Raw genomic sequence first — 288358 nt, 5'->3', positions numbered from 1 at the left:
ACAAGAGCTACACGTTCAGTTTGATAATGTCACTCTTCATACGTACCTCCATATATGTATATTATTTATTTTATTTAAAAGTTTAAGTGCTTCTTTATTTTATGTAAAAGTTAAAGGACTGATTAATCATTTTATTTTATTTATTTTTTTACTTTATCTACATATGTACATATATACGTAGTACCAATATATGAAGTTTTGTGATCATGCGAAATTTTGACTTCGGGGCTTTTTATGATTTGAACTCGGTATTTTGATTTTTTCTATCTTTTCTAGTGATTTGGTTGCGGTTTTATGGATTATTATTGATATACTGGTTTTTTTTCTTTCGGTTCAAAACCACTGGTTGCTATTGAGAGCACATACACACACACACACACCTTTTCTTATATTTGTATGCGTGTATAAAGCATATCACTGCTTCTGATATAGATCTCTAGGGGAGCTCAAAAAAATCGTGGAAAAAAAGAAAAACAAATTTTTGACGTGAAATTTATGCCTCGCGGTTGTACGAAAAGAGGGTGGTTTTCTTTTAACGAAACGTGATTCGGGAAAAATTATGATCGTGTTTACCTACCCCTTACCTACCTATCCACCTACCGACAAGGTGACTACTAGGGAATTTCACCCTACTTTATTATAACGACGGGGTGCAAAGGGTGGCTCGGTATTACGTACCGTAAGTAGATGGGTAGGTACGTGTATGCGAAATTCTGATGCACGCCACTGCGAAAAAAATCTAATTAACAATTTTTACGTGTAGTTTCAACTTTTCGGGCGACGCGTTAAACCGAAATCGTAAGGCGAACTAATTACTTGGCGAAAATTGACCTTTACGCGAAATTTAACGTCTCATTTCTGCGTAGTGCCGCAGCATTGCGAAACTCCTACGGTTTTCCCTTTGCTTGCAAAGTTCCATAAATCAAACGTAACAAGTATATATAAAATCATGTTGTATATATTCCATTATACGGCCGCAAATGTGACAATACAATAATGATTTATGTGCACTGCCTTTTAAGTGAATATTTTGAAGTTACGTTAACCTTTTTGTAATACAGCAAGTACGGCTACTGTGTAGTTCGTATTGTAATATTTACACAGTAATTTCAAACAATGCCTAGTTGCAAAATCAAAATGTTTTGTACAAGGCTTCGTATATGTATGTACATATGTTTTATTTTTTACGTCAATAGCCAAAGTATGCGCAGTGGGCATACTTAACGCTACATACATATGTACATATCTTCATTTTGAGACTGCGAAAATGGCGCACCTACGATTGTCTTTTAGAAATCGTAAGTACACTCAAGGTGTACTGAAATTGGCTCGGAGGGAATTGCATTGTCCGAGAGAAAGTTCTGAAAATCATTTAATTAAAGTCATTGCAGTTCTATGCACATACATACATACATATAAATTTGTATTTATGTTATTTGTTTTTATTGTTTTGCGTAATATTTGAATTAATAAGGAAATGAAAACCGAGCTTTTTATCTATTAAATTCTGGTCAACTTTGTTTTCTATTTTTTATGACGGTATACAATTGGTTTATTAGTAATCCGTAACTTTAAACTAATTAAGTATGTACATTTATATGATTCAATACTATAATGTATTGATATAGCTTTTTTATGTGATCCATTGAAGTATTTTTTAGACATCTTAAGTTTAATACTATATACCTTTGTATGTATGTATGATATGCCAACAGTATACATTTGTGTAGTCATTAAAATTTATGAATTTTCGCATTGCTCGCGTGTAATTTCATTGTACTTCGTAGGTTTTAAAAAGCACATTGCGTCAATACTCGTGTACAAATTGAAAATCCTCGCAATATATTTCGTTAATTAAACATAACCGTCCCGTAGACCAAAAGTCGTAAATTCAAAGCGAATATTATTAATCCGTTGAGTGTAGTCCAGTAGGCAGTAAGTCTTTTTTGCCCTGCGCGCGATATTTTCCGGAGGGAAATTTTTACCGAAGAAAAGTAGGCAAGTACATAGGACGGCACAAAAAAAATTGAAAATTCATGAGTCAGTTGTTTTTATTTCGTGAATATTGAGCTAAATTAAAAATACATGATACGGCAGTTTAGCTCCGGTCGCGTGCAATACACCCCCTCTTCGCTGTGTTTCCAAGACTAATTATGGCCTTACCGATTGGTCCATTAAATATAACCCGACGGGGAGGAAAAAACTCATTAAAGTCTTTAACTTCACCCTCGCCCCCCCCCCCCCCCCCTACATCAACCTCGTCAACCTTCCATTTTGTCTCCGTATTTTGCTTGAAACTTTTGACGGATTGATACATTTTGCTTTGCCTCTTCGTAGGTATAAAGCAGACAAGGCTACGAAGGATTAAAAGTTTGGCGAACGCGCTAAAATATGTCTATCAAATTTAATGTAATTTTTTCCCCGTTTAATCCGAATATTTATAAGTAGGTACATAAGTTTCCCAGTCTTCGTAAGGTTTTAATTCAGAAAAATTTCTAGCAATCTGTTAATGGAAACATCTGAAGAAAATATTATCATATTTTATCGAGATATTTTATTTACATTTTTTCGTTGATAAGTGTAAGAATCTCCGTCACCTTGTTGACAAAGAGCCATCACGTTGTTGTACGGGTCTCCGCCATTTGCGTGACTGCTGAAATTTGTATGTATGTATGTATGACCGATTGATTCATTTATTCTCCTATTCTATTTTTCCAATATTTTTATACTTTAGTTTAGTTATGTAATGTGCTATTTAATCATATCATAGCTTTCATTCTTTTCCTTTTCATTTGTTTATTTTGTATTTACCTTTTTCATTTGTTTTATATTGTAAATTTCAATTTCTTATTATATTCTATTTTATAACCTTTTCCAAATATTTTAATACTATAGTTTAATTATGCAATGTTCTACATATTTTGTCATGCCTTTATTCTTTACTTTTTAATTTGTTTTCCTTATATTTATCTTTTTCATTTTTGTAAAAATCTATTATTGGACTCGGATGTTACATATATTATTTATTTACTATTTGTTTTTTATACATATCTATGTAAATCCTGTCTGTTGATTTTTCAATTAATAAAATAAAATAAAACAAGAGGAATTTGTATGAACAACGAATAATCGATTTAATTAAGATTCATATGATGACCAGCGGTCTCCGTGACGAGACAGAATGTTAAATTACAGAAAACGCCAATATCGGAAGGCAAAGATCGAAAAACGAAATGTATTAATGTATTAACGTATTAATGTGCGCGCGCAGAATACGGGAGGAAAAGCATGTTCCTCTTGTTCCTGTTGTATCCTGCTCGCGCAAATTAAGTGAGTATGTACCGTTTACCATGCACCTTTCTTTTTTGATCTTTCGACTTAAGATCTTTCGATTTTCGATCTTTGCCTTCCGATATTTGTGTTTTCTGTAATTTAACATTCTGTCTCGTCACGTAGACCCCTTTGACTTTGATGTCATAAGATTTTTTGGCTAGATTCAGTTATGTAGACTCCGACTTATGATAAAGTCCATATTTATGTATTTTAATGATTCTGTAATTTATTAAAAGCCTCTTATTTTGCATATAAAAAAATATACTGTGTGTAATTATGAATTAGTTGAACTTAAATGATTTCCAAAATATTGAAATACGTAGTTGAATTCAGATAATTTTCAGATATTTTTTTCAGCAAATCTGACGGTTTGCTCCTATTACACGACTTACATACAATATATTTCCGATCAATATTGCTTACGTTGAAACTCGTTTTAAGCAGCAATCAATGCCAATCAGTCATTAAGCTACCGATACATTTATGTAAAACAATAAAATTACTCATAGTTATAGCAACCGTTTGATTGCATACAATAACATCGATCAAACGTTCAATTACACGCATAGCAGCCAATGTACGTAGGTAGTTTCGTATAGTGCGCGTGTGGGATTAACAGTTTCACTACTACTAAAAATTTGGTCACAAAATACAGCCGCTGATATCGATCGCTGATTTATCGGCGTGGGACGAAAGTTTAATTTCTTAATCACACACACGCACGCACACGAAATTAGAATATGTGGCTGTATGTTGTTGTTGTTATCGTTGTAGCCGTTGTCGTGTCGGAATATCTGATGTGTGATTAATGCCATTCGTTCGAGGGCCGAGACGAATTGCGATTAATTAACGGTACCCAGCGTGATTGGGAAACTTAACGTCAATTAGCGTCCGGATGAGAGCGTGTTAACGGCAACAAAGCGCGTTTGACAAACAACGACAGGCTTAATTTTCGATAGGTGCTCTCGTGTGTAGTAGGTAGGCATGGTTGTTGCTTTTTTTTCTGTTTGTGCTTTTTCCGTACAAATATTTAAATTCGTATTACGAGTTAACGAGGCTTTTATTTCACAATCTCGTTTATTTGCAAACACATCCCTTTCCTCACCCCCCGCTCCCCCCCTCCCACCTTCACCTGTCTCTTTACGGGGTAATGAAATAAATATACGGTAAAGCGCGTTAAAAGCTCGTAGTCGCGTTATATTATTACGCCTCGTAAACTCTTTTATATGTGAGTGTGTTTGCTTTAGAATTACTTTACGTCGTTCATTGTGTTTAAGTGAAGTGTGTTAGTAAAATATTTGCAAATACATAGTTATAAAATCGCTAAGCTTTAGCGTTTTTGCACGACTCTCTAGTCTTAATTTTAAAAGTTGATAATTGAAATTTAAAGAAAATTCTGAAAGCTAAACTGATTTTTCGTTGATTTTAGTATAATTTATTTTAAATTTGTCTTAAACATTTTAAGTTTTCTTTCATCCTCTATTCTCTTCATTTAGTATTGGGTCGCTGAGTTTATAGCTTTATTCTGGATTAGATTTTAGTGATTTGGATTATGTGTATGATCACGATTTCAATTACATTTTTAGTCCCTGTGAAATTAATCAACTATGTTTGTTTTATTTTTAATATGTATAATATTGTAAAGCTATCAACATTTTTAATGTAAAAGCTATAGTATATAATATTGTAACTACATATATAAGCCGTTATATTTGAAAGTGGCAGAAGTCCAATTTTGAGTTGCAAAAACAATATTTTTGTTTAATTCATAAAGTTTTATCAATTATTTTTATTCGACACGCCCAAAATCTCGGAAAAGCATAATAAATGTATTACAGGCCACCAGTAGTTTTAAATATTGTTAAACGCATTATATTTAATGTTCTGCGAGATATTTTTCGGAATGAAATAAAGTGTACTTATGCCCCTTTCAATTATAACGGGCTTTATGTATGTTTTCAATGGGAGATAATTAACTAAATATAATCACAGTACGTTTGAATATGATATTGCATGAGGTGGGTATCATATGTATATATGTATGTACAATGTGTGTATAAATGTACATATGAAAGGTATCTATAAATTGTTTATAATCCTATTTGTGTTTGCAAAATCAACATCTAATCGGAAAACGTCCTTAGTGTGTAGTAACGCCTGAGCCGTTAGACACGCGATGTTCCACAGGTGTGCAACACTCGATATTCGCCAGACATCAACTAACTTTTTCCTTTTCCCGAGACTTCGTAGGGGGTGTCGCGAAAGTCGCGAAGTTTTATATCGTTAGCGTAATTAAATAAACGGAAGAGACACCGAGCTTTTAGTTGGGTTGGAAGCTAAAGCCTTTTAGCCCGAGACGCTTTCGTAACGTAATCCATACGCTACATCTTATTTGCAAAGGCATACATTACGTTTTGGAACAGTTTCGTAATCGTATTTCACTCTAATTCACTAATAAGTCTAAAATAAAGTAATGCTCACAGTAAGTAAACATATGAACATATGTAGTCGTGTATTTGTGCACATAATTTGGGCAATGTCAAAATTGCCACGATGTTGAAACGCTTTTTCATACGAGTGGGATATTGTAATTGGAGGCCTGCATTCGTTTTACATCCTGATCGCTCTCGTTCTTTGCGGGTCATAAGAGTTCCGAATATTATTACTTTATGTAAATTAGTGTTGCATCTCGCCGTGAACTCCATCACCTCATGCATCTTATGCATTTAGCTGTCTCTCGTTTGATTATATAAACAAGGCGTGTTTGACCGACCGTCAGACCTGCGTGTTTGGCAGGAACATATCAGCCTCAGGCTGGGTCAGCATCACAAACCAGTGGTGTATCCTTCGTTGGGTTACGATTCAACTACACAATCGAGTGAAATTACGGGGTAGAAAGCTTTTGTAAAATGTTATATTCGTATATACTAATCCGAATTGCCATATATCTACTTATGTACCTACATATATCGGAATATAAAAGTGCACGTTATCTAAAATTGTGTTTATTATTGAACGTAATTAAGAGTCATAGAACCGCATGTTTAGTTTCCGTTGAAATCGAGTGTGTATATTAATTGTGTAATTTAATTTCGAAAATTATTTTTTATATAAGGATACGCCACTGAGTGTATCAACAAGAATATATTGTAAATAACACTTCATAAATGAAACAACCGGTTGTACATACACCATACGATATAATCGTTTTCGCCATAGTGCGCTATGGTGCCCACCCCTATCGTTCTATCGGCCGGGATCTATCATAACGCCCACTAGGGTAGTACGTATAATATCATCCAGTATCCAGCATCGAGTGTCGGTGTACCTTATGATAATTTTGATCGAGAAATAGTGTATGTATGTACATATGTACAATGTTTTGTCACTAGAGTGCTAGTCACCGCTGCTGGAGGCTAATGCACACGTAGTTGGAACCCGATACCCGGAGATAAAAGCTTTTTATGGATCACCTTGCTACCCTGGGGGTACAGAACGCCTCGTGTCGGATTGTCTTACCTAAGAAGTGACGTAAGTCTATCCAGCCGGTTCGGGTGATTCGCCCTATCTCCTAGGTTTAGTGGATCCGAACGATATTTGCGGCGCTTATCGCTCTCGCATAAAGATTGCGACCTGGATGAGTATGTACTTGCTTGGTCGGGGAAAATAGTCGGTATTCGATAGTGTGTGCGATTTGTAGCCTCGGCGGTTTTATTGGAATTGAACCTATTGAAAATTTTATTTGCAGCTTTTCCGATCGGAAAAATCGCCGATTAAACAAACTAACGTTCGACGACGGAGTTGTAAATTGTTGGAATTTCGCTGTTCTGGTTCTATTGCCGGGGCGATTTATGTTAATGTGAAGGTCTGTTATAAGGGCGTAAAAAGTTATCGACTGTGGTAAGGAGTTGAGAAAAGGGTTAGTTGTATGGCCCAGAGTTGTGAAGTGGCGAGATTTTGCTGAAAAATAAAAGAGCCGCAAAATAAAAAAATAAGAAAAACTGTATACATATTTAACTCGTCAATTAATTGCATTATGCAACTATTATAAGACTGAAAAAAATCAGCACTCATTGAATTATCGATAAACTATCACTTAAATTATATAATATTTCAATTTTATTTAAATCAATTATGAACACTCATCTTAACAGATTTCTCCAAAGCGATGAATGTCATATACAGATTAAAAATTATTAATTATATTTACAGATATATATATATATATATATATATATATATATATATATATATATATATATATATATATATATGTATGTATACACTCATATACCTATTTATGTACATTAAACACAACATTTATGTTATAGGCTGCCAATTTGTTGAACCGTTTCAATGAAAATCAGATAAATTGGCAAACTCTTATAGGAAACGATCGACGTGGAGTCACATATCGAAGATCTGGCCAGCAGCGACCGGTGGGATTATACCCGTGACCACGCTGTTCGAAAGCATTTTATGATAACCACTAGTCTATTCTGCTGGTTATATGTTATATATTATAATTAATGGTCCTCTCGTGTATCAGTCAGTTACCTGGTTTTGTTTTGTATTCTTGCTAGAAAATCTCTTTTTTAGCGTTCTCTCATTTACTTTTTGATGTTATTTATTTTATTATTAGTATACTGTATGTGCGTGATTAGTTATTGCATTATTTGCAAACGGGGGTGTTTATAACTGTTGAAGCCTCCCACAAACGAGCGATTAAAACGACGGGTAAAAATCGCGGCGTTGAACTAGTTCTTTGTGTCGATCAATCAATGAGTGTTAGTTGTTCTTTGAGTTTATAACCCACTACTTACTGATTTGGGTAGTACATACATATGTAGATTCAAAATTGAAGCTCCTATATCATTGTTACAACAGTGACATAGTTTACTGCTACAACGCCCCTGTGGATTAGATATTACAAATTTGTTGAATTTGTTGACGGCTTTTTTCGTCAGAAAATTTATACACAGAAACAGCAGAACCTATAAATTATAAGACGCTAGCATAAATTATCCGATTCGAGTATATTTTTCGTATTTCTCTTTCATTGGAATAATGATTAGGAACAGCGAAAACAACGAATCAATTTTCCGAACGCACTGTGGGTGGAAAATATAACATGTCAGTTGTCCGTATTGAAACCGATACCAGAACGAGTATTCATTGTTTCATATATTAACTATGACGATTGGATCATTGGCTTAAGTTCGTGTCTGAAAATATCTATCGAAATTACTAGAACGTAGTATGGGAAAGTGATCAGAGACTTTCGGTCTGGGTACATTAGTATAAGTTTGCCGATACGTTATTTGTACAATTTTTATGGAGACGTCGGAAGAAACTTTTGCGGTTTCTCTCGTATCAGTGTATAAGTTGCGATGCGTGCTTTTAGCGGTGATGTAACGGAATGAATAGTAGAAACTTGCGCTTGCTATTTTGTACGATAACCGAAATTGCTGATCAATTTTTATCGAGGACATTTGCTAATTTGGCATAGGGACTTATTAGATCGGTTTGTCGTACAAATTTCTGTATCGGAAAGCGTTTATTTGTTGCGTCAACGAATGGTAAAACTTATGCTGTTTGGTTTGTTTTGTTACTTGCCACAGCTCTTACAGCAAATCTCAAACGTTTCTCACGTATAATATGTCATTTATTTTTGCATTTATTTGGCGAATTGATATTCCAGTGACGTCCGTTGTTAACGTCGTTCGGAAAGGGACGGTATTGTTCTTTGGACTCTTAGAATTTTAACCGTGCTACTTTTTCATACATCGATTCGAACCCGCTCTCGAAGTTGCGATTCGGTATTTTTATACGTCGACATGTGCACCATTCCCAAATGGTTTCGCAGCGAAATCCAAAGATTATTATGTTAATTAAGAAGATTCTCTTTGTAGAGTTGGATGCCTTTCGCTTTCAACGGCGCGCACATTCGAAATTCTGTCCGAGTACACACACACACACACACACATTCATTCTCCCATATCTAAAATACGTCCGTATAATTCACGTGTGGTTTGTCGTATTTTATTTTATTTTTCCATTTCCGTCTGATCGTGAAGTGGTTGCGTTACATTAAAAACCGTTTTCATGTTAAAATTTCAATATCTCTAATTTATTCCGTTCCATCTCACAGAGTATGTACATATGTACATGCGTTGCGTACATGTGTATTCTTAAATGGATTTAATAAAAGTGTTTAAATCTGTAAGCGATTTTATAGTCGATTCAGAATGAAGGATGCTGTTTGAAACTGCGTAAGTCTAGCGAATCGTTCACCTTTCGAGTTCACTGCGACCAATAGGGGATACATACATAGATGGGGAAAAAAAGTGTTCGCGTGCTAAACCCGACCTTACTATATCTGGATGCATAGACATACCATTTGAGTTACTCGCCTTTTTACGCCGCGTCGTAAATGGGTGTGCTTCGTCGCAAGAACGATACCAATTTAATTTTCGAAACGGTCGTTATCTTCCACCTGTGAATTCATCTCTGCCGCGTGGAACAAAAACGGTGATGTATTTATCCGGCGATAAATACTAGTCCCAATCTTTATGAAATCAAATGCGAAAACAATTGATACCTTTCATGGCATATAATGCTCTCAACCGTTTCATCTGATTGAGATTAAGAACAGATTTTTCCTAGGATATAAAAAAATTAAATAGATTCAACAGCTTTGTAGAACTGCGCACGCTCTTGATTTCTTATTAGAGTTCGCGCAAATATTAATTTATTTAATCGTCAAAATGAAGAAAAGTGGGCTTGTGACACTTTCAAATATAACGGCTCATATGTATGTACATTCATACACTTTTTCTACATATAACATATGTAAATCGAATCGTCACATTACATATGAGATCTAATTACCGGATGATTGTTAAGCAATGATAGTGCACAGTTCCATTCAAATTGGCTCATTGCAGATTAGAGAAGAGGGCGTTAAGTGAGCCCGTCCACAGATATGGAGAAGTCCGCGGGTAAAATACGAGTCCACCTCCACAATGGGGGGCTAGGCAGGCGCATTTGGTAGCTGCATTTGCTGCAACTGCGGTAGCTCTCGCAGCAAGTGACGGTTATCGAAGCCAAGACGTCGCCCACACGCGCCTTCCTCTCCTCTTCAAGGCGGTGAGCAACACAAAGGGCCCTCTCTAGGGCCTTTCGCGAAGAATGTCCCATTGTGAGGCTCGTCTCGTACCTCTCTATTCCATATTAGAATAGTTACATTATTTACCGAAGTGCGCTTTCGTATGCGTCTCGCATAAGCGAGCGAGTTTTTCATTTTTGCACCGTTCGCGCTATCCAATCATTTTCGAGTGACGTTCCGTATAGAATGCGTCGTTATTTGTATTGGCCACTAAAGTAAATACGTATGTCCGAGTGTCCGTCCCATTTTCAATGCGGACAATATGAGTAATATGTACATAAAATGCAGACTGTTGGGTTGATAAATCGAGCAAGTTGAAATTTGATTTTGTTCATATCTAGTATGTATGTATGTATGTTTAATTTGATTTTTTGTAGGATTGTCTTTCTGTACCTCTAGTCTTAATCTATCGTTATATTTTGTGTGTAGTTCTCACCTGTATGTAGATTTTTATATACATAAGTCTTTATTAAAATAAATATTAATGGTTCTAGTTATGTATATAATAAAGGTAGGAAAGTTGTATGACTGGTTTTTTTTTTAAATTTAATATTCCTTTATTCAAAATAAATCAGCAGTAAATATATATTTTTAATTTATTGTCCTCGTCGATTTTTTTGCGTACCCATTAATAAGTGATTCACAAATTTGTTAATTTAAAATTCATGCGAAATGTTTGAGGATTCCTATAGATTTGCGTTTTTATTTTGCATTTTTTTTCCAGAGCTCATCTGACAATTTATTCAGAGAACGAGAATAATTTATAGTAGGAACATAAATAAACATGTGTAATTCTGACATCAGAAATAATGCATTACATATTTTATGACACTTAATAAATAAAAGCAGTCTGTGCTGGTTTTCTTTTTCTACAGAATTTGCACATGGCGCACAAAAATCAAATATTTAATGTGCCTGTTAATTGAATTTCAAGAGTGCAATCGTGACTTGATGCACTCGCATACAATCGTAAAAACTTTTTTTGCATAATATTTGCGTAGTTTTCTATACATACATATATAATACACACGTGTTTATTTTGATTTGTGTACGCGAGCTTTAATTAGCGTCGGGTTGCATTTCCATTAACCCATTCGCTGCGAACAAACGGTGCGACGGCCGAGCGCGCAGTCAAAAGGTAAACACAGGTGTTTAGCATCCGCTTTTCCTCTTCGCGAACAATGAGCCATTTTCTAAAGCTTCTCCGGAGCGCGAAAGCCTCCGAAATCCGACGGAGTAAAACGTGTCGTTTGTTCGGATAGAGCCGGCGGGATTACGATTATTTTTCGCGGATTACGTCGAGAAACTTTTGCAATATAATTTCGCAAACCCACCCCACCCCACCTCGTCGAGACGTCTTCATAAAAAATTATTATACCTTCTTTTACTCTCAACGGGTGGTGGGTATTATTTTCTCCTAGGATACTCTTCGTCTCTTCCGATAATGTCGGTCCCGTGATCCATTCAAGACTCCGCGTCCCCGGAGAGGGGTGATTGGGGGGTGGGGGAAGCGGAAGTCCGCGCAGGAAATGCGAATGAAACCGTCAAGTTCTTTTGAAAAAAGCCACTTTTTTTATTCGTCGGCCACGAATCTGTCCAATCTGTGTGACAGGTTCTGCTCCCGTTCTTTTGTCGTCGTCCTTTTATTCGCCGGGGGTTCCTTTTTCGTCCTTTGCTACGGTTTTAATCCGAGCATGCCCTACACCGAAGGGTCCCACCAGACGAAAGTACATACATACATACATATTCTTACCTACTGGCCTCGGGACATTTTCTTTGTGTCGAGTGCTCTTTATTATGTATAATGACGCCGTATAAAAATTACAAAGCGTAGTCTCGGGTGCTTTTGTTCGGCGACGACACCGAGCTCTTTGCGAATCTGGCAATTTTGCGATGACACATATTACTTATTATGTGCGTCGTGCTCAATTTGTTTCCTCTCTGTGTTTTCCCCACGGTAGAATCAACGTTTAATAAATTTGAATAATGTTATTCAATAATATAATATGTACATACGTATGTATTTATTGGTCTTGAAGATTTTTGAATCACAATATTCACCCTATCAAATCTTTTTAACTTTTCGATTGCACAAAAATATAATGAGTGATCTATCATTAGCTGGGCAACGAATCTGAAGTTTGACTGGCCTTGGTGTAGCTTTAATCTACTATAAGTACTATACATACATATGTAGTGTATAATATAAATATATGTACACTACTATTTTGGTTGCAATTTATTATTTGTATTGGAATAGAAGAAATGAGAGAATGAGAGGTGATCTATTGAATTGAAGTTTTTAAAATAATAAATAACCATTACAATTGTCCTATGATAAACCTCCTTACGCTTAACAATAACTCCAGACTCCAAAAAGATATTTCAAATAGAGTCAAAATTTGGAATAGATTTCCTTAAAATAAATGGGTTTTTGTAGTTCTTTCCTTTTGTTTTTTTTTCAATATTATTTGATATTAGTGTTCTGCTCGTTGTTTTCAACGGATGGTTTCGGAAAGGATTTGATACACGAATTAAAATAAAGTTATATGTTATATATGTATAAATATAGTGCAAGGTAAGACACGCGTGCGCACGTAATATTAATCGTAATAAAAAGTGCGCGCATTACACGTTCATCAATCGAGCCCGTTCGAAATGATGAATTTAGTGTGTGTGTATCTATCATCCGTCGCTTAGCCCGACGTCACATGACGCGCCCCCCCCACTTCCCCGCTACCACGCTTCTTACGGCGAGTGTTATCTCAGACAGATAGACAACACACTCACTCACACACATACACACACACACACACACACACACACACACACACACACAGACGGAATAGCGATATTATATTTATTATTTGATATTAATATTTTTGTGTAACTTTATGAGATAACAAATCCCTTGGGTCTATCGGCTTTGCCACCTTTCCCAAGTATTCTTAAAAATAAAATAAGAAATGATAAACAAAGACTAATGCAATCGATGAATTATGAAACGCTTACAGCGAGATGGAATATACAAAGGAATACATGGCTGAGAAGTATGTACATACATATGTACGACAATGATAGCATGGAAAAGTAGCTAGAATAATGGATGAAAGGTGGACAATATAAGCACTGGAATGGTACCCAAGAGATTGCAAAGGGGTGCTAGGAAGGCCGCAAGTGAGACAGGTGGACGAAATAAGAAAAAAAAATGTGGAATTAGTTGAATGAGTGCTGCTCAGAACAATAATGAATGAGGAAACCGATGATTGAATGAAACAGGCATGTTTTGTCTTGACTATCAAAAAAAAAAAAATTTATAGTATGAATTTATTTTACTATATTTTTTAATAGCCTACAAAATTATGAGTATCACAATATATCTCGTATATTAAAAAGATTATAATACATACATGTATACAAAAAACATATTTGTCTACAATATACAAACTCCGGTTTAAGCAGACGAAAAGTTGAGAAAATGAGTCTCGATATATTGAGAGTTGGTAGAACGAAGCGTACCGAGTTCATACATACTTTATTTAATCTTTATATACATATGTTCTTGTATGAATATACCTTTAGTCATACATATTCCATTTTTTAAATGTGTTTATTATAATCAAGTTTTCCATACACGTACGTATAAGATGAATGAATGGATTTAAATTATATTTCCTAATTAATCCCGGTGTAATATCCATAGAATATAAGATTAATTATAATATACATATGTATGTATGTATGTATGTACATATGTTCCGTCTAACTGTGTAACTATCGTATTTGTTTCTCACAATTTTCTTAAGAAAAAATTATCGTAAATTGTCTTCGATCTCACTCTCCGGGCGGTCGCCTCATTTGCACACGAGTCAAATGAACCGAACGAAACTTCATAATTTGAATACATGTGTACACATTTTTTTAACACTTCCATTGTGTAAAAACACCAATGTATCAATTGACGTCTCATTAGCGGCATAAAGTCGTAAAAAAAGTACACACACACAAACTCTATTGCTCCAGACAGAAGAAACCCAGGTACGATATATGCATACACATACATATTTATCTTGCAATCAATAGTCACTTCATACGTACGAAGTGTAAACACGAGCGCGTCCACTTTGCATTTCTTCGTCTATTTTAGTCCCGAGGTATTTATTTATTGGTGGTAGATTCAGGGGTGTTTGTGTTTGCTTAATTTAGTACTTTTTAGTCTTCGGGTAGGTTATGCTCGCTCACAATCTATGTATCCCTGGCCAGGTTGCCCACGCGTCTTTTCCCCGGCACACGCGTAACAATGTGTATTGAGCGCAGACAATGGCCGCTTAAGGTGCAACTTGTACGCGCGCATGTTTCGTAACAGGAAGTCGAGGTCTATTTGCATTATTGAAACGCTGCGTGGAGATAAGGCCTTTGTCGTCGATGCACCCGGGCTGCAACTGAATTGTGGGGTATTTATTTATAGCACCGCGAAATGAGGGTAGGCCAGGTCCCAACCTGACCGACAAAAGGACGAAGGTGTGTGAGTGTACATTTTACGACCGAGTCTTCAAAACTTTATGCTGCGAACTCCACCTCCCCACCCCTTCCCATCTCTTTTTTATAAAAATAAGTCGCCTTGCCCCCTCTTTGTATTCTTCCTTTTCTAGACTGTTGTCCTTTCTTGTTGGACTAACCTCGTCTAACCTTACATATCTTTGCCTATAAAAAGGCACACTTTAGAACTCGTTTGTGAAAATTTCAACTTTTTTCCTATTGCCAAAAGTAAAGTTGTTTTTGGTTTAAAAAAACAAACTTTTGCGTTTTTGTTTTTGAATTGGTAAATGTTGAGTAAGGGTTGACCATTCACATAGAGATTTTCCTGCCGATTTATCCATAGATAAAGGCTCCAGCAGTGTCTTCGTTGAAGCGGTTTATCAGGGACCAGGTTTTTTCTACCAATGTCTAAAACTTTTTATTCTCAATAAACATAATACTATAGGTCAGGTGATTCTAATAATTATTAAATAATAGACCACCTTTACGATTTTTGTCAGCATGATCCAAAAATCGCATTTAACGGTAGATTTTTTATTCAATGAAATACGTATATATGTATGTACTTACTATGTATGTATGTCGTACAAACATTCCCTTAAATTAATAATTTGAGTGCTGATTGCGATCTCTTTTCCTGTCGTAGTCGCGATGTCCCCTAGTGCTTGAAAACCGTTGTCTCACCTAACCGACAAAAGGACGACATACTTACATATACATGTATAAGTACACCTTACGACTTCAAAAAACGCATATACAAAATCTCTCGACAAAAGGTAGACAGAGTTGAGTTGTGCTCGTTCATTTTATAATGTTACCCAGTGTAAGTTACCTCTCGCTGCATTGTGCAGTCGCATCTCAAACCAGATTCGCTTATATGGCGAAACTCGGCTTTGTCGCCAGTGCGACCTTCGCTCGGCAATTAATTGTATCGTTGATACGTATTTAAAGTGTGTTTTGATCAATATCTTATAACCCCATATGTATATTATAATTGCGAAATCTTTGGATCGGTTCATTTTTTTTTTGTTGATAATGTTTTATGCCATTGCTGACTTAATGAACTTGTTTTTAAAGTCCTTCTGAAGCTATATACATTTAGGTAGGTTTATTTTTTAATGTATCTATTGATAGGCGGATTAAGATTTCTTTCAAATATATTCTTAACGTTAATCTTTTAAGCAATAGTTTTCTATTTTTATCTATGTACGTAGTTTTTTTAAGTTTCCCTTTTATTTAAAATTGGAGCTTCAAGTCAGTTTTTCGCAATGGAATTAACTTACATTTTTACTATGCAGTGCAGTTTAAAAGACAACTTATTGAAATAAATTATTTTTGGTTATAATTTCTATACATAAAATAGTATACGTATTTTTGGCTTTTTATACATGATTATTAATTTATTAATTTTATATTTTGTTTTTTGCAGGTGAGTCCAAATTTCTACGGCATTTTAGTGATACCAATGAAGAGTACTGAGTATGTATGTATCAAAATTTCCTATGATTTAATGTTTACCTTGCTTTCTATATCGGCATAAATAATGAGTGTTATACGGGAGTAATTGCGCAAAATTTAGTTTTGATTATATTAATAGTAAGGAATAAATCAACAGGATCAATCACATTTCTAGACTAATTACATATGTGTATATGTAAGTATATTTAATCTGCGAGATCGTTTGAAATTTTACATCTACAAGTTCATTGAATCGATTCAGCGTGGGGGGGGCCGTAACTTTTGCGTTTGACGTGGTCTTAAGGCTGTTATAGAGATTGTATTCGACCTGGCATCCCCTCGCATCAGTTTGATTCATAACCGAGGGGGCGCCAGTTATGAATTGAGATACATTTATGGTCCGTTGAATGCTGCAAAACTTGGCAATCTCTCATCGAAAGTAACATTGCGAAGGTTAAGAACTCGCGTTGAAAATAAATTGATCCACATGTACGAGCGCATTAGGTGTAAAGTTAAAATAAATTGCCATTGTTTCAACCCTATACTTTTTTGGTGGGGGGGTTAGAGCGCGTTTATAAATCATAGAGTTTCTGAACTATCGAACGTATTACAAGTTTGCATAAGTGCTTTTCACCACATAGTTTTTGATGGTTTCATTACACGCGACCGAAACATTACCGAAAGGAACGCTCGATGTGTTTTGACGCGCGTTCGCCGCAAAACGTGCGTCGTCGACACGTGCCCGTTACATTTATTCACCGACAGTCGATTCCATTAATGTTTCGATTGGCGTGTTTTATCCGATTGCTAATGTCCTTTTTCGAGGATAAAGTACAAGAAAGGAAACGGTCGGAATCGTTAACAAGGAGCGGCGAGCTCTTCGTCCCACGCGCCGCTCATTGTGTGCGAACTTTTTGCTTTTATTTTCTTTTTTTTTATTTTCTTTTTAAGCGGCGGGCTTCCGCAGCCGTTAACTGGATTCAGTTTTAAATGGTCAACTTTGTGCGTTGCATTCGTATTTCGTTTAATTAATTTTATGCATATAAACTTACAGTCGAAAATTGATGCTTATTGTGGAAGGCACCTCGATTTTTGCTGTATTCTTAGCTTCGTTCTAAATAAATTGTGCTGCCTGGTTAATTCTTAATCCGCTTGGAAATTGAAAGGCAGCTGAATTGAGAAGCATTGATGATTGAAGTGACCGACACTGAAGTTTGAATACATCAAATTTTAGATTGAAGTTGGTGTTGAAGATGACGGAACGGTATATTACAAAAAACGTACATTTCGCACAATTCCGTACTAGACGTCTAGTTGGAAGACTAAAAATGTTGTGAAACTGGCAGATAGAGTGTAAAAGATGGAAGTAAACTGTGTAACTACAAATTCTACCTCGACTAGAGTTTAATGGTTTACGATAGACATACTTGGGACAAAGAGGAATGGATATTCACTTTAAGCTTCACCAAGCTTATATTATTTCATAACGAGTGCAATTTACATAGCTTAAACATCAGAATTTGTGGTGTTTGGGTTCCTTTCTATTAAAATGCAAATTGGTTTGCTAAATTCATCTCTCAAACTGATGGATGCAATATGTATGTATGTATGAATGTAAATTTTATTTAGATAAATTTAGCAATGTATTATTACGTTTGAGATGAATTTAATAATCTATAATGACAGGATATGAAATTATCTATAATTAATAATAAAAAAATTTGAACAATGGGCAATCAAAATGTATAGGATTTCACTGCGGCCCCGGTTCTGTGCAAAAAGTGTTATGTATCCAGCCCCAGACTTCAGAACATTCAAAATGTTTTGGTTTTAAGTGATACAACTTTCGGGTTTATACGTAATTAACTTTTGAGGCTATTTTGCCGAGTGAATGTAGTGGTAGCGGGTACTTTTGCGGAGTTGGATTCGATCAATCAAATGTGTTATTGGAAATGGTGGGTGGCACGCGCGCGATATATTTCACACGGCGATAACTGGCGAAACGCTCCCGGGGTAAATGGCCTATAATATATTTGGGAAAGAAAGGGTGGTTTCGATTGGGAAAGGGTGCCGATTTCGAAACGCGCGCAGGAAACTGCCGAAGGATGTATGCAGGATTGAATGCAAGATTGATGTTCGCAATCGCCGGGAAAACGGTAATGGAGTACGCGCCCGTATTATGGGACTGTCCGTGACCGATCGGCGGATAGAGAAGGGCGGTGGAGTTATAAACACCCCATAAACACCAGTCCACAAAACGGTTAAACGTCCCAGAAATTCACTAACACTCGCCTAATCCAGATTTATATACTTCATCGGCCGTCGTATCGATGGAAATAAACGTCACCGCGACTATATTTACCCGCGTGCTGCTTCTTCTCATCCCGGCAATAAAAAAACGTCGGGTAATGATTCTCAGATTGTTGTGTGAGAAAAAATAGATATCAGAAGAGGAGTCTCTCTCTCTTTCTCCTCTTCTACTCGGACCATTGTGGTGTGGTTGTGGATAGAATCACGCAGTGGTGGGTGTCTGTGTATTGTTCGTAGTGATAAAACACGCCGGCGACAACATTAATCTGTCTGGTGGCGGGTGATCTGGCTTGTTGGGGGCTGTTGACGTGAGATAGAAATAGTAAAAATGTACAAGATGTCCCAAAAGTGGGAAATGCTAACTTCAAGAACACTTCCAGATGCCTTTTATGTGCATACGTACGTGTGATCATTGACATTCTTGCTGAATGTAAAGTTTATTACTTATTTTCACGTATACACTATGTTTATATTTAAAAAATACCTTACCAATACAAAAAGAAATTATTTTTAATTAAGAAGCATTATATCTATCTTTATTAGAATGTAGAACCATAAAAATGCTATTTTGGCTGAAGAAAATAGTTTAACGTATGGGTGCGAAATATGGGCATAGAAAGTTGAAATGATGTATAAAGTCGAATTCATTCGAAGAAGTGTTGAACTCTGTATGCAAGGTACAATGAGAAGGAACAAGAAACGGAATACATAGACGAAAAATATGACAAGGGTAGTTGACATAGTGAAGCGAGTGAAGTGATTAAAATGTTAATAGATCATATACATACCATGCCATGCATAAATATGTAGCAGGAAATATGAAACAAATAAGTGCTCGAATGGTGCATTTATGTATGCACATATGTACATATGTACATACATACATAGATATATTCTAGATTAATCACCGAATAGTGATGGCCGATGATAAAAATGTTTGTCGATTCCAGATAGAGGCGACGCAAGAGAAATAAAAAATGGCTTTTATACATAGATGACAAATTTGAAAGCGATCGATGCCGATACTGTCCGCAGTCTATTCTAGGATTATCCTAGCAAAGCTTGCAAAATTCGAATTCCGTATCTTGCAATTTAGAGCAGTTGATTAGATGTGTGTTTCGAATCATTGATACGCTTAATGCCGCATCCGGAGTAGCCGTTCAAAAGTTGCTCCGTCGATAATTCGAACACGGCTAATATTCTACGTCGCCAGTTTCAGCAAAATTTCGTACAACTTCGACGTAACTTGTGCCGCGAGTTAACCGATGCAAGTTAAAGTTAACGCCAGCGGCCGTCCGCCACGTTAACTTTCGCCACTAGCTTCTGCACCAGCGTCGTCGCAATAGTTTTACCTTAATTTAATTATCGCATACGTGCCCGGGTTCTTCTTGCCGCTAGTTTTTCTTTTTTTGCCCAGGACTATTTTAAGAATGTTGGGTTTTTTTTTTAGAAGAATCTTTGTTGTGAGGGATAAGTGAATTGCTCGGGCGAATGATACGCTCCATATCTTCTCCCTTCGCATAAGGGATAACGCAACATATAGGCATAGCTTAAAATAACATTTTCACGTCAACGAAAGCATATATTATTAACGGTACAAGAGCATAAGTGCATGTGGGGTTTGATTAGTAAAGCTGTTGATATTTTAGACACGTAGCTAACATTAGACTCGCGGACTTTTCTTACTTCGATTTTTAAGTAGTTTCAGTACTATTTTCCAATCAATTATTGAGATTGTTCTACGTGAAAATTTCATTGAATCTTTCAAATGTGTCGGTACTCGTTCAATACTAGCTATGGAAAAAAATGCATTGTTATTTAACTTCGAGCTATGTACCTAATGCAAGGTGATCATTTCTTCCAAATTCAAGACTAGGGAATTTTTTCCAAAATAATTTTTCTAAATACGTACTTCAATTATTAAAAACGAAGATTGAAGAATCATGGACGCACATTTATAAAAAAAATGAATTCATTTTCTTGAATGCTCTTATAAAATTCTACACAAGACTGTTAAAATTATACTAAGTGATAAGCAAACATTTTAGGTTTAAACATCACTGGACTATATGTTGTTCATCAAATTAAAAAATCCTTCGGGTGGTGCATTTGTTCCTGATAAATGGAAACAACATTTGACTAATTTGCCAATATTTTTGTAGGCGACATCATTTTCGCCAAAGAATTTGTATATGTATATATCCATCTATTAGATAAAAAAATCTATTACATAAAAAAAGTGTACTGGTTTTATCTCACTTCCCAGGACGGATACCCAAAAAAACCAGTACTGTCCTGGTATAATCAGTACGAATGGTCACCTTAACCTAATATGTATGTATACGAATCTGGGTCTAGAGACCATTTCGAATTCGATTATTTTCGAACATCATTATCATTTCTTGTACTCCGTTGCCATGTCACTTTTCTTAGATTGTTTACTTTTTATAGCATAGCATTTTGTGAGAGTTGTTAGATTTCGAAATTGGTTCTAATTATTCAGTCCTGTAAGGAAATACAAATGTTTAAAAAAAATCTATTGCTCCACTTTATTAATATGGGTATTTCATATTTTAATATTCATACATATGTATCTACATATATTGAAAGATTGATATTTATTCTGTTCAATGCGTTCAGTAATCTTCTTACGCAGATTTGCACTTGGTGTATTACAGAATCGAATCAAATTTCCATGATTTGTCCATACGAACGCCATTTCGGTTTAACCAACTAATTCCCTTATCCTTTTGCATGCGATTGAACTTTGAAAGTCACAATGTCGCCCCGCCTCGTCGTCCTTTTGTTCCGAGCGGTTCGATTCGAAACGTTCAATCGTGTTAGGACACACACACAAATATCCATAGCTAAGTATAACTATATATGTATGTATATATAGAGACGGGTAGGGCTCGGATTTTAATTGAGTCCTGTTAAGCCCAGAAAGTGTGACGTTTCGATTATGTCGTTTGCATAATGGAACCGTTGAAAAGCGACATACCCAACAATGAGCGGTTTACATTATAACAACTCGACCAATCATGTCGACAATAATGCGCCACTGCCGTTCTCGCATTATAAAACGGCCATTGTGCACAGAACGTGCCCTTTATCTACCTATAGCTATCGACTGGTCGGCAAGCTGGGCATTTGAAGCTGAAGTATGATTTGGTGCTTTTTGCCAAATTTTTTGGCGTCGTCTTTTTCCGGTGATTTCGAATGAAAAACTATACTCCCTCTCTTTTTCTCTCTTTAGAATCGTGGAAAAAGACGCGGCATAATGTGAGCTTTGCGCATGTCACTTCTTTCACATTTATAATATTAAAAATTTAATACATTTTTTTTTAAATAATAAAATTTTTAATTTATTCTTTCGTTTATGTCGGCCGATCATTATGGCGACTCCCGTTGATCCGAATTGCGATATTTTACCGAGTTTACAAGTATGCGCACACAGGACACTAGTACATATTATATAATAGATTGCCTTCGTGTGAATTGAACTTTCAATATTTGACATTCAGTAATAAGTTGTGTCGTGCAAGATTATTGTTACGTTTTGTCAATTTTATCTGGAGTATTGACATGCTTGGGTGGGTCGACAAATACTGCTGCATGGAGTGTTTTAAGAGTGCTCAAGGATCGGTCCTTTTTAGCAAAAAAGTAAAAGTCAACTTGATAAAAGTTCCAGTAGTCGGTTGTATGTAGTGCGCGCGTTGAAAGATTTATCTGTTTCGTGGGACTTTAATGGCTAGGTGATAACACGTGGAGGAGGAGATAATTTTAGGATGAATGGATGCGAGATGAGATATTGTGGTGGTAAATGGTGCGCAGTTGAAATATATTCATGCTAACTAATATTAAATGCGCGTATTATTAATAGCCCCGCAGCCTAATGGTTATTGGTTTCACTTTGATTAATATGCCAATAACGCCGGTGCCTTAGTCTTCTTCTTTCGCGTGTTGTGAAAAGAGTTTCCGGAAGTTTTTCTATTACGGTTTTGTTTGTTTGTTTTTTCACCGCGATTAAGACGTCTAAATTGTTCTTAATCTCCGCCATCAACGTGTCCACGCACCGAATTGTATTTATTTTTTATCAAAGTGTTAAGGAATTTGTTGAATTTCAAAACCACTAAGTGTTTTATGGGCGTGAAAGAATTCTAATCTCTCTATAACACAAATATAAGAAGATTTTGACGCCATAACGTATATAATTTAAATTAAGCACAATCGTCAAAATATGCTAATTTTGTTGGAATGTTATGATAATAAAGGGAATGAGAATGAGCTTGGGTTATGTCATAATTCCAATTAATCGGAGTTTTAGTTTTTTTTTCGGTTTATTATCCCTTTATGAAAGTACTAAATTCTCAAAATTACTTATAATATATTACTACTCTATTATGATAAAAAAATCCGGATTTTTTAATTAGTTGACGGTTTACCAGGAGGCGTTATAAATAAAATAATATAAAAAAGTCTTGACCGGAAGTGAAACGAAACGCTTTAGTCTAGTTATTTTCAAGTGGTTGTTTTAGAAAATTTGACTCTGACGTTTCGATGCGCGTTCAATATTTACTTGTGTGTCGTTCTAATGTGTCGCTTAGGGAAAAGGGGAGAGAGATGTCTTAAAGGGACAGTTGCATATGCGCAAATATAAAATACTTATGCTGAATTTGACCTTTATTTTATAACATAAAAGTTAGCTTCCACGCACATTTTTTTAGACCGAATTCTTTATACGTATTAAATTTGATATCATTTTCGCTACAAAGAGCTTTGTGTTAAAATATTTTTAAAATTACCTACGTAGAAAGTACTCTATATTCGTATAAAATCATTGACGATGAGTCAGCCGTCGGTGAACGTGTTAAAATAACATTCAGCGCGAAATAATCACCGCGCCCGGTGAGTTGAACCGAAAAGATACCACTAATGACATTTCATGTCACTGATGGATACGACTCGTGTTTCCATCCCCCGAAATATATTCCGAAGTAAATTTTTGGCACTGATGGCAATGGCCATTAATTGTCTTCACCGTGCGCAAAAAATATACGTATGTATATTTTAACTAAAAAAAAATACATGCTCGTATTTTAGGGATGCAAAAAAAGCGCACGCAATCGGCTTCACTGTCGAAAGGGAGAAAGTTGTTTCTTTTTTTTCATGGTTTCACCAAGTTCAATTTCCTTGGTGAATCTTCGAAAAAATGTATGTATGTATTTTTTTGGTCGCCCGTCGTCTCCTCGCTTCGTCCATATATTTTCGGTCTTTCGTCGGTTTCTTTAACCCATTAGCCGCACGCGCCGCTCGCTCTCGTATTTCCTACGACAAAAAAAAAATAGTGACGGAGAAAAAAAGTCTTCATGAAATTGAAGACGATTTCGAATACCGATTTTTATCGAAAAACGACTAGAAAGCTCTGTTGGACGTCGAAGCTTTTATTGACACTTTCGACGTCCATTGTTCGGTTTATTACACCGATTTGGTATACCTTCGATTCTATCTCGGAATACGGTATAATTTAAAGAATATTTCACGATGAATTGAGCGGGCTGTTTTTGTCCGAAGGAAATTTTTTTATGGGAGATGGCGAGTGTTTAGATTGGTTTGGGTTTTTCTCGAAATTTGCTCCCCGTTCCAATTTCCGGGAATTCGCAAAGCCAAAAACGAAGCAAGAGAATGAACTAGAGTCTCTGCGATCCACACATAACTACATCTGAGCGCGGAATGCTTTTAGCAGACCAAAACATTAACCAGACACTGAAGAATGAAAAATACGACAAAAAAGACAAACCAAACACACGTATTTACACACACATACACGTCTGACGAAAATTGCATTGACCATCTGTTGAACTTTGTCGCTAGTTATTTCTTGAAATTTTAAATGCTTATTTATTTTTTTAATGATATATGGATTTTTCTGATTTAGTCTTATTATGGATATTTAGTATATCGATTTATTTATTGATAAATTTTAACTAAACCCACAAGAGATAATAGGCAATTAATTGAATTCCGATAAATTGCCCTAGTGTCCTTAAACATACTTACATATATTTGATAACCAAATAGACGTTAGTTTAAGTAATACAGGCTGATGGAAAAATAAAATTCTGTTGTATTATGATTAGAGGTAGGATAGTCACAGTGCTATCCATTGTTCCATTGTTGTAAATCCTTTGTAAAAAAGGTTCGGCAAACCTTTAACAATGCATTTACAACCTTTGAACAATACGCGGCACCTTCTGGGTCCGGTGACTAATTATGATGGCCTATAAGGGAATTCTTGTTTGTTAGGGATCCTGACCTCCGACATCATGGACAATCTGCTTAATGAGTTTATCAAAAAAAAAAATTATAAATAAAGTTGTAAATATATAATTCCACGTTTAAGGTCCATCCTTATAATTAATGTTTGTAAGGGCTTGTCGTCCGTGCCAATTTTGAATTATGTTTTTATCTAATCAAATGCAATTGATTTAGATGTCAAATTATGTTTGTATGTACATACATGTATTACATTTAAATTTAAATATGTTACATGTATTTTTGTTTGTGTATATATTTTATTTTTGTCATCTCTAATTTCTATAGTTATTTTTTTGTTTTTTTTTTCTGTTATATGTATTATTAACCATTGTGGCGCATTAAAAAATCCTGTAATGCCATAATGGTCAGAACTTTAAATAAGTAAACGTATGTATGTTTATATTTACCACTTACCAAAATTAATATTTACAAATTCAGGTCATTCACAATTTGTTTTTGTATTCTGGCGGCGTATGTCACCCGGCGATAAATAATAAACAAGCGCCCTCCCCAATTTATGGTCACCCTAAAAGTGAATGGGAACAGAGTTCGGAGCGTGTGTGCGTTTTTTCTAATTATATTTTTTGCGAACGTGAGCTGAACGCTTAATTTTCAATTTGATTCTGTATCTTTCTCGTTTGCGAAATAACACCATTTTCCCGGCGTCTGTGTGCATAATGGAAAATGAAAATCATAGACAGTTTCAACACACCCTATTAGTAAAATCGATTTCACACGTTATTAGTATGGGCGAAAGTTCAAAGATTCATTGAGAAAATATTTTGTCTGCGTGTCTAACGTGTTTCATGTCAGCGGATTGTGAAAGTATATATATTTTTTTGTTTTTGAACGGTTCCGCCTTTTTAGGCGCTCAGTTTGCTTACAATTCAATTTGAATCCCTTTGATCTGTGTCAAATTGCCTTTATAAATAGACTGGGAGCCGGCTACGAGGGCAGGGTCCGAGCTGCAGCATAAATATTTATGCGTAAGATAAATCACGGTCACCCTAATGGCGGAGATGCTTCACTCGTAAAGACGACGACGTAAAAGGAATATGTAATATAAAAGGAGACTCCCAGTACATAAATAATTTTAATTGTTTTTGGGACGCCTCGCCGATAAATTTTTTGTATTGAATTTCTAAACATTTGTTTTACAACCCCTCTAGGTGTAAAATAATGTCCCTATAAAAATGTGTTTTATTGTTGTCTGTAAAATACATCTTCACTCTAAGATCGTCTGTTTCGCTCATATCCTTTATTTCTGTATCAACATCAAACGTAAACATGTATTTGTATATGTATGTACGTGTGGTGTTCCATAAAAAATTATGAGCGTCGGCAGTGATCCCAATGTTCCAAATCCTGATAAGCCAAAAAAACCCATTAATTTATTACAAAAGCCGTATTATTATTGTGGATATCCGATTGTATTTTTTTTAAATAATATTTTTTTCTATTACCGTGAACTACTTAGATTGGGATTCTAATCGTTTGAATATTGGTCAATTTAAAATTATTCATATTTCACTGATCCATACATATGTATGTAATTGCAAGGACACTGTAAGAATTCCTCTCATAATTAAACAGTTACGCTCAAAATCAAAATTGATACTTGAAAAAGAAGATGTGACTAGTTTTAATATTCAATTTAATTTGAAAATTTGTTATTGGTATATTCTTAAATTGGTTATTTTACTTTCGCATCCAGGTTCTTCAAGAAGAAGGTTCATATTTTATTATGCTATGATAGTTCTGCTTTTTTTAAAATCTAAATAGTACTCTCATGTATGAAGCAAGCAGTGCTCACTCGGCAACCCCACATTGTGTGCATCGAAGCAATAATAGAGCAACCAGATCTTTTTATAACTCGCACAAAACAGATAACAACTGTTCCCCAACAGGCGAACGACCCATCAAATAAATTTGAATACGCGATCAACGCATTCAAAAAATAAATATTTGGTTCGCACCAACAGAACAATGGTCCCCCGCCCATTTCGTAATGAATAGAGAGAGGCTGTTGAAAACATCCACTACATACTATTTTTTTTCTATCTGCAATTGTTCGCGTGGGTACTTAAATGTATGCAATTAATTCGTAATCAATCAACTTTGAAGTAGAGTACCGTTTCGTCTGCCTGAAGTGTCCTTATCTTCAAATGTGTGTGTATGTGTGTGTATGATAAAAAAAAAACAAACTTTAGCAGATTGTCTTTGACAAAGTTTTGGCCTAGGGGAAAACCAATTTAAATTTCCATCTGGCAATACGTACTGGCTCAGCTCTCGGTAAAGTAAAATAAAACTTACACGCGGATAAATTGAATTTTGTGGGGATAAAAATTGTTTTTTTTTCGTGTGCTCGTTCGTGTCTGAAATTGTTTCGCTTTTGCGTGTATAATGTCCAAACATTATCATTTTTTTTCATTTATTCATATGTACATATGTACATATATTTGAACGTATGTACGTATGTATATATATATTTAAGGATGCATCTTTTTACTTTATCTTTTTATATTGTGTGTGTGCGCGTGTTTTTTGTGTCAAGCCGGAAATGGGCGCATTTTCTTTATAGATAAGTCTTCGTATCGTTGAATCACGTATGTACGTCGTATATATTTACTTCAAAAGAGTAATATTGTGTTTTAATAAAATATATTAAAATTAGTTTGCTTAAATCATCTGTTTATGTGAAGTAATCTCCTATATCTTCTAGAGGGTCACTGAAAATCAATTCAATCTTTTCCTAGTTTCTGTGCCATAATTCAACTCTTTAGGTCTAGTCACATTTTCTTACTTACTTCCGGTATTTTACTTACTTCTAATACCATTATGCCAGTCTGGCATATCTTACTGTTGTTCTTCTGCTGTTCATTTATCTACATTTTTACGTATGTATGTACATACATAGCTGCATTTCCCACACGTTCAAACTACAGCCATATCTACCACATCCATCGCAGATATCATATTTGCATCTATTTATATTTCGAGATCTTCTCGTTATTCCATACTCATATATATCTATGCATGTACATACATACAAATATTTACATAAAAATGCATGTACATACAAATATTTTCATTTTTATTTACATATGTATGTACATATGTATATACATAACGTAAAGAGTTCTTTCTTTCACGAGTACTCCATAGTTGTCCTTATTTAAAGATGATGAAAGCTTTAAAAAAACCTATTCACTGAATATATTATGTTGAAATCTTGTAACCAGCCACGCTTGCAATTAGAGGTATCAACAAGTGTTTAATGTTGGGTCTACCGTTTAATTTAGCACAACGATGACTGGGTTATGGGTGTAACAAAGTCAATTAGTTAAGTCGACACATTGTTGTGTTCTAAAAAAAATAAATAAATAAAAGAAAAGCCGAAAAGTCAGTCGTAATCAGAGCACCGTGCTTAAAATTACCCTCTTCCTTGGCAGAATTAACACCCTCAGGCGCGTGTTTACTCATCCGATCGGGCGAGCTCTCGCTACCTTTCGTGCGAACAAACTGCCTCTGTCGTTTACCCTCTCCCTAATCAACGTTGTGTTTCTTTTGCCTCGACATTTCACCCCTTTCTAAGAAGGACAGGTATCGCTTCGGGCTTGTGCGTCATTCCGGACAGATTGCTTAGTATTCTTCTCGGGTTTCTCTTTCGGTGCGATTCGACTCGTGCGTTGAGTCGCCTCGACGCGCTAAGAACAAATGTTATCTCGGCAAACAGCGAATATTATTACTGTCCACAGAGGGTGCTCGCCAATTTCCTCGACAAACCTTAGGTCTATTTTTGTGCAGAATTAAATAATGCTCTTGAAGTTTTCACCGTTCGTGCATGGTATATTGTACTTTGAAATGTTCTCCTCCCCCCCCCCGTTCTTCGGATGTCAAGAGCCGAGTTTGTGCCGGTGCATTTGACAGGTCCTAGTTGCCTCTGCATCGGCGTCTGCTATCGACACACAATCCTCCCGCTCTCCTCGATAAATATGTCCAGGTTTCACTCCGATGCATAAACGCGATTAAGACGTTGGAGCGACTGTACAGTTGGACTTTGAAGTCGACACATCGACCCACACCGACATTCAGTGTGATCACAATGGCTTACGACGCACACTTCTTTTCATCTGCGTATCTCCTCCAGCTGCATCTCTTTGATGTGAAAATAAAAGAGCAACATCAAACGGTGACATATTGAAAATATCTCTGATTGAGAACGCTTCTCTCGGCTACACTTGGATCAATACATTTTTCAAACTGACTGTATGTTTGTATGTGGGTGGATCTGCTTCGTTATTCTACGTTGTATATGGTAAAATTTTCGCTTTTGCACAATTTGTTTATACATTTTATGAGTCGTAAGTGCAACGTTTTACAGTAAAACTGAAATATGTAATACGCTACCCGTATACCTTTGATATATAAAAACTTACCGAGACTGAAATAGATTACTCTGCTGTGCTTACATATTTACTTAAGTCCTAGTCAGTAGTTTCTAAGGCAATGTTTGTTGTTTTTGATACGGAAATGATTTTTTACGGCAATGTTTGTGTTTACGGCGATGTTGGCTGTTTGCAGCAATCGGTATTGCTGTTTTTCACACTTTCATTTGTATCATCATTGTCTTGTTAACATTCATACGTTTTGTGCATTATTTTGACGCTGTACTATATTTATATTCACCAGGTAAACTAATTATAATTGCTACAAATCGTCATGCAGTGATATGTGTGCTATTGCCATGTGATAGATAGTCTTGACACTTTTTTCGTGTTGCATCTACCGTTTACGAATCGACGCAGTTGTGTGTCAAAAGTCAATATCCTGAATTTTTTTTGCAAAACGCAAGTGTGTACGTAAAATGACTCCTTGGGGATACGAACGTGCTCTTCGTTTTACTTTGGTGTCATTCAGCGGTCGTGAGGATGCTGAAGAGGATTAGTATGCGAGCCAGTGGCGTCCCGCGGCACCGTCTGTTTGACAATCGATACTGTCTGAACGGGCCGGTCGTTTTGCGCAATTACGCGCGCCAATTTTCGCACAATGGGTCCTGGCGAGGGGCGCAGCGGACCTGCCGAAACGTCGCAGGCCCGTAGGGGAGTTGCCATGACGACTGACGTTACCTCTGTAATGCAATTTACGCAGCGTCGCGCTCTACGATGCATCGTGCAACTGCATCGCATGAAAAAGTGCGCGCGATTACTGCGTTTACTGGTTTTTTTTTTTTTGAGAATTTTTCATTTGTTTGCGGAGGCCACACGCAAATTGATCGCTAAATTCTTTTGCTTTGTTAAGCTTATCTATCGACCGCAGAAATTTTAGGATGTGGTTTCTTTTGTAATGCGTGCTATCTGTGCTTGGCGCCAGGGTGTGACACACCGGTTCAATAACTTATTTCTTGTTTTTTTATAAGATATGATATATGCCATTAAAAATACTATTTAAATGTAGGTATTTTTTTTTTATAATTTACATGTTTGTAATGATTTATGTCTTTTTTACAAATTTTTCAATTATTTCATATAAAATTCGCATTAAGGTTTGAGAAAGAGCGACTTGTAGGTTTTTTGTTTGTTGGTTTGTTGTTTGGATAATTGTGAGGTTGCATTATATCTAATTATTCATCTCTCTCAATGAAAGTTTAGAAAGAGCTGTGTATTGTTGCTTGGCTACCTAGCAACTAACAAGTCGAAGTTTTGGTCATTCTTTATTCGTGCTAAATTTTACAATATTAATAGTTTAGTTTGCGATAAAATAATCGGACATATTCACTTGTGGTGTGTTTAAATTTGTCTCCGAAAATTGTGAAGAAAATTCACTAGGAAAATTGTTTGTATTGCCATTTGTTTTTTCGTATAAAAAATAATTTGAAAGATTGTCATTTTTTTTACAAGGCTCTTCTATGTTTTAATTCGCTCAATGGTCTGACAACATATGAATGTAAGTTGTCAGACCATGTTATATCCTACATTCTTCCGATCGTTTTGAAACTAGCATTTTTTAAATAAATTATTGGTATCATTAAAAATAGTAGGGAAAGGTTTATTCAAAAATATAATAAAATCTTAAGTTTTTTGCAACTGTTAATTCTCATCAATAATATCAATATTTTTGCAAGAAGGCCTGCAGATTGCAGTTTGGCTGTCATGAATTGGGCACTGGGCAACCTGTAATGGTCGGGGCTAATATATATTGGATAAACAAATAAAGAAACGTCAATGTTGTGAAAAAATATTGAAATACAGTATGTTTCTGTTTTTAATAATTAAATAAATATATCGTAATGTGACTCAGCAAATTTTAATATTGTGATAGTTTTCAAAACTTCTATATTTGTGTATATTTTTGTCATGACAACCGAAGATTTTCTTTAATAACCAATTTAATTTTAGGATGAATTATGTTATAACACAAAATTGAAGTTTTACTGCTTTTATTTCTTTCTCTGAGTGATTTTGTCTTTGATTGACATATGTACATTGTATAGAAGATATTGTAAAACAGGAAATATTCAGATTTTCCTTCACCCGACATTTTGGACGGTGGAATGATTGTTTAAATTGTATATTTAATAATTGGATTTTTTGCATCTGACTATTTGTCATACTAAAAAATTTTTTCCTTTTGTTCCAGGTGAGCCAAGTATAATAATTCTTGTGCATCGTATCAACCCCTGTCGTCGCTTCCTCTTTTAGACGTCACCCATAGGGAGTTATGGTAATTTATTACACTTTCTGAAAGTTTGCCCAGAATAGCTCTTGTTATGTGTGTTTTATTTTATTTTCAAGTAATATAACATTTTTATATTCGGATTGGTAATATATTCAATTTCATATATTCCGACAATCCAATAACGCTTCGAACATTTTTCAATCGCAAACATATGCTTTTTTATGCGAGTGAACTTGATTTATAACAAAAATAAAATTGACGCCACTGGGCTATCAAACACAGTCGAATTGGAACCCCTCAGTGCAGTGAGAGTGCACGCGCGCACCCACACCCTAATTGGATGAGTTTTTCGCTTCGTTAATTTTTCTTTTTTTTCTATTTCGCCTCGACAGTGGAAAAATTCAATAACGGGAAGGAAAAGCGGAAAATGCACTCACTCGATTCGTGCGTACATATTTCACAGGAGCGTCTCGCTTACGAGGGGTGCGTGTCTGAGGAAACGCTTGGCGAGGATATATTTCAAGACCATCTGTTTTTCCAGTTTTTCCGGTCTGAAAACGTTGGAAAAAAGGCGATCGTCAAATTAGCGAGTTTTCGAATTGGTCAACGGTTTAACTAGCGCGTACGTGTGTGTTCGTGACCGGGCCCAGTAATTTGCGGCGCCATTACGTCCCCAATATGGAGGGAAAAAGCACGAAATTACACTGGGTGTACACAAATATGGACGCTCGGTCGACACGTGTGTCGTTCTGTGAAAATTCTGTTGCAATTTCGCTACAATTGGTCGTTATTTTAATAATGGCGAATGAAACCCTAGAAGGAATTTAATATGTCGTTAACATTTGACTTTGTATGTATGTATATATATATATATGTGTATGTATGAATGCATGTACATATGTGTGTACTATGAAATTTCTCAACGCGAAGTTTTTATAGTTGACTGACGAATTATTGTATTGAACTATCAAACTTTATTCAAACAACATTTGTTGTATTCATTTATATAAAGATAAAATTGTAGTTATGTATATTGTTTTTTTTTTTTAATGATAATAATTGGGAAAGGCGGCATAGCTGATGGACCCAATTTTCCCGTGATGCCATTTTTGGGTTGACCCTGAGCATCATCTATGACAGAGCATCGCAACCCGAGTACCGCGACCCCTTTATGTACCGTAGGCACCACTTTGATCTAACCCGTGCGAGCGAGATCACGTGTGATGGAGAAAACTGATGCTAATTAACGTTTTGTCACCTATGTATGTAGGGACTAGCTAGCGACTGCCGATAAAGTACATATAACTGTATGTACGTAGCTGACAAACTCTATGAGTCGTAACCACGAATATCAAAAGGTTGCGTGGCTCTGATCTATGTTATTAAACTTGTACATATATAATTTTATAGATTATATATTTTGAAATCATATTCAAACAGTGGTGACATAGTGGGTATGATAGTTTTTGCCAATTTGATGAAGAACCTTTCAACAATGAAATCATATAAATTTGGAAATTATGATAGTAAACGATCGACTTGGAATCACAATATTTCTGTAGTCTGATCAGCAGCACTACATAAATACTCGGAATAAATTATTTTCAGTCGAGGTCAACTCACGAGATCGAACCTGGCAACCTTTCTGCGGTTACCACTAACCACCATGAGGGCGAAAACATACAGCGATGAACGGCACACCGTGTGCATGGCTCCTAGCCGTGGGTGTTCTCCTACATTTCTTCAAATATGGAATACACCGTTGGGTATCCCATTATTCAAATATTTTTTGGAATCATACATATTTTTTAATAAAATTAATTGAAAACTTTCTAGCTTCCTTTTATCAACAAAACAATAAATTGTATATTTTGTTTAATCGAGAACATTACTAAAAGTATTTTTGGAAATATATTATAGTTAGATCAGCATATTATAGTTAGAATTAAGATCAAGAATGATTTTAATACTTCCATTTAGTTATTCAGTTTAAAGATTACAATATTCTACAGATATCCAAATAGCTTACATCAGAGTAGAATTTGTCGTCAAACGACAAGTAGGTCCAGAATGTCTGAAATCTTTTTTCATTTTCTTCTTTGTTTTTATTATGCCAACAACTACGACGACTCGTCCCAGATTGTTTTCTTCTGTCTGAATGGTACATGTATACATAACATATTTGAAGAATTTGCCTTAGGGATATTGCAGTGCTACTCTCGAATGCGAATTTATTCAAATATATTATGTACATACATATATGTATATTACTAATAATAGTTGTCAATGGTTAATTTAGCTAGTCGTCAAGACAGTATCCTTAGCACCCAACTCTAAGATGTTAAAGGTAATTTACTTACTTTGAAGTTATACATCACTTTAACGTACATAATGTCTAAATTAGAGTACAAAGTAGCGTCAAGTTACATGGGTTACATACGCGCGGAATGCAGCATTTATTTGCGAAGAAGTTTGTTTTATCGACGCACACCTGTCATCCAACAGCCTCAAACGCGCCGTTAACAATCTGGAATTATTTATTTTATTATACTATATACCTATATCAGTTTTTGAACGTCCCACGCGCGTGCACTTCGAAGTTTCGCCAATATCTTCGGTCTGGCGAACTCACGCGAACCTCACTCTCGAGCCCACGTCTTCTCCTTATCTAATCTTCGAGAGGTTCTCCGATACCGCGGTCTGCGATACCCAATTAAGCGTTTCCCCAAAGCAAGCTACCCCTCCGTGTGGGTGGGTGGAATGGAAGGGGGGTTGCTGGGAGATTTCGTTGTTAATATGCTAGCTCGCGGAAGCTCTATTTTACGAGTGCCACTCATCCGGGGGTCGTCGGTCGTAATCGAACCGTTTTATTTGGCCCGGGCAGAGCAGAGCTATGTGCTAAAACGTTGGATGGTCGTCGTCGACGACGACAACGAAATTGGTTTCGTTCGCTTCTCTGGAATTGGGATAATAAATTAAATGAGAATGGATGGGCTTTTGTGACCCGGCTCGCTGGGGGTATTTGTTATCTTTTACTGCTGTCGTTTTTACGGTTAAATTTTAATGCGAAAGCGGTTGGATATCATAAGCGATAACGGATATTGGTTTTGACTCTCGATTGTGCGTTTTCCGGTGCGCCATCGGTTAATTAATATGCCATTAATTTTTTTTGTCGATGCCCACTGTGTAATTAGTGAATGTATTTTTTATGATAAAATGTTTTTCATATTGAATTTTTACATTGAGATCTGATCTGATCTGATGACTGAGTAAGTACATACATATGTATCTATCTATTGGTATATTATTCAAATACATACATATGTACATATACCAATTCAATTCGGACTTCCTCTAGTAACATACTTAAATTCAAGTACAATTACTTCGCCATAAGCATTTTTGAGTTTGACACGTAATGAAGAATTTATCTGGTGGTTTTCAATGGTTTATGGGAGGACATAAAGATGGAAGATGGATATATGTACATATGTATGTATGTAATTAATAATACATCAAATTATTATTAATAAATTATGGAAGTTATTTTCGGTTATTATGTACATAATTAATGAATATTAATATTTTTTTCTAAAGTCAAAATACTTACTACAAAATAGCATATCTTTTATTACATATAAAATACTACAAAATAACATCTCATTAAAATCACTCAATTTATGATATAAAATTTGGCGTCTATTTTATGAGGTCTAAAAAACATATTTTCCCATTTGGTATTTTTGGTATTTTTGAGTGTTTTTTTAAATGAAGTTTCTCTTACCAATATGATTTTTGAAAAAAAAATTCTTTGAAAGTCTGATAAACAAAATCCTCAGTTTTATATATTATTGAATATTATAATGTGTATGAAATAACTGATTCAATATTACAAACAAATAGATATGTAAGTAAAGGAATGTATTCGACAGATTCTATTCTATTTTATCGGAGGGTATAGGTAACGGAAGTTCATTCATGTTTTATCTATGATCTTTATTCGTACAGTTGAAAATTAATATCTGCGCTTTGTAGTATAATTCCGGAGTGAGCGTAGTGTTAACCTTTGGGCTTTCGAGTTCTCAATAAGGAGAGGGGGGAGATAGGTAAGCAGGCAGGGGTCGTTCGAATCTCCGCAATTATTTATTTGGGCTCAAATTGTGCTTAACTCGAACCGTATGATTTTGGCCACCCTCGTGCGAAAACATCGGTAGAGAGAAAGGTGGGAGATCTGGTGGGAGGGTGAATAATTTATATAGGCTTTGTATGTGCGTTTAACCCTCCTCCAATTTCCACCCCGAAACTTCAAAATCACTATCTAAACTCGCCCTATTTCTCTAATAATATTACCGGCGATAAATAATAGTTTTGTCACGCGATCAATATTCCGCACAGATTCGCGACCGGTAGCGGACAGGTCTGCTCGTATCTACTTATTAAGATGTCGTTCGCTCGATGTTGACGATGATGATGATGGTTCGTTTTGCATACTCGTACTGCATATATACATATATGGGTGGGTATGAAAAAACGGTACCTGTTATTTGAAAACTTTCATCTCGTGCTTGTAAATACAATAATAGTCATATCTACATGATTATTTGATTTTATTTTTAATTTTTTTTAGGAAATTAATAATTTTCAAAAATTGAAGCATATCGTTTATATTTTGCACACCCATAAGCTCTGAATATATGTATACGACAGGTGTTTACAACCTTTTTAACGCTATCCAATACCCCGCAAATGACCTCGATGCATGACTGTTATGATGATGATTCTCTTTTAACGAGGTATTGTTACGATTTCGGTCTTATTGATGTTTTGGCAAAATATATTACATATAAGGAGGTATGTCATGTACAGATAGATGTGTGTGATAATTACGCTACACTTTTCGTTAACCAATTTGGTGGCCGTGCCCGGAATGCGCTCGAGGGTTCGAGAGCGCGTTTAGCTGTAAATTTTCGTTATAAACGCATCGAGCGGACACTTTTATTGCGATCCGAATTTATTTTTATGTCCGAGGCCGCACCAATTGCATCGGCGTGCAACAAGATGCACCGCGACCGTATCGGATTACTGGGACGCGCCGGATGCGCCAGGATCGAGTCCCGCGATTATAGACGAGTGTGCGCTGCAATTCGATTCCGATATTGTTGTTGCAGGGAAATGGATTCGCTCAAAGTATTGGAAAATTTCCCAGTGGACGACTCTTTCAGAAACGATGAATTTGATTTAACTTTTGATAAAGGATAAAGTTTTTCGTTAAATCGATCCATTTTGAATAGTGAAATAATTTATGAATGTACTAATGTGCAATTGGTATTGATGCTGTAGTGAAATTACACATATTCGAAACAGTCGAACAGTGTTATTTTATAGTATAGTTGGCGCTTTCTATTATAAGTAAGTAAGTAAGTTCGTCTCAGTTAGTGTTCGTTTAACGAAACTTGAATTGGGTATTGCGGTATTATTTAACTTGAGGGAAACTTCCTTACGTATTTTTTTCTACAATATATTGAGTTGACTGATCATATCAAGAAATGTTGCACCTTTACCTCTTTGCCGTTCAGCTAGAATGGGCTGTTCCCCGCTCGATAATTATCCACAAACCTAGCCTGTTTCGTACTCAATGTGTATGTAAATTTCGCATAAGTAAACTTCACTTCCGTAATGTGAAATAAACTAGTCTGTATATCATCATCCATACATATAATTTAATTTATACGAAAGTTAAGAAAAGTAGTTTTAAAGAATTTTGTATTTATATATCATCATTCACAGTCATTCGTCGTCCACTGTTCGATGAAGGCTTCCATTCGTCTCTGTTTTGAGCAACTCTCATCCATCTCATCCTACACATTTTTCTTATTTCATCCACCCATCTCCCCTGTGGCCTTCCTTGCATCCTTTTACATTCTTTCCGGATATCATTCTAGCACTTATTTCGTTCATCTACCGTCTGTTCATCTAGCTACATGACCCACCCATTTCCATGTCAATTTCTTTAATCTCACCATTTCATCCACCACGTTTTCTATTTCTCCTCGTTATGTCAAGCATACGGCGTTCCATATTTATTTGAGTTCACTGGACGTACATATGTACGTCATCACTGGAAATATATATTGATCGAAGATTTTTTTTCAAGCATAGTGGCATTTTAGATTTGAATACAGCATTAATTCGCCCAAATGCTCTCCATCCTAATTTCTTTACTCTCACCATTACATCAACCACCTCATTTATTTAATCTCACCATTACATCATACTTCTATCCCACGTATTCCGTTTTTTTTTTATCTCTATAGTTTATATTACGATTAGTATTTTAATTTAATTCTTAAGAAATTGAATGGATAATTTTGTGAAAACTTCATATTCCTGTTTGGTCCTCTTATCAAATTCAAATGTACGTTTGAATTAACACTGATGTTAAAGAAATTCGATTTAATTGTGTAATATTTAGTACTTACACTATTGAAATACAGGAAGCACGTGCTTTATATAAGAAATGAATTCACACAAAAAAACTCATGAAAATAGAGGGGGAATTCCCCGTGTAAATTTTAATAGGCATTTAGAATATGGTAGTTTAGTATAGAATAGAATTCTTTTCATATGGAACATACTGTTTTTGAGGACTCTCACATGTTATCCATTCCGGAAGTTATATGGTTATCCTTCTCACTCCATAGGTACTTATATGTATAAGCCCTTATTCGGAATAACACATACTTTAACCCGACAAGCGGGCTCTTAGACTTCTCGTCCGAAATAATTGCATCCGCTGGACAAAGCCCAATCAATCTCCTCTCGCAGCTAGATCGCTCCAACTCTTAACACTTTAATTGCCGACGTAATTGAAGTATAATGTTTATCAAATACAATTAGCCGATGGACGATAGCAACACAGCTCGTAAATCATTACTTCTTGCACATACGGTGGTAAATGGCGTCATCTGTGCGACTTTTACCGACTGGAGCGCTAATTTAATTACGAAAGCTGCACACAACACAAGCATACGCGCATGCATTTATGATATATCTATATACGACATCATTTCGTAATGGCCGTTTAATGCCTGCAGGGGGGTATAGGGGGTGTCCCCTCTGCGAACTAACGCCATTAATTAATAACACGCAGAGTGTGGCGTGAAAAAAGGCCCGTAGTACTACCGTCCCGAACATCTGGCGCTCTTCCATCACCGACCTCCGGCTTTTTTGACGTTTTTTCCTTCGCACCCTGTGCCGTCATCGTCTGGTGTGGGGTTGGAGATATTGTTAGGTGATATTGCGTTGCGAGGGTTGGAGGACCTTGGCGTTTAGCGGGGTGTTGGTGATATTGTCGACGAAAGGTCAACTTATTGTGTGGGTGGAATTTTCGCCGAATCCTTCTGAAGGGTTGTCTTTGATGTATTCTGGTGGAATTTTCATTTTGCTGTACATAATAATAGGGTTTCGTTTGTTTGTTTATGTTGAGGTTATCTTCATTTCGAAGATTGAATTTCAGTGGTAATTATCTAAAACGGCAACGTGAAAACTTTTAAAAGTTTGATGAAGCTTGAAAAGTTCCCATCTCAACAATTTTTTTTATGTAATATAATATACCTATACATATGTATTAGAGGTAGAATACTTTGTGATGTTTCATAGTTTAACTGCCAAAACGGTGGAAAGTTTTGAAGAATTTTAATATTAAATTTTTCATTTTACAAGAGCTGTAATTTTGATTTTTACTTTATCTACATACATATGTACGTAGTAACAATATAAATATAAAAATTTAATGATAACATTGAATATATTTGTAATTGGTTCAAATTAATTAAGTGGTGGTTTTTGTAGTAATACTGTAGTGCTGTAATACTGTACTTGTAATACTGTAGTGGTTTTTTTTCGATATATTTTAATTTATTAAAGTTATGCAGTTGGATAAATTAACTAGGATTTGCTTCTTACAATTAGCTTAACAATTCAATTTGAAATATGCAATTTTTCCGGCACAGCAGTGGTAGGCTTGTTTTTTTCCGGAAGCGGAAGTTCGTGAATGTGGGCCCTGGCGCAGGGCCGGACCTCCATTAGGCTTTCGGCGCTAAGTGCGGCGCATAAATCGCAGGATTTAGCCAGGGCCGGCGCAGGTAGGGGCGATTTACGCCCTGCCCAGGACCAAAGGGAGTTACGGCTTATTGCGCCGTCATAAAACCTTATTAGGCGGGTGCGATTATTCACCGCGGACGCCTAAATACGGCCCTGCGCGTAAAACTGCGTCCCTTCGAGGACTGCCGCATCTGCAATAACCCCCCACCCCCCCCAAAATATCGTTCTTCAAAATGCAATATATAGAAAGTAGAATGTGTGTGATCGTGATCACTCGCGATTTCGGATTTTCCGCTTTTCCGGAATTTTCCTTTCTATATGCAAGAATGCGAGTCTCGCTCGGGCACAATCGTTTCATCTTATTATTCATGTCTCGCGCGTCTGCTAGGAAGGAAAGCTTCTCAGTTGCGCCCGCATGTCTTACAGACAGGCTATACGTTTAGTTGAAAGGAGATAAGCTTTTTCGTCGGCCACAATAGTGGCTTTTGTGTACCGAATAAATTTATGGCCCAAACATAAATTCGAATCGGTCCAAATTGCAACGGATTCGTCAGTGCATCTCAAATACGCTCGTCGACGATGGAGTTCTGGCGAGAGCCTTTCAGTTGTCCGTACGATTTATAGTAACTGCATACTACGAAGGGCTTTAGGGCATTGTATTAAGTACCTACATACATACTACTCTAATCCTCATACCCTTCAATCAATTACAAATCAGACATTTAGCTACATTTTTGCTCAAAAGCGCTTTCTTTCTACTTAAGAGTTGTAAGTTAAGAGAAGGCTTTGTGACTTCGTAGATCCAATCTTGTCTTCACTCAATCACTGAGCATATAAATATGTATGTATGTAAGTACATACATGTATAGACTGTCCATTCATTTTTTTTTTGTTCAACTTAGACACACATGAAATTTCATAAGAATTGTAACAGTTTGATATTATCAATTTGTATAAGTTTGCCTCTATGTATGTGAAGAAATAAATATTCATGACGTATATTGTTTTGCACGTTACGCCTGATTCGTTGAGGTTTTTTTTATACATATAATATCAGGTTGTTTATTCAATATTTATATTGTATCCATTTAATTATGATTTTTATTGAAGGCGCACGCACAAAAATATTGATTGAGCTGTCCAATCAACACGAGCGGATGAATTGATGGGTTTCATAATTATAATATAATCATTTTTTTTTCGCACACGTCAATCATATTTTGATTGAGTTTTAATTACTCCATCTTTAATTGCGAGAAACTTTAAAGAGCGACGTAAAAAATTCCACGAAAATAATTAGTCCACGTTCGTTTAGTTCGCTCGTACGTTTTCTTGGATTTATGTCGTGGTATTTTTTTTGTTTTTGTTTTTTATTTGTAACATTTATAAGGCACTCAGATTCCTGGCCGGATAATGACGACGCTTCGTCTTCATTACGCAGTTTCCAAAAACCCTACTCCAATATTCATTCTAATGAATTTTTCAACCGAAGTGGAGCAATAAAAACGGAAACGGCGAAATACGGAAACAGATGGCTCCTCGAACACCGGCGTGAAAATCTGTTTTCTTCTAATTTTAAATTATTGCAGTTTAACGTCTGAGAAAACGCACTCGATAAACATCCCATTTTATTACAGACTCCCTTTCGTATATATACAATTTAACAAATTTGCATAGCGGAATTTAAATATATGTACATATATTTACACGATTTAATATGTAACAGAATAAATTAAAATTTCACACCGAATGCTATAGATACTGATCATTAGTTCGTATAATATGAGTATAATAACGAGTGGTTTCCATGTTTATTATAATTTCTCATGTATCCCACAAATTTTCAAACGTTCAAGAAAGAATTTTTAAAATAGCAGATTTTACAATATGCTTTTTAAGTATTATAATAAAAGGATTGTTTTGCTGTTCTTTTTATTTTAATTTACATCTTTGTTCTGCCAAGTGAAATTCGTATTCTAAAGAACATTCCAGCTTTCGGAATTAAGCTTTATATTAAAATGAGCTTATCATTTTTATTGTTTGTATATATGTATATTCTGTATTTATATACAAAATTATGAAAATTTATATGAATACATATGGACATACATACGCACAATCCACTTAATAGTTGTATTATCAATGTTGTTAGTACTAAATATTTTATTAGTAGTGAAACTTTAAGGTATTCAATATTATACGCGCCAGTATTCTCGGTAAAAGTGTCAAATAAGTGGTCGTTATAATATTAATGCTTTTCAATAAGAAGCTAATGTGCTTACTTCAGTGACATGTACGACACACTGACAGAAAACACTACTCTTGTATTTGGCACTTAAGTGTGCGCATTAGAATGCGTGTCAGCGTCCATGTAAAAGCGACCCAACGTTTCAGAAATTCAATGTGTGTGAAAAAGGAATAGCATGTCTCAAGTTGTAATACCTGTACGGTGTAGTTTCTTTGTTTCAGTTTTGTTGATAGTGAACCTTCCCGTATAGATAACAAGGGAATCGTTGAAATATCTAAGCGCCATATTATAATAACACACACAGACAAAAGCTCAATGTTGAAACTTCCAAACAAAGCAACTTCCGGAAATATTATATATGCATACATACGTACGTACTTTCAGCTGAAAAGTTAACAGGCTGTCTTGCAGCGTATCTCGTGCGCCTCGTTAAGATCCCCATGTGCAGTTACGTCATTGTTTTACGATATTTTGATGGATATTGCTCCCAAGTTCGACACTGTTGAGGTCTATCGGCACGTAGGGGGCGTTAACCCCTAGAATGGGAATGGTCTGTTTAATCACCGGGCTCTCATTGCCACTGTTAGCTAGAGACGTTCACTACATAAGTGCTGTTGGGAGATGAGGGGTAGGAGGTTGGGATACGGGGGGGTTTTTGCCAGATTTATGGCTCGCACTTTCCCACTAGACTTTGTTGGAGTGTGTGTATGTGTGTTGGAAGTTTCGAGTTTTCCCCTGGTCTGCTGTCGGTGGGTGGGAAATAGGGGGTGGTAGGTGCGTGTGGTGAAAACACGATATATTGCCGAAGTTCTGAAGAAGTGTATTGATTTCGGGCTAAGAACGTGCGTCGAATAAGTACTTTTCCATTCAACACTTTACCCACACACTCGTGTAAACCTTATCTGGAAGAAAAAGTCAACATCTCGTATCGGGATGTGATGAATTTTGTTGGGGTTTTGCCTGCGAACTTTCTCTCGGCGCTTTTATTGTTTCGATAACGTCGATTGATTAGGCGCATTTATTATATACCGCGTACGCTTTCGGAGAGGACTATGGAATTTTGGAAATGCAGCCTTTTTATGTTGAAATTTATGTACATATGTTAACTGATGTATATTGTGATCCAAATTGAAGTATATTGTATGTATGTAACGTTCTCGAGTGTCACATTGTGTATGGTAATCGCTTCACGTCATTGGCACATTCTTTATTGACGATAAAATATGTATACATACATATATGTTAGTAAATAATATGTAAATGCTTCTTTTGACCCTTTTGTGTAATATAAATAGGTTAATGTCTCAAAGGAATAAAAATTCAATCTAAATTGTAGAAGGTCGAGTGGATATTTCAATTTACCATACAGTTATGATTAAATGAAACTTGTTCAGGATATTATGTGGTTACGCGTTGAGTTTATATGTACATATGTATATTTATTATACAAAACATGTATGCATGTAAAATGAATAGTGTGTATAATATGTAGTGTAAAACAAAAGCACGTCAATTTCGGTAGAGTATAATGTAATATTTACATACATAGAACGGTATATATTATTAACATATGCAGACGTGTATTAATGTATTCGTCAAGAGAGACGCGCCGATACATCGAAACGATACCAACTTTAACGTATTAATCACGGCCGATTATAAATATTTTTGACGCGTTATAAATCTACGATCATCATGTTCGCAGCAGGGGACAGATTGGTTCGTTCACAAATGCCGATTTATTCCATTTATTATCTCATGTATGTAAATAAATGTGTAATTTTAAAACGAGCAGCTCGCCGATCACGGGTTTCCGTTGCGTAATTACGACGCGTCGATGTTTCCGGGAAAAACTTCGTTCGTGAGAGCTTATATGGGTAGTTGGGTATCTATTGCAAAGAATTTCCCGCAATGGCCTCGTACAAGAACGTGAAAATTTCTCAGACGATGATATATATTTAATAAATGCAAAGCTTATGATAAGCGAGGCTTTATGCGAGACGTCCCCTCATATAATGAAGCCTTTAATAACATTGGCGGTGAGGTCGTCAAGTTTCACATAATGAGAATTCTGCTGGTATATTATATGTGTGTGTATGTATATATCATCGTGTATACGTGGATTAACCAAAGCTGAACGTGCTCAGACAAATTTATCTGTCTGTAACTTGGTAATATACCTATACTGAAGCAGTGCAACAGTGTTTTGTGTTACGATGTAACATATTATATGATTTTCACCGAACGGATTGCATAGAATTACTAACGGAGTTTGTAATTTTATTATTATTGAGGTTTTTGCTCGTGCGTGGATCAGGTTTTGACTTCAGAAACCGGATCTTCGATAAATATTCGTGCTTCGATTTGAATATTTTTCTAGATATAGTTCGTTCGTATCATTTTCGCATCTGCTTAAACTATACACACGGTGATAATTTTGCAATTTCGTCCTACGCATAAATACACACGTTTGATAATATCCACCTACGATCCGAGGGAAACTTGAGAAATTGCGCTTAATAAGACAGGATCGAATCAGCCAGCGATAGTTCGTTAATAACCCACCGATCGTCGTCTGTCCGTGAGACATTTGCATGAAGATTTCTTGATTTAACATCGTCGTACATTGTAATTATTGTGCGGCTCGACGACCGACGGTCGCCGACTGCGGTTCAATTTAAGTGTCGCGAGGATTATTTATTAATTCATCAAAGGACTCGGTGGTTGCCTCTTCGGAGAAAGGACTCGAAGAAGACCCAGTAATTCCATTGTGCGAAATAAGTTTTAAGCTTTTGAGAATTTCATTAGTAATGAACTTCATGTGAAGTATGTAATATTGATGCCATTGATAAAGGATATAAAGTACGTTCGTTACGACAAATTTCAGACCCACGCTTGTTTCGTGAACTTTTCATGGTTTATTGTTCGAGTCAACTTTGGACGGGTTTTGCGTCCTTTGGAACCTAACTCCTGGACGACTCGCCTGTCTTCCATTTGTTCCGGCTGTATTGATGGGAAAATGTAATTTCTTTCGACGATAAACAAGATTGTATGACAAACAAAATACTTTGAAAGGATCAAAATGTGTTGTAAATGTCCGTTGCGTAGGTGTATGAATGTATGTATGTATGTATGTACATATGTCCTTCATAGAAAATATATGATTATGGGTAATTGAAAGTGTATATGTTGTCTGTGTGAATTGATGGGGTATTGAAGTTGTGAACTGAGGTTCACGGTTCAGGTTCCATACAATTTATTCAGTTTTTATCAATTCAATCTTGACGTGTGCGTATGTAAATTCGACTGACGTATTTCAGGTAATTTCCCTATTCGAAGCGCAGTACTGTAACAGCTACACACATATAAGGATTATTTGTTGTATACTTTTAAACACGAATTAGTGCATGAAACATTTTTTATTGTTTCAACTTTATCATTGAAAATCACTTAATTGATCGAATCATAAATTTATTATAAATTAATTTCGTTTTTATTTAAACCTAAACCCAAGCGATGAACTGCTCGAATATCATCATCATCATCATCATAATTTGCAGTCATTCACCATCCACTGGATGAAAGTCTCTCCAACACGCATCCACTCGTCTCTGTTTTGCGCAACTCTCATTCATCTCAGCCCATACATTTTTCTGACTTCATCCTCCATTTTCCCTGCGGCTTGCATCCTCTTACATTCTCTCGGGCACCATTCTAACACTTCGTTGTTCATCTTTTGTCCATTCTTCTAGTCACGTGACCCGCTCATTACCATTTCAATCTCTCCACTATATTCTACATATAACTTACCTTGTCATACTTCTCGACCATTAATAGCTTAAATTATTAATTCCTAACGCATATACGCCTTTATGTGTGCATGGGTTGTTATTTATTTTGTACTTATGGGTAAACTAGTTGTTTTACCCGGCTTCGCTCAGTATTTGTAATATAGGGACATAAAGCAGTTGGGGCTTTATGTCCCTAATCACTATGTGCGTGGTAGACATCATCATTTGCTGGCTGTACCTCCTGCCCGCACAGTCCTTTTTCGAATGGCTCCTATTCCAAGAGCTATCCGACTTCTTAATGAAATCGTTGCTGCCGAGACTGAATGTGATATTTTCCACCTTAGTGAGCGTAAATTGTCGGAAATTACTCTAACCCATTTATCTGGTAGTCTGCGCTCATCATTGTTTTCATGATTGATTGTGATTTATGAGTGAAATTTTGATTAACTCTCTTCCATTTGGGCCTTACAGGGATGTTTTGTATTTGTAGTTGTTTCTTACATATTTATTGAAACTGGCTGTAGGTGCAAGGCATTCCTTATGCTATATTTTATTTGATATTTTTACTTTATCTGTTATTATTAAATGCTATTTTTTATGTATGTATGGATGTATTTATGTTTATGTTTAATTGTTATTTTGTTTTTTTTCTTTTTTGTGTTATATTTTTTGACCATTGTGGCGCTTTAGGAATTCCTGTTATGTCACAATGGTCTGTTTAAAATAAATAAATAAATAAATAAACAGCGTAAACATGGCGAATCTAATAGTAAATATTTAATTGTTTTTTTATTAGATTTATTTGAATCGAAAAAAATATAATATTCAACCAATATAATACCTAGAATTATTCCTCACAAAGTATGTAGATAATTTTATATTGTATCAGTAAATGTTATTTTATTTTGATCGATCTGACCTAAGAACCGATCAGACCACTTGACTCGGCATCAATCCACTTGTGAAGTTTAGCACCGGTAAATCTAATTACGATCTGATTATAAACAAATGTCGACACTTATTGCGCCGCCGCATACATAAGTATCGGAAAAATCACAGCAGTCCGTAGGAATAGTTTTAGACTTATGCTAATTGTATGAGTCAGATGCCTTTCGCGTATGTATGCGCTTCCTTATACGTATGAGAGTTGGATCGTACCAGAACAGGAGTCGGATCACAGGAACTCTGGAACCGCCTCGAGCATTCGGCTCAGTGAGGTGCATATGCTGTACGCGCCCTGTTATTAAGACCATTAATAATAAATAATGCTCAAATGGCGCCGATAAAGACATGGACATACTCTGTATCGTATTGAGTATATTGTGTCGATGCATATTTGATGCTCTCGTTGTTCCACAACTTTGAGCTGGGATTGTTTTACTTTGTGTGCGTGCTTGTATTGGTTTCGAACAATTGAAAGTCGATCAATTATAGATTTACTCCCGTTGGTTTGTTTTAGTTAATTTTGAATATTGGAAAATGGTTCATACTATACATATTTTAAGGGCTCCTAATTAGTATACATGTATATACATATATTACATTATATGTACATACGTATATTGAGTATAATACTTTATATATTTTGTAATTCGATTTTATTCCTTATTCGAACGAATACTTGGATTATATTTAAATTTGAACAAACTTTGAGTTAAATTTTCTGCTATATCGTCTAATTTCAGTTTTTAAAGTATAACTTTGTGTTTTAACTCCAGGTTTCAATAGGCGATACAAATATTTTTCGAACAAAAGTCATCCATTGATGATCTACCATTATAATCTAAGGTTAGGTTAGGTTAATGTCATACATATGTGTATGTATGTTTATACAATACGACATGTGTAGTATCTATGATATTTGGGGTGAAGTTAAATATTTAATCCCAGCTTTCCCCGCTTTAAATGATACATAATGAAGTCGCTTTTCTGTAACATCATATTTATTCTCTAGCTTCGGATTCCGCACGGAAAAATCTCTTTCTACTTACACGTAGATATGTACATGCTCATACTACTCGAATAGTCCTTTTGCTTGTCACTTACCTTTCATCTTTGACACATTTCTCACCAAACTTTTCTCATTACGCCAAAAGCGCTCCGCGGTTTCTTCTACGTGCTCTATTTAATCTTTTGTAATTTCAAATGAATATTCGAGCGAATTTTGACTGAACCTCACCATTCCGAACAGTAAGTGCTCTCGAAACGCCAATATATCGCGCGGATTGGAAACAATTCAAATACAACGTTTACGACGCCCGTCGATAGAGACCATTTTCGGCCGACCACTACAAATGAATTTTCCCACTCAACAAATTTGATTCCAGTGTGCGGTGACCTTAAGGTCGACATTCGCTCGACTCCGAAGAAGCTCCTCAAAACAAGATAAACAGTAGCCTCTTGACTGTTAAACGTACCATTAATTTCCACCGACCCGACCTTAACTGAATAATAAGTGGACGTCTGAGTTGTGCCGAGACTAAAAAGGTCACACGCTTTCGTCTCGACCCCTATTTTTTCTCCTCTTAATAGATTTCTCTTAGATAAAACCGACCTTTTTTGTTTCTAATTGAGTTGTGTAGTTGGATTATATTATGGAACATCTTTCGCTTACTTTGTACGCATTACGTAGGTGGCCTCCTAAAAGCTCTCGCTGCGAATCTGGTATTTGCAAACTTTAATACCTTTCGCGTCTAATTTATAATGTGTATGTTGAGAAGCTCCGCAATGTTGTACTTACCGTGTAATCAAATATTAAGGTCAGCTTAATCAAAGCTAGGAATCGCTTGCGTGTATATTTGCACTAGAAATGAGCACTCTTGAAATTGAGTCTGTAGCAATGGCACGCGAATGTAAACCTCGCAACCTCCTGCATTAGAGGTTATATTCGATTTTCGCATCTGACTGGATATTATCTTAGGTAGCTGTTGAATATTCATTCGCCAGTATAATTGCCGGGTCCCGGGGCGCTCGTTGCTTCCACCCGATATATAATTTTATAGTTCGTTCTCGCGAACAACGGCCGAGAAATAGCTTTTCTTGCTAGGAAGTCTTGTACGTAGTAGCGTGTGTAGGTAGGTATGTTATACAGGTAATTTCACTTAACGAAACGAATATCGCCCGTTGTCGATGCCCCGGTATTGATATGGACCAATTTCCGCAAACAGCGTGTGGCTAATGTTGCCTCCATTGTGATCAAAAGCTGATATCTATTGTGTGGGGTTTTGGAGGAAAACTACTCGTTCACCCTCCGAATTTCACGCTGTGGAAACTTGCGTGTATCATGTCGGATTTGTTGCTGTAATGTGGCTGAAGCCATTAATTATAGCTGAAAGTGGTGGGACTTTGGAGCGTGAGCTAAAAAGTTCCGATTAGTTCGGAAGATTTATTTATTCTTCTACAATAGTTTCGAATGTTGGTATGTGTAGCTGCTGGCGATATTCGAATGTTATTAAAAATCAAGATCAACTGTCGCTTCACTTAATTTATAAAATTTATCTGATTTTCTTATTGAGATTGGGGCTGGGGAGTTGCTAAAAAAATTTCATATCTGACCCCAACTTGGCCCTGATACATTCAATGTACCAAAAAATACTGTCCGTAATTGCTGGATACCTGCAGGATACGGGTCGTGCTGGATAGGTATGAACAGACCCTTAATCGTAAAAAGTTGAGTGCGCGCATTACACGTTCACCGATCCAACCCGTTCAAAATGATGACTGAATGTGTGTGTGTGTGTCTTCGTGGATGTGCGTATGTGTGTACACTCCCATTGCTCGGCCTCGCACATGTCAGGCACTCCACAACCCCCCACTTCCCCGCTACCCCGCTATCCCCACGTCTCCTCAACCACTTGACTCTGATTGGCTGTGTCTCGACGCGTCCGTCACAAACATACTCACATACACGCGTCCGTTTTTATATACATAGATATGTATATTATTTTTGCCACCCAAAAAGGCATTACATTTTTTTAGTTACTATAGAAAATGGTAATGTACGAAAAGATTTTGAACTCATAGAAATAGTCATGTAATTTATTTCTAATTAGATAGTATTGAGTGGAGCTTAAAATCCGGCTCATAACTTCACCATGGTCATAATTGAAATATGTTTTCATAATTATTCATTCAACTATATATCCAACCAATATAAATGCAATTAACTAGTGTATTTATCGAAGTAAATAGTACAGTTCGTCTCTAGCCCATATTGGCTCTAAGCGAATCAGCTTTCAATGTGTTCCTCGGTTGAATGGATCGTTCATGGTAAAATAATAATTGTACTATTTTCCAATTCTATTCCACGCATATTCAGCTAATGCTATTAACGACTTTGTACTACAATCTTTATGGCTTTTGTTCGCATAATTGCCCGGTCGGTGGTCGAGCGCGCAGATCGGATCCTCAGGAGCTGGTCTCCGGCAGACCACACCACGGCTGCTGAGGCGAAGTTCTCCTTATCAGATCCTGGAGCCGCGGGAGCCGCAGGCTTCGCTTCGAATCCCGACCAACATATATCGACCGTAACATCTACCGGGAGACGGCAATCAACCATCTTTTACCTACCCACACTCTCCCATACGGAAGCTTATGGTCTCGGGTCAGATGGACATTGTCCTTCTGTCCTACTCACATTTGATAAAATCGCATTCACGTCGAGAGAACCACACGCTCGACTTATCATAGCTGGTTTCGGTCAACGGCATACTTGGGCTAAATTCCAAATCTTTTCCGGAATGCTGTGATCTGTGTCGCTAATAATATGCATTGTTCTGCCGATTGTTTTGACCCGGGGTAAGAATTCTGAATCTCAGTGTCGGCTCGTGTTAAATTGCATGAGTGGAAACGTGGCAATAAATTATAATAAATTAACTTATCATTGCTTCATATGGTTCACGGATGGCCCGCGGTTACACTCTCGTGAAACTGTGGCTCTCTGGTCTGTAAAAGGCGCGTGATGTATGGACGGACGAACTGCTTGCATCGAGATACACCCGAGGAAAAAAAAGACATAAACATATCTCATAAATGTGTTTCTGCTTATTTCATCATAATTAACTGTATTATACATACAAACATATGTACATACGGAACAATACCGCAGTTCCAAAGAATCTCGCGTACGATATGGAACAAAGCGCTTGAGGTCAGTGTCTCGGAACCGTAGATAAGTCGAAAATATCATTAATCGTCATATATTCAGTGGCAACAAGTAGAAAGTTTCTTTGTGCAATATTAGTTTTTTTTTTTTAAGAAATCGTAATTTCGACGATTTTAGATATAGTATCACATCACAAAGGTCAGAATAAATAAATCGTTATTCCTTATATCGACGAGTGTATTAGTGATATACGGTAACTGTTAGTCCTACTGCGGTGGTTGTGTGTCATGGATCAGCATATGTGTAATTTCATCACGGTGGTTGCTAATTTTAGATGTTTTCCTCCGGGAGCAAGTCTCGTATTGGTTTATCTAATTGGATTATCATTTTGGTAACGGTAATCTTAAACGGTTATATTTTGTATAAACAGTCTTTGAGCCACCCAGTGTGAAATATTTTTTCACGTATCGGTTGTAGATATGCAGAGTTGGGTCGTGACCCGTCCAAGTAATGACTCATTGGTGTACCTAGATCATTTTTCTTTGTGGAAAATGTTATTAATTCATGGCTGGGTTATCTCTTTGACCCCTCGCACAATTATTCAAGAGTCTTTCCGTCCGTTTGTGATTCGGCTTGTGTACGAAACTCATATCTCATTTGTCGTGATTCTATTATTATTATTATATCGAACTGGCGTTTGTTGTTATTGTTGTTTCCTGCCGTGAAACTTAATAATTTTTCATTCGATTGTTCAATGCAGATAACCTAAACGCTGTTAAGACTTCCTCGCTGTTTGTATAATTGAATCGATTTTGAAATCGAGTTGGAAAATGCTTTGTTGGATGTGTGTGTGTGGTAATTTTGTAGGGCGTTTGCACATTGTTCGTTTCGTGTCTTATTTATGAGTTTTTGCTGTCAGCCTAGTAATTTATTAGAGTCATACATCAATAGTTTCCCATTTTGGTCACAAAGCAAATTTGTATCATTTCTTATAATCGAATGTGTAACATTTGAGTGTGCGAGAAAGAATGACCGATGCTTGCATACATATAGATGTGAATGAGAGAGACGAATGATATTTCAGTGGCTTTCAAACTTTTTGCATCGTGCAACATACTACTTAATTACTTGAGTTTTTATTCAGTTAGCGGCAATACATATGTATGTTTAATCTTTGTAAAAAGTTATATTTTGAAATTTTATCATCATCATCATCATTCGCAGCCATTCTCCACTCATTTCTGAATGAAGGCCTCTTCAACAAGCGTCACTCTTCAACAAATTGCAACATTCGTCTCTGTTTGAACAAGTCTCATCCATCTCATTCCACACATTTTTCTGATTTTATCCACCCATCTCCCTTCCTTGCACCCTTTTAAATTCTATTGGGTACCATTCGAGCCCTTCTTTCGCCCATCTATCGTCCGTTCTTCTAAATATATGCCATTTCAATTTCTTTACTCACCATTTACTCATCAACCACATTTGTTATACTTCTGTATATACCCACTGTATACCCACGTATTCCGTTTTACATCTCCCCTCGTTATGCCAAGCATACAGCGTTCCATATATCTTCAAGTTCACTGGACCTTATGCAGCATTCTGGCGTTCAATACCCATGTAAAACACAATGATCGAAGATCTTTCTCTTCAGACACAGTGGCGTTTTAAATTTGAATACGGCATTTATTCGCCCAAATGCATTCCATCCTAAATTCATGAATCTTTTTATTTCCCTTCCTTTATTACCGGATATCTCTGATTTAACTCAGATATATGTAAATAAATTTTAACAAACTTCTACTGACCTATTGTCTAATGTAATACTATAGGGCATGCAATGTTTACTATACATTAATTTAATATTATCTACGTCAATGTTTATTCTCACTTTTCCACTTTTACTGTCAGATATAATTAATTGGGCATTGGTAAATCAGTGATATTTGAAAGAGCTGATTATATAATACTTATGCAAATGATACGCAAACCCTACATTGAAAGTCACCGTATTATATACATATACATACATACGTACATACATATGTACGTATGTACATACGTACATATAATATTAACACTCATCCATCCACGCTCTACGTTTAGGCTCAATATGAACGAAATTGCTTATTTGACATATGCATCATTACAAACGTACGTGACTATCCGATGTTTCGGATCAACATGCACGATACAATCCCAATGTTTTGTTTCGGCATCGTAGCCGTAATATGTGCCCATCGTAGACCGCCCCGATCGATGGACAATTCATGTAAGGTCGCCTCTATCCTCCTCGAATGAAGTCCTAAACCCCATAAATATGTAAAGGGCCAAACGTGAAACGTTCCAGTTTCGTGTTGGTCCGATCTTCGGCGTGTGTCTTTTGTCCCGGAGATCCAATAAAACGGATTCGGAGCCGTAACCCGTGACACGACCGCTTTTATTGCCTTGCTCGACATGCCCACACGTCTAGTCGCCTCGCGAGATTTGTGGCTTAATGGTTAAAATGACGTATAGATCATATACCCTCTTGCCCTCGGTCTGTGGGCTTTATTCGACCTCGCTGTTGGAAATTTTCGCATCAAAGACGCGAGAAAATTGCACCGTTTTGTGCAAATGCTAATTCTCTGTGTCGTTGGATGTATGTAGGTGCTTAGAATGAATGCTCTTCGATAGCTGAAAATCAATCGCTTATATCATTCCTAGGATCAATTGATGCTAGTTTGACTACGATGTGGAATGTTCTGCAGATGATTTTTTTTAAGGGAATATTTCATCCTGTTACTCTTATCTGAAATTCATATAAGTAAACATATCTTGTACTATTTATTACCACTGCTTCCAATATATTCAAATTGAAAATCGCGTTTACTAAAGTTTCAACTTCATCAAAATCCACATGACCATTTGGGTATTTTAAGCTTCTTCTACTTCTCTAAGCCTTATCCCATTTATTTGAGATTGGCTCTCCTACTGTGGCTCTATGTTATCTCAGGTAGCTTGGCATCTTTGACATTTTTCATGACAAACCCTGTTCACGTGAGTTTCGGCCTATCTCGTATTTTTGCGTGTTTTGTATTTTAAGATTTATGTGTGTCATCATTATTAATTAAGACAAGTTTCAGAAGTCAGTTAAATATGGGCTAATGAGATGAAAATCCAAGGAAGAAGCTTCATATATATTTTTTTATATACCTACAGACTATACAGACTTACAGACTTTCATGTTTACATATTTTCAGAAAAGATCATTCAGTATGATAGAGTGAATTGCTTCATCCTAATATTATTAAGATGCGTCAAAACATGGCATTGAGTTAATGAGTCTGGGTCAGTCTATTCATCAGTAGCAATTTATTGGCGTACAGTTAGTTCTATTTATATTGAATGGAAACTACATACGATATACACATACATATAAAATATAGCTTTGTTTCGATATGTGTTATGGAATTCATCGCAAAACACATCGCAGCTCGAGACTATTGTAGGCTAAATCAAAATATGGTTGGCGAATAAGCGAATCGAAATTTAATAATAGCTTATAACGAGTCAATACAATGCTTCATTTTATGTATAACGAGGTGTATAGTCCGCTACAACAATAGAGACGAGGCGTGAAATGTACGCATTTATATGCACTTCTCTGTATTTAGAGAAGAATCGATCCAAGAAATAGCCGATGCCGTTTTTGAACATAAGCGTACAAATCACGGTGCATGCGATGTTCGATTTCGGAACACAATTCAATCGCAGCGATGCGGCCTTTTCATCTGGACGATGGCTCGTAAATCAGACTACACTTTACGACCGAAACGCATGTGTAAAATGGCGTAACGATACACACTTTCGTAGTGGCTCGATTCGAATGCTGGATATTTGCCACCCACTGTCCGTGTATACTGAAAGATTAAACGTAGACAAGTTGAAGCCGTGCTTGACATACCACCGGTATCTATCGAACGTACATACATACATACATACGAGTATATGTAAGTATGATACGCTAAGTAAACTGTGGTTTTGTTGTGGGACTTTTTGTCGCAGGGCTTTACGTCGACGGACTATTTTCAGATTTCTGAAAATTATGTGCTATTTGAATTTCAATTAAAATTTTAGTTAAATGAAATCGTTGAACAATCTTAAAAAGTTCATACAAATTACTTGATTTTAACATTCGCAGTGTTGTCAATTTTTGTTTAGTCGGGACTGTTTTTTGTTTGGTCTGTTAACTTTTCAACGTGTTGTCATGTCCAGGTTATTTCGTGACGAAAAATATGTAAATACTTTAAAATTTTTTCAAGTCTTATTGTTAATTTTTTGAGAATATTTCGTGGCTTTTGTTGGAATTTCGGCCTTATGGAGATATACATAGGTTTGGGTAATTTAGGTTTGTTTCGTGTCCGGAAACTTTCCAAATTATATCCTATTGGGATTTTCACTTGATTGTGCAGTTATGTATTTCAAATCTTCACGATTTAATTTTTTTTAAGATTATGCTATCTTGAAATCGTGATTTTTCGTAATTGTAGCCGTTTAGAGTTGTAATCAATAACAGATTTTCGAGAATATGTCATGTTAACCGGCAGCATAGACCAATGGTTGGCGTGTAATGCTTTCAATTGTGTAGTCATGGGTTCAATCCCTGGCTGTGCTACTGGCCAGATCTTGGATTTGGGACTCCAAGGTAGATCGGAGTTTGCCATTTGAAACGGTTCCAATAATTTGGCAACCCTGTCTTCTTTCTCGCAAAATTCGAGTTAACATCGTCTCGAATTCGCTAGTTTATAAAAATGCTCAAAATATGTCCATAGATGTCTCTATCACTGTTTATCGATGTTTTTAATTGGCCTTGAATAATACTTACATATGTACAATATTCGACCATATGTACATACATATGTGTCGTGTAAAATAAAATAAATGGGTGTATACCTGTATAAATAAATAAATAAATGTTAGGATCTCGGCCATTCAGGAATGTGCAGCTATTTTGACTCGTCATGATTTTAAATTTTAAAGACTATGCATGCCATCTTGAGATTATGATCTTACGTAAATGTAGCCATTTGGAGTTGTGTTATTAAATATAAATATAATAAAATCATTGATAAACATTTGTAATATTAATAAAACACAGCGAGTGAAAAATTCGTCAATAGAAAGTCTGAATATCCACACCCATCTTCATACGATGAGAAAACATGAATTGAAAATAATAAATTTTTGGTCCAGTCAGTGATGTGTTAAACACTGAGTGTCAGATGCGTTTCATTGGCTGAAATTGCTATTAGCGTCGTCAACTCATAACCAATCATTATCAAATTAACCACAACCAATTTGTGCGATGACTCTTATGCTGTATATGTACATACCTATGCATAGGCACGTTCGTGTATCCCAGTGGTTCACAAACTGCTCGTGTTTTAATTAATCAATCAGCACACGGCTGAGTGAGACATTTTCACCCCGGTTCCGAATAATGGATTTCTTAATTATCCAAAACATTCTTGTGTCAGCGTTAATTTATTCCCGAAGATGTATGGCGTTAGATATATTGAAACGTTTAAATATTTACATACACACATACGCGTTGTTAATCTATCGCAGGGCCCCCGAAGGGACACACAGAAATCTTTTACACCTACAAAACTAACTAGCTGGGCTTCCCAAATGTCGACACGTTGTACACGGTTTTGATTCGTATAGCATACATATTACTATTTATGGTTATTTAAAACTACTAAACAATGATCAAGAATGAGTATACATACTTAGAAACTCTGTATGTACATACTAACATGTATAGCCGTTGACTGTTGTTCGTGCAATTAAATATCGCTATGTTTACAAATAAAAAATTATTATATAATATGTTAATAACACGGTTCTCCATTATAAGTTTGACGTTTTGGTAAAATGTGGTATTTTACTGTATTGAAAAAGATTGTAAGAAAATAAAATAAAAATAAACGTTACTTTTAGTATGGGGATTTCACTCTATGTAATCATGACCCAAATAAGCAATTTATATAATTGAAAAATCGACTTTGTTTTTCAACATTTTTAACGTTCGAATTCTACAATAAAGTAAATATTATCGGGCTTGAGAAACGGTGTGTATACAGAATGAAATAAAAATAAAAGCTTTTTAATCTCCTACCGTGATCAATGTACGGGGGAGAAATAAAACGAAGATATGTAGTAGCCATAAAAATAATTAAACAATCAATTAAAAAAAGTACTAATTTATTTCATTTATTTGTATTCGACATTATTTACAAACTGTACGGCATCTTAAGATTTACCTTTGAGAAATGGCTCCATTGAATTCTTAACCCTAATAACGTATACGCTCCTTATACATGGGTATACTATACATACGTATGTACATCTACACTCAAAACACAATTTCAATCAATTGTTCTTTTTTATCATTGCTTTGAAATCTATATTCGACACCGGCCGATAAATTCAAACGTTGTACGGCCGTTGTATGCTCGCACGTCACATAAATTAAAGGTCGACGTTTGAGGTCTCAATTAAGCCCCCATCTTCGCAGCGGGTTCCTTTTAATGTTTTATACCCGAGATCTAAATAAAAGATACACTCTGCTATCGCATTTCACAGTCCACGTGCTGAACATACACATAAATCCCGGAAAATGTATTGATATTTTTAGACCTTTGTTACGTAGAATGGTCCCGCGTTGCGAATGGGTTAAAGGGCGCGAGTTTAATTAAACTGGACGTAGTCAATAATAATAATCGGTCAATGTTGTTGCGTGTGTCGTTTTGTATTAATTAAAATAATTGATTTATAAGGGCGTTTTTGTTATTTCATATTCGTTTCTTATTAGCGACTGGTAAAAGGTTAACACTCGTTTTCGTATTTATGAGTTAATCTAAGGCCCCGCCTACTCGTGGCGCAACTAACTCGCCAAATACAACTAATAAAACAATTTTGAGTCAAGTGAATTGGGTCTGTACATTTTCCAAAGCTTTTCTGAAAATTTCAAATAGGTTTCTGTGTCACACGCGTAATTCAAAGTGTATTTTTTCTGATATATAAATACATACATATGTCAAATACCAAAAGATCAAAGCCACAACAGCCTGAAATTTCACCCACAATTTTAATTAGCCAATTTTTCTAATATTATATGAGGCGTTATATTTGAAAGTGACCGAAGTCCAATTTTGAGTTCCAAAAACACAATTCACAAATTGTTTTCACTTTTAATTCGATATTATATAATTAATCACGGAAAAACATAATAAACGTACTACAGGCCACCCGTATTTTTAAAAGGTTTTTATTAGATATTGTTAAACGCCAAACAGTATATTTAATGTTTTGAGAATTATTTATCGAAATTAAGAAAAGAGGACTACCACTTTCAAATATAACGGCTCATATAATGCCAAATAAACATATGTACATATGTACGTATATGCATGGATTTATACGTATGTACATCTTCTCTGACCTCTTATCCTATTCGGGTCATGCTATCAGTGTCTCCACGTCTCTCCCCCCAAGTACATAGAATCGTTTCCAGAATTTCAACTCGCAAGATCCTGAGCTTTTCTTTGTGTTCCTAACAAGTTCATTTGGACCAGTCTACTACATGTTCCGCTTTTAGTATTGCCAACAAAATTTTCTCAAAAAGTCTTTATTTAATCGTAGAACATTCATTCAGATTAATTTAATACAATTTTAACTGTTTTAATATTTATTTTATTTATACTTTGGGAAAAGGGATAGCCGATGGACCCAATTTTATATTTTCCCAAAATGACGTTTACGGGTTACCCCTGAGCGATATGGATGGTATTAAACTCGTACATATATAAATAATTTTATTAATAATTAATAGATTATAAAACTTTAAAAATCATATTCAAATAACGGTTACGTATGATGGTTTTTGCCAATTTGATGAGGAACCGTTTCAATAATGAAATCAGATGAATTGGAGCTACAAATATTCATGTCTGGACCAGCAGCACTACAGAAATACTTCCTTTTCAATCGATTTGAAACCAGGGATTAAACCCAGGAACCTCTCGGTGGTTAGCATTATAGCAAACACTGAGCTATGTATGCTGCCACTGGCTACGTACAAAATTACGGCTAAATTTCGTATTTTTTGGTATTAATAAATTTTAAAATTTTATTTGTGTATGATGTACAAACATATGAAACCTACATAAATATCGAGCATCAGAGATATTTGATAATTAATCAAACAAAACTAGATTGATTACTAAACTAAACTCCATATTAAAGTTTCGTTTAGTTAGAGTACACAATTGTAGCGAAATTATCTCAAAGTATAATATTACAGCTATGTAAAGCTTACGTGAACACTTTTCGAAAGGCTATATTTGTTATTGTTGTTATTATATAACTTCGGCAATTATTCTATAGTTAGATATGTTGAAGCAAATATTTGCGTTTACATGTTTGTACGTATACATACATACATATGTACATACAAAGCTTATATTATTTTTTTAGTACAAACACAACAATCTACATATTGTAGATAGATATACGATATGCACATATACTAAAAATATTGAACGTGTTCACCAGTGGTACTTTGAACTTTGCTCGAGATATTACAAGGGTTAAGTGCGCTTTCTTGCACAAACCTCATCTCACAATCTAACTCCGATATGAATCCCAAGTACAGGGAACTAGAAAATTTACCGCATGCACTAAATCTGCTAAGGAACTGTTTACGTTTTTAACACTTTCCTTATTGTGATTTTATTATTGTTTAATATGAAAGCAACGGTGAGTGATGATACGGCGTGTCGTGTATTAGAGAAATATCGAATTGATTTTAATTAAAACGAAGCGAGTCGAATCCCTACAACAAAAAAGAAGTTAAATAATGAAGGGCCAAAAGAAGACATACAATTAAATGGTTTTCGGAGACGCCCACCTGTTGCATTCCACGTCACACTCGTGGCCCACCTATATAGCATATATTATAAATGTACGTTTATAATATAACGACAAAACTTACAAATCGACATGGTAGAAGTTCTGTACCACCGTCGGGATTTCGACCCTTTGTGAGCTAATTAATTTCAAGAAATATAATTATATGAGTTGATTTGATGTACATATCATTTGTTGAGACAAATTGAAATTTCGATAAGCAAAACTTGAATGTATGCTAGTTTAATTAAAATCTCAGTTGGAATGAATCTTAAAAGGGTTAGATTGGGAAGTTTTAGAGTTTTTGTGTGCATAATTACTCTTAAATATATTTTTTAGCAATTTTACCAGCGTGCTTAAAATAAGAATATGTATATGTATGTATATTAGTTCTTAATCCTTAATTTTTATTTACTCGAAAAGACAACTGAAAACAAATAAAGAAATAATGTTAATGTGTCTTCCTGGCCAATTACAAAAATTGCAGCATTTGTTATTACATAAATGCCTGAATACTGAGAAAGTCGAAATTAACGAAACATTTATGGATTTAAACTTGTATATAAATCATATTCAAATAGTGGTGACATAGTGGGTAGGATGGTTTTTAGCCAATTTGATGGAGGAACCATTTCAACAATGAAATCAGATAAATTGGAAAACTCTGATATGAAACGATCGATTTGGAGTATAATATCCAAGTCTGACCAGCAGCATTGAAGATAATACTCAGAATGAATTCTTTTCAATCGAGGTCAGCTCACGGGATCGAACCCGGCGACCTCTCTGTGCTTAGCATAAACGCAACCACCGAGCCATGCCACACATAAGTTTGATTAATTGATTCCCTAAAATTATAATGTATAAGTATAATAAAATTTTTGAATCTTGCCGTAGAATTCCATTTCGTCAGTTGAGATTGAAGAGTGTAAGCTTTTTGAATTTGAATCAAGCTCATTTTAAAATGTACATTCGTGAACTCCGTAGTGTAACATCCGAAGTATCCGACTAATTTTAATTAATGCAGTGTTATATTCATCGCCCACTGGCAATCGAAAATAACACGTTATTGTGCGCTAGTAATCCATTAATCAGTAATCCGTTATTGACATCCATTATTCGCGAGATTCGATATGTAAAATTCTCACGAACGAGTTTCGTTCTCGGAATTAGATGGGTACGGCCGACAAAATTTTAATAGCCGGTTACATTGTGCCACCTATCTATCTCATCGTCCGGTCAGGTCTGGAATCCAGACAGACGGACGTTGACGATGATGATTTGCCACAATTTGGCGGGCGGCGATTTGGAATGGCGTGATGATGTCTTGACGCATTGTCGTTCCGGACAAAAGACGGTTTTTAAATATACGAACCCGTACTGTGGAGTTTAAATATGAACGGGGTGACCCCGCGAAGAGGTCTTTTGTGTGGTCGTGATGGCTGCATTTGGACGAGATCAGAACGGCAGATACGACATCTCTTACGAAATGGACCAGATTGTGATCGAGACGCGGATTATGAATATTCCAGTAAAAAAAATATACTTTGGATACGGACAGTTGATGAGGAACTGCTCTATACTAACTATACTGTGCTCAAAGCATACGTATGCACTTACATACATACATAAATACATTCGTAGCTTTGTATGATAGTGCCAGTTATTCTCTTTGTGCTGTTTGTTTTCTATTTAATAATACATTTGTAATTCAATTGAAGGAATTGAATATACATATATGAACATAAGTATGTATATATTATACTAGCACTGGGTTGTTCCATGGATAAAAGTACCGACCCCTTCCAAAACCTGTCCTAGCTAGCATACCTTGATAATAGTATATTGAATTTGATATTTAATTTTATGCTAAAAACTGTGGATTTGCCTATTGGACAAATAAAAATAAATTTTTATTTAATTTATTTAAAAATATATATAATTTTTACCATGGTGCCATTACGGGTTTTGTCCCAAGGCGAAACCTATGGCCAAATTTCTACGTGTGTTTTATATAAATTTATAACATTGTCTGTCAGAGATACGCTCGCCGTACTATAACAGTCGTTTAGATTCGACATACATATGTATGTACTTAACAGCTAAACTACTGCCAAACGTACATATATACGAATACAATTACAAAAGAAAAAAACTTCTATATATGTATACTAAATGCTACCAATGTTTCCTCTTGGCAGACAATTTACAGCCATTTATTGAAAATTTATTTAATTAATTACTTTTTCTATTGGTGTTTTATTTTGTTAACATGAAGTTTTTTCCCTTTTTTCCATATGAAACAATTAAATATAAATATTTAAATTATATATACATATATAGGAATGATTTTTAAACGAGCCGTATGTGTGGTTGGCCAAACTGCTAGGGATAAAGTGTGTGTGGTATGCATGGGAGAGACCGGATGCGTGTTGCTATGGTCACTTGTTGGAGAACAAGCCGGACGACATGGTTATAATAAATAGATCTGACTGAATCTGCGCTTTTCACTTGGAATCCTTCACATCCGGATTCTATATATATTTAAAAGGTATTTGAAAAAAAATTCGATCGCGGGGGATCGAGCACATGACCGACGACACATTTCTTTTAATTTTAATTTTATTTATTAACTTAATATGCCAACACCCATGCTGATATTTCATCGGGTACAACACTAGTTATATTATAAATTATATTCAAATAATAATGACAAATAAGAATAGATTGCCAATTTGTTTGGAACCGTTTCAACAATGAAATCTGATAAATTGACAAACTCTTATAGGAAACGATCATCTTGGAGTCACATATATCCAAGGTCTAGCTAGCAACACGTGTCCAGGGATTGTACCCATGACGCCCTCAGTTGATAGCATTATTCGTTAACCACTGAGTTACACAAATTCAAACAATCATTTTAAAATTAAACTTCTTTTCAGACAGTTTATTTGATTTGAAAAAAGTTTGCAACACTGAAACATTGCACGAAACTGAAATGGCTCGTACCGTATTAAGAATTACCTCAAAATCCTAATTTGTATCATACCTGGTATGTTGGTTGTAGGTTTTGCATAAAAAAGTTTTACTTCTGTAGTGTGTAGTATAAAACACACAACAGCTATTTTTTTTTTATATTATAGAAGATCTTTGATTTAGACTGAAATTTTATATTTTGAAAATTTTTGAAGTACATTTAAACGAAAGTGGATTTTTTTTAATTTTCTTTGTCGATACACCTTTGAATACCTCTGAGCTTCTTCGTGATAGTGTGATCATATTTTTCCAATTTGACTGCAATTTTTGGTTGTCGTTAAATAATAATAGCACGAAAAAATGCAATTATATGTATATTTCAATAACAGCCTAAAGCTGACACAGCTGTATGCGAATACTCAAATTATTCTCATCTCGAAACGACTATAATTATTTCACTTTACTGCATTTCACGCAATTCAACTGCTTTTACATGAAACGATTTTTTTTTCATTCTGCTGAATGGCATTTACGCTTTTTCGCAGATTCGACAAGTTCCACTTGTAAATTATCTCTTGCATATTCCGGTCGGGGTCGTAAAAGACATGGCGAATAGTAAAACGGCCCTATATTCGAGTAATATATGAGCCGTTACAACTTTTTCGTACGTTCGCGTTTAGCGTCCATAAAGACGTCCCGCAGTTTCGAAGTTATGCGGATTTTTTGCCGGCGCTTCTTCTAACCCTTTCTCAGTCGCGGTCTTTTTTCGACGCTCGTCATAAAAAGCGCGGCAGCGTGTTTCGAGATAAATTTGGAAATTATATTGAGAAGAAGTGCGCCGGGTGCGCGTTTGAATAAATAAACGGCGATAAAATGCGACGAAGGTCCCACCCCCGAAGTTGTGAAGACACCGGTTTAAATGCCACTAAAAAATAATAACACGTTATTAAGGAAAAGAGGCTCGAGTGACGCCTCGCATTAAATTGGGTCGAGTCGGGCTCGTTGGGCAAATATAGCTCTTATGAACGGGTGGAATTGAGGCGGTTGTCTCCTTTGAGTCGTGTTGAATTGGGAGTTTCCTTACGATGCGATATGAAATTCTTGATCCTTTTCGCTCGAAGAGAAAATTACAGTTTTCGGAATGGATAGTCTGGCCAGTGGTCGTTAAATGGTTAATCCAATTAAAACGTGATACCTATGTAGGCGTTCAACTGATTAGAAAATATTTAAATTTTTGTGACAAATTCATCAGTTTGTACAGTTCCTAATAAATTTTCGCTTTTAACTATTAATAATCTTGGACATTAAAGGCCAAGTTGCTACACAATGTCCAATGCACTCAAAGAAGTATGGAACGTTTATATCCCGTTATGCCAAGTATGCTTGGCATAACGAGGAAAGACAGGAAACGGAATACGTGGGTGAGAAGTATGACAAGGGTTGTGGATATAGTGGATAGAGTGAAGAGATTGAAATGGCAATGGGCGGCCCACGTGGCTAGAAGAATGGACGAAAGGTGGACAACAGAAATGCTAGAATGGTATCCGAGAGAATGCAAAAGGGTAAGAGGAAGAACGCAGGGAAGATGGGTAGACGAAATTAGGAAAATGTGTGGAGTAAGATGGATGAGAGTTGCGCAAAACAGAGACGAATGGAAGCGTGTTGGAGAGGCCTTCATCCAGCAGTGGACGTTGAATTGCTGTAGATGATGATGATGTGAATATTAAATGACCATCTAAATATTTTAACTGTTGTGACTATAGGTATTTGTAACGTTTTGTGACCACATACATACGTTGGCTAGATATTGTTATCTTGCGGTCCTTTACAATCACTCATTGTGATCTTTGCGTGTGACTGTTTGAAATTATATATGTTATGATTCCGGTTGTATACATATGTACATACATATATTCGATTTTATATTATATAGCACAGCATAATTACCATTCAACATAGTTATAATTTGAAAGCTAGCCAGCAGTTAACGTACATATGTATGTATGTACCTACACATGTTTGTATAAATATATACATATATGTATGTAGGTATAAATAATACAGACAATTATAAAGCATGTCATTACTGATGACATTTCAAATGTGAATGAATAAAGATAAAATTAAAGGTACAAAAAAAGTTTACAAATTAAAATAAACACATTTAAAATTACGTTATATACGTAGGTTTCCATAGATTGCATTACTTATTAATATTATTCACTATGGTATAAATTTAATTTAAAGTAAATAAATAAATAAATTACACTACAGACCAAATTAAAATCGAATTACAAACTGCTTTCTTTACATATGACGTTGCGTCGGGTATAAACAGTGCAATGATAAAATGCTTCTGCATTATTATGACGTTTAATATTTTCCGTTTTATCCCTATATGAATTGTATCAATAGTTGATGTAATGTGAAATTTAGTTGTTAAGTATGAAATACATTTTTAATCATTGGAGTAATTTGAAATAAATTTCTAGATTGCCCTGCAAGTATCTAATTATATGGGTTAGCTTTCCCTAATGATTTATTCCCAGTGTGTGGCCTCTGGCGCACCACTCGTGCATCATCATGAAAATCTGCTTCTAAGTAATATAATCACACGACAGAAATACCCCTAATTTTTCAATAATCCTCAACACGCCCTTCATTTCGTTTAGATTAATGGGCCAAGCACCCCACAACCCGCAGACACACCCTTTAATGGTCGGACACTAATCGAAATATTAACGTCAGTTCGTATTAAAAGAATTCACCTATCAAATATAATTCCACACATAAATTCAACATATTTTCAACGCCATATATTTTATATTCTTCATAAATAGAACGTTTTACGATTGGTCGTAATGCCCTCACTAAAGTTGATCTGAAGCTTATGCAGGCAGCCCGTACTCAAAATCTAATACTTATTTCCTGTTCCGAGTGTGTCTACTGCTTTATTTTTACTGGCCTCTTCTTATTGTACTTAATCATTATTTGAAAAGTAACGAATGGTCACATAAAGGCAATGAATTGATTGGAAGCTCTCAGATTAATGACGTTGTCTTTTCGACAACTTTTATTTATAAATAATCTTAATTCGACGATTTTTATGCCTTTAATTTTATTTCGCTTTTTCTTTGGGAAATTCTTCTGGCGCAGACGAGGTTTATTATGAAAGTTTTGCGAGTAGCGGCAGACTGATTTAGTTTCTCTTCAGCTGCTTCTGATTTAAATTTAAAAAGGCTGAAGCTGAAGTTTTTCAATTCGAATTTTTTCCCCCTTTGATACTGGAGCGCTTCTTTCAAGGAGCTGTCGAAACGGATAGAAGAATAATTATGCTAAGTTTATAAATGTATCTGCATTATTCAGTCCGAAAGCAATGCTAATAACCAAATCATAACATAACAAATAATACTAATAACCAAATCCGAAACCAATACTAAAGACAAATCTCATGTGTCATATATACATATGTATGTATGTTGTTTAAAATACATACATATATGTACATTTAATATGGTATTATTATTTTTTAATCACGTTAATCTAATCTTGTTCTTATTAATTAGATCATATTAGTTTCATTTTATTATAAAAGTAAATACGATTAATGTACATATTTTTATGATAGCATTTCGAGTATATTACGAAACTCGTGGCTCTACAATATTTTAAGGCTCTATTCGATTGCACATGCGAGTCTAGATATAACTCGATTTTTTCAAGATTTTATTGCCTCAGTGATGTTCAATCTTCAAAGGGGCGCGCCTCACTACTGTATTGCGTCAATCGTTTAACGCACGAGAAATAAAAAAGCGACAAAGTTTATAGTAATCGTTAAAAAAAAAATGCGCAGCCTTTGTTTGAAAGCGTGCTTTATATGTACCTATATACATATATGTATGTAAAAGCCCACGTGTGCATATTATAGTAAAATTTTATAGCGAAAGCACAAAAGTGGTGGCACTCTGTGCGACAGATAAAATTGCATTCAGAATTTATCCATTCAATATTAAGCGTGCGTGGGTTAATTTCAGTGTAGAATTTGTCGCCTTTGAAGAACTGAAGCGTTAACTTCCAAATCAAATCGGAGATGCAGGCTGTCCGAATTAATGAAGATCGATTATAATTACCGTCACGCTGTAACTGGATCCTTTCTGGGGAAAATTTTCCACACTAGAAGACCCAGGGTCAAATCAATGTCAGATCCCAAATCCAGATTACGCACCTAGCGGTATTAATCACGAGCTATGCAAGTGTGTCCAACAAAAGAACAATAGCCCTTTGAGAGAGTGTTCTCTCTTTTTTTACTTCACATCTTTTGTTATTCGGTAATTTTTTCTTCTTAAGCTCGATATGAACCTGAGAAGAAAAAAAGTGAGGAATATGTGTCACAACACCAACGACAACGCAGAGTTTCACAAATTGTTGGGTCTGTGTCGCAACAACAATAGATCACGGCGAAAACAAACAATGGGGGACGAGAAGAGGACAAAAGGACCCCCGGAACATATTAATATTCAGTGCCACACCATAAACACAATACTACCCGAAAGATATATGAATAATGAAAGATGTTGTTGTGTTGTTGTCGGTGTTAAAAAAATGCAGTAGCCGCCCAGCTTTGAAGATGTGGTGCGTTACGAATGCGCCTCGTTTCTAACCCTTTCGTGCATTTGCTTACAAAGGAGACCCTCCCCCTCCACTTTCGGTGTTTTTCGTTAAATACGGCTTTAATTAAAAAGCGTAATCGTGAATCTTAAAGCCCCTTCCCCCTGTTTGCCATCCTCTTAACCCCCCTTTCCTGGGCCCGTTGTTCCGGAATGTGAAGGTAATTTTTTCGAAAGTTTACCCTTATCTCGTTTTCAGCCCAAACGGAACTACCAGGCAGTTAGCAGCTTTATTTATGCACATTTACTGAAAAGTTTTAACGTGCGTAGTTTTTGCCTAGTTGTATTTATTGCTGTTCGAGAAACTCCGTTTTTTTTTTAGAATGCTTTGTTTATGTGTGTATACCATCAGTCGTTTAATAGTACCTATGTATGGATATACGTATTGAATTTTACTATTTTCAGGAGTGTTTTTGTCATTGCTGTACGTTGGTCGAAAATCATATAATTAATATTGTAATATTTAATTTAATAACTTTCATTGCAATTTCAATTTATTTAGATATTTTAAATTTTGAAACGAATTTGTTAAATATGAATAACGTGCAGATCTGGGTATTTTCAAAGATATATACATATTTTAAATAATCCGCTGAGATTTCACTAACCGGTACTAGTATATCATTAAGAAATGATGCATTATTAGCATTTCATTACAAATGTCTGTAGAGATAAATGTGACTGTCTGTGAACGTCTATAATATTTAAATAAATGAGCCTTTTAGACAAATTGAATGCTAAATTACTAAACCTGAATTGCACTTATCGTAAATGCACTTGTTGGGACTCCTTTCTAAAGAATACTTTTTACTTGTGCTAACACTAACACATAACGTATCTAAAATCATTTTGAATTTATTTTTGATTCATGAAAAGTGTACAATTAAAATTAAAATATGTATGATTTATCATTGTGTCTTATTAATTTATTCAATGTTATCTAAATTGTAATTGAATTGATCCGTATAATTATATTAGTACTATTTCGATTGAGTGAAGATTTGAGTACGATATGCAAATGAATACAAATTGCGAACGGTCGCATTCAAATATGTATGTGTGCATTGCAGAAAAAATACAACTTTAATTAAATCGTTATTCAAATTAAAATTTCAATCTATCGACTATGTCTGTGGTGAAAGTTCATTGTGCATGTACGATATATGTACGTAATTCGTTCGGCAAAAACAAAAAGTTAATTAATATTGACTCCATAAATACACAATTTCGATCGCAATCGCAACTGGTAAATCGGCTTACAATTATTATTATATTTATATCGTTGCGAACTATTTTTTTTTCGTTCTCTCTTTTTTACTATTGACAGTTTTCGTTTCGCACGTTATCTAAAGTGAAAGTTGACGTTATCTAAAAAGCATATTGACACTTGCGAGACGGCAAAGGTGAACTTGTCCGCAAATCTGATGTACCGTAACGACCCATCGCTACGGTGGAAAATTGCTGGAAAAATGTCGTTGACTATTTGACGACTTTTCTCACAATACATTTTCTCCTTTTAACGGTGTATATGTAGTTATAATATGTGCTTTAAACTGTCGACTTTCACACCGTTCATAAAATATATGATGGATTTTCAAATAAATGTATACTACATTTGTACAATAGTTTTCACTCTTCATATTCATTTTACAGTAAATTTTGAATATGATCAACACAAGTAATTTTATAAAATCGGCATCCAATGTGATCAATGCTGTCATGTATCAAAATCCTGCTGGTTTAAATTTCATCTTGTGAAGATTTCGACTAGTCCAAATCCTGAATACTATACATATTGGCGAATACTTCAAATCATCATCAATTACAGCAATTCACCATCCACTGCTGGATGAAGGCCACTATAACATGCCTCCAATCTTCTCTATTCTGCGCAAATTATCCGTCCCACTGTACACCTTTTTCTAATTTCATCAAATTATCTTCTTGATTTTTCTCTGGTACCATTATAGCACTTCTTTTGTCCACCTGTCATCCATTCTAGCTATGTAACCCGCCTATTGTCATTGTAATCTCTTCATTGTTCAGTTTAAATTAATGATAAATAGTTCAGTTTAAAATATCGTTACTTCTTGATTTTGATGTTTTCGAACTTATTTATGTACATGAACGCGAAGTAGTTATTACCAGTTTTATTTACAAATCTTATCTTAGCCAGCAGTATGGCTCAGTGATTACGTTTATGTTTAGCACCAAGAGATTATTGGGTTCGATCCCGGGCTAATCTTTAATACTGCTGGTTATACTTGGATAATTGTGATTCCAAGTCGATTGTTTCTTATCAGAGTTTGAAAATTTTATCTGATCGTTGATGAAACGGTTCCTCATAATTGGCAAAAAAAAAATCATCCTACCTGCTGTCACAAATCTTCTGTATTTATTAATGTATGTACAAGTCTAAATTCAAAGATGTCTCAATGGATTAATTAATTAATTGTTTATTTCGTGGTCTTCATCTTCTCGAAATACAGTGATTAATGTAATAAAAAGTGTACACTGTTTGTAATTAATTGTCTAAAAAAGCGCATTGGGGTCTTCATGTCGAGCCTTCCTGGTATATATAAAATAAATAAAAAATGTAATATATGCAAAATAAAATAAAATATTTGTAAAACTGAAACGGTGTATGTAATTCGTTTCTGATTGGCTGTCGTCACATTCGTTTTTGATTGGCTGCATTGGTCAAATACGTTTGTGATTGGTCGGTCGTTAAATTATTTATTTTTCGAATCAAATATGTATATACATATGTAAATTTAAGATTTTTTTCATGGTTTTCATTTCATTTCCATTTACCGAGCGAAGCCGGGTAGCACCACTAGTATCGCATAAATCTTCCATTCAAAATTTAATTGCTTTTCCTATTGTCACTAACAAAATTAATCTATTATAGAAAATCAGTGCATTATCATTGCCCTGTGTTGTTAATATATTATAATACTATGTAAAACTGTAATGATAATAACTTTACCTTTAGTTGGGATATACACTTAGACTTTTAGTCTAATTATGACATTGAATGTGGTTCCAATTCGAACTTTGACTCTGGTTATGAGTTGATTCCGATTTTATTTACATCTCTACGCTTCGATTTTAGACTTTGTGCGACCTTGACTCCGACCCCCATTCGGCAATACTCTTTTCACAAAATTGACTTTGACTCCGGCCATGATTCTATGTGACTATACTTCAACTCAAATATGTACTCAAAATTCACTACGCACATACTTTCAATTCTACAACCCTTACATTAACAGCATGAAGGCGGAGAGTCAACAAATAGACACGAGTTGAATTACACTTGTCAACTTATAAGACTATACAAAGGTTTAATAAAGAACATAAATATGTACGAGCGATCGAATAGATTTCGCATACCTACATACCTACATACAATACAAGTCTCGAATAGTTACCTTGCTTGTCTTCCGATCGAATTAACGACGGTCCCGCATTAAAGGGGTTAAAGCGATCGATCACGCGTTTGTGTGTGGTTGGCGCTCGGCCGCCAGATTAACGGCGACGTTTCGCCGCTATAACGACCGACCGGTCGGCGCCTGCGGACGCCATTTTGACGGACGGACGGACGGACAGGTGGGCGAACTGGACCGAGAAAGCCTCCGTCTGTGACTCACCTTCGCGTTTTATGCAAATGCGAGAGTCGCCGCTCTCGCAGATTTATTCATGCAATTATTAAAGTTTTAGATGCGAGGCACGCGAGCTTTGCCGGAACACTCGCGAAATTTCATCGCTCTCCAACCCCCGTAGTTTTATTACTATCTAATTAAAATTGTTTTTATCGTCTATTTACATATGTGCATTTCTAACAAGCACTACTATTTTTAGTTATTGTATGTTATACCTTTTATTTAGAATCTCATGCTACGTATTTTAAAATTTTATACCCAGCTTCGCTCAGTATTTGTAATATAAACAGCTAAAACACGGCGAATCTAATGGTAAATATTCATTTGTTTTTTTTATTAAATTTATTTGAATCGAAAAAAAAAATCGAATCGTCGTCATATTCCCAACCAACAATACTTACATACATACAAAGTCTCTTTCAAAATTATATATTAGATACACAGTATGAACGTATTCAACGTTACACATATTTATTTTTGTTTTTATTGGACATTGAAACAATGCTTCACCTGTATGGAATAACGCCTCGAATACTAATCTTTCCAAGCTCCAAGCAATACAAAATAAATCCCTAAAAATAATTTATAATACATCCATATATACTAACTTGAAAAAACTGCATGCCGTATATAATATTCCGTTTGTTACAAACATTACTAACAAACTAACCAGTAGATTCTATGACAGAATCACTAATAACCATACTAACGCACTTGTGAGTGTCGGTGATTACAACAAAATGTTTATACCCTTCAGGTATAAACACAGATTATATAAACACAATCTGCTTTAAGTCATCGAATTTAGAGAGTCTTTAATTAATATTATGTATTAGATGTATTATGAACATTTATAAGGATTTTAAGTAGGTTTTTGAGCTCTTTTTCCTATTATGCTGTAGATTAACATTAGAATAATATAATACTATGATTACTAACCAAATTAAATTAAATTGTAAAATAGAAAATGATCAGTAGCTATTAAAATAAATATAAGATGTATTGTGAACATAATTTCGTAATAATAAAAAGCATTTAAAAATAAAAAAAATTGGACACTGAACGCCTGAATGCTGCATAGGGTCGAGTGCACTCAAATACGTATGAAACGCTGTATGCTTGACAAAACGAGGAGAGTTAGAAAATGAAATGCATGGGTTAGAAGTACAGTAAAGAAATTGAAACGGTAATGGGCGGGTCACGCAGTTAGAGGAATTTTATAAAATATGTGGAATGAGATTTATTTATATTTGACTAGTGTTTTTACCCGGCTTCGCTCGGTATTTGTAATATAAACCGCTTAAACCGCTCTCTAGAGAGCAAAAAAGGTTAACAATAGAAATTGACAATAGTGAACCCATTTAGCGCACTGAGGCGCCGAGTTCTGGTCATGAGTAGTCTTCGGTGGTGGAGTTTTCATTTCCCAAGAAAAAGAGCTAACTATTGTCGATTACTATTGTCTCACAACGCTAAAGAGCAAAAAAAGGTTGACTATGGAAATTGACAATACTGAACCCATTTTTTTGGGCAAAAGCATCCTGACTGCCTTTCCTTAGTCATGAGAAATATTTGCAGAACGGAAATAATAATGAGATGAATTTAATGTTGTTATATGACTTAGCGAAATGCTTTGAATACATATTCACTATGTAGATATTTGAGCATTTGAAATATTTTATATTTTGCATTTGAGTTTCAATGTTTGCAAAAAAAATAATAAAAATAGACAACTAGTCAAGCTGACAGTAAAGTAAAAATACCACGCGTTTTTGAGCCTTTATTTGTGTGAATTTCATCCTGCCACAGATTATTTTCGTTTTCAAAGTATGCGCATGCATAGAGAGTGAAATATTTGTATAGCTTGTTGCACCGCATTGTTGTCATACGGAATGTATAAAATGTATGTCTCATTGTTTACTACCGAAATGTACAGCTTACTCACATAATATTAAGACTCACACGCATATAAAAGCCGAGCATTTTTTGCCGGAATCAGCTATTGAATATTATCATATTATATATTCCCTCGTTGGAAATCGTTCGATTCTATCGCTCTCGTTCGAACGGATTTCCATTGTGTTGCATCTGTGTAAAATGCATTTTCCATTGGACACATTTGTTGAACAAGTGACTTCACGAACCGCCGACATTTCACGCCATCCACTTGTTATTCAGCCGGCGTTGTTTCGGCTTCAGATAAACTTTAACTCGCGAGAGGGGTTGAATTTTCCTCCCAACCCCACACCCACTCACACCCCGTACAAAAGGGAAACTTCGACCGCGTTCGTAAGTAAATTTATCTACTTTCCTCGGAACGCCATAAACGCTCACATTCGATTTCCATCCCGCAGACCCTTATAATACGCCATAAATTATGTACGTTTTCAAATACAGACGTGTTTAATGCATAATTTCATCGATATTTTAACGGGCGTGTTTATAGATATTTTCGCATCAGTGTCTTGTCTAGTGCGTTTCGGTAAATAAATGTATGCTCCGTGGGTTAGGTATCCTTGTAAATCTTCGATGGCACTTTATATCGCCGTCGTAATATCCAGAAAGGAGATCATAAACTTAACTGTTAATAATACTCAGAGATCTGCCAGGTGGACGCGCACTGGCGAAAAAGCACTTTTATTTTAGAAGATAACTCACCTGTGCGCTCGGTTTCGCAGATAAAATACGCTACTTTGTATGTGTTATACGTATATTTGGTTTTATGTTGAATTAAACTTTTAATCGCATTCTATTGGAATATATTTCAATATAAATTGAAGAATCGCTTGTTTATAAATTTTGAATTAGTCATCATGAATATGATAATGTATTGTTATAGTTCTTGTAATATTTATCATTAATAAGTATAACGATTGTTAGCGAAAGAGTTGATCAAATAATAATTGTAAGATATCGTTTCCCTAAGAATGATTTAAGCTCTTTATATCAAAGTTTAAGGGGTGTAATTTTTCTAACGAAAAAATACTGTTATATGATTAATAGTCTCCGAACGGTTATCAAACGATTTTAAAAGTTTTCAAAAAGGAAACTGTTCGGTGAGAGAACTGTTTGCGCGTTTTACCCAAGGGCGAAAAACGTGTCGTGAAAAATTTTGCCGGGGAAAACTCGCCCGGGGGAAAATCGTATCCTGCGTTCCGGAAAAGCGGTGTAAGCTCATAAATTACGGCTGTGTATTAAAACGTGCACCGGCCGGCTTCCTCCACGACCGTTTCTGTACTTTTTCCTACCTTTTTTCTTTCTATTTTTTCCCTATGTGTGTGTGTGTGTGTGTGTTTTGTACGCTGAAAGATCTTCCTTTGTATATTAATTTTTTTAGAACTTTTTCTAAGCGACTGCTTATGTGTTATAATCATCTCGTTTTGCCCAGGCTTGTGCCTCTAATTAATTACCCACATTTCATATAAACTCATTACATTGTATATATTTTGATAGAATCAATTTTAATACATAAAGCTGTGGTGGTAAGAACATACCCAAAAAGTTTGGCACAGGACGTGCTCGTGGTATCCAGCTGTGACGTACCTTTACGTCATTATTAATTTGTATGATCTTATTATTTCGACAAGCTTCTCCTACATCTCTTCAAATATGCGAATCACCTTTTTCGATCACTTTTTAGTTTATGTCAATACAAGGATAAAATATCACCGAAAACACTCCAGTGGGTGAATTTGGCCAAGGATTGCGACGGTATTGATTAACGTGCTAGCGTTTATTTGTATGTGCAAAACTATATAAAAAAAAAACACGGTCACATACCACTCTCTGTCATAAATTTTAATCAAAAGCTCTCCAGAAGAGATCAATTTGCTTTAATCAATCTGCAATAATATACAAGAAATACGAATTAGATAGAAATACGGATTTTGTATATACATATGTATTCATTCATTTATTCAAAGCGTAATATATTTTCAATATATTATTTACATAAACAATTTTCAAACAAATTATGCATTTATGGTTTTCTGAAAGTATAATTTGTGTTACATATGTACATTGTATATGTAAGTTTCTGACTACACATATGCACATATGTACCTATAATATATTTCAATTTAAAAATATTTTATATCAAAATCTATTATTTTTGTTTATAATTTAGTTCATTTCTTAAAAAACATAAATAATAAATTAGTTGTTTTACCCGGCTTCGCTCAGTATTTGTAATATAAACAGCTTAAATATGGCGAATCAATAGTAAATATTCATTTGTTTTTTTATTAAATTTATTTGAATTGAAAAAAATATATATCGAATAGAAACCATATCGAATCTTTGTCATAGAAATTTTGATTTGCTTTCGACGATACCAACGACCCTTACATACTCAGATACATCTAAGACGAAATTACATATTAGATATTCGCAAATCATTTATTAAAGGACTCGCGTCCTAATTCTTTCATTTTCGTTCATTTTTTCCCCTTTTTGTATTGGAGATATTACATTTCTGGGTATATATTTTATTAAATGCGACCTAATGGAACTCATAACCAGAACACGTTCGAGGCAAAATACTCAATTTTCGTAATAGAAGCCCGAAAGAGGATTCTGGCCAGGCAAAAAAAAAATCAGGGGAAGTGTCGGAAGGCGGACGGCACAGGCGGAAAGATGAAGATGGAAAGGGAGAAGAGGAAAGGAGGGGGGGAGGAGGGGTAGGCATGGTTGAAAACGAAGTCGTATCTCATTCGGTCTGAAGATGTAAGACGGTGGAGTTGGCCCGGGTTCTTTATGCATCGTCATCTCAATAGGAGAATTTATATTATTTATTTTGCCGCGGCCATATTTCACGCGGTCTCATCCCCCCACGGATACGCGGCCACACGTGACCAGACTCCATGGAACTTATTTTCACTTGAAAAATTCCCCCTTCCCGTCGCCTCCCCGAGCAGCCGTGCTTTCCAGATCTGGTCTGATCCCGGGGGCTTTCTGCGAGGCTTTCGTGCGGAGCTTTCTCGCCTGCGGAGCGCACGCACCTCTCCTATCTAGGAAACGCTGCAGCTTTATTCAACCCTTTCGCGGATTTTCGATCGATATTTTAGACCTATTTTTAGAAACTCAACTTGAATTAATGATTTATAGATGTTGGAAAGAGTTAGGTTCTACTCAAATTTTTCTACAGATGCTTCATACAAAATTTACAACATACATATGTACATATGTATGTAGATATTTATATACTATACAAATATACAAAAATGTATGTAACTATTTGTCCATTCTTTCCTTTATTCTTCCAGAATTCAGTAGATATAAAAACTATGTGTATTACATCAATTTTTAAATATGTATATAAATATAATATGTATACGTATATGTACATACATATGTACATAGATAGCAAATTTGTTTTATACGGTGGGTATGCTATGAGTAAAAAATAAAATAAAAATTCCCATGAAAATTAAAAAACCGCGAGAATGGTGATAATTGGAATAAATAATTGATTTATAAGCTTTTTATTAGATTCACTCTGTTAGTTCAGTGATACTCCTGGCTTTTCACAGTTTTCACTTTTCAGGTCGTTTTGATATCTTACCAACATAGAGGGTTAGCTAACGTTGAAGTACATTATAAGTACATACATAAGTACATGTCTCCGACATGGATCTAGAGAAATTTAACTATCGGAAGTCAGATTGAGGCGATGACAGCTTGCTATCCAAACACGTCTTTCTACCACCCGTTCAAAACTCACACGCTAAACAGTTGAGCAGTTATAAATAGTCACCGGAGCCTGAGGGGGCCGTGTATTGTTCAAAGGTTGTAAATGCATTGTTAAAGCTTTGCCGAACAATGGATAGCACTGTGACTATCCTACCTCTAGTTATAACAGTTATTTTTTTCACTCTTATTTACTCTCGTCTCATATTTTATTTATTTATTACGATTTTTCACTATAGATAAATTATAAAAATATAAACATAATGTTACAAGCTTTTATGTACACTTTCTCATGTATGTACATACATACATTCGTTTTCAATCCACTAATTACACTGTTCACCACGAAAAATGGTTCAGAGACGAGATATGACTTTTCTTAGAGATCTATGCCCAGTAAACACGAATCTGGTAATAAAAAATGTTGATTGGCTCGAGATTTGGAGATATACATACAAATGTGTTTTTTAAATCACACGATTTTTCTATATTTTGGTGTTGTTCGGTCGATGTCTAAAAATCTGTCAATTTCCTGTTCAAAATGAATATTGGAATCTATAGTCAGGTATTTTATCTTTCATTTGTAGTACTTTTCAGCTTTCAAATCTCTCTAAGTAGTCGTCCAGTTCAAATCAAAAGTCAAAAGTACGTATTTTCACTTGGGATTTTTCCCCACTGTTAATACTATTTTATATTGAGTATTTTCTGTTGAAACATGTTTATTGGGATAGTGATCTAGCCACATTATTTTTTGTTTTCGTTTAAAAGGGTTAATTGGAAGTGTGCTGAATTTTAAATCGGTAAAATTGCGAGTTAACATCTCGTACAATTATTTACTCGTATTAACACGAATCTGAATTGAACTAATAGGGATAATAAATTAAATTGTCTTTATATGAGAATTAAATAAAATTCCACTTAGAAAAATCATATTTCGACTATTCTTCAAAAATTCTATTGATAACTGGCTTACCTCGATAAAATAAACGAATTTTTGTTATTAATCCACAAGAATTATCGAAATATGATTTTTCTAAGTGGAATTTTATTTAATTCTAATATAAAGACAATTTAATATATTATGTATGTGGATATAATTGATTTCATTGCACTTTGATTATTTCTTTTTATATTTAGTCCGACGATGCGGACACAGATGGGCGCACTTAGTACAAAATGCATTTAATGGATGCCATTTATTAATAATGTACGAGTCGTAAAACAGCTCTTCTCTCTTGTCTCGGATAAATATACATACATATATGTATGTATGTAATACAAACCATCACTAAACTGAAGCATTACGTAACTCATATAAAACACTTACGTGTTTAATATTAAATCCTACCCCATTTTAAGTATATTTATACAACATTATCGAAGTTGAACGATGTCAAATACTCTTTTGAGAAGTCCATTAAAATAATTAACTTTTCCGGACTAAGCTTTTAAGTGCTGCATTATTGAATTTCTGCCGTTGTTCTACGTCGAAGTTTTCCGACTAGTTTTTTTATAGCGTGAAAAGCTCTCCAAAGAAGAATGAATAATTGAATAAGTTACAGCAATATGATATCTCGGAAGCAATGAAAATTATATGATAAAGGTATATGAAATGTACCTTATTAGATTTAGAATTTGACTAATAAGTCTGAATGTAATACGTACATACATATTATACGTAAGAGTCCAATTTCGCCTCAGATCGCACAGACTTTTTCGCGTTTTTTTTCTTCGTTATCTCCGTTTTATAGACCATTGTTTTACACGATACCATTGCCGTTTCCGTTACCGACCGACCGGAAGACCGGTTTTTTTCGCGCTGTCGCGTTTTCGCGATTTTTTAAAAGCTTTCGCATTAGTATTCCGACTGGAGGGTGTGCACAATTTACGACCATAACAAACGTGGATTACGTCTAATTCAATTTACCGCATAATTTATTACATAGGCGGTTCCGTAAATTAGGTCGAACTTAAAACTGAGATAGCTCGATTTAATTACACGTTTTTTCTCTCCATTTCCAATCCCCGAACAGGTTCCTCGAGGCAAATTAAATTATGGCTAATTTCTTTGTACTAATTCGTTGTTTTTTGTTTTTCTTTTCAGGACAATACAGATCTCCGAGGATAACTGAACACCCGTCGGATATCGTCGTGGCTAAAAACGAACCGGTGACCCTTAATTGTAAGGCAGAGGGCAAACCGAAACCCACAATAGAATGGTTCAAAGATGGTGAATTGGTGATTACATCAGACACTGATACGAAGAGTCATCGGGTGTTGCTCGAAGGATCGTTGTTTTTCTTGAGGTGTGTAATTTTTTTCTCTTGCTTAATTTCTAGTGTGTTTACCGACATTAGTATTTGTTCTTGCGGTCTATGCTTAGATAAAAGTATTCGCTTTCGAAGCTTTTTTTTTTGCGTCATGTGTGTATGTACATATGTATACGTACTCTGTTTTTCCTTTTATCAAATTATCGATGGCGCCCAATGGCAGTCTGGATCTTTTTTTCTCGTATTTTTTTTTATTTCGACTTTTCCCGCTTTTCCTTTAGCGCTTGGCTTTTCCCTTTGGAAAAGTTTTTCGCTCGACTAGCAGTTAGATGGCGCAGAAAATTTATTTTATTTCAATACACTGAGGTTTCCAGCAATACATAGAGGCAACTCTTTCATGAATCGAAATGAATGTTGCTTGAACGAGGGTAAGCTTTTTAGTTTTTTTTAGTATCATCTATTCCAGAGTCGAATATCACAGATATCGATACTAAATATTAATATATTTTTTTCTAGATGCTTTCTGATTTTAGTTAAGATACCTCCAGATTTTATTTATATTAAATGTTTTTTTATGGAATTGCTTTTTGGGCCAATCTTTTTAAGTAGCCAATTCCACTTCAACTTATTCATAATCATTTTAAACCATCTTTTATATATTTGTTGTACGTCGATTCTTCTAGTCTATTTTTTGTTAATAAATATATCGGGGGAATTAGATTTTGTAAACTAAAGATAACTGCTAAACCTTTCTATCCATTAAATTGAAAATTGGAATACAACTGCTTTACAGTTGTCTTCGACCTTACACATACATTATCTAAATTTATTTAGCGAAGGTTTGTATCATTTTTTTCCATATTAAACAATTAAATATATATATTAAATTAATTATATTTTTAGGGAATTTGAAAAAAAATACGATGATGATTATGACGGCGATCGAACACATGATCAAATATTTGCGTTCACCCCACGAGTGAAACCATTTTCACGAATGTGTTCGATCGATTCCGAATCTGGGTTCCTGTTTCAGTTCCTGATCTTGATTTCTTTTTTCAGTTCCCGTTGTGGATTCCTGTTAAATTTCCGGTTTCGGATTCCTTTTTAAGTTCCGAAAATTTAATATTTCAAATTAAAAATTTAGTTCCGGAAGTTTAAATTCCTTTTTATTTCAGTATAACTCGGTGGTTGCGTTAATGCCAACCTCGATTGAAAAAAAATTATTTCAAGTATTTCTGCAGTACTGCTGGTCAGACTTGGGTATTTATGACTCCAAGTCGATCGTTGCCCATCATAGTTTGCTATTTTATCTGATTTTATTGTTTAAAAGGTTTATAATCAGTTTGCCAAAATCATCCCACCTACTAATTGTTGCCACTATTTTAATATGATTTCAAATGTATCTAATATATAATTTCGAAAGAGACTTTATATGTATGTAAGTATCATTGGTTGGTAACTTCGTAAACAAGTCAAAATTTCTATGACGATGAGTCGATTTTTTTTCGATTCAAATAAATTTCATAAAAAAACAAATGAATATTTACTATTAGATTTGTCATGTTTACGCTGTTTATATTACAAATAAAGAGTAAAGTCGGGTAAAACAACTAATCCATATTTTTTTATATTTACAAGTTTAATATCATAAGTGTTGCTTAGGGGTTATCCGCAAAGGCATCATGGCAACGTGAGTGTGAGAATTATTTTATTAATTTCGCTTCAGATCTTAGAGATGTAATATAAATGTACATATCTAAACCTTTATATAGGCTGTAGCCAAAAGCTGGAGATGGAGCTTAGCTCCAACACCTTGTTAAATAGTCTGTTTATCTTCCAAAAACAATGATAACAGCAATAATTCATTTGCACGGCGAATATTCCCACTGTCGTGGGTTATTCTTGTAACACATCGTGAAAAACGATTCTTTTTGTTGGCGGTAAGTTTTCCTCGGAAAACTCCCCCTACCCTCGAAGACATACACAGGGGGAGGGAGAGGATACGATATATAATTCATATATGTCACGTGTCTCAGGGGAATGTGCTTTGTGACAACAGATAAATTTACGACGTTATTAAGAATCCTATAACCCCCAGTATCGTAGGTATATTACAAGCCCTGGGTACAATATATTATTATGTACAATATATAGCACGTATTAATTGCGGGTTTTGACGCGTTGAAAGTTTTTACCCTGAGTGACACACATACCCCGTCTTCCAATCCAATAACACGAGGAAAATGCTCTTGGCATGTTTCGAAAGTTTCGTTCAACTTTTGCGTGAAAGTTTGATGGGGTTTCAGGCACCCGTCGAAGACGTTCGAAAAAAAAAGAATTGGAACGAGAAGGAGAAATCGCAAATAATGGCCGAAATAAATCATAGGAGCACAATGGGAGATACCAAGTATACGACTGGTCAAATTAACGGGCACTTGTCGCATTCGCGGAATTTTTTCGGGGTGAACTTTTCCGCTTCACCTTTGAGTGTGTGAAAATGTAGGTTATTGTTTCGTTCGATTTATTATATATGTATGTACTGGGATAGTGGTATCGATCGATGGTGTAATAATTTTATGTAGGTAGCGTCAGGCTGTGTATGTAGGTTGTGTACATTGTTGGTTTTTCCCTATTAACCTATTTGGCTCTGGACCAGCCGCTTTTCCGGCTGCAACCTTGGCATGCCTCCACTTTTCCAGATTATTAACGCCTACGTTTAATCAAAAGACTCTATCTAGCTGCTAGATTTTCGACCGTTACCGCTCATATAAAATATATAAAGGTTTTATTTCAGTCGTAGCAATCTTTACGGTCAGTTTTATGTACCATTTTCATGAATATAATATACAACACATATGTAACTGAATATCAAATACTTTGAATATTACATATGTTTCACATAAAACCCATATTTACATTTCGTTCTCAAGAGAATGAAGATTGTTTTATAGATCACAGTATTTTATCAATTTAAATTTTACATAGTGGACTTTGAATATTTCTAAAAGATAAAAGAAAAATTTTATTTTTGTTTCAAATAAAACAAATCTGGTTTCATACGCGTTACAATTTAGGATAACGATTTGATTTGATTTAGTAGCAGACCACAGTGAAAACCGATAAGAAACCAGTGAAAACCGAGTGAAGATTTTGATCAACTTTCATAAGATTTTTATGCAAAATAGTTCTTGAACAGATCGGCATTGACTTTATAAAGTAAAGTTGAAAACTTTTTAAAAATATTTTCAATTTAAAGTGATTGAAACTGTGCTCTCTATGAGCAATAATATAGAACTTTATATTTGGCAAAATCTTTTAGGATATTTCTTCAAAATTTGAAATGATTTGAAGTAGAACGAAGTTCTTGATTATTATTCATAAAAGCTTGTTTTCAACTTCTTCTTTATTATTGAAAATATAAATTTAACATGCCATTTAATCCATTTTTGTATACAGTTTAATAAGCTTACCATTGATACTCACTCCCATATTCGAAAGAATTTTGAAACGTTCGAGTTTAATCGGCTTTGAATAATATTATACTTTATATGATTATGATTCGTTTCAATTATAGTATATATGTAGTGCTAATTTTCACAGTAATACCCAAAATGGAAAACAGTTTAAATTCGCACTAATATAAAGTGCAAGTTAATTATCGGAACCACCGCTTGTCGAATCAGGTTTGGGTGTACATTTCGGCGGCTGGAGCCGTGGTGCTATTCAGTAAATCAGGTGGAATCGGTGGACGTTGGTTTTAATGCGGGTCCATTTAATGGCACCCCGGCCATCGGTTCACCACCGCTGCTCAGTAAGCCGCAGCTAATGACACGCCCTGCTCGAATTCAGGGGAAACTAAACGCTGGCACGCGTGCTTGATCATATTGATAGAACGTATTCAAACAGATAAATGGATTGATAATTGAATCGAAATCAATCTAAACTCTAACTAGAATCGTATTATCCGTATTTCCATTACCACATTTGTACAATTGGATGTCAATATGTGTACTCCTTATGTATTAGAATTGAAATTCAAAAAACTTTGTTTTCGAATTCTGTTTTTCAATCCTGATAAATAAATGAAATAGTAAAGAATTGTTTGTTTATAGATTTTCAAACCATTCGAATAATTCATATCAACCTTAAAGCAATCACTTGGGAATGTGCATTATTACTCACAAAATAATACAATCGGTTAAAAAAGGCAATATAAAGTTATTATTATATATTATTAGCTGAACCCGGCATGCGTTGCAATGTCACAATAACGCATGCAATTCCCGTTCCCGTTTCCGTTCTCGTTCCCGTTCCCATTTGTTGGAAAAACGCAGGCAGCGAACACATTTGAAATTATTGGGTTGCAATGACACTCATTGCCGTTTTTCCCGTTTCCATTCCCGTTTTTGGGCGATTTTTTTTCACAGTAATCTTCCCGGACATGCATACAACTAATCCTGATAATTCCATCGTAGTCGGTTTAGTGGTTTAGCAGTCTATTCGAGACACACAGCAGACAGACATTTATTTTCATATACATACAGTCACGAAAATGGAAAGTGGAACAAGGAGATTATGCGTAAAATTTCAGCTTTAAATGTTTAAAACCAACACCCAAAGTCGTTAAAATAGTAGATGATATCGTAGTGCACTATTTAAAGAAGATAAGTGTTAAAATTATATAACAGAAAGGGGGCGAGACAAGTTTTATGGCTGATTGGTTTTAACGACGGTCTGTCGATGTCGCGCAAGAATGATATTTGGGATTAAAATAACAGTTTACATGTACATTTTTCATTTTATTTCGATCATATAAACTATTTACAAATTAATAAAAAAGAAATAAATATTTGGTTGCGGCTCCTTTTGCTTTTATCACAGCTTTTATTCTACTAGGCATGGAATCTATCAAAACTCTCAGAATTTTATCGTTTATCTTTACAGCAGCGATTTAAAACTGCTGTAGAGATAAGAAGAGACCTCTCCAGTGAATTTTCGATCAAAATATGTGCCCAAATTATAAAAAATCGACTTCGAGAAGCAGGACTTTACGCTCGGAGACCTGCGAAAAAACCACTTTTAACGATAAAAATGATGCTGACTCGATTAGAATGGGCAAAAAGGCATAAAAATTGGATGTCATTGGATTGGTGACAAGTCATGTTTTCGGATGAATCCAAATTTAACCTGTTCAGCTCTGATGGATATCAATATGTTCGACGCAAAGTTGGAGAAAGATACAAACAAAATTGCACCCAGCATCCTATCAGCAATAGTGAAGCATCCTCCAAGTCAAATGGTCTGGGGATGCTTTTCTTATTCTGGAATTGGTCACATGAAGTTTGTCCAAGGATTTGTCAACGGAATAATGTATAAAAAAATTTTGGAAGAAAGTTTCATTCCATCGATGGAAAACCACCTTTCACATTTTGATGATGTTATTTTTCAAGATGACTCTGCGCTTTGTCATAGAGCTAAAATGGTAATTATCATTATTTTTTAATGCTGTTGAATGTCATTAATAAGATTTCAAGCAAAAAACTGAAGTATTTTCATGAATTTTCTGCAGGTACGGGATTATTTGCAGAAATTGGGAGTTTCCACACTAACATGGTCAGGAAATAGTCCCGATTTGAACCCGATAGAAGGCCTCTGGATGGCCATTAAGTGCCGAATTAATAAATATAACATCAAATCTGTACACTCATTAAAGAAAATAATAGAAAAAGTGTGGTACGATGAATTCTCGATTGAAATTCTGAGAGTTTTGATAGATTCCATGCCTAGTAGAATAAAAGCTGTGATAAAAGCAAAAGGAGCAGCAACCAAATATTAATTTCTTTTTTATTAATTTGTTAATAGTTTATATGACTGAAATAAAATGAAAAATGTACATTTAAACTGTTATTTTAATCCCAAATATCATTCTTGCGCGACACCGACACACTGTCGTTAAAACCAATCAGCCATAAAACTTTTCTCGCCCCCTTTCTGCAATATATTTTTAACACTCCTCTTTTTTAAATAGTGCACTATGATATTATCTACTATTTTAACGACTTTGTGTGTTGGTTTTAAACATTTAAAACTGAAATTTTACGCATAATCTCCTTGTTCCACTTTCCATTTTCGTGACTGTATATACATATATAGATATCAAGTTATTATAGAAAATTTATTCGTAGCTATGTATACTCAATACTTTTTTTAACTATTGATTTATCGAATTTTTATATTCACATTACATATCATAGATATATGTATAATATGTAATGTGAATGGAAGAGACACAATTTTTTTGTCAATACATTTTGATTAAACGATTTTCGTTCTACAAAAGATTCTTAGAGACGAATTCGATCGATTAGTTACTTGATTTATTACTCTAAATACCTTAATACTCTAAATATCTAAATCATTAGTAATAGACGTACTGTCTATTACTAATAATTTCGTAGCAAGCAATTTATCGAGCGATAAATTGCTCCTTGAACGGCCCCCTTTAAGGAAAAAAATGCACTGTATCTTAAACTGAGAAGTGTCGTTTTAGATATAAATATTTCTGGACCTAGTTTAAAAAGTGCAGTTGCCAAAACTTGACAAATTGAATCAAAGTATTATCATATTTTTAATTATTGAAATTCCCATTCAATATCTATGTCAACATAAAAATGTGACACATTATCAAGTAACAGTATAACATAGGCACTTCTTAAATTAAGGGCCAGATTGATAACCTGTTAGTAAATTGGGAAAAAGTCTAAGCTCCTTCGAAGTTTATTTATGAGTTTTTCAGAAACCTTTAAGCATTGCTGTGTTAAATTATTTAAGATTCAAGTCAAAAGTATGCATATTTATATGTATATACATTTGTTCATCAATTGATATTTCCATATTAACATTTATCTTTTTATCGATATTTCAGAGTTGTACATGGGAAAAAGGAGCAAGATGGTGGCGTGTATTGGTGCGTAGCTCAAAACGTAGCCGGAAAAGCAGTCAGCAGAAACGCCACATTAACAGTAGCAGGTAAGGTTTTATTTGCGTATTCTAAAATAGGAAAATGTTCACAATCCCTACGTTTGCCTAAATTCGCAAAATAGTACATACAGCGCGACTCGTTAGTAGGTGGATCACGTACGGCGGACGTATAGGCTTTCAGAATTAAACCTGAAAATGGAAATTGCTCGGGAGTCTATTCTGCACAACAATAGCTGCTGCACATTAACCTTATTTTTTTATAGCTGCGAAAAGACGCTCTATTTAACATCTCACGTGGCATTTAACCCATTAATGTCCGCATTCGAACTACTGGCTTCTCTCCAAACGGGCAATGTAAATCACAATCATGCAAGTTTTACACGCTCATTTGGCACACTTTTAACATTGAGAAATCGAAGTCCTGTGAGGTTTTTTTATTAGCATCAAAGAGGGTCGTTGTTCTCGGGTGCATGTGGGCTCGTAGCATCTCGTTGCATTCCCGACAGGAAACCATCGGTAAATATTTACAGTGAGATCTGTCGCATTTTTACGCTTTTGTGAGTGCCTCCCCCGCGTCTGTTTGGTTACACGATGTAAACTCGGAGGACATGTGGATCCTCACAATTCGTTATAAGCGAGTAGCTTTCTCAGAAGCGGTGTTGTATTCGATGTGGGTATGCGTTTGTGGTTAAATGCACATGTGCGCTTCGCCTCTGAATAATTACATCGTTTTGTTTGTATATAAACAAATCTTGGATAAACGGGCGTAATGAACGATCCGAAATAGTATTTATTTGATTTCTTTGGCGTTGTTGGTGTATGTATCTATGGAATCATTGCGTCGTTTGATTGACAGATTCCTTTCAACAGTTTTCAGGAAGGCGGTAGATTTAATCGATTCAGTGCTAGGGAATAGTTAGTTAATAAACGTGTATTTACGAGTCGAAAATCCATTAGAGCAATTTAATGATTTAATATAACTTGTGAAATCCACCCATAGATACATATATCATATTGATACGTCTAACATCTGACATTATACATATCCTTAAAAGCTGAGCCCTAAAATGAGATAACAAATACTGAACCATTAAAAAATGTAAGTATCATCATGAATACGAACATAGCTACCCGCACAAAACGAATTAATTAACCGTACCGCGTCGATCGTAAAAGAAATCAATTTAGACAACGCGCATATAATATACGAAAGGAGGGTGTGATAAGTTTGTCTATCCAACCACCCCTACCACAATATACTAGTTTTTAGGACAGGGGGTTAGTTTTAAAAACAACCATGACACATCTCAATACCTTAGAGACCCTCTCTCTAGGCCGCAATGAATTGATTTGTACGTAATGAATATTGAACGAACCCTCCCGGCGAAACAAAATAGCGGCTTTTGCAACCCTCCCGAGACTCCCACAGCAACCCCTCCAGGGACGTATTAGCCGCAAATGGATGTGCATTACTCTGTTAAGCCACACTGCACTTTTTTTTCAACTTTATTCCTTTTGGTTACGCCTATTAAAGTGACATTTCCTAGATGCGTAGGGGTCGATTCGACGCGTCATACGTTGCGACTTTTGATCTTTTATGTCCATTATTGAGACTTAAAAGTAAGATTATTTACATAATATTTTCGTAGGGTGGATGTTTCAATGTTTCTATTTGGAATTTGAGTTTCAAAAATATTCGTTTGAGTATTTTTTCTGTTGTATTTTTACTTTGGTTTATTCAGCGTGACCTTAATTTGTGAGGTTTGTAAATGTAAGCTCTTACGTACATATGTAATAAAAACACGGTCAGTTTTATTTCATTCGGATTTTCATATTTACTTAAAATGTAAAAGTGCACGAAAATATGCATGGCCACGTTTAAAATTGCATAGTGCCGTTGCATAGAAAGCTTTTATATATTTGTATACTTGGTCATTATAGTGCATTTTTAAAATTTCATGTGGTATAAAAAATGAACATCGTACTACATTTTTTTATAAAAAAATGTTTTCTCTGCTGTAGTGTTTTTGTTATTTTATATGTATAAGTACCTATACAGTAGTGGCTTAAAGGGTATTAAAAATATACGTCAGCAACACTATTTTATATGTGCCTGTATCATTTGTACCGAATATTTTAATTATATATTGTACCTATGTATGTATGTATGTGTATATACATGCACTAAATTGAATTTTTAATTGAGACTTTTCGGTGTTTTTTTAAGCTAAATGTATAACACATTCAGCTATGTATATTTACGCCTTGTCTATATTATCAGTGTGTAATATGAATACGATTATAACACCTGGATAAATTTGAACTGTGGCACATAATAATATAGGGGAATTAATTTATAAAGGCAATCCTATACTATCAAACGAGCTGTATACATATATATTAAGTCAATATATGTACATATGTATATTCATTGTTAGAAGTATGGATATGTACATACATATACTACATACATATGCTATTTTTTTCTCGAAAACTATGCAAACGATTTTTCCGAGAATTTCCATATTTCTAGTCCAAAAAAATATCAACCTTGGGAAAATTCATCGAGGGAATTGCACTTTTCTAAAATTCATTGAGGGAGTTTAATTTTCTGGTTAAAAAGCACCAGCAGTATAGCTCGGTTTTTAATGCTCAATGTTTAGTGTCATTGCTCACTGAGAGGCTCACTGATTCAAGCCCTGGTTTGACCTTAATTGAAAATACTTTATTTATAAGTATTAGTACATACTGCTGGTTAGATTTGAATATGTGTGACTCCAAGTCGATCGTTTCCTATCAAATTTTGCCAATTTATCTGATTCATTGCTGAAACGGTTTCTCAGCAAATTGTTAAAACTAATTTATCCACTTCATATGTCACCATTATTTGAATATAGTTTCAAATTTATAGTCTGTAAATGTATATATGTATGCCCAAGTTTAAAACCATAAATGTCGCTTAGGGGCAAAACATACAAATAGTATGGCAAAACATAAATAAAAAAAAAACTAAGCCAATGCCCACATTAAAACAAGAGCCATATTCGTGGTAGTGGTCGTAAGGCAACGAAATTTGTCAATAAGACTAATACATTGTGTTTGCTTGACCCTTAGTCGTGTACAGAGAAAAGCTTTATTTTCCCAATAAATTAAATATTAAGTGTTGAAAAGTAATACTTGATTCAAAAACGTATTCACTTTTCAAATTGATTCACATATAATAATCCCGCTAAAATATCATCAAAATATGTACATAGATAAAGTAAATATAAACATTTCATACGTACATATATAAATATAATATGTACATTTAGTATTTTTATTTATGAAAAATTGACATAGAAGTCCACTGTTAAAAGACTCACTAAAGCTGAACGTTCCGGGTACGGATTTCCATTTCGACGCGTGAAAATGGCAAATAGATGAAAATTTGATCAGTTTCCTCGGCGTCTACGTCGTCGGAAAAGTGACGAGGAGAGTGCGCGAGATTTCCCAACGGAGAGGAAAAACCCGGTGCGCGGAAATGACGCCGGGCGTCGCGCTTTTCCGACACTACCCACCCCCGCAGCACTCACCCAACCCCATCGCCATCGTCGTTTTATTTATTAACGTGTGACCCCCATAGAAAATGCAGGGAAATTTAGCGGTTCCGACGAGAACGGCCCGGATTTATGGCAGCACTACTCACCATTATGACGCGGGCAAATGCGAAAGTATAGCAATTTAGTCGGCTATTTCGTCATTGTTGATGCCCGTTACGATGGCGCTGGCTCGTCGTTAAGTTTTTCGTTATTAGATCCGAATTTTGATGCATGGTAAAATAATATAATATTATATATTATATATGTATACATGCGCACATATGCTATATTATATGAGACATTGGATATGAGTCTAATTGAGTAGACGCGTTTGGTAGCAGGGTGTTAATGTGTGGAAATTGATTCGTTACCCCGGGGATATATCCGCTGACACTTTCAGGATGTGCATGTCATAATCCCAATGGACTTTGACGTCTATCGTTGATATATTATATGTAGCTTGATGTGTGGCACTATCCCATTGCATACTAGTCTGTTTTTAGAATTTTAACCCGTTATTGCTCGCTTCGTACTGTCTTTCTACATATTGTATTTAGCGTCTTTCTTTATTTTACAGTATTTATTTATCATTTTCGAGTATATAATAGGGTGTAATATGAAAATTTCGAAAGGAAGAAGAAACTTTAAGTTTTCAAATAATGAAATTATTTGTATAATAATTTTACCAGATAATTTTACTTGTATAATTTCCACTATAATTAATTACTTTTCACTATAATTTCCTTTATATATCGAAAACAATACATATGTACAAATCAAATATGTATACTTTTTCTTAACTGCTCAAATTTTTAATTGAAGCTAGTTTTCCTTGGAATATATTTGCGCTGGTGCTATGAGTATATGTAATATTAGTTAATATTTCACTTTTGTTACATTTTTCTTCGTATTTTTATGAAATCGGCAGATTTCCTGATTCTTTTAAGAGGACTATTAATGATAATGATCTATTGATCTCGAATTGTCAACCCAGAATATCCTGCATTTTTATAAAAAAATACTCCAAAATAAACAGAATCAATATTACATACTTATGCTTGTATGTATGTGCATTTTACAGTGAATCTGTATTCCCCATTGAAATTTTACTTTCATTATCAGAAATATATTTTCGCTATCTCAGTCGGTTAAAGCACATCACACAAATCAGGACATTGGAAACATGCTTTCATCTTGGATGCTAGACCATAACAGCACCAATAGAAAGAAAGGACTGAGGATTGACCAATTTATGAAAAATAGAGCATCCAATTCAGGAATCAAACGGTTCCCATATGAAGCTGCATTTGGAAAATCTGTTGAAAGTCGGTCTAACATCATCAAATTTGCCTTCTGATGTACATATGTAATTAAACATTTATACACCGAAGATGATATCGAAATCTTTGTAATAGAAGTATCAGAAGTAAATTTTAAGTATTCGGAATATAAAACGCTAATGAAAGTTTACTATCATTGCTAGATAAAAATTTCGAAGAGAAATTTTCTCATGATCACAATACTTGATCATAGATGATATAAATTTAATCAAATAGGCTCTTAAATTGAAAGATTATATTTTAAACACTTCATTATCCAGTAGCATAACTCGGTCGTTAAGCTTCTGCTTAAGACCAAGAGGCGCCAGGTTCGATCCTATGAGCTGACCTCGATTGAAAAGAATTTCTGTAGTGTACATCTGTAGTGCTGCCGGTCAGACTTGGATATTTGGGACTACAGGTCGATCGTTTCCTATCGGAGTTTTCCAATTTTCTCTGATTTCATTGTTGAAACGGTTCTCGTTTAAAAATTGGCTAAAAATCCTTCCTACCTACAATGTCACCACTATTTGAGTATGATAAATGTACAATAAAATTTATGTACAATTCATAGATGTGTCGTTAATTTGTGAGTTTTTCAGTGTCTCGTAATTCAACGACTTGTAATAAAAATGCTGCATTGTTTGTAATTGGCCAGGAAGGCGCATTGGGGTTTACCTGTAAGACCTTCCTGGTATATATGTAAAAAATAAATAAAATAATGAGTAGGCATCGATTCTCTTATTTTCATTTCTCATGCATTTTGACAACCAGTAGTCCAAACAGTCACGATTGCATGTGACGCTTTTCACCTTGACCATTTTCTTTCATGATATCGTAATTTGGCAATTCTTAATCATGTATTTCAAGTTCGTTAACCATAATTATAGTCGTACGAAGCTCGTTTATTTTTTAAATAAATTCCTCGATCCTCCGTTAACCCATTAACGGACGGCTATCAAATACATATGTGGTGGTGTCCGGTCGAGTCGATTCGTTAATTACGGTTTGATTCGGAGGCAATAATGCGGGTCGACGTTGTGATTCCGGCTACCGGGGTGAAGCGGCGTTATTAACGTCGCGTCAGCCGTTAATTACGTCGTCCGACGTTAATAAATTATGCGGACGACACACGACACGACTCGCGACGCGCGAACGCGATTCAATTAAAACTTGAAACGTGTCCGGCCCGCACATATCAATTTCGCCCCGTGACTTCCTGCCCATATTCAAATAAATGTTCTTTCAGACGTTATTGGTTTTTGGATTATATTACTCGTTATACATTTCTTCTATCCCATTATCCAACCCTAGCTGAAGATTGTAACATCTTAATTAGGTTCTTATTGTTCTACTACTACAACTTGCTTTTTATCATTTCAATGGTCTAATCATTTCAATGGATCTTTTCAACCTTCGGCAAGCATTCTGAATACGTGCCCCAGACAGTTGAAATGGAATCTTTCAATATACCTACAACAGGGTTAATAAATCAAAATCTAGATATAATCCTTATATGTATCTCATACATGTGTACTCAATTCTACATAATCTCACATTGCAACTTCCACCACTCTCCCGAGATATCTTGTGGATGCATATTTTGTTTTTGACCTTTTGCTAAGTAAATAATTTCCCGATGAAATAAACTAGCTAGCAATTGAACATACATACATATGTATTTACAGTCGCAATTTCGTACAGTATCAATTTGATATTATACATACACAGTTGTCTTAATATCTACATACATATGTCATAAAATATTTTGTAGTAAGTTATTTAGCTAAATTAGCTAAATTAGCTACATAGCTAAAATTCGCTCCGCTGTAAGTAATAAGCTGTATACTATAACAACCAATAAGGTCCCGCGACCCATCGACTAATAACCTCTCTGTGTTGAGAGTACACGCTTAGGTATAAATATTAGGCGGATTTGGACCGTGCTTCATTTAGAGCTGGCAGGCTGACGGATCAAGAACAATAAACCATCTCTACCACACTGCTGTGTTTTTCACTCCGATCTCTGAATTCCCTCTGCAAGTCCATGCAACACCATTATAAATATCTCATGGTACTATTGTATACATTATGGGGCTTGTTTCTGAGGCTAAGGTATCCCCATACAATTTTTTTCCATTCTTTAGTAAGTAACATATATAATAATAACAGATTTAATATTTACTAAATATGATAGCAAATATTAAATCCGTTCTTAAACAAATACACAAACAAACTGGATATTTATTAATACAATGGAAATAAGAGAAAACTTACATGTGCACATATTTATGGATACATATTATAACTATATAACAAATTATTAGATACAGAAAGTAGAAAATGGGATTAGCGATTGGCCACATCAAGTACATAATATGTCTGTAAATAGCAAATAAAAACAGGAGGAAACATTTGTTGATGTGTCCATTTTCTTTATCATTTCTATATGGTATTTTTGTGGTTTTAGTGTAATATAATGCGACAAACTGCATCCCTGTCGACCCAAATTAATGGTAACATCTTACTCACGAAAAACACACGAATGTGGAGGTGGGGCGATAGGGGATGAAAACGCACCGCAACGGTCGTTTCCCCCAAAATTGCCATTGCAGACATTGTTTATTTATTTATTTATCGCTAATCCCATTTGCACGTACATATCTGACGCACATGCAACCCCTCCGGGTCATATCGAGAAACGGACGGGGGACGTTGCATGTGGCGTGCACTTTTGATGCACTCTCCAGCAGCCGCATCGAATTAGGAAAAATAATCTAGTTTCGTCCCCGGCAACGGGGAGGGGTCGTTTTACGTCTTCGTTATATTCACGCCAAACAGGATATTACGGTGTTTAGCGAGTTCGAAAGTGTTTGCTCGCAATTTCGCAGTTAAAATGTGCACAAGACGCTATATCCACGTCTAGCCGTTTCCAACAAAAGACCCAAACGTCAATATTTGCACGAGTTTTGCATAACTCGCAATTCCGACTGTGTTGGCGTTCGGTTGATTTGTTTGCCTTGGCCTCGACTGCTCGCCGGTCGTTACTGAGAATCCATTAGCGAACAATGGCCGATCGGTAAATCTATTCCGAATAAATTTGACAATTATTGATGGATAGCGCAAGAACGAGAGCTTTTCCGTCAACACGACCATTTTCCTTACAAAGCGCCGGGCAATAATAATGTAATCCGTCGTTTTCCCGTCGATAACATGGCAATTAGTTATGTTTGATTTGTGACGCATGATCCTGCAATTTAGTATATATAATTTTTAAAAATAAATATTTCATTACTCTTTGACATCTATAAATACATATATGTTATTTCGGTATTCATTGCTGTAAGAAAACACAAACATATAACACTTAGATCATAGAGGATTAATCGAACATGCAGAAAAGTAAACTATCCAAGTCGATTTAAGTGCACGCTTAAATTCAAAATATGGAACTAATGTCTCACCGGTTTCTATTGATGTCATCATCCTGTCAACACGATCGTAAAGCATCACGTAAAGATAGAAATTCATCAAATGAACGATCAATTTTTTTTTATCACATTTGAAAAACGCAATTTGCATAACATCAATTACTGTTTGTTTGTGCCTTCAATTTCGATCCCGATTAGTCGAAAAGCTTTGCTATAATGAGCAATTTTTATTGGTCATAAAATTTCAGCCAACCAATAGGAATCGCGTATTTTTCTTTCTACTAGAAATATTAGGTATTTATTTAAAGTTTGGATCATTGTGGCATTACAGGAATTCCTAATGGTCAAAATGTAACAGAAAAGAAACAAAAGAAAATTATACAGAAATTAAATACATATTTATACGTACAATACTTAAAGAACAATAGGAGTTCAAATTATATAGAAATGGTCACAAAACAAATAATAGTAGTTAAATATAATATATGGAGACAAATTGGGAATGTCTTGAATCTACAGTTAGCACCAAAATATGTATATTTATATTTACAAGAAACAATCGTGAATACAAAACTTCAGAGAAAATCTATATTCACTCATGCATCATATTCAATTATGAAAATATTAATGGGCTCAGGCTACCAGACAAAAAGGTTAAAACAATATCTGATAATCTACGCTCATTGTAGTGGAAAATATCAAATTCAGGCACGGTAGCAACGATTTCATTCAAGTCATCACGATTCAAGTCAGACAGCTCTTGGAATAGGAGCCATCCCACAAAGACATGTGCGGGTAGAGATTTCAGTTATGAAATTAAATATTATATAAATGAATTTTCATTTTATTAAAGCAAATACCCAAATAAAGAATGGGCGAATAAGATAATTTTCACAGGATTTAACGTGGTTCTTAATACAAACTAGTTAAAATATATTTTAATTAATTAGAAACTGGGAAAAATAGTATATTTTCACCGGCTTTCAAACATTGATCAATTCGAACTATGTAGAATTCGAATTAATGCAATGCTTAAATTTGAAGTATCCTCCAATTCGATCTGTCTTATCTAACTATTCCCCATTCGTTGCCTATTTGTCGGTGCGAATGTACGCTATGGGATTTCATGGCTATCTATGGCTATGACAGTGGCAATGGTTGTGGCAGGAGTGTACGCCAGTTTAATAGATAAAACGCCGGCAGACGCCCTCTAATACTTTTATCTGTATGTTTGCAAATACACCGAGAATTAAGTGGCTGTTTCGAACCCCACACCCTTTTCAACCGCCCTTATTGGAAGGGCATATTCGCCAGCCACTCCGTAGACCAGTGGAATACAGACGCACCTTACTACGAAATTACTACATCATACATATATACAGCCATGTAAACTTTCAACCGAACAAAAACGTTTGTATACTTCTCTTTGTTGCTAATTGAAATGGTTTTTCATACATATTATAATATCCAATTTTCCTTTTTTGCAATTCAAAGCGGGCGTAGTAATACTGCGGTGAAAGTGGATGTGGTGTTTCTTATGTATTTATTCATTTGTGTTATGGTTTGTGGGTAGGGATGGGGTGGGTGGATACAGCTCTCAGTAATAGCCCCATACGGGCTGTTGCAGGTGTCGCCAACTGGCGGTTCGTGAATAAAATTCGCATCGGAAAAAAAAGCGCCGGAATATTTTAAATGGGTTCAACGTGCAGACGGTGAACTGTTTCATCGGACTTTTTTTTATCGTTTGAATTTGCTTAATTTTGAATTAAGGTTGACGATGTCTGATTTGAGCGGTGAAGTCGCGCGGTATTAACGGCGTCTGAAGAGGGAGGGTTAGTAATTGAACGAAGCGCGAGGCAGGGGTGCCCAAACATAATCCTTATCGATGTAATTCGTTTAGCGATAGACGCACACACCGACCCCAATGTATGTATGTTGCTATCTACCACCCCTTCGTCTTTTGGAGCCTGCGATTCTGGGGGTAGTTGGTTCATCCCTTGCACAAATGCGCCTGATGAATATATGAAAAATAATAAATGAAACTATTGTCTATCTATTGTGTGTTTCAATACCTTACGTATCTATACATTTTAAATTGAATTACTACTAAAGGATTCTTCTTTAATTTAGTATTTTGTATTCATGAATAATATGTACATACACATGTAGATATGTCGTCAAATCTACATATAGGCTTTTACTATTCTAATCCATTAAGATTAATTTCAATACTAATTAGTGTTGAGATGAATATTATATTAAGTATCTTCATATTATACTAAGAATATTATATTTGAGTATCTTCGAATCGATCCTTTTAATGGTTTCAACTATTTTAATTCTAGCTAAATATGCATCTGAATACTTGTATTGAGTATTGAGATGAATTTGAATGAATTTATGACTCATTTAAGACCCAATCATTATTCAACCATCATATATATGTATGTAATATCGCTATTCTGTGTGTCTGTATGTGTATCTGAGGTAACGCTCGCCGTACTATAATAGTCATTTCGATTCGACATATGTATGTCACAGCTGAACCACTGCCAACAATACGTATACGAATATAATAACAAAAGAAAAAAACTTCTATATATACTGTTTGATACCAATGTTGAGACAGCGCTAAGTCTCTGAGCATTTACCGCTATTTATTGAAAATGTATTTAATTTATTAATTAATTTTTCTATTGATGTTTTATATTGTTTACTTGTAGATATGTAGGTAGGTAGTTTTTTTTTTCATATTAAACAATTAAAAATAAATATTAAATTAAATATATTTAAAAGGTATTTGCAAAAACTTTAACCGTGTGCGGATCGAACACAGAACCGACACATTTCTTTTAATTTTTTTTTATTTAATAACTTAATATGCCAACACCCATGCAATGATATTTCATTGGGTACAACACTAGTAGTTCTATATAATAATGAAAAATTCCAGTGTACTATGAGATACTTAAATGCATATATGTACATTTATGTATATATATTATATGTATGTGTGCACATAAAATAGCCTTTGTAAAAAATAATTCATCAAAATTCAAACCATAATTTTTTAATCGATTCACATATACATTTCGCTAGCAGCATAGTTTGGTGGTTGCGTTAATACTAAACACCGATAGGTTGCCGGGTTCGATCCCTTGGGTTGACCTCGATTGAAATCAATTTATTACGATTTATTCTTAATATGAGGCAACTTGATGACGGCATCTTGGGAATATATATGATTGTATCCATCAACTGTCATGCCTTTCCCAATTAATAAAAAAAAAATAGGAGTAAAATTAAACATAAATTTATCTATAATATGTACATATGAGTCGTTATAATTGAAAGTGGCATCTAATTTTCTTCTTTTTGAAAAATATCTCGCAAAACATTTAACAAACAAAACATTGTTTTACTATTTTAAAATACTAGTGGCCTGTAATACGTTTAATCTGCTTTTCCGAAATTCTGGATGTATCGCATTAAAATAAGTGATAACAATTTGTGAAAATTGGACTTCCGCCACTTTCAAATATAACGACTCATATGTACATATGTAATTGTAGATTGTATATCTGTAACATGATTTATACTTGTAGAAGTGCGGCATGGATTTGTTTCGGTCGACGTAAAAATCGACTGTTAAATTTCTTCCAATGATCTCAAACTATCTTATAAAGTAGCGGCAGAAATTCAGTCATAAGTACTTACATATAACCTATATATATGTATACAAAATTAATTTTGACGGAATTCTCATTTTGCCGGTTATTCCAATTTCTCACCATTTATTATTTGTAAGAGAGCTAGTTCAGATATCAAATATATGAGTGGTATTTGAAATTATTTGAAATAAACGTTGAAAATAAATACTTTTCGCATTTTATTGAAAATAAGTACCGAGGGTTGGGTCATATCGTCGAATGATACCGTTACGTTATTATTATGCAAAAAAATTCAACCCACCAACGAACGTGGAATATAGATGAATAATTGTTACAGAGAATGCGAAAAAATGTTATGGAGTTCTTAATGTCAACAATTCTCTCTTTTTCCCTATGAAATTATTTCGGGGCGCACGTAAACTTTGACCCAGATCTATTTCCATCCATTTTCCTTAAAATAGGGCGTCCCCGAGAGAGAGATGCGCCGCATTAAGGACCCCCTCGAGAGGAGGGAACGGGTGGGAGGCGAGGGCAAGAGCCGTGCAGTGGCGTCTCGTTGTTTTAAGGCCTAGGCCCTAATGAGGCGCAACAACAACTACCTCGGCTTCAAATTACGGCCCAACGCAGAAGTTTGGAGGGCGCAAGTTAATATCGTCGCCGAGCACACGAAAACATACCAAACGCCGCTTTCCCGAAGACGAGACCGCTTTTCCTTCGCTTTTCCACACCGGCGGCGTCTCTTGCGGCTCCAAAACTATCACATACGTGGCAACTAAGTATTTGCTTTGCAAATAAGCCTTAATACACAGTGATTATATATACAGAATGTTCAAAAGTTTAACTGTGAATGTACATATGTACAATGTATGGAAATATCTAATTTCAATTTAAGAATTATATATGACTAATACTACTAAATATTCTTCAAGCATTAGATTCATTTATCGAAAAGCATAAAAAATTGTTGTAGATTCTAATAGACAGAATTGCTTGCACTTGTTTACATATACCTAGGTAAAATTTGAATTATTTTTCATTGCCGAAAATAAATATCATTTTGTTAATATACCTATACATACATACACACACCGCACTATATGTATTTGCTTTAGGTTTATATACATATTTATTGGTATTATAGATAATAAAAATCAATTCAAGTATGTTGACAGTTCATAAAAATATTATCAATAAGCTTATTTGAAATATTATTTACACATCTAACATTCCATATGTATTTGATTACCCTAAAGTACATAAACTATTATACATCCATATAAAAGATCATATATACATACAAAATACATATATATTTACACATATATATATATACATAGGTACATATCAATATTTTCTAATGCCGACAAAGCCGTAGTGTCAATTTTGCCCTATCCATTAATATCATTACTTTATTTATTGATACCTCAATTACAGATAAAGTGAAAACATGTACATATGTACATATCTAGTAATAAAATGATACATATAAGTTTTTCATTCAAAATTGACCTTTTTTCATTTCAAATTGACCCTTTTTCATTTCAAATTGACATTGAAAGGGAATTGAATGAAGGACATTGAAATGAAAAAAATTTAATTTTAAATAAAAAAGTGTCAATTTGAAATGAAAAAGGGTCAATTTGGAATGAAAAACCTGTATTACTGTTTATATACATATGTATGTACAGATTTGATTCTTAGTGATAGTATCTTCTAAATATAAAAAAAAAAACATTCATATATGTACATACATATGTAGTACAATTTTCCACAGAACAAAATAGCATAAATTCAATATACTTTATACACATATGTATATTTAGATAGTACACATAAATTATCGACTCAAACATAAAGTTTTATCACGGTATGGCAGGCGTCTAGCACGCCCCCTTCGGCTTAGATGTTTATTGAAAATGGATTGAATATTGATTTCCCTATTTACGACACTCGTCTGCTACTCGTCGATTGTGCTCCCCTGTGACTCGGTCGTTGCTCAAAATCTAGAAAGAAACAGCGACAGATGTTTCTGGCGATATCGTAAACAATGACACCCCCGCCATTGCATTGTAGACGCTTAATTCCGATGTGGAAGCTTTCCACGAATGCTTATGTACATACATATCTATATTTGATATTTTAAAGCGAGGCGAAAAAATAAACTCAGATTGGAATTCGAACCGGTGGATTCTGAAGGTTTCGAATAGGGGAAGAAGTGATGCTTTCACGGGGAAACTCTTAATCGGAGGGTTGGACTTCGAATGGGTTCAAATAAAATAAAAGTGTCCCCTTTCCACTCGCCTCTTTGAAGGATAGTGCTTCTTCTGCTATTTTATGTGACATCATTACGCCATGATGTTTTTTTTTTGAATTTTTTTTATTACAAAAAGTTATAGTCCATGTAATATATATGTAATTTTTGGCGGAATTTGTTCAAACAATATGTGCTTGGAAACTAATTTAAACTTTCAAGCTTATCCAATATGTATATGTTATTATACAAATTGAAACTTGTATGTAGTATTATTATTCAAATTGAGAGGTGAAATTTGTAAGTCGCTTTATACGCCGGTGTAACGGTGTCTAGAAAGTCTCATTTGTGCAACCATTGCTCCACGAGTCGCAGACTGGTGTAAGAAGGTGGTTTAAGAATTTCGCTTTTCGTCTCGGAAAAGCCATTTCCCCTCCGGTAGGAAACGAGGCTTTGTTGTGAAAATAGGCGGCCGTAAAGGAAAACTACGGCCGAGCGATAAGATTCGCCGTCAGATAAAACGGAGCCACGTAAACGACCTCCGTGATCAAAGCTGGGACCTCGGGACCAAAAGCTTGTCCGTCTTCGTCCACTTTCGACTTCGCCTATTCAAATGCACACGGGAGCAGGTGTCAAACGACTATTCAAACGTCGTTTACGACGACGATCATGTCAATTTCGTAGATTAACTGAAGATATTCGAGGATTTTTATGACGTCGTTTAATTTTACTGAGTTCTATAGTGGGCCATTATATTAAGGCGATCGAGAACAATGTCCAGTTTAATGAGATTGGATATCTTTACGAAGACATACATAAACGTTCCCGTTATCTTGAAACAAACAGTGCCAAAAATATTTTTCGACGAATTTTCACACTAAAGTACATACAAATCATACGTATGTTACTGATTCGATATACATATAATAGGAGTTGGTAGTGTGATGTCGAATATATTTACATACTTGATATGTTTGTGTTAATTTCATAAAAAGGTACTATTAGTATTAAGAACTAATACATATACATATTATACTTGAATAGATCTTAATAGATAAAATATGTACTTATCAGTAATACATTTACATTTGATATGATTGGGGTTTATTCATATAATAATAATAGACACTTTTGAATGACCTCTTTATACTTGCCTAGGTATATTTATGATATATTTATGGTATATGTTTGAAGATCTAAATTCTAGAACATATGAATCGTTATATTTGAAAATGATGGAAGTCCAATTTTCCAATTCACAAATTCCAATCCCAATATCCAATATTCACAAATTATTATCACTTATTTTAATTCGTTCAGAATTTCGAAAAAGCAGAATAAACGTAGGTATTACAGGCCACCAGTATTTTTTTTTTTAAATATTGTTAAACGCAAAACATGTTATTTAATGTTTTGCGAAATATTTCTCGAAATGAAAAAAGGGGATTTATGCCACTTTCAAATTTAACGGCTCATATATTATATGTATATGTATACGTATAGTAAAAAGTTTTTATATATATGTAGGTAGTAGAACAAAAATCAAGCGTCTTCTATTTGATTTTGTTGTTCTTAATCGAATAATGTTTATATTTCCTTACAGGGCCAACGAGAGGAATTTCGGGCCCTAAGGAAAAATAATTTTGGGTCGTTTGGCAAACAAAAAAAAATCTTATAGGTACATATATTTTTAATATGCGAAAAATCAGAACTATTATAAAAACACCTACATATATGTATGTTGGTTGTTATTTTTTAAATAATTGAATAAGAAGGCATGATATAACTGGCACGATTTCACATGGATACAAAGAACACGTGGATCGAAAAATAATAAATATTCAGCATTAAATAAATACATGAATTTTTATGTAGCATAAATATAAAATATCAATATCGGTTAGTTGGATGTTCCGAAACGGGATTCCTCAAGTAGTACGGGCCCTGTAACTTTACCCCGTCTCGCCCCCTCTCGTTGGCCCTGGCTCCTTGTAAAATTGACATTAATTTTTACTTACTTCCAAAATTTACTTTTATCGTGTAAAAGAACCTATTTCATATGAATCATCTCAAATAAATTGAATTGGAGTTTTTCCTCAAACCACTTATTGTCGCTACCTATTACATACATACATATATTCCTGATTATTGAACTCGAAATTTTTTACTTCTTCATTAAATTTGAGACATTTGAGTTCGGTCTTTGTATATAATATGTCTTATTTGAATTTTAATAAAATTCAATGGATTCCAGAAGTTACATATATGTATGTTCATATATTGAGAATTTCATTTCGTAAATATTGCTTAGCTATTCTGTACCCGTCTTATCATAGCGGTAGTAAATCTTACATCAAAATTGGCCCGACGAATCTCATACAGCACTCGAGGGGTGTGTTTTGTTAGGCAGTACGTCTCGCAGTCATCGATCTAGGGTTGGTTGCACGAGGCGGCTTATCTGCGCAAGTAGTCCCTTGCACTCGTGTTGTTCCTCATTGCCATGGGCAACTTCCAGCCACCGGAGGGATGGGAGGTCGGGAGGGCGGCATCAGTTATGCGTCCCGAGGGCGCAGGAACTCCTCTCAAATTTCACCGGCAACTTCTGCCAGCCTCTGGGACTCGAGAGAACGTATGTGCTCCAGGCATTCGGCTGCATTTACACGTCTGGTTTTAATCTCACGACTCTGGCTAATTATTGTTTTTGCCCGGGAGTAATAACGAATTCAGATCCACGCGATGTGCAATAAAATCTATGCTAACAACCGTCTGTGTAAACTTTTGATTTTGGTCGTCTGCTCTGAATGGTTAGTTCTTGCTATTTCTTGCTTAAGTGCTTTATATTGGTGTAGTTTGGTGCTATTGAAATGTATAGCGATAATTGTTATGTCTTAACTTTATATAGCTAGAATCGGATTGTCTACAGAAAGTGATTCAGTGTCTTATGGTTTGATTATGAAAAAAACATTTCACATAGGTATATTTCATCTTATTTTGGCTTAAAACATATATCTGTTGATTCATAAGAAAATTTTGAGAAAATTAAAAGCTTTTACTAAATTAGCCATTCACACATATGTATTTATGTATGTATGTAAATATCTAGGACAACTTAGGGTGCAGATTAGGGATCCCAAATCCGAATATTCGAATACTTTTTATTTTTTTAATTTTCAATCTACATCACATTAAGTTCTATTTGATTTTCAGGATAATGATTCTCTTAAAATTTTAATACTATCTTGAACTAATTAAAACTACAAATAAATAATTTAAAGCTACTATTCGATATTCGATATTCGAATATATTCGAATATTTGGGATCCCTAGTGCAGATACACAGAGTGGTACGCGGCACATATTTTTTAAAAAAGTATTGCACATATAAAAAAAACAGCATGCCTAATCTATATCGACGCAATCCTTGGCAAAACTTACCCTTTTGAGTGTTTTCAGTGGTATTTTATCTTTTTATTGACAGCAGATTTGTCTGTGATCTATAATGGTGATTCCCCATTTTTAAAGAAATGTAGGAGAAACTTGTTAAAATAATAAGATTGTACGATTATTAATGACATGAAGATACGCCCATCACAGCTGGAAACCACGAGCACGTCATGTGGCCCATTTATGTTTTCTTACTATCATACATATATGCAGGTATATACATATGTATGTCGACTTACAAGTCAGACGTGTGCATTCAAGTCATATAAATTGACATTTTTTATTGTTTACTGCACGTCTCGGCGGGATCGTATATAAATTGACCTATATTTTATATATAGCTTATATATAATATAAAAAAAGAAAAAAATGTTTTCTTAGAAAAGTAACCACCTATATACTTTCATTTCGCTTTTCTTTTACGACACCCGTGAGATTTTCATCTCTGGAAAATCCTAGATACATTTTTTACGCTCCTCGCGCGAATATTAAGATTACCTTTTGTTTAAATTCACTCTCCATATTTCCGATTACATCTTTTAACCCTATAGCGTAGATAAGATGTGACGATCGCACCCTTTTTTATTTTTATTGTATTATTAACATACTTTTTACATTGTCTTGCGAGGAAATAAACATGTTCTTTCGTGTGGCATTTCCGCTCGGTCGAGCAACCGTGTCGCGGCTTTTCCGACGCACCTCAAATCGGCGCCCTTTGTTTTCCCCGACGGTTAATGTCCCACATAAGGGTTTCCCTTACGAAATAGGAGGGGGGGTGAAAGGAGGTGGCACCGTTCATCAAGACACCAAATGCCATCCTTTGGGCCGGCGAAAGGTCAACGATCCGGACTCCCGTACGAGGCCGACGAGAACCACTTGATCCGGCCCATTAACCCTGCGGTCTCGGAGTCTGCTCCACCCCATTCGGGCCCTTTGGGATCCGTCGGCTGTCCTGTAGGTTTCGCTTCTTCGAGGGAATGAGGTGAGAGGGGGTGGTGAGGGGGAAGTCTCATCAGGCTTTGTCTCCTGAGGCTAACGACGCTCTCGATTCGCCTTTGAATTTTAATGACGTTTAGCCCCAATTTCGCTTCGGCGCTCTCGTCGGATATGACCTTTTTTTAATGCAGCCGTTTTAATTTTTTACCTTTTCTCCTTGCGCTCATTTAATCAGCGGAACGGTTGGCTTTATTATTCTATTTTTTTTTTCAATTTCGAAAGTACAATGAACGCGAAATATCAGCTCGATATTACAATACTTACATTTAAATATAAAGGACAAAAGTAAGTATTTTTTTATACCGGCATGCTTTTTATACTTCATATACCTACCTAATATATGTACATATGTATATATTATGAAGATTGTGATATTTATTAACAACTAAAAATAGCTATGTTTTATATATACAATAATTATGATATATAATTTTAGAGAGTATCTTAATAGTTAAAACGTGCATATAATGTCGTTAAGATCATACATTTTCAGTATATTATCACTTAAATTTCTTTAAATACATTTACACCTTTCTGTAGATCATATGCTCCTTAATTCCAATGCCAGACAAATTTGGTAACTTTTGTATCTTTCAACTAAATTATCCACTTCTTTATTCTTCTTCTTTCTCTTTTGCTCAGCTGGTCATTGATATCATCTGGAATCCAGTGGACAATCCGCCTTCGCTTCTCCCAGCCCTGTGTCAAGTTCAAAGCAACATTTAGAAATGATCCCGTCAGTTTTTTTAATTTGGTCTGACCATCTTATTTTAGACCGTCCTCTTGATCGCCTTCCATATAGGGTTCCGTAGACTATCAGCTCCTCTAGACTTTCTACATTCTTCCTGGCAATATGGCCAAAGTTGGAAAGGATCCTTTTCTTACATGTTTATTTATTTTGTTTATACAGGTATACACCCATTTTTATTTTATTAACATGACATATACGGTCAACATTGTACCTATACATAAGTATTATTCAAGGCCAATTACAAACATTGATCATCAAATATTACAATCATCATAGAGATATCTATGAATAAATTTTTTGCAATATTTTGAATTTGAAAAAGCTATAAGATTCTATAAACTCAAATTTTGCGAGAAGTAGGATAGGGTTGCTAATTTGTTGGAACCGTTTCCAATAAAATCAGAAAGGAAATGATCGATCGAAAATGAAAGTCACATATCCAAGGTCTGGCCAGTAAAAAGCGAGGAATAGAACCAGTGACCACACAATCGAAAGCATTACATGCTAACCACGGATCTCATGTTGTAGTCTTTCTGAAACTGCAAATTTTTTTGAGGATAGAGCTGTTATTGCGTCTTGCGGGCCCATATAATATGCAGCTAATGTTTATATGTACATACATAAACTCTTAGATTATGCAGTTTTAATATATGGAATTATTTATAGAAAATTCTAACTATTGACTTACTAATATGTAGTTATAAGCATATTTGGTCAATTTTTCAGACGATTCATATCCTGCAACTTCAATTTCTTGTTATTTTTTATCAAATTGTATGCATCATTTCCATTTGTTGAACCGATAAGACTTTCCTTCTGACTTGTATTATATGTACATTGCATATTGAAAATTTGAAAATGGACAAATCAAATTTAGTTTACTATGTTGTCGTCATTAATGTCGGCTCGTTCGTATTTATGAATACTCTTTCAGTTCTTACCAGTAATGAAAGTGAAGGGGTTGAAGTGCCACATCCCGTGTATTTTTATATCCTGGCGATCTCTGTGCGTTGTCAGTCGTCGTCGAGGTGATTAAACTGCGTGTATTAAAACCGAAAAGGAAACTGTTCGAGATGAGCCAAATTAACAGCGGGGTCGTTAAAGCAGACAGGGCGGTTTAGTGGGTCGTTAGCGACCCGCGTCGCGTCAATCACCGCCACCGCAAGACCGCGGCTAATGGCACATTAACAACGAATTTCGTCAAAGCTCGAAGACCTTTGACGACTTGAGGTGAAATTCTAGGATTCCACTTCTAATCGCTCGGGTAGTTCCGGAGCACTTGGGAACAGCTACGCGGGAAGACATCTCCGTTCGCAAATTAGCCTCTGCGATGGTTATGCGAGCTATTCGAAATCATCGCGCTCCTAAAATACTGGTTGTTTGTACACTCACTGATTCCTTTGATTGTACATACATACATATGTATAGTACTGGTTTGAAATGTTCGGTAGGTATACATATAAATATACGTATATCTTGATTATAATTATAAAATGATTTAATTCTTAAGTGGGTATAATAAATCAGGAAAATTTAAGATTGAAATTTAACAGGTATAAATGAGAAATATTTTTATGGGGTGAAAAAAAAATGATTTGGCGAAACAAAAACAAAAAGACTCGTCGAACATGGGGAAATATAGCTTGTAGGAAAATGTAAAATGTGGCTTCCGCTGTACGCCTGGTTTCACCAATTCTCGTTGAATAGACTAGTGGTAAGCATATAATGCTTTGAACAGAGTGGTTACGGGTTCAAATCCCACTGGTTTCTGCTGGCCAGACCTTGGATTTTGTGACTCCAAGTCGATCGTTTCCCATCAAAATTTGCCAATTTATCTGATTTTCATTAAAACGGTTTCAAAAAATTGGCAACCTTACTCTTTTTCTTCTCGCAAAATCTCGAGTTTTCAGCAATCTCGAATTTCGCTGAATTGTATAAAATGCTTCAAGTTAACAAATTTGACCATAAAAATGTCTCCGTGGATGTTAATTGATATTTATTTACTGAATTTCGCTGAATTGTTTAAAATGCAGCAAATTTACAAATTTGACCATAAAAATGTCTCTGTGGATATTAATTAATATGTATTTATTTACTTTGTATAATACTAATAATATTTGTATCAAATGTACAATGTCAGGAAGGCGCATTGGGTTTATCTGTTAGGCCTTCCTGGTATAAATATATAAATAAAATAAAATAAAATTGAACGGAGAGTTCATTTAACGAGAATTGATGCTTCACAGGGGACCGTCTCTACTAGTTATTTGATATTGTAGTCAGTTTATATACAATATGATATGCCGTTATATTTGCAAGTGGCAAAAGTCCACTTTTCTGAATTTCTAGAAATATTTCGCAAAACAAAACAATAATTAAAAGTACTGGTGGTCTGTAGTACGTTTATTCTGCTTTTCTGAGAATCTGAACATATCAAATAAAAAATAACTTTCAAATATGCCTCATATAAATATTTCACTCATATGCCCAAATCGATTTAATGGATAACCATCTGCTGTTTCCTTACAATTTCAATGTTCCATTATTGACAAGTCGTATATATTTTATAAAACGTACATCTGTTGTTGAAAATCTATCATTTTTTAAAACAATTAATTCGTTTAATCAAACATTATTGAACGATTGTATAATTAAGGTTAAATGTCTTTGGAAGTTTTATTTATTTAGATGAAAACTTGATCTAATTATACATACAAGATATTCGAATGCCTTTGTTACATATGATACAAGATATTCGTATGCCTTTGTTACATATGATACAAGACATTCGTATCCGTTACCATTCCATAGTATGTATTGTATATTGTACGATCACATTAATGTCAAGGCTCAAATTTCGAACCTATCAAAATCGTTTCGAGAAAAAAGGGTTAACTCCGTATTATTCGAACATCCGGTCCGGCTCCGCAATAATACCGGTTCCGAGATAATCGTCCGTAATGCGATAGCGTGTTTTGTTCTGTCGACTAGTAGTAATATGACTTATGAAAAAAGTAGTAGAAACTAGTTTTATCACAACATATCTATAAATTATTACTATTTTTTTAACTGGACACATATATTATATCCTCAATATTTGCCGATCACGATTTCGGCACCTGTTCGGATGCTCACCGTGCGAACTGCTTTTAACACGTTAATATCGGGAAAATAATATTATTTTTTGCATAATTTAGTAATAAAATCGTAAACTCGTGTGGCAAATGGCGAAGTGCGGTTAAGTTACAGACACTAGGTAATAAAGTAATGTAGAGGTGTCTGGTTCAATTCCCGTTCGGCGCGCTTTGACAATGGCCCGCCCGCACTAACATCCAATATACGTCAAATGTGACAATCGGCCAACTTTACGGCCTTTGTGCAGCGCCGTCTCTCCTCTCAAACCAATTTTATTTATTAAGTTACCTGGACGGCCAGGCGGAATTTATCGTCTTGTGCGCTGCGAGCCGCCGCTTCTTATATAATGTAAAATAAGATGAAACGAGAAAATAAAAAAAAGTACGAGTGTAATAAGCGTCGGAGCGGTGGCGATACAAGCGCGATAATGCCCGACGACAATGTGTTAAGTGCAATTTGGCCGCGACACGTTATATTACGACAGACTTACGCGGTAGTTGTAATGGATTTATTTTATTAATTTTACACTGTAACACATAATCAAATGAAGCATTTGAAGGTTTGAGCGGTGTATTTTTCGATAGAAGGGCAAATTAACACAGTACAAGATTGAGTACATTTAAAATTGCATTATTTTCAAACCAGTTGATTGATTAAATGAGTGGACGTAACATGATAAATGGAGTGTCTGTTTTTTCTAATTATTTCATATATTTTGTAATCAGAAGCATGCATTTGTGCGTGTGACATTTTAAAAACTGAGCTTGTCATGTACAATCAGCATGATCTCAGTTGAAAAACTGTACATGCGCACTTGTAAAATGTATTGTCTGTACCAACAATCATCCATGTGAAGTGAGACGAAATAAGCGTTTTAATGAGAAATCTAGTTGAAGTAAAAGTAGCATGTGTAAATTGAAGCAACGCAATGCCATTCTAAAATAAGCAAAATAAATTTATGACGCCTTATTTTTATATTAAAACAAAAATGCCATTGCCCGAAGGAAAATATCTTCGATCAATGTTTTGCCAGTAATGACGCATGGATATGAAACTTGGACATTGAACGCCAAGATGCTTCTTTAAGTCCAATGCACTTAAAGAAGTATGTAACGCTGCATGCTCGGCATAACGAGAAAATATAGGTTGAATACTTGGGTGAGAAGTATGAGCGTAGTTGATATAGTGGAGAGAGTGAAGATATTGAAATGACAATGGGCGGCTCACGTACCTAGAAGAATGGATGAAAGGTAGACAAAAGAAGTGCTAGAATGGTACCCGGGAGAATGTAAAAGGGTAAAAGGAAAACCACAAGAAAGATGGGAAGATGAAATTAGGAAAATGTGTGGGGTGAAAAACAGACGAGTGGAAGTGTGTCCTTCATCCAGTGGTGAATGGCTGTAAAACATGACAATGATGATATGTACATATGTATATATATATATATATATATATATATATATATATATATATATATATATATATATATATATATATGAATATTTATAATGATGAAATTATTTCTATAAAGCATGGAAATTATGAAAAATATAAATAAGAACGTATTCTAATTTTCAACAAAATTAATCTGGCATTTCTGTATGTATTTATGTACATATATATCTCCCTATCGCCTGGAATTAAAAAAATATTGTATATTACTATTATTACTATAATTATTTACAAAAAATCTTATTGATGTGTCAGATTGCATCAACATAGGTAGGTATAATCACTGTGTATAATAGCTATATGATATATTAGATTGAGAGTCTATTAAAGTTTGCAATAAGTAACTGTAATCGAATGAAGAATCTTTCACGAGTAATTCCATAATAAACACTATATAAAACTATTAACGATATTTTTAATGAATAGAAAAAAGCCGCAACACCGAAATGAATTTGCGGTAGATTTTCGAGTGCGCTCGTATCAAAAGGCGTTTCGCGATTTTTAGCACCGAGGCCAATCAAATTGTAAATTAAATTTAGCTCTGATCACTTTAACAATTTCTAACATAACATTCTTACGAAGCGCGTCTAATCGACGGAGACCACCGTCGCTAATCTATCACGATCGCGTTAACACGCTAACTACCGACGTCCGCTCCGTGGGACGAGCTCTCGTCCTACGAATTTCTTCATTAAAGCCTCGAGCCGATCTGAAATTAAACCGAGCACGACATTGTATAGAAATTCGTTAATCGTTCCTTCTCATCGTTAAAACTAGTTTTTTTTTTTCATCTTCTCATTTTAATATTTCGGTACATCTACAAAGGTATCATTTTCGCCGTCGGCGCTATTACCGTAACAAGTACAGCTTTATCTGCATGTTATGTTTTATTGATATCGAAAATTTTCATATTTATCTGTACATTAACGACGCCGTTATTACAACGTTCGAAAATATCATGTCTAATATTTAAACGCAATGGAGATGTTGTTGATAAATTATTTTGCGCTGTTTAGTATCTACATACGACTCCGTGATACACAACTTGTTTTTATATTTAACCGCACAAGTGCATAACTTGCGTGCATTTTAAATATTCACTAAACGAGTATGCTATGTTCAAAGTAAACGTTGTGTATTTACTTTACAATTGAGGCAAATTAACGACTGTTTACGCCTAAAATGTATATGGATGACGTCATTAGCGCACTTGTAAATGTTTTTAAAATATTATGTACACACATATTTTCTTGGGTGTGGATCACGACTTTAAATTTTCTATTTGAAATGTTACTGTAAGTAAATATTTATTATTTAAACATGAAACTAGTAACAAAGCTCGGTGGTTGCGTTAATGCTAACCACAGAGAGATCCCGAGTTCCAGCCCCTGTATGACCTCGTTTGAACGGAATTTATTTGGAGTATTTCTACAGTGTTGCTGGTCAGACTTAGATATTTGTGACTCCAAGTCAATCGTTTCGTATCAGTTTGTTAATTTAACTGATTTTAATGCTGAAACCAACTTTTTGGGATCAAACCAAATTGGGAACCAACCTACCTATTATTTGTAACTACTATTTTAATATAATTTCAAATTTAACTAAAAGTTTCGTTTTGGGGCAACCTGTAATTTCAGCACGGTAAAATATAAAACATAAATAAAAATAAAATCTTTAAAATGTTCACATACCTACATATTAATTTACTATTCTTGAAAGCAACTAATATACATATGTGGTATGGCGAGTGATAATATTAAAATGGCAATAAGCATAGTTTTTAGGTAAAATATTGAACTGTAATATGCTCGAATGATTCAAGAATAAAAATGTAAAATGTAGGTCATGTGTACATGAGTGTATAAAAAAAATGGTCAAATGAATTTCATTCCCTTCATCCTCATCTTTTTCTCGGGTCAGTGTCTCTACGCTTCCTGTTTTCTCATCATGTATGAGAGCTTATCCTCTCAAGTATTTTTGGATCGCCAAGTCTTTTCCCTTTTGGTATAGTTGAATTTTCTTCAGAAGCCTCACTTATCCGTAGAACGTGCTCTAGCCATCTTAATTGAGACCTCTCAATGAAAAGGGTTAACGGTTCAATACTAAAGGTTTGTCGTATCTCTACGTATCTAATCACGTCTCTCCTTCATTTTATCCCACCACCGTACAATGCATGCAGCAAAGACTTGAGGTTTAATTGAACGAAATTGAAAATTTCCCAGAAATGACACAAAGACTATATATCTTACACCGCTAATTAGTTAATTGGACCATTTCGTAAACTTCGCCCCTAATGAGATAAACGAAACTGTTTTCGGAAGTTGTTTCATCCAATTAGCAAACCAACAGTTAACTTTGTCAAAGTCTATTATATGCATCACCGGTCAAACTTTACCTGTCGCGTCGTAACTTTTCACCGCTCCCAACACTCAAGGGGTTAAAACGGACCGTTTAAATTCCGAACTCTTATATAGCACATTATAAGTAGGCAGTAGTTTTTCGATACTTGCGAAATAAATTGGCGTCGCAGCCGAGTCGTCAGATAACGAAATAACGAGCTGGAAAAAATCGGAAAGAGAGCCGTGGCGATAACAAACGGCCGCCGCAGAAATAACAAGTGCAACTCGGTGAACTGCAATCCTACGCGCTTTATGCACCGAATTTGCATTCTCATTTAATATGTAGCTACTTATGCACTCGAACCTGGCCCGTGTGGGCTTCGAACCCGACGCCGGTTGCCATCCGACAGATGCTGCACCGATAGCGAGATTTTTGCCCGTTTCAAAAGTTGCATTATATTTATTACTCGGCCGTATGACGAGATAAGGCGCGCTGAAATCTGGATCGTCTGCACCGCAAATTAACACCTCTTAATAAATGCGCCCTCGTTCGAATCGATTGCGACGATGTGTGGCCCGATTTATGACCCTCACACATGATAAGATTTTGTACCGTTCGGTCGTTGTCTGAAATCTGGAACGGCTTTTCAAAAATGATTCGTATCGATTGGTCATTTTTCAGATTTGAATACATGTATGTAAATTTCAAACTGGCAAACAACTATTTAAATATGTGGCATACTCTACATACATTATTAACGAATTTGAGTACCAATATGCTTAAATATGTATGAAATGAATGTTCCATAATTGTGTTTCTAGTTTGAAAGGTAAATATTGTTGTTGTAATAACATGATTTATGTACTGTGTGTAAATTATATTAATGGACTGAATTGTTTATTTTATTTATATATTCATTATTTTACTCTAGTTTCAATGTTGTGGTGTATATTTTGCCCGTAACTATATTATAATGTATGTAAATTTTAAAGAAACAGGTGCCTCAAACTGACAATTATTCTAGAATTATTATACTTATAAAAAAATAATCAGTATTCATATGTTTTCTGTGCTTTTTATTCTACTAGAAAATCCATGATTTTCAATTCAATAATTTATCTTCAATATACATATGTACATATGTATGTATGCATAAAAAGGTTATACAATTCATTAATTATTATTTAAATAATATTTATTATAAGATAAAGCAATTATGTACATATATAATACAATTTCTTGACTATATTATACGTAGAAAAAAAACGCATTCATACTTTTCTTTAAATAATTGAATTGTTATTTATCATTTATTGTTTTTGTTTTATATTATAAATATAAGTATGCGTATATATTTTGTTTTCTATGTAAAGTTTGCGTTGATAATTTCAATTAATAGAACATAAAAATAAATCATGTATTGATTTATTTTTATGACGCCTTAAATTTTTCTTATCAGATCGCAAAACCCAAAAACAAAGTATAAATATACAAAAAAAAAAAAAACAACACATCAGATTGCCCACACCACACTAAATTTAACATTTCGAAACGACACTGATCGCATTCGTATCGCATTTCTACCGGGTACATCTTAATTTACATAAGATGTACATCTCGGACGTGGTTGTAAGTGGCATTTCGAAACGTCGACACCTCTGAAAACGTATCGAAATTCACAATCGATATTTTATTTTTACACGTTATTTAAATCAACGCTCCATATTCATAGGCGGTTTACGCAAGTTGGGGCGGGCGCCTCTCAGCTAGATTGGATTTTAGACATCGCACTGTGGCTTTTATTCATTGCGATGAAATCCGAAGGTTTTGCAAAGGGATTCGGGCCTTCACGATGTGTACTTTTTGGCATTGCTGTTTTTAGGCGTGTCGTCTGGTGAGATTACACGTGTACGCCTCGTTGTTCGACACGTTGGCGTACAAGCGCGCGTTCGCGTGCCCTTATCTGCCCAGACCAAATAAATTCATTGTCAATGAAACCGACCGGTTGGTTTGTTGGGCTTTTTTTCTCACCCACCCGGTTAGTATAGCTTTTGGGGTGACCAGGCGTCGCAGTTTCCGAGGATGTGTCCTGATTTCATGTTCCTTAGTTTTATAAGATTAAACTATATTGTACATATGTAGCATATTAGCCCGATTATAACGTCATGTTTTTTTTATTTATTTATTTTACCTAAAATATTTTTCTGCAAAAATAGAATCGAGCTCTATATTCAGGGCTTAGTGTAAACCAATACTAAATACTGTGTTTCTACTCGCCACATGTTAATAATTGGCTCTTAGCTGGAAATCATTTATACTCACACCTACATACATGAATGATTAAACTAAAGAGGAATAGATCATGACCGTCTGGAAGAAGATCAGTGATATGTGTATAGAAAAAGGCTTTTATGAAATATTGCATTTTCAACTACATATCTATGTATATATAGGTGGGAATGAGGATGAAATTTTATGGGAAGAGGAATATAGGTCACACTTTATTCGGACTAGTGCGGTACTTTTCGTTCATTTTGGATTTGTATTTTTAGAAATGAAATGCTTTTGTTGAAGTCTCTTCTGTTCAATACTAAAAATATCAACAATTAACAAGTCAGTTACAGGACTTAATGACTTATAAATATATTTTTAATATAAAGTCTTTCTTTATCCACTATAAAATGAAATGCAAGTATCTCCAATCTCTTTTATTCATCCAAGATCCATTCACTCTTTTTTATTGCATTATAAAATTATACGCTTATATTATTGGAAACCATTCAAGTACTTACTTTTTCCACTTGCCTTTTCATTAAAATATTAAAACAATTCAATAAAGTGTTAAATCGATTTCAAGAGCCATTGCTTCATATGAGAAAATCTTTTGAAAAACACTTACATACCATAGTACAATTATTATTCATCAAACTCATTATTTTTCTTCACATTCCGTTCTGTCCTCATTAGAAGGCAACGAAAATCTTTCTGAAACCAATCCTCACCAATAACTAAATGACAAATACTAAAAGCGTTTCTCATACAGTGTTCCGTTTGAATAAATTCGTATAACATAAATGGAGTACAATTAAATCGAAAATTTGCACAGAAAACTATATGTAAAAGAACTCTAAAACCCGGATTTGTACAACTTTATTACATTTATGAATGTAGTTTAATGCCGTGATGCAAAGTGTTAAGGCCAACACGAATCGCAGGTACTAAAGACGACTAGGTTAGCAACGGGTAAACAAGGCAAAGCAAAACCGCCATTTCAGAAGCAAGTTTCAGATATTCTTCTATACCTTCAAGTACGTAACGATATTGATTTATATTACACAAGCCTACTTTGTTCCACTACTCTCCTTGTTTGCTCTCCAAAGGATATGGTCACAGCAGCTACGAGATTTAGGTACACATCCTGGGTAGGTGCTGGGTGTGCCGAACAAAACGTATCTACGCGTGCGAGTCTGGCCTACGCGTTCGTGACAGACGTCGTAAATCGACGCCCAAATGCCTCCTTAATAATACGAGTTCGTGTCCGAAAATCAGCAGGAAATTAATTGCTCTCGCCTCGTGGTCTTTTTTCGTCGTGTGTGGTTCCGATTTTGATATCGTAGATCTATCGATTTGTCGCCGCTTGAATGGGTTTCGTCTGCTGACGGCTCTCGTCGTTTCCGCTTCGTTAGATGCACAAGCTCGACTCTCAATGCCTCTCGAATTTAATCTCAAATGGGTCGTGCTGATTAATTTTTTTGAGTAAAATATCCGATAACGTCGCCCGCCAATTAAGAATTGCATTTTATGCGGTGTCGATTTTAAATGCACATACATATATATTTATACGTACGAGTGTGTATACTCACTGATATGTTTCCAAACAGTGTAATTAGGATAGGTTGTCTGCAAGTGATACATTTTATATTGTAAAATAAATAATTAGACCTTTTTATACATTTTTTAAAAATAAATCGATATATGTATGTATGTATGTACATATAAATGAGCTTTCAGACGTATCATCATCAAACCGTGTGGTTATCATTCAATGTTGACTTTTTATTCTCACTAAAAAACATTTTATAATTTATTTAGCTTATTTTAGGCAAGATAAAATTGAGTTAAGTATGTGTATAGTTTTTTCATTTCCTGAAGGCATATTTTACAATTTCAGTTGTGCTTTATATTTAGAAATATGTTTATAGAAGTAACGAGAAATAAATACATGTAGGTACATTCGAATTGTATTAGTGATCTAAAATTGTTAATAGATATATAATATGTATTGTACTATGTATATATAATACATATATTTTATTTTTTTATTTTATTTAAATAGGCACACATACAGAATAAAATATAAAAAGAAAGTTGTATAATGAGACAAAAAATAATAATAAACATAAATAAAAATATAATATTCCATTTACAGTGAGCACCACATGGTGATATAAAAAAGTAAAATTACAAAAACATCAAGATTTAAAAAAAAAGAAAAGAAACAGATAAAGAAAAAGATACAGATAAAGTAAAAAAGAAAAAGAAAGACTATAAGGGTGAAGAAGCAAATCAACCACATATTATTTTCTTCACCTTTGTCCTAAAAATACTAAAAGAGTCACTAAAGAGGTCAGGACAATCATCTAAGCTATCGTAAATACGGCATATACGAACGATTGCACTATTGAAAGAGGTGTTGCTTTGACAAATAGGTGGATAAAAAAGATTTGTGCATCTGGTGAATCGGGCATTAACGTTAAAATTAATCTCGCTTAAAACAGATGTGTCAAGAATACCATTAGCAATCTTATATAAAATTAACAAATCAGAAACCCTTCTACGCTGAGACAAACTTGCAATATGGAAAAAAGAAAGTCTGTCATTATAAGATGGTAACAGTTTTTTAAGACCAGTCTTGTAGGATAAATGGCGCAAAAAACGCTTCTGGATTGTTTCTAAGTGCTCAATGTGAGTTTGGTAAAAGGGAGACCATATGATTGAGGCATACTCCATATTACTACGAACTAAACTGTTATAGAGTAGAATCAGAGTATGGGGATTCTTAAAGGGCTTCGCAACTCGGCAAATAAATCCCAAGAGTTTATAAGATTTAGTAACAATATGATTAATATGTTCATTAAATGATAGTTTGGAATCTATAAGTATACCTAAGTCTCTGGCACAATTTTTTGCTGTAAGATCTACGTTATTAATATTGTAAGTAAAGTCAATTAGGTTACGATTTCTGGAAAGTGTCATTGAGAAGCATTTAGAAATATTGAGATGCATAAGGTTAACATTACACCATTCAGATATTATATCAATGTCGGATTGTAATTTTAAGCAATCCGACTCACTTTTGATAGGATGGAAAACCTTAAGATCATCGGCATAAAGTAAGCATTGACACTTCAGTAGGGGGATTAGGTCATTAATAAAAATAATAATATATAAAATAATATATTACAATAAAAATAATATATTACAACTAGTAGATATGTAACAACATTTTTACTCAATTTTTCAAAGCTTCATTGTGGCTATCCGTACATGTACGTCCATACATACATATTATACATATATACAAATATTCGTTGTATTTATTTATTATTAGTATATTTATGGAAACTTTTCGGGGGAAGAATATATGTATGTATATATGTATATGAAGGTACATATGTAATGTATGCAGGTCATTTTTATTAGTGTGAGTCGTGATACAAAATATGTAGGTCTTCATGATAAATGTATCATCATCATCATCATTTACAACCACTGCTGGATGAAGGCCTCTGCAATACGCTTCCATTCGTCTCTCATCCAGCTCAACCGACACATTTTTCTAATTTCATCCACCCATCTTCCTTGCGGCCTTCCTTTCATCCTTTTACATTATCTCAGTTACCATTCCAGCACTTATTTTATTCACTTTTCGTCCATTCTTCTAAACACGTGACCCGCCTATTGCCATTTCAATCTCTCCATCGTCTCAACTACTCTTGTCATACTTTTCACCCACCTATTCCGTTTGCTTATCTCTCCTCGTTATGCCGAGCATATTTCCTCGAGTGTACTGAACTTTGTGTAGAATTTTATGAAATTGTTAAGATCAATCACATGATAAAAATATTAATATGATTCATCTCCGAATTGTAAAATATTTTGACATATGATATGTAGATTTTGGTATGTAATATGTACGGTTTTATGTAGATTACTATTTATTATCCTCATCTGTAGTCCATTAGACCACCTTGACATGTTATAAACCTGTCGTTCAATTACAGTGAATTCCAGCAGCGTAGCATACAAAACGATAACCTAATCTCGGGATTAATTCGCGCTTTTCAAACGGGCGCATTTCCAAAGTGCAGTAACAGAATCCGGTCCGGAAATGTCGGATGAGAGGTAGGTTGGGTATCCACTAATTGCGGAACTCCCGTTTGTACACGTTCGAGGTTATATATCATACTTAAGATACATACATACATACATACATATATCGATTGCTCTAGCCGGCTACCGTTTTTACTGTGATATTATATACTACTTGATACTATTTCATAAATATGTATCTAGATATATGTATACATATAGTGTTTTTTAAATCGCATTCGAATCCGTCGGGGGTAATGTTATTTCTCAACGATGAATATTAATGGAATCACATTATTCACCGGTGTAATTCAATATTACAATAACTTTCCCGGCGAGCACCGGAGCTTTTGTGTATAATTGTTATTGTCTGCATAAATCTTCGTCCTGTACATTTTCCAGCTTCGAACTATCTATCACTTGCACACCGATCGGATTTGCATATATGTATGTACCTATCTATGTATTCTGATCGTCGCTTTTTGATATAAATACATATATACATACTATATGCGTAGTAAACATTAATTAAATATTACTATAAACATTAATTATATATTCATTAGAAATTTATTTGTTTATATAGCATTGACTTTATGTGTGTGCGATAAAATTAGAGAATTTTCCAATGAACTGCGCCTTATATGTACATACATATGTAGCCAGCAGCATAGCTCGGACGTTAAGCTTCTGCTTACCGTCAAGAAGGTGCCGGGTTCTATCCCTGAATGAAAATGAATTTTTCAGAGTATGCTGTTGGTCAGACCTGGATTTGTGACTCCAGGTTGATCGTTTCCTATCAGAGTTTGCCAATTTTCTCTGATTTCATTGTTGAAACGGTTCCCGGAAAAAAAAATTTGGCTAAAAATCCTTCCTACCTACTATGTCACCACTATTTGAAATTTGATGGATGTACAATAAGAATTTATGTACAATTCATAGATGTCTCGTTAATTTGCGAGTTTTTTCAGTGTCTCGCAATTCAACGAATTATAATAAAAAATGCTGCATTTGTATTTGTAATTGGCCAGGAAGGCGCATTGGGATTTTCCTGTAAGGCCTTCCTGGTATATATGTAAAATAAAAAAAAAATATCATTAAAATTTCTTACGTATAAAAATTCACATATGATCCATTTAAAATGTCATACTACAAATACCAAATTGTTACAAACTCATACCAAAATTATACTCACACCAAACTGACTGCGTCTAAATTATTTTAGTCATTTCAAATTTATATTCGAGATCTTCAAAAATCGACGCGTTATCATAATATAAACAGTATAATATTTTATATATGTATGTACATACATATATATATATATACATATGTACTCATGTAACAATAATTACGATACTATATGTTGAATATTTTTTTGTTTTTTAAAAAAAAGCTAACAAAATAAATGAATGCCAAATGTTTATGGTTATCTCCTGTCAACATATGGATGGATGGCGTGCTTTGAAAATCTGCATATGCATTATAATCGCACAGCCTTAGGTGTGCAATAATAATGCAATTGTCATAGAATTTCGTCTTAAGTGACGGAAACTCGGTTTGAAACATTAGACACCAGACGAGTGTAGACAGCAATGTTAAAGTGACAGCTACGTAGAAGTCATGATTTGGCTAGAAATTTTCAATAGTCGGGCTACGAATTTAAACAAATATATTATTTTATTTAATCTATTAGTGAATTAAAAAACGTATCTGAGAAAGTATTAAAGCTTGCAATATCTAGTTTATATGAGATAAGAGTAAATAAAAGTGAAAAAAATAACTTTTACCACTGTTTAATTGAGTTATGAAGGGGTGGTAGAAATCCGCGCCTGGATAGCTGGCTGTCATCGTTTCGATCTGATACAAGATTCCGATGCAATTTTTAATGACTTCATGTCGGAGGCATTAGCTTACTTCAACGTAAGCTAGCCTCCGTATGTCAGTAAAATATCAAAGCGATCTAAGAGTGGAAGATGTTCAAAATCAAATCACGAATTTTTGACGGGCATGTATTTATCTCATGGAACAAACAGAGTGAAGCTAATAAAAAGCTGGTAAAAACAGAGAGATTTTCACGGCACGCCATTTGTGTGTAATATATATTTATTTGACTCGTATTTTTTTGTGTAATTTGATTTCTATAAAAGGAAAACGTGCTGAAATATTTTGAGAGGCTCTGATTAGTCTCTCGAGACGTATATATGTATGTATGTACGTATAATAAAACTCTTAAACACTGACTTTCCATACGTCAGAATTGCGCCACTGTCACGATCGCCCACCTCGTACGCTTCATATGAAGATTTATAGTCACTTTTTAACCCTGTGATAGAATGCGAAACCTGAAATTAGCACTGCCACTTCGCCTTTTTATAATAACTTTTGTTTTTTACCGCGCCGACACATCAATCATCCGAGTTTTCCTCCTACTTGAAACTGACCGTCGAGATAGGGACAAAACTCATCGCGCGCTCGACATTCTCTCCTCTCCGTTATTTTTAATACGTATTTATGAATGTATGTATAATATATATTTTTTTTTTAACGTCTCGTTATGGATTTTTTTCGAGATACGACATATCTCTCTCGGAGAGATAGCAACCGCAGGTTGTTTGAGAGCCGTCAGGGATGGTGTGGGAGTTTCGCGAAGCAGCCGGCCCGAATAACTCATTCTTCGTTTTACACGCGAACCTTTTGCACATTTATGTATGTATCGTAAATACTTGCGTACGAATATATTCTTGTCATTCGTTCCGTTCGTGTCATTTTGTTATTTATATTATGTGTATGTATCAGAGGTAAAGCGATGCGCGCGCGATAGGAGTTAATCTAATGCACTCTCGAGGATCCCTCAATGCTATGTATGCTACTTAAATAAATTCTCACTTAGGTATGTATGTATGTTTTTTGTTTTTGTTTAGCATCAACTTGTTGAATAAGAAATAAAGCTATTTTGCAAATTGTACATAATAAAAATGAATGAGATTTGATATTAATGGACTACAATATTGAAATTCTTTAGTCATATACATTCATATCAGATTACACCCGAGCAACAAAAAAAATCACGTTTTTTACTTACCAGAGATGAGACTAATCAATCTTTACTAAGTTTGATCTACTAAATTCGAATATCCCAATAATTTTTGTTGGCTTGCTCTCGTTTCAGAGATATGAGCGATTAAAAAAATTTACAACTTTTACAGATTTTTGGCTCTGGCCATGTTTTAGTCAAAATCTAATATTGCTGTGCTAAAAGTGAATATTGGAATCAATAGTCGGAATGTTTTTATCTGTTGATTGTAATTTTTTATTGCTTTAAATTACGTATAATTAATTATCTAACAAATTTGAATAGTCAAAAATATATATTTTTTAAGAAATATTACCAGCTTATTTCGCTAATTTTTTTCACTTTATCTTTTCTAAAGATGTATTTGTCACCGCTCCGGTAATTTTTTTTGTTGCTGGGTGTTATCAATACCAAATTTGTGTCAATTATTTTAGAAATCCTCTATACATTATATGTATGTATGTATGCGCATGCATATGAAACGTTACATTTAAAAGTGGCATATGTCCACTTTTCTTCATTTCGAGAAATATTTCACAAAACATTAAATATAATGTTGCTGGACATACTGGATTCAAAGAAGTGATAACAATTTGTGAATTAAGTCAAACAGATATAGTGTTTTTGGAACTGAAAATTAGACTTTTTTTTTTCAAATATAATATGAAGTTATATATTTTTTTAGAAACGAAACTATGTACTTTAACTTTTTAGTGCAGGTTATAAATATGTACAATTTTAAGGCCTGTCGGTTTTTATAGTCTTCCTTACTTAATTGGCTATTGAATAAATGATTCTAAGAATGATTTAGAATGCAAGGGGTTAAGAACAGACGTGCGATTACGAGAGAACTTCATCGTTGGCGCACTTTGCACATATGAATGCAACTTGTAAAGGCATAAAAGCGCACGCGAAATGTTTGAATTTAATGCAATTTCAAATTCAAAGGCTCTCTCTTTCGCCTTTACGGCCCTTTCATAGGAAGTGGTAATTTCACGTTTACGGCTTTTGCGCCACTGTTGCCCAATTATGCACTCGCTGCTATAAAAATTCGTCGAGGATCGTAAAATTTAATGCTCCCTTTTTTTCAGGGACCACCCTGTTTTCGAGATTCTGAATTACACGTGTGCACTATTTCCACCGACTAGTGAGTGGCATTTATAAAATTTAATTCGATTCGTTAAAGGTTAAGATGTATCATCACAGGGATGAATACACGCCGTGTGTCAATCAATCAAACGAAATTACTTTTACAATTTCTAAAATGCACTCGACTTTTAAATGTCACGTCGTATTACGGGTTTCCGAGATTTGATTTCTGCGGTGAGTGAATACGATTTTAAATTAAATATCAAGTGTCTATTCTTACAATTTTACGACTTTGAAGCTTGTACGAATTGAATACTAAAAGCTCTTTATTGCGGAGAGCATGAAATCGCATTCATTTTTTGGTATAGTGTAATTGGCAAAGTAATAATATAATATGTAAACTTGCAAACAAACGGTAATAAGTTTCTACCTAAAAGTGCTTACTCATTTTGTGATTTTGTAATATCCAATGAGATGTATCTAACATACATATGTATGTATATACAACAACAGAGTGCCGATTTAAAGCAATCAAAATAATTTTAATTCTTAGTTTAAATTCTACACAAAGTTTTCTTTGAATTCATCTAAATACTATAAAAATTGAAAACGAGTCGATACGTTGCTTCCGCATAATAAATAAATATTTTGAATTACTTGATGATATATTGTATGTATAATAACGGGTTTTCAATAATGTGGAATTTAGCTGCGTATAAAATATTTCTATTTGTAAATGAAATATTGCCGGAATTAATCTGCAGACGTGATGTAGAACGTAAAGTATCGTTCACACGAGTCCTTTCAGTGCGACTTTTCAAAACTTCTCTAGTGATCGTTTAACACTTGCCAAGTGTGGACGATACATTAGCGATCAGAAGTAAACCATTTATCATGTCCGTAATTGCATATTCAACGCGCACCATCAGACGGGAAAGCATCATCATCCCGAGGCTACGCCATTGATATGCTCGTACTCAGAAGCAATCTAATCGTAAATATTATGACGATGGAAAAAAATGGCATCATCGTATTAGCATGCAAATGCGTTGATTTTCCGTGCCCGGTTCACGGTTCGAATTAACCCTCGATTTAATTTTAATTTTCGTCCGTCATTTCGGAATGATCGTGATGTATAGCATCCCGTTCATATTTATTAGTCATCGTGAGCAGATGTTTAGTCGCATTGCTCGATTTGAAACGATAGCCATAAAAGGTTAACTCGCATGACATTTTGATACCGTTAGTTCGAATTATTCGATGATGAACTTTTTCTATATGAGTCGTCTGACCGTTTGCAGTTTTTTTAATGTAAACATATGTATGCATGTATGTTGTATGTATATTGAACGTTTTTTGGAAACTGTTGTGTCATATCCAATAAAAAAGACTTATGAGCTTCGATCCGTTTGGCCAAAATGCTATGAACAGGCAAAAGAAATCATATACGTATGAGAAATGTATTTTTTTGGCAACATTCTGTAGATTTTATTGGATTTATGTTTTTTTCTCTTATATCACCACAATCGCAGCCCTATCTTCGTTTTATTACAAACCTCCTTTACGTTTCACTTATTTTAGATATATCGTTTTATCAGACACAAAGACTTTTATATGAACACATTTTCTCTAATGGAATCAATTCATATGAGTATTTTTTTACATCTGAAACCCCATGAATCTCATTTGTACAATATGTTCATATGAGACATTATATTTTAAAGTGGCTTTTCTTCATTTCGAGAAATTTTTCTATAATATTTTGCATTTAGCTATATTTAAAAATACTGGTGGCCAATAATGCGTTTATTTTGCTTATCTGAGATTCTGGATATATCGAATTAAAATAAATGATAACAATCTGTGAATAAGTCAAACAGAAATAGTGTTTTTGGAATTGAAAATTGGACTTCCGCCACTTTCAAATATGACGGTTCATATGTATAAAAGCAACAACATAAAATTAAATTACGGTATATTACACAAAGGTGTGTATTATATGTATGTACATTGTACATATGTATATTGTAGTACATACATACTATAATTTTATGAATGAACAATTTTGGTGTCAATTTTTTTCTTAAGATTTATTTCCCATTGATGAAAAGTATTCTTCCATCTATAGATAGACAATGGAAGGATGGAATTGGCAGTTTTTATGAAAATTTATATGATTATTCGTAAACTTTTATTTTGCACATTATGAAACCAATATACAACATAAATATTTACATATTTTATTTTATATGTATGCCTAAAGCATAATTTGGTAGTTGCGTTAATGCTAACCACGGAGAGGTTGCCGGGTTCTAACCCGTGGGTTTAACTTAATTTAAATGAATTTAACTTAATTAAATTGGATATTTGTGACTTCAAGTTGATCGTCTCCAGAGTTTTCTGATTTCATCGTTGAAACGGTCCCACATCAAATTTGCAAAAATCATCCTACTCACCATGTCACCATTTGATTATGATTTCAAAATGTAAAATCTATTATATAAATTTATATATGTATGTACAAGTAGGAACAACACGAAAATGACACCATGGGAAAATATTTAAAATATTGACATAAATATGTTAGACAAAATCAATGTACTCTACTACTGTTATCAAAAGAGTATTAATTATTACGTAACATAAAAATCTTTCCACTTGTGAAAATTCAAACACTACATTTTCAAAACTTAAATTGATCTTGTTATTCTTGTCACTCGCTCAATTAGCATCTACGATTTTATTACCATCCATACGTACATATATAGTTTATAACATTGTCGTTTATATGTATTTATGTCATTGATTACATTTAAACACCCCATCGATAGTACAAATAATGTAGGTATATGTACATATATATTTAACTGTTTAAACATTTCGCAATAAAAGTCGCACTCCGATAGCGTTTATTTCCTCGGGCCCGATCAAATTTTACTGGCAACATAATAATCTTTATTGCCACATCACTGTGTTTAAAAAGAATTAATTTATATTTTCGCACGCGTCAACCAATTAACCGTTTACACCGTGACTTTTCTGCACTATCTCGCGTGCGCTTTTGAGAGACGATTACGCGTAGGAATTTGCGTCGTGGTCGTCTTCGTCGCAGACAACAGGTTATGAGAATTCATAAAAATTGAGAAACTAGTTACTTTACGATATCGGACGACATCTCGGAGCCTTTTACTTATAATTCTGCGCTCGGCTGTAGATCATCGCGGTTGCGTATCGACGCGTCTCGATCTATGAATGGATCATCGCTTATTTGAATCGCTACAAATTGCCGCTAATGATTCCCGGGTATCGTGATAAATCTCCTTTTTTCCCGTTTGCGAGACCCGCAGCGGAGTAAACTGTCAGTTGTCTGATCATTCAGTATGCGCGCCCGCTTACTAAAAAGGGTTATACGCGTTCGCCACGCGCTATCATAAACAAACTCGTATAAATATTCATTACTGGCGGAGCATTTGCATTCTAATTACCCCCCTTTTTTAAAGTGTCCAATAAAATAATATATAATTAAATTAAATTGCCTTTTAAACGTCTCGTTAAAACCCCGTATTTCTGTCGCTTAACTTTGATTTCTCTTTTTTTCCTGAATGGATTTTAGTGCTTTGTGCACGAAATTAATTACTAAACTTTATCGTTTGATTGGTATGCTAAATATGGGATTATTTTATTGCGCAAGAATAAATTATGGTAATGATTTAATTACTGTACTTAATCGCCTTGTTAGCATTCGTCATTGTATAAATGTGTCTCCAAGTACCTACATACGTATTCAAATGTGTGTTTAAATAATCAAGCAAGCGTACCTACAGCTTCTCAAATCTTTAACATTTTACGTTTGTTTACAATCAAAGCGTTATATATGTACGTACGTTTGTATTATGGCAGTTTTTGTTGAATTTTAATTAAAAGTTGTTAATTGTTCTTTCATTCGCTTTGAACATTTCCAACTTTCTTATCCTCACTTCAGAGCGGATTTTATTTTTCAGGGATTACGTTATCGTAATCCGCTTCCTCGGAAATAATTGAGTACTTTATTACTTTGAAATTATTATAGCAGACTTTATTATGAAATGCATTAGTGTTAGGTAACCTTAACCCTTTGGCTGCTACGAGGTTTTTCAATGTCCAAGCGAAAAATGCTAACATTTGTAATTATTTTGAAAAAAATTAAATATAATATTTTTTTTTACATACTTACTTCGCCGAACGCTTGTAATTTTTATAATACTTTATATACATTTTTAGAAGCAGTTATGGACTCGTGCTCTCTCTTTCTGTCATGCTTATACATGCGTGCGTGAGAACGAGATACCTACATATATACACTAAATAAGTTTTGACGATTATTTTCCGACGCTTTATTTTTTTCAATAATCTATTTTTAGACATCTATGTATCCTAACAAAATGCGATATATTCGAAACAGGTAGCGGTCTTTCTCTCTTTCTTTCTTGGTTTTAATTGTGTACGTGTGAGCGAGACACACAAGGATGTGAAGTTTCTAATAATCAAATATTTTTTCAACATGTATCATAAACATTTTGTATGCATTTCAGTTGCATTCGATTGATTGCATGAATTCGTGACGTCTCGTGACCTATATAATTGAAAGCGGATTTCTATTGTTTTTTGCCATTTATTTTAACTCTGCAAAATGATATCGGACAGTGAAAGTGATGAAAGCGAAATAATAGCTCCTCGCCGAGGAACTCGACCAATCAGCAGCTCTACTGATTCTTAAAATGAATTCATCGACAATAATCAATTCCCAAGTAATAACTCCTTATATGACATTGACAACGAACCCGAAATTTACTTTGATGATGAACCCGAAATTGAAGAGCTTTTATTTAAAAAATTGATAAAGTTTATAAAGCTTGATTGTAAAATAAATATAAATACGTATACAAAAAAAATGTTTCGTGCCACTGATGCGCTGGTGGCTCAAAGAAAGTATTGAAATACGACAATTAATGACGAAAACAACGATCGTCGTAGCAATCTTCGCCGATTTCAAAACAACGATTTATCGTTGTTGTAGCAGTCAAAGGGTTAAATGAATTAAATCATATTAAAAGCTTAGTTCCTTTTTCTAAAACCTATGTTAATTGAGAAAATCAATATTATTTACTGTGTCAGTAAAATTTTCATATACTCCATTTATTTAATATTTTAATTTATTTACGCAAAAAATAAATAAAACATGGAGCTCTTTTGTATCACTTATTTTTCAGGCATAAATGAATTTTTCTTTTAACAATATTTATTTCTATTATGAATACATTTATTTGTCAAATACATTTTTCAAGTGTCAAACGTATACACTATATATAACTAATTGACTTATTTTTTTTATAAAAGTTAATAGTCTGAAACTTCATAAAAAAGTTCAAAAACAGACACGCAAATGTAATTGAACGAAATCTTGTTAACGTCTTTCGTCTCGTAGTGTAGAAAAAAAGTAAAGAAAATTTTTATCTCACGCAAAAGAAACCTGAAATTTATACTTCAAAGATCTGAAAGGTTTTTAATTATTTACTATTTCGAGTCTACCCGTGCGGAGATTATTAAAAATGTATTAATATTATGCGAATACTAATCAACATAAATTTAAATAATACAGTGTCGTACAATATTAAATACCTAATTGTACGCTCGATACACGTGTAAAGCACATCCCGTGAAAACGGCTCTGATGAGAAATTCGCAGAAATTTCTCATGAATTCATTACGCGTCGATACTTATCTCTCTTCTCGCATAATTTATAACCGGAGCCGTTTGGCAGACGTATGTATGTCTCGTTTATTTATTTATTTGCTCTCCGGTCGCACACGGGGGCAAAATTTCTCGCGTCATTTTTGAAGGGAGGTACTTTCGCGTGGGAAGCTGGTGTGACTCATTATTTGAAAAATCTTTAAACGGCTTACAGAGTCTTGTTCGACGTGGCTTATTTCACTTTACGAGCGTCTGATGATGGGCGCTTTTGATCCTAATATACTTTTTTATGGACAACGATACTGCGCTCGTAAAACGCCACCCCCGTGTACAGGAAAAAGAAAACGTGACAAGAATTCAGACCGAGTTATGATATCGATGCAGTTTTGTGCATTTGGTTTTATTTTGCAAGCAAAAATTATATATCATACAGTTATACCCATACGTCCATTGTATGTACATATATGGGGGTGGTGTCCGAGCTAAGATATTTATTTACAAGGGATATACTACATGTATGTATGTATATAGAATTGCAATTTAGTTGATAATTTTCACCCAGACTCGATTTATTACTCGAACTACAATATTGTCTTGATTTACGTGATAAGGAACAAAGATACTACCACGAAAAACTGCATTTTTAATCAGATTTTGAGTACAAACGGTCGTTTTCTGTTATTTCATGCTGTTATATTCTTTATTCTATGTTATTTATTCTCCGTAGTCCGATGAGATATACGAGATGAATTTACATACATATGTACATACATATATCTATTATTAAAAAATCACGTACGCATGTATTGTACCTACATATGTATGTACAACTACGACTACAGATTCCAACGACTATATCCATAGGCGGATCCAAGGGGGGTGCCATGGATGCCATGCCGACCCCCTCTTTAAGAAATTTAATTTCATATACATATGTATGTACATACATATGCTTTAGTTTTTCATATTTAAATGTATTATTCACAAAAAAATTATATTCGTATAAATATATTTTAGTTCCTCCTTTTTTAATTTTACATAATTGCACGACTACTTTTATTATGACCTTCACAGGTAGATGTTTAATGTAAGACGAAAGTATCCGTTCGAGCTATTTTCGCATCAAATCCAAAATGTATGGCCTAGTTTTTTTAACAAGATATTTTCTATGTATTGTGTTTTCTATTTGGATGCCCTTGATCATTTTCTGGATCCTTAAGTCACTAGTGAATAGACCCTTCTTCCAAACATGACCCTAAATGTCTACATTATCAAAAATACTCAAAATTCACAATCCACATTTCATCCCTAGCTCTGACTAGTTATCCGATTACAAATATACATATGTACATAGCTTCACCAATTTTTAAAGATGAAGTCCTTAATTCACATCCAAACTCAAAAATTAAAAAAAAATCAAACATTTATAATATATTTTTTTTAATGTCTTATTTCATATTCTTACATACATATGTAATCTAATCTTTAAAATGAAATGAGCTTATAAGTCAGATTCACTTGAACGTGATTAGATTTTTATCTGACTGACATTTTAACTTATTGGGATCTGAGTTTTCGACTAGATTTGATCTTCAATAATCTATAAGCTTTTTATTTGCGATAGGGGAAGAATTTATAAATAAACACTTCAATCTTTCGAACCCTTCTGTTTCGCCTTTCTCTCTATGATAAAATGCTACATTGTTTGATATACATATGTACATACATATAATATATATGTAAATCCACATTCCATAACCCTCATCCATCGAACAGAAGAGCATTCCGAAACGCGTCAATAGCCCCGGCTAAACCGAAAGCTTTACATTACGAGGGTAAATAATGACAGTTATAACATTAGCGGAATTCTAGTTCAAAACTAGCACATTCTGAGTGTGCCGTGTGTATGTATGTATTTACAAGCAAGTGCAATAAATCTGTAATCTCATTTCCAGGCATAGTTTGCGTTGTTACACCGCGTTTGGCGCCATTTGTATTCGCAGCCTAACTTTGTCTACTTTAGCCGCTTAAGTTTCGGTATAATACTACATATTAAAGTATACATACATATATTATATCTCAACTCGAGACGTCTTGAATACGTACACGAGAACACCACACAGAACTCATCATCACGTATATAATCGCATGGCCCGAAATATTGCTATTATTGCGAATTTTACCGAGTTTGTTTACGCCATGTGTTTGCGTTCGCTGTCGGGGAAATTATTGCGAACAATTAACCGGTTAACGCGATTCGGCGCTAAACGTTGCCGAAGAAAAGTACCACGATCGTTCTAGTTCAAACTACAAAGCATGTAAACTAAACTCTGTCTAGATTTGCTTTGTACTATCTGTGTGTAAATAATGCCAGGCATCAACTTAATAGATTGTCCTTCTCCACGCGGACATTGTAATTGATCGGGTTTATTATTAGTACAATGCGTTCGGTTCGTTCTCCGGGTGTGATTTAACACTTGTCTCGTTTGATTTTCAGACGGTTCGTTTCAAAAATAGGGCTCCAAATGCGATTGGATCGGTGTGAATCGCCTGAATTTTAAATGTAACCGTCGCTTGATTTATCGGTGGAAAAATTTTAATAAAAATTGCATTTTTGGATTTGCATACGAATTTGCGTAGTTTATTTTTATAATATATGAAGTGAAGTTTTTCTACCGTTTGTTTGGTTAATTTTTTGTAGAATATTATATCGAACTGCCTTATTAAATTCAACGAATTTTAACACGAAATCTTGAATTTGATATTAAACATATGTAATATCGTTCAAATATTGCCAGCACAAAAAAATACTCGGAAAAATGTACAATTTTACAATGCTATAAAAAATAATACCAAATTATCTAGAAGATTGGGTTTAAAGGTGATTCAGGAGTTGGAAAGAAAAAATAGATTATATAATAAAAATCTAAATAAGGGCAAGGCGTTAAAATAAAGTGATTGAGTCATCATGAAATATATATGTACATTTATTATACATATAATCACAAACTGGTTGGTATATTACTTGAGGTAGGCCATAAAATTTAAATCGAAGATCACTTTCTATTGATCGTAAAAAAGTATTCTCCATGAATAAATAAGTAGATTTATTCGGTTATATTTCATGCGTACGGGGCACAAAGTAGCTTCCATTGAATCGGTTAGCGAATCTCAAAATAAATTGGTACGCAAAGTGGATCTGGTTCGTTATTTATAGCGGGTTCGAGTCCCTAGATTTTAATCAAAAAGGTATTTGATAAGTGATTTAGTACTAAAAATATCGCATAATACCCGTATACATGTGTATAGAAAAAGTATATTATAAAGGCATTCGACTATTAAACGGCGAAAAATACCTCGAGTGAAATTTTTAACTTGTAAAAAAAATCGGTATAAAAAGGTTATTACGAGTCTGATATGAAAATAATGAACGTGTAAGGTCGACACATAATGTTCAGCGCTAAAATACACCAGAAGCTTCGAGCGTGATTTATGAAGCGAATTCAAATCTTCGAGACACTGCAAAAATTTTATCACACGTTCAGTGGATATATTACACTGTACGTATGTGTGACTTATAAAAATGAAATAAAATAATCTAAAGATTCACCTTATATATTTTTAAAATCTTCGGTTACATTTTGATATATATCTAGATTAGTGTTGGATGTTCTTTGTGCACTTTTTACAAAGCATGTGAATTATTATAATCGAAAACTAATTTAGTATACATTATGAGTATCCCCAACATCGCACAACTCGTGTCCAACCACGCGTTTCGAAATGCATTCCTGTGCATTTGTCAAACCGGGGATTACCATCAAGTGCATTGTGCACACGGACTGGTTCTACGTTGATTTAAAACGCGCACCGCACACTTCTAGAGCGTTGTATAAATCACTCTTTTTCGGTGCAGATTCTTATTACAAAATACACACGCGATAAGATACAGGGAGGAGTGCGTGATTTTTCCGATGCAAAAATGTCATTTTTCATAAGTGTCACGGTGGCTTTATATGGCGGGCCGAATTTCGTTCGGTTCATCATAAGAGAAAAAGTTTAAAATTGCCTACGGGGCTAAGCAGTTAAGTAACCATTAATCTCTGTTAACTCTCCAGAGCTATTTTTCCCCCGAAGTTAAATTTAAGTAGCGGACTTCTTTCCGCTCTCCGTTTCGAGAAAAATGGTTTGATAATTATATAAGGAATTCCGGGTGAAAGTTTCCCAAAAAGAATGAAAAAAATAAAATGAAGTAGGGAATCTACATTCCTTACAAGTTTATGTGCTTTTAAATAAAACCGTTTAATGCGTTTTTAATCGAGGTCGCGTGTATGATACGTGTCGTTTGCAATGTATCGAATGTGTCTGTATTTCAATTAGGTATGGGGTCATAATCCCGACAGGTGTATAAAATGCCGATAACGAAAATGTATGGCAAGTTGTCAATTTATAAATATTTACTGAAACTGAAACCAACCTTTTTGGATCAACCTAATCTATGTAACTAAACAAATATTTCGACTTTCTATAATACAATATTTAATTAACTTTAACAATTGAGGCCTCAAAATATATGGATGATAAATACTCGCTCGTAATGGAGTATTGTCGTTGAATTGTGAGGATTCTCTGGATGTATAAATTAATCAAAATTTCTATCCTTGCTGTTCCCAAGAACTTTAGTAGTTCATAAAAACAGTCATTTCTATCTTCACTACTAATTAACAGAAAAACTTTTCAATAACTGAATAAGTTTTGTACTGGGTTAAATCAGTGGCTTTAACAGAACAAATGATAAAAATGAGGTTATACTTGTGTTAATAATTACAAAATAATCATCAGTATTATTCAAAATCGTGAGGGACACATACCTACATATAGCATGTACATAAAAAATGTAGACTATTGAAAGTTTTCCTGAATTTAAGTATGACAGTATTTCGAAAATCTAGTTTTTAATTCCGCTTGTTCGAATTTCAATAGTGTAATTTCATTTCTTAGCCTTTATAGCTAAGGATATCATGAATGGAATCTCTTAATAATAATCAACTTCTATTGTTACTTTCCAATTCGATTTTAAATTCTTTAAATTGAAAGAATTTAAAGAATTGAAAGATGAGAGTAAGTGAAAAGGTTTCCACGAAAAATGATAAATACATTTATATACTACTTTTTCTTCATAACGAGACAGTTTCACATGAGACCATTTCACACTATAAAGATGCGTTGTGTAAAAATAAACATGAAACAATAAAAAAAAATTGGATTTAATAGAAGAAACATGCAAATTTGAAATATCATGCATTTTAATTTTTCTTCGAAAAAAGAATTAAATAGTAATTTCTACAATTTTCTTCTCTCGTGTGAAATTGTCTCGTGTGGAACTGTCTCGTTACCAAGGAAAAGTAGTACATAAATGTACATATAATTTGGATATATTTTTTTAGCTATCAGTTCATAACGCGGAGCTCATTCTACGAAATTTGATTATACTTTCAAATTAAAAATAATAAGCGAAATATTTTTTTCGTCGATCCATTTTTTCAAATATAGACAGTATTTATAGATGAAAGTCGACGCAAATTGTTTAAATAGCGGTAGAGTGGTGATGATTGATTTTATAGGCATTTATAACCTGTTGGCGCAGCCTGCATCGCCTTGAGACAACTCTAAATCGTCTGTAGCCCACGTACACCATATTCATTGCTATTCGACCACTTATCTATATCTATACGGTACTACCATTCAATAGTATAATTTTAATTCGCTGAAAATTGCCTTTTGTACCCCGTAAAATATCCGAGACGCGGTGGGCAGAACCTGATCTCGCTCCCCCTACTATCACACGTTCAAATCGTTCATAATTGTACAAATAAATACTACGACGAAATAATATGCACATACATTTTGAATATATTGCGTACTAGTTTGCGATTTGAAAACTTTCGAACGCACTCGCATCATAATCATCGCACGTTAATAACTTTATCTATCGTATGCCCGGTTAATAGCACCGGTTAACACAGAGGTCCAATTAGCCGTTTCAGCTCGTGAAAATTGATAACTGGTCGTTGGCGAATAATTCAGCAACTAATCGCGCGATAATGGGTTGTAAAACTAGGAAAACATTATAAAACGACGATAAGAAACGTTCAGTGCAGGTCCATTACAATAAATTTACTATTGCGCGATATATGTATGTATGTATGTATAATATCTCTGTGAGATATACATAGTATATCCGATAGTCGATGGTTGGTAATACAAGCTCGTTGTAATTCATAGGGTTAATTTGTAGATTTGTCGGATAAATTAATGCGTAATAATATCCTCTAAATTTCGTGCGGTCGAATTATGTAATTGATATTTTGAGTGATTATAGCCAATTCTGTATTATTGGTATTCTGTAATTATAATATTTTTCATTATATTTTACATACATATATTCATATATACATATGCATATTCTAAGAAGGCCTAACAGATAAACCCCAATCTGCCTTCCAGGACAATTACAAATATCTGTATAAATTTTGATTAATTTTCATTTTTTTCAATGTAATTAATAATTTGAAAAATTATTTTGCATTGTTGCCAATTTATTTCAATGAAATCAGATAAATTGGCAAACTCTAATAGGAAACAATCAACCTTGGATAGACCTGAACGGCCAAGGATTGAACCCATGACCTATGACATTGATCTATGTTGCTGGTTAATGTCATATGTAGTATGTATGTAGATTAGTTTCTTGTACCTCGCTGTACGATTCTTTATTTTATGGAAACTTTTGAAGAGAGGTTTTTATTACAAGAAAGAATAAACTATAATATTTTTATCCAGATACCTATTCTAAAACTAATTTTTTTGGCAAAGAAAGGTCCACTTTAATATAGATGCTCTAGTATAATACGTATGTTATAATACATATGTTGTTTATTACATATAATAAAAATGCTCTAGTATAATACATATGTATGTTGGTCCGCTGTAGGAAGACATTTACGACATAATATGGCCTATTTCATACACTTAAGAACTAAACTTATCATATTGATTTTCTACGATCCTGTGAATACTACTACTAATATACTAATATACTAAGTTATCTTTTCCAGATTTATTTATTCGTAAGACTAAACTTATTTTGTCATAACTCGATTGTTATGACAAAATGAGTTTTTAGTCATACAATTGAGAATTTTAGAGTTAAGTAATTAAGAATGTATTTTCAAATTAGCTAGATAGCTAAAATTATATAAATAAATAAATTGTTTTTGAATTATTAAGTAACCAACTAACCAATATTGTAACCAGGAATTGTAATCATCAAACCAATATGTTCAATAATTCTTAATTTGCAATTAAATTAATATCAATGAATAGTATAATAGATATCTAATTGTATTGTCTCACTCAAATACTTTTTAGGACTATCCCGATCTCTAAGATCTGAAGAAACTGCTCGATACAAATAAAACAGTCATATTTCCATATGTTCAATTTTTGGATTCTCTCTTTTACGTGATGGATGATCATTCGATCAAATGTCAAATTTGACAGTGCGCCATCGAATGCATCACGCACTATGGTCGATGAGTCACAATGAACACTTTTCCTTGAGATGATAAATCTCGACGATATTATACACGAGGACGGAGAGAATCGTCGGTAGTGGGCGGCGAACATGTTAATTATATTTTCTGTACAAGCGCCACTTGGGAATGTTAAATATGCATGAACCAGTTTTTCAGATGGCCGAAGGCTTCTTCCACACCAGGAATCGTCGTCGTCGTCGTCGTGTATAAAAGTCTTTTCCTTTTTGACATCGTCTATGTAAATTGTAAATCATAACGGAAGACGATGACCGGTTCGATTAAGCAAAGTCGCAAACTCGATCGAGATATTTGTATCCGGTCGCTTTTTACTATAATCCGATGTCTTTTTTATTGATAAATCGTCAATGGAGTGATTTGTACAGCCACTGCCGATCAATCTGATGTTTTTTTGTTTAACTCGGCTGGAATTGCTCGTTGAGTGTTTTTCTTCATATGTAACATTCGTCAATTTTTTTCTGTGTTTTTCGCTCAAGTGAAGATTGATGAACTCTGCGATCATTCGGGCTACCGTTTGCTTTGATTAAAAGTCGGCTTCTCTAGAACTGAACGATTGATTAATTCTAAACACGGATAAAATCTTCCCGATTGCACTCACCAAATGGGTATTTTTAAAACATTACTTACATATGTAGTTTCAAAAGACGCAAACGCCGCAGGAAAATAAATTGAAAACATTTATTATATAAGGCAACGTTTTCTAGATTAGATATTTCGTGCCAAAATTTTACAGAATAGCTTGAATTGGTTATGTGAAATATATTATAATATAAATTGTTTTGCGTATTTTTTTATTTTAGTGTGGGGTTGAATTTTCAAATTTGGCAAGATGTGAATGTTTTTCGCTGCTGAATGCTGAATTAAATGAGACTGTATGTATGTAGATTTGAAGTTATGAAGTTGTGAATTTTAGGCATTGTTGGTAAAATCAGAAACCTTGAAAAGGCCTTAGTTTATACTTTAATCATTCCATATTTTATCAACCTTTACATTTTATAATAAAGTAAATAAATACATAAATAAATAATTGTATATTTAAAATTAGTAATAAAATCTACTAAAAAATTACACACATCAAAGTCGCCGAATTGAACCGCGGTTTATCGATGTTAGTCACGTTAGGTGTAGTTTTTTGATCGATTCTATAAAAATTATAATGTGCAGTATACATATATGTTATTATATATAATATTAAGCAAACAAAATTATAATAATTTTTAATATAATTAACAATAATGTTTCAATGCACTTTTTTCGACTGGTTTTATATATTAATACGATTTATGTTTTCCAATATGATTATCACGATAGTATAATAATATAGCTGACGGCACAATATCGTTGTTATTTTTTATACAATACTTTTGAAATCGATCACAATATAAAAAAAACGAGCCACATATGTACCTATCTACATATATACATATGTACATATGTACCTACATCTGAGATAACATTAAATTTATTTAGTTTTTTTTAAACATCGTTCTCATTTTGATACACTAAGTATATGTCGATGACTTTTCCTAAGATTGATTATAAAAAAAAATACAGTAAAGAACATATGTAGGTAGGACAGATAAAATTATGAAATCGTCTCGCATTGTCTCGATACAAGTATATCCGGCTTGTTACCGGTACTACCGGCACTCGTTTCGAATAATAAATAATGTATTAAAATCGAAAAGGGCCAAGAAAAGAGCGAAGACGTCAGGATGCGGTGTCTATTGTCCGTCTTTAAACATCGACAATGGATTGCTCATTCGATACATGGTTTCGTTTTTAACACCTCCTCCTCCTCCGCTTCGACGAACACTGACAAATATTGACCATAGCGCGTTTTCATACACACACATATTTTCATAAAGTATGCAAAGCGTGAGAACGCAATATTTATCATCGATACGTGCGAGTCGTATTTGGGCGTCGATAATTTTTTGAACAGTCTGTACGCGATGATCCATCGTTGACATATTCTATTATATGATTGTCTCGACTTGTATGAATGAAATCGTATGCACAATAGTCGTTCGTTTCCTTCGTGCGTTCGATTGATTCGTAAATATGAAAGTTGCACTGCGATATCGAATGATCATTATAACCGTTGTGGAACTTGATCGTTGCATAAAATTATGCGTTAATTGCACTTGGAAATGTAAATATGAAATCGCACAAATGAATAATCAGCGCTTTGGCTATATTATAGTGCAGTTAATGTGGTTTATGAATCATGTACCTGCGTGCTAGCATGGATTTACACGTACAAGTGTAAGCTTCGAAATGAACTTTGAAATAATTACAGGTAAATTCATTTTGCAGACGTTGATTGCATTTTAATGATGTGTTAGTTATATAATATTATATCATTTATTTCTATGGACTAGTGGTTACGACCAGCAGCGTGGACTAGTGGTTAGCATATTATGCTTTCGGGCCATTATGTCACTGTTCGATTCCTACTAGTAGCTGTTGGCCAGACCTTGTTTTGTGACTCTAGGTCGATCGTTTCCCACCAGAGTTTGCCATTTTTTCTGATTTTCCTTGAAACGCTTCCTGTAAATTGGCATTTCCTTTCCAATATATCTTGCAAATCTCAAGTTATTCAGAGTTCGCTAATTTGTATAATAAACTGCTGCAATTTTTTTTTTCTATGATGTTTTTATGAATTCCCATAGTATTATTTTATTGTATCTGTATTAGTATACTCGTCGCTTTGGAGTGATCAGTAAAGGCGAATGTACATGTTCGTTTATGTACAATCGACAGCAAGTCGATTCAATTTTAAATGAACATTTCTCAACAGTTATATTAATAGTGAACACAATTTGCCGCAATTTCATCTAGACGTAGCCTCAAATTCCAGCCTCTTTTTTATACTTTTTAATTAAATTTTTCATCGAGGAAAATCTCATGGTGTTTTTTTTTTATTTATTTTCAGCGCCTCAAAAGTTTAACCAGTTTTTAATTAATTTTTGGCGTACGTAATTTTTATAGCCCAAAATGCATGTATGTATGTACATATTAGTCTGAAAGCCTCTTTCACACACACTAATGCGTACATTTGCATCATAAGCTATTATTTAATTTTATTAATGCCATTTGGTCGTATGATAATATCGAATATCAAATTATATGACTGCGTTTGAATTCGATTTATTTTTATTATTGTAAAATATACAATGAACGTTGAATTTACGTATTGCAGTTGCACTCGTATTTCAATTCATTGTTAACTGCACACGATTTATGTATAACACTGAATGAATCCTCGCCAATTTTTTCCCACTCTTGTTTTATTGGTTGTCGTAAACAGTAATGGACTGTTGATTTTATTGATGAAATCGATAATGATAAAATATGATTACATAATATGTATACTGATTCCAATTTTTTTTTTGTTTCAGGTGAGTTTCTTTTGGAACATTGTAAATATTTTGAGTGGCGTTTCCTGAAAGTTCGACGTATGGTGAATACTAATTCTATCATTATATTTATTTTTATTTATCATCGTCTTTTATTGACTGTGAATTTATTTTTAATATGTATTTACGACTTTGAACGCTTCGAATTTCGCGCTTACCTTTGAATCTTATTTCCTGTTCACATTATAAAAATACGTGTTCGCGCTATCATATTGATTATCAGCATGCAAATCCTAGATCGTACTCGAGATAAATTTGAATTTTGAATTCGATTATGTATGTATGTATATTTTTATTGGCCATTGTGATTGAGCTTTGTTTTGAATGCGTTTCATTAACGCCAGACGCTTTCAATTTCTATACAACGTATTGGAATCTCATCTACATAAAATGAATATCGTATTATATAGGTAGCATTTAACTACAGATTTTATATAAACAATAGATTTTAAATAATTGAGCATCAAGACTAGTATAGTTTGACTCAATTTTGCGATTCTTTTCAAATTGTTACAGATCCTATTTCGTGTAGAATTTGTATAGAATTTTTAGCCAAGATCTGTTAAAGATTTCCTACTTTTACTTTTTTAATCAAATACGGCAATATATTACAAAACGTCGAAAAATACATCATTCCGTTTATAAAAAGTGCGCAAAAACGACGTTCAATATACGATTCTAATATGCGCATCTTTTCTTTATACTCGGAGTTGGCCTTTATAAATGGAACAACTTCTACATACATACATATATATTGTTTTATATTCTGCTGAAGACGCACCCTACTAAATGTAATGTATTCATTTTAAACAAATGTATGAAAGCTAGTGTACGATTATAATACTATACTATCTACTACATTCGCAATAATATTTCCTGTTGACAATCGAGCTGCATCCGAGGCAGTCCCCATTCGCACACATCTTCGTCAAAGCAGACATTTCCAACTAGGGTTCAAAGAATAGGATAAGCTCTAACGAATACCTTAGCCTTAGCGAGTACAATCGTAAGTAAATTGAGCCGGCCTGGCATGTCGCCGTCAGTGATTTATGCAAAGCGCAATTAGTATGCAGATGTTGCGCATCCGATAAGAGCAAAGTGCCCTGTTCCTTGAATTGTTCAATAATTGCGCGCTCGCCGCCGTCTGCAAATTGAATATACGCCATGAATATTTAAGCAAAATCCCAAATCTGCACATTCCGATATTTAATTCATTGTGAAATAGTCGCGGAGTTGGAGACCCCTGATGCAGTCACCGGGGCGGAAACGGAACTATTTAATTAGTGGCACTGATGAGACGAGCCACTTCTAATCTTGCCTCTTTTCGTTTTATTTCATGTCCTATGTATACGTATCTAGCCGGAGCTATTCTTATTATTTTACACCGTGACGTAATTCCAGGGATTATCAAATGTTATTTTTCGCTCTGTTCGTTTTCGATGTGTTAAACAGTTTAACAGTACAGTGTGATATCAAACGATCAAATTCACCATGCTGGTATGTAATTCCTTCACACTTCACGCCGTTTGAGCGTAATTGCTTAATTAAACTCGACCGGCAAATGAAGTCATCGTACGATTCTTGTGACGTTAAGATTTTAAGAGATGGTCTTCGGCTTCGAAGGATTTCATTTAATGTACTCCATTTGACGGATGTTCGGTAGCGATTTCGATTTGCGAGCAACGTCGAGAATTTAATATGTTTAATATCTGAGCCAGATGTTGCAACGGCTCTTGTTCCTGTCAGGTTTTATTATTACGTTCGTCCCCTGTGAACTTTTTACAATATTAATAAATGTGTATCGACTTCATTCTTTTCTTTTTCGCAATGTAACGTTTGTATATAGCAAAAGTGAACGAAACTTGAGACGATTATTTTTTTTAATTTTGATTTATTATTTTAACGAACTGGACAAACAATAGGATGAAGAATTGTTTCGTGTCGTTTTTTTGACTATTATTTCACTTACATTCTTTTGTTCTAGCGTATTTATTCGTTGTATATTTTAGAATGAGGTATATTCTAGTTATCTCACTCGTTTCGCTCTGATGATTTTCCACTTGTCGGAAGATGTATTTATTCCATATTTAGAATAGAATTACCAAATATAAAGACCATAAACTAGAACCAAATTAGAATAAAAAAAATACAGCATACATGCATTCCGCTTTACATATCAGATTTCGCAGTAAAATTTCATTAATAAAGCTAATAGTTATTAAATATTTTAAATTTGCACTATTGAATTTATATATTGTAATTTAACCTAATGGAACCAACTTATATGAGTATTCGTGGAGTAAGTAAAATATATTTATACTCACCAGGAGCAAATAAATATATGTAATACAATATTGTTTAGTTTTATAAAATTATATATTTTTTTACAGAAATACTTGAATTTTGGATTTCTGGATTTGAGATGTTGGAATTTTGATTATTTCACTTTCCCAGTTTCTTAATTTTAACTTTTCTTTAAATCTGCTAGGTCATATTGTCATATTGATTTAAAATTTTAATTTAAAAAAGGTTTAATTTCTATAGATAAAAATAATTTTACACTATATACAGCCGATATTTTACGGAACCAATCTTACTGTATCTTTTTAATATTTTAAGTTGTTTCGAAATTCGTATATATCCCAACCCTTTAAAATGTCTTAAAACGATCTGGGCCCCGTTCCCTTCCCTCGATTCCCGTGTTTTTGGCATTTTTTATTAAAAAATATGTACTTCATTTAAAAATAACCAAAAAAACTAAAAACGGAATTGATAAAATGAACAGTTTTGTATTTTTTTTTTAAATAATAAGAAACCTAAGGAAGAAAAACTAAGGTTAATCAATAGAGGAATTGCTAGCTGTTTCAAATACCCGAGTATTTTCGGTTACAACCATTTTTACAAGTGGCCTAATACGGTCTACAGCTGTTATGTACATACATACATACATATGTATGTATTTAAAAATAATCTTTTTTGTTTGAGATGAAACATGAGACATTTTTTTAGAAACGAAAAAGTTTGAAAATCCTCAGCTCACTTTGACTGTACTAATTTAAAGGCTTTTGATAAATACCGAAATGTCTTACTTGGTCCGCTTTTGCACAGAATGATGCCGTATAATTGTCATAAGCTGATTAATGAAATCGCTGTCTATCACAGCCGTAAAGCTCGCGTCTCCTCTCTTTGTACGTCTTGACAATTCCCTGCCTAATATGATGTGAGATATTAATCATCCTCCAGACTCCACGAACTGTCTTGCAGCGCCGTAATCGCCATTCCCTCAATTCGAACAGAATACCTAGAAGTACAAAAGTTTACCTCGCGGTCTATTCAAATTTGAACAAAACACGAGTTTGGGCGCGGTCGAACGGGCGAGTGAGGTATCGTTTATTCGCATTGCACTTAATTAAGATATATTTGTCGGTTATTAAGGGGGGCTGATGGAGAATGATGATGCTGAATCCGCATACGCCGAGCCGCTCCCATTATGCGCTTTATTACTCCTGACAAATAGGATGCGGTTTCGCATTCCCGGGATCAACGTATCCCGAAGGACCTGCTGGGTGCGGGTTGTGCTCGTCCTCCATAAATCGGTTTGCCTTTCAGACTTGCAACGTTTCGCCTTGATGAACGTACGAGTGTGCTTTTCATACGCTGACATTTCAGAAAGGGTGCCGGAAAACTCTCGACTTTTCCTGAAATACGCTTCACATTTTTTTAGATTGCTTTCTGCATCTTGAATTTAAATCGACTCTGCTTGAAAATGAAGGAAATTTATTTAAAACTAGTTAAATTATAATTTTATTATGATATATGTATGTTCATATACCGATATAGCTACATGCATATGTTACATTCCAAGTTTTCACTCCGGCTCGTTCATGAACATACTAGTTTGTTTGATACACGAACTATTGGTTTTAGTTTAAGTGCTAACAGTCAAAAGCTATCTTCAAATAGACTCACCAGGTGTCGCATGAAACTTTAAGCTATCAAAGCTCTTGTATTTAAAAGGGAAATCACGATACAACGTTGCTATAATTTCCGTTTCGGCTAATTTTTTAAATATTGCAACCGAAGATAAGAATACATATGTACATTGTACATAGAATATGGGACGAACGATTGAAAATACTTAAACTTAAGCCCAATAGTTTGTGAATGGAAAATGAATTAGTTTGTCAATTTGTTCTTGTGTTAATTATAACTGGCCAGATTAGTTCGTTTATTAAAAAACTAGTATGTTCGTGAACAAACGAGATGTACACTTGGACTGTAACATATCAGATAATAATGTTTATGCCATACTGGCTTTGAATACTCTTTCCTGAAAATATTAAGAACGATATTATGATTAAATTCTCTCAAAGGTAATAAAATGGTTGAATGTTATATTAATGGGGGGCAGAGCGAGTGCAAAATCCCAAACTCGAATTTTTGATACTTCGTATTGTACGTCATATACAACATGAATATAAAATAAATAAAATATAATAAATAAATATAATGTATAATATAATAAATAAATAAAATATAATATAAAATAAAACATAGATAAAGTAAAAATTGTATCGGAATCTAGGCTCAGTTATTCCACAGGCTATATAAACTATGTAGATTATAATGAGATACTAAAACAAACTTGGTGGTTTTAAATTTAAAACTGTAGATTAACATCGAAAAGCTGAATTTTATAAATTAGATTATTCGGCATCGATCGGGAAAATGGAAATTGTAAAAAAAAAACCTGTAAAAATGGTTTCGATCCTTATCATATTCATAAATATCATAACTTCATCATACATATATATTTATGTATATCTACAGTAGTATAATGTATGTACATATATACAACATAATTGATGTATATAAAAAGATAATTGATGTTCCTTTCAAGTCACAGCGAAAAAGTAATAATCGCTGTACAAAATTTTACTCTCAGCAGTACCTAACTACCCCGTGCTGTATTTTCAATGATAATGTTTGCATTACCATTATTTTTCCAGCATATATTTTTTATGTAGAAATTTAGCACTCGAAAACATTAAATAACTCGAGCGCTTGACGTTCACGTAATAAAGCACGCCTTTTGCGTAAAAAGTTCCGGACATTACAACCGCCGGAAAGAATAAAACAAACGAGATTTTTTTTCTCCACAGGTATGAAATGTATAAATTTGAAGATAAAGAAGTTCCAAAGCGCGACCGAATATCTTGATTCGAAAGAAAAACATTCCCAGTAATATTACGCGCTCTTTATGAGTGGAGCCGATAACGCTTCCACTCTTTTTATTATTTTTAACATAAAATTTTGAAAATTTACTGTCTGGGAAACGTAGATAAATTTTATGCATTGAAATTACTCTATTTGCGTCGCCTTATCTCTAATTAGTCGGAGTGTAAAGTTAAACGAGCCCCTGAAACGTAAAGTTGCGCTTTTCCGATTTTGTAATTGAATTACCATACCGCAGGGTGGTTTAAATTAATTTCAAATATCATCACGCCCTTTTCCTGTCCGGGGGCGTCGATGCATCCTCTGATAAATAGCCCTCGTCCCTCGAGCTCTCTGGGTCTTAGGGTCTATTGATCTGGTCGAAACTGTCCTCTAAATCAATTTCCGAAGCGACAATAAAATCCGGATTATCTGAAAGCGTTTATTTGTGTGTATTGCTTATAGTGTTTTCCTACATTTCAACGATTCCCAAATGGGTATAAATCTCGATGTATTTGATTTATTTCCTCCCTTTCCACATACACTCTACTCTGGACCTATTGTATTTGGCGAAATCTATTTTATGATAAAAATATCAACAGAACAAAAAAAAAAAAAAAAAAAAAAAAAAAATATATATATATATATATATATATATATATATATATATATATATATATATATATATATATATACATATATATGTATATATATATATATATAAATATATATATATATATATATATATATATATATATATATATATATATACATATATATATATATATATATATATATATATATATATATACACACATATGTATATATTTCAAGTTACATATGTACATATGTAGTCGTATAAATTCGCAATCGTTGTATATTATTCGAATAGAAAAAGTTACAGTTTAGTATTGTTGTGTTTGTATTTTATTCGTTTTTTTATTCAACCGTTGGTACAAAAGGTTGTGTAGAACAAATGTTAAAAGTTTTCCTTTATTCTGGATATTCGTACAATGTAACTTTTCAGACTCCCCGCGGAGTGCTAAATTGCCTGGAAAATTATCATAATAATCGGGAAAATATTAATACAATTTATTATATAATATATGTACACGCTTTCTGGATTTTCTTGTAAATAGATATCACAAAAGAAATGTAAATCAAAATATAATTCATTAAAAATTGGTTTAAAAAATTATATAACAAGAGGCGTACAATACGTATTAACATTCCTCAAACTTTTTTGAATATATGAGAATATACATATACGTTCATCACCATGGAGGAAATCGTTATGATTCAATTGAAAGAGTTCATTAGTATAAATGATTGTTTGGTTGTGGAACAGTCTGGATTTAGAGTGAAACATTCAACAGAAACTGCTATCCAATTGGTGGTTTCTGATTGGATGGAGACGATGGATGAATCTAGCATGGTTGTTGGAGCAGTTTTTCTAGATTTTAAGCGAGCGTTCGAGACAGTAGATAGGAATATTTTATTACAAAAATTATATAAGTTAGGAATAAATGGTATAGTATTAAAGTGGCTTCAATCATACTTAAATAATAGAAGGCAAAGAGTAAAAATTGATAAGGTGTTATCCTCTGAATTTGTAACACCTCATGGAGTGCCGCAAGGGTCCAAATTGGGACCCTTATTATTTATATTATATATAAACGATATTGTTAAGGTAATTAAGATGTGTAAAATACATTTGTTTGCAGATGATACATTGATATATATAATTGGAAAGAATGTTGATGTAATGTCTGAGATTTTAAATATAGAATTAAATTATGTGAATGACTGGTTGTGTGAAAATAAATTAAAGTTGAATGTGAATAAAACAAAAATGATGTGGTTGAATGGTAAAAATAAAAATATATTGAATGAAATTAGAATTGATGATAAGTTAATTGAAAAAGTTGAAAATATAAAATACTTAGGTGTATACATAGATTCAGGACTAAATTTTAAAATGCACGCTGACTATATAATAAAAAAAATGGCTAGAAAAGTTGGTGTATTATGTAGATTAAGAAATATTTTAAGTAAAAAAAGTAAAATTTTAGTGTTTAATTCAATTGTCTTGCCACATGTGGTTTATTGTGCCACTGTGCTTAATTTGTTTAGTGGCCAAGATTTAGAAAAAATGCAAAAAATACAGAATAAAGCTATGAGAGCTATTTTGAATGTGAGTAGATTTAAGAGTATTGGAAGTATGTTAGATGAATTAGGATGGATGAGTATTAGAATTAGTCTAAATATTAGTACATTGTCTTTTGTTTATAAGTTAGATCATAAGTTATTACCTAAGTATTTTGATGATTATATAATAAGGAATAGAGATAAACATAGTTTTTATACTAGAAATAAGGACAAACTAGTTGTAAGTAGAGTAAGAAAGAATAAGACGGCTGGGGGTGTTTTTCACAGGGGTGTGCTCATGTATAATGCCCTCCCTGAGTGCGTCAGGTCTGCTAAAAACATGGATGCATTCCTGCGAGGTGCGAAGAGACACCTCTGTGAGGGACAGTACATATAAGTTAATTATAAATTTTAGAGTTAAGTATAATAATTAAGATGTATTTTTTTTTTTTAAATTAGCTTGATAGCTAAAATATATATAAATAAAATAAAATAAAATAAAAATAAATATTTATAGTCAATATTCAAAAAAGATGGACATGTTAAGATTCCTTTGCAAATATATATAATTGTATTCGTATAATATTGTTATAAATGCCAGGTTGATTTCTTTCACTTTACATATTTTCACCGACCTTCTTTATGTATGGAAGTGAAATTACGTAAACGAGCATCGCATAAATCAAGGTATATGTATGAGCGTAGGTACTCATTTTCAATTACTCGGTATAGATTCTCCCATAAAGATATCCATGTTCGAGATAAATTTTCTAGAATTTTCGATTTCATTTGGTTTTTCGTATAGATTCGATACAAAAATCCCCTCGAAGGTCTTTTATACTGAAACTAGAGCTCATGTTGCGTCATAAAGTCAAGTGGTCACGACTCGGCGGAGATGTGTATCTGAAGAGATTGCGAAAGCTCCTCGGAAGCCCGGAGCCCTTTGGCCCCAATCAATCCCGGATCTCGAAACTTTTCGGTGAAAGCCTCTTTTTAATTCGGTAACCAATTCCCCCACCCACCTACCCACCCCATCATGTCCGAGTCGACTAAACGCCGTGGTAATTTTCTGTAATATTTTACGTCGGAGGCGTATCGCCACGAGTAACGTCTCGAAGGGGCGTATCGCCTCACTCTTGTATATTAATTATAATTTTATTAAACGCACAAAAAAGCTTAAGAGCTTCCACGACTCGGGGAAAAAAATCATCCCGACGATGTGATTTACGATATGAAATTAGCGTGCGATTGGAGGCGTCCTTCGCAAACGCGAGCGTGCCTAAGGATATTATGTAATGTTGTAGAGTAAAAAAATGTATAAAGAGCACACATACGCGAACAAATAAGCGAAACCTTGAACGAGCGAGCTTTCATTCATCATCCTCAATATCCGGTTCCGTTTCGGTGCCGAGCTTTGGCTTTATCCGAAAGCTCGCGTCATCGCCACCTGGTGTGTGTACGCGGACGCCGGAATTTTCTTTTCGAAGCCTCATTTTCCCGATCCGATTTTTTTTTGCTTCTTTTCGACGAATTTGTCATTTGTGAAAATTGGAAAATTTCGGCGCCAAATTGAATCGAATCTCTCGCCTTTAGATATTGTACGTATATATTTACGTATTCTTATAGATTTTTTTTGTACGAATACCTGTACTTGTGGAGAAATTTTTGTAAGTAACTATCCATTGTTTTGTTTCACGAACGTCATTTTAAAGTGTGTTCAATTACGAACGCTTTATCGGACAGAATGCTCCATTGTTTCTAGGTATAAATTTGGTCATATAAATATGTATACATAGTACATACACACTGGTAAACTTCACGTTTAATAAAAATATATAATAACCAGCTGAATAGGCTAGACCAGAGCATCGTAACCTGTGCACCGCGGTAATATGTGTTCTCCGAACAGCACTTCGGCCTAATGCGTGCGAGTGAGATCGCGTGTGAGGGAGAAAACCGATGTTAGTTAATGTTTTGTCCCTATGCATATACGGAATCACTAGCGACTGCCGATGAAGTACATGTGTATGTATGTAGCTGACAAACTCTACGAGTCGTGAACAATGTGTGCCGCGAATATCCAGAGGTTACGATGCTCTGGACTAGACTAGTGGTTGGCATATAATGTTTTGAACAAAGTGGTCACGGGTTCAAATCCCACCGGTTTCTGTTGGCCAAACCCTCGATCTATGACTCCAGGTCGATCGTTTCCTATCAGAATTTGCCAATTTATCTGATTTTCATTGAAACGGTTCCAACAAATTGGGAACCTTCTCGTAAATCTCGAGTTTTCAGCAATCTCGACTTTCGCTGAATTGTTTAAAAATGCTGCAAATTTACAAATTTGACCATAGCTGTCTCTGTGGATGTTAATTTGAGTTGTATTCTAGAAACTATAATCCATCATTCATTCAAAATTCTTTCGGCGTGAACCGTATAAACTACACTAAATATATATGTACGTATTATAAATAATTTCCAATTCTCTCAGCATATTTCATGTTAATTATACATTTCATTATTCTTTAATATTTGAATACAAAATATAAACATTACCGTTAGTCAAAATTATTACCAAAAACGAAAGTGCTGACATGCCCTTTAGCTTTTTGTGTATCGTAAAATATTTACAGTAGTTATTTAAACTCGAACACAACTGTTGTTTTCCATCGCGTGTTCAAAAACTTCAACACGCGTCATCTGCATATTATTAAAGTATAATATAATATAACTAATTCAGTACGTCTTTAAGGTAATTAATCGAGTTATTACCTTAAAAATTAAAAGCGCTCGATAATATCCACTTCCACGGTTTGCGTGTGATTTATAGCATTAATCTGATTGTGGTCTACGTATAATTACCGACGATTATTAATACTTACAGTGAGATAGCTAATGAATTATTGCCGTTAAGATTCAAATGATACAATTTATACAAATATTAATACAACCGACCCACGGCAAGAGTAATTTGAACCTCGGAACAGTTCCGGACTGGTGCAAATCACATTTATTTTCTTGGCAACCCTGTATTGATATCCTAGATAAGCGATTTCCAAACTGGGAGGCGCGAAAAGTTAATTTATAATATAACATAATAAAATAAAATTACATATACTTTTAAATTGACTTTAAACATATAACATTAAAATTTGTTCCTGAAACACACATAATTTTTAACTGGTTAGAAAATCCGCTAATAATGAAGATACTGACGGTAATACAAGTAAAGGTAATAAATAAATAATAAAGTAATAAATAAAGAATATAAGCGAGAGGGAACAACAAAGTAGAAATATCAATACAAGAAAATACGATTCATAATTTTTATCCTAATGAGATTCATATGTGCTATTATATGTACATAGATGACTTGGAAAAACCAATGTGCTTGCTCTGTATGAAAGTTTTTGCTGCAGATAGTATGAGATCAAGTAAATTAAAACGGCAACTTGAATACCTTGGTAAACTAATACAATTGTTTCAAAGAAAATTAGATAAATTTAATAAACAGAAGCAAACGTTTAAGAAAATAGTTTATGTTCCTTCAAATGCATTGCTAGCATCGTATAAAGTTTCTTAGAGAATCGCAAAATGTAAAAAAAATCATATACTATATGAAAGACACTAGATTAGCCAGCATCTATTGATTTGGTTGAAATAATGCTCGGCGAATCATGTGTGAAACTGCTTCATGTTCTGTGAATATTATATTTATATTTTTTTATTAATACATTTTGATCATTTGAAAATGTGTTTGTATAGAAGGAGGGGCGTGGCACCAAGATTAGTTTTTTTTTATTAGAAGGGAGGCTTAGTAGCAATAAGTTTAGAAACCATTGCCCTAGTTCCATTATCCGAGATGTATTCATCCTTCCATCATATCGTTTTATAAATTTTGAACGTATTACAATTACTTTAAGCATAATTTTAGGGAAACATGCAGATATGTGACACTTTTAAAGATGCATATAAATTTTGTGCAGATCATTGGAATGGTTTAGTTCGACTCTGCGCTTTTGTGCCCACCCCTCCCCGACCGATGACGTAAAATGTGGATACTCTTTGCACTAATGGTCTCCCAAAACCAAATGGTACTAGGGTTCAAATGACCCCCAGGCTCTAATTGCACACAGGTTAGCTTAGGTCTATCCCCCGTTTTGAAGCGATCTATTCACCCCCACTATCCAATCCTACCCAGTCTCCCTTTGAGGCAATTAGTGGGTGATAGTAGGAGGTCGCGTGACCAACCCACCCACCCACCCACCCAGAAACTATCCCCAGTCTGGGAAAGGGACTGGTGGTGATTGTGCCACGCAAGCCACCACTGCACTGCACTGTCAACGCGGTTGATTAGCTGCCTATTTTCGAAGCTTTGTTGTGTATACATACATATATACATACATATATTATATGCACTGTAAAGTTTTCCAGTTCTTCTGTGATTGCCGGTGAGGTACACGCGATGTGTCTGTCTGTCCGTCTGCTCGAAATATGAAAATTATTAAACTTTACACGCGGTTACTACATACTTTTCGTCAACTGTATGCTTGCGTGACTCGTATCCAACTGTTATTGTACACGGGCTTGCTTGGTGTAGATTGTATTTAGTGTGATTCACAATACTTGTAAAGGATGATAAAATAAATTCGTACAAGTTCTGAATCTTAAATAGATTACCAGTTATGTATTTTTGGAATGCATGTTGTATCATTTAAATATGCATATAAATAATTTCTATCTTCACTTTTTTGTTAGTAATTTTTGTGTGTTGTATAAATTGATGGATTTATACAACACACAAATTTTTTATTTTACTGTACATATGTATGTACATTTCTACCATAGGTGCCATGACAGGTTACTCCGAGGTGACACCTATGGTCAAATTCTTGTACATAAGTACTAAACATTACATCCAGTTTTTATTATTAAACAATACAATAGCGTCATCTATGGACAAACTGGTACGATCAAAAACGAATTCGAAATACGAATGCACTACGAATTTGCAAGATCCACGTTGTACATAAAATTTTAATACATACATAAGGAAGTATATTTTAATATAGATTACCTAAACACAATCTGCTTTAGGTCATCGACTTTAGAGAGTCTTTAATTAATATTATGTATTAGATGTATTATGAGCATTTATAAGAATTGTAAATAGGTTTTTGAGCTCTTTTTCCTATTATGCTGTACATTAACATTAGAATAATATAATACTATGATTACTAACCAAATAAAATAAAATTGTAAAATAGAAAATGATCAGTAGATCAGTAGCTATTAAAATATATATAAGATGTATTGTGAACATAATTTCTCTGCTCAATACAACAAACTATCGATCACCTCACTATTTTATTCAAATACATACATAGTTATTATGGTTCATTTCCAAACTTTGGAACTCTTTATAAACAGAACTGTAATAATAATTTAAGCTGAAGTTCCATTAGAATCCATATAAACCCACTTATCTGATGGCGTAATTGAGTGCTTTATAAACATATACTATTTCATTAAAATTACATCAATCAAATCAACAATCGACCAAAATTGTCCTTAAATACTTCTAAATCGTCCCATATGATGTGAATCAATCTGTACTACATATGTATGTAGTGCGCGTTTGAAAACCAATAAAAAATTATCTGCACTCTCAATATAAGTAGTGACTTAATATATTCCAGAGAGTATTATATCAATATTTCCATAGAAAAAGTGTGAATAATCAATGAGGATAACTAGTATAATATCGCTCATTATGCAAATGAACGACGTTAGCGTAACGATCGGACGTAATGGTAAATTAGACGACGTATAATGAAATCAATCCTCGTAATATATCAAGCACTAGTCGAAACACTAACATAATTACGAGGGTCCGCTTAACCCATTAAGCGAAGGCCGACAGGATATTAAAACTTATCTCCGCTCGGATCCATACGTATATAATCCGCTTAATTAAGTCCCGCAAAGTGGACCAGGACTGATGCTACAGTGGATTATATGGGCGGCGGCCTTTTATTAGATAATTTTGCAAAAGCACTCTTTTACACTTTCATATACATACACATACATATGTATGTATGTATGACGTTATAATAATATATATACACGTTGTGCAATTTAATTAGCGATTAATCTGCGCTTAAAATCTCACAGTATCGTAATCGTATCGATCGAGCGTGTCTCATTAGCATATCGGATTCGCTTCGTCGAGCTTTTTTGATTAAGTTTAAGGCGAAACGCTTGAACAATATCTAACTGGATTTTGGCTGGAGCCTTTTTGCCTATTATTTCTCGTCCTTTGTGTGAGCTTTTTAGGGTGAAAAGCTCCGGTCTAATTCAATTCGCGCCGAGCGGTTGTTATTTTATAATTACGCTCTCGTTTCGGCCTGTCCGATGTTTTTATACGATAGTTGGCGTTTGTGTAATTTAATAACAAGACTTTCGAATAACAGTTTTAATTTTTTTTTTACTATCGTTCGACAGAAATATGTACATATGTGGAGTGAGTTTCATGCTTCTGAATTAAATTTGATAAAATAAAATTATTGAATAGTTTGACCTAAATACTCGACGTTCTGTAAATTTAATCAAATTTTCAATTTAAACTTCAAACAATTTTAAATAATTTAAAATTTCAAGCTGTACAATGTGAAATGTAGCTTTTCAACTTTCTAACTTTTATCGTATTTTTATTCGGCTTTGGTTATTTTAGGTTTAGACGGCTTCGATAATTATTAGCAAATTCGGTATGTGTAAATATTTTAGTCTGGGAAATATTCTACTTCAGTATCTTCCTTTTAATTTTTGTATGAGATGAAAAGCAAGTAACAACTTCTATGTCAATTGTAATAAGGGAAGGTATACAAAAACTATTTTTTGGTTTGTCTGTACATATATGTATTAGGGTTTCTGATTTCCCGGACTTTTTCAATTCCCGGGACATGGAACGGAGCCTGGGATCGTTCCCGGGATTCCCGGGATCCTGGGACACATATAAAAATTTTTTTTTTCAATTTAATATATTTTTTATTAATAATTTGATTTTTTTTACAAAACAATACATAATATATCCATTAACTTGGAAAATGTAATTATAAAAGTGAACTTATTTAAAGTAGCTTCTTAAAAATACTAAAATATTTAAATGAGAATCTGAAAGTCTAATTCTAGATTTGCTACAAAAATTTCCAGCAATGGAAAAATCTCTTTCAGTTTCGGTCGAAGTTGGCTTTATTGTTAAAAGGGACGAAAACAATTTTTACTAACCTCTTCTTATTTTAAATTATTGGTTTTTTCTCCTGTCAGCATGTATATTTTAATTTATTTTTTAAAGTCGAGTTTATTTTTTTGTTTTGTTTGGAATAAAATCAGAATTATTTAAAATTTGTGTTAAAAAAATCAGTTTTAGGCTTCTTCTTTCTTCGATTTTAATATTTGAGAATATTTTACGATTCTTAGTGTATTTGATTTATTATTTCCCTTCGTGCAGTCGTGAAAATTTTGTATGTTTTCAAGATTTTTTTAAATCCAATTCCCGGGGTTAAAGATAAGAATTCTCAGGACACGGGACAACAAAAATTCCGTGAATTCCCGGGAATGTCTGTCCCGGGTCGACCCGGGTCAGAAACCCTAATATGTATATGCACATACACTGTTTGGTTACATCGAGCAACAAAAATTCACGCTTTTTACTTATGAGGTTAATCAATCTTTACTAAGTTTGACTCACTAAATTCAAATATGACAATGATTTTTGTTGGTTTCGTCCCGCATGCTGTGTTTAGCTCAAAATCTAGTATCTCTGTGCAGTATTGGAAACAATAGTTGGATGCTTTTATTATTGATTGTGATTTTTTAATGCTTTAGAATGATCATGATTAATTATCTGGCGAATTTTAAAACTTAAAAATATACTTTTTTTGCTTATTTTTTTCCGTGAGCTTATGTTGCTAATATTTCACTTAGCCATATTTATAAAGATTGGTTTTCTATCTCAATATTTTTTATCTATACAATAATACAACATAATATGATTTAACACAATACTGTATGTGTATAAAATAAATGAATTGAAATACTTGTTAGTAGTTTAGATCACTCAAGTGTATTTTCAGTTGTAATCTTATGTTTTTTTCTGTTTATTTCCTCTCTAAATTTGATGTTTGATAAATTAGGTATAGATGAATTTGAGCTATTATTTTCCGTCTGCTAAATTTTTAGATGACCAATTTGCAGTTAGAAACACTTTTATGACTAGATGTCCATATTTTAAATGACTTTATTGCAGAATTGTTTTGTTAAAAAAATCGAAACTACACTTTCTCGTTAATTAGCAGAAGTTTATATAAAGAGAATAATTCATTTGGATTGTCTTTAAATTTTGTGCGTAACTATGATATCAATATTCACGTTTGAATTTGATGAATTTATATCTACGTATATTGTATGAATGTATGTATATACTGTTATATTAATTAAGCTACACTTTAACGTAGTATACATATGTAGATATATTTTCATTATTCATCTAAATTAAAAATCCATGAATTCTATGTAAATAATTTGCCGCTTTTTAAAATCAAAAATCCGTACTCGAGAAAGTAATGAATTGTTTTGGGAGAAATAATGTTTTTGGAGAAAAAAGCTTGCTATAAAGATTCATTCCAGTCGTATTTCCAATAACTAACTCTTCGTGTTTTTTTTTCAAAACTGTTTACTGTATATACACAGTAAATTTACATTTATTCTGAATGAAATTTCCTCTACAAAGGCTAGACTCGGTCAAAACAAATATAGCCTAAGCTGAAATCAGAAGCATTTGAATCACAATTGGAAAAACTTAATCAGTATTCTAAACAGCAATACATCGAGTCGATGCACGAAGTGCACTCACCGTGCATTCTACAAATCTATAAATAAATAAATACGGAAAATTTCATACTACCAATACCTATTGAATACGTAATCCAGTCCCACATTAGCAGATAAAATATGCGACAAATATTGTCGCGAGTTTTATTTAAACGCTTCCCGTGCATTTATTATGAATGTCGACGCGCACGCGCCAGTCGCGTGCGTAATTGAGGCGGTCCGCGTCGTCTGCATACAAAACGATGCAACGCCGTTATTTATGGTGCATAATTGGAGAAGGCTCTAATGGCCGACGGCTATATACCTCCAGAGCATTTCATACGTGGTCTGGTCTCGTCTCGTCTACCTGGTGTACCTGGTCTGGGCCTCTTCCCGAAATATGATGCCGGCGATGCGATGCGATGTGCTCTGTTTGCGGTTCTCACAGCGCAGTGGTCCTGTGACGATGGCACCTGAAGTGGCATCACCAGTGGCACCCACAAGTGGTACCGGCGTCAGGTGCTCATCCACTGGACGTGCGCTCCCCTGCAAACATTGCTGACGAGAGTGCTTTGCAAACACCATACGCTAATGAGAGGACAACGGACGTACGACTCGTCCTCAACCTGTCCGCATGGAAAATAGTTTGGTTTCATTACAAAATTTCCTTTAAAGTCCAATTCTGACTAAATATATACATAGTTAGTCAGTGGCATCTTGAGCTATAGGGCAGCTATGGCAACTTCCTGGTGTCGATCCATGCTTTTTAAAGTCTTAAGGCGCTCTTCCACCGAATACGTTGACGCAGACGTATCGTTTTAGCCCATACGAATGCACATACGTCGGGTTGACGTATGTTCTGTCGCGGTCGTCAGTTGCGATACGTCTGCGTCAACGTATTCGGTGGAATGGCGGCTTTAAGACCATGTTGACAGGGATCTCCGGTGTCTCGTATTGCAAATTAAACATATTGCAAATTCGGCTGACCCCCTATGCCAGAGTATCGTAACCTCTGAATATTCGCGGCACACATTGCTTACGACTCGTAGAGTTTGTCAGATACGTACATACATATGTACTTCACCGGTAGTCGCTAGTTATCGTGTGTGCATAGGTGACAAAATGCTAACTAACGTCGGTTTTCTCCCTCACACGCGATCTCACTCGCACGCACTAGGCCGAAGTGCTGTTCGGGGAACAAATATTACCGCGGCACACAGGTTAAGATGCTCTACCCTATGCTATAGGCAGTGGTGTCACCCTAATGTTTCCATGGGTTTCCGGAAACCCATTGTTAAAAATCAAAAGTTTCCGGAAACCCGTTATTTAATCTAAAAATTCATATAATTTTTGTCAAAAATTATACAAATCTTGAAAATTTAATGAAATTTCTGCGTCGAGTTTGCAATTTCTGCCAATACGACGAGTGTACTATAAAAATCAAGAAATTATATATATTTTAATTCATAATTCAAAACCATATATGACATCTATGGTCAGACATTGAAAACATCGTATACAATACCTTCAATAAAATTTTTATGCAAAAATACGAATTTGATACAATAAAGATCCACAGAGACATCAATGTAGAGAAACCCGGCGAATCATGAGATATAACACAATAACTCAAGATTTGGCGAGAGATATGGGGAGGGAAAATCAATTTTGTAGGAATCGTTTCAATGAAAATCAGAAAAATTTGCAAACTCTGATAAGAAACGACCGACCTAGTTACAAATCAAGGTCTGGCCAGCAGCAACCAGTGTGACTCGAACTCATAACCACACTGACCATAGCTAGTAAGTACTTCAGGTGTGGCCATAAAGTAACTTTAACGAAATTAGCCAAAATTGATTCGGATTACCAATGAAATTCAAAACAAAAAAATCTCATTTAATATCTCATACTAAAAGAATTTAAGGAATTTAAGCGTTCCCACGGATAGGATGCTGACTAAATGTGAATACCAAACGTAATAAAGCATGCTAGAATGTAAGTCGCTTGTAGAAAGCATACTATTAGATCTCATTTCCTCTAAAACATTGACCCATTTAAAATGAAACCACGAATATAATCTCTTTCAAGCTTCGAGACATTTCTAGGAAGACTTCACTTCCTCAATAATTTACTTCGGGCACGGTATGTATACCTGAGAAATTAGATAGATCAAAGTTTAATTTAGTTAAACCGAAAATAAGCATCGCATTATCGTAACGTGTAATCAAAGAGCACCGTATACGTTAATCAAAAACGAAAAGGGATACGCTTTTTGATTTATGTTTGTTTGATTGATTTACGAGCGTTTTCAAAGGAAAAAACCCGAACCGATAGCGAGTAAATCAGAACAACAAAAACAAAACAAAAAAAAAACACTGTCATAAATTCATATGAGAATAGAAAAATTTATATGATGCATTCGTGTGTGTCGTCTCTGTCAATTAATTTCGTGGCGTAGATGTGTACCTACGCCTTATCACCAATGTTATGACAGTGATAGAACACCCTGTACGCGGAATAGATTAGTACAATCGAAATGTAATGAATTATAAATGGAGTGACACTGTCCACCCTACGTTTAGACTATCGCCTTGTAAGACTTACACAGTAAATACATCAAAAATTTATCTTTTTATTTCGTTCGAAATTTTTATATGCAAGAAAATATTTAATTGGATCTACGTGTAAATAACGAAAGTATATGCACAATATGTACCTTTGAGATATATCTGGAATAAATTTTACGGACGTGTGTATGTACATATGTATGTATGTACACCATAAATCCCATTCGTGTTATTGTGGATTTACGTTTGCGCTTCACATGCGAAGCCCAGTGTGTCGTTAAAAGAAAATAATTTTTCACATTAAAAAGCCCGTTAAAACTAAATTTTATTAAATTGGAACGTAAAAAAATATTATTTTAATGCGCGCGATGAACTTCCGCTTTAAATATTAATGTCGAAATTGACGTTAAACGCGTCAAAGTAGAAACTCGAATAGTTTATTAAATTATTTACGCACAATCGACTCGTTATATACTGTATATGTATGTATGTAGGTACAAATGGTGCGTTATTTTTACGTACAAATGGTGCAAATTTGACGTTTGACGAGCTCTTTTAATTATGACGATTCACTAAGCGCCCTCGTTTCGTCATTTTATCCACTTATTTTTAATTGTAATTTATTTCTGTTTCAAAAAGACCTTTGTCAACATTTTTGATGTAGAGAAATCATAATTAAAACAATTATTTTATAATTCATGTGAAGTTGGAGATAGAAATGTAAAATGAATTAATAATCCATGCATTGTATATACATATATGTATGTATGTATGTACATACATACATAGATACGTGCACTATAAAAATGCTACAAAACGACATATGAAGAGAATGAGAAACGAATGCAATCAAGTCATTCACCATCCACTGCTAAATGAAGGCCAATCTATTTCCCTTGTCATCTTCCTTGCACATTCATGTTACCCGCCCATTACCATCTCTCCATTCTCTTTACTATAGCAACTACTCTTGTCCTTAAAACCACGTAACTATGCATCATTTTAGTAGTTTTTGGGGTAAAAAATCCCTAAATCTTAATTCCTATCGGAAGAAAACCTATTTTTTGTACATTCAACATTTATTTAACGATTTATATTGGTCAATAGTAATCGCTTTTTCTCCCTACTGCAAACAGCAGTGAAATGAAATATACTTAGGTTCATAATTATTATAAGTACATAAACAAAAATTCAACCGAACAATATCCGAACGTGTAGATGCCTATTCTGAGTCACGAATGTCGAGAGCGACCCATCTACACATTCGAATTCGACCCATCTACATATTCGGTTATGGAGACGCAGCATAGTGCAGATCAACAAGTGTCAACATTTATATTCGACTTTTTATATTCATTTGAAATATAAACATATGTATGTACATAGTTGAAAACATGTGTATGTATAATATTATACGTTCTATCCAAAATGTCATTAAAGATACTGTATATTTACTATTGTATCATGAGCTCTAATCTACATATATAATATTGACTTTCAGACATACATACATATATTTTCCACCTCTGTGAGCATAGTTTATCGGAAATTATTTTAGCCATCTCTCTGGTAGCCTACGCTCACAATTATTTTTGTAATTTTATGTGATATATGAGTGAAATTTTGATCTTATCTCTTCCATTTGGACCTCGTAAGGATGTTTTGTAATTACGGCTGGTTCTTATATTATATATTGATGTTGACTTTAGATACAAGTCATTCCAAACTATGTATTACGTTTATTTGATATTTTTAATTTATCTACTATTATTAATGCTATTATTTATAAGAATGTTTTTGTCTGTATAAATATATATTTTTTCTCGTCTCTGTTAAATTTTCGACTATTGTGGCTCATTAGGGATTCCTATAATGCCACAATGGTCCAAACTTAAAAACAAATATATATATTTATATTTATATATGTATATATACATATATACATAAATAGACATATAAATATAATTGCTATTTATTTTATTTTCATTTTTTATTTTTACATACATATTTTCACATACATATATACAAATATACCAGGAAGGCTTAACAGGTAAACCCCAAATGCGCCTTCCTGGTCCACATAATTATTACATAGATACATGTAAATCTAAATATCTGATATCTATGGTCAGTATACATATATTACAAACATCGTATTAATACGATAAATAACGATGAATAACTTTCATGTAACAATACGAATTTTATATTCGATAAACAACCACAGAGACATCTATGGTGAGCAATATGGCGAAACCTAAGATATAACAATAACTAAAGGTTCGCAACAGAAAATTGGGAAGGAAACGCCAATTTTACAGGAATCGTTTCAATGAAAATCAGAAAAATTGGCAAATTCTGATAAGAAACGATCGACCTAGACAAATCAAGGTCTGGCCAACAACGAGACTTAGCGGGGAATCGAACGAAGTTTTCATTTTGAATTGTACAGCTTCTTAATAGTTTATTGGTGAATCGATGATTTCATATGTACATATGTAGCTACTTATGTGTGTATGTAATGTATAAATGGGTATGGAGTACAACATTTGACGAATCATTCCTGATTACCTTTTCCACGACAGGTAAATGGTAGTTTTGCGTGATTTGTACCGGTGTTTTCCCATTGTTCACGTGCACCATTCCCGAAACTCAATCGATAACACGCGTGCACACCGTTTTCTCGGTTTAATTTCAATACTTGTCAGCTCAGCACAACAATATGCGTTACTGACACGCACCCGGCACATCATTACCATACGCCCCTCTCCCGAAATAAATTGCTTCTAAATCAAGTGCACGTCTCCAGACATTTGACGCATATTCATCGGCAATTTCCGCTCCGGGATCAACACTTATCGCCGTTCCGAAGAAAATGTCAGCTTTTTAACCGCGCGTCTCCTCCTCTTCCTTCGCCACCTACTTCTTCTACTTCTTCGTTGGGTTTTTTTGAACCGTTTTTTGCTCTCGCTTTATGTCGTCTTCGTGAAGTTTTCGTCTCACCGCCGAGGGTCGGACGTCTCCTCTTCAAAAGTCCCCGAAAAAAGTCGTCTCACTTTGTGTTTCTTGCGGCGCCTCCCCCAACTTTCACAGGAAGCTGAGCGACGAGTCGTCGCGTATCTAATTTCGTCGTTTTATGTAAACGAATCGGGCTTATCCTTCGTTGAATGAAATGTTTCTTTGAATCGTCCACACAACAATGCGTCGAAATTCTTTTATTTAGATTTTTTGTGTTTTTTCGGGTTTAGGTCATAAGTCAACGCCGAATTTCCAGAAATAAAATGTATGAATAATATTTTAAAAATTCATAGCTGAAGACTAAGCTTTGTTCAAGTGTAAGCAAAAAGTATCACACAACATAAAAATCTACTTCTCTTCATGTCAAATGTCTGAAAGAAAACTTGTTATCTCTACAAATGGTAGCTCAGTATGGTATCCCGAATTAAGTGCGTGGGATAAAACCGTGCCGACATAAGAGCGCAGAGTAAAAATTGCGCAAGGTATAACAGCGCGAGACAAAACCGCGCAACGACAAAATAACGCGGCAATAAAGCCGCACGAGGAAATGAGCGTGGTGACAAAAGCGCGCAACGAATATTAAAACGAAATATTCAAATATAAATAACAATGATGCGTTTTCAAATTTTAATCGCCAAATTTGATTTATTTATATTAAAAAAGTTTTAATAAATATTGTCGTTCTTTTGACGGTCCTTTTCAATGAAATTTAAATGCCTACCATTGCTTTACCAAGGACCATATTTTCATCGACGATCAAGACTTTTTTAAGATCAAATAACCGTATTCGCTTTACACACACATCGATTTGACATATGTACAGTAAATTGTGAAGATCTTGGATAATTGGGAGATTTCATTTGTACAATTTAAATCTTCGGATACAGAAGTACATATATACATACATAACTTAAATTCAATCAAGTCAAAATTTCGACTTGTCAGAAATATGACTAGTATCCGTTTTTCAAGCTTATTCTGCAGTACGTAATAGCAATTCGGCCGGGTCAGAGTTGTTACATTTGAATCTCTCTCTCCTGAAAAAAATTGCATTTCGGCTTAGAGTGTTTAAAAATGAGCCGCAGCCGCTCATACATAAGCAATGACCCACCCATTGCCACCCCCATGCTTCATAAACTACCCCCCTTACCTCTCCGTATAAACTCGAGGGTGGGAGACCTCTCTCTCATCACATTTTTTATTTCCATCCACGTGCACATAATACAAGCTCGCACCTCTTCACTGTGTGTATATTCGTTTTTTTTTATTTTTAAGTAAATATGACCGCAAGCATTCAACTTCATAATGGAGACAGTGAGAGACAAGAGAAACGCAAACAGCCAGAAATACAAAGGGAAATATTTACTTTTCAAATATACACTTTGAGAGCATAATCAGATCTCGGCGTACCTCGGCAATTCTCCTTATGAGAAAAAGTAATAAGAAATTTAATATACCCTCATAAAATTCCCCTATCTCACGTCTGGATGATTAATTCAAATATGTATATTTTTCATGTTAAATCGTAATCTAATCTAAAGTGATAAATAAATAATTCAATTTGCATATAAAAAACAAAAAGCACATTCTTATTATAAATCATTCCGCAAATCACACATAGCCTGCGATTAGACTGTGAAATCTTTCACTTTAATTAATTGTTTGAAATAATTTATTTTATAATTAAAGTGGATATCTTTAGCAGGTGTTCTGAATCTTTTACTTAATAATTTGCAATATATTATTATGACACATGAATGGAATCGTAATTGAGTTGTTTTTCATTCGCTCGTTTGATGTTTTAACACGAAGATAAATGTCATCAATATGTCAAAGTCACATTCGAATATTGTTTTCAAATTCTAATTACATCTCTTCGGAGATATTTCGGCGACGTTTAATTTGAATTGAACGCGTCGTTAATATTTTTATGACGGCCGATGCGGGAGGTCGCCCAGTCGATAATATTAATTTTGATCAACGTTTTATATCCGAGTCATAAACGGCGATGGAAGGCCACTCATTCAATAACGACAATACTCTCCGAGGTCCAAAGATAGCAAAACTCATTCCGAGTATGTTAATTATTGTATTTGTTTCCGGCGTACTTAAGTTGTGTACTTTCAGCATTACTTACGCGGAAACTTTCTAAAAGCTTTCGAGTTTCTAAAGGGACACCCGCACGCCCGCATCTATGCAAGAACGCTTTGAGCAACATTGTTGTCTCGTACACACACACATACACACAAAATACATATACATGGATAAATAAAATGCATTAGATTTCACAGCACGCGTGCCGACTGTGCAGCGCCCCGTCTCTCACACAAAGGGAAAATATCCCTGCGAAAGCTTTGAGCCGCAAACTCCTCATCATTAAAAGCTCAGCTGTACAAAAGCTTCCGCGCACATAAAGGGAGTTTTTCCTGCAAATTTCACCGGATTTTCGAATTTTCAACTGAAAAGAAATTCGACAAACGGATTACACTCTTTGAATCACTGCAATTTGTTTAATTAATTTATTTTTGTTTTTTTTTCGCTTGGTACCGTTTATACATTCATACGTACACATACAAATATCTACATATATGTATATGTATATTGGTTGTAGTTTGATAAAAAATAATACAACCCACACGAGTAATATTTTAAATACCGCAAATTTATGAATTATTTTTATATAATTTAAAAAAAATCACATCATAACTTATCAAACTCGTATAAAATTATTTACATGTATACTTTATGTTCCGCATAACGAGGAGACACAGGAAACGGAATACGTGGGTGATAAGTAGGACAAGGGTAGTTGATATTGCAAAGATAATGAAATGACTGAAATGGACATGCTAGGGTCACATAACTATCTATACATATGTAGAATGAACACCGTTTTTAAATAAAACATGCCACTTTACTTGAAAAGATCTTCAATCAATGTGTTTTGATAGTGATGACGTATGGATATGGATCACCAAAACGCTAACCAAAATCCAATGCGCTCAAAAAGTCCGGAACGCTTTATGCTTGGCATAGCGAAAAGAAATAGGAAACAGTGTGTGGGTGAGAAGTATGATAAGGGTTATAGTGAAGATATTGATTGAAATGGTAATGGGTGGGTCACGAAGCTAGAAGAATGGACGAAAGGTGGACAAAATAATGTAAAAGGGTGGAAGAAATACTAGAATGAAGATGGGTGGATGAAATAAATAATAAAATGTATAGAGTAAGATGGATGAATGTTGCACAAAACAATCGAATGGAAGCGCCTTGGAGAGGCCTTCATCCAGCATTGAATGGTGAATGGCTGTAAATGATAATGATGATGAAGTAGATACACATACATATGTTACATATGTACATATTACATATATGTATTTTCTGTTTTGCATTGGCGCAATGCCACAACGGTTAGAATTTTTCAAAATTAATAATGCTATATCATTTAATCATAACAACAATAGAACCTATATTTATTTAAAAAAATGACAAAATTTCATGTATTGTACTACGTATATATGTATGATTGTATAAAATTGGTCATCATAAAAACAATACGTCAACCAATCATTAATAATACATATGTATGTATGTTAGTATATGTAAATAATAAAAATAAATACTTTCGTTGTACATATAAACTTGTACAAACTCGCGTTCGACTACTACATACATACATATGTAGTATGTAGATCAGTGCTACTCAAACTAAGGTCCGCGGCCCATTACTGGTCCGTGGATCAGTGGTAGCCGGTCCGCGGAGAAAGACGTAATTAAAAAAATAACTATTTGAAAATATAGACTGTATAGCCAAGATAGCTTATTTGACAGATATTTTTTGCATTTTGAATGACCTTAATTTATCGATCTAGAATAAAAAAAAATGTTTTGAAACCACAACTTCACTTGCAGGCTTTTGGATCAAATTAAAAGTAGAATTCCCATATATTTATGAACTTGCAGTGAAAAATCTTTTACCATTTGCATCAATTTACCTTTGCGAGACTGGTTTCTCAACCATGAGTATAATTAAAACAAAACATCATAATAGTGCGGATATTTATGATCCATTGCGTGTGGCATTGTCTTCGATTAAATCACGACTGGATAATTTATCTAATAACAAACAAGCTCATATGTTTTTTTTTGTATTTTCATTTTTTATCTTTGTCTAAGTATATACATACATATGTACATATTGTACTTCTTTGAATTCAATAAAATAAATTTTACTACTTGGATTTTTATTTTAATTTTACAAACCTCCTTTACGTTTCACTTACGATTACAATTCAGGAAAAAATTTGCTTCTTATCCGATCGTTTTCATACTTTGCCATATTATTCATTTTGGTCATCAATATAAGTAAATGGATCCTCCGCCATTAAGATAGATATTTAAATTATAAAATTAAATAAAAAGACGCGTTTGAAGATTGCAAATTTGAAATCTGGGTGACGTCTATGTAGTCTTTAGTTTTATACATAGATGGCGGTAGTAAAATAAAATTATTGGTATTTTTATTCAAAATAATAATTTATATATCTTATATTATATACAAAACTAAAAAAGAGGTTTGTTTTAAAAAAAAAATTGCATCTATTATAATTATTTGTTTACAAGTTTTCAACCATATACATATGTATATAGCATTTTTATTTTAAAATACGATGCTGGCCCGTGAGAAATACTGAAAAATATACACTAGTCCGCCAGCTGAAAAAGTTTGAGTAGCACTGATGTAGATACATATATACATACTAGAACAAATAGTGACAAAAAGTAAAACAAAATTTCATACGCGTCTCTGAATTAGTTATCAAGTTTCTGCATAATTTTAGTAATATTCCCTTTTGAATTATGTATGTATTATCTACAAAGTGTACTACGTATCGTCTCAACCCGTTCAGTGGGGCTGTCTTCAACCATGTAATATTATCATATATATAAGATTTGTGAACAAACATATATATATATATGTATATATATATACATATGTACATATATACATCTGTATTCACTTTTAACTTTCTTACATCCAAAGTTAACATCACAAGCAATTCGTATCTTGATGCAAATCTTATAAATCATACACACAGTATAGAAATCGCGTATAGAAACAGTGAGCAAAAATTTCGCGTGACATTTTTACTGACGTGCGACGACGTTTCTGAGGGCACGTCAAACCGGAAAAGCGTGCGTCGTTCGCGGAAAATCTAACTGTTTATTTGATAAAGGCGGTCGCCAAGACGACGCTTGTTTCCAAACAACCATACGTTATTTTCTTTTCCGGAAACGGACGCTTCCTCGAGTCCGTGTCGACTGCACGTGCACTTACCAGCTCGACAATGCTGTCGGAAAATTAGAGGTTTTCCTAGCGACTTACCGCATGTAGGCGAACGTACTTTCTCGGAAGTCGTGTGAATTTTTAAACTGAGACGGACATTAATAAGAGAACGGATATTCTGTGAATAAACGACAAGCAATCCACTCAATGTTTGAATATTTTATTGCATTGTGTCTTTGATTATACATACATATGCGCATGTGTATTTATTACTTTACGAACATTATAATACGTGTATGCACACTTCCTTTTCGTATCCATCTTGTCATGTAGTTATCCTTTGTCATACCGATTACTTCATTATTTTACAAATACATATGCCTTTAGTGGTAGAAATTCACTAACTAAAAATTTGATAAAATTATTAACACTATATATGTACATATGTGTATGTAGCTAAAATTTTTACATCTCAACTCAATTGGTTGCGTTAATGCTAACCACCGAGGGGCTACCGGGTTCAATCCCTGGGTTGACATCGATTGAACATAATTTATTCCGAGTATTTATGCAGTGCTGCTGATCAAATATTGATATTTGAGACTCCAAGTCGATCGTTTCTTAGTTTCCAAGATTAATACCGTATGTATCACTCGGGGGTAAAACCTGTTATGCCATCATGGTAAAATATTAATAATAAATAAAAATAACTAGAGAAACCCTTGTAGACTGGTTTAATAAGCAAATATAGTTTAACATCAATTTGACGGGAAAGAGGTTACGGGTGTTTTCTGTGGGGACTGTTTCCTATTCTTTGGACCCTGTGTCCCTGTCCTCAGCGGTGCTCCCCAAGGCTCGATTTTAGGTCCCATTTTATTTTCAATTTTTATTAATGACATTGAAACTGGCTTTATATCTAGAGACCTTCTTTTCAAATAGAGTGACCAAATTTGAAATAGTCTATCCAATTGATTAGAGACTTACAAATTAACCTAACCTCTTTTAAAAATAAATTTGATGATTTCCTTGAAATAGATGGGTTTGATAGTTCTTCCTTTTTCAGTTTATCTTTAACATTTTCTCTTCTTTGTTTTAATTGTCATTTTTTTTTTAATTTATTGCCACTATTTTGAGTTCTTTATATATCTTTTCTTTTTTGTTTTTGATTTTTTTAGTTTTTTTTTATAATATTTGATATTTGTATTTTTTTTATTATAACTTTGTGTATTAACAAACAAACCTCTTGGATATAACAACTATGCCACTTGAGCACTTCCAAAGTATTCTTATATAAATAAATAAAAATAAGTAAAAAATTGAATTATGTATGTAATTTTCGTAAATCAAATGTGAACATATGTAGTTCACACAAAAATTGTGTCATATCGGACTCGGACTACATTTTTTAATATTTTGAATTATTTGCATACGATCTTACTAACGTAATCTGAACCTGGCATTTTCGTCAAGAATAAGCCAGGTTACGCAATGCTCATAAAAAATGATTGATCACACAGCTGCAGCAGTTTTGATGCATGCCGGCCTATTATTTAACGGATTTTTGACTTTGACGCACACCCCTTTTCTCCCTCATTAGTTCTTTATGTCGATATGGTATATGTAATTAAATTAGCTTTTACTTTTTTGACTACCCTTACAATTATAAATAAATATTGTTTTATGGTTTCCATAAAATCCCCTACTATTCGTTTTGGATGACAGCTACACTTCCTCTATGTTTATTCAAGACTTACTTTTCCCGAAAGGACTTATATTATAATTTCATGTATTCACGTACACACGCTTTCACGAGAATACACAGGGTGTCCCACTCGCATTTTTTTCACCGTGAAAACGATGTCCACACCCCAGTGTACTCTTTACATGTGAATATGTATGTGTACATTTTTCATGTCTCATTTGCGAGCGGGCCGTATTTAATGGCGTTATCTCGCATCCACGCACCATCAATCATACGCCATTGTGCCTTATTAAAAAGGACCGTTTGTTGCGCTCACACACACACACACACACAATCCTACCAATATAATATAATATATGAGGGTTTTCGCTATTCTATTCAGCGGAGAAAGGGTGCTTCCGCATAATTTTAGCCCTTTATGACGTTTAAAATTTTACATTTTAATTTTTTTTCATACTGAAATCGGGTATATTGTCCCGGGCGAGCTGAAGTGTATAGTGGTAGGTAAATTAGAGATGATTTTTTAATCGTTTTAATTGTTTGTTAACCGCTATTTCCTGAGTTAACTTCTTATATAATGCAGTGTTTAAACTCTCAAGAATGCATTTAAATTATTAAATGCACTCTGCTGTACGCACTGCGGCATTTATACGGGAAGTTTGTGTTAAATACTTGTTTCTGTTCTTCTTCAGGATTATTAATAAATTATACCTATAATATAAAAAGGCAAAAAAATAAATACTATTCGTATTTTACTTTTTAAAAAATATTTATTTTATCTACATATTTATGAAATATCGATGGATAAATACAATTAAATTTCTTAAGATTGTAACTGATTTTTATTCAGTATCAATCTTTTTTTCTCGTTTTAATTTCCATGTTTTTTTGTTGATTTTTAAATGCTCTTTATTATTAATAAATTATGTTCACAATACATCTTATATCTATTTTAATAGCTACTGGTCTACTGATTTAATTTAATTTAATTTTGTTAGTAATTTTAATGTACAGCATAATAAGAAAAGAGCTCAAAAACCTATTTAAAATTCTTATAAATGTTCATAATACATCTTAATACATAATATTAACTAAAAACTCTCTAAAGTCGACGATCTAAAGCAGACTGTGTTTGGGTAACCTTTGTTTATACGTGAAGGGTATAGACATTTTGTTGTAATCACTAAGACTCTTCACAAGTGTGTTGTTAGTATGGTTATTAGTGATAATATCTACTGGGTAGTTTGTTAAAAATGGAATATTATATGTATTTCTGTGACTAATGGAATATTATATGTATATGGCATGCAGTTTTTTCAAGTTAGTATACATGGGTATTTTATAAATTATTTTTAGGGATTTATTTTGTATTATTTGAAACATGGAAAGGTTAGTATCGGAGGCATTATTCCATACAGGTGATGCATAGGTTAATAATTTTCATGTTTAGTTTCATTCTATTTTATGAATCATATATAATATGTTATTTACATATATAAGAAACCTCTTATCAATATGCACAGATTTTTTGTGAAACATAGGCTTAAAATCATTATATAATCACCATTAATATTCTGCATTTGTTTATATCTTAACATATGTATGTACATATGTACATTCTTAATGTAAGCTTCGCGCCTTTTTCGCTATCTATCTCAAATTTGGATAGAGTGAAAGATTTTTCCGAGTGCAAATAGGACACGAACATTCACATGGAGCTTCTCTCTCTTTCTCTCTTTCTCTCTTCCGATGATTTATTTCCGGTAAGGAAGTGCGCGCACTCGAACGCCAAGCTGTTATAAATTACCATTTGACGTTTTTATCCTTTTATCTTCAGCGTCAACCCTCACCCACCTCACCAACGATTTCACATGCCGGAAATTTTTTCCCACTCTAAACACATCTCAACGCCATACGTCTTTTCGGAATACTTTTATTTTTATAATTACACGCTTAAAATAGTTTTTTGATTATATACATAATTAGCTCGTATAGATCAATCGGCGTGTATCGAATTGCACTTTTCGGACTTCAAAGCTCGAACAGATGTGCAGCTCGTAATCTAAATAAGCTCCGCGTACAAATATACAAACGTGCCGTTTCGCACGATGTGTTTTACACGAGTTTTATTTTATTTTTTTAAATTCAAGAATAATAAAAAGTTCGTTGAAACTCGAGCGCTTCAATTTGTTTAGTCCTCGTGAAAACAAGCAGAGTTGTTGTTGCGAGTAATGAACGCAGTCCCGATTTGAATAACAAGACTCAAAGCTCCTCTTGTCAGTGTCCGGATTAACCGGAGTCCGATTTTCGCGTCGATTTTGGGGAGTTTTCCAATTCAGGCCCACAATCCAGAGGTGAATCGAACTTTTTCGGTACACTAAAAAATATATGACTGAAACTCAAACCTGTAGACAAAAATACTAACGCATATATATGTATATTTTTCGTATAATCTTGATTTTTGGTCCGATAACTTTTCCTTCACATACATTTTACAATGTTTGGATATCACATATATTTTTTCAATGACATACAAAGTAAATTGTCGACTTGGTGTTTTCTTAAAAAATAGTAAAATATTGTAGTAGTAATAGTAATTTTCGTGTCCGGACATTTCATCGCATGACCATTTCATTGCTCACTGACAGATTCCATGCAAATGTTTTTCATCCACAATGTTAATCTTTAATTTTATTTTAGCTTTACTTTTTGAAGTATACATATAATTGAAACTGATATTCAAATGTATTAACTGCCGTAAAGTATGATTAAAAAAATAATTAATGAAATCTGTCGGCGATGAAATGGTCGTACGATAAAATATCCTAGAATCGTAATCTATAATTGACACATTTACATTTAAGAGGAACAAAATTAAAAAAAAAACGCTTATTACAATGCTTTTTGTACATGTATAATGTACATATATGAATGTACTTAAATTATAATATATAATATTTTTATTAAACGTGCAATATTTACTTTGGCACATATTTTTTTTATTTGTTTTAATACAAATATACCAGTGTCTTCACAGGTTACCCCAATGTTGCGGCCAAATATAACAAAAGGGCTTCTTGCCGTAAACTCAATACATTTTTAATTACGTTGGATGTATTGTTCACGTCACTGCATTGTCTTTTCAATACAGTACAAAGAGAAGGCTCAATTTTGCAACTTTTTCAAAACAAGGAGCAGAGACTTATCAGGCAAATTTTTATTCATCATTATATGTACGTATTGTCCACGATCCTGGCATCACTTAATTAAAATAGCGTCCACATTCCTTTGTAAAATCGTGCTGTCGTTCTTTGTCTTTCGTGATGTCAAACTTCAAAGGCTTCGAACTGCATAGTTACCGATATTGCATATTTTGAATAGAAGGTTATATATGTACGTATACGTTTACATTTAATAATGTATGCATTTGGCGTGGTACGTCATCACCCCTCTCGCATCGTATGTCGACAATGTTTGCGCTTATCAGTAGCTAGGTCTACTCGGTAAGTTGACAGGAGACAGATCCCGGGCTCAAATCCCGACAGATGGGACCGTCGTGTTGTTGTTTGGGCTTAACCATCCATCTTCCCCTTTCTCGCTCTCACTTTTATCGTCGAAGCGCCCGGTTTTTTGACTTAGATTTCGACCAGGAACGGGGATAACGCGCCCTCCAGAGAGGAGAAGCTTTGCAAAGCTTCCGCTTCGTCGAGATTTGCGCATTTCTTTGCGTTAATGGCCCGAAACTTTGCAACGGATATTTTTGTATATGCACATCTACATGTGCTTGTACGTATTTTCAAGCTTTTTTTAGACTTGCTACAAACATCTACAATCTACATGCATACATATATAGTACATAGATTGTAGAACGCATTGAAATATAAATTGTGACTTTTCTAATTTCGGCCATTTCATTACTCTTTATTTGCAGAAATTGTATATATTTGTCATTACTTAAAGTGTGTATATATTTATAATTAGAGCAAATAATAAAAATGTACGGTAATATAAAAAAGAAGAAAGTAGGATGAGACGTATTAAATTAGGATGTAGTACATTTGAGCGATTGAACACCGTTTTTAAATAAATAATGCCACTTTGCCTAATGAAAAATATCTCCGATCAATGTGTTTTGAAAGTGATGACGTATTTATTTTATTTTATTTAACATATTAGCCACAGTGACATTACAGAGAGGTCCAACGCCTCACTGTGGCCAGTCATTCAATAATAATAACATGATAACAATAATAATAACAATATTAACACAACATCATTAAAATCATAAAAAATAACTATCATTCACATTTATAATTGGCAAAATCAACCACTGGCATTCCTCAACAACCACATGTATATGAAACTTGGATATTGAGAAGTATCGACACTCAAAGCAGTTGGACACTGAAGAAGTATGAAATGCTGCATGTTTGGCATAACGAGGAGAAATCGGAAATGGTATATATGGGTGAGAAGTATGACAAGAGTAGTGGATATAGATAGTGGAGAGAGTGAAGAGATTGAAATGGGCGGGCTACGTAACTAAAAAAATGGACCAAAGATGGACAAAAAAAGTACTAGAATGGTACCCGAGAGAATTTTGAAGGAAAGTGGCAAGGAAGATGGGTAGATGAAAGCAAGGGAATGTGTAAGGTGAGATGGATGAGAGTTGCCCAAAATAGAGACGAATAGAAGCGTATTGAAGAGGCTCTTATCCAGCAGTGAATGTTGAGTGGCTGTAAATGATGATGACTAAAATGAAATGGTCCAAAAATATACTTTAAATCTAATGAATTTCATTTATCACTCCTACATATATTATATAATCAGGATTTTTAATAAAATATCGTTTTAATAAAAGAACGGTGAATGACTTAAAATGTCATTATCTTATAACATGAACTCAACAGTCAAGGCTATAATCAAACTATTAATGAACTTGATGTTGTCTCAAATACATAGTATAAAACCTTTTTTTTTAATTTACATGACCTAACCGTAAAAAAATCTACCAACTTTAGATTAAACGTAACACTATATTCCCAAATAAAATAGACGACAAATGAAATATGTATGTAAGCATAGACTATAGAGACATACTGCATCTTTGATTTTAAAATATACAATAAATTCATTTAACGCTGCCAAAAACTAGTCATATTCTTCATATTCATTCATACAATATGTGCATCATTTATATACATATGTATGTATGCACATACATGGCTAGTTATTACTTTCATGGTCCATTTGCGTTGACCATGCGCATCTTCAGACGGATATATCTAGTCATAAAATTCCACTTTACCATATTCGACCGTGACTCCTCTGACCACCATTGCAGACATAGCATACACCATTTTATATTTGTCGCTTAGCAAAACATTTACTGCTTGAATGGAAAGGGGTGTACGTGTGTCAGAATAAAACAGATGTACGCGGTTGCACACCCGAGCTTTTTTTACACATATGTACGTGTAAGCCAACCGCCAGTTGGGTCAATAGTAACGCTCGTCTAACTTGAATAAATAAATAAATAAATAAATATGTACAAAAACAAACGCGTAAGTTTCTCAATATCTTGTTTTCAGGTTTCAGAGAAACCCCCGGCTAGTTCGATTACGATAATACGCTCGCAAAAGTGTATCTTTCTTTTCGTAAGGCAAATACTAACCTAATAATACACATATAGTATGTATGTATGTGTAGGGACGGTGAAAGCTTTCCGTCGCTAAAAGCTCGAAATCCGATCCATCCCCGATCAGGGGTACTCAACTCTATCCGAATCGCTATGTCTGCTTTGAATTTGGGTCACATTGGATACAATGGCGTTCACGCTCGGTTGAATTTCAAATATGTGATGAACGAAATTGTATCGGAATTTAATAACGTTGATCGATCAGATTTGTGGAAATTTATTAAATATTTTTAGTAGACGTTTTTCATCTTTTATTTTTTTATATGTTTGTACAACCCTCTCTCTACAGTCTATTGTGTGTGGGATGAAGTTATTTTTATGAATATTTTACAGTTTTTTGCGTAGATTCGATTTTGTGTGTTCGTCTTTTTGCGTGCGAATTCTCTAGCGCGTAAGTGCTTGGAAATCTGAAGAATTTTCCTTATCGTCGTCGATTTTTCCGCGTAGCTATTTTGGCCGACTGTAGCTTTTTCTCTTCGTGAATTTTTGACGGAGCATTTGCATATAGAAGTGGCATCGCAAAAAGCTCGGTAGAGTAACGCAAAAAACTTTTATTTACATGTGTATGAAAACTACAAAAATATTTAACGAATTGTTCTACTGTATTTCATCGCAATACCTTTTGTGTTGCGATGAAATTATTTTCGACTTTCTAGTTATTTTTTTTTTTTTGAAATACACAACATTTACATTTTATTTATATTGAATCGCAGTTCACATATATAATCTTTATATACATATTGAAAGGAATTTATATTGAATCGCAGCTTACATATATAATCTTTATATACATATTGAAAGGTTCATGATTTGATTCTCAGTAAGATAGAAAGGTTTAATCAACTTTTCAAATAAATAAACCAACAAGGCGCATGGAAAATTGTGAGTGCCTTTTTTTAAGAACTGTGCGAGCTCTCAAGTTCATTCAATATAGAATTAATCTAACCTAATTACTACCGCCAGTCTATTTTTATTATAAAAATAATTGGACAGTACCAATAATGTATCCCTTAGCTTTATTTAGAAAAATCGAAATTTATCGAGATTTCTTTATTTGAAGTTCAAATTATGTATTGTCTATTAAATATTGCGTATCAAAAAAAATCATCTATTTTTAATATTTCCATTCATTGCCTTCTTTAAGATAACGCAAAATCACTACAGTATATTTTTCGTTTATACCAACTAATTTTAAATGTTTCTCAGACGGACAAGGCAAGATTAAAAATTAAATATTAACTTTTTAAGCTTGTTTTTTTATTTAGAAAAATTTTATGATACATAACAGTATCATCAAAAAAACATACTGCGTCACTGTATTTGTTTTTTGCTGTTTGTACATAATTCAACCGGCGTATTTCAACCCCTAAACCCGGCGCCCAATAGTGTGTGGCCGGCAGTAATGCATTTATCTTGTCGGTGGACAGTGATGGGATGTCAGAGCTATTTGTACTGATGGGTCAACAGATATTTCAATGTGTATAAAGTTTATATATAGGTAGTATAATATGAGCAAAAGCTTTATTATTATGAAGTCGGGTACCAGCTAACTGGAATATAAACTTTTTAAAATATGAATACTGAACTCGGACTGGAGAGCATTTTTTTTATAATTATTCAAAATCTATACGGATTTCAATATAAAATTTCCAATTTGGAGTCAAAAAGGGTTCTCGTTGACAGGTTTTAATATCGTATATTGGCACATGGAGGGTGGGTCGGGGGTGTCGCAATATCGCGAAGCTTTACCCACCAAATCGCTCGGAAAAATAAATTGAAGCGCCTATTTGGCGGATAATGAAATCGCTCCAGGGTGAGATCAATCAAGATATCGACAGCGTGTAAGGGGTGGCAACAAAGTCACAACCATCGGTCGAATTCATCGACCGGAAGAACGATATCAGTGATGAATGAGCATACATTTTGTACCAGCACCCCTATCCGATGCTTTTTTATTTATTTCTTGGTTGAATGTGATACTACATATTAGAATCAACTTGCTTCACATTGATTTTTTATATTTACTTACACTACAAACTAATATACTACTTCTACATATAGTGAAGCTTCAATACTAAATTTCTTATAATGATACTTTTCATATCTTATCATCATCTACAGTCACTCACCATTCATTCCTGGATTATGGCCTCTCCAACACCCTTCATTCGTTTCACTCCTCATCTCACTTCATGCATCTTTCTAATTTGATCCACTCATCCACCCTGTGGCATTCCTTGTACCATTCGAGCACTTTCCTATTCCACTTTACTATTCCTCTTATCATACTTCTGACCAACGTTTCCTGTTTCTCCTCATTATATCGATTATATTATGTTCCATACTTTGTTTAAGTAGAAAAAAATGATAATATATGCACAATTGGTACACAAGAGGATGTATGGAAGGCCGAATAGATATTAAACATATTAACAAATGACCCAGTGTCAAATGTCATCATATTTATCAGTAAAAGGCTTATGATGATGAGTACATACATAATGGAAAATAAATGATATCGATGATGTAATTTAAGAGTTCAAGTTCATATCAGTTTCAAATTTTTTTGTAGATTTATTATTTGTTACCAAAATAAATAAATGTATTAATATTTTTATAGGAACTTTAAGTCTCAATAGACTAGGAAAACAAATTGATTATGATCTAGAATCTAGATCATTATATCTAATGCCAGTTTAGTATGAGAAAAAGAATAGGTACATATATACATATGTAGCTATCAATCTAGTATAATCTTATCCTAATCAAGAATATGACCTTTTTTGTAAATTATTATTATGATATATAATAAAATGTAATATAAATTATTCTACATACATATATACGAATTATACCTGAACGAAGCCCGGTACTTAAAACTCTAAATTCATTCTGTAGACATTGGGTATCTTGCAAAATACAATGTAAAGGTATATAAACTTCAGATTAGTCGTTTAATATATGTACGTCATCGAGTCATAAATTCGAACAAGGGACAACCGAAACGGGATGGGTTTTGGCGCTTAGGCGGTTAGCTTTTGACACTCGGACTTCATCCCGAGGGACGACCGGGAAATGTACGACAGGTTTAACGTCGGGAAATTGTCGAGAAAAACGACCCCATGTGACCTTGCGCTTAATCCCCCGGTCCGGTCCTTTCGTACTCAATTAGAGAATTGCCGCATTTAAATATGCCGGTCGTTTCGGAATTTGCGACTTCCAAGTCTTTGTCCGCCGTCCTGGAAAACCCCAGCTAGTTTCTCAAGATAAACTGTAAGTAATGTTATAACGTTCGCATGGCACGAGAGTAACCCCGGGATAAGCTCCAAGAACACGGAACAATGGCGTTTAATTGCGTTTATCTTGCGACAGTGTGCTCTCGTTCGTACCCACATTTAATTGGACTTTGCGTTACTCATTTATTTATTTTTATTAATTTCGAGTTGGCGTGATGCTGCGACGAAGATTGGTCTCTCCCCTCGCGCGGAACTGGAAGTCTTAATTTGACCCCGCATTGAAACATTAAAGCAATGTTCATGCAGGGGGTGAATATTACCCCTGGTGTTTGCTCAACGTGCGTGTTTACCGCGTCGCCCATATTAGGGGGATTATCGGCAATTGGTCAAGCTTTGCTCGTCGCCCATTAAAACGTGTCCCTTTTGGATGGGTACGTGTCCACGAATCGATGAATCAAATTTTACGTTCATATCCTACTAGGTGTTCAGCCCGAAAGTGGTGTAATTCCGTTTGTGTCAGGCTGAGATATCGCCCTGTGACGGAAAAAAATTTATCAAATTTACACGAAATGTGAAAAGTTAGAGAACTTTTTTCGAATATTGGTTTTGCTATATTCATTCTGTAAAATATGCGTCTTTTATAACTTCTGTAGCCATTAGAATTGAGTACTTTCAGTTAGGGCACTTTTATAAAAGTATAAAAATTCAATGAAGTTTTATCGTATCGAGTTTAGTAACAATACAATGTTTTTATTTACAACGAATTGTACAATTGTCCAAGATCAGCAACGATGCATGTATCGATAATAGTGGTGACTGTGGTTTCTGATTTTCTGGACTTTTATAATTCCCGAGACACGGGACTCCCGGTATTTCCGGAATCCCGGGACAAAATATCTTCAATTTAATTTATTTATTTAAAAAAGCAAACAATACATACGTCTTTTAATTGGAAAAAATATTATTATAAAAATAAGTTTATTTTAAATAGCTTCTTAAGAATACCAAATGAGAATTCGAAAGCCTATTTCTATATTTGACACAAATATTTCCAGCAATAGAAAACACTCAGTTTTTGTTCAAGTTAATATTAGAGACAATAGGAACGAAAACAATTTTTTTTTAATTATCTGTTTTTTCTCCTATCATCATGTATATTTCCATTTATTTTTTAAAATCAAGGCTATTTTATTCGCATCATTTTATATGGTGTCTTTCCTTATTTAATTATATATTCATCTTCAAACACATTTGTATGTGCATAGTTTAGATTCTCATCTTAGAATCTAAAAGAGTTCCTTCCATTGCGGAATCGACAATACAAGAAGGATACTCTCGCTTCATATTAACTTCATCGTAGGACATATATTCACCTTTATTAAACCATTACAAGAACGTTTTGATTGAAATACTTTTCCCGGGACACAGGACATCGAAATTTCCTTGAATCTGGAATTTGGAATTTTTGTCTCTGGTCGACCCGGGCAGAATCCCTAGAGCTGATACATACATGCAGTGACGTTCCAAGAATATGTAGCTAGTTCGAAAAGTCACTAAAATCATGCATGCTGCCCCCTCTGCCCCCATCTACGCTAGGGCTTTGCATGTATCTAAGAATAGCAGATGAGATTTGTATATATGTACATGTAAAGATTGAGAAAGTGCAAAAAGCATTTCTTCGTTTCCTATATAGGAAAGAATATGGGTATTACCCATATCTCTACCCCACTCCTTTCCTTTTGGGCATGCTTGGGTATAATTCCCTTGAACTTCGGAGAAACTTCTCATTAATTCGTTTCGTTCTCCTGCTCTTACGTGGTAATACGTCATGCCCGTTGTTGCTGGAGCAGTTGGGACTTTATGTCCCTAATCACTATGTGCGTGGTAGACATCATCATTTGCTGGCTGTACCTCCTGCCCGCACAGTCCTTTTTCGAATGGCTCCTATTCCAAGAGCTATCCGACTTCTTAATGAAATCGTTGCTGCCGAGACTGAATGTGATATTTTCCACCTTAGTGAGCGTAAATTGTCGGAAATTACTCTAACCCATTTATCTGGTAGTCTGCGCTCATCATTGTTTTCATGATTGATTGTGATTTATGAGTGAAATTTTGATTAACTCTCTTCCATTTGGGCCTTACAGGGATGTTTTGTATTTGTAGTTGTTTCTTACATATTTATTGAAACTGGCTGTAGGTGCAAGGCATTCCTTATGCTATATTTTATTTGATATTTTTACTTTATCTGTTATTATTAAATGCTATTTTTTATGTTTATGTATGGATGTATTTATGTTTATGTTTAATTGTTATTTTGTGTTATATTTTTTGACCATTGTGGCGCTTTAGGAATTCCTGTTATGCCACAATGGTCTGTTTAGAATAAATAAATAAATAAATAAATAAATCATCGTGTCTGACCCATACTTTCCAAATTTAGTAAAGTATGTATATCAAAACTATGTACTTATAATTTATTATTTGTCAAATTTTCCATATACAATTTGCATACATAAGTATATGCATGTATGTAATAAGCACTGATTTTAACATCATATTATAATTATTTTACATCTTTAAAATAATAAAAAAACGTAGATAAGATTTGAAATGCCAATAAAATCAAATTTCCATTCTGATATACATATGTACATATGTATTATATATATATGGATGCACTAGTATATTAATTAATTCGAAAAGTATCAAATGGAAACTATGTACCTTTCGAAATGCGCAGACAGCGCTTTTCAATTAGTCGTCTTTTGGGCAGCACACCTGGAGCTTTTGCAAAAGTTTTCATGCACGTCCCAAAGAGCGCCAGATGATACATAAATCAAACCCTGCTGAAAATTTTCCCACTAAACTGCGAAACCTTTCTATTTCGAATACAAACCGCGAAAGTTTAGTTTACTACCTGGTTTAATCGATATCGTACCGTTTTGTTTTACTACATACATATGTATATCGTATGTATGTATGTATGTCGTCTGTAAATAAACCTCGATTCGATCGCTTCAGAGCTCACTTACGTACATTACGACCTCTTGATGTTATTATGGCTATGAATGGTTCCCAATTTCGCCAAAGTTTTTTGATTATTTATCGTTATTGCCCGCTAATAAATTTGCGATAATTCTCCTGAGAGCTTTTCGTCAATTATGGTGCGATGGGGCTATATTGTTAAAACCGTTTATGCGGCATTAGTATGATTGATGACACGCAATAATGTACGCCTCGTGATGCCAAAAGGAATGGCACTATGCTAATGATTTATCGATTCCGTGTTGATGTGATGATTGTATTATATGTGCGTTCCACATAAACCGAGCCTATAAATTACGTACTCAGATTTGTCCAAAGACTCTATGTACATATGTATGTATATGTGAATACACAGATTTCATAAGTGAAAGTATTAAGATAATTTACAATTCTTATTTACTAATGAGTTCTAATTTTCACTTACTTGTTTCGAATACATTTAAAAAATGCACCATAGAATTTATAAAATTGGCCTTCATGAAGTGAATACATGAACCGTGGGTTGACCTTGATTGGAAAGAATTTATTCCGAGTATTGTCTGTAATGCTGCTGGTCAGACTTTGATATTTGTTACTCCAAGTCAATCGTTTCCTGTTGCAAGTTTGCAAATTGATCTGATTTCATTGTTGAAACGCTTCCCATCCTGCCCGCCAAGTCACGACTATCTGAATATGATTTAAAAAATGTATATAATTATGTAAAAATAAAATAAATAGTTGAAATATAAATTGATTCTTCTTCTCATCCGTCGTTATTCTTATATAAAGTTAGCGATTTATATTTACATTAAATGCTACTAAATTTACTCTGGACTTGATTGTCATTACAAATGCATCACATTTATTTAGGGCTTGTATTTTATTGGTAAGTATTTTAGTCTATTTTTGTCGGTATTTAAATATGAAAGATCAGTATTTATATTAAATGGCCAATATTTATATTAAACGACCAATATCCATCGTTCAGTATACAAGTGGTCAATATAAATAATAAAAGGTCATTATTTATATTAAATTATTTAAACAAATGGTCAGTATTTAAACATAAATGGTCAGTATTAATGTTTAATGTTACGTTTTGTTTTCACGAATGGACAGTATTACTTTTTGATTGGTATCAACACAGGATTGGTACGATCTTGATACACAATTCCATCCAATAGGCATTATTATTTGTTCTGGCGAATAAACGTCAGATTTTTATCCTGTCCATTTGTAATTTATTCTGACATACATATAATACTGACCATTTTGTAATAAAATACTGGCCGAAAACTGATTTACCGAAATTGATTAAAATACTTGCCATTTAATTTGTTGCCCTTTTTTAGGTTTAAACAGATAAAGCTGGACGCGTCGATGGCATTGAAGGATTTCTGCTGTGAAGTTACCATGGGGGGTCGACCGAGCCGAGGCGGTCGGCGCGTATGTGTACATAAACGCTTCGTCGATATATACATATGATTGTCAATACGATAGTAAAATATCACTGATTATCTCTTCGAAGAATTTATAATGAGCTATACATCCATAAATAAATATGTATATATGTTTGCAGGTCCTTACTTTTGCCCCACATAAAATAGAACGTGTCCTATAAAAGTATCTATGTATATAATATGTGGGTCGATTGAATGTCACATCTTTGTGGCGATTCGGCCGTAAAAAGCCTTCCACTTTTCCCCAAACAATCGACCTTCTTCTTCTTCTTCTTGTGTTCTTAAATGAAAAGCTCAACAATAGGGGCTCCCATAATCAATCACATCGAGGCAACCGGGACGAGGGGGCCATTGTTGCAATAATTAACGAAACATTTCGCCATCAGCCGCAGGCAGGGCTCCTCCGGGCGCCATTGTTCACAATGCCTCTAAATTTCGAACATTAGAACGCTTTTGTGCGGTTAGGCGCTCACCTAATTACCCGATTCTGTAGAGGCGATCTTCGGGTATCACAAACTCGTAAATTCTGACGTGGTAAATTGGCCCGGAAGCCCTCTCCATTGTGCGAGGTTTCAAATTCTGAATACATTCCCGAATATAATCTGGGTTGTTCTACTGAATAATTTCCCAACACCCCTGACTATGTTCGGCTTCGAAATCGAATGATTTCCGCGATTGACAAGCATTTTAGTATTAATCAAATTGAACGCACAGACATATATTTTCTGACCTTCATTGTCTAGTGTTTCCAAAACTGATTCGATGCAATGCTTGTTTGTTCTTTTAATATTGCATACCTGTGTTGTGCCCGTTTTTTTCAACGGGTGGTTTCGGAAAGTAATTGATACACGAATTAAAATAAAGATATATAAACATAATGTAAGGTAATTTATAGGCACGCACGCGCACATATTAATAGTAAAACGTTGAGTGCGCGCATTATATATTATATGCTCACCGATCCAACCCATTCACTCTTCGAAATTATTAATGAATGTGTGTGTCTTCGTAGATGTGTGTATGTGTGTACGCTCTCGCGCAGCGCATGTGACGTTGACGTCACCTGTTCCAAATCAGGCTCTCAATATCAGGAGCACATATCAGACGCTCCACCCCCCGCGTCCCCGCGTCTCTTCGACATGATCGGTCGTCACGCCACATCCCCATAGCGGATGCTTAAAATGCACCCATTGGTCAGAATGTATCGTCTTTGCTCTAATCGGTCAAACGTTTTAGTCCACGTGGACCACTTCAAGCTGATTGGTTGTGCGCCTCGTTCGCGTGTATATATCTCTAGAAATATCTCTAGGCACAACATATACATTAGACTACTGGCATTCTAAATTTTTTTTTTTTTGAAATCTCCATACTGGTCGACGCGTTCCGTTTTTATATATATTATTATTCATCATACATATTATATACATATGTATTATGTATGTATAATCGATACTAACAATTCTTTTTAATGAAATATTATATATACAAATAATATCATCGCCATCATAATTTATAGTCATTCGCCATCTACTATCTCATCACTTTCCAAACACTTCTTCCATTCTTCTCTGCTTTTGAGTAACTTTCATCTATATCTCATCCCACACATTTTTCTTTTTTAATTCCATCCACCCATCTCCCCTGTAGCCTTCCTTCCAACTTTTTACATTCTCTAAACCATTCGAGTGTTCTAGCTACGTGACCCACCCAATGCCATTCCATTTCCAATCTCTTTTCGCTATGCCGAACATACAGCTTTCCATACTTTTTTGAGTGCATTGTACTTTATGCAGAATTCTGGCGATCAATGACCAAGTTTCACATCTATGCGTCATCACTAGCACAACACACTGATCGAAGGTCTTTTTCTTCAAAGTTGCATTTTCGATTTGAACGACGTTCAAATCGAAAATGCAACGGCGTTCATTGGCCCAAATGCATTCTATCCTAATTTCACACGTCTCTTTATTTCCTCTTTGCTACCTAAATAATATACAACAAGAATATATACATACATTTCATAGATGAATCATAGATACTTTTCTTCAAAAATTTTACGCTGCTTTCTGATCCGAGAAAGTCACATCTGTTGGGTCGTATCATAGCTTTTTGCACCAACCTAGATACATATGTACTTACATACATACATATGTACATACATATATCGAAAAGCAATATATTAAAGATCTTTTTTTGATGTACATAAATAGTAACCACTTAACTTTTAAAGATTACTTGACTTCTTTGAAAACTATTTTGTGAGAATTTCAGATGTGAAGCTACTCTCTAATGCCATCTCCATACAATGATCATCCTTTCCACATTTCAATAAAGTCTTCTCAAAACTTATCTTTAGTAAAGCTACGTATTCATTCGGAACGTTGCATCTCCCCTTACCGAGAACTCATTTATGTCATATTGCATTGCGCCAGCGTTTGAAGTCAAAGTTGCACCTGAATATACGTATAGTTGGGTGTCTTTTTTGAGCCGTAATGAGTCAGCTGTAAAGAGGAGGAGCTGATTGAGATGTCGGGAATATTATTGCGAGTCTTCGTCTCCACCTGACCGTGTAAACTTGGCAAAGTTTACCCTGGAGCTAATATACATGTCGTTCAACTCCCTTCTCGTGAATGTGCATTACGTATACAGGGTACATATGTATGTATATATATGCGGGAATGTTTACACAGGCCTTCAGCGCACTCAAAAGACCAAAGCTTCACGCCTCTTTACCTACTCGCAGATGCGAATGATTTAATGGACATCGTCTTGGGAACTCAATCGCAATAATTACTAACCAGGGATATTGCCAGTTTTAATATAAATAATTGTCATTTTATGTATGTACATACTACATACATATGTATGTATAAGCCACAGTGTAGCTCACTGGTTAAACAACTGCTTATAAGTAGTGGGTTCAAACCCGGCTGGAATCGAAGTATTTATTTGATTTTATCGATGATTACGAGTACGTCTGTCACTGTTTGCAAGATCTGTAAGATTATTTTATTAATTCAGATCGGCCGTTTTTATTAAATTGGCATATTCTCATCTCAGTGGGGATTGATGGAGTTTTTGGGTGCCAGATGTTCCATTATCGAGATTTTAGTGACGTGCGCGAGATCGCTTTTTGCGGAATAATCACCGAAGCAAAATATTTGTATCGATTTAGTTGTTTTATTATTAGTTTTACATACATACTTACATCATATGTGCCATGACAAGGATTGTCCCAAGGCGACACATATAATTACATTAATTTTCATACATAAATGTATGTATGTATAAGTACTTACAATTTTTAAAACATAACAGCACATACATATAACACAAATAAAGACATTTATGGACAGTCAACAAATTTTTGATACACAGCAAATTTACGAGATGTACATTATGTATATTATATGCATTTATAAGATTCAACAAATTCGAGATGCTAATAACTGGAATTCGCGAGAAACCGATTTATTGCATCTGTCACAACAATAAAGCTTGAAAAATTGGAAAATTCTAACAGGAGACTGACGATCTATGTTTAGTTTAATAACCACAAGACCTCGCTAGCAGCTGATTTGAACTCACGACCTATCTACTAGTATGCAAATGCTCTACCAGTGCGCTACAATGTGGCTAAATTAAATGGCCTAAATTAAGGAAAGATAAATAAATAAATTAGCATGATGATCTATATTTTTACAAACCTCTTATTAGCTTGCTTTCGCTTTTTTTACTATTATATTATGTATGTATAGTTTGTATATAAAATCACTTGTACTTTACATTACATTACCCATTACCTTATTCGATTTATTTTTTGCTTATACGTATTGTCATTTAGATTTCAAAGTTACAGAACTCCAAAACTTTGTAGACCATCTTACTAGCACGATTGCAAATTACTTTCGATCTTTAAATATTTTGAAGTTATTGGAGTGTATCTTTATTTACATTTATTTTGCGTTTGTATTTTCTTTAAAAGATGGGCCGTTATATTTGAAAGCGGCGGAAGTCCAATTTTCAGTTCCAAAAACACTATTTCTGTTTGACTTAATTTATAAATTGCTATCACTTATTTTAATTCGATATGTCCAGAATTTCGGAAAAGCAGAATAAACGTATTACAGACCACCAGTATTTTTGAATATTTTTAAATGCAATAGGTACATTAAATTTAATGTTTTGCAAAATATTTCTCGAAATAAAGAGAAATGGACTTATGCCACTTTCAAATATAACGGCTGATAAAATGTTTGCTTTAATTGCCTGACCAAACTATTATACATTTTAATTATTCATGAAAATATTCATATCAAATCGTTCTTCAGAAAATAAAGAAAAGCCTCTATGTGAAGCAACCCCTATCAGTCAATGTTAAAGGTTTTTCCGCGGAGGTTTTCCGGCTTTACTAAAATATCATATAATACAGCATAACATTATATATTGTTATATATAATATTACATATAAGGATAATTTAATTTAATAAAAAAAAAACTCGCTGAGGACAGGATTCGAACCTGCGCGGGTAGAACCCATTGGATTTCAAGTCCAACTCCTTAACCACTCGGACACCTCAGCTGCTTGTTTTATAGACATTAGTTAACGACTACTTAGTTCGATAACATGTTTAAACATATGTTTCAACGTTTGCACTATAAACACACTGTCAATAAATGTTTGAATTTATAACAGCTGTATAACTGACACCCCTCAAAATAATACAGTTCACTCGATTATGTTAGCTCATTCGATGGCATCTTTCGAAATGTCTTCTTCGAACCACATATGTATATACGCTATGATTTTAATAGCCGTGATATAAACGTTTCAAGTGTGCATGAAATTTCAGCAAACGGCCCACTTAGAAGCATAGTACTTTAAAGTCGTTCAAAAGCATGTTTCGCATAGCGTTTTCCCAGTCAAATTTAATATGAGTGGGTGCGGTCCAATTTATATTTACCCATCAACTTGAGAGGCCCTGTCGTCGTCGACGAATAGCTCATAAACGGTTCCGTCCCTGTGAACTATTTCGGTACGGTGTTTATACAGCGTCTGCCGTAAGTGCGGTCTCGAGCGCAAAATGACCGCACATCCGTTACTGCGCCGCGAATATTGACTGCACCCCGACCGCAGGGCTTCCGGCTTTCGTAGATGTTTACATTCCCGGATTATCCCGAACGGGGTTCAATAAATGTAAAAAAAAAACAGGCGACCCGATACGAAAAGCTGAAAGGGAAAATAAAATAAAACCGAATCGAATAGTCGTGTTCTAGTAGGAGTTGGTTGGAATGCGTTGTTTTCGTACGATAGAGTGTGCTCGGAGCGAAATGCACGTTCTGTCGATTCGAAACCGCTTCAATGTATAATACATGGTGATCCATTTAGCGCGAAACTTTTGTGGCATTTGTCAAAGCAACAGTTTTCCAATGAACGCTGCTCGCGGCTTACGTAAAAGCATTATATCAAGGAAACTTGCAACTGGTTGCACTCCAATTATTTTTCACTACAAATTCATAGACTAGCATTTCAAAAATTGAATTAAATATTTCATTCATTTATAAGTATGTATGTACATATCAAAACAAGAACGATCATATAAAATGAAGATCAAAGTGAAAATGGGTCGTAAGTGAGATTCTATCATAACCATTCAAAACATGCATCTGCTATAAACATTATTGTATATGACCACCACATAAAACAATATCAGACTTTCGTAATAAACTTGAATTATATGTATATATTAATACATTTTAAGATCCGTTTATATTATTCAACACCGCACGTCAACAGTTCGGCACAGTACTGCACGGAAAAGACTCCTCCTATACATATAATACAGCACCACCCGTTTTCGTTACGTTCATACATGTTTTGGACAAGTGTAAGGCAAAATAGGCTTATATTTGTATATGTAGATTACAGAGCGTGGCGATACGGCGCTATATTACTTGAGTCGAGTCAATATCGTCACAATATGACGTTTCTAAAAATATTCATATTCGCATCACAGCACTTTCGTTAATACGGGTGCACTTGACACTATGACGTCACGTCATAGTGTCAAGTATTTCCATAACTGTTTGATACGTTTCAATGACATGTACTGCTTTATAATATGAATAGATCGTGTCGTTTATTGCTGTTTCGGTAAGCTACGTACACATTACGGAACATATGAATGTGTCTACATAAATGTATTAAATAATATTTTTCGTACTGCAGTTGCCGGCTAGAGTTATACTGGTATAAACGAACCTTATTTAAAATTTATTTCCAAAGAATGTTTTATGAACAATCTTCGCCGTTGAAGTTATACATGAAATAAAGCATACAATTAAGTGAAAATCAAAATAAAAACTTAATCAAGTGTACAACAAAATATTTCTAGTATTAAACACCAACTTTGATCTTCTAGCAAAGATTAAGCTCACAAATGAAACTATAAAATTTCCTGTAGCGGAGTTATAATTAAACCATTTTATGGTGACTTAGCTGTAGAAATTCTAGAAGGAAATGTCAATATAGAATGTTCTAAGGAATATTTTTCGTATTGTTGTTTACGTGCAGTTACTAGCTTGAGCTACACTGGTATAAACGATCCTTTAAAAGTAGGCTTTTGTTATAACTTATAAATCCTATTACTGATTCGTACTTAAAACTAAATTAGGCTAAAAAAAATTTGATTTCTTTCAATTGTGTTTTCTTATCAGATATATTAAATCTGTTTATTATTTTTTTTTCAGTTCTACGAGATGACTTTCGATCACAGCCTCATGACACGAGGGTTGCTGCAGGTGAAACGGCACTCTTGGAATGCGGCCCTCCAAAGGGCAATCCTGAACCAACAGTTTACTGGACAAGGAACGGACAGAACATTGACATGGAGTCCAACTCCAGGTAATTAATCAATTCAACTAATTATCAAAATTTACTCGTTAATGGGACAAACACATAGAAATGGACGCATGTATCGCAGTCTATCTGCTTACACGTTTTGCTATATATTTACGTAATGCTTACGACTGTATAAAAGACATAACAGTCATTGATAACTGTGAGACATAAGTCTTTAATATTTTCATGAACACGTGTTCAGACGGATTAATATTTTATCCTTCTCTACACACCCCTACGGCTCTTCACATATAATACCATCACTCTATCGATTTGTACCTAATGGTAAGAAAACAATCAAAAGTGTGGCATGACACGTCTAAGTAGACTCCAGCTGTGATAGGCGTGTCATGTAATTTTTAATTCGTACGATCTTATTATTTCGACAAGTTTATTCTACATTTATTCAAATATGAAAATAACCGTCATCGATCGCTGTCAAATTTATTTATTTATTTTTATTTTTACATACATAGATACAGATTACTAGTAAAACCTAACAGGTAAACCGCAATGCGCCTTCCTAGCCAATTACAAACATTGCATCATTTTTTATTACGTAACTCGCCAAGTTTCGAGATGCTGAATTAATTAACTATTAATTAATTAATGAATTAATCCATAGAGACATCTATGGATTTAGACATGCACATAAATTTTTACATATTGTACATACATCAAATTCTGATATTGGTGACATAGTGGGTAGAATAGTTTTTGCCAATTTGATGGAGGAACCGTTTCAACAATGAAATCAGATAAATTGGCAAACTTTGATAGGAAACGATCGACCTGGAGTCACAAATATCTAAGTCTGACCAGCAGCATTAATTATTAGCACGGGATCGAACCCGGTAACCTCTCGTTGCTTAACATAAACGTAACCGCTGCGCTACAAATGGTTGCAAACCACGTGGCCGCATGCTCATTTCGCTGCATGCCGATTTCATACTTTTGTCTCGGCTTTTGCCATTTTAAACTTGCCAGAAAGATCCAACTCAATTTTAAGAATTGCCAATCATCAATGTACATCGAAATGTCATCTGTGCAACCCCATGAATATATCGTCTTTCGTACATGCTGAAATTCAAACAATCAAAATTCAATCGAAATGAGCATGCAGTCGCGTGGTTTGCAACCATTTGTAGCAAACCCAAATGTAACCACCGAGCCATACTTCTGGATATGTCAATAGAAGGATAAAATATCACCGAAATCACTCCATATGTAATCTTGGCCAAGGATCGCGACAATATAAACTAAGCGTGCCAAACTTTTTTTGCATATGCAAAGATATCTAAAAAAAACTTGTATCGAGTACCACTTTGTGTTTCTGCACCTATAGTTCTATTCCAATTTTGTATGGGATTATCTCGATAATAAAATGAATTCTGACCAGTGTTAGGAATAGTCTTTCAAACCTCTTTAGTCTATACCAGCGTTTCCCAACCTGTGGTACGCGGTTGATGGTTGGTGGTACGCGAAAAAAAATCAGCAATGGCGGACGTGCAGGAATGAATGATTTACAATCATAAAAATAGAAATATTTTTTATATCTAATATATAATTTCGAAAGAGACTTTTAAGTTTGTATCTTTGTTTGGGAACTTCGAAAACAAAATAAAATTTTTATGACGACAATTCAATTGGTTGAATATTATATTTTTTTCGATTCAAATAAATTTTATAAAAAACAAATGAATATTTACTATTAGATTCGCTATGTTTAAGTTGTTTATATTACAAATACTGAGTGAAGCCAGGTAAAACAACTAGAAACTAATAAACATTATCTTAATTAGTCATCGTCGACGTCAATATGTACGTACAGTCGATGATCGAAAATCTGGCAATCAAAAGGTTTCCTCAGATCCGGCATGGATTTTGGAGTGCATTTTTAAATCTACCGCGTTCACGCTTCAATAAATAAATAACTTGAATTTGACACTTGAGAACAGTTCTATAATAATCTTTAATGTTGCAGATAAAATTGAAAGTACATATGATTAGAAAATTAGAATTAGACAAGATAGTAGATAAATATATTAAACTTTGAGCATATTATAATTGTGACTCCGCAAATAACTTTTTTTTCACAAAATTTCTTACCAAAACAGATCTACATATTACGTGTATCCTGTCTTCTTATTCCTTACCATGCAAATACTATATATAATAATTACACTTGCAAAAACAAATTTCATGAAAAACAATCATTTTTATATGGTGGTACAATTTAGCATTATGTACTACCAAGTGGTACGCGAGTCAAAAAAGGTTGGGAAGCGCTGGTCTATACTACGGATATGGCACATTGGTTTGAACAAATGAACAAATTTCCATACTGTTCCTATCTGACCGGCTTTTTTTAATTTCAGGATGAGCATAGTCGACGGTGGAAGTCTGATGATATCAGAAGTGAGACCTGCAGATGCCGGTGCATACAGATGTGCAGCTCAAAGTGTCGTCGGCCTGAGGGAGTCACGTCCAGCTCAGTTGACCGTGTTGCAACGACCTCACTTCCTCACGAGGCCGGTCAGCACGGCCGTCCTCCTGGGACAATCCGTCGAGTTGAAATGCCAGGTATTTCCGAGTCACGCTCTTTACAATTTGCATCGCCCAACATGGCTTGACGTGTGGAATGTTTTGTGAACGTAGGTCGGTGGAGATCCGCCGCCGGAAGTGGTGTGGACCAAATTGAACGGGAAACTTCCGGCAGGCAGGGTTGACATCAGCACCGGAACTACAGCAGGGTTGCCCCAATCGGCGCCCGGCACTGCAGCTCAGTTGCAGTTGCAGAAAGCGGAGAGATCTGATGCTGGAGTTTATGTGTGCAGCGCCAAAAATGCGGCTGGAAGCGCCACGGCCAATGCTACTCTGGAAATTCACTGTAAGTAGTTTTTTTATTCATATTATACAAAATCATTTGGAGTTTTTGAATACTGTATGGATTGATTGCCTAAACCGAATAAAATTAACAAAATACTAGACTTTCTCCAATTCCATATTTTGTTTATATAAATAAAATATGTGCGTGTGCTTGTTTTTTCACTAAGCAAATGTACGGTTATTAATTTAGAACTACCATATTTAACATACTATGATGTTCTTAATCATGACGTAAATAGTACATACATATGTATGTAGATCACAAAAATGTTTGAAAACGTTACATTTTTTATTTAATTTTTCCAATTTTGACTTACCCAAGCTACGCCGGGCAATTCTACTGAAATCTCATAAAAATTAAAATTCCAATTCCTTGCAGCTTGATAGGACGATTTTCGATATTTGCTTCGTATTTAAACTTGAATAATTCGTTGAATAACCTTAACAAGATCCTTTTTATTAGCTTCACTCTGTTAGTTCCATGAAATTTCTGGTCGTCAAAATTTGTGATCTGATTTTGAACCACTGATATACGGGTTTAGCTAAACTTGAATTAATCAGCTGTGTCTCTGACACGAAGCTAGAAAAGTTTAATCGGAATTTTGTGTCAGATCGAAGTGATGAAAGCTAGCTATCCAAACGCGTCTTTCTACCGCACCTTCATAACACAATTAAAGAGCAGTAAAAGTTACTTTTTTCATTATCATTTTTAGTGTTTTTTCAGATCTGTCCGTAATTCGCTGTTCATTATTCTATTTAAATCCTTTTGTAAATAATTATTCATGTACTACTTTTGTATAACACGAATTGTGCTCCTCATTTTATAATATTACTGACCATATTGATTGCTTCATTTATATGTATATAAAAACTCATTTCTTATTCTAACGTTGACTGTACTTTCAATTCTCCTTTTCATCTTATTGATTGTTTCAGAAACTATTTAGGTTTCAATATTGTTTTGTTTTATAATATTTTTTGGAAAGTTGAGTAATATTTTAAATATACAATATAATTATGTAAATATCGACAAACACCTAGCGAAGACATACCCATAAGGCTTTAGCTCAATCATAATATCAATGTACCAACTTTGTACTTTGTTTATGGAAAACCTAAAAATAGAATGGGGGTGAAGAAAAATCGGCGACAAAGGCGTCGAATTTTCCAACGTAGGCGCCCGCGTTAAATCTTTCCCCCACGAAATGTATTCGCTCCTAACTCAGCCGCCGGAATTGATGATGCAATTTTTTCCCGCGCGAAAATTCCCGGAAAATTCTCCCGCGAGTTTTCTCTCGCGGGACCATCGCTCCGCATCAAACGGTGCAGCGTTACCCACCGCGTTATGCAAATTACGCGTAACCCGTACGCCGTTTTATTTCATCCCCGTCATTTTTTTATTTTATTTTTATTTCGCTTTGGCAAATGCGAAAGAAGGGCGTTGGAGCGAGAGTGCGCGCGGTCGTAAAATGAATATGAAAAATGGCGGGAGCGTAAACGATCGGCCGAAAATCGTTCTCTTTACGCGCGTGCAATAAAAGCGAGATTATACAGCTATCGAAGGAAACTCGTCAATTATTCATTGCGATTTCCCACGCGTTTTCGAAAACAACAACGTTTAAAATCATGGCTATAAATCGAAACCGGTGGTCAGTGAAAGCTCACAATAACGATAAATTCAATAATTCAACAGTCATAAACAAGCGTTGACAACTATGTTACCAATCGAAGATATTATTGTATTTTTATTTTCATTTTAAAATTTATGATGTATTATATTATACACATTACTTAAAAGTTATTACGACTATGCATATATTTTTATTAAACGGCTATAATACCTAAACTGAATATACAGGTTAAGGGACGATCTCACCAGTTCCTTGATTTGGTCAGACCATATCTTGGCAGACCGTCCTCTCACTTCCCTTCTCTCCAGCGTTTCGGTGACTACCAGCCTCTTCAGATTCTCCACATTCTTCCTGGCCATATGGCCAAAGTATGAAAGAATTCTTTCTCTATATATTGTGGAGAGTCCATTAGCTCCTCATAAGCCTCCTTTCTCGATTCCTCATCAAATTGGCAATATCAAATTTATAATCTATAAATTTATATATACACAAGTTTAATTCCATAGGTGTATCTCAGGGGCAACCCGTGATGGCATACTGGAAAAGTATTTATTAAAAATAAATAAATATAAAGTCTAATGACCTCATAGAAATGTGGAACGCTGTATTCCCAGTATAACGAGGAGAGAATAGACGAAATATGGATGAAAGTATTGTTCAAATGGTATCCCAAAGCATGTAAAAAGGTGCAAGGAAGGCCACAAAGGAGATGTAAGTGGATAAAATTAGAAAAATTGTGTTAGATGAGATGGACGAGATTTGCTCAAATCAGAAATAAATAGAAGCTTGTTGAAGAGGCCTTCATCAAGCAGTAGAAGATTAATAGCTGTAAACGGTGATGTTGATGATATACCCACTGTATATAACCATAATAACCAAGCTCAATCAATTTCAGAATAATTTGTCAATAATTTAGATTTGAATTTTTCAAATGAAATCTAATCTGATGAAAATTTACTTTCGACCACTTCGGAAATACATAGTAGTAATGTTTTTTTTTCATACAAAACCCGATTTGGTTGGGGTACTGAAGTTCCTCAGTTCCGATGAAAATTGATCATTTCTCTTACTTTTCGTAGACCTTTTTAATTTTCAAAAACCTTTCAAATAAATTGCATCATACACAAATACCATCAAGATGCACCAAAACATAATAAATGTAAATAGTGATCGACCATCTTAGAATCTCACATCAACACATCTCCTCAATACAAAATAAGCTTCATAGCCCACAATACTACATACCAATAAGACAAGTCATTGAAATTCAATAAAGGAAATATTGTAAATATGTAATATTATAATCAGCAATAAACAAGGCGTTAAACGGAAGATCGGTGTCGCATTAACCCTATGCGCGCCGCGCTCATGTCAATGTTAATCCAATAATGCGACATTATTACAACATAATTATATCGTCGGGTGCCGCGGAAGCAGCTTAACCTCATATTTACCGGCGATGGGTCGCGTGCCCGTCGCCGTTATAACGAGCCGTATTATTATAACGACGTTAATGGGAAATGTGCATTAATGCAACGCCGTTTCACGTGCAACGTAACACCGTACCCCGTGAAAAAACCGGCAGGTTTAAACGACACGAAAGTTGCGTGTCGATACGATTAGGTGAAAATAGACCAGTGTAAAGCCAACGTAACAGTCACGGTCTTTATATGTATATGTAAGCTCTAAGCCTTTCCAGATTTAGGACGATTAAATAAAACTCTGGGAATGATTCGAAAATAGGTTCGACTGCTTCACTATTTGTCCTGTTTTTGTATTTAATTTATATGCTTATGAAATCGATTTGAATTCAATTATTTCATATATTTACGTACATATTTGTAAATTTTTATGGTACGTCGATAATATAGTGTACTGTTTTATCTGTGATAATTTATTATCTATATATGTATGTACATACGTGCACTGACTTGGGCACTGGGGCACTTAGTATAAATTTATCTAATGTATTTATTTATTTATATAATTTTAGCTACCTAGTTATATAGAAAATTTTTCTAGAAAATAACATGTGTTCATATTTGAAAATAGCATATTTCGGCAGGAACTTTTTTTATCTCTTACTGACTGCTTTGCATAAATAGGGATTAGGCGTATTCTTCATAAGAATACCGATTTTTCGATTAGGGTTCAAACAATTAAGGTTCATTTATACCAGTACATAAACAGCAACACGAAAAATATTCTTTAATACATTCTACATATCCATATGGACACATTCATATATTCCGTAATGTGTACGTGACTTATCCGAAACAGCAGTAGCCGACACAATGTATTCATATTATACAGCAGTACATGTCACCGAAACGTATCAAGCGGATCCGGTTGAAATGTTCACAGTGGCGAGTGCACCCGTACTAGTGTTGCCATGTGCATATGAATATTAGCGAAAACGTCATTTTGTGACGGTATTGACTCGAAGATATGACACAAGCAATATTGCGCTGTACCGTCGCGCTCTGTAATGTATATGTGAGCCGATTTCGCCTTGCAATCGTCTAAAGCAAGTATGAATGTGCCCCAAAAAAGAGGCGGTGCTGTGTAGTATGAAAATTTGTGAAATCTTTTTCATGAAATGATGTGCCGAGATGTTGGCGTATGGACCTTCAACCGGAATGTTTTGTACGATATTTTTAAATAAAAATACATATATATATACATATGTAGAATACAAAAAAAAAACAATATTTATACTGAAAATCCACTCCCATTATCATATTGAGCGTATAATTAATATTAAATTATATAATGCATATTTGTCTTATACTATATTGAATTATCTTAAGGTACTCATTTGCATGTACTTACGTACCACCTGATGTAATCATCTGAAACGATCCAAACGAGTACCCACTAGTCAGAATGTCATCGTTGTAAACAGCTGTGTCGACTCGGTTTGTTTCATCCGAGCCGAGCTTTCTGCGAACCCATAAAGATTATTGGCGTTTGGACGTGACGTTACGGGGGCCCCCGGAGCCGCCGCCCCCCTGTGACGTTTATCGTCCTTCGTCCTCGATTTATCGCCTTCTCGTATTAAAATTCTCGGTTGGGTTCCGGCTGGCAGAGCTCGAAACAAAAGCCGGAACAGTCACCGTTTACAATGTTAACATTTGTTCTTGCTGCAACGTCTATTTACCATTTTTTCGTCACGATTAAACACCTATGTACGACTGGCGAGACATCTAAAATTAACCACGGATTTGAACTTCCCTTTGCAAGCTTGTGAAATGATTTTACTACATATACATACATATATGTACTACGTAAGTGAAGATGAAACGTCGTTGCGTTGGGAGTAAATTTTCAGTCGAGACTTAGGAACGGTAAAGAGCGCTAATGTGGGGAACTTCCACTTAAAATTTATACCAATAATAAATAAGCAGATTTTAATTAAAACGAAAATCACAATAAATTCCAGTGCGTATTCCACATCAATGACCTAATGTACTTACATGACAATTTTTCATCTTTGGCTTGGAGTAAGGCTTTTTACAAGGTTCTTTTATTTAATATATCTTTCTTATGAATTTATCTTTAGAGCTTTCAGTGAAAAAAAAATACAACCTGATCTATCAGAAACATTTTCATACTTAATAAAAAGATATTTCGAGTGACGGATGTAATTGATCATCCCCGACAGTTTCCGATCCCTTCGTCTATTCATCTTGCTTGCATTGAATGCAAAATTTCAAAAAAAGAAGATCGGTTTCGTTTTAACTACTTATGTAGGTATCAGATGGTGATTAGGGCAATGGAAATTCACAACACACGTTCCAACTAAGGTTTCTGACCCGGGTCGACCCGGGAATTCACGGAATTTTTGTTGTCCCGTGTCCCGGGAATTCTTATCTCAAATCCCGGGAATTAGATTTCAAAAAATCTTGAAAATATACAAAATCTTCACGACTGCACGAAGGGAAATAATAAATCAAATAAACAAAGAATCGTAAAATATTCTCAAAGGTTTGTTGTTTAGCAGTTAGTACAGCGCAATCCCCGAACGTGGAAGTTTTATGACCATAATGGTTCTGTGCGTTTGGCCAAAATCGTTTCTTGTAATTATATTATATTTTTGGAAAATTTCAATACCAAAGGACTTGACCTTACCGATGAATTATTCCGAGAATTGAAAATTAAAATCGAAGAAAGAAGAAGCCTAAGCTCTGAAAGAGATTGCTGAAAGAGAAACTCGGCGTTCGAATTCTCATTTAAATATTTTAGTATTCTTAAAAAGCTACTTTACATAAGTTTATAATTACATTTTTTCCAGTTAATAGATATATTATGTATTGTTTACTTTTTTTATATTTTGTAAACAAATAGATATTTTTTTAATAATAAAAAATATATTAAATTGAGAAAAAAAGTTTTATTTAAATGTGTCCCGGGATCCCAGGAATCCAGGGAACGATCCCGGGCTCCGTCCCGTTTCCCGGGAATTGAAAATGTACGGGAAATCAGAAACCCTAGTTCCAACACTGCTGAATCTAATAGAGCTAAAAAAAAAGGAAGCAATAACCATAACGCCTCAAAATCAAATAACCTAATCTAGTTATTAGATCTTATTTTATTTTGATGTCAATTAGTTTTGTTTTTGTTCGTTGCTTGTATTTGTCTTTTTTTTAATATTAAAATGAGTGAGAACACACTTTCAAATCATACATTAAGACGCATTTCAACACATTTGAAAAATATTTATTTATTTATACCCATTTATTTTATTTTACACGACATCGATGTATGTATGTACATAATTGTTGTGAGTATTATTTAAGGCCAATTACAAACATAAATTAGCAATCATAGATACCTCAATGGAAAAGTTTGCAGCATTTTATAAATCAGAAAATTTGAAATACTGTAGACTCGAATTTTGTGAGAAATAGGACAGGGTTGCCAATTTGTTGGAACCATTTCGATGAAATCAGATAAATTGGCAAACTCTGATAGGAAACGATCTACCTTGGAGTCACATATCCAAGGTCTGCCCAGTAGCACAAAGGCAGGGATTGATCCTGTGACCACAAAAATGAAAGTATTACACTCTAACCACCGATCTATGCTACCTATATACATACATATATTAAACCTAGATGACTTTATGTAATTTTTCACCAGCCGTCACTGCTTTTTCTTATACTAAACGGCAAATGAATTTCACTAATATCGTGCGTTACCTCAAACATACCTGATTTTTAAGTACCTATTATTAATATCTTCCGATGAGTTCCAAAGTGTAGGCTACCCTTCCCCTTGCGAGTATTTACATATGGCAAATTGTCTTTTTATGAAGCTCACACCATGACCGTGCTTTGAGGGTTGATGTATTTGAAAAAATAATGTAATTTGGCGCCATAACATGTTTCCCGCCATTCGCGACGCGCCCGCTCCTTATCCCTACCACCCCCGCCTTTTCTATTCAAATGAGACATTTCCCGCGCTTTATGATCTAGCAGTGTTGCCACTCTCGCTGAAAAATTTCCCTTTCCATTCGCCGAAACCTTTTTATTTATATTTTCCCTCTCGTCCATTGTCCGACCGTGCGCCGTTTTTATTTCCCGGCCGCCCGCTGGGAAACTGCTCGTAAATATTTTTCGCCGCCTCTTCTTTTTCTTCCCATTTTTTTTTGTACGCCTCCTCTTCTTTTTCTTCGGGAAGAAATCTCCCCCTCTCCTTGCTGCGGATAGCCATGTCCGTTATTTTACAAGACGATAAAAACAAAATCGTGAGCGAACAACAAAACGCGCGGGTAAACAAATAATAAAAATGTTCGGCTGTGTGCGCTTTTGCGTGACATGGTCGCATTGTGGCGTGTTTCGACGCGCGCCTCCTTCGCATTCAATTGAGCGAAGGAAAAATAACAATAAAGAAAAAACAAAGCGAGAAGGCTGAGGTCTTGATCCCTTTTAAATGGCTTGTAAATCGGAGGGGCCCTTTATCGAAATTAATATTAATGGCCGCATAAATCGAAGTCTTCGAATTGAATCGTTCCTTATTTAATTTGCATAACTTTTTATTACGCTTGTTTTTGAATGATTTATATTCACATACATACATATGTATCTTATATTAACATTTGTATTATAATATATAATAATTTGTATATATGTATATTTATATACATATAGTTTAATTTATATTTTCCATTCTGTCCTTAAGGGTTGCCCCCTGGATAATGTCTATGGTATTAAACTTGTACATATAGAAATGTGTAAATTGTAAAATTTTGAAGTCATATTCAAATAGTGATGAAATAGTCGGTACGATGGTTTTGCCATTTGATGGACGAACCGTTTCAACAATGAAATCAGATAAATTGGCGAACTCTGAAAGGAAACGATCTACTTGGAGTCACAAATATCCAATCTTTATATAAATAATAATAGTATATATAAATAAGAATGAGTTCTTTTCAATCGAGATCAGCTCACGGGATCGAACCCGGTGACCTCTCGGTGCTTAGCATTATCGCAACCACCGCGCCATACTGCTGGCTATTTAATATCCGATTGTGCTTTCAGCATTCATACCGGGTTAACACGATATGAGTTAACCTTGACTGGGTCGCTCGGATGTTACTCGTAACGTGGCAACGTCCAAATAACATCCGTGTAACGTCCTAGCGATCAAATAAATGGACTAGTCCGAGTGCACTTTTATTGTGTCAATCCGGTATTATTACTTCAACTTTTACATTTTTATTTGGATTCATCATTTTCTTTTATTCACAGAACACATTTATAATTCGTGTGTATGTATATGTTTTCGATCTTTTTAAAATTAGTCGAATGAATTTCTATTAAAAATTTGTATCGGAAGATTTTGGCGATGTTTTCATCCAACGTAATTTTTTTTCCAAATATAATGGTGAATTTATACCTCACCCTACATATAACATACATATGTACGTATGTCCGCCTCTATGTACATAGGTCTTCTATGATTTATCACTACCCAACCACAATCTCAAAATGCTCATACAAGCATGTATATTTTACCTATCTAGTATATAATAAATTTACGCTTTTGCGAATCACTACATAAATCTAGCGTTGTAAAAATATAATTTTACGAGGTGACATCTATTGTCCATTTATTTTAAACCACGACCGCTATCTCGCTGAGGAAACAAACTGTGGAAATATTTATTATTTACAAAGAAAATTAACATCCGGAATTTTTGCGACCGGACTTTACCGGAGAAAGTTACGCATTTCAAATGTTTTCCGTTTATTGCTGAAATACCTCTCAGTACTACATATATACTATAACTACATAGTTTATGTATGGTAAATATAATAAAGTTTATTTTATTCGTACAAATTATATAACTTAATATCTACATATACTCAATGCACTCAAAGAAGTATGGAACGCTGTATGCTTGGCATAACGAGGAAAGACAGAAAGCGGAACACGTGGGTGAGAAGTATGACAAGGGTAGTGGACATAGTGGACAGAGTGAATAGATTAAAATGGCAATGGGCGGGTCACGTAGCTAGGAGGATGAACGAAAGGTGGACAAAAAAGTGCTTGAATGGTACCCGAGAGAAGGCAAAAGAGTAAAAGGAAGACCGCAAGGAAGATGGGTGAACGAAATTATGAAAATGTGCGGAATGAGATGGATGAGTGTTGCGCAAAACAGAGACGAGTGGAAGCGTGTTGGAGAGGCCTTCATCCAGCAGTGGATGGCGAATGGCTGTAAATGATGATGATGATGATATCTACATATAAGAACCGGGCCACACTGGGCGAGCAACTTGGTCGTCGACTTTGTTGCGCAACCAGATGTAATGTATGTAGTTGTATGAAGCATGCCATACCGAACAACTCACTGGTTGCCTTAGCAATAAAATCACCCAACCAGTTGAATTCGGTTTCCAGAATTCGACCAGAAATTCGGTTTCCAGAATGTCTGGTCACGGTGATTTTATTGCTTGAGTGACCAGCATGAATCCTCAAAATGTATATCGTTGTATTGATCGATGCCACACTTGGTGATTAGTCGATAGCAAAAAGATATGAATACATGGGACTATATTCTTGGTCGCTTTTGGTCGCCTGAGTTGAGAGACCAAGAGCGACTACGGGCAACTACGCTTAGGCCACTAGGTCTAAGCGTAGTTGGGTGCATAGTCAGGTGCAAATTTTTTTTTGCATTAACTTTATGGATCTTTTTTTAAGTTAAAATTCTCTTGTAACGTTGCCAGTAAACTTTCAAGGTCGAGACGTCTTCTTCTTATACTCATTGAAAAATAAGTTTTACTTCTACTGTATGTACATACGTGACGAAGATTTAGACTACATTTTTTATAATATACATATAGTTTGATGTTATTAAGTTTTATAAATTTTCTTTTGGCTTATTTACATATTACATACAAGAAATACATTAATTAACATATAAAAATAACAGTAGCTGAATTAATATGTACCCATAACAACGCTTTTTTATTGTATTGAAATGCATATAAAAATATAAATGCATTTTTATAGCTCGTATGTGCAACCTTTCTGAAGTATTTTGGTGTGGGTTTAATTCAAAAGTGCGGGCGTTTTAATTATTATTTTACTTGTATAAGGTGCTCCATATATTGACTATCAGACAATTTATTTTGTACGAACCAAAATAATGCAATATACAATTCTGTTGAGTCTGTTTTGGTCCCTTCGTGCGATTTGCATTGCTAATTCGGCAACGTAAATAATTCCTATTTATTGTTTGCGAATTTCGCTCAATTAAATTATAAACACAAATACAATACATTCTGTATTATTTTATAATACAGTATGTAGAACGCGTCTGTCTTAACGAATCGAAGATACATACATACATACATACGTGTGTAGGTTTGCATGCTCGCTTTGTAAAATCCCCATTCACTGGACGTATTCCAGAAATGGGAAAAATCCGCTAAATCTTCTTCCCCTCCCTCCGCACCCTCCCTGGTTTAATTAATTTATACGGTTTGACGGTTTTATTGCTCGGCCATAATCCATACGTACACACGACCAGTTTTATTTATCGGGGCAAAAAAGCTGCCGTTTCCCATTCGACGATTCCGTTTCGATTCAGCTTTTACCAATTAATCCCTGACGCCTGAAAGTCTGAAATATGGTATCGGATTCGAATCTCGTGGAGGAGAGTTCGATTTGTTGAGTCTTGGTTCATGCAATCTATACATATGTACATATATATGTATATGAAAATTTTAATCAGTATTTCTTATGTTTGTTTTCAGCTCGACCCACCTGGACGAAGGTAGCTTCAGATCTGACCGTTTGGGAAGGTGAACCAGTTGATTTACCGTGCACTGCTATCGGTACTCCTAGTCCTCAACTGTACTGGTCAAGAGAAGGAGCTCAAGTGAGTAATTTTCATTGTATGATTTGGCTACCCAATGTAATTTTTATTCTAAACTAAATATGTACAGAAATATAGTATATTAGATTTCTGAAAGAAGTATGAAACGCTTGGCATAATGAGGAGAGATAGAAAACGGAATGTGTGGGTGAGAAGTATGATATGGGTAGTTCATATCGTGGAGAGAGTGAAGAGATTGAAATGGCAATAGGCGGGTCACAGAAGATGGACAAAAGAAGGGCTTAAATGGTACCCAAGATAATGTAAAAGGGTATTAGGAAGCTGCAAGGAACATATGTAAGGGCCGGGCCGCACCGTGCGACTTGCGAGCGACTTGGTTGAGGGCGACCAGACCAATGCATGCAGGTAGATGGGACATGCCACACCCGTCAACTTGCTTGTCGCACACATTTCCATTCATTTTTTCGTGTCGCGCAACTAGTCGGCCGACAAAGTTGCACGGTGCGGCCCGGCCTTAAGTGGATAAATTAGAAAAATGTTTGGGGTGAGATGGGTGAAAGTTGCGCAAAACAAAAAAAATGGAAGCGTGTTGGAGAGGCCTTCGTCCAGCAGTGGATTGTGAATGACTGGAAATGATAATATCTAATTATTATTATCGAACAAATATTTTCTTTAATGTGCCTAAAAATATTCAAAATAATCCTAACGATTGCTATTTAAATTAATGTCTAATCTTCATAGAGATGCGCCGTATTAAGTGCATATAAATAGATAACTTTTAATTTGCTTCGGATCTTTACTCTAGAAGATTTATGTAAGTAAATAAAATATACATATATTGTACGTACATACTTATATATGTATATTGCTCTTTCTTAAAAATGTTAATTGACATATAAATTGGCAAGACTTGAAATCAAGTACATACTGAAAAGTGCTATAAATACATTTGGTGTTATTACATTGTGATTAAAACGTGATCGTCTTGGCATACTGTCTTATGAGTTATTATCTTTATGTATACTAATTTGAATTAAAACTTGATCATATACATATAAAGCCATAATATCGTCTTAAATTATTTTGGTTGAACAATTTTTGCGCTTTGAATCGAAATCGTCTACGTGACGAGATAAGGTCACCATCCATGCGACTTTCTCATTTTGGTAACTATGTAGACTTTGAAAACTTTCCTATCTTGTTTGATCTAAAACGAAAAACATATTTTGATAAGCGCTTGCTTAATGAATCGAGTTATTTTTTCAAATAAATTTTTAAAAGCTTCCACGGACGACTTAAGTGTAATAAAAATTCTGTTGAAATTTCTGTCACATTTGGGTGAATATTTCATTTAGTGTCTGTTACACGTGTACTCGCGTGAAAATGAGGTCTGAAGGCTTTATTTTCATCTAAAAAAGCAATTCGTATTCAGTCAACATTGCTGGTGAGGCGCCCCGGCATCATCCTCTAGGATCGATACTGTCGCGACTGAAAGCCTGAAAATTCTCTCGCTTGAAAAGTTTTTTCCGAGACGAAATGGGAAAATCCACCGTCATTAGCAAATTGGACAAACATCTCGAGCTCAACGGTGATGTATGTCCTCTCCGGCCGATTTCAAAGGTTTTCTCAGACTTTCCTTTTGCAATGCCCTCTGAAATGCAAACAAAGTTATGCCAGTACAAGATAAATATATTTATAAGAGCATAATACTTCTCTTTTTTGTGTGGAATCTGAAGTGCACTTATTGTTAGTCTATCTGGAGTGGCGCTGGTACTGACTCTCGAATATTTTATCGGTTTAAAACTTTTGGATTTGGTTCGCTCTCGCTGTGTAGACTCGATCAAGTGTTGTCCAATTAATTGTCGCCGCTATGGTCGTGGAATCGCATTAATTATTCATTAATACGCATAATTATGCGCCGTTGCCTCCGAGCCCAATTTAAGTTGCTTTTCTGTCGAAATTTTCGCTCTTCGTTCCGCAACAAAAGATTTTTTTCTCCCCTCGCGCAGACAGCGAGGGGGTGCTACAAAAGGAGGTGGAAAGCGACTAGAATTTCCGCGAGGAAAAGCGATGAAAAGCTTCGAAATTGTCGTCCCCCTTCTTGTGCCTCACTTTTCTGCATCTAGCGCCGAAGGAAATTTAACGCTGCTGGGGCTTTTCTCAGATTTGACAGCGGAAAACATTAATTAAGAGACCACTTGCCCAACGTTTCCATTTATTTTTTCAATACACAGGGTAGTTTTTGATGACAGAATACTGTCGTCTCAATGCCTTTTTGATTATTTTAAATACATAAAAGGCTTAGCAAATGAAACTTTTCTTCTAGTTTTAAAAATAAGTAGTAAGTTGTAGTAGTAGTAAGTAATAGGTAATAAGTAGAGGTCGGAATCTGAAGGGGCCGGAAACGTGCCGCCTTTTGTTCCATTGTTGTAAATCCTTTGTAAAAAAGGTTCGGCAAACCTTTAACAATGCATTTACAATCTTTGAACAATAAACAGCCCCTTCAGATTCCGGGCTCTAGTAATAAGTAGTAGAAGTAGTAAATAATCTAATATATAATTTCGAAAGAGACTTTGTTTGTATGTTTGTAAGTATTTTTGGTTGGGAACTTCGAAAACAAAACAAAGTTTCTATGATGACGATTCGATTATCTATATTTTTTCCGATTCAAATAAATTTAATAAAAAAAACAAATGAATATTTACTATTAGATTCGCTATGTTTAAGCTGTTTATATTTCAAATACTGAGCGAAGCCAGGTAAAACAACTAGTAGATAATAAGTAGTAGTTAGCTCCTAGTTTTAAAAATAAGAAGATACAAAGTACACTTTTCTTGATCAACGGTGTGTATGTATAGTAGTGCCGATACTTATGGCAAAATTGATATGCCAATATATTCATACTGACACAGCATAGACCGACAACTGTACGTAAACAACAGGACGAATAGTATTCTTTGATACATTATACATATATGAACACATTCATATGTGTACGTGGCGTATCCTAAACAGCAGCAACCGACACGATCTCCGATGTTACCGAAATGTATCGAGCAGAACTGATTTTATTTTGGCCACTGTGGAAATGTTCACGCTTGACGTGACGTCATCGTAGCGAGTGCACCCGTACTAGTGAAAGTTCTCAACGTGCGCTGCTGTATAATATAAAAATAAGTAGTCTTTTCCGTGCATTATTGTGCCGGGCTGTTGCTTTGCAATGCTGGATAGTATGAATAGTACTTTAGTTGCAAATATTCAGTACGTTGAATATCTTTGCTTTCATCGTCATCACTTCTACCTAAAATTTTTGATTCTATCCTTCGTAAAACATTTTGTATATAAAACTCAATGTATTTATGATTTTATTCCATTTTATATATCTCAGTATATATAATTATTGTCTCAATATTGATATAAAATAAACGTGCCACTTGTTTATTTGAATTGTTTTCGTTCTCTTCGTTACCATTCTACACGGTATCAAATATGATTAGCTACTAATTGTTTACGTATAATATTTATAGCCATGCAAATATTATATTCCGCTAATTTCAATTACAAATTCATATTCGTAAGCATAATAAACCCGGATGGTTATTTTTCACATACATAAATGTACAAATTTACAGACATTTTTTATCATTGCGAGTTGCTCCTGAGTGGCATCTATAGTATTAAACTTGTACATACACATGTATATATGTAGATACATTTTATAGATTTTAAATTTACAATCTTCTTCGCATATTAGGCAGGATGGTTTTGCCAATTTGATGAAGGACCGTTTCAACAATGAAATCAGATAAATTGTCAAGATCTATGTAATAAGAAACGATCGACTAATAATATACTCGGAATAAATTCTTTTCAATCGAGGTCAACCCAGGGCTCGAACCCGGGAACCTCTCGGTGGTAAGCATTAACGCAACCACCGATCTATACTGCAGGCTATTGCGATATAAGTTCGTGACCATCTTGGCATAATAATTTAAAAGTATAAATAACAGTAAAAGTATAAACAAGTATCAAATTCGTAAACAGTCACTCAATATATTATACATAATATAAAATATTCAAACGATACTCAGTTTCCTATCCATCCTTGAAGGCATGATAGTTTCTTTTTCAATAAAATCACCCTCATTTATATCTTTGTCATTTTCCGATTTTTCATATTTCCCTTCTCTCTGCTTGCTATGATTAATGATACGTCGGATTTTATCATTGCTCTGAAAGAGAAAAACGACATTTCTATGCACAACTCTCCCCAAAAGACAACATCATACTATATTATTATTATTATTATTATTACATTTCAGGATTTGATGTTTCCTGGTCAAAGCCCTGGAGGAAGTCTTTCAGTAATAGCTGATGGTACACTTCGCATATCAGCAGCGAGGAGATCACACGAAGGTTTTCTAACATGTTCTGCCGTCAATGCAGCCGGAAGTGCATCTCATAGAATAACACTACATGTAACTATACTATAACATTATATATCATATTAAATATTATATAATATAATACAATTATGAGAAAATGTGGTAATAAACGTATATTTTAGGTATTGACCAAAGAAGATGCACCTCCACCGATAGTGCAGTTCGGTCCATCCAACCAAACATTACCTTTGAAAAGCAATGCTCAAATGACGTGCACATCTATCGGTGCATCATCGACCAAATGGACTAAAGATGGTGTCGATATCAATTATGAAGCGAGTCAACAAGGTGCTAGACTAGGACCTGATGGGGATTTAGATAGACGGATAACAATAGCTGTCAATGGTTCTCTATTCATCGACGGTACATCTATTTCTATTTAGTTTGAAGAAACTATGACTATTTTCAATATTGTATTAATCTTTTTATATCATTTTAGATTTGCACACAAGTGATTCTGGTGTTTATGTTTGTACGGTGCAATCTTCAAGTGGTAGTGCTACCGTTCAAGCTAGGCTTGATGTTGTACGAGGTGGAGTCGGAACTATTCCTAAAAGAGCTCCTTCCGCAGCACTATTTCCTCCTCGTCCTCCGAGACCAACTCCTCATAATTTTTCAGCTCATAGTGTCACACTTACTTGGCAAAAGCATCCAAGCGTTCTCAGGTAAATATTACATACATACATACATTCCAAGTTGAATCTTTAAAATATCAATACATTTTGATATGTCTGTGTTTGAATCCTCAATCTACATATGTATCTTGTTTTCAGTTACTCTGTTGAATACTTTAGTTCAACTTTGCAAACTGGTTGGATCGTTGCAAGCAAAGGAATACTTGAGGAAGCATATACGGTATTTATAACACACATACATATTTAACTACATATGTTAACGTCAACTATCTAACTGAAACTAACAAATTGAACATTCTTAGGTGACGGGTTTACAACCTGAAACGCTCTATCGCTTTGTTTTGAGAGCTTGGAATCAATATGGAGCATCAGCCCCGAGCGACATGACCGAACCCGTACTAACCTGGCAGAAAGATATTCAACCGATTACACAATTCGAACTCGTCGAAGCAAGGAAATTCCTCGATTCCGATGTACTATCGTTGAAACAAGTCATACCGTTAAGTTCTACATCTTTAAAAGTGATTTGGGATGTGAGTATACTACAATAAAAATGTATCATAACTAAAAATATATAATTTATTAATGTTTATTATATGTTTCAGTTGTTGATTGATTATGACGAATACTTAGAAGGCACTTATATTAGATATAAGGAGCTTCCGAATGAAATAGAAGTAATAAAACAGAGGCATACAAGTAGAATTGAGGTCCAGAGTGAGACTGAAAAACCACCGAAGATTACAGGCAGTCCCTTGAATGCGAGCGAAGAATATTCCGTTGTATCTGCAAGAAATGGTGGCTCAACTAGTTTTCTACTTCAAAACTTGAGACCCAATACCAAATATGACATATTCTTAGTTCCGTATTATAAAATGCTTCAAGGGAAGCCTTCCAATGCCAAAATTGGAAAAACAATAGAAGATGGTAGGTTTTATTTAAATATAAACAATATTAAACTATTACTTAAACATGTCTATAAGAAATTTGATAATTTTATATGCTAGAAAAGCATAAGATGATAGCATCCAAATTTTGATTAACATTTTTAAATTGATGCTTCGAATAAATCTGGCTATTGTAAATCCTCGAAGGACTCTCGGTGGATATATCATGAAAATATCGTTGATGCTTATTGCCTGAAACATTGTATTTATAAATTATCTGCAACATTTCTTTGATATTTGTGATATAATATGTGAAATGTAATAAAATATTTTATTTACTTGTGGTCTTAGAGCATACATTGTGTTGAATACACTCAGATATCCAGCTCGTAGAGATGATTCTAAATCACACCCATTGTATAAATCTAATGCACTCCATTCGATTTTTCCTAATTCACTATTGCTATTTAACATTTTTAATAAATCTGGAATTAGACGGCATTTTTAATGATTGCAAAAATATATTATGTCGTACAAAAGTATTTGAAATACCATGAAAATGCCCCAATTTCGGTATATCAGCGCCTGCAACCCATTCTTCTGTAAATTGAATGAAATTCTTCGATTCTTCCCCAAAAATTCTCTTTAATTGTTCAATTATTTTATCTTGCTTAGATTTTTCATCCCCAACTTCTAAATATTTTATTTTTATATAATACATTCTGTTTTATTATGACCACTAACGGAATTATCTTACCATTATAATTTATCCTGTAATATCCTGTAATGCAAGGCTGTTGAAAGACATACTTATGTAATGTTTTTGATCTTCTTAAATTAGATCCCACCTTAATGTTCCTAAAATTTTGATATAATATTGATAAACATTATACGAATAACCATATTACATGGATTATTAAAAAATTATACCACAATGGTTCGTCTAAAGTCGTTAAAGTCGTAAAGTCTTTGCCGTGCCAAAAACATTTCGCATAGCTTATGGTAACTTTTTTCAACAGATGGTGATGCATGCTCGATATAACCATCCTTTCTTTATCAGACATGAGAGTTGAATCAATATAAATTTCTAAAATCGTCATTATTTACAGATTTTTTTATCAATTATTGAAAGTGATTAAATGGTTCTTATTTTTAGCAAACTTTTTTACATGGTTTATATTAGCTTAATTTATTTGATATACCTTTCACTTTGTAAACAGGTAATGCCATCAATAACATATTACACTGATATTCAACGTCTTTCGATTGAGTTTTCAATATTATTCCATCTATCGTTTTGTCAATGCTGATGATTTCAGCTGCTATGCATTTTTCATCTTTTTTATAGCCTCGCAATTCGATTTTGTTCCATCTTCTCGTTTGTATATAATGTAAAAGAGAAATCTCCACACGCTCACTTATAAGAATTATAATTATTTTAATTTTAAAGAGGAAACAACAAAATATTAATTACTTCACTGGCATCCATCCCACATTCTTCTTTCACTAATTCAGATGCAACTTTTCTACCGCAATAAGTAAATATGTAATTCTTCAGATGTTCCATAGCAGATGTGCTATCTAGCTGGTTTAGTAAAATTTGGTGATTTTTACTTTCTTTGAAATTTACTTCATTTTCTAAATCATCCAATTGCGACAACCATTGATGAAATTCTATTCTATAAATTACTTCTTGTATTTAAAAATGATTAAATATGTTTAAAAAAAAGCTGTTAATATAAAGAAATGTTGCAAACTTGTTAAAAAGACTCTCAATTGAATACAGACTATCCTTGTTTGCATATAGATTGAATATACTGTCAATTTTATTATTTATACATTGACACATTGGGTCATATTTATTTGCTATCATCGGAAGATTCATAAGATATCCAAATTTTCTAATAAACGAATAATTTTCCTGAAATAATTGAATCAAAGACAAACTTTACATAGAATTGAATTTAAGTGGAATTTCAAATACGTAAACGTCAAATATCGTCAAATTTAATATACAATACCAAAGTATTCACTCCATCTTGACAACAAAATCCATTTAGCTGAACGTTTGTATCAGCTCTTTTTTTATTGATTTTCAATGATTTTTCATGACAAGATATGTGGTCGAGCAAAAGAATGTCAATTGAATTACCGAGCCTTTCCTTCAAATACTTTTCAGCAAATATTCCTATGAAAAAATTTTTCGTCGATAAAAAGTTGTCAATAAATTTTGTCCTATATTCACACACCATACCTGAAATTGTGTTACCAAGAATAATAACATCAAAATGTAAAATTTTCATATTTCTTTCTAGAACTCTATTATATCCCTATACGAATAATTTTGATATTCCAACAAATAATAAACAAACCCTTAGTTACCTATTGTTTAATTATTTATGACGTAAAAATTGCATTTACAAATATTTTCTTTCTTTTTACAGTACCGTCAGCTCCACCAGATAAAGTCAACCTCGGTATGATCAATAATACATCCGCTTTTGTCAGATGGTCTCCGCCGCCTTTGGAACATCAAAATGGCTTAATTCTGGGCTACAAGGTAATTATGAAAATAAAATTATATTCTTTGATTCTGTAAAGGCTCTACGACATGGTCGATTTTGGGTTGCTATCCTGCGATTTAAACCGATTCGATCAAGTTGGTGGCTACTACTTTACTTTCTTCCCGCACGTTATATTAAACATCCGTGTTTATAACAATACTGTTATTTCATTAATTTCGTCCTCGGAATGCTAACTACAATCTCTGAACTAAATCATTTTGAGCTTATTATCTCATACAATTGTTTCATTTTCAAACATGCCTTAATTTAAGTCAAAGTACATATGTACTAAAATATATTATTTTTTTCTTTTTAGATACAAATTAAGGCAAACGAGACTGGAAAAATTTTGGCACAGATGACATTAAACGCTACAACTACATCAGTAGTCATAAATAATTTGACCAGTGGTAATAAATACGCTGCACGTGTTGCTGCAGCTACTTCCAAAGGTGCAGGACCGTTCAGTGCACCGACTACTTTACTTATGGACCCGAACTACACAATCAACCAACTAATCAAGTCAGTATAAACATTTATTTTGAATGATTAATATTTGATGTCAGATATGTATAGTATTTTTTTTGTTTGTTTGATTAATAGGACGGGTCCGTCTCCGAATGGATCAGTGACGCAGGTCGTGAAAGAACCTTGGTTTGTGACCCTCTGCTTGTGCGTGGTGCTTATAGCTTTCGCCATCGTGATGGCTATAGTCTACTTCAAGAAGCGACGAACCACCGATAAGCAACTCGGACATTTCAATGGTATACTTATATTGATTTTATTTTACATAATTTAAAAGAGGACATGATTATTAACGAGTCTTTTGTATATTTAGTCCCAGTTGTAACAGCATCAGAAATATGTGCTTTAAATAAAGATTCATCTTTGTGGTTAGAACGGGGCTGGCGAACAAGGGACAGCACTCCAAGTAGAATAGACGACAAGGACTGTCAAACCAAGCTCTTACAAGGAGCTCTAGGTATGTTGTGTATACATTTTTCGTTGCAAAATCATTTCAAATTCATGTTTATTTATTTATTCATATAATTCACCAGGGTTGCAACACCCGACTGGCGATGGAACCAATTCAGAATACGCCGAAGTCAATCTGAGCACTTTCTATCAAGGGAACAACGCCGGTGGAAATCTTATCAACAAAACAGCTCCTCCTGAACCGTATGCCACAACTGCTTTATGCGTGCCAAACCAAGGTCCCAGATCACTGGTAAGTATTGCGAAAGAATGAAAAGATAACTTAAAAAAAAAAAAAAAACCTACAATCACACTACAGAGTTCATCTGCACAATCATCCATTACGTCGTTCTTATGTGTGTTTTTATTATAATTTATTTTTTTATTCCTTGTGTCAATGTCTTCAATATTTTATCATTTTGTACTTTTTGCTATCCCTGTTGTTTGTTTACTTGGTTCATTTCGTTGTGTACGTATTGCAACATTTTATTTATTTCTTCTACTAGGATGCAATGAACTCTGACGATTCATGTGTCAAGTCCACAGTGAGTCCATCTTCATCAGAATACACTGACAATGAACTCCTTATTTCCTCACACCAGCATACCACACATCATCTCATACCGATGGTAATAAATATCATACTCATATTAAACCATATAATATTTATCGCTTCATTGCTTTCATCGGAGTCCTTGCAACTATTGTAGGCGGTGTTTCAAAACATTTGCTCCTACTCCTACTTAGTTCAAGTCCTCTCAGTACAATACAAACCTGCTTAGCTTAAGGGTCTTTGTCAGAATTTATTTTGCATTTATTTATATTGAAAAAACGATGTTGTAATTTATTTATTCACAATTTTCAGAATCGCAACCAGATCAACGGTCCTCCGTATCATGAAAGGATACCGTTGAATCCATATTCGGATCATTTGATTCAACCGTCATCGCTCCCGTTCGAAAATAATAAAATGTCACACTGTCGACGACAGCAGTATCCATGCCAAGATCCGAACGAGAGAGGAACTTTTATACAGCAGAATACCGGATCGTACAATTCGTCGAATTCGGGAAACTATGCCGATATTCCTCATTCTGGTGGGGAGTATTCCAATTCTGAAAGGGATAATTTCATCACACGCGACAACAATTGCTATGAAAGGTCGGCACAAGTCAATTACAACGGTTGCGGCAATCCTAATTTGGGAAATTTTGTGTCGCACCCCAATTTGGACATGCCAAGGGGCATGACAACTCATGAGCCTCATGGCAGATCTAATTTTAGCAATCCGAATTTAGAAAATAGGGGATATTATCCTAATAAGACCAACACTCACCATGGGAACTTTGCTAATCATTACTCTGATAGTTCTGTAATGGAAGGCAACACGAAAACCAGTCATGCACAAGATGGATATAGAAAGGACAGTAGAAATTGTGGAATCAATTTGAGGGATATTCTTCCTTCGCCACCTGAGCAACCTTACGGCAGTTGCGGAGACTATCGGTAGGCATATTTTGTACTTAATTTCTGGTTTTCACTTAATATTAGTTATATTAACTTGTTTTTTTATTTTGTTATACATTAATTTAATTATTACCGTATTTAATTTCAGTATGAGAAATGAACAAAACAATCAACCAACAAATCAAGCCGGAAATATAAATATTAGGTCAAATCCTATTCCTTCATCGCCATCGGCTAATAAAAAGCAAATTATGGAACAAGTGTTGGATAATCAAGGAGACAATCAACAGTTTAACTGTCGTTTTAATCCTCCATCTGGGCAGCCGCCTCCTGTAATTACATTCGCAATTGTTAAACAATGATATTTGCATTAAAATTAAAATTAATTACTTGAATAAATGTCATACTTTTCAGATACCTTCATTCCCGCATAATTTTCAAGCGACCGGTTGTCTACCGCACGGTCAAATACATTCCAAGCAACAATTGCCCGATGAAATAATGTATAGACACCATCCAAATCAGAATTATCCAATGCCGAACAATCACTGTCAAGAAGATATTGAATACCAAGATATAATGGAACCGCAGGATTGCATATCACAAGTAAAATTTTGACTACAACTAATATATGTATGATTATATTTGAACTAGCATACTAAAAGCAAACCTTTTTTTATTAGGATTGCACGTCATCAAATCTCGGCGGGGAGAGTGAAACTAACTGTTTCAGTTATAATGAATGCGATTGCAGTTGTTCTGGAAGTGATATTACTAGTAGCTGTGGTGGCGATCAGGTGATTATTCAATACGAATATGTGTTTGAATCTGAAATTTGACTTGTTCATTATATCATCGCTGTTTTTTTTTTATGTGTAGTATCCTTGTCCGTCGCCGGAAGCATGCTCGCAGCAGAATCAAACTCCAGTTGCGCCATACAAAGCTGATCAATTTCCAACCCAAGAAATAAACGTACAAAGCGGTCCAAAGATGCATCCTATCCAGAATGCTGGAACTCAAAATCCCAACGCTTTCAATAATAAGGCCGGTCGTTCGCCGAGTCACACTCAGCGAAGGCCGTACAGTCCCGATTACTCTACTGATTCTAGTTATTTCGAAAATAATGATATTATAAATGGTAGAAATAACAATGGAAGTGGTAGGGGAAGAAGTCCTGGATTTGGCTCTGGTAAAGGAAGCCGAGGTAGTGCTAAGAGTCATCGATCAAGGTCGAAGAGCTCGGAGAGGAAAAGTTATACGTCTTCCAATGAAAAGAAGGGGAATAAATGCCATACTGGTTAGTGGATGACTTTTTCACCGTTTTTTTTTTATTTTTTTATTATTCTTTAATGTACATGCATATATAAAAATAAAATAATTGTTTTTTTTTTTATAGATAAACGTCCAGGTCACACAATTAATAGTCAAATGACAAACTCTGGTTCAAATCATAGTCAACTTACTGTAGGATCTGGATATGTAACCGGAAGTCCCATAACGAAAATGTAATTTTTAAATGATAGTAAATGAAACATTATAAATATACGATGATAATTGATCCTGTTGTTGTGATGTATGAATGCTAAATTATTACAGGGGATGCACAAAAGTTTAACGTATTGTTTACAGCAATGGATTTATCTTTTTATGTGCAATTAAATAACACATTAGCGATTATTTATCATTATATAATAGTTATAGTAAAAGTCGAATTGTATAACTTTTCACGTGAAACTATTTTATTCCAGATAAACATAAATTTTATTTTGTTTCATACATTATGAATCATATGTATGTGTCGTTTGCAAATAATGCTGGTGAATTGTTTTAAAGGAATACCTGTGCCATATTATCGAACGAGGTCAAGTAAGACAAGTAAATTGAGAATTTTCTGATCAACGATTTTCTGATTATTTTTAAAAAAATATTCTCGTACGATATTTGCAAGCGATGTCTACATACATGTATATTATATTTATCTAAAAACATAATAGTTAATGATAGTGTATGAAAATTGTTAGTCATTTTGAATGTTGTTAAGTGAAAATAAAGTAAAAGAAACTTGTGATCAGTCATTCATACTCTAGTGCTGAAATAGGTTTAAAATTAAGCAATAATTAAGAATTCGTGATATTGGTTAGAAAATTGAAAAGTATGAATGAAAACTTAGAAGTTTTATAATATATTGATAATGTTGTAAATTAATGTATTCTTTAGAGCTGTATTTAATGACAAGTATATACATATAGCGTTGTGAGTAAATTAATCTTTATTTTAATTTAACTATTAGACAAGTGTAAATACGTGTCATGTTGTCTATAAATAATTGTGAGGCTTTCGTTACTTTGTAATAATTAAAAATTGCCAATTGAAAATAATATTGACTATGATAGAAAATAAATTTTCACTGACGATCCACGAAGTATATTGTACAGAAGACTGTATTAAGGTATAATATAGATCTAGTCGATTATAATACGAAGCGAACGTATTAAACTCTTCGTTTTATGTGTATTTATATATTAAATTCGGAATTAGAAGTATGTTCTGATTCATATTTAATTTATGTTTAATATAAAAGTGTAAAACATAAACATATATTTTGTAAATCGATACTGCTTTTATTATACATATGTATATGTATGTATTATTCCTTTGTTAGCATAATATTATTGTTATATATGTGTACATAAAGTTGTTTCCTACTATGAAGTATATATGTAAACATATATATGTATGTATATCTCAGTATTTATTTTAAACAAAAAGCATTTAATCGTTCTGATAATAGTGTAAAGTCTGATATTACGCAATCAAACTGTAAAATTTTGATCTACATTTTAGTTTATTTAGTGTTTTCCAAATGGAATCATATCTCTTACGAAAAATAACGTTCATAGGAAAAATACAATATGCAAATTATTTATTTATTTCCTGTATAGATACTAATGTTAAGTTTTTTTTTATACATTTATAATGAACTTTCATGCCGTGAAATGTATCATACTGTCCTGAAAAATGTGTAGTACTATTAAAAAAAATAATACATAATGTAAAACGAGATACATATCCGAAAATAAAAGTGTTATTAATTCAATCGCTGTTTCAATATTTTACTATATATGTTTTTCCATTATAGCCAGGGCTGTGGACTCATAATCGGATTTGTAGTCACAAAGTCGTTACATTTCAAGCGGAATCGTAAAAATTTAACCGACTGACTTTTTTATTAATCCTCCGACGCAAGTTTCAGTAATGTTTGTTTTCCATACTTGAAATAATTAAATCTGATTTGATAGCTTCTATAAACGCTTCGATAAGATTTAGTAGAAGCAATTATTTTTCTAAGATATATGTACATAATTCCATTTAAAATTCAGTTAACATGTCAAAAAATTATTTTGATAATATTTCAAACAAATGAAGCAAGCTTTTTGTCTTTTGTTTGATTGTAGTTTGAAAATATTGCTAGATAGAGCATTGAAGGTGAGCATACTATTAATATTTTTTTATTAAATTGATTCGTTTGTGTACAAATTTACTTACTTTTTATTTCAATAATTCAATAAATTAGGTTACATGTCAATTTTTACATACCTCTTCTTAGCTTGAAAACGATTTTTTCAATTCCTTTGTTTTATATTTTGAAAATCGTTATTGTTTTTTTCACTAACAATTTCATATGTTGGCAAGAAAAGTCGAAAAGTCTGAGTCGAAACATAATATGGAGTCTAAACACTCTAAAAATTGAAAGAGTTCAAAGTAAATTCTTTCGTTATCCACATATATGTATGTACCTATATATGAGAGAGTTTGGATACTATCCTCTACTTACTGGCTTCCTAACCTTTTTGTACCCTAGAGCATATTCTAAAATATCAGTAGGACGGCGAGCACCACCTATTACTTTTTTTCAAATAATAGGTGGTGCTAATCAAATAGTAGGTGGTGGACAAAAAAAATTTAAAAATATATAAATTATTGTTTATATTCTTATGTAAAATTAATACACGTCATGGTTACATCATACAAAATTTCTATCGTTAGCCAAACCGCCCAAAATGGCAATGTTTCAAACCGATCGGAAGAATGTAGGAATATTGCCTGAACCATTACCGAAATGAAATAAATATATAAAAGCCTTGTTAAAAATTATAATATCAATCTCAAAGTCAGTGTGATCATTGGCATTGCATTTCATTGGCCAGTGCCTCGTAATTAGGAGATAATGATGATATTCCTGTTAGTAAACAATCATAAAGATGCTCATCGGTGAGATCTATGTATATTTTGATTTTATTAAATTCATGTTTGAAAATAATGATTCGCAAAGGTATGTGGAACCGAAAAATGATTTTATCTTGTATGCTGCTTTTTTAAGAATGGAAACTTTTCTGTCCACTGTATTCCAGAAGTCTTCATCTGGTATAAAGGATGTTAGCATATCATTCTGAAGGTCCAAAATCTCTAGCTCCAGCAAATGAAGTCCTTACTCTGCAATGTATAAAGCTTCATATTTCCATAATGTTTATTTGGCAAGTAAAAGGATTGATAAAAATGTAGACCATTGACTCGATTATAGTAAACTGCTGAAATCTCTTTTTTCAAACTGCTCTTGAGCATTCGAAGGTGTTTAACCAATAATGACACGTTGAATTCGCTGTCACCTGTCATTTCCTTTATATTTGGGAAATGCACAAGAGACAGAAATGAGTTTATAGAACCTCATTTTAGATACATTTTTCTTTTCCCTATAGCTCCCAAGTTTAAAGAATTCAATTTTTCCATGAAGTATGTAATAAAACCAAAATCCACCAGCCAAATCTGATCCGATCGACGCGGCAATCGCAATCGCAATCAAAATCGCAAACGAAGAGAAGATAAAAATGAGAGGTCAGAGTTAATTTATATTACTGTTTTGCTCCCCCCCCCCATCTAGTGCTCTATTGCAGAGCATCGTAACCTTTGGATATTCGCGGCACACATTGTTTATGACTCGTGGAGTTTGTCAGCTACGTACATACATATGTACTTCATCGGCAGTCGCTAGTTATTCCGTATATGCGTAGGGACAAAACACTAACTAACATCGGTTTTCTCCCTCTGCTGTTCGGAGAACACATATTACCGCGGAGCACAGGTTACGACCAGAGAAATGTTATAATAATAGAAGGGCCCTTACGAATAAATAAATTGTGTCAATATTACGCGGTACATCTCCATAACTACGCTACAACACACGGAATACAATCAGATCAATTTACTTATAAAAATGTATCCCATGTTGTTTATTGTGTGTTTTTGAATGCATTGTGCAATTTTTAACGATGTTTACCCATCTGGCGAGTAATATAAACAAACAGATAAGTTTTTATCGGACATAAGTCGAGAACCAAGCATCAACTACGACTGATGCTAACATTATTTAAGAATGTCTGTGGACAATCGTCACTTGACAACAATATAACGCCTAAAGTCACTTCTATTATTATAACATTTCTCTGGTTACGATGCTCTGCTCTATTGAGTACCCAGTATAGTGTTGACAACATAAACATGTCGAATTATGCTGACAAATGAGTTCAAATTACATAATTATTAAATAAGTATTGTAGAAATTCGTTAAAATCAGTCAGCGAGCGCCATGATGCCTGCGGGCACGGGGTTGGGAACCCCTACTCTACTGTATCCCAGTGATTTTATACCGGGATCCATGGGCTATAGTTCTAACTTGTAGGAAGGATATGCTTCTTGTGTGTCATTTCTTTAAATTAGTAAGAGGTATTATATTTGCAACCCAACTATATTGAAGAAATTAAGTTATGAGTTCCATCTCGACTCATTGATTATACTATAAAAGCAAGAACTAATGTTCTTAATTTTTTCACCAATTGCTCGGGCCTTACATTGCTTGAATTTGGCCAGCGATCATATTGATATTTTCAATATTTCAACAAATAATCTATCCGTTTTTTATTGTTTTTTACTTTTAGATTAATTTAAATCTATTAATTTTTTAATTTTTATTGCTTTTTATTTTCATCTTTATTTTTTTTCTTTACATTTTTTGGTTAGCATTTGAATTTTTGTTAAATAAAATTGAATGTGTCTTTATATATTTTATATGTACATACATATGTATGTATGTTTATACAAAATGTGTATTATTTATGTATTATCTGGCCACAGTGACATATTGGGGTAACCTGTAAAGACACTGTGGTATACATATGTATGTCTATTAAAATAAAATAAGGTAAAGTCAGGTCGGAGACGGAAAATTTTAAAGCGATCCAAAGCCCTGATCTAAACCAGCATCAATGAATATTATAATTTTGTTATTCACTGAAAATATTATAATATAATCCTTTCACTATTCTGTCCTTCTTTTCACTAATATAATATATTTATTTATGTAGAATTAAAAGAAAAAATAGATGCTTGTACAGTACATTTAATATTTATTTCACAAATAAAATTATTCACAACAAATTTTTATTTAGAGGAATTTCACAGTTTTTTTTTTTAGATTTATTATGATTACATTGAGAAGTACTGCAAATATAATATATTTATAATTACACATATTAAAACAAATATTAAATATCTCTTTTTATGAAAATAACATTTAAAATTTATAATAATCTAACGTTCATATTGATTTTCAATTATTTTTTAGTCAATATGTTACAAGTGAAATAATTTGATGTGTGTATGTATAATATATTAAATTTATCCATATATTTACATTTTGCTTTGACACGGCAAGGGCGTATCTTTTAAATTAGTATATGGAGTTTTATTCTGTATTTGAAAATAATTGTAGCATTATTTCCTATTCACAATTTAGTATCAGTCAGTTGTATAGAAAATCAAAATAACAAATGCTTTCACTTATAAACATCTAGGTATAATTTTTTGATTTGAAAAAATTGTTGGTAATTTTTCATGATTTGAAAAATTTACAGGTAAACTTTAAATGCTAATGATTACTTAAACTTCGATACATCATAAATTATCTAAAACGAAGTTTTCAACAATGTTGACTGGCTGGTACTTCATTTCAGTATTTATGATATCATTTATGAGACACTTACTGAGTAAATAATAATACAGATTAGGTAATACTCTCAGTACTAAATGACTCTTTTTGTTTTCTTTACATTAATAAATTCATAATTGTAACACTTCATTTATCAGGCCATATTATATTCGTAGAGCAACATATTACTTTAAAATAATTACTAGATATTTATTTATGTGTAAAATTATTACAAAACCTTTAAAACGTCTATACATACACATTTACAGACCCATCCTCAATTTATGTTAAATTAATATCAATATTTTGGTACTATTCTTTTGTAAATTCAAAAAATTAATCAAAATTATCACTCAAAATATATTATAATACGAAATTAAAATTAGGTATATGTATATACGTATTTCTACATATTATACATGAGGTAAACTTTTACTCATCTGTTTAAATGCCATAAAATTGAGGAAAGACTTCGTATATGCATAATATATTGATATTTATGTAGTATGTATTATTAACTATAGGTGTAAGCATGATCTTGACTTTTGCATCGGATTGATATTTTTAAAGTAACTGATTTCGAGCACTATATTTATTCCTCTCGCCTGTCTTCGCTTTGTAATTCTGCAAAGAAAACCAAATCAGTAGATTCAATGATGGATTTATATCAACTAAATTGTATGTACATATTGAAATTTTAAATTTCAAACGCACCATCCAAGTAATCCGGAACGCTTCTCTTTCCCCAAAGTCCTTTAAGGTTATTCCAGCCAGGTTCTCTTTTATCCATTGCTCCTAAATCATCAAAAAATTTAATTACATTTATTTAAATATGAACGCAATTTTCTAAATTTAAATTTTAAATGTATATATGTAAGTACCTTTAATATTTTGAGCTGCAGCTTTCGCGCCTTTAATTGCCATGTCCTGTTCCTCAGCTTCCTTATTGTTCAATAACTACAAATTACATTAAATTAAAAAAAAAATGTTATTATAAAATTTATACACTTACAAAAAAAAAAGTTTTTTAAAAACATACCTCTTCTATAATTTGTATATAAAATTATTATTTTGAACAAAAACAATAATTTTATTTTACTACCGCCATCTATGCTTAAAACTAATAAACAAACGATGGATAAACGTCAACGACTATCTCGCCGGGCAGATATCAAACGCGTCTTACACGATATTTTTGCACCATCGTAATGGTGGAGGATCCATTTACTTATATTGATGACCAAAATGAGCAATATGGCAAAGTATGAAAACGATCGGATAAGAGGCAAACTTTTTCCTGAATTGTAATCGTAAAGGAGGTATGTAATAAAAAATAAATACCCTCATGGTCAGGGGAGATTCTTGTAGCTGATCATAAATGTTGCTGTCGTATAAATCTGAATCGTAATTTGGTTGGTATGAGCCATCATATAGATCATCAGCTTCCCTCTTGCCCCAGCCTCCGTTCAATTTTTCCCATTGGCGCTTTCCCCATCCTCCCTATAAATATAAAATACAACTTAATTTCACCCTAAAATGTATGTGTATGTGTATTTTGTAATTTTAGTGATATGATCTTACGCGAAGGTTGTCCCATGCTCGTTTACCCCATGCCGAGTTCATATCCTTCCAGCCCCGCTTTCCCCATGCTGAATTCATGTCTTTCCAGCCTCGCTTTCCCCATGCCGAGTTCATATCTTGCCAGCCCCGCTTTCCCCATCCACCGTGCAAGTTTTGCCATGCTCTTTTGCCCCAAGCCGAATTCATATCTGACCATCCTCTCTTACCCCATCCTCCATGCAAATTATTCCATGCGCGTTTCTCGTCTTCTATTTCCGAGTTTAATGCTTCCAACTGAAAACGTCGTTTTAAATATTGTTATTTGCATGTTACATTATAAAAACTGTTGATGAAACTCTTTGATCTGAATACATGTCTAACCTGTCGTTGTTCGATAGCCTGGTTGATTGTGGGTAAATGAGATGATGGTATGGGATCAGCTTTAGAGACAGCCAGCAAACCTAGCACTCCCAGCATCAGACCGGAAGCGGCCATTCTTAATTGCCACATCACGTCTGAAACAAAAAGCATATAAAATTATAATATTTACATTGAAACCCTTTTTAATATTGATATAAATATATTATATATTTTTTATTGTGATGCAATTTAATTAAGAGAAAAATTTTTATAGCAAAAGTTTTTTATGTACAAATTTCTTGTAGAATAAAAACACATTTGGAAATACAAAAAGTACCATTAAATTAAAATTAGGAATTTCATATTTAAATTTTAAATTGTAATTGGAAAACTTATTTTTACTTATACGTATGTCTGTACATATGTTCAAGTGTATACGTACATATGTATATGTACGTACATTTTGTTCGTTCATGAACATACTAGTTTGTTCATACGTGAACCAATCCAATCTGGTCAGTTATAGCCTACACAAAAAAAAAACTTGTTTGCTCAGACACAAACTATAAGCATAAGTTTAAGTATTTTCAATCGTTTGTCCCATCCTCTATGTACATACATATGTATGTATATTGTATGCTTACCCTAGGTTGCAATATTTTTAAAATTAGTAAAAACCGTAATTACAGCAACGTTGTAATGTGGTTTCCATACGATTTCCCTTTTAAATACTTGGCGTTTTGACATCTTAAAGGTTTTGCCAGCTCAAAAGCTTTTACAGTCAAAAATTTATATTTTAAGTCTATTTTAAGATAGCTTTTGACTGTTAACACTTAAATTAAAACTAATAGTTCGTGTATGATTAACTAGCATGTTCATTTCGACTGTAATATACACTGTATGTACATATACATATATTATTTAATTATAAATAATATGTTAAAAATAATTGATACAGAGAGGAAAAGTTAAATAATATTATCAAAAGCTGCAAAATCATAAACAAAACAAACGAGTGTAGCGTATGTTAAAAGGAGCCGCCGTTATAATTGGTTTCGAGGATTATCTCCAGGCTTAAGTGCAAGTCGGCTAACAATGAGAGACCCCCGAATGTAACGGCACTCGGTCGCATTCCCGTGGAGTTCTCAGAACTGACAACACGAAAAGCGTGGGGCTGCATATCCGAGTACGTGACTAAACAAGTAACCGGACGTCCAAGATGCCCTGAGCGACCTGTCCTTTATAAGAAGGTACTTATATCATATCAAGACCAGACAAGACAAGACATGGACGGAGCACTAGCAGTGCGTGTATCTCCTTAATCACCAATAAATGTCGTGACGTGACTTTGGCCTTTTACTTGGATCCTCCACCCACCCCTACGCAACACGAGTTTCTTTTTTAAATTAAATTTCCTATTTTAAATTGAATTTTTGATTTAAAAATAAAAATGAGTTTCTTTTGTAAAATTTTCATTACATACTAAATTATGTATGGAGAGAAGAAACTGTTATCAGCGTATGCTTGATAATAATTAACTTTAAAAATTCAAACGATCCTTGAAGACACCATAGTGCGCGCAATTTTCATACATAGATAACATTAATCGCATGTGAAACCAAAACGAACGAGGATAGCAGTTAGCACGGTGGCTGAACATGCGAATATTGATGAGTGAACAAACAACACATGTCATTTTCCGAGCCGTCGAACAGAGCGATGGGACGTGTTCACTCTTCAAAAATGTGACGCAAACACACAAATTACCGCTTTTAACATTAAAATGGACAAGCAAGATAGGTCACGAAGAGCGCCATCGCATCAGTAACGAGCCACATTCACACGTGCGAATTTGTATAATCCGCGACAGATCGCAAGTGGTGGGATTACGAGAGCGTGGTTTGCGCTCGTCGATCTGGATTACGCATGTCGCATTTCACATTTGTTTTTTGATTATACGAATAAATATTGGGACGTGATGTGATTCAATGAGGTTGAAATAAAATAGACCTACGCGTGATATTGACTACCTGCTGCGAATATTCAATTTAAGCTGTGGTTTTATAGTTGTTATGGTCTTACTATCAATGATTTGATGCTTGAAATAAATGTATAATATACGAGTATGTAGCTAATGTAGAAAAGGAATGTCGCGGTTTAAAATAAGAGACTTAGACGCATCAAAAATTCAATGATCTAAAATTCCAAAGTGATAAGAAGACTTTAGTAGTCGCACTTTTAAACTCTACCATTACAATATTGAAAACTAAAGTCTTAAATTGTGTACCTAAGCATAGATTATATGTAGTAATCAAATCACATTATACTCCAAGCAAAATATTATATACGTATATAATAATCATATACGTACAAAGCTTAGAAAGAAGACATAGATACTTAAGATTCCAGAGTACTGGCAATAAGTACGAGATTTCAGCGATTTTCTACGACGAAGATTACGTGCGACAATGGTTTAATATTGAATGGGTCAAATTCAGTGTTCTCTTCAGCTAAAACTTTCCACTTTTCATCCATTTTAATATAATATAAGGTCTGAACTGCCGGACAAACGACCGGGCAATATGAAACGGTCTGAGCTGTACGAGTCTTTTAATCGCACTCCAGGGATTTCATTCTGGCATTATTATTTTTTTTTATTTCCTATCCAGGATGTGGATGTGAAAGTATGTGGGTTTTTTTCTTTTTTCTTGAAGATATGTGTTAAATGAAGCGTATTAAAGGTACTACTATCGATGGTTTGATGTGCGTTGGTTGAGATCTGACAATCACCGGCATAGCGGGCAATAAAATGAAATAATAGCACTTACTTTTCACGTTCGAAGGGTAGTTTTCTAGTGCCGCGTGTTATAAAGGGTTGTTCGTCAAATAAATGTTAAGTTTGTTTTGTCACTTTGAACCAGTGATAAATCAAATAAAAGGAAATGTGTTTACCCTTCTTCCATAACCGGATACATTAAGTAGAAGGCAATGTTGATACAAAATAAAATTGTGAGACTTGAAGTTATAGAATATATTTTGACGTACATATAATGTAGTTCAAAAATATATTTATATTTTCTAAAATACGAAAAAACCTCAATGAGCAATGGGGCAATTGACATTTACTAGAGAGAAAAGTCTGCGGAATCTTCACTACATTTACTACTCCAATTCAAACATTTCCCTTAATGAATAGATTCATATAATATATATATCAGTTATATTAAAACTTTACTCAACTAATGCAGTAAAATTTGGTTTTGACGAGACTCAAGGGAAAGGAAACATTTCATCGTAATAACAATTATCCCTTATATGTACTAGCAATAAAATATATCTACTTTCTAATTTATAGTCTCAATAATTTAACTTTTATTAATACTAAATTATCATTAAAATACTCTAATTCAATCTTAAAATTCTATTAGATGTTTGCATAAATTCGGTCCAGTATTGAACGTTAACAGATCGGCACAGTACTGCACGGGAGAGACTAGTCCTATTCATACTATAGAGAACCGCCCGTTTTCGGCACGCTCATGATTGTTTTGGACAAGGCAAAATCGGTTTACATATACATGACAGAGTGCGACTATATGGTGCAATATTTCTTGCGTCGTATCTTCGAGTTAATATTGTCACAATATGGGTGAAAACACACTGAATGGTACGTGGTTCGTGTTTTTTAGATAATTTTAGCCCATATACATGTTATACAGTCCCAAAAATCACCCCCTGAAGCGTTTTCGGTGATATTTTAGCCTTGTATTTATCCTTGCTTGATAGTGATCGATAACGATGAATCCCATATTTGAAGAAATGTAAGAGACACTTGTCTCGGACCAAAAATCTGACCAAGAATCCACTCACTAATTAATCAATGGCGAATAATCACTGAGTGTGACACCCCTAAAAATATAACGCTATACATTTTTAAGGAACGTGCTGTGCTGGTCACTCAAGCAATAATATCACCGTGACTAGACCTGTATATAAATATACAGGTTTATAAAGTAACGAATAATGTATCAGTGTAGGTATCAAACGAGCGGCTGAAGAGAATAATTGATATTCAGGCAATGAAATGGCAGGACCAAAGAGTTTGAAGTACAATGCTTTAATAAGGGCAAAACTTTTTACCCTTTGACTCTCGACAATGTGATTTAAGGACTCGCCCAAATGTGCGGTCGAGCGTTTCTCACACATTTCATTGTCGTTATTAATTCAATAATCCCACATTGGTATGAATGTATGTATGTATTTTTATTGTGGAAATATCACAAACATAAATAAGCTTACGATACATTATAAATTACAAAACCAACATTTCTTTAATTACTATGACATTTCTACGGGTAATTATGTTGAGGTTTCGCATCTTTCAAATGATCAAAGCGTCTTATTACTAAGCAGCCGATAACTCAAAAGGTTATAATTGGTCCTTGTGTTTAATGTACCGTAACGGGTTACCTTTGACTCGAAATATCGGTTAAACTTCTGTCTCGAAATACCGATAAAACAAATCCCTGTATACGATTCTGGTATATATATATGCTCTTGAAAAATATTGAAATTTATAGTCGATGTAATTGTATTTTTACGGGGATATGCGCGCGTGGTTTGTAGGCGACGGTGTGCGCCGTATCTCGGGGGAAAACTAGGAAAAACCCCTGGAAAATTATGGCTTTGTTGAAGACTACGTTTGTGATAGCCGTAAAGGCAAAGTAAAAAGCTCTGAGGGCTGTTGTTTGTCTCGCTTTTGTTTTGTCGTATCGTGCCACTTTTTTTTAAACATTTAATATACCGGAAACCACACTGAATGTACATATTTTCACAATTTGATATCTACAACGAGTTTTTTTAACGTCGCATTCAACTTAGAGTATTAAAATATTTTACAACACAATACAATACCGTACATTGTAGGCCGTTAATTATAATATTTAAGATGAAAACTCAACTTAAACTACACAAACATATCAAAATAAAATAGATATTTTAATGAATTCAATTGAAATATATTTCATTTTGGGGTTTAACAATTATAATATAATCCAAAACAATAGTTAGTACCTTTTCTATATATTATGATACTTGTCTAATAAATTTCAAAGTTAAATTGGTACATTAAATGCATGAAAGAGTGGAGCCGACGAAAAGTTTAAATTAGTAAATTTTTCGGTCACCCCGCAATCTTGTAAACTTATATACTATATATTCATTTACTTTTATATGACATGAAATATTATATGCAGTTTGTTTTAACGATGTTTATGCAAGTGCAAATTAAGCGTTTTGTTTGTGAAATTCATTTCGAAAGAAGTCGAATTCGGTTCGTATTTAATATTTATATAACGATATTTACATGGAAGCAGCAAAGCTGCCTCATCAGATTGAATAACCGAATTCGTTTTCATAGCTTTGCATATATTAAGTTTGAGCGTTTAGAACGCAGAATAAAAATAACAAACAAATTAAACGCGATGCTTCAAACGGAAAAAGTCGAGCTTTCGTGCAAGCTCATAAAAACATTTAAACGGAACTTTTATTAAACAAGTTTTTCATTTGGTCAGCTTTCATTTTTTTTTTTCGTAACTTTCTCTTCATTTTCACATTCATGGAATATTTAAAAGTTACACTTTGTTCTCTGTCCGCCTTCTTCGCTCATCGTCGTTATAAATTCGCCATAATTATATCATATATCAATTTTCATTTGGATCAATGTCAATGCGGTTGAATACGTCTCGCAATTTAACATCGAATAGAAAATCTTACAGTAGATTTTATTCAAATTTTAATACGTTCAGCATAAAGTTTCACTATTACAACGTTATATAAATGAATTTACTAAATCCAACTACATACACTTTCAATGACAACTATGAAATTTATGTCAAAAATATCCGAATCGTGAAAATTAGTAGACGGTTATGTGATATAGGACGTATAATATTATATATTATATATATAGAAAAGAGTGAAAAGCTCCAGCGGATCACTTTGAAATCTGACACATGAGAAATAGATATCCTGAGAGAATGGATAACCGAGACTTAGAAGGCTTGTCAAATATTAGAAAGCACTTCAAATCTGCGATGAAGTATGAAATTACTTTTTTTATTTTTATTTTAATATTCTGTGAATGTTCTTAAATTCGTTTTTCCGGTTTAAAGAATTACAATTAAAAATTTATACGAAGAAATCAGTGATTCTTTTTAATTTACCGCCAACTTCTTAAAACCGACTGTGACCTATATATAATACAAGTTAAAACTTTTCGTATTGCGTAACAAATCCTAACAAAATCAGGAGAGCAAATTTCTTATTAATTGCATTTGAAAATTAGGTTGCGTAAATTTCATACATATGTATGTACATAAGTATACTAAAATTCATATTAAATTTCATTAAAATTACACGGAAATTTCCATTAATAAATTAAATATGAATCTTTATACTTGAAATTGACGTAAGTCCACTTTTCTTAATTTCGAGAAATATCTAGCAAAACATCAAAATTTAACTGAAATAATGTTTTTGAACTGAAAATTGGACTTCCGCCTCTATCTAATACGAATAACGGGTCATATATTGATTTTAAAATTATGATATATAGTATTTGCGAGATCCTAATGGATATTAAAAAACAAATTAAATATTTCTCAGAATAAGAAGAAAAATATAAAACGCGGTTTAACTGTCAATAGAATGTTACAAAATAGGCAAACAAGCAAAATTTCAAATGGTTCAAATTCCATTTCCGGTTGGAAACTGAACGCATCGTCGAACAGCGTGAGGATTTTCCGTGTCTCATAAGCCTTCACATCAAGTTTCTTTCGTCGTTAAACCTCTATTGAGACATATTCTCAACCCCACACGTTTGCAAAATTTTGTCGAAGACGTGAATCAGCGAATATATGAAATTCTAGATATATGTGTATGTATGTATATATGGAAATTCGTAAGCACTGATTTAGGAAGAAGTTTCGGGATCCCGGAAACGTTCGTTTGATTCTTATCCATTCAAAATCTCAACCGATCGAAAGCGGAAAAAAATAATTTACGGATTTTTTATATGAATTTAAAATAAGTAAGGCTCTTTATGAGTTTTTAAATTCTAAATAATTATAAATGTACATAAATGGTAAGATATGTACGAGTATATTGTAGATTTAATTTGGAAAAAAAAATGGCTAAAATTAATTCGAAAGGTGAGTAACCGTATTAAAAAAAACCCCGATTAATTCGGAAATCGGATCGGCTATATAGAGAAAATTTTATTTATTAAAATATATATATACATATATATATATATATATATATATATATATATATATATATATATATATATATATATATATATAGTATATACATATATATATATATATATATATATATATATATATATATATATATATATATATATATATATATATATATATATATATATATATATATGTACATATATACATATATATGTAGGTGTGCTTAAAATATGAAATTGATTACCATTTTAAAACATGTGTTATGAATATAAATACAATGTTCACTCTCGGGAATAGTCGATGGGTTGAAAAATTCGAGGTACATATAATTTAAATTTAAAAAATACTACTAATTTAAATATTTATATTCGTATAAATTTAAATACAAATCTTTACATACATATTTTTTAATGTATATATGTAAAAATCTTTAATGTATGTATATTATAATATACGTATATACTACGTATAAATAAAACTCCGTATATATGTACATATGTATGACCCTCGCAATTTTAGTGGACCTCAATTTTATACTGTCAGAAAAATACGTAACCTGTATATACATATGTAGAACATATAATAACCATGGTTTTGAATTTTTAAAAAGGGGAGGGGGTATAAAAATATCGGTTGCCCGGGTCCTCGCATTTTCACTGAGAGGCTCTGTATGTATGCATGTACAAACATAATGAATAAGCTTATTTCGATTAGATTCAATTTCGGGTCGTTGAATGGTAATCTAGACTTTTTGTAGGTCATTGAACATGGTAATATCCATTTCCGTTTACTTAAATTGAAATGTACAAAAGGTTTTAATATAATATTAAAATTTTATAATTCTACTCGGTCAAATACATTTCTTGTAATTATAATAAGTGTTTTAAAAAATTAACGGTATACAAACAAGACATAAAACATAATATATAGGACTAATCCTATATGTAAATTCTATTGTTAAGTCCCGAAGTAAAACAAACAGTAAATGTCAATTACCGGTCGTTGTAATTGTTAGGCGATCGAATCACAATTAGTCACCGATTGAATTTTTGCTACATAGATTCGATTGTTTCCGCGGGGAAATTCGCTAATTTTATCTCACATCCCGTCACCTATGAACTATCAATTTCGCTAATGAAAAATAAAGTAATCGAACGTGTGGGATGCGACACTTGTTCAAATTCAAACGGCGTAAATCGGGGCACCGAGCCTTTCGGTAAAACGGATTCAATAGATATCCAGGATAAATAAATGTCCCTATCCCTAAGATTAATTTCAATTGAACGCCACTATACGTAGTGACCGAAATCTCATCCCGTTCGAATGGGAGGAGTCGATAAGTTTGGTTTCGAGTATACTTGTGACCGAATTAAACCGTGATGGTCGTTAGCGTTCAAAGTAATATATATAATATAATGTCGACCGTTCGAATTTATATACATTTTATTCACGAATGCCGAGTCGATGAAAGCTTTCAAATCCCACGACAGAATGTTAAGGTAGTGACAGGTTTGTATGTAGAGTGAAATTTTCTATTGAAATGTATTTTTGCCACTTTGTTCAATTTTCACGTAATCAATTTCAATATGTCGCTTTGTAGTGTTGGAGTTTGAGATTACATACATATGTATGTACATATGGGTGTACATATATTGGCATATTCAATTGCTTCTCAGGTACAATCCGACCGTGAGGAGTGCAAGGAAAGCAACCAGGAAATGCAATACGGGTGCAGTGTGCAGATATTGGATTGAACTGTTGACACAACTCCTCCTATCAATGAACTTTCAAGCCATTGTAAATGAAGATCAAGTATATTACTCCTATATGTTATACAATACTGGGATTTAATAAGGACTCCACCTTTACATTTGAAGACAATTTTCAATCGAATCACAGTAAAATTGAAAAGTTTTTCTGTGTGTTGAACTTAATCAGACGCATATTTATGTTGCTCTTGCATTGATTTAAGGTGCAAACACACAGTGGTACGTGGGATGTGTTATTTTTTTATATAGTTTTGCACATGTAAAAAACGCGAGCACGCCTAATATATATTGTCGCGATCTAAGCCAAAAATCATCCCTTAGAGTATTTTAGATGATATTTTATCCTTGTATTGACATAGTTTTGACACCGATCAAAAACAAGAAACAGTAGGAGAAAAAACTTGTCGAAATAATATATAATATCGTACGAATTAGCAATGACATGAGAATACGCCTATCAAAGCTGGAAAACACGTGCACGTCCCATACCCTATGATTCGGTGTGTTCTTACTTAAAGAAATACGTTTTGGAATCACAAAAACATTCGATTTTTATCAATTCAAACTCTTAGTCTTTGATAGATTTTGTATTACAAAAATTTGCAATAGTAAAACCATTAAAAGCAATTGTAAAATTTAATACAAATTGTCTTATAAGTAATACAATTTCATATTTGATTCTTTGAATTTATTTGAAAATTTTTGAATTTATTGTTTCTGAATTAAAGTCTGAATTCAAAGTATGAGTTTTTACTTTATAAATGCATGTAACAATAGATGAAGTTTTGTAATCATGTTTAATATTATGCTTTTGAATAAAAAATGCTTCAATTCCTTTAAATATAGCTGTTAAAGTCCGCTTAAATTATACAGCACTGCGAGTCAACAGCTCGGCACAATACTGCACGGAAAAGACGACTTCTATACATACAATACAGTACTGCCCATTTTCGGCACGTTACATATACATTACAGAGTGCAATGATACGGCGCAATCTTGCTTGCGTCGAGTCAATATTGTCACAATATAACGATTCCGGAAATATTAAAATGCACATTGCAACGCTTTTTTTAGTATGGCTGCACTCACCACAGTGGCCAATAAAAACCGGTTTTGCTTGATACGTTTCGGTGACATGTATATGAATGGATCGTGTCGGTTACTGCTGCTTCGGATACGCCACGTACACATAGCGGAATATATGAATGTGTCCATATAGAATGTATTAAAGAATATTTTTCGTACTTCATGTTTACGTGCAGTTGCCGGCTTGAGTTATACTGGTATAAACGAACCTTATTTAGAACATATTTCCAAGGAACGTTTTATGAATAATCTTCACCATTGAAGTTATACAGGAAATAAAGCATACAATTAAGTGAAAATCAAAATAAAAATTTAATCAACTGTACAACAAAATATTTCTAGTATTAAACACCAACTTTGAGCTTCTAGCAACGATTAAGCTAATAAATGAAATTACATATACACAATTTCTTGTAGTGGAGTTATAATTAAACCATTTTATGGTGACTTGGCTGTATAAATTCTAGAAGGAATTTTACGGATCACAGTTTAAACACAGTTTAATGAACACTTCAAAAGCTCTCACACTAAATGGACAGACCTTTATTGAACGAAGTGCCTATGTCAAAAGACGCGCTATTAAATAGAGAAATAAATGTAACCAGCATCAATGCCGATAATTATGTTTCAATCTTATCCGATCTCGATATATATTTTCTCATTTCATTACGAAACCTTGTGGACCCAAGGAAGAGCGAGAATTCCCATTATAGCGTATTTCCAATTAACTAATACTGGCGATGTGTAACATTTTCCTTTTAAAATAGGTATGGATTTTATCAACCTTAGAACATACAAATATTTCTACAAAATGCAAAACTTGTATGTTTGTTTATTTTTTAATAATTTAAATCGTAATAATATTAAGTAATGCAGCACTTACATACATATACACGATTTAATTACAACATTTCAATCTTCAAAAATTCCGTTCGATCGTTTCGTTGATTGAAAATTGAATTCAATGCGAACTAATAAGTATGTGAATTACCGGATGATTAAAACCGTTTTGATTGAACCTCGGAGGTTTAGATTGATTTTGACGCCAGTATTCAAATTTATCGATTGATTATATTTGTACAAATCGACGAAAAAGGACTAGAGACCTTTTAATGTGGATAAACAATGAAAGGGTTGAATGGAAGTCTGAGGATACGTTTCGCATGAAAGTAACTCAATTTCCACAAATTGATTTTCGATATTTTTATATGTGGTTTGAGCGGCTTATTGTGGCGCTACAAGTGTTTTCACTTAACTATTTTACGTTGAAATGTGTGTGTTCATGTGAACACCCTGCTTCTACGTAGACTCTTCAAATATTCAAGGGGTGACACCGTTCCTTTTTATTTCAATAAAAGTGAATAAAAGCATCCAATAGAAAATCCGAAAATACACAAATCAGAGCCCGTCTAAACGTGATTGTTCCTAATATAGTACTTAGTTCTAATGAAAATTTTATTTTATTTATTTATGTATTCTATGAAATTTTATTTTCATGATGTCATGACGGCTTTTGCCCCTGGGTGACATCTATGGTATTAAACTTGTACATATATGTATTTATAGATTATAAATTTTTGAAATCATATTCAAATAGTGGTGACATAGTAAGTTTTTGCCAATTCAATAGAGGAACCGTTTCAATAATGAAATCAGGTAAATTCTCAAATGTGATAGGAAACGATTGACTTGAAGTCAAAAATATCCAATGCTGACCAGCAGCACTACAGATTATACTCGGAATAAATTATTTTCAATCGAAGTTAGCTCACGGGATTGAACCCGGCGACCTATCGTACTTAGCATTAACCCAACTACCGAGCTATGCTACTGGCTTTATTTTATATATATATTATACATAAAATCCTCTTTTAGATATGGAACTAAGCGAATTAAGGTCCGTTTATATTATCCAGTACTGCACGTCAAAAGGTCGGCACAACACTGCACGGAAAAGACTTGTTCTGTTTATACTATACAACACTGCTCGTTTTCGGCACGTTCGTGCTTGTTTTGTACGAGTGCAAGGAAAAATCGACTTATGTATACATTAGGGAGTGCGACGACATGGCACAATATTGCTTGCGTCGTATCATCAAGTCACTATTATCACAATACAACGTTTTCAAAAATATTCATATACGCATGACAATACTTTCGTTAGTACGGGTACACTCGCCACTATGACGTCAAATCATGCGTGAATATTTCCACAGTGGCTAAAGAAAACCGATTCTGTTTGATAAATTTCGGTGACATGTACTGGTGTATAGTATGAATAAATCGTGTCGGTTGCCACTGTTATATATGTACATACATACATAATCTCCAGGTTTTTTTCTAATTTTTAAAGATGAAAATTCAATTGGATTCGACTTTCTTTTAATAGAATGGTGACAACCCTGACTTTTAAAATGGTCTTCGACCACAATTCACAACACATACCGTGTACCGAACAATAGAGTCGCCACGATATAACTCAGCTCAACAAACAGGTGAAACTACATATATGTACATATGTACATTTCACATGGTTACACACTCGCGATTTTATTTCTAGGTTCCATTATGCCTTCGTATTCTCGTAAAAATGTAATATACACCCATAACCTTTTACGCTCGTGTATTTCACCGAAGAGACACCACAATAACGTGTTTGCATGGTAATGCCGTGTTGTTGCAGGTACTACATATGTAGGTACAGAAAACATCCCTTATATGAAAACATTCCAAGGAATGCTGAAAATTTCAAATTCCGTCCCATTTATTCATCACTAAGATATGTGGTAATTCTAATTATAGATCCAAATTATGATTTATACCAGTACAGCTCAAACTAGCAACTGCACGTAAACATCAATACGAAAAATGTTCTTAAGTACATTCTATATGGATACATTCATATCTTTCGTAGTGTGTACGCGGTGTACCGAAGCAGAAGCCACCAACATGATTTTTTCATATTACAACAGCATTGTATGTCTCCGAAACGTATCAAGCGGAACCGATTTTTTTGGTCACTGTGGAAATATTCACTGTGGCAAGTGCACCCGTACTAAAAAAAGTGTTGTCATGCGCATATGAATATTTTCAAAAACGGCATATTATCAAAAAATTGAAGTCGGTTTTGCCCTCCACATACATGTCCATAGCAAGTATGAACATACCTAAAACGGACGTTGCTGTATAGTATTAATAGATCGTATTTTTCGTGCAGTGTTGTGTGGAGCTGTTGACGTGTCTTGTAAAAATTAAAAGATGCGTATAATATATTATTGCCCTTTTGTCTGAGTATAAGTACTTTTACAGAAAATTTAGTACAAATGTAAGTTTCAAAGAATGTTTAGTTGAAAGTAAAAATCTGCTTTAAATGAATTTTATATTAAATACCACTAAACAAACTTTTATATTTTAGTTTCCATAGCTATGAATTTAAATTTGGGGAGGGTGGGAGTAGGGCTCAAAAACACCATTAGTCCCCGGCCTTGAATCTCTCTGAAAGTTTGAATTTGTTATATAGATATATGGTAGTACATTATTATTTTTAATCAAGTATGAAATTAATAAAATTATTCCGAGCGAGATTGGCATTTTATAATAATATTGTTTTTATTTCATTTCGCACGTATTGGAAAAGAGGGAAGAACGTGCTCTGATTCAATTGTTCAAAATATATTAATCGAAACGATCACCGACTACGTTTTTCATCATTTGAATGGGTGTTTGCCTTGAAATCGCTATCGAAATAATATGATCGACGTTATTTCATTTCGAAATCTAATATTTGCGTTAATTAATTCGAAATTCGACTCTGTAAATGTTCACCGATTGTACATCAGTAGAAATAATTACTCCTTATCATAAGCGCCTGTCTCATTTCCTTGCGAAAACAAAACCATCGCTAATTTGATTAAAATTATTGTTATTCAATCAAGTTCTATTTGCGTAAGATTGGATAATATTAAATTTTACATTAATTTGAAACATTATATAGCACATCCAAAAATACTACACAATATCACATCAATTATATTGAACAAACGATTGAATTGAGACTATCAAAGGAATGTCACCTGCTTTGTCTCATCAAATATATCGCAATTACATACATAAAGCCGCATGTAATCGCGAAAATACACAATCTTCTCTGTATATTTATAATCGGTCACGTGAAAAACCCACGCAAGCTTAACTGACACACGTGTAAATTAAACAAAGCTAAACCTCTCGACGATCAAAAGGGTTACTCATACCGTTGCACCATTAAAAAAGGGTCGTTGCTAAATCTTCTACGAACGGGATGTCAAAAGTTTTGCATGCTTTACATAACGGGTAAACATTTTAATTAAATTTGTCTAATTTAATTAAGACGAAAGGTGCGATGACGGGTCGATGATAGTGAGCGGCAGTCATGGAGTTAGTTATGTTGGTCTTTATTGTGTACAATCGGGTTCAAATGGAGATTTGTGGAACATTGTCTAAACGTGAGATTAACACACATACATCAGTGGCGTGCGGTCCATGGATGCGGTGGATGCGGCGCATCCCCTATAACTTTAAAAAGCCAAGAGTATTTTTAATAAATATTTGAATTTCGCTTCGATGTATTCTTAGTGATGTACGTGATTATGATGTAGTTTATGAGTATATATATATATATATATTTCACATATCACGTGTTTTTTGTTACATGATGCATTATATAGGATCTTTTGATCATTTTTATTAAGGATTCGCATAGGCGGGCGGCCGGCCGGCCGGCCACAGGCGAGTGACGCTGGCGAGTAGACGCTGACTGAAGTGCGCCCGCGTCATGGATTCGGAGTCGATACCGATCCCATTTGCGCATGCGCACTATGAGGCTGTCTTATTCGCGCGGACGCGTTGACACTTGTTTAACCTCTACGGTGGATTCGGTTTCTCTGTTTGCTTATCTATTGAGTTTCACTTGGAAGCCGCTGTTGATCGATATTTCCGCACGCTACGCCCCAAGTTATTTATCAAAAAGCTAGCCGATTCATTTCTTTAGACGAAGTTAATCATTTATACTGTAAGTTGGTTATTTTTTACTTTTGAATTAAGTTTTCATTTTAATTAGTTTCGTCTAACTTTATTTTTAGTTTACTGTTCCACTACTTACGAGTTTTCATTATTGCCTTTAATATGGATATCGAAAATAACAATGAGAGTGGACTTGTCGTCGAGATCAATAATAATTGCGATTGTTTAATTGAAAATGTGCTGAAAAGAAGATTTGCTTCTCTCCCATTTAATGAAAAGGAGATTATTGTTAAGAGCCCCAAACCCACACCAATATTAAATATTCAGTCTAAAACAAAAACATTTAAAAGGTATTTTAACACAGAAACATACGAAAAAATTTCATGGATTTGTGGATGTGCTCACTTAACGAAATTATTCTGTTGGCCATGTATTTTATTTTCTCAAGAAGTGAATGTCTGGAGTAAATTTGGATTTTCTGACCTAAACAATTTAAGTAAATCGCGCAAGAGACATGAATGTTCTCAAGCTCACATATGTTCTGCTGCTCAATTTAAAAAATTTGGAAAGGGACCTCGTATAGAAAATTTTTTAAGTGCTCAATTTAAAGCAAATATTGAAATGCACAACAAAGAAGTTACTGCAAATAGATACATTTTGTCGAAATTAATAAGCGCGATCTGTTTTTTAGCAAAACAAGAACAACCTTTACGAGGACATTTTGAACACCAGGAATCGTAAAATAGAGGGAATTATATTGAATTGCTGTATCTGTTGAGTGAATCAGACATAAAATTGAAAACTCATTTAGATAACTCTACGGTGTTTACTGGATTATCGAACCATATACAAAATGACTTGGTATCCGCAATATCAAAAGTCTTGCTAGATGAGATTAAAACTGAAATACGTGCATCAAAATTTGTTTCCATAATTGTGGACGAATCTACAGATATCAGTCGCAAAGCTCAGCTATCTACTATTTTTAGATATGTAGATGAAAACAATGAAATTCAGGAGAGATTAGTTGGATTTGTCGATGTTAGTCCCAATAGAACAGCTAATTCTCTTTTTCAGCACATACGTGAGACCTTGGAAGAATTTGGTTGTTTGGACAAATTAATTGCACAAACGTATGATGGAGCGGCTGTAATGTCCGGGGAGCATAATGGAGTGCAACGAAAAATTCGAGATATTTGTCCTAATTCTTTATTTGTCCATTGTTACGCTCAGAGATTGAATTTAGTTTTGTCGCAATTTGTTAACCATATATCCGGATGCAAACGTTTTTTCAGCCGTATGTTGTCATTTTCAACTTTTTTTTGTAAGTCTTCAAGAAGAATTTCCCTTCTCGATTGTCAAATAAAAAAACGATTTCCCACTGCTGCCCCTACACGATGGAACTACAATAGCAAAATTTTAAATATGGTATTAGAATATCAAACAGAATTAATGGAAATATTTAATCAAATAATTAATGATGAAGACGAATGGGATACTGATGCTGTCATAAATGCTGAAGTCCTTCATCGTTATTTAAAAGAGTTTGAATTCAATTTCAATTTGCATTTATTTTCTGCAATATTTAATTCGGCAGATTTTTTATTTGAAATTTTACAAAAAAAAACCTTTGACATATCGTATTGCGTAAGTGAAATTAAAAAATTTGTAAAATATTTAGATAACAAAAAAGACGATTTTGATTCATTGTGGAACAAAGTAATAACTAAAAATTTTAATAGAAAAAGAAAATATGCTGAATGTGAAGAAGATGTGAAAACAACGTATAAACTTCACTATTCTGAAATTTTAGAAACTCTTTCAGTAAATACAACCAATCGATTTCGAGATATCGAAAATTTAAAATTTCTTTTAATTTTTTTTAACGTCAAAAAATTTAAAGAATATGAAAATAATTTTCCAGATATCCTATTTAAATCACTCCACCTAACTTATGGAAAATAATTTGATTTGATGAAATTAAAAAGCGAATTAATTTACATGTACTCAACGCAAGATTTTCATTTGAAATCTATAAATGACGTAAAGGAATTAATTGTGAAAGATGATCTAATAGAAGTTTTGGAACAAGTATTTAGTTTAATACAATTAATTTGTACGATACCTTCCACGAGCGCATCGGCTGAACGATCATTTTCGACTATGAAAAGAATTAAAACGTTCACCAGAAGTAGTCAAAGTGAAGAAAGACTCTCTGGTCTTACTAAAATTGCAATCGAAAAGAAAATAATGTCAAATTTAAAAAACAATAAAAAATTCTATGATGCGGTTATCGATGAATTTTGTAAAAAGGAACGAAGAATAAAATAAAATTTAAAAAAATAAATTGGTCGGTTTTTTTTTTCAAACAAGAGACAGCATCCCTTATTTGAAAAGTCACCGCACGCCACTGACATACATATGCACATACGTACATATGTATGTATGTGTATACATTATGTCCTCCTTGACAAATTCAAAGGCTCAAATTCGCTCTTTTCATACAAAAATAATTATATTCATCTAATTAAGTTTGTTGTGCGAAAATAATACACGGTTTGTTTTCTATTTGTATGAATATATGTAGTATGTAGATACCTACATATATACTCGTATTTTACGTAAATCAAATATTTTGACAAATGTTTCCAAGTTAGAACAATTGTATTAATATTAGTCGCATAATATTAATATGAAATAATTAAAACGCCGTAGCATAATAAAGATTTAAATTATCTTCATTAACTTGTAGAATAACCTTTCAAATAATATGTACCATGAGTCGCGAATCGTTATATATACATACGTATGTATGCATGTACATAAATCACCATATGAAAAACAATATTTTATATATGTATTTCAGAAACGATCCGAATGCAAAAACCACGGTACGAATAACAGTATACATACAACACATTTCTTACATGTTTATTGTGATTTCGCTGAATTGTGAACGACGACCTTTTACATTGGGTTGTATCAATCGGATTAAACACAATTAGATTTTTGCATGATTTATGACAAGCGAAGTCACAATTATGTATGTAAAGCAACCGCTTCGGGTTATGAAAGCCTTATGAAAACGGCCAAAAACGTTATTTGCGAAAACACGAAAACAAATGACCTCCATCATTTATGTATGCATATACATTATAAAATATAATATAATACATTCTATGCCATAAGCGCTACTACATATGTATATGTATACACAATTGCGCGCGAGTCACGTTTGGTATACGTAATATTACCAAATTTGTATTATTTATTAAATATATGAGGGAAAGATGGAAGGGAAGGTTAGGGGGAGGGGTTCGGCTTCAAACAAATGACTATTTTCATATCATTAAGTGAAAGCTGCCGTCGGTTAAGCTCATTGAAATTCGAGTCCGTTTTTAGGTTGCCAAAAAGCAAAAGCGTAATCGCATAAAAAGGGATTACGGATGCGGCTGGGTTGGTTTGTTTCCGAATCATGAATACGAAAATATTGTATATTTATTATATAAATAAACCTACAAATAAGTAAAAAATGTGTTTTTACTGAGAACCGCAACCCACGCGCGTGGAAATTCAAGAAGAGCGTAAATGATTTATTTTAATAATGCTTTTAATTATACTAAAAAAAAAATCATTCGGACTTTTATTTGGACTACTTTTTGTGGGGAAATTTATTTTTATTTTTTTTAAATATATACTAATTTTGAATTTGCGTGTTTTACAAGTTAATGTCAAAAACATGTTAAGTTAAAAAAACAAAAATAAGTTTTCATGTGCTTCAAAAGTTGGGCATACCTACCTACTAATTTTAAGATAATTATTAAGACAATGCTGAATTTTACCATATGAAAAAGGTCACATATCCTACCTTATAGTTAACTGTATAAAATTATGGAGTTGTTAAAAATTTTCAGGCTGAAAATTATACCGATAAACGTTTCAACTTAAAAAAACTTGCTCTAATATTAATGAACATGTAAATTAGCTCATTATACGACAGTTGATGTTCAAACTGTTTTTCAATTATCCTATTATAACTATGTATACTTCATCAATTTTAAAACGCAACGAAAAATAATACTTTCAAGTTACTAAATGAGATTCTAAAACGAACATAAAACCGAGTTTGCCTTATAAAACTTGATTTATTTTGATTATAACTAATATATTAATTGTTTGAGATTAATTTTGGAAAATTAAACTCCTAACAGGTGACATTGTTCAATAATAACACAACATGTAGCGTGTTGCGAGAAGTTTTCACCGTAGCATTAACGAACCTCATATTGAATTAAATTTCAGTTGTAGTAAATCGCATCAGACTCACACTGGGAAGGAGAAGTACACGCTTAAGTGCTTCTTTAAATCTGAACGAGCTGCATAATATATTATTAACGTCTATTATGATCTAGAGCAATTTATAAAATTGTTTTGCATTCAATAAAAGCGTTGTAAATGGCATAATCGCTCTTTTATAGCGACGCGTTTGCGTGAACGGAATACGGTCAGAGCAATTACACAGTCAAAGAACGCCCCGGAAAATTAAGTATCAAACAAAAATTCTTTATTCCCTCGAAAGCATTTCAAGGGGGTGGGTTAAAGATGGAGTATTTCCCTTAAAAATTAATCACGCCTTCACGAACATGGCAATCGTATTATAATACTGAAAAATGGATACAAATAACGAAAAAGGGCATGAAACTTTTTTCGGCAACGTTGGACGTCCCTTCGCAATCGTAAGATGTTATACAAGCTAAGATTCACGGACGTATGTATAGTTCCGATCCGTTCAATGTTTTGTATGGGAAAAATGGAAAAGTTTCACGGCTGATTTCATATTTATATTCATCCACACCGTTGTGCCAGTCTGATTTAAATGTGTGAGTGGAGGCTAACGCGCTATTCACGTGGAAATCGAAGCGGAAATGAAACCCGTATATCGCATGCATAAAAACAAACACCCAATATAGATAAATTTTCAAGTACACGTAGTATATATATACATGAAGTTCGATTCTGTTGCAAGGGTAGTTTTTAAGTTTAATTAAATTTCTTAGTTAGAACAACAATGAAATAAATACATATATATTCTATAGAAAAGCGTTGAAGCGTTGAAAAGCAGAGACTCGTAACATTTTTAGTTTGAATATACATATGTACATATTATATACCTATTTACACGGGCTATTCGTGACTTAAAAAATAGGTGGGGCACGAGTAGTCTAAAGCCCCCCTCCCTACATATTTATTTTTTCCAAAAAATTTACCTTTTTACGGTTTATTATCGACTTAAGATAGACAGGTCGATCGTTTCCAATAAGATTTTGTCAATATGTCTGATTTCATTGTTGAAACGGTTCCACAAACATTGGCAGTCTATTCCCGTTTATTGCGAATTCGAGTTTTTAGCATCTCGAATTTGTTGATTATTATGAATACATACTCTGTAAAAATGCATGTATTCTATTTCTTGCAAAAATTTGCTGTATATCGAATTTTTCCATAGATATCTCTATGATATTTGTAATGTACATATGTAATGTAAAAATGGGTTTATCTGTATTAAATTAAAATGTGCATTGTACCTATGTATACATTTTCAAAAACTAATAAATGCTTATTAGGTATACTTGAGTAATGAAAATTAAAAAAATAATTTTTGTTTTGACACTTAAGTTTTTAATTACCTCCAATATAAATAAATCGTCTATTTTTATTATAAACTCATATTGAATTGAAAAATAGCATTGAATAAATATATACGTAAATAATAATAAATAAATAAGACCATAAATAAATATATGTACGTATGTGTGTATGTATTTACATACATATGTATATATATCCAGAACATCGCATAATAGATTAATATTCTGAAATTAGAATGAATTTGGACAAGTTTTTAAGTAAACCAGATTTATTCGATTTATTTTCGATACGTAAACAAAAGTTTTCTCTCGATTGTCCAAAAGTATAGAGAAAACATATCGTATTCGATTTCAGATAACAAATCCGCATCAAATGGATCGGAAACGTTGTGAAAGTTTCACGATTTACTTAAACGTAATTTTTTTGAAAAGTTTGACCGATAAAAGATTTACATTTCGGCCAAGCGAAAATTTATCTCCCCGGACAAAACTTGTCTTATCCTATGAAAAGTTGAACGTTATTTATTTTTATTTTTCTATGAATCGGGGTGTATTTATCGTACGCTTTAAGCGAGATGTCACGTCTTTTTACTTTATTTTTTTGTGTAGGTATGCAAGATTTATGTGACGCGTAATGGAATCTGTGGCTTCGCACCTCATCCCAACACTTGCACATCTCGAGACGACGAGACGCATCGAATACTGATTTTATATTAAAATGCACACATTAGTGAAGGAACATCACAGATGTGAGACACCCCGTAGGTGGAGAATAAAAAAGCGGTGAACCACCCTCGACATATAAATATGTATGTACAAATAAAAGGTAGCAATTTAGAAGACTTACATATAACAATTCACACAACTTTTCCCGGATGCATGAAAATTTATGTACAAAGACAATATTATACTCGACAGTAGAAAGTAGAAAATAGAAAATCCATATTTTCAGATCATTTCGATTTACATACATACATATATTAGTTTATTTAAACGAATGCTCTAACATATGTACTGCATGTAAATCCGTCCAAAAAATAATTGAAATTCTATTTCATTAACAATAGTTACTTTTTAACAAAGAGGGAATATCTTTATGGCAGAGTTATAAAAAACTTTTTTACGGTTCATTGAAACATTTTTATGAGAGTAGTTTGAAAGAAAACGGCACTAAAATGATAATGTAGTATTATTATGCTATATTTATATGTAAAATTGTCAGATAAAAATTCCAAAATGCGACAAATAGACGACAAAACAATCTATTATTATTGAATAAACTCTTTCGATCAAGAATTGCGACCATTTCATTCATTATATGCAAATGAGATGACCTATTTATTAGAAAATATTACATTGTATGTATAAAAAACTGACAATATATCCCAAAAAGATAAGTATTTGTATGGTCTTCTGGTAATTCAATGATTTCCAACTGGCTTCCGAAAGTGACAGAAAAGATTAAGTGATTCATTATTAATTTTCTTCGGGGCCGCTTCAAAAATATCAGAAAAAATGAAGAGCCATCAAATTTTGCAAGACCCTTCAGGAATGCTCACTTGAATCTAAATATGTAATTTTTTGTATTGTGAGCTTCAACTATGTATGTACACATAAGCACGCTCTTCTAATTTCGCGACTCGACGAACAAATTCAAACGCTCTATTCTATATTTGCGGTAATAAATTTTGTTGGGTTATAATAAAATTGTATTACTTTTCTATTCGAAAGGTTGGCCATTCCTTTTAATTGAACATTGGCATTACTGTTGGGCCGTTAAGCCAACTCCACAACGAACGGTGCATTATTGCTAGGATTTTCTGAGATTTCTTTCGAAAATATGACCGTATACATACATATATATGTATGTATGTTCAATGTAAGAGAGCGGCTCTTGAGAATATTCTTCTTATGTGTGCGGCATTAGCTCAATAATCAATTTAACTCCAGCTCTGCAAAAACGTCATTAGGGCTGGCTTTGGGGAATTCCGAACGCCTCCATATCTCATCTCAAAACCGAACCTACGTGAGTACTATAAATCATTTCCCATCGAGTACATTGGTGTTTTTCTCTCTTTATATAATATATAAAAACAATTAATGGTCGAGGAAGTATTCATTGGTTAAAGCATGTATGTATATACGGGAAAGCTCGAAAGATCTCTTTGCGATTACAGCATACAATGCGAATATTGAATAAAAGGTTTTGCATCGCATTTGTATAGTGCAACATAGTGCATCATTACATGAATTGTATGGAGAAGAGTGCAGTGGAATTTTCTATACTGCTACGAAACCTTGACAAAAATACTGAGAAAATAAAATTTTAAAATACCTCTACACACCCTTTGTTGGATGCTTTGTGTAACTAAAAATAAATAAAAATCATACGTAATTCTAAACTGACAGCGGAAAAGGTTCTACCAATTATTGCTTTTTATAACAAATTGCGTTCGTTAAGTCGGATTTTCGACAATCCTTTGAAATAATGAATCACGTGTCAATTTACAATTAAAATTTCGTGAAAATGATTTAAAAAGCAAACACGTACGTAGTAATAAATCACGCATCTTTTGAAGTGACAACTTGTGTGTATAATTGAAATATCAACCGGACATTTTATATTTACAAACAATTGAGATTGATCATTTTATATTTTGACAAAATAAGAGTTTTTGAAATGGCGACATTTTTACGCTCATGAATCACCCACCTCATTATTTTTCAGTATACAGTGGATTTATATATGTAATTTGATTAAAAAATCGTCCGCACTGAGAACTAATTGAACGATAAATATCGAATTACGCCAAAGAATTAATTTGGTAAACGGTGGGAGCATCGATTTATTTAAACTCTGTAAAGATGATAAAGCGAGGAAGAATAAATTAAGTGACTGTCACACGGTACAATATTAATTAATGGTATCTCGTTTATTCCAAATAATGTAAACCGGCAATCGAAAATTTAATTTGGCAAACAGCATAAGCTTTTCGATACATTTTATTCCATTTTCACAAACATTTCCGGAATTTTCTCCATAATTATAATTTCACACATTTTTAATTCATCATTTATTTAAACATTTTTTCAGAATAAAATAATTCACATCATTCATCAAACATACGAAAGACCAACGTGATATTATGACGTATATATGTACATATATTCGTATAAAAAGACCGTGAAACGTCGAATTTGAATTTTGCAAACGCGGAAAATCTCCATACTAATCAGTGCAAACATAATAAACGTGGTTAATTTAGAAGCGTCCGACGAAATTCATAATTTTTCCACAATTTGTGTCAACGATATTTTATCTCTAAACGTACACCGAATAATATACTTATTTATGTATGTTGCTTAACGTAAAGCTATAGCTTTCCTGTGGAGATGCAAACTTCAAATTCGCGAAAGCTTTTATGTATTTACGTACATACCATCGTCCTTAGAAACTTGCAAATTTAGAGCAGACATATGTATACATAGTGTTTTAATTTAAATAGTGGATTTTAGGGATGACTGTTCATACAAGATAAGGCTATATTATTGATACTAGCGAAAACGTAATGACTCCATGCGGAATAATATTTTGCTGTAATAGTTGTGTAAACATATTAATTTCCTCAATTTTATATATGTTTGCGCAATAACTTTGAAATATCTTTTAAATGTGAATATATTATAAATGTATTATGAAAGGTTTTATAAGAAATGGTTATAAAGGTGATGTACTTTAATTAAAATATTTTTGAAACATTTTTATCAAAATCAAAGTAATTAGTGACGACACTGGAAATGTTGAATTCACATCATAACAAAGAAAAAGTTAATTTGCATATTTTATGCGAAGCTTGTAAAAGCAATGATATAAATTTGATTAAAAAAGATAAAATATGCAAAGTAAAAAAGACAATGCTGAATTATTCGAAAGCATAATAAATATTATATAATATAAATACAACAACGAAATTTAATAAATCGTTAAGTTGTACGGAATGGTGTACTTGAAAAAGAACAAACTTACATTTGTATATTTGGAAAAAAATCCCAAAAAAACTAGAGAGTATTGATATAATGTTGTAAATTATATTTATCTATTTAGCATAAGGGAGACGAGTGTGGTCAATCTCATAAATATTTAGCACGGTCAAATTAGATGTGAAAAGTTACTGTCAATCGCCGCGGTTCAAATTTCCACAGCTCCCCAAACGTCCTGATTACAATATATTATACAATGATAATAATATTATTATTTATACATGGACTCGGTCAATCTTGCCGGCTTATATTATAATTTCAAATTTAAATCACCACCAACGCCGACTTAAAAATATGAAAATGTCGGGGATTTATTTGTTCGCTGAGAAGCTTAATCAAAGGGTTTCTAAAGCTTAGCTCAAATGACGGTTTCGAAAGCATTCGGCAAAACAGCGAAACCAATGATTACCATAATTTAAAATAAATACATTAAAATATAATCGTCATTTTTTACTCGATTTGAAATTAAATTAAGCGTAATCCGCCCTTAATCGTATATAATATATAACCGCATATTGTTGGCATTTTTGTATACATATATGTACACATATAATATGTACATACATATATGAAAGATTAAAATAACATTAATGAAATTGCCCTATCCATTTTTAATTTGAAAAAAAATGTACAATTACGAAAAGTATATGTAGATCTATGTATCAATACGCCTACATATGTAAAACAAATGCTTGAGTAAATCTCCCCGAACTTACATTGTACATATGTAGATTTGCGTAAATTATATATATGTATGTACATCATCATCTCCAATATGGTAAAATATTTTTTTCAGTTCTGTAAAAAATAAATAATAAAAATTGTGTTCAAAAGAAAGGCACACATTACACATAACAAGGAGCATTAACAAAAAATCTTGTTTTTTACTTTCCGGAGCGAAAACTAACCAATATTTACTAAGTTTGACCCACTGAATTCGAATATGGTAATAATTTTTGGTAGTTTGCTCGACTTAGCAGAGAAGATCGTTTAAAAAAGATTTTACAGATATTTTACTTTTTGGTTCTTATTTGCTGAGCCATTAAATTGGTGTGTTGAGTTTTAAATGTCAAAAATATACTTTTCCTCTCAATTTTTTTTCCGTATTATTATGAGCATATTCACTTATCTACGTTTATACGGTTTGGTTTTTTATCTCAATATTTTTTTATTATTCTAAATGGCTTTTAAAATTCGCTCGATTACTAATTATGAGTACTTCAAAGCAATAAAAAATCAATAGAAAAAATATCTGACTATTGATTCCAACACTCTCTTTTGGGACAGCAATACTAAATTTTGAATTAAAAACCACAAAATTGCCCATTTAAACCCTCACGTCTCTTAAACGAGAACAAGCCAACAGAAAATATTCTCATATTCAAATTCATTGAGTCAACTTAATAAAGATTAGTCTCCGCTACAATTTTTTTTGTTGCTCAGTGTATTGGAGAATAGACCAAGATGATCGAGCAATTCATATCTATGTCCCAACATTTCAATTCATATCCATATCCCAACAACATTACATTTCATTATTTGACTCGATTATAAAACGTTCATAATCTATATATTTACGTATGCTAAGACTATAAATAAAGTTCGAATATATTATACATACCTGGAAGGTTAATTGTGAGAAATGAATTCAATGCGTTGATCTAATCTCGCAATAAAATTAATATGTCTTAAACGCGTTAGACTGATGTCAAGCGTCTTCTTCAATTATCATACTTTACTTTGTCCAATTAACGGATTATCTAATCAACAACGCAATGGAGCAAAAATAATTATGTACATATGTTTATTTCGAAACAAAAAATAGCCAAAACGGTGATTACGAATAAGTAATTCCAAAGGGTTTAGATTTTAGTTACGTAAGTTTTATAGGTGATTGTGTATGATGAATCTGTGAGACCTTTATGAGCTACAGGGATTCGGATCATTAGCGCAAAGGGGGTACGGTTTTACGGCGAACAATTTCGCCTTTTTTACGCTTTTGAAGACATTTCCAAACGTGTTTACGGCCGTGGCGTTTTATGGGTTATCAATCCTGCACTCGGCTAAGCCGTATACATATTATATACAAAGTGTTTTTTATTCGAAGACATTAGAAGAGAGTCGTTATGACGCGGTGCTAAGCTGACGAGTGCGATCGTATAAAAACCATTTTATATTAACCATTATATTACACCGACGCGTTATACATACATATGTATATTACAGGACAACTCAAAATTTTGGCAAAACTAGGATTTTACATTATGCTGAAGATTCTCACGCTTGGTTAGAACATCATAGCGAAATAGTGACAATCATTTTAGATATCTTGGGTGCTATCTGGTTGAATAGTGTGAAAGCAATCAGAAAATTGGTGCTAGGATGGAGCAAATAAGAGCTACATTCTTAAAAATGAAAAATCTCTTAACCACACGTGATTTCAAAATAATCATCCGACTTTTACGATGTTACGTTTTCAGTGTCCTTCTGTGAGGAACAGAAGCATGAACCCGGCATCTACCATGGCATATACCGGCATGGCGTCTACCATGTTTAAAAAGTCGCAGGCCTTTGAGATGTGGACATGCAGAAAGATGCTGAGAATCTCATGGATGGCGCATAGAACAAATGCCGAGATACTCAACAATGTGAAAAGGCGAAAATTGTGGCGAAAGCAGTTGTGGACAGAGAACGGATGGGAGATCTGGTTGCCAACGTTCTAGGACAGGAAACATGAAGAGGGAAGAATAGTCACGTAGAAGAACATGTATAGAGCACAATGGATCATTGTGAAAGTGTACTCGATAAAAAAACCTATTGGAAATATATTTTAGGTATTGCATCTTAATCTTTGCTTCGATTTTTATTTAAGGATGTTATTTTTCAATTTGCTTTTGGTGAATATTGAATCACTCTGTATAGCGTGGTGTATACGTTCTCAAAATTCAATGTGGCGACGAATTTGCAAGCAAACGAGGTTCGAAAGAGTCAACTATCGATTTAGTAACAAACGACGCCATTATCATTTTAATACGACTTTGAAAAAGGTTGCACTTTGCTCACACTATTTTTACTCAGCGATGTTTTTCCTACATACAAAGCCGTGGGAAAAAAAATCGCACAAAGCAAGTTCGTAAGTAACAATGGCTTTTAATGAAATTGTCCTTCCTCAAAGTTGTTTATTTTTATTGCGCTTTTCGAGTCGACCTTTTATTCCGATTTTTATTTTTTTGTGTCGACTTTAATTTTCGATTTTCAAGTCAACTTCGCCAAGTTTCTACTTATTGTCAATTTCCTATCAAATTCATTATAATACATTTCTTGAATATCGAGAAATGGAAACATACTCAAGTCGTATCTTCAGAAGCTCAGCCATTTCAAAAAATTTCAAACGCTGTATTAAAAATAATCGTTTTACATAAGCGCGATTCATGTTCTCACTTTTTTATAAAATATTGCTTTTAACCATATTAAAAATATTTTTTGTTGTACAAGTTATTTTTGTTATAAAAGTTAAAAACACGAGCTAGAAAAGTTATTTCCATAAAATGAATTAAGAAATACTGCTTTAAAACTTTATTTCGATTACCAGTGCCGGCATGAGGGTATATAGCGCCCAGTCCCCCATTTTTTTTAAGCAAAATATTTGAAAAAGGCGCAAGTTGAAGAAGAACATATTAAGAAAAAAACATTAAATAAAATTCACAAATTTTTATTTGAAATTGGCACTTTTTATGGTTATTAAAATTGAATAATATATGCACAATATGCCATTATGATGATGTACGCACCATTTAAATGTGGGTTACTTTTAATATACTAAATATATCGTTTCAGCTTCCAATTCCAAGCAACCATTTGACCGGCGGCAATTTAAAGTTTTACATGTTTGTTCGTGAGTAGTTGATAGTCAACTTTCAGCGTTCCTGGTAAATTATAATATTTATAGTCTGTATTGTTACTTCAAGTAAAATAAAGGTAAATATTAAAGTTTAAAGAAGGTCAAGGCTCAAATCTGGCCCTAGTATGCTGCCTTCTAGAGCCGACCCTGGCGGTTACTAGATTAGAGTTAGTAGAGAGAAAAACGAAAATACAAATAAATTCCGCAATATTATATTTTCAAATAAAAAAAGCTATCTACATAAATTTATTAAAATTAATCAGAAAAGCTTAGCTCGAGTCTTATCCGTAATATTTTAAATTAATTTGAAGAAAAAAAGCACGTTAAATAATCGATAATATGTATGTATGTATGTATGTACGTAACTACATACATATTTTCGAAAACCACTTATTAGAAATTACAAAGAATCAAATTACTCAACATAATATACATATTTATATTATACATATTTACCGTAATGTACTTATACTATAAGAATCAAATTACTGAACATAATGTATTTATATTATACATATTTATCGTATATGTACCTATGATATATAAAGATCAATGTTTGTCTATTTGTCTCTCTATTTGTCTGTCACGTATGCGTTCCTATACCATTCAACTGATTGCGATTAAACTTACAGGATTTATTTTATGTATGCCTGCGATGGTTTCTGTAAAAAAAATCACTGAAAAAACGGGAACGGAAACGGGTAAAAACGGGAATGAGTGGCATTGCAGCGCAATAATTTCGAATGTGTTCGCGTCGCCACCTGGGCTTTTGGATAAAATAAACAAACAATTGAATCATTTTGAATGTGTTCACTTCCTGCGTTTTTCCGACAAATTATCATTACTGTAATTTAATTTGATTATTAAGTATTAATTTGAAACTAAATCATTCACTTATCGAAACACATCGAGAAACGGAAAAGGGAATTGATTGGATTATTGTGGAATTGCAACGCATGCCGGATTAAGATAGTATTATATATGTATTTGTAAAAGAATCATTTAATCAAAATTGAAAATCACAGACGCGCAAACAATTTAACCCTACAATGCGCGATTTTTTATTTTTGGGTGAAAATAATAAATTTCGGTGTGGAATATGCAAACACGGTAAAAATAGTAAAAAAACTATTTGTCAATTTAACATAGTATTTTCATTAAAAAACTGCGTAATCATATATTTTTTTTATATTTTATATACTTTATAAATTTTATCTTTATATTGTAAATTTTTCGATCACCTACCTTGATTATATATAACAATTTGTGTGTTGTTCGTGTATTGCAATCGAACGCCGAAAATAAGCATTAAAGAGTATGTAATTAAATAATTAGCATATTTTAAGCCCCAAAATAAAAAAAAGGATACAAATAAACTTATGTTATAGATAATATCATATCTAAATATCTCAACGTAACAAGAAACGTGTTTTCGATATATGTAGGTATTTCATATACAATGTGCGCGATACAAAACAAATATGGAAGTTTGCACTTTCGGCACCAAGCTCCGGAGCCGTTGAATCAACAGCAGGGTTAAACATCAAATATGGGGTAAATTAGGGTGTGGAATTTCGCCTACGATGAACCCTCTACGTGGAAAGTAGCGGCCGCAAACCCCAAGCGAGTCCTTTAATTAATTACATACACCATTGCAACACAACACACCCACTCTAGGGGAAATATTTCAAATTCAAGCAAATATCCATGATTACTAAGTGCGTGCGCGGTATTTTGTGATGTTCCGACTGAAACTAAATATTGGTCAATCGATTCCCATCGACTTTTATGTATAATTGAAGAGTTTACGTATGTTCGTACGAGTCACAGTACTCATTTCCATTTTTTTTGTGCTCACAATGAGTATAATAGACTGCTTTGACTTCGATTTGGTCCAAATTAATATCATTGTTTTTTTTTTGTTTTATATACACATACATAGAAGTTGTTATTGATGAAATCTAACTAATTTTTTTTTCTGGGAATATATTTAAGTTTAAGTTTGGACCATTGTGGCATTAGAGGAATCCATAATGCACCACAATAGTCGAAAAAATACAGAGAGATGAGAGAAATAAGAAAAATATTAAATAACAAAATACATAGTAGGGAATCTACAACCAGCACCAATATATAAAAACCAGCCGCAAATAAAAAACATCTCTGCAAACGATCAAAATTCCATTCATATATCACATTCAATTATGAAAATAATGATGAGCGCAGGCTACCAGACAAAGAGGTTAAAATAATCTACGATAAAGAGGTTAAAATAATCTACGAGGTGAAAAATTTACTTGATTAAAAAAACAGTAATGATTGTTTAATTGAACTTAGCCCCATTATCTATATACATAGTTACCCATTGCGAAAAAAAGTAGTAAAATCTAACCATTTTTAGCTAAAATGTTATCCAGTAGATCTGGAAGCATTTAATGAAATTAAAAATCAGGATACTATTAATATTTTAATCTTATCAAACAATTGATTCAACAAACCAAACTGCTAAAATATTCTTCTAATGTATTCAAATTTCAAAATTTAATTAACAAAGCATCATAATAAAAATCTTGTGAAATTTTGTTATTATTTGTTATTTTTAGTCTCCAATTGCTTTATCGTGACAAACTTTCGCACTGTTTACTATGTGGTCATCTCTCTTGGGAAGATATGTATGTATGTATGTATGTAAATATATAGGAAAAGAAAACCAGAGGATGGGAAAATGATGAATATATTACAAAGAGGATGAAACGAAATTGAAAAATTCTTACTCGATACACGAATATCATGAAAATAGTCTGAAAACTAAAAATATTTCGTCATCAAATTGAAGTCGTTTAATCTTAATAGCTTATTATAAATATGCTTTTAATATAGAGACAATTTTCGCAGAAAAAAATAATATTTTAAAACTTGACTGTGTATATACTTGACTGTGTATTTAGGAAAAACATCCACCGTAAACAATTATGAGGAATTCGATAAACGCGTCAGGTTGGATATTTAATGGATTCAAAACGAGGTTTAGCGACGCGTTAATATTCGCGAGCAAATTGTAAGGGACACCGCAGTGGTGGCGAATTAAACAGATTTGTGGGTAATTTATATTTGCACAGAGGCGGCTCGCAGACCAACGAAATAATTCATTTTTACCACCGTCTCATCCTCCCACCCACCCTAGTCTCTACCCTGTGATTAATTTATGGCAGAGATGCGAAATCCACACAACTGATACCTCGAAAACCATTAATGCCCACTCACGAATCCTTATATTACGTATCGCATAAAAAATTGCAGAAATACACACACGTATTTTCTGTCACAATTTTTTGGGCTTTGAATTGATTCTATGTAATGTTCTAGAATTAAATAAATAGTTTCAATGAATTATGTGCCGCTGATGAAAAAAAATTCAAGTTAATCGAGATAAAATTTTTACTTTTCTATAATTTCTTAATGTCGATAATCTATGAATTGAGCCATTAATTTGAAAAAAATTGCACCCTTGTCTGTTTTGTAAAGAACTATAAAACTTTAGAAACTTCAACAACGCTGTTAAAATCACAGACAATTGTAAAAGATGTACTTTAAGTATGCATATATAATATATGGAGTCGAATAATGAAAGCTTGATTTAAACTTGCAAAGCCTTTTTTTTAAATTCTCTCGACAAATTCGACGTAACATTTAGTCTGTTTTAATAATTATTATTATTATATTTAAAATTTTAATGCTGTCTTTTAATTGCTGATATAGTTATTATACAACGCTTGATAAAATATCTCCCTTAAAAATTCCTATGAATTATCATAATTATTTTCCACCCAAAATTTTTAAATCGACAAATTTTTGAATCGACAAATCTTTCCATCGAATCGAAGTTTATTTTTCGGCGAAAATTTTTCTCGTTTAATATCCACCAAATTTCACATACTTTTGAAAGCGCCGAAATCAATTTTTATCATACATATTTAAGTTATTCATTGGTTTGGAGAGCAATCCTCAAATTCTTGCATAGTCAGCTTTAATATTCTATTTTATAAATTGGTTTTTCAGCATCTTGAAGATGCTGAAAAACTCGAAACAGGACAAGGTTCCCAATTAAATGGAACCATTTTAATGAAATCAGATAAATTGGCAAACTCTAATAGGAAGAGATCGACCTTGGAGTCACATAACCAAGGTCTGGCCAACAGCATAACCAGAGATTGAACCCGAGATCACACAATGGAAAGTTTTCAACGCTAGCCACCAATTTATGCTGCTGGTTGTTTATATTGATGTTCATACATATGTATGTTTTATTTTCTTATTATTGTATACTTTTTTATTTAGCCATTGTGACGAATTGTAATATCACTATTTTTTTACGTGTAAAGAAATATTTTAGAAGATCCAATCGAAAAATTGCTTATTCGCGTATTTACAATACATCCAACGCCACCACTGAAATAAGCTCGAGTCACTAGCTTAACTATGTAGATTTACTATGATTGTACAATAAAAGTACGAAAATTAATTTATATCCCATTACAATATTATTAATCTCTAAACGAATCGAAACCGAAGCAACATTGAGCACTTTCGTTAGCACTACACTACAAACATATGTACATACATATGTATGTAAGCATGTACATCATTTTATGCAGGTACATACCTACTACATATGTATGTATGCAAACTATAATAGAATCGCATCAAAATGACGAACCATTTTCTATGAAAGCGTATGACTCTATCGATCAGAAATGTAACACTTGACTTGTTTATTAACATCTTCCTTGTGAGGCGATAACGTTTTATTGCAAATAGATTTATTATAAATGACGTTATTTTATTGGCGTTATATTTAATTACACATCGCATTGTACACTCCATACGTAATTAAAGACAAACCCAAATAAAATAGTTGGATTGAAAAACAAACTGTGTTTCAAGAAGAGTTTGCCTGGCGGAGAACCGACGTGTCAATCTCGTTGACGTCGCTGTCTGTTACACGAGTAAATTGTTCACCTAAAGGTGGCCGCACATCACACACTTCAACACGCCACACCGCATCGCATCGACAAATACTCCCATTTATTACAACGCTCTTTTATATTTATTTGTATTTACGTCCGAAAAAAAAAGATTCAAGGCTCAAAAATTACACTACAATCAAAATAAAAACCCAAAAAGTACATACATACATTTGCCGTTGTCCGTCTGTACATTTGTACAACTTGTTCGACAATCGCGTACATTTGACTTCGCGGTTCACTACATAGTTGTAATTATTTAATTATTTTTTACAATTTCACCATAGTGACATTACAGACTAGCTCCAGGTCGTCACTTTGGCTAATTTATTACAAGACATTGAAAACTACCTAACAATACCTGTTCCGACTGTATATATCGATGTGTGGCATGCAGTCTTATTAACTAATTTGTCAGTTGGCATTACTCATGAGTTGGAGCGGAAGCTACTCGGGCAACCGCAGTCAGCATTTGGGCGGCGGACGAGAACGTTGTGTGTCTCGAACGCTTTGCGGATTCAAATTCCACATGTATAATTTTACATATCAATAAACTACATCTAAACCATTATCGAAGTCTTTTCCAATACCTAACAATATAGAAACAATACCTGACATCTATGGTCAGATATTACAAAGCATCGTATAACAATACGAATTTTTACAGCCGATAAACAACCACAGAGACATCTATGGTGAGAAGTTTGATAACTCAAGGTTTGTAACAGAAAATTGGGAAGGAAAAGCCAATTTTACAGGAACCGTTTCAATGAAAATCAGAAAAATTGGCAAATTCTGATAAAAAAAGATTGACCTCGACAAACCAAAGTCTGGCCAACAACGAGACTTAGTGGGAATCGAACCCGTGACATCAAGAACGAAATAATTCAATACTCACCACTAGACCACGCTGCTGGTTAATGACAGATTAAAATGTTTTTTTCGTTGGACTTATCGGATTCAGACATCAATCTTTGAAATATCAACACTTATATAAGCATATATGTATGTATGTACATATGTAGTTAAATCCCCTTCTCCTTGGTATATATGTACGTTACAGTTGAAGTGAATCTTCCAGTTGTAATATTGTATTTTGACTAGTTGGAACATATTCCATTTAACCTGGTACCTGCTATACTTCAAGTACTGTTATAGTTGAAGTGTATTTTCAGTTGTAATATATTTTGGCTAGTTGGAATATATTCTGTCCAACCTACGTAAGTTGATTCATATTGATTCATAGCCAGCAGCATGGCACGGTGGTTGGGCTTTTGCCTAGCACCGAGAGGCACCGGGTTAGATTCCGTGAGTTGACCCCGAATGAAAATAATTTATTCTGAGTATATCTGTAATGCTGATGGTCAGACTTGGATATTTGTGACTCCAGGTCAATCGTTTCCTATCAGAGTTTGCCAATTTTTCTGATTTCATTGTTTGAAACGGTTCCTTGATTAAATTGGCTAAAAACCTTCCTACCTACTATGCCACCACTATTTGAGTATGAATAATGTACAACAAAATTTATGTATAATACAATTTAGAATTCATAGATGTCTCGTTAATTTTGAGTTTTCAGTGTCTCGTAATTTAACGAACTATGTAATAAAAAATGCTGCATCGTTTTTAATTGGCCAGAAAGGCGCATCGTGGTTTACCTGCTAGGCCTTCCTGGTATATATGTATATAATAAAATAAAATAAATATGGTGGATTACAACTGGTCAAAATATATTACAAGTGAAAATAGAGTTGAACTACGTATAAGTTGGTACCAGGTTAGATGGACTGATTTAAGGATTGTAAATCGGTTTTTGAGCTCTTTTTCCTATTATGCTGTAGATTAACATTAGAATAATATAATACTATGATTACTTACCAAATTAAATAAAACTGTAAAATAGAAAATGATCAGTAGATCAGTAGCTATTAAAATAGATATAAGATGTATTGTGAACATAATTTCGTAATAATAAAAAGCATTTAAAAATCAAAATCAAGATATACTGATTAGGCTTACGCGAAAACGTCACTCGACTAGTACATAAATTGAGTCACTTTTTTTAATTTGAACACATTCTTAGAGTTATCGTAATATGTACAAATACAGTACTCATTACCTTTATTTGTAATATGAATTCTAAAGCATTCGTAAAAGCATCAGAGCTGTCAAAATTCAACTGTTACATTACAATTGGCACACATTGTTGATATAATTTACTAGTTGAATTGTATTCGAATTTGAATTGAGCCTTAAACGCCATTTGGAATATATTTCAACTGAAAATACACCGACTGTAACATATACATACATACAATACATAAATAGTTTCTGTCAAATTATGCAACTTTTCGTTACCCTTAATCGAACTCGGTTCATTTCAGCGTGAAAGCTTTGGCTCTTTGCATAAGTTCGTTCCGACGAGGTGTTGATGCGAAAGTTTATCCGCAAAATCAAGTACACGTAAGCAAACACTGTCAATATTTGTCAATTCCACTAAGCGGCATCCATAAAATGTGGCAAATTTCAATAATGACGACGTAAAACCGTTTCATCGCTAAATTTATTCATACATACATATGTATGTATACTACGTACCTGTGCATACACGACCGATCCTGTATAAAATTAACGTATTCAAAAATTCACGTTTTAATTCAATCCCTTTAAATTTTTCAGCAAATTTTGGTGCGATACTGGATCAATTTCGTGGTTCGAGTGTATGTTGGTGCGAAATTTTCCCATCGAAACAACGTTTCAAATATTAAAGAGAAAAAATTCCTCAAAAAACATTGAGACAAATTTGAAGAGCTATAATTATTATACATATAACGATTAAATATAAAATCAGACTTTATCCTACACTCTCTGTAAACTATTACAAAAAGTCCATAATCGGTAACTTTTTATTAGAATGATTTCAATGCACCACATTTTTAGCGCTTTGTTTTGAAAATATATAATAAAAACAATGTGAAAGGTAAGAAATTTCATTTACTCAAATCCATCCATCATCCCGTATGTAATAACGATCTCGTGTTCCACAAATGAAGTGCTTTTCAGATTTTTTAAGATGTGACACCATTTCACAAACAAAAATATGATTACTTGAGACATTCAATCATTTATGTATGAAAAAAATGACATTTATCCAATCGTTGAATAGTTTGTAATTGTATTTCAAAACAAACTATGTATGTCGGAAAAATCCAATACAAAAACGTCTTTTATAATCTTTCTCTCTTTTTTTTATTTTTTTTGTTGTTTTTCTATATAAAGTAGTAAAAATATAAAAATTGTATTTCTTATAAATAATTGATAAAAATAAATTTCATTTTATGTGGCTTAGTTTCACTGTTATAATAAATCCTCTATAGTTTATATTACCTAAGTATACTGTTATATTCTTTCAGAAAAATACCTCACATTTTTTAAATAATATATTTCGTCCATTTTTTCAATCTAACCATAAACTGACCAAACATTTACATTCACATATAGCTTTTGTAAACTTCCAACTTCTCAATAGCTTTCATTTAAAAGATTTTTAATTGTTTCGAAGTAGTATTTTCATATATAAGATCATACTACATGTATGTAGATATTTTATATTATATATAAGGCAAAGCAAAATTGGTCAATATCACATCTCGCTCAATTTTGAAATCGGCTTACGCATTTAATTTTAATACAAATTGAAGAAAAACATTAGCATATTTATGTAATTCAAAGTTCGAAAAGCTACTAAAACGCTTAGCACTTAATCTGCGACATCGTAATCTTTTTTACATATATTTTTGACAATCTTCTTCAAAAATTATACTAAGCAAACGACTTTTGTCGAACTGATATAACATCACATAAATCCTTAGCCTGAACATATTACACATATAGCGAGGCTTTCTTCTCGGCAAACATGTCGCCTACGGGATAAACAGCGATCACTATATTATGCAAACACATCAAACCTAATCGATTCACACACCATTTTTATTTTTTTTCCATATAAGAACATTCTAATCTTTGTTTTGTGTTGCCCGATTATGATATTCAATCACGTAAGTACATATAAATACATAGATTGTATGTACCATAAACATCACATGCATACATACACAGACTTACCATCTACATACATAAAGACATGATGAAACGGCACAATTTCGTGATGGACACATAATAATACAGGACCGAAGTAAGAAAAATACATACATATTCAATCTTGAATGGTTATAATAATTAATAGGCACTCGAGCTATTATGGGCTTGAAAAGTATGTCAAAGTTGCATTCGCCTCATCGATATTGTGTAAATAATGTAGTGTTTTAGCGCATACACATATGGACATACATATGTATGTACATACATACGTATGTGGGAAAATTCAGCAAATTTTCAAGATTTCACACAGCAGATAGGTAGATACGATGTCATAAAGTTGCGTTTAACGTTTCAGGCTGAGGGAAGCGTGTCAGGAATTAGCGCGGAACGTTGTTTTGTCAGGAAAATGTGCCCTATTTCAAGTTATGTATTGTTAACAACGCAAACAGATATTCCAAAAATGTTCCCAAGTGTATTGTTAATTTATTTTACGTTTACCACCGTTCAAATAATTTCCATTTTATTATAAATTTAATAATTAAAATTTAAAATACATATTCATTCATTCAAGTGGCACAAAAAATGTATTGGAGAATTCCCCAACCAAAAATTATGTAAATTAATTCAATAACTTTTCGAATAAAGAACCGTTACTATGTTAAAATTTTCTTATTTCACACGAGATAAAAAATTGTTTTGAAGATTGTCAATTTGACAATTCGGAAAACATGACAAGTTAATTATAATATAATCACGGATCAAAATATCCATAATCCTAATTTCTAGACAAGCATTTAAAAATAGTCAGTGAGGAAGCTAGCGTTTAATAAGTACATACATATATGTAAGTACTTGTACTTGTAAGATTGTTTATGGCAAATTTTGTCGGCGAATTCGTCACCGCAGAGCAGACGGGAATTTGCAGGCAACACCCCCCCCCCCTTTTCTTGGCCCTGCATACAAATATAGCTCATATCAAATGATATGATAAATTATATTTTTGATATATATATATATATATATATATATATATATATATATATATATATATATATATATATATATATATATATATATATATATGTACATAGTACATAGTACGTATATTTAAATATTTAAATAAAAATATATATAAAGTATTTAAATATACATACCTGTTTTGCAAAATTAATTACAATTTTTTTATACATACATAAATATGTGCGCTTCTTGATAATCATATTTTAGTATGATAAAGATAGATATTCATTAAAATAATGCATTGATTTTCCAAAATGTTAAATAATAATTGAAATATGTACATAGTAGGAACGCGGTTATTTAAGCCGTCTGCAACGATGAAATATTGAAATGATATAATTCTAAAAAAAATATTGGCACAAAAAAGCTCAGGGCAAAATCTACATGCATACAATGGATTAATTATATTTTTAATTTATTTACATGTTGACTGTGACTTTGACTGTGAGCGAGATGTGGATTTCCAGAGATGTTCCACAATGTGACCAACTTTCAAACCGCAGCCACTCGTTTTGCGATTCGAATTTAATTTAAAACTTAGTCCAAAACCCTTCTAACGTCCAGCCTTTCAATCTAACTATTCGATCACAAAATAACAAAAATCAATGACGATACACTAACATTACATACATACATATGTAGTTCAAAGCGTACAAAATTTTCAATATTTACTCTTTTATAAGTACCAAGCAATAAGAAATCATTAATATTTATATTTTGATATGAAAAATAAAAATACATACGTGAAATAGCGCACAACGTAAATGTATGACTTTTAAAGGATCAGCAGCGATTTCTTCGTAGGCGATAAACAAAAGCGACATTTAAAATTTATGTCACGCAAAAGAAAAGTTGAAAAAAATTCTACCACTCAAATATTAATCGCCATCTACAAATATAGATTTTTCTCTCAGCGAAACATCACCGATGTGCTAAATTATTCATTAACGCATAGTACATACACATACATAGAGCCGGGTCAAATAAAGCACGAACGTGTTAAAGCGTGGAACAAATTAATCAGAATCGTATAATAATATTGTTCGAATTCAAAGCGCTAATACCATAATACTTTGGCAATAATCAGGCGTTGCAAACCATCGGTTTCGATTATAATTCGAAAATGTCACGTTTCGCGCGCTGTCGAATTTCGTCGCTTCGGCTAAAAGCGACTTTAATGGACTGAAAGCGAGTACGAATTTGCTGAATTATCGTTTCGCCGTATTATATGTATTTGCGATCTATGCTAAGCATTTGCTAATTATAATGCGCCTAAATACTGAAATACATACATATGTATATCACGGATATTATATAATCATCAATAAGCAACTAACCGACTCAATGATCGTACCTTTGACAAATACGCATGTAGTTTTACAATGATTTTATACGAAAATTTCTATGCCTATTTTATATTTTATATTAAACCAGATTTTAAGCTTGATATTCTCTCTATTTTTTTTCACAGCATCTTTCAAGCAATCGTACAGAAAAAAACTAACCGAAAATGTTGTATTAATACATATGTAAAGTAGAAAGCTAAGGCATTCGTGAATTTTTAAATTTATTTATTCTTATGTATACTGACTGTTATCTAGTGATCCCCATTGAATTATATGGATTGGAGTCATAGACTCTAAAAATGAAAGAATGGGACATGTTAGATGCCCTCAAAATGGAGTGCAGGAGGTGGATGCTGCGCATTCCATGAACCGCGGGACACATAAACATCTCCATCTTCAAAGAGCTGGCAGTTTCAGAAAGACCCTTCAGTCTCCACAAAATGTAGAAAAATACTTCTCTCCTAGTGTGGCCTTATTGCCAGGAAAGATGTGGATAGTGTAGAAAAGCTTATAGTCTCCCATATGATAGTCAAATCAAATTAAAGTACTAAAAGGATCGTCCATAAACACCGCTTTCAACTTGGCACGGGACAAAGGCAAGTGGAGGCGGATCATCCATCGGATCCCAGATGATAGAAATGCCACGACGCTCAGAATCGATCGAACGAGGAAGAAGAATATATTAATTGATCGCAAAATGTAGCTTTTCTTATTTTTTTATTACAGGTAAAACACATTTTTTTACATTAGTATAAAAATTCCAAACATTTTAAAAATAAAATTATATTTTTATAAAACATCATAGAGATATCTATGGAAAAATTCGAACAGAAAATTTTTGCGAGAATGTTGGGTAGCATATTTTATAATAATCAACAAATCCGAGATGCTAAAACTCAAATTTGGGAGAAACGGGAATAAGTTGCCAATTGTGTAGAATCTTTTCAACAATGTAATATGATAAATTGCTACATTCTTATACGCAACTATCGACCTGGAGTCACACATGTATGTATGTATATCCAAGGTCTGCCCAGCAACACTGGGCCAGAGATTGAATCCTTAACCACTGAACAATGTCGTAAGTAATAGGTTTTTTGTACCTGTGAGTTTGAGATAAATTTAATTAAAAAAATAAAAATCCGTTTCGATGATATTTGTATGTTAATATTAATACTTCAATTTTTTGCAATTGTAGTCTCCGTCGCAAAATCAAATGATGATTAAATTTGTACGTATTAACTAAATTCATTTACTATATATAACTTTTAAAAATGTATAATTAATCATCCCAATTACATTGAAAGTTAACCAGCTAAGCGGTCGTTCACTATTAGATGTATTTAGTACAAATCGAATTGTTTTTTCATATTTATTTATTACGAGTACCTCTTAAGTTGCTGGAAGATATGGTTAGTTATTAAATCCAAATTGCCGATTTATCCAGAACGTGCTAGTCCAAATTTTGTGGTTGTTGCAATCAATACAATGCTTGCGATTTATAATTAATATGTGTAAGCCTACATTATGTAGAGTGGTTATACATATACATATGTATGTACCTACGTATGAACGTAAGATTTCAGCACTTGACTTAATTCTGAAGTGGAATTTAATCGTTTGGAATTCTTCATCACACAGTTAAATAATTCACCCTTCAAGTAAATCAATTAGCGGTGTGCCAATTGTATACACTCATAATTAGTTTAGGCAGACTGTGTATGACAGCCTTTATAACAAAAGGATTAGCGTACGTGATTATGTGAAACGTTAATATACGACGCGGGAGCATTATAAACAAATCCGTCGATAAATCCGAGAAGACTAATGACCCACATCCGATATCCAGGTGGGACCGGATATGGCCGGCTCACACGAGGCGTTTCCCTTACGTCCCTCAACGGATTAATGATTTGATGAAAAATATTTTTTTACACCATAGATATTAGACCTGTCCGTCTGCCGGTCCGGAGTGGCCACACTGACGCCCGCATCTCGCACAAATTATGCAGATTGTATCTTAGAACGAAATTCGAAACGTGTACATGGAAAAACCGTGAAAAATTACCGCTATAATAAGTCATGGAGGGAAATATCGCCGTAACACGAGTATAACTTAACTTAAAATAACGCACACTTTGCATAATAAGAAGCTCATGATAAATTGATATGTTTTCATCGAAGACTTTGGTATATTATGTTTATAATCATTGTACACAGTAGTACATTTTGGCGTAGATCTACGTTTATTTATAAACATAATTACACGAAAAGATTTTACAGCTATTATATTGACGATTAACAATGATAATTTGTTGGCCTAATGACTTTCAGTTAGTCTAAAGTGTTGAATCAAAGCTATGCAAAATTGTATGAAATTTTGCATGAAGTTTCGTAAATTATTTAATAGTACATAATACATAAACGACTTGTTATATATGTATACATATACATACATATACACGAGATACTTTACGTTTAAATGGAATGAATTTACTTCGGCCTTTATAATATACGAAGTTATTTTCTTAAGATTTTAATTATAAAATTTCAAATAAAACGCCATTTCATTAGCGTTTTTAGAAGCATAAACCTTTCTTTTGCTTAAAATGAAAAACAATTAAATATCTCAACAATTTTGTTTGAATAAATACCGTAATAGTTTAAGTAAATAGAAAAACATATTTATCAACAAAAAAAAAACTCATTTACGATAGAGTTCAGAAGAAAAATAGTTTTAAATTTCGATTGAAATGAAATCTTTTTGCTGAGTAAATAAAGTGTGCTCTTTTACCCCGGGTATTGACTGTTATTATTTTATGAAGGATAATAAATACGTTTGTTTTGGATATATCGTTGTATGAAATTCGTCAAATAGTTCTGTACAGTTCACAAAAATGTACATACATAAATATAAAGCGTAAGAAAATTCTGTAATTTAAAAATTGGATGGCGTTATGAAATTTTCTTAATTTAAAACGAGTCTTCAACTCGTAAATAAATTTCAAATCTCAGCCTCGTTGAAATATGTATCTTAAGTTTGCGCATATCTAAAAACATATTTGTTTGATGTGATTAAATGAAAACCATATTTAAACCAACAAGCGGAAACTCATAATGCTACGACAAGAATACAAATATTGAAATATCCCTGAATATGTGGTATGTTAAGCCTTTCATTCGTATCAAAGGTATTCATAAAACAACATCAAACATGTTAATAACACAATTAATAATATATATATTATACAATATTTGTTCATATTCTTGAAATCTAAATATATCAAAGTGTATATAGGTACTTTAATTTTCATTTTTTGGGGAGAAGGCTGAATCAGAGCCGTAAAAAATCAAATTAAGTACTATTGCTAATTTCGTGGTGTGTTATTTTGGGTAATTCAAAAGTGCAAACAATATTACATGTACAACTGTTTTTGTTTCATTAAATTTTGAGATGTAAATTAAAAGTTTCTATTAAAGTTGGTTAGCGGCAACAGACTAAAAGATTCCACTCGACTTTGGCGAAAATAGAAAATTTAAATTCAAACATACATACGTTCGCACACTTTGTAATAAGAAAATAAGTTTAATTAATCTGCGTACAATTACCATAAATTTGCCTGAGTGATGTGCTCAAGAAAGTGTCAGATACATCACCAGGCTTATTAATTTAATTCTTCCGCGAAATCCTCAAATGCGACAAACGAACAACAAGCGAAACTTTTCGAAAATGCCTCGTATGTAATCATGTTTGCGAAAGTTTTCGGTTAATTTGCGACATGCAAATCGCCATATTACCTTTTCAATTCGAGTCTTGAATAACGTCGAAAAACTCGAGAACTCTCCTCTTGTTGCAAAATTTTAATCGAAATAATGTGTGTACATAAGCAGACTTTTCCCATTTTTTTTTCTCGGAGAAGGATATAAGTCTAATCTCGAGTCGGACGTGAGCTGCTATGACCACCTCAAAAGCCACACAAATAATCTTTGAAATAAACTTTAGCGGGAAAAATTCCCTCTACGAAAAAATTGTGCAAATATGAAAAATATGAGACCCGTGTCAACAAGGGAAAGCGATATTTTCCGTAAATATTTGTTGTGCTAAATGACGCAATCAACCCCTGCGAAATATCAACGGAAGACATTCATCACTTGCTATGAAGCCAATTTTATTTCGATTTTATATCACCGAATTAAGATTTACCGTGGATAAGAAAAAATCCGGAGTCAACCAGCAAACACAAGTAGTAAATTTTCTTCGAGTTGTGCTCAACTATTACATAATACATACAAGTGGATAAGAAGAAAACGTTGGGTCAAAGCCAATAGAACTTTGAATTAATTGTACATGTTTACTCGGGCGAATTTCGATTCCAAATGTATTGATACAAATGCTGTCTTTGACTTGTTTGTTAATAAGCTGAGAGTTAACAGTGAGGTTTTTCCACAATCGATGTATTAACTTAAACAAAAAACAAATACTCGCTTAGATCACAAATACTCGCTTAGAAAAATTCAAAGGTACCTCGCAATAATATCTACCGTTATCAATAAGTATGTACAACTAACCGAATTGCCCGGCGTTGCCCGGGTAGTAAAAAACAGAAGATCCTTTCCAATAGCCATAATGGTATTGATTACACTGTTCGACAAATGACGACTTTTTTTGGTTCAGAGACGAGATATGACTTTTCTTTTAGATCTATGCCCAGTGAACACGAATCTGGTAATAAAAAATGTTAATTGGCTCGAGATTCGGAGATATGTACATATATGTGTTTTTTAAATCGTGTGATTTTTATTTATCTTGGTCTTGTTCGGTCGATGTCTCAAAATCTTTCAATTTCCTGTTCAAAATGGATATTGGAATCTATAGTCGGGTATTTTATCTTTCATTTGTAGTACATTTCAGCTTTCAAATCTCTCTAAGTATTCGTCCAGTTTAAATCAAAAGTCAAAAGAACGTATTTTTACTTAGATTTTTTCCCACTGTTAATACTATTTTATATTGAGTATTTTTCATAAAAACATGTTTATTGGGATAGTGTTCTGGCCAAGCAATTTTTGTTTTTGTTTAAAAGGGTTAATTGGAAGTGTGCTGAATTTTAAATCGGTAAAATTGCGATCTAAAAGCTCGTGCTAGTATTTACTCGTATTTACACGAATCTGAATTGAATTATTAGGGATAATATATTAAATTGTCTTTATATGAGACATCGACCGAACAACACGAAAATATAGAAAAATCGCGCGATTTAAAAAACACACATATCTCCGAATCTCGAGCCAATCAACATTTTTTATTACCAAATTCGTGTTTACTGGGCATAGATCTATAAGAAAAGTCATATCTCGTCTCTGAACCATTTTTCGTGTCGAACAGTGTTATCAAATTTCGTGGTACCCAATCGAAAATTTTAGATTTAAATAGCGGAAAAGCATTATATTATATATGTAAGTATTAGTCATGTACTAATATAATATGTAACTAATATATCGACTTTTCATGTGATATATGTACATATATATTAACAATGAAATTTTGATTAAATGGATGATTCATTTGTAACATGCTCATGAATATTCTACATATGCTGAAAAATACTCAATTTTAGTTTCTTAGTGCTTTTTTTACGAATAAAATATATTTTTATGCATATGCTTGCAAATGTATCAAATTAATCGCCGATTTTAGATGTTAGTTTTAAGACAAAGCTTTGATTAAATTTAAATAAACACCATCAATTCAATAATATTCCCTAAATTGAGTGTTCTTAATAATACTGTTTTGCTTAAAATATTATATTTAAAAGTTTACCAGTTTAATAAATAATATTAAGTATTAAAAAAAATTTGATACTAAATGATCATATTACAAACTACGTAAATAGAGTTAAGCATAAATTGAGTCAGTAGATCGTACATACATACATATGTCCAAGATCATTAATGTAAAATAAAAATATTTTTTTAAGATTGCAACATTTGTGAATTTATTCCCAACAGTAGATTTTACTGATATAAAGTATTTCATATGAATGATAAATATTTAATATTTATTTCATAATATTTTCCCTCAATTTTCTTAGAAGAATATAACACATGTAAATATAGACATGTATGTATATACATACAATATGTATGTATAAGTGATGTAATAAAATTCTATATTAATTGCTAATCCACACAAAGGGGGCTTATATTATAATTGATTTTAAATCAAATAAAAAAATCAGGAATACACACTTTGAAAAATTTTACATCATGGAAGAATTAACGATTAGAATTTATTATCGTAATAAAAATATCGATCAATGCAAATTGAGAGAATTTTACGCTCTTAATCGTTTGAAACGAAATAGTCTTGCGAAGGCTTTCTTATATTTTCACGGAAAGAGGAAAAAAGGATTTTATATATTACAATAAAAGTTTTAATTTTCGATTCTTGTACTTATTTTTTTTTAGAAATAGTTAAAATAATATCTGTATTTAACGGTATTTTTATAATATTTATCGCAAATGAACAATTTAAAAATATAATAAGCTGTACAAAATTCCTAATTAAAACGAATACAATTGCGAATTTCTATTGTGAGTTACATCACTTCGTCGTTAACTTTCTGATATAAAAATATCTATTAAGAATGTAAAACTTTTTTAAGATTGGTTAACTTTTATGAAGAATAAAATTAAATATTTAATCTTATACTCTCATATTATGATGGGTTAATATTTTTAAATATTCAACATTTTTTGAGTCATATAATATATCATAATACAAATTTTAAATGCGAAGATGAAATTTCGCGAGCTTTTGGGTACATTACAATAAAGTAAAAACGTGAAAGGGTAATATTTAACAATTATAATTAAATAAACGTAATGTTTTAACAGAGAAAGTCAACAGCTGTTCCCAAATTCAACAATGCAAACGATTACGCTTAATTTCAGCATTACCTACGCACAAGAGTGTAATATGATATAAATTAACATGAATAATTTACAATATGCAAATAATTGCTCTTGCCGAGACGATTCAATCAACAACGCTACTAAACAACAAATAAAAACAATTCCGCAAATAATTAACAATACGACACTATTCGGGAAATTCGGAACGCATAAAATTTAACGTTCGAGCAATCTCACAAACAAAACAATCCGTAGTTGATTAAATTCAAACCAACAAATGAAATCTTCAAATGTTTATCCTGCGAAGAGGAAACCAATTCCGCCGAAAAGAAGTTAAATTTAAGACAATTCGCTAAAAATAAAACAATCCAAACATTTTTGGTGGTACTTTTACGTGTTTCTTTTTTGTTTCGGCGAAATATGCTTAAGGATTGTACCTACATATATATAAAGCATTTAAACAAGTTCAACCGTATAATACAATATAGACCTCAAGAAGTTTAGTTAGATATAAATTAAAAGCTTACATCCACCGACAAAATGTCCTTTTTAAATTCAAATGCCCTTAAGTGCTCGTCGCGCTACAAATTCGCGAAATCTTCGAGCGCAGTGGTTCCATTACGGCAAGTCGCGCCTCTTAATTGTCTCGTTTTTAATTAAGAATACATTTTAAGAAAACCTCGACAATTCAATGCGGAAATTAAAGTCTATTAAAAAAAGAGCTTTTTTTAAGCTGGAAGAATTCTGTAGTCAGATTTTTTTTTTTTGATAAACTCACCCTTCGACGAGTTCGTTCGAGTTGGTCGAGAAGTGGTGCGTTATGGGACGACGATGGTGGTTGATGGTGGTGTCCGTCTGGTTCCACGGTTTAGCGACCACTGGAGTGTGTGGCAGCAACGCGCCCTATATAGGCCTCTGCCCCTCGCCCGCCCACACGGAACCCAAGGGCGGGGGCGCAGCGCACTAGCTTGTTGCTCCAGCCGCCTCCAACACAACCATGGAGACACATATGTAGACTATATGATACATGCTCAACTATACGTGTGTCTCGTCTATGAAACAAATCTGTACGAATTTCCTATAACAAAGACCAGAAAATGCATAATAATTCGCGATTCAGATAATCAACCCTTATGCTACAGCTGCAGCTTACAAATATTCGAATATCATACAGTGCGCTTTCAATTATTTTTTAACTTGACTGAAAGCTCAGAAATACCTAAATTTGGTACATCGAATGGCATCGATTGTGCTGGAAGTCGAAAAACAAGTATTATAAATATTCGACAGCCATAAGCGTCAATAAAACCCTGATTTTGATGAGTGAATTATTTTGACGGAAAACTAAAAGCAACACTGACGTTTTATAAAAATAATAATTAGTCTGATGTTTTGATTTAAATGCGTAAATGAGCGGATAAATGAAACTAACACTGATTCCAATAATAATTTACGAGTGAAGTGAATGTACAAGACAATGGAGAATTGAATTAATCATTTTAAACAGCAACTACGTAGTCCTACATCTAATTATAGTGTGTTTAAAGTTCTTTGTTGAACTTTAGTTCATTATTAGTTCTCAATGAAGAATTTTCGATTGACGTAGTTTTCAAAATACTGACATTAAACTGACTGTATTAAATGTTTAATATAAAATTATATAAATTTTTATTTGAAATTATTTAGAGGACAATACACGTTATATGAAGTTTTTCTTTCCCACTTTTTCATATATTATTTTGGATCACAAGAAAATTATCAAGCTTATACATACATATGTACCTTATATATAATATGTACATATGTACATACATATAGTTTTAATTTTAAATAAAAAGTATTTTTTGAATATTTACAAATGTATTTAGGAAATAAACAATTATTTGTATATATTGTTTGTATACATACATATATAGATATATTACACAAATTAATCCCGAAATTTTTTTTTTTTTTCACAAACCATACTTTATGAAAAGTGTGAATGTGTAGATTCGAAACATATATTTGAAATATGTTACATTTCACAGCACTAATTAAATTCACATACAAGTTATAATACGATATTACATTTCTATGCAGGCATGTATGTATGTACATATTTCACTGATGCAAAATTATTTCGAAATTTCTCAATTACTAAAATTCCCGACGCCGGTTTTGAATTCAACAGGTAAGCTTTGAATCACAATATTTCTCATTATGATATAGACATATGTACATATGTATGTATGTATCTATATACATACATATAGGCTAATCCTTGCTATTCAAGGTTTTACAACCTAAGCTCTAATCGCTCGTAAAATTTGAGCCAATTTACAGACAATCTAACGTAGAATTTAGACCGGTGAACCCGAACGGAAAATGTATGCTATTACTTCAAATTGAATTCATTAAAACAAAAAACTTAGTATAATTTTCCCACTATTAATTTAAAAATAGTTAAACTTTGTACATATATGAAACGTTCAACTTCACTTTTCGTGTCATTAAAAATTATATCCGTATGTTGCTTTGCTTATAAATGAAAGAAATTATAAAGTTATTTTAGTCAATAGTAATTGTCAATTTTAAATGTCAAAAATAAAATAAATTATTCTTCTCAATAGTAATTGTCAATTTTAAATGTCAAAAATAAAATAAACATATGAAGTTGTTTTTTTTTAAACTAGAGTTTAAAAAAATAACTTTCAAAAATATACTCTTTATATTATATAATACATACATAGATCCAAACCGTAATTACTTTATAATCTACTTGCTTTTCGATATTTAAAGTACATATATATGTATGTAAATATGTATATATAAAAACTGATAACCACTTTGTAATGTATCACATCTGGAAAATGTAATAGACGAATGAAGACTCCTCACTCCTGGCACTTAAATTTTTACGTCATACGTAGTTTTTCGCTAACGTTTTTCCAATTCAATTCGTTCATTTATTTTTACAGAAAATAAGTTTTGAAGCATGTTTCTAACCGTAAAAAAACATATGTATATAATATTTACTCAGACAATATCAATCTTGAAACAATGAATAATTTATTTCGTAGTATATTTTTCAGTTAAACTACATACCTGTATGTACATATATGTACTATATTGATTTTTTATTTAAGAGATCAAAATTGATTGATTTTTTTTGGACATAAAATTCCAAGACATTGATTTGAAAATGTATATATGTATATATATACTCGTATTACTATTTACATATATCACAAGTACGATATATATAGAAAATTGTTTAGCCAATTTTCACAACCCAATTTTTGCTGAAGATAATCCTATATAGATCATTCTCATAATGTAAGGGCTATTTCCAGAATCTTAATCGAGTACATATATGTACAAACAATACTGTTTTTAAAATCGAATTAAATTCCACTAAAAAAAGATTTACATAAATAACGATGCAATTACATATTTTTGAAGAATGAGGACTCAACAAGCGAACAAAATCAAACCCACCGAGATCATCATTGTTCATATTTTCACTCGATTAATTGGTGTATATGTAGAAGGTGACCTACAAGACTGTCATGGTCACTTGTCATGTCGATGACACGTTGACGCCCTGCGAACCGTAATTGCACAATTTATTTCATGCATATTGATGAACATATTAAACAGCGACGCACATAAGAAAATCAAATACATATTAAAACGCGTATACGTCAGAATAAAATTAAAATATTTACATGAATAAATTGTAAAGGGCGTGGTATATGAGTATTTGGCACGTGTCAAAAAAAATCTGTTTCATAAGCGAATTCTCCAAGACGGCGTTTGTATGTATGTACCTATACACATTTGTATATGTAGGTGTGAACTATATTAAAGCTCGTTTAACGGTGTCATCAGATATGGAATGAGGATGAGGGATGAAGATGATTTATTACGCATTGTTTTCAGAGCTCTAAGAGTCTATCGCATTATATATTTTTTTCATCTGGCAAACTTTATACGCAACTTGAAAGGAAAGAGAGAAGTTCAAAGGCGTATATTTTACCCTTCGTACACGATGCATTTCGAAGTGTAGTATCGAAACATTTTTCCGAGAAGTTTTTTCTCTCAACCTCAAGGAGGCTGAAGCTGAACAGTCTACGAACTAATAGTTTTTTAATCAGGTTCAAAAGCAAACTTTTCACGAAGATCCTTCGCGCCAAAGCGACCATATGTACGTGTAAAATAAAATACACATATCCATTTTATAGGTACCCTACGCACGTGTGGATAAAGTAAAGTGCTTGTACGTATTTTATTTCTGTACGTTTATGACTTGAACTCCAAACACTCGGAAGATAAAAAAATATTACTACGATGACACGTTAGCTTTATCTACTCGCGAGAATTATCGTAAATCTTTTATTATCTGCACACATAAATCTTGTCGATTCTTAAGGACAAATTGTTCAAATAATTGAAAAAATATATAATCTATATGTAGAAATAAATCGGATATTTATGTTTTTTTGTAAAACGATGCGCTCAATAAATCGAACCAACAGCAGGAATATCTCAGTCATCAGAAATATGAATCCAATTCGAACAAAATATTTTTTTTCAAGCCATACACATACATACAAGGTGCTTATTGAAATATTTATCATAAATTAATTGTAAAAATCGTATTTTGATTTAGTTTACATATTCATACATATATGTACATATGTAGGAAATCGCACTATACAGAGATTTGCTTTTATGCAAAATTTACCACATGCAATAAAAATGTATGTCTTATTGAATACAGAATTGTAAAATTGATTGAAAATGAACATGTATGTTTATCCAATAAATTGTTCCACAACTCTAATTTCCGTAACATTAATCCAAATCGGATTAAAAAGTACAATCTAAAAATATGATCTTTTACGAACAATTAAATTATTTGTATATTTTTTTTTACTGTACACATTAAAACAGTCGTTGAGTTTTTTCGTATAATCTACAATTTTTAAATACGTAATAAAAAAATCATAAAAAACATAATTTAATTTATTTGAAGGACTGTAACGCGTGCAGAATGTTAGTATTGCACTTCAAAAGCTAATATAAAATATGAGAATTAAAAATTTTATTATATTAAATTATCATAATTTGGAGAATCATTAACAGCTAAAATATTAATTAATAAAAAAAATATAATTGAAATTTTAATCTATTGTACTTATCAGCTATTGTGTTTCTGAAATCATGATCCTACCGATTGATAAAACCAGAGCATTTAAACTTACTTATGAATTTATATTAAAAAATACTTAATGATAATAATGTAGACGATTAAAACTATACCTATTTTAAACAAAGTATGTAACTAGCTGCTAGCAACGATTTTAGTCGAAATAACCCAAATAAGTCAGTTTCTTATTCTTCAAATTATGTAGTTACCGCAACGGAATAAATAATTTTTTAACTCGTTAAAAATTTTACAATCATTCCTATTGAAATACAAAAAAAGTAAGAGTTTAAAAATGTGCAACGATTTAAGACAAAAAATATTAAAATTTTTTATAACACCGAATCGAAGTCAAACTATAATTTATTTGAATTCACATCAAATTAAGACTTTTTCGGAAAATTATTGATGATTTTTTTTATAATGTAGACTAATTTTCTTTCCCGTCTGTGTATGAAATTGAAAATATGTTTGGTGAAATATATTTATATTTTAAAATCAACACAACATTTAATTAATTTTTACTTTATATATGTACGTAGTAACAATATATAAAGTTTTGTGATCATGCGGAAATTTGAACTCGAGATTTTGACTGATTCGAACTCAAAATCGATTACTGATCACGTTTTCATGATCTAGAAAAAAATTGTGTGTGTCTGTGTGTGTGTGTGTGTCTGTGTATTTTGGAGATTTTTTGAACACATTAGTCCTATCGAACTGAAACATTATATGTATATATGTATTAGTTACTAAAATTTTACAAAAAAATATTTCATTATTTTATTTTGACCTTTTTAATTATTTTTATTTTCGTGATATTTAATGTGTATAATACTGATAGTGATTTTAAGTATTAAAAAAAATTGAATAAAATCCGACAACCGGAAGAAGAACTTTTGTCTTGTGCAAGTTTCCATACATTTGCGCTCAATTTGTATCGCTGTCATAGTTATTAGTATTTCATAATCTGTCTGTACGGTTCAATATCGAATTTTGTTTTGTCACCTTCTTATATTCCTCAAATACATAGATAAAGTCATGGGTTGGTCACACCCGAATTTTTTTCTTTACCGAATACGGAAAATTTTTAAACATGATAAAACATGATTCTTTTTGCATCTAAAATTTTCCAGATGCTCCGTTCGTAACCAACTCCGCGATTTTTCACCACTTTCGATGATTCCACGACTCTTTATCATTACCCTTTATTACTCTGACACATCTCGAACTCGTAGTCATTATATCCGCACGAGTTCGAATGATCGGAACTGCGAACTACATACTACATCGGATCGACAGAACGACATCATCATCATCATGACTTCCGAAGATGTCAAGGAATACAGTTTGAGTGAAGTGGCGACAAAGAACGGTAAAGATGGAGCGCCTTGTTGGATCGTCGTCCGAGACAAAGTATACGACGTGGGCAGTTTCATGATAGAGGTACATACATACATATGTATACACAACAAAATAAATAATTGTACATACATAAACAAACAGTGTATTCATACAGTGGGGATGAAAATACAAAATTGTGAGAACTCATCCAACTTTCGGAGATTTAATCAAGCGTTGTCGAGTGTTGTTTGTGCTGAGATAAAATACAAATATAATTAAACGATCAATTCGACTCTTATAAATATTTGACAATGTGATATTAAATATTTGGTTCGTTTCGCAGCATCCCGGTGGAGCCGATCTTATCGAAGAAGTCTTGGGCACCGATGCCACGAAGGATTTCGACGATGCTGGACACTCCAATGACGCTATAACGATTTTGAAGAAGACCAAAATTGGAATACTCGTAGAGGTAAGCGAAATCCGTCAATTGGTTCAGAGTAGACAATTGAAGCACATATCGAGAGTATAGAATGTAGTATAGAGTATAGAAAGAATATAAATATTTAAAATGATTTCAGACCGATAGGAAGTATGACAAAAAGAAAAAGAAGAAGCCTGCTGAAGGTGGTGAAAAGAAAAAGAAGAAGCCTGCTGAAGATGGTGAAAAGAAAAAGAAACGATCTTGTAAAACAAGAATGACTTGTGGTGTATGTTAATTTATTATATTATATATCCTTAATTTATTACATTATAATTAAGCTATGATCTAAATAAAAACAGAAAAAACGCGTACTTTTTTCATTCATGTCGAAATCTCAATGTAATAAAAAAATATTTATTTATTTAAAGTTTGGACCATTGCAGCATTACAGGAATTCCTAATGCGCCACAATGGTCAAAAATATAACAGAAAAGAAAAGAAACAAAATAATAACTAAAGAAATTAGACATAACAAAAATAAAACATACATATATATGTATATATACACAAACAACTAATAATAATAATAATTACAAATTATAAAAAACAACAAAGAAGAGAATGTCTGAAAAATAAGTATAAACATATGTATATACACAGACAAAAATACATATATACAAAATCATAAAAAAACAATAGCAATTACATGTACTATGTATAATAGCAGATACGTAAAAATGTCAAATGTAAATTGTATTAAATATCAACAAAATGTGTAACAAACAAACATCTTTCAACAGATGTATCCGATTTAAATCATTAATTACAGTTCAATCAAGATATGCAGTTCATGAGTTACAAACAAAAATTTATACCGCATTAAAAAAAGATCCTCCTCCAAACTTCTATTAATAAATCTGAAGTTTATCGGTACAAGTTTTTAGAGCTTACATATTTCAATGAAACAACCAAATCCTTTGAGCTTCAACTATTCTACAGTTTTACTACGGTAGGACATAAGCAATTCGACAAAATAACTACCAATCTAATATATAATTTCGAAAGAGACTTTGTATGTAAGGTTTGTTGGGAACATGGAAAACAAATCAAACTTTCTATATTATGTATTATATTAAATATTAAATATTATGTTTCTTTTTGATTCAAATAAATTTTATAAAAAAACAAATGAATGTTTACTATTAGATTGTTTTGCCATGTTTAAGCTGTTTAAATTACAAATATGTAATATAATACTAACAAAATATTTAAGAATTTCCGCGTTCGAAATTAATGCGTTTCAAATATTTTTATCGAGAAAAAAACCCAAAGTGCGGCACGTATTCTTACGACCGATAAGACCAATGATGACATTTGATATAATACCTACATATAAGATTGTGCGATACACGTACAATGAATTGTGCATAGATCTACATCAAGCAATTTGCATACGCTGGGCAAATTGCTAGTGACTTCAAATAACGTAACTACACACACACGGGGAAAACCTTATCGCGTCGCGGGAAAATGCAGGAAAAGCTACATCGACTAAATTGCATTTCCCCGTACAATGTACATACAGTGGATACAGTTGACGGCGGTTTGACAACGGCTTTGATGGACGCTTCCCGAATGACACGAATGCCTTTATCGGAATTGAAACGCTCTAGTCCACATTTAAATGCAACTACATAAGTACATATGTATGTATGAACGTACGTAAGTATGTATTACATTAACGTACGTACAATGTGCGAATTTGTTTGCTCATTCTACATATCTATGTATGTATGTACATATATTGAAATTTTGTACGACAACTAGTCGTAGTTTTAATCACTCGATTCAGTTTCCCAACAGTTTTCCTTTACAGATTTAATTCGAAATTGTGTACATTGCGATGCGGAATCTCATGTGTAACATTCCAATACTGCAAGTTGATATTCCAAAAAAAGAGCCAAAGGGCTTTCTGGAGTACAGAATATCGAATAAGATAATGAAAAAAATTAAAATTAAAATAAAAAAAAGGAAAACCAAACCAAAATAGACGAGGCAAAATAAAAATATTTCATAAAAAAAATTTAAAATCATTATCTGATATGTATGTATCGTGAAAACATAATGGACAAAATGAGACCTAAATTTACCATTGGTTTGAATTTTTGGTATCAATTTTGTATTTATTTTTCACGACTTGAATTTCATAGAAATATACTACAAATAAAATTGTCGAATATGTATGAGTATATATGTATATGCCCATAATTATGAGTCAAGTCAAGAATTCAATAAGTCAAGAAAAAAATTTTTTTTAATCAATTACATATTACAATATAACCGATATTAAACGATAAAATCGACTTAAAAAAAAATTAAAATTTTTCTTGACTTAGATCACTTTCATAATTATGGGCACATGTGTAGACGAATGTCTTCAAAATTTACGACACAAAAACTCATACACACATATATGTAGCTCACAATTCATAAAAATGCAATTAATACATAATTCAGTGTTGTAAATATCTGCATACCTAAACAATAAACTCATCGAAAAATTGTATTCATTAAAAATTGAGTATAACCAGTACATAATACTGTTCGACAAAAGACGACTTTTTTTTTGGTTCAGAGACGAAATATGACTTTTTTTATAGATCTACGCCCAGTGAACACGAATTTGGTAATTAAAAATGTTGATTGGGTCGAAATTCGGAAATACATGCATATATGTGTTTTTAAATCGTGCGATTTTTCTATATCTTGGTGTTTTTCGGTTGATGTCTCAAAATCTGTCAATTTCCTGTTCAAAATGAATATTGGAATCTATAGTCAAGAATTTTATCTTTTATTTGTAGTACTTTTCAGCTTTCAAATCTCTCTAAATAGTCATCCAGTTTAAATCAAAAGTCAAAAGTACGTATTTTCACTTGGGATTTTTTCTCACTGTTAATACTATTTTATATTGAGTATTTTCTATTGAAACATATTTATTGGGATAGTATCCTGGCCACACTGTTTTTTGTTTTCGTTTAAAAGGGTTAATTGGAATTTTGCTGAATTTTAAATCGGTAAAATTTCCAACCAAAAACTCGTACTATTATTTACTCTAATCTGAATTGAATTAATAGGGATGATATATTAAATTGTCTTAATATGAGAATTAAATAAAATTCCACTTGGAAAAGTCCGACTATTTTTTGTGTCGAACAGTGTAATTTTCTTTAAATTATTGCGACATTGAAGGCAAATTTTGACTTTACCGGAAATTATAAATTTAATTTGAGATTCATCAAAAATAAAGTGATTGGCGTTGTCGAAATGTCAAAACCAAAAAAAAATGCCGTTAATGAAAGAGATTAAAATATTTTCACATGATAAAATACTAAAATTGTGATAATATGTAATTACGCTGATCAACAGACGCGTACACTTTCACTGAAAATTTCTTTCAAATATAAATATTACTATAAAAAAATGTCTATAGTCGAAGAAAACTAAATGAACCGTAAAGTTGATAACCTCTTCTCGGTCTACGAAAAAGAAGAAGAAACCTCCATTGAAAAATCCTCCAATGGATTATGTAATATAAATTTAGCGACAAAAGAACCTGATGAATATTGATTTCCACCACTAATACATACTATTCTTCCTTTAAAATAATACCTACATATGTATGTGCATATGTATATACATATACATACAGCTTCAATGTCAATGTGTCAATGAAGGAAAGATAGCACATTTCAAAACGTCTTAAAATATTTCACCGACGTAATCTATAAAATGCCTAAGTGATTTATCATTATATTCATATTTTCCTAGATAATACACACACACACACACACACACACACACACACATACATGCATATTGCATACACTTAAATGCACTGTATTAGGCAACGTACTTACATATCAAATTACAAAATCATACCCAAAAATAAATCTATTGATTTTTCTATCTCGACTAACTTTCATGAATTTAATTTTCTCTGCAAACAAACCCACATCACAAATCTTATCCTTTTCGGAGACAGACGCGTACGTACATATGTACATACCTACATGTATGTACATTTGCTCGTATCTAATCAAACGTTAGTTTTTTTAACAGTACGAAAACACAAACACATTTCAAATACTCACATAGCATTTTTCTAGACTGTTAATTAATTTCCAAATTTAAACATCTATGTACATTGAAACTTGAAAGTAGCGTGCATTATATATAAAATTTAATTACTTATAAATTCCAATAGCCTTTGATAAGCCCAGACCAAACTTTGCAGAAATTCTCTGAATCATCTTTTATTGTACTCAATTTGATTTCAGATAGTAATTACGCTAATTATAATTTCGATATTTGTGAATATGCTAATTATTTTAATAAAATTCATTCTAGAACTTTCCAATATACATACCTACTAGTCGAATAAATATTAGAATATAAACGTAATATGCATAACCTGGAAGACGGCGATTCAATACCGATACGATACAAAATTTTATAGGGAATTTTCAACGCACTATGGTGCGTAACGGGCCACGGTGTATAGATTCAATAGTGGGTCAAAGTGTAATATTGATACAAGAGTTACCCAAATGGGGTTTTTGTTCCGAGATTTGTAAGGAGAACAAATTGGAAGACGTGTCTCTGGTGTGTCAACATAATCAAGCCAGTGTCAAGGCTGTCGAAGGGTGAAAGCTAAAGAGAAAAAAATATATACGACATGGACGCCATCACAATGTTTATCGCAATTACACCGGAAATGGAGTTTTTAAAATGTACACGGCTATTATTTATCCTTTTGAACGTAGGGAGTATTCCCATTCAACAAAAGGCCAGCACGACGAGTTCCATTGCAAAAGTTCTACGTACTAGCTGCGGGCTCTATCAATTACACGTCCCATTGTTGTTTCACTGAACGAATTATTAATACGCTGTGTGTCACGTCACACCAATTTAATCACGAAAAATATGTCAACTTTGGTTCCATTGTGAATTGAGAATATTTTTATTGTGAAAATTTATACCCGATAACACCTGGAACTTTCCATTTGAATATTTATAAAATACGATTCCGAATCAGCATAGTGAATACATTGTATTTTAAATTGTTATTTCGTTACCATATTCACAACCCATAAAATCGATCTGAAAATCATGAAAAAACATAGATAAAGTAAAAATATATACAACATATAAACAATATCCACATCAATCGTCTTTTGAAAACGCCGATCATTTGAATTGCGCTCAAACATATCTATGGACATATGATTAACCAGTCAACACTTTAAATTTTCCATTAATCTGCTTATCACTTGCCTCGATCTCTTCAAAATACAATAAATCTATTTCCACGTAAGGAAAAATATTTTTTAATTATCGAACCAGTGCTATTGGTTTTACTTTCGACCAAAATTTTGTTATTCCGTGTGTAGCATCCAATTCACTTATTTTTTCCCAATAATTCTTCATCTTCTTAAACTTGTAACATTAGGCGGCAAAAATTGTCTTTATTTTAAATCTAGTTTTATTAAAATGATAAGGATCTCTCACCTCAGTAACACATTTTGTCGTAAACGAATCTTTGAAGATCTCAACGATCAACTCACAGATCTCTTCAAAGTTTTTAATAATCAACAGAAAGATTATTTATTTCAGTCCTCTCAAATTATCTAGGCTTTTTTGATTTTCCAGTTAATAATAGTTTCATTTAATGAGTTACTTATTCATTTCCACAACACATGATTGTGGATACGCTCTTCAGATGATTTATATCCAAGATTGGACTTTTATATTGACGAAGCAAGCATTTTCGTTGGAAAACGCTTCCATTATTAGCCTGTCTCATCTGCATTATAGATTAAATCCGATGCACATTTTCTAATTACAAATATTCTTGAAATTCATCGTAGAATTTGTTAGCGGCTTCAACACAGCCGTGTTATATGTACATATTGTTCTCTTGTATTGTACATAAGTTCCCGAATACCAAATTGTTGCTTAAATCTGATCAGCCATCCAGATGCAAATCCAAAAATTAATTAAATAAATAACCGGACACACGTATCTAACGAAAACATCTCACTGATCAACCAATGCTCCAAATCTTCGCACTTATCATTTGTGTTTGATGCATACATATGGATATGTTGCAACGAACGCGTAATCTCAGTCAAAAATAATTAATTTCAAAAATATATTTATTTTAAGCATAATAGTCCGTGCCGGATAATTGAGAGTACATTATTCATATTCAAATATTATGATTAAATTATCGTGATTTAAATTCTGAAATACATATTTTAAATATTCGTACAACCAACACTATATAATGAGATTATATACATACATATTTAAATATATTATATTTTACATTCAAATTCTGATTTTCTTACATTTTTTTTAAACTTGTTAATTTGTATTACAATACAAACCATGCGATATTTTGCAAAAAGATTCTTAACACTTAATTTCATTCATTCACTTGCGCACAATTTATATTTCTATTTTATTAGTGAATAGATTTTACTTTATCTATGTACGTAGTAACAATAGATGAAGTTTTGTGATCATGCGAAAATTCGAACTCCAGATTTTGACAGATTCGAACTCAGATTCGATCACTGGTCACGTTTTCATGATCTAGAAAAAATGTGTATGTGTGTGTCTGTGTTTGTGTGTGTATTTTGGGGATTTTTTGAACTGAAACTTGGTATTGGGTACTGAAATTTTTATCGACACGACAAAAATTTTTTTCAATTTTTTAAGTTGACTGGAAATGGTACCTTATATGTAGGTGTCCTCTTTTTTTTTCAAGTTTTTGAACTCTATTATCTCCCAAACGCTAACCGAATCGGACTAAAATTATTTTACGTGTAATAGAAATTATAATCTTTATAACTAAATATTTTTTAAACATTTTGACCTGAACCGGAAGTAGTATTTTACTCGAAGAGAAGAGAATCGAATTTTTTTATGTTTTTCTCAGAAACCTTTTGGTTTATTGAACTGAAATTTCATATCTACATAAATAAAATTTGGTAAGCATCCGTCAACCGGAAGTGGCAGTTTACTCTTGTCCGATTTTTCTTCCACTATTTTTTTATGTGTATGTACATAAATATGGGTCTACCTCACGGGCCCGAATGTGATACGCCCGAAAACGCAAATATCGAAAATCGAAGGATCTTAAGTCGAAAGATAGAAAAGGGTGCATGGCAAACGGAACATACTCACTTAATTTGCGCGAGCAGGATACAACAGGAACAACAGGAACAGGCTTTTTCTCCCGTATTTTGCGCGCGCACATTAAACAAGGCTGTATGACAAAAAGAGAGATAATTTCACCGCATGCCACTCATATATATTATATATACATAGTACCGTTTACCATGCACCGTTTTTTTTTTGATCTTTCGGTTTAAGATCTTTCGATTTTCGATATTTGCCTTCCGATATTTGCGTTTTCGGGCGTTTCACATTCGGGCCCGTGAGGGAGACCGCATAAATATATCTAACAATTGACAAGATCATTAAAAATTGTCATTCTTTTTTGTATCTTATTAAAGGTTATTTTGGTCAGGTTTTTGGCCAAAATTTATAAAACTTAAATATGTACAATATATTATACTTAAATTTTTTATTCCATTTAGAACCGTTATTTCAAAAAATACATTGTACATATGCTTAGAAAAGATCCAACGAAGAATTTCATAAAAGGCCTTCCAAATTTAAATCATTCTCATATGATATGAGATGGAAAAGACTGAATCTTTCCACTCTGGAGACGATAAAAATGAGAGATGATCTATTCGAAGTCTATAAAATTATAAACCACCTTTATAATTATCCTATGATAAATGTCCTTATGTATAACAATAAAAATCTTCTAAGAGGTCGTTCTCTCAGACTCCAAAAAAATATTTACTTAGATAATAATTAGAGAGTCGTTATTTTCAAATAGAATGCTAAAAATTTTGGAATAGTCAATCCAATGAATTATTTACTTCTAGTAACATAAACCATTTAAAAAAAGCTTCTTTTTTTTTTACGTTTATCTTTTGTATTTTCTCTTATTTATTTTATTTTCCCCTATTTTGAGTTCTTTATATTTTATTTGTTTTTGATTTTTATTTTATTTTATTTGTTTTTTTATTTCTGTACTACTTTATGTATTAACAAACCAATTTAATCCATATTTGCCACCTTTCCCAAGTTTCCTCAAATAAATAAACATTTAATAAATTTTGATTCAATTTATTGTTTGTTCAAGAATGGGAATGAAATGATGGGATCCGTCGTTCGTTGCATTTTAATAAAATGACAGCGTGCAATTGTAAAAGAAGAAGTTTTAAATGAACGCTCCGGAAACGTTGCAGATACGGAAAAGCGTTTGAAACATTCAATTTAATTAATAAATACAAGCAGGCATTTCAAGAATATTTCATAGACCGGTTTCGTTAAATTTTCCTTTACATTTTCATTATGGAATGTTTTTTAATGAATTTCTCAATATAACTTCCGTCAATCAATTAGTTAAAAAAATAGTAAAATGGGATACTAAAGAACGCACACAAAAAGAAAAATTGCATTTGAAAGTATGGAATGAGTTAGAAGTCGATACGGACATCAGCTATGAATACTTTATGATCCTTTCTATGAATACTTTATAGCGGATAGAAAATTAATAAAAAAGGAAATTGAAAAAATTACCGTGCATTAATAAACAGCTCTCAAAAACGTCACTATCATTGAACTGCAATAAAAGAATATGTATAAGACACAGATAATTGTAATAAAATTTATATTACAAAGCTTTGTCTTTTATTTGTACGATGGGATCATACACATCAAACATGTGTAATTAAGTTCCTTATAAATCTTTACCGATACAAAAATTCTTTGAAATTAATTTTTGAAATCCTTAATTAGTTATCTGTAATCAACGACTAAACAAATACTTCATTGATCTTATACTCACTTCGTTAAAACTAATATTTACTATGAATAAAAATATTAAACGAAATAACAATTGCGCATAAGAAAAAATGGAACCATTTAGATGAATTTATAGTTTAAATAAATAGTTTGTATTGTTAAAAATCTAGCATTCTATCTTTTAACTTGTTTTAGACAAGTTACTGCCACTTTAAGCCTTGTTATACTTACATATATACCAAGAATAATATTAACGAAATTATTAATAGATATGATACGTCGAAATTAAATTTAAATTTGTAATTATATTACTATCCTAATTATACCTTGAAATACGTATAATGTGAAAATAGTCTACATATGTATTATAACATACAAATGAAACGTCTTTTCGCTTATTCTTAAATACAAAAGTACACATCAAAGCGTACATACATATACATATGTATGTATATATGTATTTATACACACAAATATCAAACAAGAATAAATTTGATATCTAAAATAGGTAACTAAATGTACAAGGCCCTAGAAACCGCCACACACCGAAGATTTAATTAATCAATATATGTACATATGTATCCATATATATATATATATATATATATATATATATATATATATATATATATATATATATATATATATATATATATATATATATATATATATATATATATGTATATATATATATATATATATATATATATATATACATACATACATACGTATTTAAAGACATCCACATGCTAATAATATCTCATACAGTTAAATAATAAAATCGCACGATTGCTTCGAAGCCATCACGACCGGAAAATAAATGACATTTCACTGTGCGGAAAAGCGGCACGGGGTATGCGAATTGTGGGGCTGCATAGATATGTACATACGTGCATACATACATGCATATGTTTGCATATGCAATACGCTTTCTAGCTTTTATTCATTTTTGCGGTGCCGCGTGTGAATCTCAGCAGCAGCGAAAATATAATTAAAACACGTGTGGTACGATTCCCATCGCGCAATGTCGATGCATGCTAATTGTGGAGTATATGTATGTACATACACAAAAAATTAAATAAATATGTATGTACATATGTATGTATACATGCACAAAGTATAATATTATTTAAAACGTACGTAACTTGCATATTGATTGAAACATGTACATCCAGTAATAAATGAATTATATTACATTCTTAAGGATTTGTGATGAAAATTTGGATAAAATTATTAAACTGTACATTTAGTACTGCAGTGTAACGATGTACTTTTTTGCATTTAGTCTAATTGAAAAGTCTCTATTGTATTCTGTTGACGTTGAGAGCGGTTAGAAGTAAACTAAAAGAAAGAAGTGGTTGTTAAGTTTAAATAATAATGACATCTTTTAATAGAATTTAATTTTAAGTTTCTTTCAGGCAAACAATTCACTGAAGCATAAATCTTTCTTCTCCCGAGTATTTTCACGAGTTGTCAATTAGAGTGTGAGAAAATAGAAGGCATTATAATATTTTTTTATTCAATACATTTTTTTGTAAATTTACATTAATTTTAATATTTCTCCGATTCTCAAATATTTTTTTTGTACATTAAAATATGTACATACAGAAAATTAACATATGTATATGTTAATTTCATATCATCAATACAATATTCACATATTTAGTCCATATTATTTAATTTATTTGAGAAACTATATTAACCATAACCACAGCATTGTGCACTGGTAGAGCAATTGCATGCCGGTAGGAGATCTTGTGGTAATTAAAAAAAAACACAGATCGACTGTCTCCCGCTAGAATTTTCCATTTTTCTAGCTTAATTGTTGTGATGGTTCCAATAAATCGGTATTCTCCCCCTCTGTTTCTCGCAAATTCGAGTTATTAGTATCTCGAATCTGTTGAATGTCCTGTTATATTTGAAGAATTGTTAGTACATATGTACGAAAATAATCTTCATGTGTCGCATTGGGGTAATTCCCGTCTTGGCACATATGAAGTATGTGTATAATTAAATATGTACATATATGTAAATATTTACATAAGCCACGAAGTGAGCCGATTTTCATCAACCACATAAATAAGACTACAATGGAATTGACAATTTAACTCCGATACACATTTACTGGCTGTACCTCTGCCCGCACAGTTATTTTCCGAATGGCTCCTATTCCAAGAGCTATTCGACTTCTTCGCTGCCGAGACTGAATGTGATATTTTCCACCTTATTGGGCGTAAATTGTCGGAAATTACTCTAACCCATTTATCTGGTAGTCTGCGCTCATCATTGTTTTCATGATTGATTGTGATTTAAGAGTGAAATTTTGATTAACTCTCTCCCATTTGGGCCTTACAGGGATGTTTTGTATTTGTAGTTGTTTCTTACATATTTATTGAAACTGGCTGTAGGTGCAAGGCATTCCTTATGCTATATTTTTTATTTGATATTTTTACTTTATCTGTTATTATTA

At 33.4% G+C, this 288358-nt stretch overlaps 4 protein-coding genes and 1 non-coding gene across 5 annotated transcripts; 3 read left to right on the top strand and 2 right to left on the bottom strand.

Moving 5' to 3' along the window:
* The first annotated feature begins 74126 nt into the window (after positions 1-74126).
* On the top strand, positions 74127-213347 carry LOC143912367 (roundabout homolog 2-like). Its single transcript, XM_077431648.1, has 27 exons — positions 74127-74140; positions 74194-74275; positions 74317-74369; positions 75872-76028; positions 78634-78655; positions 78753-78875; positions 79106-79307; positions 86200-86303; positions 188908-189061; positions 191437-191641; positions 191717-191806; positions 191846-191948; positions 202845-202969; positions 207250-207405; positions 207495-207735; positions 207812-208037; positions 208146-208227; positions 208310-208540; positions 208613-208934; positions 211339-211454; positions 211775-211980; positions 212062-212222; positions 212297-212440; positions 212517-212686; positions 212940-213062; positions 213181-213194; positions 213299-213347. The coding sequence occupies exons 1-27, from the start codon at positions 74127-74129 to the stop codon at positions 213345-213347; spliced, it is 3675 nt and encodes a 1224-aa protein (XP_077287774.1).
* On the bottom strand, positions 186658-186739 carry TRNAS-UGA (transfer RNA serine (anticodon UGA)). Its single transcript has one exon. It is a non-coding gene; the product is annotated as a tRNA-Ser (tRNA).
* LOC143911895 (uncharacterized) lies at positions 213337-216995 on the top strand. Its single transcript, XM_077430986.1, has 6 exons — positions 213337-213939; positions 214049-214232; positions 214315-214506; positions 214584-214697; positions 214780-215197; positions 215297-216995. The coding sequence occupies exons 1-6, from the start codon at positions 213404-213406 to the stop codon at positions 215407-215409; spliced, it is 1557 nt and encodes a 518-aa protein (XP_077287112.1). The 5' UTR covers positions 213337-213403; the 3' UTR covers positions 215410-216995.
* Positions 216996-220820: 3825 nt separating this feature from the next.
* On the bottom strand, positions 220821-228530 carry Mip (Myoinhibiting peptide precursor). The gene is made up of 7 exons (XM_077431647.1): positions 228500-228530; positions 222884-223017; positions 222524-222796; positions 222284-222442; positions 221824-221899; positions 221657-221737; positions 220821-221566 (listed from the first exon to the last, which is right to left on the bottom strand). The coding sequence occupies exons 1-7, from the start codon at positions 228528-228530 to the stop codon at positions 221535-221537; spliced, it is 786 nt and encodes a 261-aa protein (XP_077287773.1). The 3' UTR covers positions 220821-221534.
* Positions 228531-276397: 47867 nt separating this feature from the next.
* LOC143911929 (cytochrome b5-like) lies at positions 276398-277283 on the top strand. The gene is made up of 3 exons (XM_077431027.1): positions 276398-276614; positions 276856-276984; positions 277094-277283. Exons 1-3 carry the CDS (start codon positions 276489-276491, stop codon positions 277229-277231), a joined length of 393 nt encoding a protein of 130 aa, XP_077287153.1. The 5' UTR covers positions 276398-276488; the 3' UTR covers positions 277232-277283.
* Positions 277284-288358: the final 11075 nt, after the last annotated feature.

Source organism: Arctopsyche grandis, chromosome 5, assembly GCF_051622035.1.
Source record: "Arctopsyche grandis isolate Sample6627 chromosome 5, ASM5162203v2, whole genome shotgun sequence".
NCBI classification, from domain to species: domain Eukaryota; kingdom Metazoa; phylum Arthropoda; class Insecta; order Trichoptera; family Hydropsychidae; genus Arctopsyche; species Arctopsyche grandis.
This window is presented reverse-complemented; position numbering and strand designations above follow the sequence as displayed.

Excerpts from the sequence above, each read along its gene's own strand:
- LOC143912367 (XM_077431648.1), top strand. Across the intron at positions 74,276-74,316 it reads TATATCAAAGTTTAAGGGGT|TCTCCGAACGGTTATCAAAC; the intron begins GTAATTTTTCTA and ends TATGATTAATAG. Across the intron at positions 212,687-212,939 it reads ACCAAGGTCCCAGATCACTG|GATGCAATGAACTCTGACGA; the intron begins GTAAGTATTGCG and ends TTCTTCTACTAG.
- LOC143911895 (XM_077430986.1), top strand. The coding sequence starts at position 213,404 with ATGTCACACTGTCGACGACAGCAGTATCCATGCCAAGATCCGAACGAG. Across the intron at positions 214,698-214,779 it reads GTAGCTGTGGTGGCGATCAG|TATCCTTGTCCGTCGCCGGA; the intron begins GTGATTATTCAA and ends TTTTATGTGTAG. Across the intron at positions 215,198-215,296 it reads GGGGAATAAATGCCATACTG|ATAAACGTCCAGGTCACACA; the intron begins GTTAGTGGATGA and ends TTTTTTTTATAG.
- Mip (XM_077431647.1), bottom strand. The coding sequence starts at position 228,530 with ATGAGCGAAGAAGGCGGACAGAGAACAAAGT. Across the intron at positions 222,797-222,883 it reads AGGCTATCGAACAACGACAG|TTGGAAGCATTAAACTCGGA; the intron begins GTTAGACATGTA and ends CGACGTTTTCAG. Across the intron at positions 221,738-221,823 it reads TGCAGCTCAAAATATTAAAG|GAGCAATGGATAAAAGAGAA; the intron begins GTACTTACATAT and ends TTGATGATTTAG.
- LOC143911929 (XM_077431027.1), top strand. The coding sequence starts at position 276,489 with ATGACTTCCGAAGATGTCAAGGAATACAGTTTGAGTGAAGTGGCGACA. Across the intron at positions 276,615-276,855 it reads TGGGCAGTTTCATGATAGAG|CATCCCGGTGGAGCCGATCT; the intron begins GTACATACATAC and ends TTCGTTTCGCAG. Across the intron at positions 276,985-277,093 it reads AAATTGGAATACTCGTAGAG|ACCGATAGGAAGTATGACAA; the intron begins GTAAGCGAAATC and ends AAATGATTTCAG.